At 41.4% G+C, this 288,358-nt stretch overlaps 13 protein-coding genes and 2 long non-coding RNA genes across 39 annotated transcripts in view; 6 read left to right on the top strand and 9 right to left on the bottom strand.

Annotated features, from left to right (window-relative positions):
* LOC147247275 (voltage-gated delayed rectifier potassium channel KCNH1-like) overlaps nt 1-40,889 on the bottom strand; it is a 43,324-nt gene extending 2,435 nt beyond the window's left edge. The window contains exons 1-14 of one of the 8 annotated variants that reach the window (XM_086179655.1): nt 36,957-37,891; nt 36,787-36,835; nt 33,694-33,766; nt 32,472-32,595; nt 26,445-26,551; nt 26,016-26,144; nt 24,001-24,119; nt 23,474-23,866; nt 18,748-18,774; nt 16,250-16,407; nt 13,883-14,154; nt 8,379-8,578; nt 6,772-7,024; nt 2,552-2,748 (exon numbers count right to left, since the gene is read on the bottom strand). In XM_086179655.1, coding sequence (XP_086035781.1) covers nt 2,552-2,748; nt 6,772-7,024; nt 8,379-8,578; nt 13,883-14,154; nt 16,250-16,407; nt 18,748-18,774; nt 23,474-23,866; nt 24,001-24,119; nt 26,016-26,144; nt 26,445-26,551; nt 32,472-32,494 — 1,878 coding nt within the window. In that variant the 5' untranslated portion in view covers nt 32,495-32,595; nt 33,694-33,766; nt 36,787-36,835; nt 36,957-37,891. Of the gene's footprint in view, nt 1-2,551; nt 2,749-6,771; nt 7,025-8,378; nt 8,579-13,882; nt 14,155-16,249; nt 16,408-18,747; nt 18,775-23,473; nt 23,867-24,000; nt 24,120-26,015; nt 26,145-26,444; nt 26,552-32,471; nt 32,596-33,550; nt 37,892-39,245 lie in introns of those variants that run through there. The other 7 variants (XM_086179647.1, XM_086179648.1, XM_086179650.1 and 4 more) reach the window with 7 other exon arrangements.
* Nucleotides 40,890-41,027: 138 nt separating this feature from the next.
* On the bottom strand, nt 41,028-43,488 carry LOC147247274 (large ribosomal subunit protein mL63-like). The gene is made up of 2 exons (XM_086179688.1): nt 43,206-43,488; nt 41,028-41,587 (listed from the first exon to the last, which is right to left on the bottom strand). The coding sequence occupies exon 2, from the start codon at nt 41,570-41,572 to the stop codon at nt 41,261-41,263; it is 312 nt and encodes a 103-aa protein (XP_086035814.1). The 5' UTR covers nt 41,573-41,587; nt 43,206-43,488; the 3' UTR covers nt 41,028-41,260.
* A 78-nt stretch (nt 43,489-43,566) lies between these two features.
* LOC147247273 (cytochrome P450 3A56-like) lies at nt 43,567-51,046 on the top strand. The gene is made up of 13 exons (XM_086179678.1): nt 43,567-43,720; nt 43,849-43,942; nt 44,086-44,138; nt 45,893-45,992; nt 46,243-46,356; nt 47,403-47,488; nt 47,579-47,721; nt 47,803-47,933; nt 48,358-48,442; nt 48,543-48,703; nt 48,794-49,020; nt 49,314-49,476; nt 49,570-51,046. Exons 1-13 carry the CDS (start codon nt 43,650-43,652, stop codon nt 49,642-49,644), a joined length of 1,503 nt encoding a protein of 500 aa, XP_086035804.1. The 5' UTR covers nt 43,567-43,649; the 3' UTR covers nt 49,645-51,046.
* Nucleotides 50,388-52,812, bottom strand: LOC147247272 (large ribosomal subunit protein mL63-like). The gene is made up of 2 exons (XM_086179687.1): nt 52,569-52,812; nt 50,388-50,948 (listed from the first exon to the last, which is right to left on the bottom strand). The coding sequence occupies exon 2, from the start codon at nt 50,931-50,933 to the stop codon at nt 50,622-50,624; it is 312 nt and encodes a 103-aa protein (XP_086035813.1). The 5' UTR covers nt 50,934-50,948; nt 52,569-52,812; the 3' UTR covers nt 50,388-50,621.
* A 118-nt stretch (nt 52,813-52,930) lies between these two features.
* LOC147247271 (cytochrome P450 3A56-like) lies at nt 52,931-59,150 on the top strand. Its single transcript, XM_086179677.1, has 13 exons — nt 52,931-53,085; nt 53,214-53,307; nt 53,451-53,503; nt 55,269-55,368; nt 55,619-55,732; nt 56,779-56,864; nt 56,955-57,097; nt 57,179-57,309; nt 57,735-57,819; nt 57,920-58,080; nt 58,171-58,397; nt 58,691-58,853; nt 58,947-59,150. Exons 1-13 carry the CDS (start codon nt 53,015-53,017, stop codon nt 59,019-59,021), a joined length of 1,503 nt encoding a protein of 500 aa, XP_086035803.1. The 5' UTR covers nt 52,931-53,014; the 3' UTR covers nt 59,022-59,150.
* Nucleotides 59,151-59,845: 695 nt separating this feature from the next.
* LOC147247270 (large ribosomal subunit protein mL63-like) lies at nt 59,846-62,302 on the bottom strand. The gene is made up of 2 exons (XM_086179686.1): nt 61,980-62,302; nt 59,846-60,324 (listed from the first exon to the last, which is right to left on the bottom strand). The coding sequence occupies exon 2, from the start codon at nt 60,307-60,309 to the stop codon at nt 59,998-60,000; it is 312 nt and encodes a 103-aa protein (XP_086035812.1). The 5' UTR covers nt 60,310-60,324; nt 61,980-62,302; the 3' UTR covers nt 59,846-59,997.
* On the top strand, nt 62,165-69,262 carry LOC147247269 (cytochrome P450 3A56-like). The gene is made up of 13 exons (XM_086179679.1): nt 62,165-62,495; nt 62,624-62,717; nt 62,861-62,913; nt 64,669-64,768; nt 65,019-65,132; nt 66,179-66,264; nt 66,355-66,497; nt 66,582-66,709; nt 67,135-67,219; nt 67,320-67,480; nt 67,571-67,797; nt 68,091-68,253; nt 68,347-69,262. The coding sequence occupies exons 1-13, from the start codon at nt 62,425-62,427 to the stop codon at nt 68,419-68,421; spliced, it is 1,500 nt and encodes a 499-aa protein (XP_086035805.1). The 5' UTR covers nt 62,165-62,424; the 3' UTR covers nt 68,422-69,262.
* A 25-nt stretch (nt 69,263-69,287) lies between these two features.
* On the bottom strand, nt 69,288-86,204 carry desi2 (desumoylating isopeptidase 2). The gene is made up of 5 exons (XM_086179685.1): nt 84,705-86,204; nt 76,352-76,424; nt 76,079-76,172; nt 74,520-74,661; nt 69,288-72,461 (listed from the first exon to the last, which is right to left on the bottom strand). The coding sequence occupies exons 1-5, from the start codon at nt 84,741-84,743 to the stop codon at nt 72,186-72,188; spliced, it is 624 nt and encodes a 207-aa protein (XP_086035811.1). The 5' UTR covers nt 84,744-86,204; the 3' UTR covers nt 69,288-72,185.
* Nucleotides 86,205-86,350: 146 nt separating this feature from the next.
* mtrf1l (mitochondrial translational release factor 1-like) lies at nt 86,351-90,586 on the bottom strand. 3 transcript variants are annotated; one of them, XM_086179682.1, is made up of 9 exons: nt 90,485-90,577; nt 89,542-89,684; nt 89,368-89,447; nt 89,119-89,223; nt 88,821-88,899; nt 88,544-88,707; nt 87,986-88,103; nt 87,750-87,886; nt 86,351-86,830 (listed from the first exon to the last, which is right to left on the bottom strand). In XM_086179682.1, the coding sequence occupies exons 2-9, from the start codon at nt 89,567-89,569 to the stop codon at nt 86,618-86,620; spliced, it is 924 nt and encodes a 307-aa protein (XP_086035808.1). In that variant the 5' UTR covers nt 89,570-89,684; nt 90,485-90,577; the 3' UTR covers nt 86,351-86,617. The 3 variants fall into 3 exon arrangements, with proteins under 3 accessions (XP_086035808.1, XP_086035806.1, XP_086035807.1); XM_086179680.1 differs by having other exon boundaries at nt 89,542-90,586; XM_086179681.1 differs by having other exon boundaries at nt 86,629-86,826; nt 89,542-90,586.
* Nucleotides 90,587-91,384: 798 nt separating this feature from the next.
* fbxo5 (F-box protein 5) lies at nt 91,385-94,818 on the top strand. The gene is made up of 6 exons (XM_086180776.1): nt 91,385-91,569; nt 92,276-92,890; nt 93,151-93,321; nt 93,462-93,552; nt 93,803-94,030; nt 94,111-94,818. The coding sequence occupies exons 2-6, from the start codon at nt 92,322-92,324 to the stop codon at nt 94,369-94,371; spliced, it is 1,320 nt and encodes a 439-aa protein (XP_086036902.1). The 5' UTR covers nt 91,385-91,569; nt 92,276-92,321; the 3' UTR covers nt 94,372-94,818.
* A 3,823-nt stretch (nt 94,819-98,641) lies between these two features.
* On the top strand, nt 98,642-109,498 carry LOC147247264 (uncharacterized). Its single transcript, XR_015109507.1, has 6 exons — nt 98,642-98,895; nt 102,017-102,113; nt 102,852-102,920; nt 104,794-104,877; nt 106,752-106,801; nt 109,473-109,498. It is a non-coding gene; the product is annotated as an uncharacterized LOC147247264 (long non-coding RNA).
* Nucleotides 101,800-108,678, bottom strand: vip (vasoactive intestinal peptide). The gene is made up of 6 exons (XM_086180777.1): nt 108,568-108,678; nt 107,522-107,626; nt 107,089-107,193; nt 106,026-106,151; nt 104,099-104,210; nt 101,800-103,787 (listed from the first exon to the last, which is right to left on the bottom strand). Coding segments are annotated over exons 1-6 (459 nt in total). The 5' UTR covers nt 108,570-108,678; the 3' UTR covers nt 101,800-103,778.
* An 8,733-nt stretch (nt 109,499-118,231) lies between the features above and the next one.
* On the top strand, nt 118,232-230,788 carry anapc1 (anaphase promoting complex subunit 1). Of its 16 annotated transcripts, none has more exons than XR_015109562.1 (58): nt 118,232-118,405; nt 119,244-119,483; nt 119,678-119,842; nt 120,117-120,156; nt 120,247-120,344; nt 120,828-120,910; nt 121,026-121,099; nt 121,192-121,337; nt 121,412-121,569; nt 121,706-121,837; nt 121,984-122,202; nt 122,619-122,714; nt 123,489-123,579; nt 123,978-124,043; nt 124,185-124,322; nt 124,803-124,946; nt 126,295-126,355; nt 128,340-128,395; nt 129,250-129,381; nt 129,485-129,559; nt 131,252-131,365; nt 132,468-132,637; nt 134,613-134,704; nt 135,363-135,511; nt 135,987-136,065; nt 136,716-136,752; nt 137,088-137,161; nt 137,595-137,773; nt 138,214-138,300; nt 138,489-138,628; nt 138,775-138,893; nt 139,906-140,036; nt 140,119-140,259; nt 141,499-141,651; nt 142,323-142,404; nt 142,671-142,762; nt 143,053-143,187; nt 143,533-143,615; nt 144,240-144,318; nt 144,420-144,494; nt 144,649-144,701; nt 144,861-145,008; nt 145,144-145,340; nt 147,636-147,722; nt 148,057-148,174; nt 150,710-150,787; nt 150,894-150,961; nt 151,111-151,249; nt 151,856-151,942; nt 153,357-153,452; nt 153,874-154,063; nt 154,958-155,089; nt 155,544-155,763; nt 180,607-180,656; nt 217,702-217,765; nt 219,637-219,724; nt 219,858-219,930; nt 227,177-230,786. XR_015109562.1 is itself a non-coding variant. In XM_086181103.1 (53 exons), the coding sequence occupies exons 2-53, from the start codon at nt 119,268-119,270 to the stop codon at nt 155,678-155,680; spliced, it is 5,931 nt and encodes a 1,976-aa protein (XP_086037229.1). In that variant the 5' UTR covers nt 118,232-118,405; nt 119,244-119,267; the 3' UTR covers nt 155,681-161,627. The 16 variants fall into 16 exon arrangements, 1 of the variants encoding a protein (XP_086037229.1); XR_015109558.1 differs by having other exon boundaries at nt 217,702-217,837; XR_015109565.1 differs by having other exon boundaries at nt 217,702-217,837; nt 219,637-227,382; nt 227,465-230,788.
* LOC147247263 (uncharacterized) lies at nt 149,431-155,229 on the bottom strand. Its single transcript, XR_015109572.1, has 4 exons — nt 153,849-155,229; nt 152,120-152,285; nt 151,687-151,914; nt 149,431-151,585 (listed from the first exon to the last, which is right to left on the bottom strand). It is a non-coding gene; the product is annotated as an uncharacterized LOC147247263 (long non-coding RNA).
* Nucleotides 230,789-254,281: 23,493 nt separating the features above from the next.
* bcl2l11 (BCL2 like 11) lies at nt 254,282-276,046 on the bottom strand. Its single transcript, XM_086180646.1, has 4 exons — nt 275,723-276,046; nt 273,258-273,667; nt 269,072-269,166; nt 254,282-260,296 (listed from the first exon to the last, which is right to left on the bottom strand). The coding sequence occupies exons 1-4, from the start codon at nt 275,737-275,739 to the stop codon at nt 260,141-260,143; spliced, it is 678 nt and encodes a 225-aa protein (XP_086036772.1). The 5' UTR covers nt 275,740-276,046; the 3' UTR covers nt 254,282-260,140.
* Between the last annotated feature and the right edge of the window lie 12,312 nt (nt 276,047-288,358).

Below are 288,358 nucleotides of genomic sequence, written 5' to 3'. Positions count from 1 at the left end.
CAAAGAGGCGATTCCCTTGACGCAGAGGGAAAGTTCATAACAAGCCTCTGGCCTCGGTGGGTGAAGGCACACTGCTGGCTTTACATGCAGCTGCTAATCAACAGCAGTGTTTTCAGTCTCCAGTCTGAGCTCAACTGGTTTACTTTTGTACTTAAATTCATCACTTTGTGCGACACAAAGTCTAAAATCTTGTCCCAGTGAGCCAGTGTAGCTCATATGTACGGGGCCCATTTCTGTCAGTGAAAAAATAATCATGGAAAGATAAAAACTTAGCCTTGATGATTAAAAATATTAAAAATATTCCAGTCAGACGTCATCATTTTGAGATAAAATGTTAAATTTGATCGATTAAAAAGTTACAGTTTTCAGACAAAAAGTACAAATTTGGAGATGAAGAGTAAATATTGCTTTTAATTATGAGATGAAATTGAAATTTTGAGACATGACATCAAAGCTCTTAAGTTTTAAAAAGTAATAATTACGGTATTTAAAAAAAAAAAAAAGAAACAATATTCCATCCGTCCATCCATTTTCTATACTGCGTAACGTGTTAAGGGTCATGGGGGGGAGGCGGGGGTTCACCCTGGACAGGTCACCAGTCCATCACAGGGCCAACACATAGAGACAGACAACCATTCACGCTCACAGTCACACCTACGGTCCATTTCGAGTATCAATCAGCCTCGTCCCCTCTTGATGTCTTTGGACTGTGGGAGGAAGCTGGAGTACCAGAGAGAACCCACGCAGGCACAGGGAGAACATGGAGACTACACACAGAAAGACCCAGTGCTCGAACCCGGAACCTTCTTGCTGTGAGACGACAGTGCTGACCACTGCACCACCGTGCTGGCCAGTAAATGAATATTGTGGGACAAAAAGTGAAAATTATTACTATTTAACTCATAATAATGAGTTACCAAGAGAACACTGTTATTCCATTCTTTATTATCATTTCTGAGCCCAGAGGCCTTCAGAGCAGCATAAAAGTTTAGCCTTTCTTCCACCAAATGAGCCAAGACAGGAGACTTTTGTCAGCTCAACCTGAACACGAAGCAACACCGCAATAAGCGACAAAATCTCTCACCTGTTTCTGAAAATGCATTAAGAGAAACTCAAAATTTCTTGTCAGTATCTTAGCAACCATCTTCCTGCTACTGAACCCTCTTGAATAGTGAGCGTATCATGCGCTGGAAATCCAGCCTCATGAGCTCATTTGAGGGCAGCGTTTGCTACTTATTCAATCCATCTCAGGATTTCCCTGCTGTATACGTTCACCAAGTACAGCACCCTGGTGAATAGTTAGTTTAATGCAGCGGATGAGATTGCCTCTTCATATGCAGGCAATTCAATCTCAGTTGCACTCTCTTGGGCAGGCTGACCTTATTACGAATGAGGTAATGATTGGTTGCTACCACGGAATAGTTGATCACAACAGTTCAATGCCGAGCGAGGGTGTGAGAGACGCTTTAATAAATGGTGCCAATTTAATGGGACGGTCTTTTTCCATGTGACGTAGTCTCGCTGTGTTCAGAAATCTGACTGGAAAATCCTGCAAATGATTCAGTATTTTTTCGGGAATATGATTGTTTTTAGATTTCTGTGGGAAGATCGCTCGCTACAAGTCTCAGCACCTTAGATATTAAGTCTTTGTAATCCTGGGTGATTGAAAGTTACTAGATGTACACAAAATAAGCGTGAATAGAATGAACTAAATTCGTCCCACACTATTCCTCTGACATCAGCGACAACAGTCACTATGATAACGAGACGAATCTCCACCTGTAGACAGAAAGTACAGGCTATACTTGCTCTCTCTTATTACTACAATTTTTATGGGGAGGCAAAGAGTGAACAATCACAACAACACAGCACTTATGACTTGTCACCAAAATAAAATGTGGTCCTCGAGTACAGGCTGTTTCAAATAAATAATGCCCCTGCCGGAGAGAGAACAACAGGTCAAAATCAAATGATCCGTACTTGGAGACGCAGACAATTGGAGAAGAGTAAGTTTGAAATCTGTATTTTCTTATTACACTTATCAATGCTGGAAATGAAGCCTATCAAGTACTGGGTTGATTAATTTAATGAGTGCATTTGTTTAAAAACATTTTCCCCAGTATTTCTCGTACTGGGACGCTGAGACAAACAGTCTAAAAGTATCATGAAATTAGTGTTGGCATTCATAGCAGCTAAGCTAACAAGCAGCGACCTGCCCACTGGATTTCTGTAGCTCTTGAATGCCCACAAGGAGGAAAGAAAGGGTATCAATCTGCTGAGCAGTCACAAAAAAAGAAATGGATAATAAGAATGTTTCCACAGATGTTTCTCGGTACTCTAACAACTATGAGTAAATTCTCGCCACAACCACCCAAGCCTCCACTTTCCCCGCTCAGACTTCTAACAGGGTACAAAGGTTAACTGCTATTCGATGTCCTGCTTTTGTATACCCATGGGGAGCTTCAGATTAGCACGCTGCCTAGCTAATTCAGGGAGGTTAAATCTATGGCGTGAGGGCTCTAACACAAACGGCAGCCGAGGAGTCACTCACCCTCTTACGCAGGTTGTAAGTTAGCAGCAGGTTTCTTGAGAAGTGGTTGGAGAACGCTGTGTAGAACTCCAGCACCTTCTGCAGAGCGTCGCGTTTGATGACGTGGAGGTCACAGTAGGTCAGAGCTCGCACGTTAGCACAGGCCTGAGCGAGGGTCACCTCTTTCCAGAAGACATCCCCGAATACGTCCCCTTTGCCTGCAGAGATGGAAGGAAATGAGCTGGCGTCGTCTTCTGAGAGCTTATTCTACAAAGAAATAAGGTCAATCTAATGTGACACCTTTTTATACAAGTTTAGCAAATTCACTCACTTATGCTTCCACGCATCAGGCAGAAATCCTTTGATGAAAGAAATGTGGTTGTAAAATAACCTATTTTCAAGGGATTCTTGTTTATATTTGCTAAGAATACAGTCATATCTATAACATCTGTGGGAATTAACCATTAAAGGATCCACCAAATCAGAGCTATTTTTTACCGCCAACCCGTGGGTAGTTGTTATTGATGGTGTATAACTGATCTATAAGCTTGAGTAAAAGTACTACAGTAGACCTTAAACTATACTTACGTGCACGTGCTGAAGGAGTTACTGGGCTGTATTTCTGTTCCTCTTTCTTGACCATACTGGCAACAGAGGGATTCTTACTAAATTTCAATTTCCACAAAGCTGTGGAGATTTCAGTAGTCTTGAAACCAAAACACTACAGTTTGGGGTTTTTTTGTACGAAAAAAGAAGCCTCACATGTAAAATGTTCATATAACAAAAAAATGTGTTATTGCACGCCGACAAATCTGATGTTACACACTATTTTTTTAAACCCTCGATTTGGCCTTAAAGGCAGGAAGCAAAGCCTGATGGTAGAATTTGTAGCCTCTCTGTCCTGACCACAGTTGTCTCTTGCAAAGACTTTCATAAGAAGTCCACAACAGAGCAGAGGACTCACAAATGGCCGTCACAGTTTGAAGACTAAAATGAGGGCTGGAAAAACAAAGGTTTGCATGTTAGAAGACTTCATATCTTTATGTAAACGCATGTGAGAGATGGACTTGACCACACTTGATGTTCAGAAAGACAGCGGTTGCATCTTCTAAACAACCTATAAAGAGAACCTTGCTAATTCAGTACGAGCCACACACACTCAGACCATCACACTGCACATCAACGGGAGGGAATTACATCCCGTCAAGAGTTAGTCCTATGATACATTTGTAAAGTGGACTAGATGAAGAAGAAAAGCTGTCATTTTATTGGCTGTATGAGGACTTCAGAGTGCAACATGGAACCCCTTTTCCCTCCAGACCCGCCCTAATTCCCTGTGATATAGATTCAACCAGGTTCTGAACACATCCCTCAGACATTTTGGTCCATTTGTTTGATTTGCAGTGGGTACCTTTATGATGCAAAGCTCCTTCGTTCACATCCCAAAGGTGCTTTATCGGATTGAGATGTGGTGACTGCGGAGGCCATAAAGGGATGTTGACTGGGACCGTGTATCTAATAATCATGAAAATCTTTGTTATTGGCCATAGTACAAAAAAAGTCTACTGGATAATTTAAAAAGTAATTTCTTGCCCAGCATCAGCTGGGATTGGCTTTACTTCCCGTGAGGATCAGTGGAAGCTAATGAATGAATTACGTATTTATAAGTGCTAAACATTAACACAGTCTGAGCTGACTGTGCTGATGAGCCATGTGCAATATTATTTTAAGTTCGAAAGGTTAATCGTGGCCATAAAATCACATATGAAGAGACAAAAGAAGTTCACTTCTACGATCTGCTCGACGCTGTAAGACGTATCGTCGCTATTGAGGAGTAGCAGTAATAAAAAGAGCAGCTGTTCACACTGAGTTTGTTAATTAGTCTGAGAGTCTGAGGATCAGACGAGACGTTCCGCCTTGTTTACAGGTGTTCTCTCCATGTTGATTCTCTTCCACCGTGCCATTAGACTAATGAGGTTTTAAACCACGGCAGTAACTTGCTTATCGCTGGAAGTTCCTCTCGCCTCACTGGTACCGGCCTGACAGTGTATTGACCGCTGGACAGAACTTATAGAAGATTATTGACAAGAAAAAAATTGTTTATAAATTATACTGGTCATGACGTACCATCAATTATTCATAAAATCAATCGTTTGGCAAAGTAATTGATAAGTTTAAAAAGCAAATACTCCACCGGGATTTGTCCAAGGCAACGAAAAAGATTGATTTTTTTTTTTTTTATTTGCTAAAAGAAAAATGTGATTCTTTGTTAGAAGCAAGAGAAGAGTTGATGGACTGACAAATATCAGGTTAGAACTTGGTGAGGGTCTTCTTTTTTATTACCCCCCGCCCTCCCACCCACCCTAAATTTCAGGGAACCTCCTCTGATGGAAACAAGACAATACCAATACCAAATTCCTAAATGCTGGTTGCAGCTCAGAGAAGCTAAACAACAAAGTATTATATTATGGATTATATTCTGAGCCGCCTCATCTATATTTCTAAGTTTGAATTTCAAAGACTCATTTGGGAAACTGGATAACGCTTGTGGCTATAAAAAGGTGAACTGAACTAATAACAATAATAATTAGTACAAGAAATAGGGAAAGGGTCTCAATGGGGTTTTTTTTAACCCGCAGAAAAAAATAAATAAAAAAATAAGCAATTATTTAAAAATGAAATCAAAAAACTGAAAAAGGATGTTTAATTATATCTAAATATTATTTTTCTTTGATGTGATATGAAATCTGTTTATGTGGGTGGGCTTGAATGTTTGATGCGTTAATCTAGAAGAAAAAAAACGAAATTTCTTTTGTATAAAAATGCAATTGCTATGCTCACATTTTTTTGGCAGTGCGATCAATGTTCTTAATACTGATGTGGGAGGGTTGTATATATACATATGATACATATATATGTGCGTGTGTGTGTACACGCACAGGCCACGATTAAAAATGTGTGAGGCATAAGTGAAATGTGTGAGTTTTCAAGAGATTAAAACTTAGATCAAGTTGAAAAAGCCAACGCGTGTTCAGAACGCTAAAGGCAGGATCACATATCAGTGACAAACAAACTCTTGTCCAAATCCTGAGTTCATGACTCAGCAAACAGCAATCCCAGTGCAGCTCGGCTTTCACTGCAGTCAGAAACGTTTTAGAAACTGCTGCCATACAGCAAGAAAAGGGGAAGCATACAAAAAAAATGCATTATGATGCAAATCCATTGTTGTTGCTGCAGAGCTGGAAGGCCTCTCAGATGGTACATTCATTTAGGGGCCAGAGAAGAAGCCTATCTGCATCTTGTATTATTGGTTTCTGTTGCATTTTAAAGGGGAAAAACTTTTTAAGTAAATTACATTCTGAAACATAACAGGGCAAATCTGGGGCAGGGGCTGGAACAGAGGGGACTCAGAAGCCTTGGCGCTCTCTTTCAAGAAATAAACAAAAGTTCCATCATTAATTACAATCACAAGCAGCCTCGGATCACCTGTGGACTTCAGTGCATGTCGAGGTATGTGGCAGGTACTTTGTTGTTATAGTCCAACCGCAGGGTCTTGATTTTTCCCACAAATAATCATTGAATGATGAATTTATCAAAGAATTATTCAATATTTAAGTGTTCTCTTCACTCTGATTCCAGGATTTATGACGTCAGCAGGAAAACAAAAGGTAGTTTCATCCGGATGATGTAGAGAAATGAAAGCATGTGTACGTGGACGGTGCAACACGAGCCTGCGTCAGACAGAATGCAGTAACACTCAGCACAGATGAGTTCTTCATTCATTCATCATTTAGCAGAACTGCATTTCCTGATGACAAAGTGGTGGAATGTAACGGTGCAGGCCCGCGACTGAGGATGAAACAGTAAATCAATAGGCTTTGATACGGGCTGAATGAAGGAGGAAATGAACCGGCATGTCTGACTCTGCACGAGGGAGGAGAGACAGAAGTGAGCAGGTTAGCCTGACAGCATCAACGGCATCTCCGTCTTATTTTTATCATTGTTATCATTTCTTAAGCTTTAAAAGCCCATGGAGATTTATTCATGGTGGGTTAAAGGTTAGGGTGATTTGGTTCGCCTGTATTAGCCTCTCCTTCCATTTACCTCCTAAATATGGGAAGAACCGAGCACCTCTGTGCAGTCAAAATGACACATCCACTTTTAATTTAAACTCTGAGCATGATTGGAGCAGAAGGACTTCACCTTTCATGCTTTTTTTGGATTAAAAATGCTTGACTCACCTAAAATGGCCACCACCTCGTCATCCTGGATGACCTCCAACGATCCAGACACCACGAAACAGAGGCTGTCCACACTTTCGCCAGCGTGATAGATCAGGTCTCCGGGAGCACAGTGGATGGTCTGGAACTCCATGGCCAGCGCCCTCAGACACCCATCGCTGGCCAGCCGAAACGCAGGGTGCTCTTTGAAAACCTTCCGGTTGAGATGGACACAAATATCTGCTCTCATGTCCTTTGGACAAATCTGCAACACCTGGAAGTAAAAGAAGCAAAGGTTGTGGCTTAATTTTAAATTCATGTGCACTTTAAACATATTCAGTTTGGTACTTCCACAGCTTCTTGCTAAAAGAAAAAAACACCATTCAGACCTGCTGTGCTTATTTGTCTGTTTGTATGTTACATATATTTTGCAAGTCTAACTGGTAAACAAAGGCAACTGAACCTGCTTGAGTTTCCTCAAAGTAGAGAACCAGTCCGGGTGCCTTTGTTTGATACCATTGATGACACCAGTGTCACAGAGTCTTTGGGCAGGACTCTTGCAATTCCTGAACATTAACGTCACGGAACATTATTCTATATTTGATTTCCAAGTGAATTGTGCAGCTTTAGAGGAACTTTCTCAACTGAGTAAAGACAGTGTGACTTATCGATGAAGTTCTTTTGTTAGTTTGGGTTTTACAACATTCATTGAGCCCTATTGCTCGTGGGCCTCATTCAGTTCAAACACATGGAAATAAGGAAAATTCAAATTTGATATTATCTTCCTGCAATAAAAGTTATTTAATTAAAAAGTTCACGTCATTGTTCCCAAAACAAAAAAAAAGAAGAACAGGTTGATGTGCTTAAAAAAATAAATGTCACCCAACCAGGAATTATGTGCAGTTTTTACACACTTATTGTGGCTGGAAAAATACATGATACATGGATTTAGTTTGTGTACAAAGTAAATAACGTCATGATCTAATTAACATCCAAAATCCTGCCATAAAAGATGCTGTGTTTTTAATTTGAGGCCAAATAATCAACCATGGCTGGATTTTTACATGAATATAAATCCCCATAAAACAAATGTAAATGGCTCAAACATGCGCTGTGAAGGCTTAATTTACTGCCACTCAAATCATTTTAGCATCACACAAATAAGTAAGACGCTGGTGGTAAATGTTGATTAAAGGCCATTAATGTGTGCTTTTTATGATAGGCTGACACATTTGGACATAAACAAACACATGACTTTAAGAAACAAAAACAAATTAGAAACAAAACAATTAAAGCAACCGTTAAGCAGCTAATTATGGGAGTAAATCTACTTATCCGCCTCAAGTCACGCGGATGGATACTTCTCTTATTTCTGTTGAGCAGTTTCATTTACATAGTGTAGCGCGCACAGTAAAAACAGAACAAAACGGTTACGGAAAACCTGCCTGCAGCACCTCCACAGAATAACGGTCAATGCTGGCGTGTAAACACATTGAGGTAAACAGTTGGACTGTCACATCCCTCATGCTGATGCCATGCAGAGCTCGGGGGAGGAATGACAGCAGAGGCAAACATTTACCGTAACGCTGAAAATATACGACGCACACGCGGCTCCGAGTCTCACGTACCTTCTCTGTGTCAATACCACGTGACATGGACCAGGTGGAAGCAATGTAGTCCATCACCCTTTCGCTCAGGCCCTTGGGCACCTGGTAGAGCTTGAGGAAGTCGCGGACACTGTTCAGCATTTCGTGGTAGCGGTTGGTGTTGGCGTACATCTGCTGGAAGATGGTTGTTACGTTACCGAAGATGGTGGCATAAAGAAGCGCTGAGGAAAAGACGGAGAAGAGGAAAGAGGAGAAGTTTTAGTTGTGATATTCTGAGGTATCGTCAAACAGATGAGTTTGAATTAATTATTTGATTATCTTAGAAGAGGGTGTGATTGACAGCTCGCGGGGCACAGATTACTGCAGAGGATGCTAAAGCGACATTGATGTTCCTGGAGTGTGATCGTCTCTTTCCAACTGTAAAAGATTTGTAGTTTGAAGAACTTGAGTCAAATTGTTTTTCTGACTTTGATGTCCCAATGATGTCACCAGTGGTTAGACGGTGGTGTAACTGAGATATTTTGACTTTGTTCACGATTGTGTCATTTCTTTAGACATTTTATGATTTGAGACTAAAAGGCCACAGAATATAAATCAGTTTTGAACACTAACAATTTCTAGAACCTGCTTCACAAGGAACAACAACAAAAAATCTCTTAGAGTATTAAAAAATATCTCTGGTCTCCATCCCCTACATGATAAAAACATCTTAGTTTACAAGAAAAAAGATGTGCATCTCCAGTCTCCGGGATAAACGCTTTACTAGGAATAAAAACAAATAAATCCTAGTCTGCTTTCCTGAACTCAGCAGAGTTATCCAGAAATTGAGTTTAAGAACACGTAAATATCCAAAACTAGATGTAGATGCAGGTTACAATCTGAGATTAAAGGGGATTAATGCATTTCTACATTATATCAGGATACAGAAAGACTTGTTTCCTGTAATATAGTCAACACAATCAACAAGAGTCTTGCCAAAAGGGACAAAACAGAATATGAGCAGTGCAGCCACCCGGACCCCACGAGGCTGTATCTCACTAACTAAGGACATTTCGCCTTAACTAGTCTTGTGATGGAGGAGTTCTAGAAGCATCTCTGAGGTAGCTGGGTGGTTGAACTGGTCTAACAGCTGGCGTGTGTGTGGATCAAAGCCATCAGATGTCTGCTCTGTGTGTAGTGCTCTCTTGGCAGCGGAGGCCTAATTAGCCCTGCTGGAAGGGCTGGAGAGGAAACACGCCAGCCACACATTTCAATTATCCTCAGATGATGACAGTAACCTGTGTATGCGTTGGTTTGTTTGTTGGTTTGTATATCTTACCCTGCAACAATCAAAGTGTTGAAAAAACTGCACAGGGAATAATACTAATTAGAAAGCTCTCCCAACTCCCAGAGGGTGAGAATAACCCCAACTTTCATCCTCTCATCAGCACCGCTCAGTGTTATCAGCTGCATCGCACTTCTCGGTTGTAGCAGATTTGTAACACTGTCAAAATCAGGAACTTAACAAACCAAGAAAGGTTTTCCAAAGGTTAGAGCCTATTAAATTAAGATTTGACATATTTTTGAAGCTGGTAAAGTTTAGAGATTGTAGCTACTCAGAGCTTCAGCGCAGATGGCAACACTCTCTGACTGGCAGAAAACACTAACAAACGTGTTCTTTGGAGTGGAGCTTTATCTCATCCTTCCTCCGCTCGCTGACGTTGTCGCAGTTTTGCTCGGTCTCCAACAGCTGGCTTGTTTGAAGGTAGTTAAAAAACAGTTGTCAGAAACTCAAGCCCCAAGCCAAGAGTTGCTATAGAAACAAGCCTTATGTATAGTCCCCATGCCACCCCCCCACCCTCTATCCCTCTTCACACTGTGATCTTCTACTGCCAGCACCGATCCAGTGCTGATGGTAAAAATAGAACAGTAACAGGGCATCCATATTTCATACAGAACAGCCATGAACGACAGGAGATTGCATCCACATCCTCCCTGTTTCTCACACTTTTACGATAATCTGTATTTCATAATAACAATGAAGTGTGTTTAAGTTCCGCTTCCCTTCCATGATTCGTGAACCTCAACAGCCAAAAACGTAGAGGGGATAATCACCCTCTCCACTTGAAGCTGAAAAAGTACAGCAGAGGTGCGGAGCCAGTGCCGGGGGCTCGGAGGGAGCCCTGTACTAAATTGATCCGGCGGTGTCAGTTATTGCTCGGAGGTGTTGCTCCCCTCATGCAGACACACGTAATGGCATCACGGGGATGTAAACGGTATGATGAGCCACACAAACAGAGGACACCTTATAAATGTTTCATGTGGAGCTGTGGGGCATGCTGATGAAATCTACTTCCTTCTTTGCTGGTTTCTTTTTTTTGTGTGTGATTAAAATTACAGTCTAGTCAGTGTTATTTCAGTCTACCAACAAGAAGACCAGACATTATCTGCATCTTTTCCATGTGCTGACATATCTGATGGGGGGGATTTACAACCCATGTGTGGCACTTGTTCTACCTTAGAACCACCGGTAAGCCTCAAATCCACTACTCAAGTCAGATGTGTGAGGCTGTTTCAGCAGTGCTTGGTGTTCGTTATGTGTCCGTTCAGAAGTTCTGAGAACCCGTGAGAGTGATGCATCACGCTCCACTACACCTCAATAATTCAGCAGCAGTGTCACACAGCAGACGGAGGTAATGAGTCCAATAAATGCACGAATAACAGAGCTCCTACCGTTCAGTACGTCAGTGAAATAAAGTGGACGGCCTGGAGCCTGACATCACTGTTGATGACTGAGGCCCAGAGAGAAGCTGGCAAATGGTAAAAGCTTCTTTAATATTATGCCACGCGTAAGACTGATACTTCGTCAATGTGCTTTGATCTATTCCGCTTTTATTGCCTCTGCTAGTCTCTCGGTATGAGAAGCTGTTCAGATGGTTACTGTCCACTTCCTGTTCATGTTTTACTCATTCAGACAGCTGCAGAGGTGGCGGCCATGTGCACAGCTGGAGAGAGAGCAGAGCATTAAAGGCAGGATTGAAAAAAAAAAAAAAAACTTCTGCAAACAAACTTAAATAAAACACACACATATTAATGAAAGTCAGAATAGAAAAAAAGGAATAAGAGATATTTGATATTTTTTGCTGAAATCCGATATGCTGACATCATGATATATGATAGAAGATGATAGAACATTATCTATCAAAACAAACATATGATATTCACATTTTTAATGAGTGAAAAATACATGAAAACAAAAGTAATGATCATCCCTAATAAAAACAAAAAAAAAAGTATTTTGTCAGTCAATGTTGCAGTTGTCTTTTCTGGCATTGATTTAGCATCTAAAAACTATTGTCAGTTCATCAAAAGTCCTTATTTACCAGTCTTTCCCAACTCTGCTCATTTAGTATGTGCTGATCTATCAATATTCAAGTGGTCCTCGCCTCAATTCAAGATATTTTGGCTGAATCGGTATCTTTGAGACTCTTCATGCAACACTGCAGTTTCGAAGCGCAAATGCAGGACGCTGACTTCTCATTTTGCTCCTGATATAGCTCGACGCAGCTTTGTCCAAAATCTTTAAGGCTGAGTTATAGTTGTGCGGCAGTTACAGTGCAGAGCCCAGGCTCAGTGCTAACGAGGTAGCGCTTATATTTCCGGAACGGCGGGAGGCTACGTTTGGCGTTCTGAAAACAGTGGTGCAAACAGTTCTGTAGATTTAGAACAACAGTAAAGGAAGGAGAGCTGACGTGGGGACGCGTGCAGGAGTAAATGTGAGGTTTGACCATGTCCTCAACGCTACGACAGACACTGACGACTTAGCAAAAACACAAATATCTAACTGCTAAGTCGTTTCTTCTTCTTGAAAAGGTACATGAACAACACATATGGAGAGTTCGAATCAAACAAACCAACACGCCATGTGGAACGTGGTGAAAATGTTTGCACGTAATCATGCGATGATACATTTTGAAGTTTAAAGTTCAAGATGTGACTCCTTTAGACATTTGGCATGAACCTAATTGATGCAGCACTTCATTTATCAATACATCTTAATATCATACACCTGCAATTTATTACAAGTAAAAAATTGCTTCATATTGCTGCGTGTGCTCCGTCTCCCTCCCCTCTCTGTGAGTGACACGACCCCTGCTCCCAAACAAAACCAGTCACCCCCCCCCCCACCCACCTCTCCTGTCTCTTTCTCATTTCCTCGAAGACTTTGACAGACAGAGGAAGGAATCAATGTTGCATCACCAAACATTCATAAAGTGCTGAATTAGCGTAGACGAAGTGTTTGAGACGCTGCTGCGGGACTGAAACGGCAGAAAGCCAAACCTCCCGACACACATCAGAGACGCCATGGGAGAACGAATAGCTTCAAGCATCAAAATGTTCCTGTACACCCGCCTTTCACTCTCTTACCAATATCACAACACCCCCCCCCCCCCCACTGTACCCACGACAGTATCACGTCATCTCATTTTGAAAAAGTTCTGAAGATTTATTTACAGATTCTCAAACTCTACAAATGTGATAAGATGTTAAAACCACGATACGAGATCATAGTGACCTTGACCTTTGACCACCAAACTCCCCAGGTCAAGCATCTGACTGGGGGATGGAAACGGCAAAATTCAGAGAAAAAAAATCCTGCAATTCAAAAACCATTTCTACGCTCACTTGAGGTTGTTTTTGATTTCTGCTAAAACAATTGTTCATGTGCAAACTGGGAGATGGAAACATGTTTGATGGAGTGAACACTGAACTTTGACCACCAATTTTTTTTCTTCAGTTCTTCCTTGAGACCCAGAGAACATTTGTTAAAAATTGAAAACATTCCTTCAATGTGTTCCAGAGATCTCACATTAGCAACAATGAGTGATGGAAAACTAAAACTCAATGCCTCCAAACAACAGCTGCTGCCGTGAAAGAAAGATAAAATGTGACTGAAGTGAGGTGGAATCAAAATTTAACAAGAGGATAAAAAGGCAGGTCCTAATTTCAGTGCATGAACCGTAAAAATATCTCCATCCAGTGCTGTTTAACACCCAGTTAGCTCTTTAAACCTCCTCACAATTACATCCCACGCGTCTGCCTCACTGAAAAATCCACATCTTATGAATACGTTTCTCAAAAGACACGACATGTCACCCACAAGTCCAGTGAGGTCCACAGAGAAAATGTCTGCGCGTGAATATGAAAATATGAAAGCGGACTTCTAGACTTGTAAATGAAGTACAGAAAAATTAAGCATATGTTAAAGAACAGCTGATAGAGGGCATTAGAGTGTCCCAGATAGATGAAACGGGACTGCAGCTAAGAGTCATCAGACAACTTGCTCAGCACACTTCAAACCACACTGGACTCTGACATACTGCTCAGCTCATCAAGTGTAAAGTTCAATTTTCCAAAAACTGATGGCACAATCCATTATTCATCCATTCACCTCAGTGGCTGTGGCTTTAAAGAGCTTAGGTAGTCTTCTCATGTATCATGCATCTGCAGCATTAGAGAGAGAAGATAAAAACGCCTCCACTCACATCCAATCATCATCATGGCCACGGCAAAGATTTTCTCTCCGTCCGTCGAGGGGGCGATGTTCCCAAAGCCGATACTCGTCAGACTGGTCATGGTAAAGTACAGGGAAGTGATGTAGACAGAGTCCTTGTTAGGGCCGCCCTCCCACTTCCCTGAACCGCTGGCATTGAAGCAGTACGGAGAGCCAACTGCTTTCGCCAGGACGAAGAGCCAACTGTCCTCACGCGCAATGTTGGTTTCTTCATCGATGACCTCATAATCTCCGATGCTGTACCTGAAGAGCAGACATGAGTACAGGGAAAAAGTAATATTCCACTAGATATTGAATTTCACAATAATACACGACATTTTTTGAGGGCATTTTGGGAAATCCACTTATTTTCCATCCTTCCCAGGACCAGACAAGAGGATGGATACCCTAGATAGGCACCTCTGTGTGTGCATTGGAGTGCTCCCAAGACTCACAGAGACCAGCTAACCGCTACTTAGCTTAGCACAATGAATGGGAAATTCAAGCACACCAGCGTGAAAAGTCATGACAGATCAATTTCAGGATCTTGTCTATCCAGACAATTACAACCTCCATTACAAAGTCGGCCATCTTTGATAGTAGCAGTAGATCGTCTAGTCATCAGCAAAAGTACGTAAGCTCTACGCCAAGTCAAGGAAGTTGTTCTGTCTTTGACAACGCCTTGTGATGTTATACACAAACCTTGTACTGCTACTGCATGTAAAGACCATTCATTCACATATTTGCTTACTTTTAACAGAGGCATGCTAACACTGCCCGCCAACTAACTTTCATTGCGCTAAGCTAACTAGTTGTCAGTCGGATGGAAAATAAAAATATTTCCCGGAAAGTTGTCATGTTTCTTTAAAGAGGGATGCATGATGCTTTTTTTCATGATACTTGTTTCATTTGCCGTGTTCTACACTCTGCAGATGTAAAAAAAATTTACATTATTTTACAAGAAAAGGTTTGGAAGCGGAAGATGACGATGGATGGATGGATGCTTCGGATTCAAAAATCAGATTTAATATGGCAGATTTGGGTCTAATATTGCTGCCGTCTCCATTGTTTCCAGATAAAGGGCGCCTGTCGCTGGCCATTAGCTGCTGCCATCTGAGGTAATGGCGCTTAAACTTTTTTCCTTTATTTCCATATTTCCAACTTGCTGCCGCAGCTTGTCTTGTGACCATAGCAACCACTGAAATCGCACTGTGTGAGAAATTCCTCTTGGTTTCACAGTTCCCTGGTTTCAGAGCAACATCAGCTTCAATGTCTGATATGTAACAAACTATGTGAACAATTTGTGTTAGTCTAAATCTTGTTTTGATGATGAGTAAGTTACCAGAGAAACTGAGGAAAGCTCATTTGTCTTTGTGTGTGTGTGTGTGTGTGTGTGTGTGTGTGTGTGTGTGTGTGTGTGTGTGTGTGTGTGTGTAGACACTCTCATAAACATAATAAATCAGGCACATGGTGGAACCTCTCTGCTTCCACACACTTTGCCCCCTGTGGAGGAGATGATCTGATTAAACTTCGGAGGCCCGTCTTCCATACATTTGCATATTGATGAAGAAAATCTAATTCTCATGAAACCACTAAAACTCTTCCTGGCTTTAAGGTACTGAGAATGTGCAGTTCTAATGTGTGAAAACAAGCATGTTGAGGAAAAACAGCTGCTAATTAATGCTTTAATTAGCTCAATCACTGACCTCATTATGGTAATTGGCTGTGCTATTAATGTATCACAGTGACGGCAGAATGTAACGGACTAAAAAAATGTGCCTTTTTTTTCACCGATACATTGACTTTAATGATTCTATTTTTGCCAACTGCTGTTTTTCAGGAAACAGTGAAAGGACTGCATTTGTAATACTTCTCTATAAACCTCTCAAAAAGCTTTTATTCCATAAATTTGGGCTAACAAATGCAAGCTGACGAGTAGGCAGCCACAATGTTTTTGGCTTCTTTTACCACGGATGCAGATGTCATTTTACTCTCTCTTGTTTTTCATATGAATATTTCATTTCTTACATCACAGTTGTTTTTTTCATAAACTGCAAAATTCATCATTTCCTTTTTCCGATAGCCTCCATGTCAGGTGACCTAGGCACTCCAAATCACTACCGGATGTTAATATTAGACGAGGAGAACATAGGGGAAACCTCTTTTTATTGTATAATATTTTAATATCTTATTGATAAATTAGATTTCAAATATTGTAGAACTCATAGTTATTTCTGCAGCTTCTGTGTCATGTGACCTAGCTCATGATGGCGCAATAATAAAACACTTTATGTTAGTATTTCCTTGGTTTTACCATCTGTCTTGGGATGAGAACAGAGTTGAGAACACCAAAACATACCAAATGCAGGCCAGCCAGTGAGCGGCCAGTCCAAAAACACACACCAGCAGGACCAGCACAGCCGCCCCGTACTCAATGTAGTGGTCCAGTTTACGGGCAACTCGACCCAGGCGCAGAAGTCGGACCACCTTGAGTGAACTGAAGAGGCTGCTGATCCCCTATAACATCGATGACAGGGAGACAGGAAAACACAGGCAGATGTCACTCACCTCATTGAGAGCAAGGATAATCATTCAGATCACCTTTTTAAAGGGTTAAACTCTCAATCCGTTAAATTTAATCTTCTTATTGATAACTAACTTGCGAGTTTGGGCTCCACTGACTTGGAGGTGTCTCCTTACAAGTGTGATTGTGGCATCACAACTAGTTGGAAGGAAATCCTGGAGCAGAATACAAATTCCATGAGAGCTAAATTAACCGAGCAACCATCTCATTAAAGCTGGCACAGCCTCAAAAAAGTTTTATACACTGAAGCCGGGAGAAAAGTTCTGTTTTTGCATATTCCATTGTTTGTGATAATTGCCAACAGGTGTGGTCCCAGCGGGGGGAGAGATGTTGCTATGACAGTGGGTTTCCATGGAAACCATAAAAGGGAGAGATGTGCGTGAGAAGGCCTTATTTATTTGATTCACTCTGCACGTGGGGTCTGGGAGGGTTAGTTAAAAAGTGGTAAAAAGTCACTGAGCTGCTTTCACTCTGAACTTTTAACTATGAAAAATAAACTAAATATGTGTGTTTGCTCCATTTAAAAAAAAGTATCTACACATGAACTCTTAACACCCTCCAAAGGCCACTCGCCGCCCCCCCCCCCCAACCCATCACTCTTCCAACACCACTGGATGATGGATATAAACACAAACACTGCTCTTGTTCTCCATGCTGCTCTTCATATATGACCTTAAATGTGTCATTTTACGTGTCTTTATTCAGAATGTGACGAATCCATTGATCTCTGAATAACAGCATTTTGATATCGTGTACGCAAAGTGTGCGTTATGGAACTGACAACAGATCGCATTCTGATCTTATTCAAGCATTTATAGACACAAAACTATTCTGAAGAATAAATATAAAAGTGTGTGTACGATATAAAAGCAATACAGAGGCAATAGCAAACACAGAGTATACAAAGAGGATGCACCAATAAGTAAGTGTTAACAAATGTGGAATTGGGAATTTTAAAAAAATGCCACCAGCAGCTCAATGTCTAGTCAGCAGTATATTGAAATGCCCGCTCGCTACTGATTCAAACAGACATAGAATCCGATCAGTCAGTTAGTGAGAGCCATCGCTGATGGTGTTCTGTGTGTGTGTGTGTGTGTGTGTGTGTGTGTGTGTGTGGTGGGAGGCGTATTGATTTTGCTAATGCGCTGTGGTGTGCAATGCGAGTACAACTGCTGTGCTCGCTGTCACTTGATCTGCTGCAGCTGGCCGCCAGACACCTCCGCTTCTACAATCACTTTACAGGCCTGAGCGCTCCACTAAATTTAGTAATCACGGCACAATGATACTTAGCATACTTCTGAGTTTTGCAGCAAACTCCGCTGGATGAAAACTTCTTGATTAAATTACAATTAAATCAATCTAATCAAAGGATAGTCAAGACTTACTTGATTTTTTTTTATGACGGTTGAGTGTAAGTCAGGTTAGCTTAGCTTAGCTTAAAGGCTGGAAACAATAGAATACTAGGGAGTGACTTTTGTGTTTATTGTGTGATAAAAGAGAAAAGATTTCAGAGTTTAGAGAGATTAAAATGTTTATACTGAGCTGGACTGGGTTAAATGAGCTGAGTTTAATAACCTCCCCACACACACTTCCATAAATACCAAAAATTAGAGTGTGAAGGTTAGATATGAATTTCAACTTCCAATACCCAAACTGGTCAGTCAAACAGTAAAAATCAAGCAAATGTACTGTTAAAAAAAAAAGACAGGCGCTGGATATCACCAGACTGGTCTTTCATAAACACATTCCCTTCTTCCATAGTGATGCATGTTAATACCCGGATTACTTGTTACACTTTATATCAACTACTATGAGTTGCTAAGTCTTATTTAGAGTTGTCAACATCTGGAAATCCAACGGAAGGAAATCCCATAAACAGATAATAAAAGGCAACATAGTAAAACACACATGACATGAAATGTGTCATTCTGTACATTTATGAACCCTCGTGTCTGCTTGCAACTACACGGTAATCATTGGTGCCAATACAGGGACTTAAATCAAATCTGAACAGTTTCTTCTTTGGAAATATTAACTCTCCCATGGAAATATTTATTTTTTTTGATGAATCATTTTTTTAAATTAGAGAACAGATTTGGATAGTTGTCATCTCTAGGCCATTAGACGCTTCTTCAGCGCAACATATGAAATGGCTACTGTTGTTTAAGGCTGAAGAGAGTGTGTGTGTGTGTGTGTGTGTGTGTGTGTGTGTGTGTGTGTAAAGTAAAACACAAAACTCTTCATTATCATATTCTAATCAAACTGAAGCCTACTTGAGTGACAGCTCGGTGGTTCCAATTCTTCCCATCACGTCCCATGCATGAATACAGGCAGAAGAGGAAGGGGGAGGGGCCATGCAAACAGAAAAGAGGGATGAAAAAGAAGAAAACAAAAACGAGGCACAAGTAAGAGAGAAGACACTTGATCAGTGGCAAGCGATGAATAAACACATGAGAGAAACAATATTGAGTGAAGGTTTTAAATTAAAGAAACATAAAAAAACACAACTTTATCTGTGTTTGTAATGCAAGTGCAGAATGACAAAAGCAAAATGCCACTTTCTGTCCCTGAAGTGCTTCTTTTTTACAACAGCAACATCATTTTGTCGTGTCCTTATGAAGTCAAATGGCATAAAGACTGAGGCTGGAGGTCATGTGCAGCACTTTAAGACCTCTGAGAATAACTTTGACAGTTGTTCCTCGTTAATGATCTCCACTTCCCTGTCTGGAAACCTGTTGGGGAAAATAGCCATCACAGTTATTCATGTCAGTCATTAAGGTCTGTGGCAGTGGCAAGATGTTGCAGCACCCGTTCAATAACACAGGCAATTGTTTTCTCGCTCTCGTTTTACCCCTGCCATGGATTGCCTCAAAGCCATTTGGAGCAAATTAGAGTCACTGAGTTGTTGCAGAAACACACACACGGAGGATTCAGGAAGTGGAGGCTTAGAGCTTTGATGTCGTTTCATATCCACATCCCTGACACAGTCAAAATACAGTGGAAAGTGTTAACCCTAAATATGCCGAGGTGGTTAAGAAAGAAATGTACAATTCTTATCATGAACTGATTTATAAATTGCCTATAAATGGGCTGATGTATTAAAAAAAAAAGACATCCTCTGATGATTTTCAAGGATATCCAGTGTAAAATCGTATAAAACAGGGAAGAAGGAAATTGTTTGTGTGATTTCCTTTATATATATTTTTAAAAATACATAAAATGCAAGGCATTATTTTTTAAATTCCATTGTTAGTCACAGGACCTCTAAAGACCTCGAAGCTCAGACCTTTATGGTCCTTTCTGTGTCCTTGTGGACACAGAAAGGACCATAAAGTGGAACACGTGCAGAGTAATGAGCTAGCAAAACGGTATATCATGCAACATTAGTCCCTCAGACAGCCGTTATGTGGCGTGCATCTTAACCAGCAGGGTACCAGCTAGAGCGCAACATTATGATATAAAGTTAAATCTTTGCAGGTTCAATGTCAGAGCTCAAAAAAATGATGCCAGTTTAGATGAATTCAGACCAACTACCGGCTGTTGATTAGACCCATTGTAGTGGATGAAGACTTGTTGTCAAGAGCAAACTTCCCATCCACCCATCCATCCATCGTCTTCCGCTTATCTCTACATTAAGGGTCGCGGGGGGGCTGGAGCCTATCCCAGCATCAACCGACGAGAGGCGGGGTTCATTCTGGACAGGTCGCCAGTCCATCGCAGGGCCAACATAGAGAGACAAACAACCATTCACACTCACAGTCACACCTACGGTCAGTTTAGAGGATGAAGAGTTGTTGTCAAGAGCAAACTTCATTATCAAATACAGAGTGTGGATGTGACGTCAGGAATTTAAATTTTATTTCATGGATCACATACTCCTCTGTGTGAAAAGAGAAAACATAACTCTGCTCTCTTTTCATTTCGCTGATACAATTCTTTGTTTTTCTGTTTGTGCAGAGGAGGAGGATAGTTAGCTCTCTCCTTTATGAAATGTGTGAAATAATAAAACAAAAACAAAAAAAGTCCAACTCAACTGTCCAGTAGAAAAGTGGACATATTTCAATGCTTTCTTTTGGACCCAGACACGCCTAAAGATTCAAGCCGAGCAAGCAAGCCAGCAATTATTCAGATTTAAGACGCTGGAAGTTACAAATTTATCTCAGTTTTGCATGAAAAAGGGCTAAATCCATTTTCTACTTTGCAGACAATTAATCAGCTGCACCAAATTATCTATATACATTTTTTTGGGGGGGGGGGGGGGCTGAAATATTGCACTATTGCAACCTATTATGAAGGCGTCTACTATTAGATTTATAGCACATAAACAATTTCAGCGGCAACCTGTGTTCGTACACCCGAAAAATATTAATTCAACTTGTTTCATCAACATTTTTTGGACGAAACTGTATTCAGTTATTCAAACTGAAACTTTCACAACACATCTTGCTCTTTTTCTTGAATGTAATGAAGAAATGCGCCTCCCAAAAATGTGTTGTACATTTGGACAATAGCTTCAGCATAATCAAGCTTCAGCCATACACTTAACACTTGTTATTCTTGGATAGTAGCAGCTGTCTGTCTTCGGTGTTGATAGAGAATCAGATAACAGTATCACTGTGCGTTAAACCACAGTCTTGTTATTTCCCTCCCCGCTGACCCCTGACAGCTTTTGCTCCGGCCACTTGAACGTGTCAGCATTCATGATGCTGAAGTGTCGAAAGACTAGAAAGGTTCAAAAATGCTGCACCTGCAAATAAATCTTGACGCTCGACACCCACGAACGAGCCTCTTTTTTGAAAGCATTAGCAAAGCCTTTCATAACACCTTGTACTGCACGTGCTAGCGGACACCTCCCGGAGCTGATAACGCTGCTGCTCGCTGGGAGACTCACGGCGCCGCTGAATGCTATCACAGCATTTTATACAGCCACACAGCTGCACACACTCACACACACATCATGAGATGTGACATGACACATTTAATCACACAAGGGCACACAAACACACAAACGCACACACACACACATGTACACACAATGATGCATTGATATAATGAAAAGTGCAGGACCCTGAGGCTCCATTTAATCAATGTGTATGTGTGTGTGTGTGTGTGTGTGTGTGTGTGTGTGTGTGTGTGTGTGTGTGTGTGTGTGTGTGTTTGATGGGTTGAACACTTTAGCCTGTTTCAGAAGCCGTGGTTGCACTGTAAAAATGTTCAGCGTACATTAAATATTGTTTGAAATAAAATCATTTTTAGCACCAAACATAAAAAAAAAGAAAAACAGCATGTGCGCATCATGTCACCTGGTTTTCGTTCCTCATTAAGCTAAAAGCAGGAAGAAGCAAAGATATATTACAAATGAATGATGTGTGCGTCCTGTGTCTCCTCCGGTGTACAAGATCATGAAAAACAGTCTCAAAGTAAAGAGCTTGAGTTTATTCACTCAGCTACAAAAACAGATAATAAAACCCTAGTTCATTGGTGAGTGATCCAGTTAAAGCACTCAAAAGGTTTGTGTGTGGCGCATATTTAGCCATGATTCATTCTTTTGTCAGCTGCCATGAGGTGTTAATGCTTCTAGGGCATCAGTGGCACAGCAGACTATGTTGGTTAAATAATATAAAGCTGCTTCCCCAATTAAATATGTGCCAATTATCTCAAGATCCTGTGATGACTCTCTAGAAAACGCTTATTAGGGGGAAGTGTTTGTAAATTCATAAACAAGCATGTTGTTACACTGCTCATTCACACTGTTCTGATGCAAGACAGCAAGCGAACACGAGCGGATGAACCACACACAGGGGTGTGGTAAGTATGACAGCGTGTCAGTCACATTGTAGAGGATCATTGTGCCAAATGTGACAAAAGTGAGATTGAAAGCTAAATAATAGCACACTTTAAAAAAAAATGTGACAACAATACATGAAAAGTCAATTACTGTTGTTGTTTTTTTCTTTTTAAATGTGGCTAGCTCAACTTTAGACACAACTTTTTATGAGGCATCCTTAAATTTATGGGAGCGATGTGACTTTCATTCTTCAAGTTATAAAAATGAGTCGATAAAGTTGCTTTCACCCCTGAGCTCATAACCCTGGTCGTAACCCTTCTTTGGTCTGCACAAAAAGGGTCAGGTCCTCAGTTTGTGAACCCTGGCGCAGTTCATTTTAGGCATGAATGGCACTGGGTGGAACAGAAGCGAACCAGAAAAGCAATAATGTGACTGGCTGACACGCAGTGACGACACCAGAGGAACTGGTACGGTTGCGAGTTCATTGTGTGGTGTGTTACAGCGCTGTGAGACGCTGAGAAGGAAGGGAGAGGGGAGGAGGAGGGGTGGGTGAGGTGCTTGTTTCACTGATACAAGCTCATAAAAAGTCTGAATGACACCTATATTCTCTTAACGCTGCACACGCACCCCCATTAAGGAAGCATCTTGAGAACTCCCTATTCTGTCCACGTAACTTGCGCTTACAATGTTTGGTGAGCTTGACAAAGTGACAGAGTGAAAACAAACCAAACAAATTAAAAATGCAAATTTGTTGCACCCCTGAGTCCACTGAACTGTTGGAGCGAAAACAACCTCTCATAATGCTCTTTCCTCACTCCAAATCCCAAACATTTTAGAACTTGCAATGATTACAAGTGACATGATTCCTTTTTTAATGGTGAAACATAGTTTCTGAAAACAGAACTGTGCAAGTTTTTGTACGATCGGTTAAAGAGTGTACTATTTTCTTATCCCGCTCATCACTTGGTAAAGTGTCGAAAAACTGAAAAAATATAGTGTCCCAGAGGTTGACATATTCAAATTCCGTTTTGTCTAACCAAAAGTCTGAAATTAAATCATACATGGTTTATCACTTCAGACAAAGAAAAGCATTTTTTAATTAAAAATGATTAAAATGGTTTATATACTATCAGAACTGTCGATTGACTGAACTGAATCCCAACCCCATGCACTCCTTCATCTCAAACCAGCCAGGGAACCAGCGCACTCACCTCATCGACGTTCTCAAAGGCGTTGATGACATCATACGGCAGGCAGGACAGCAGGTCGATAACAAACCAGGTCTTTAGGTAGTTCATTCGAATCAGCTTGGGGTCGGAGATGACCTCGCCAGCAGGTCCAACGAAAGTGGTGTGGAAGTTTAAGACAATGTCCACCAAGAAGATGACATCCACGATGCTGTCCACCACCAGCCACGTCACATTGTTCTGCTTGGTCTTGAAGGAGACGTTGTAGGGCACCATGATGGCTGTGTAGAAGGTGAGGATGAGGATGACCCAGTCCCATGTGGTCTTGAAAAGGCAGTAGTGCAGGATGATGTGAGGTGGGGTCTTGGGGGTTTCCTGTTTGTACTGAGGTAGGATATCTGAGCCGAGCTGGAGCACCTGACAAGAGACAGATATGGAAATACAGACAGATATAGAAATATAGTAGGTTGGTACTCAAACAAAGGTTGTATAAGTCTTAAGGGCTGGTTTTAGTGTTACTGTATAAACAGAAAATCACAGATCCGTCTTACCTCAGCTAAGCGGGAGTGCTTGTGGACATTTTCTCCTTTGTGAACAGTGGGCTGCAGCTGTTGTAACACTCCTCTACTGCTTGTAAGAGCTCGAGTCAGACGGGCAAACTTTCCCCAGCCTGAGGATGAAAAGAGATATAAGATATTTAAAAACATAAAGGTACTCTTTACCCACAACTGTGTTTATGGCCACTAATGTAGCCTTGAGCTAATAGCCCCAAGCATACAAGACTGAGGTCCACATTGATTTATGTTAAAACTTATAGTTTTGGGGGGTTGTCAGGGTTTTACTCTCCTCCCTCTGGAAACAAAAAAATTATTTGTATTTTTACAGTAGAACTTTCCAACATCTGCAAACAGAAAAGAAAGTTCTTGCCAACATTAACTACACAAAACTAGCAAGATGAGACAGATTTGCTAAGTGCGGTGTTCCCCATTTGACAGCAAAATCAACTGCATTCATGAGAATGACCTAAATTATCATTGGAGAGACTTATTTAGACGCAAACCAAGAACATTTCTCATCTTGTCAGCTCTAAAACTGCCTCCCTACTCTGAGTTTGACAGGCGTTCTCTCACCTCAGAATTTGGGACTTTACCACTGTCCAGTTACTCGTGAACGCGTGGTAAATTATGTCTCTACAGCTGAGGTGAAGCGCAGATTATATTATTCACAAATACTCCAGCCCTAAAAGCATTATAAATTTTACTCTATGTAAATTAAATGCAAATACAAGTACCCTCAGAGAGTTGAGACCACTGCCATGGTCCATGTAATATTTCCTGAGAAATAAATGAAAATGTCTGGATCTGCCCCAAAATGTAATGGATTCTCCTTTGGCCCATGTACAGCGCCTCAACCAAAAACACAAAAAACAAACTAAAAAATCCGTCTGCATTATCCTCGTAACAGACGGATGGAGAAACAGAAAACATGACCTCCCTGGTCAACAAAACATACAGGCTTGTTTTGGCTCTGCACAAGCTAAGAGCCTGCAGTGATAATCCAGGAAAAACTTAACCCAATTGAACCTAATTACTGAACATAACGACAGCAAAACAAAGTCTGATAAAGGACAAAGATGCAGCTATCGTTGCAGAAAAGCAATTTGGGCACCAAGGTTAGTTATGGAGAAACTGTCTCGCACAAAAGTCGGCGTCCAAGTTAAAGTCTTGGTTATGGGTTAATTCAGTGTTTGCAGGCGTGCTTCTAGGTGACCGGCCTTCAACAACCCAATTTTTAGTGTTTGCGTTACACCCATCGTGATAGGGGGAGTGTCTGCATGAGTGGTTACCTGCTAGGGCAGATACCCAATGTACAGGGTCTAGTGGTGATGGCTGGGAGACAAACGTTAACTCTCATTGGATCATCTCTGTCTGAAACGCATCTGCTACACCATTTTAGGGCCTTTCCGGGTGTGCAAACATTTGTAGTTAATTGTAATAACCGTGGATGAAAATGCAATGGCTGCGCTTGTAATTACTTTTTAATCCAGTTTGTCTGGAGATCACAATTTGATTACTAAGTTATGTGAAGAAATGAAGCTGGTTCTCTGATGACAACAAAAAGTCATTTCCTTTCAACTTCTTATTTCTAGTCGGGTGTTGGTCAGAGATGCCACGCCAGCATCCATCGATGTTGAGTTGGCACCTTTAAGATGGCAATGTCAGATCATTAGTCAACTCAAGACTGTCCTTCAATCCTGGCAGAAACTGAATTTGGTGACCTGAAATCTAGGAATAAAAACAATGATAATCATGGGCGCGTTACCTCGAGAGAACAAAGGCCATTTTCTGGTGATGATTTAAGGTAATATCTCAGGAAATCCCCAATTTCGTTTTCTCAGAGTGACAAGATAAATCACCCCGTTATCGTGAGAACTGAGTTTAGTTCTCTTAGTACAACAGGTAACTTTGAGATAAATTCATAGTGCGGTCATTCTCACGTTCCGGCTGGCACCTTCACAAAGACATAATATCTAAGGCAAGATATATAAAACGTTGGTGACTCTGACCTTTGGAAGAATCATCTTCAATAGGCTGTTTAAAGGCCGTGATGTCACTGAATGTGCAGAGAAACAGGACCACTTTCTCTTGTTCATTTCGTATAGGAGCGATCTTCACAAAAAACCACACAGGCGTCCCTGAAAGCATAAGAAGAGCACAGACATTTAGCATCTGCTTATTTTTGGAGGGGATCTAAAGCGGGCTTCTTGAATGCACGGTGTGAATGCTATTAACTTTTTCCTCAAACACCTGCAAGCACAGCGAGGTTACACCTGTGAGAGGGAACACATTCTTTTTCAGGTTTCTCCACCAATTAGTAGATCCGTACAGAGGTAGAAATGTTCAAGCTGCCTTTGAACTCAGTTGTACGTTACAGAAGCTCTGAATACATTTGCATGACAACAGAGCGGAACTTTTCCCGTTTCCTCTCTACTTACTGTTCTTTTTGTACATTAGTATTTCAAACGAGTTCATCTCATAATTCTCGAATGTTAGTCGCACTTTTTCCGTTGTGTCCTTGTCCGTGAGCTCGCCGTACATGAAGCTGCAACACACAAAGGGGAAATAACAATTTGAATATCTAATAAACCGGTACATTGGAAAAGCATGCTTACTCTTGTAGACAGCTGAGGATGTGTGAACATTTTAATGGGTGAGTTACATATTCTGCTAAAAGTTCCTCTCATTAGATTCTCGTAATTCCTTCAGGGGTTTTTTTTGTTGTTTTTTTTGGCAGCTTTGTTGCATAGGTATTAATCCTTGTGTCCATGTTCTCCTTTAAAGAGAAAAAAAAAAGAGATGAAAGTTAATCTAGAGCCAAGCCAAAACTGTCCAGATTGGTTAGAGGCTGCTACTTGGAGGGACATTACAGAAATGGGCTCTATTAGATTAAAACTCCTGTCTAACTGCCCAAAATGCAAAATACCTCTGAAAAACGAATTACACCTCAAGATGGGTCAGGCCACCATGTGCACATTTAACAACACTGCAGAGACATTCAGCTCATTTTGCCTCTTACTGCCACCCTCAGCAGCAGCCTGTTCCAGCACGATCTAAATATAACCCAGAGTTTGTTATGAAATACAAAAGAAAGGCTAAATTTAATGAGACTACATTCTGATGCTGCAGAGACTTTTCAGACCAGCGCTTGATGTAATATCACTGATGAATGTCCTCTCTCCCTCTGAGCCACGAGGGCTTTCTTCAAAGGAAAATACTTTGAAACGAGTCTTCAGATTACTCTCTTGTCACGCGTAAAAAAAAAAAATTTCCCACAGGTTTGTCGCTGTGTGTTTACAGCAGGCGTTATAGAAGAAAACATATACATAATTTAGAAGACACTGAACACAGTAGGAGCAGTTGAGATGGAAATCTTTTATCTGCGGCGGAAGAGGCTCAAATATTAGACTTGAACGCGCTGGAGAAATGAGTATACGTTTTATGTTGGAGTCATCCTCTAAAACATCACACAGCAGCACTCTGTCAATGTTTTATGGCCTCATAATCAGGCTTTTACCAAAATCAGTACATGGCCGGTCCAGCCTGTAACATAGTTCAAACACAGCAAAAATGGGTAGCACATCTAGAGACATTTATTGCCTTAGAGCTTCGAAACAGCTTAAAAATAAAGAACAAAAATACTTTCACGGACTACCCAATAACTACCCGACCCAGTATTAATCAGATAAAAAGCACTGAAGTTTAAAGATGTGATGTTATGAGTAGAGAAAACATAAATTATTATCTGAAAGTGACCGAGCGGAGGAGTCTGAACTATGACGGTACGGTAGGAGGGCTTTTTTAACACCTGTGTTAAATTAATCACAAACAAGGTAAAGCTTCAGAGGCGAATGACAGGTCAAAAGATGGTTTAACCTCTCTGCTCATCCCCATTGCTCAGCAAGTATACCATGTTTCATAACTGACCATCAATATCGTTACACAATTCAATGTGGGGGGAGGTAACCCTCCCAAATACGCTCAAGTGCTATCAGTCATGATGTTGTAGCAGCCAGTTTTTAGTCTTCCACTCACATTCAATTTGACCTACAAACACAAATCCTTGAAGACAAAATAACTCTGAATTCCTATGAGTCTATTAAAAGCAAACAAACAATAAGCTGCATTTTTATTTTAGCGACTAATTACTGTTAACCTGGTAGTTATTAGCCTATTCGCCAAATATAATGAATTGACACACTGGATGTATTTATTGGTGGTTCAGTGTCGATTTAAAAGGAGAAAAAAACAGGGAAAGACAAAACCAAGATCAAGTACGGGCTAAGATACATAATAAAAAAAGGTGTTTACTTCAAATTTTGGACTAAGTGTTGGATACCTAATTATGATGAGCAATGGAGGGAGGGGTTTACTTCCCCCTGTTTGTGAGGGTTAGTGAGGAGGGAAATTGCTCTGGTGAAACAACTGTTCAGGGGGCACGCGCGCGCGCGTGTGTGTGTATGTGTGTATGTGTGTGTGTGTGTGTGTGTGTGTGTGTGTGTGTGTGTGTGCGTGTGTGTGTGCGTGTTCCTTGTACAACAGAAATGTCTTCCTGAGGGAACTTTAATCATGGGAATACGGTGCCACATTTCACGTGTCATGAGCATTTCATGCTTTTCATGTGTCATTTAACAGCGTTTACTCCCCATTGATTCTCAAGACAAGATGAACATGACGTATCAGTAGCCTCGAGCGCCATTCTTTGGCAGTTTAGATGTTGATATGACAAGTATTTGATTCGAGCGTAGAAGGGCACACTGGCACACAACACACGTCAGACTAAACGGTGTAACGCAACAGTCAAAAAAGCAAAACAATGCAGTGATAATACACGAAATGACTGTTGTTTTTACACATTATCTATCAGTCACACCAGGCTGTTCCCTCACACTAATTATGAGCCCTTTGTTCCCGGCTCAAAGCAAAGTGGAACTAATTTGACAGCTTTCAGTTGAGTTTGTTGTAAGCATATACACAGAAGCACAACCACAAGAATTTCCCTCTAATATAAAGCCAGTTTGAATGTCAAAGAATGTATTTATTTCCTCAAAAGCACGGCAGCATTCACACATAAAACCTAGTTTCATATCAACTACATGCAAAGAGGTTGCATCTCTAATAAGAGATTTTTGGTCTGTTTTTCCCAGGACTCTCACTAGCAAACTAAAAATAACCCTAAAACAAATCGGCACATTCTCTGTTCAATATTTGTGTTGGCAAGTCTTCTGAAGCTTATGTTTAAGGACCCAAGGGTGTAAATCAGTAGTAGCTTCAGCTCCGACTGTGACAAACACCGTCTTTGACAACAGACAGAATCTCCCACGGTTTTCAAAGCTGGCAGCACCAACTGCTTTGACATGATCCTATAAATACAGTGGTTGCTGACATGCTTATTACAGGCACAATAAAAAATATGCTTTAATCAAATAAGAACACGGGTCATTGTGTGAATGATATTATTCCTTTCTGTTTGGAGAGAGCATCAACAGGGATACTGGGTCAGCTGGCAGTGATGTGGCACCAGTTTCAGCTCCTACAACCTGATTAGGGTATTAGCTGGTTCCTGGCTTTGCAAATAAAACAATCAACTGGACTCTGCTGAGACGCTCCTGCTGAGGGGAGCTGGGAGATCTAATAGACTCCAGGGAGGGCTGGTCAGCAGACTGTCGCTACTGCATCAAGCCTGTCCAATTTATTTTGGGAGGATTTTCACAGTTGGTGAACCCTTCTTCTTATAATACTATTAGATTTGGTTATGTGATGCAGGACAGAAAATTTGAATATTTTTCAATAATCTGATAACATTCGAGAACGACCACCCATGTTTGACTAGTTTTGAAAGAGGAGTCTCTCTTTATATCATCTGAAATCGACTTGTTCCAGGAAGAAACTGAGGATTTCTCAAATTCATTTAATTTCCCTCAGAACTTGTCTTTATTTTGTTATATTTATCTTTTTCCTTATGTTCCTCTGCTTGTTTTGTCCTAATTTACGATCAACGTGATTGCAGTTGCTCGCTCTTTGACTGGACAACTGATGGTGCACTTCCTTATGCCTGACATTTAAATAAAATGTCTTTCTCTGTTAGCTGCTGTTAACAAAACTAACTGATCCAAGTTTCAAGAATACTTTTCCTTAACAGCATCAGAAGCTCAGTGATTGTATTTTTGCGTTACAGCTGTGTTTTGTTGTTGAGGATAAAGTTAATTCCCGGGTGTTTTCTGTTGTAAATCAGTATGTCAGAACGTAGCATTAACGCTGCTAATATGCTAGTTGAAAACAACCACGATAAACCAATCAATAAAAAGACCAATCAGTCTGTTGTTTAACAGAACTGTCATCTCGTGGTATATGACATTAACGCATTCGAGATATTTTTTTTGATTCGTTTGATTGAATTAAACAATGAAACAGTGAGCATTGCACATGGATTTCTGGTTGATATAGTTTTATTTCTTAATGTTTCTTGATTTTCCTCCTTCCTGCTTTAAAAAAAAAAAGACAAGGCACCCAAATGTTTTCTGACACACAGCCAACCATAATGTGTGGCACAGGCCGATCGATGTCGAGAGAAATTAACCTTGATGGCTTTCTGAAGGAAGTATTTCTGAAAGCTCCCTAACGACGGAAAACTTTTAGGAGGTCAGGTTAAAACCTATAAATAGTGCTGAAGTCTCACGTAAAGCCTCTGACAGCTTTAATTGTTGACTGATGTTTTAACAGCTTAATTATTTGACGTTTGATCAAGTTTGACCCATAAAACTCCTTCAGTCACTTGGCTGTGGTGACAGGAACAACGTCGACCGTTCTACAGCATTCTGGCTTTAATTCTCTTCTACAATTTTCTGGCAGGAAGACTAGCTAAGCCACAGATTACAGAGGATCCTAATTAAACGAGACCAAACTACCACCAGCCAGGAAACCCGGGGAGGCGCTCCAGTCCGGCCCCCTGTATCTCTCATCACCAGCCCAGTACTCCCAGCTCAATGCTGCATTGGATTTTTAAAATGAAGATCTATAAATCGAAGGCTCGGTTGGTCCTGGTGGCTCAGCTCCTCCTTTGTTATTGTAATGCGGTTATTGAATCGAGCTGATTCAATAACCGCACTGCTTCAGCTGCTGACACTAAGCTGAAACCACTCTCGCCATTCGACTGAAAATAAATACTTTTCAACGCACCGATAATGCAACAACTCTTCAGCCTCTAATGAATAAAGAATTATGCAAAAATAATCAAACGTGAACGCGCTGCTCACGGTCCAGCGTAGAGCCACCTAAGGGATTGCAACTCTATAAGATGTAATTATGATGCATGCCTGCAATATAAATACAAATATCCAGTTTGTGGAGCTGCACAAGTCAGATCTATAATTCAATCCTACAGTTCAATAATTACCATTGCAGATTGTTTCTTTTTCGCCTGAAATAAACCAAAATTGTTGTTGAGAACAAATCTCATTAAATATTCTCCTCATTTTATAACCTGAAAACAGACACAGGGAATTAGAAATGGTTCTCTTAAGTGGCACATTTGCAAAATGAACTCATGGTATTTTATTTTTAGAAAAATGGTGACAAACAACGTGTTAGCTTATTTCAAATTCACACAGCAGTTCAGTTGTATATAACTAAGGAGATCCTGTAGTGTTGTGGCTGTTGTAGCCAAGTTGATACACGGTAAGGGGCGTTTATACTAAATGGCATTGATGAGAAGGCCATTGAGTCTTTTTGAGAGCCTCGTAAGAAAATCACTTTGAAAAAAAAATTACCTTTTCCCCTCCTGACAAACAACCTTATGAAGACGAAAACTAGTCCACATGAAAGACTGCAAGAGATCTTGTTACTTGTTACGGCTTCGAAAGAAATTCCAGATTTTTGCAAAATCAGTTCAATAATTCCTCAAACTTTCTCTTGAATCGTAATTGTGTTTTACATCAACCCCAAATATTTCACATAGAAATTTAAACAATAAAAGCCAGAAAGCAGAATACACAAAAAAATAAATAAATAAATAAATAAATAAATAAATATATATATATATATATATATATATATATATATATATATATATATATATATATATATATATATATATATATATATATATATATATGAAAAGCCCACAGGAATAAAAAAGGAACTGCTTAAAAGCAAAGTTAACCGGTACATTTTTTTCTCGTGTCTTAGCTCCTCTGCTAATTTGCCTCATGTTTTCGTAGACGATCATCTACAATCACAAATTCGATCAGCGGAGGCTTTAGACACCATCCGTTGACTGTCCATGCTTCTCACTGCTTTTCTATTGTCACATCTTCAACCTACACTTGGTATTTCAAACTTTATCATCAAACGTCACTGATATGATGATGTCTGGTTTGCCTTCGACGTCGCTACTGAACAAGTCTGGAAGTGTCACGGCGCGAACATCCCACCGCGTCTGATTCATCCCTTCGTGTCGACCGTACCTGCAGGTGCTGCTTTTCTGCATCACCTCGGCCCTGTGGTACCCCGACAACTTGCAGAACCCATCATTGCTGTAGACGATGGGCCAGTCCACGATCTGAGCGTTTCCCAGCACAAAGTTGGTATCTGGGTGAAAAGTAAACAGGAGACAAGGGGGAAAATACTTGAGGGATTACAGTATCACCTAATAAGAACCATTCATCAACACTAAGGAAAAAACAATGTTGAAGCTGATTGCATTTGATTTAAACCAAAGTCACAGATTTGGGGGGATTGCAAAGTAAATATCTCACAAAGTTACGGGGGGGAAAAAATGAACAGACACAGCTACGAGCCAAAAGTATCAGAGCTGTCAAGCAATTCAGAACATGAAGCTCATGTTGGTCAATTAATTAATTTAAAATGAATTGCACACTTAAATTTTAGCCACGACAAGCACTTAAAATATTTGAATTGGAAATTAGTAAATGTGTTGATGGATCAAACTTACAGGTGGAAGTCTTTAATATTATTTCCAAATATTCACTGCTCATAGGCAAAAATGGCTATAAGAATCAAAGTTATGAGCCAAATATGACCTACACAGCATGTCAAGCCATAATTATACAGGAAGTAACAACAAGGCAGCCACAGTTTTCATCAACTACTGATACATCGGGTCGTCTTCTACTCATAATTTCCAGTATACAAGACTGAGCCGAGACAAATTACTGCCCTCCCTGTTTACTCGCAGCTCTCACCTTACAAGCTAAACCTACACAAGGGGCATTTATTTTTTAAAAAAAAAAGGATATATCTTTAAGTTTTCAAAAGAGTCGATTGAGATTCCTGTTCAAACGTCTGTTCTTCAGTAAGAATTTTGTGTTCAGACAGGTGGAAATGTCTCCCTTCAATATGACGGTTCGTTGACAGGAAAAGTGAGAATCGCTTGAACTCGATGGATTCGGACTGTGTACATTTGTACCGGCAGATGCGCTCTGATTTTAAATCTCCCGGTAACCATCAGTGACTTGTTCAGTGACAGTGTGATGGTTGAGTGGGCCAATCACGGACATACAACCTGAAATAAGATTTTGTTCACCTTCATAGGTTAATGACCTTTCCTTGTTACGTGTCCCTAATTCCAGAAGACGGACCACTGGACCCTCAAGTAAATTCCACGTGTTCCTGACAGTTCATGCTCAGCTCCTCTTTTCCTGCTGGTCCGTCTTATCACGTACTTACTGATCCAGGTACTTCCTCAGTAGCTGTGTTCTGCTGCAGCAGATGTTAGTTCAGTGTGAAACATTTTGGCATTCTGCGATGAAAAAAGGGCATAACTTCGTGAAGGGCATAACTTCTGTTTCAACTCATTACTGGTAGAGAGCATTCTTCATTTACAGTCGACAAATTTCAAAAATTGCTCTCATCAACTTTCAAATGTCAGTGCGTACATTTTAATATGACCAATTTTGCATATTCAAATGTTAGCGACACCTCCCAGCTAAACATATTCCCAGTCAATATGTTAATAAACCTGCATGTTTAATGGCCTACTTTGTTTACATCCTGATCTTTTAAATCTGTCAGCGATTTTATATTGAACGTTTCTCAAACACTGTTCAGTCTCATTACTTGACCTAATATCATGTCACATGAAATTAAACGGTAATCACTTCGGTTTTGGGGGGTATTTGTTGGGGCACAAAAAGTGATTAAAAAATGTGCGGTTTGCTTGGACCGGGAGATCACGTGCACAAAATGCGTAAACGTGAACATTTTTGATTGATTTTGAATTAAATGTCTACGTCACTAAATGTGCCACCACATCGCTTCAAAGCCATCCATTTTTTTTTGTTTTTGGAAGACATAAAATGGATGAAACATATTTTTTTTTATTGTAAATTAAATGTTACTCAGTATGGTGTACAGTGCGATATCATATTTTTGTCATATACAAATAAGTGCTCGAAATAAGGCGCTAAAAATGAAAAAAAAAAGCTGAGGTTTGTCCCATTTCTTCGGGTCAGCAACTAAGAAATCAAAAGTGTGTTATTAATGTGTTTTTTTTTTCTGGGTTATTTTTAACAGAAAATCAAACATACTACAAAAGGAAGACAATTTATCCATCCGCGTCTCGTTGCAAAAGGCAAAAGCAGCAATTACAATTGTTAAATCATGACAGGAGAAGTGATAACTGGGAAGATATTTCCAAAAAAATTCTAACCGTACGTCAGATCTGAAAATAATCTCCTGTAACCTTCACTGCACGAAGACAACACAAGGATGAGAGCAGGAAAACCATCATTTTCATTGTGCAAATGAAAACACAAACACAAAGAAGCGCATTTCTTTGATCACATCAAGATAAAACACACTGAAATGACAACTAAAAGCATGACAACACTGACGGAATATAATGCACAAGACGTTCCATGCCAACGTGTTATTTTACAATGATCAGACGAATGCTCTTGTGTATAAAAAAGACCAAATCTTAATGTAGCCCTGGATTTGTGATTTACGCCTGCATTGCGACACATTTTCGTAGATGTTTAATTAATCTCAACATGTTCAAGACCGCATTTACACTACCTTTTGACCCAGTTCCGATGTTTTGCTCACATGTGGCACAGACTGAACATGTATTATGAATATGTAAACAGAACACAGCAGATGGAATTGGATATTCTCAGAACCTCGATCCAATTTTCATTTGGCGCCTCAATCACATGAGAAAATTCAGCTAAAATCAATCGGATAATAAGTCAGTTAAGGACAGATCGCATGTTCCTCACACTGCAAACACATTAACTCTCCACATTGGAACGAAAAATGAAGGCTAAAATTTTCATTTTAAAAGAGGCATATCCAAAAAATTAGATAAGGTCTTAAAAAAATGGAACTGGGTGCTACGGTGTAAATGCGGCCTGAGTGTGTGTTTTGTAAATTAACAGCATTTGGTATAGAACACTTAGTGATACATTACAAAGAGGGGGATACTGTAAAGAAAGCATAAGCAACACGCCAAACTAAACTTCATAGTACCTGTCTGTCTATGTGAGAGTGTCCAAACTGAAATTTTTGAAAAGAAAAGAAGAGTTAACAGATTAAGGTGAGAAACATCTTTTTGAACGTCAGACAAAAAAAGAAAAAAGATGGGACGTGCTAACGAAAAAAGAGATGGACACAACACTTGACAATCCTCGGTGCGTTAGCAACGTTAGCATTCATTTGGAATCCAGGGAAAGCCCAAAACTGTCCTATTTGTTATTTTTAGGGAAAAGACAGATGTGGCAGACATTCCTCTGAGTTCAATAGCTAATTGGCTCTAAAACGGTCAGAATGGGTAGGTTTATTTGGAGGTGACGGTCGTAAACAGCTGGCTATTACCACGAACACAACTAACCGAATCGTTCAGAAATTGCAGTAAATCAATTCAACAGCTGGTGTGACTTCTGCGGTACTCTCTACAAGCAAAGTTTGTCATTTCATGAAGTGTTAACATTGTTCATTTTTTTGTTTTAGCATACATTAATTAAATCCTTTTTTTTTTTTTTTTTTTATTAAATAGCCATAAGAGACCAGTGAGAGTGAAGCAAAATAGTACTGGTACGGGGGAAACCATCAGCTGGAACTTTCTCAAGCTGAGCAAGTGGGTTGTAAGATTATTCTAACATTACATATTGAAATTTCATGAACTGTTGTCATGTAAGATATAGTGCTATAAATGAGGCTTAGCAACTTGCAGGGACAAAAGACACTAATACCCATGAATCTGCAAAACACATTCTCATGCCACAACTCATGGAAGTTGTAACGCCTGCTGAATCACATTGGCCTGTAAAATGTGTTCCGTGGATATTTAGGTTGGTTAAGGTGATTGTATTCACACCGCAAACAGATCGCTCCCGGGCTGGAACAGAAGAGAGGTGAGACCATCCTTTTTTAGCGACCTCGGCCTGCTTGTTTTGTCCCACATCTGAGAACAAAAGCTGTGTTGATATGAAGGAGCAGATCTTCAGAGGGACTAGAGCCAGGTCTTCATGTGGCACAGGATCTCTGACTTTAGAAGCAGCAGTTGTTAAAAAAAACAACAACAACTACAACCCCAAGACGATAAGAGTCCACAGATAATATGATGTCATTAGCAACATTTCAATTTCCATTTTAAATTTTACTTTTACTTTTTTAGTACTTTTACTTTATGTCTAGCTTGTTTGCTACATTTCCCCTGGGCAGCGCTGATTCTTCGTTCTCTCATGTTGGACTTGAAGCAATACTTTTACACCAAAAAGTGTTGTTGTTGTTGTTGTTTTTTGCCTTTCAAGTACTCACAAAAAGTAGTGTCTTGAGAAGACTTTTGCCCCTCCTGCATCACTTCTTCCTGACTCCAGAGCGTAGAAAGAAGAGCCGCGTATAATTAGCTTGAGGCTAAGGGTGGCTGGAAGCTAACAACTACAGTAACAAAACAACAGTAAAACTGTCCGAAAATGTACATTTACAACCTCGAGGGCATCATCTGGTATATTCCACATCTTCTCTATTCAGCCGTGAGCTCAGAAATCTACAAGCACTTTGATTTGAGCTGAAGACAAGCTAACTAGAACCTGACTGGGTTAGCGCTCCTTCCACGGTAGCGCTGAGCACAACCAGCTGGCGCATTCAGTTGAACAAACTTGCGCTCGTCCGTGTTTGTTCGCACTAGTGCTGAACTGAAAGTGCTAAAGCCTTCAGTGGCCTACTTTGCTGAACTCCAGATAAAGAGAAATATACTCCAGTGCTGAAACAATAGATGCTGTAGCATAAATATGCTAATAGCTTCAAGACACACAGACGGGGACTTCTAGCTCTCGTCACAGCCGAACAACAATCGCGTTCTCTAAAAAAGGCACAAACGCAAAAACCTGCAGCCTGTTAAGACAGTTCCTTCCATGGCCTTGTTAATGTTGAACTAGAAGCTACTGGAACTCACTATCACCTCCTGAGGTACAAAGTGGAATTACAAGACAAGGATTGGCTATCAAATTAGCTTTAGACAAACCTGTCAAAAACAAGAACTGTTATTATTTTACATCCCCTGTAGAATTTTACCTGTTTTTCCATGTTTTACGCTAACATTATTACTAAGAGTACCTCTAAGGAATGATATTTGTAGCCTCCTGCACCAGTTTGAGGTGAATGTGGTGAAAAGCACAGCAATGGTATGAAAATTGAGAAGTTCTCCCACTCAAACCAAAACTGGGCATGAACACAATATCTCGAACATTGTGATCAAAATGTGACACAGAGCATCTTGTACAATAATGAATGAGTGAAGTTACATAAAAGGACTAGCTCATTGTTTGTTAACCTCCACCCACCAGCCGCTTTTCGGTGGCACCCTGCAGATTATAGTCTTGGCTCTTTTGTTTCTCACTTCGCAGAGATTTACTGCTCCTTAATCCCAGGACCGCCCAAGGTCACAAGTAAAACATATGCATGTTCTTTTGTTCTTAAAGTCTGGATTGCTCTTTTTCTTTTGAATATCTGACAATACGGATATGATATCTGAAGAAAAGCCCCCCCCCCCCACCCCCACCCCTGCAGAAGGACATCTTTCCTTAACAAGCTGTTCTCTTCTGTCATAAAACATTTTAAAGAAGCAAGACTGACACGGAGGCCCATATTTCTGGAAACGTCATCTAAAACATGCCATGATTTAAAGATACGTTGGAAAGGAACCATAGGAACCACAGGAACCATACGCTGGTTTTAATTCCAAAACGTTTCCTCAAATGCAGCTTGTGATAGGAGGTTCGTGCTCTTTTCACTTCTATAGCTGTGCAGCAGAGACTTTCATGTCATTTCCTATTGGATCCATGAATACAAAGAATATGTGACACCTGTGTCCAAAAATACTGCAGGGCTGCCAGAGTTATAGAACTGTGAGTGTTATTATCATTAAATCTGGAACACATGCTGAGCAGAAATGAACACGGAGGACGAGGAAACTCAACCGTGAGCCAAAGAGCTCATCACTGCTGCTGATTTTACTTAATGAGGTATCCCAAATGTTTTGGTAACTGGGGAGGTCTGGTGCATGTGCTGAGAGTTTCACTCATTTTCAAACAAACAACAGAAGAAAAAAAAAGATGAAGGATGTGACAAGGAAATGGCAGGAACTAAGTGGAGATCAGAGGACTGATCTCTGGGGTGTTATTATGCACAGAATTAAAAAAAAACAATGGCACGCAAGAGTTTAAAACGAGTGCAGCTTGACAAATAAAACCTCCTCAACACCTCCATTGAAGACAAAAGAAAATAATCAGAAATGAAGAATTGTCCTAATCATTCTGATCCTTGAAACAATTCTGCACCTTGAAAGGTTTTACATACACTTTACTTGCTTTGCATGGTGACTAGACATATGGAGACATTGCTGCTGCATATAATTTCCCAATAAAGTCTCCCAGAGGCGTTATATAATCAGAATTGACTGATTTCAGCTTCTCCTCTCTCACACTCCTGAGGTGACGCTCCATCAAGACCAGCCTTGTCAGAGATGTCATTAATAGCATACATCATTGCACTAATTGAAATAATTTAATTTGCTTGCGAAAGCAGGAACTTTTGAGCCAATGTGAGGGTTCAACTGAACACACCCTCCTGAATCTCGTTAATTATTAGTTTTCTGTTTTCTGACTACCAGTCGATCAGCTGATGGAGCATATTAATTCCATTTTTTTAATTAATTTACTTTTTTTTTTTTTTTTTACATCCCAGATCTCAACGTGCTAAATCAATACTCATCTTACCGTTCGACCGCCTGACAATATTCTCCAAAAAAGTATTCTGAGGGGCCACAAGTCCCCTCCGACCCCCCGCCATCCTGCCTCCTCACTCAGTCGTCTGCAGGTGAATCTGCGCTCCTCGATCCGCCGTCCGCCTTCATGATGTTGCTGAGACGCTGCGTGGATGTGCTGGAGAGGCTGTCTGTCTCGTCTGGTCATTAGCTGGCTCCTCAGCCCGGTGCGGTAAGCACTTCATCATCCAGAAGAGGAAAACAACGCCTGGGCTCTCGCTCGGTAAAGGAGGGGCAGCTCTCCCGGTACCCACCTATGCGTTCTGAGGCAGGAGCCGCAGCGCCACCTGCTGGATAAAACCATGAGCACAGCGTGTGGCCCTCAGAGAAGTCCAAAGGCGGAGGGGATTCCAGGATTGGTGTGCTAAAAACTGTTTTCCGTTTCTTTGAAGGACAGAGGTTCAAAAATCTTTGTTGACTTCACTTGAGTTGAAGGAGAAGTACTCAGATAAAACTACGACTAAAAGTATTTCATTACATCCATTGTGTTGTGCGTTTGGCACTAATTTTACCTCCACAAATTCCTCTTGTCGTGAAAAACATCCCCTGGCAATTAAAAATACTCTGATTCTAAAATACTGTAGGTTCTAGGTGTGTAGTATCACAGTATAGTAGATGATGGTAAACACTATGATTGGAAGTATTAATCTACAAAGGAGTGGCTTATATTTTAAATTAAAAGTCTGATGATAGCTTGATTGCGCCACTTGGATTATACATGAAGCTTATTGTCTTTTTTCCCCTACTTTCTTTCATGAATTATCTTTACATGTTTGCCGCGAGTTGTTACGCGTTGATCTGATGCAATTAAGATGCACTAATAAAAAAAAAAAAAGAAGGAAAGATTCATCCTGCAAATATTTAGCCAATTAAAACAGTGAACTGAAAGAAGTAAGCGACTGTTTCAAGGATTAGTTCAGTTTGAGAGTCAGACTGCTAAAACGAGAGTCTCAGAGGAGCGGTAATACTGAGCCATGTGGTTTCTTTCCCTTTGATTCTTGCTGTAGAATTCATAAAAGAGCCATTCCCCCACCATCACATTAATCCTGCTCAATTATTTCGGACCAAGCAGAGCCTCTACTACGAGAGCTGCTTATACCTTACAGCAGGGTTCTCGGTTTAGCCACAACACTGATAGATTACCATCCTGTCTCTCGCTTAATGAGTTAAAAAGATTATAAATTGATACAAATATATACAAAATGATATGCTTTTTAATACACAAGAAGGCCCCTCCAGTAATGCGTTGTGAAGAAAGGCTATGTCATGGCAATAAATGTTATCAGAAGTCTGAAATACCCTGCACATGAGGTTTTATGACTCGAACCGCTGAGCTTGTCATTCCAGTTCAAACAGCCTTTTACGTCAGGAGGAAACGTTACTCAACATCTCACCTCCGCTGACTCATAACAAAATACTTCACTTTTCCTTTAACCTACAAAATATACCCATCCCTGCTTCCCACCTTCAAAAGGCACAACAGTTTTACACCCCAGTTGATCTTTGACAGTCAACCATGTAATACAGATGTGAACTGACGCCTTTCTAAAATTGCGTAACGCTCTCCTCCCAAAAACCTCCCCTGACATTCATCCAACTCCTCCGACGTCTTCCTTGTAGAATTCACTTCTGAACAACTCATTATTATAAAAGGTATTATAACCAGTTGAAAGCTTGATCATCTTAATTTGAAATTGGGTTCTGTTCATGAGAGCCAAAATAAAAGACCCACATATTGAATGCTGATTACTTTTTAATCCAAAGTAGTTGTAGATTCAGTCTTTGCAGTCCAAAAAAAAACCCCAACAAAAAAAACTATGTACATGTTTGTTTTATAGAAGCAGATGAATTCAGCAGACATGCAAAGTTCTGATTCCCATGATTAAATAGAGCAAAGCACAGGGTTCCTCCATACGTTGACGCGAGTCTTCTTTAATACCAGCACAAGGGTGATGCTTCCCAGCTGGATTAACTCGACCACGTCTTGGTGACGTTGAGGTGATTCAGGTGATCTACGATGCGTTTGTGTTTGGGAAAATTGGAGAATGCCTCCTCCTTGATCTTGATCCAGTTTTGGGCTCTCCGCACGGTGGCGTGACCGTGCTCCTGCTCCTGAGTCATGTACGGCCGGCTGATCCAGTATTCGTTCTCAGCCTCACGCTCCAGATGCTTCAACGTATTGCGCTTCATCTGCCATGTAATTTTCCGTGGACGCCGATACTTTCCAATCCACTGATTCCCAGGTATGCGTTTGGTCAACAGAACCATGGTGAGGAACATGGTGCCAATTTATTTCTGGCACGACAAAAAAATTGGTACAAAAGATCAGTGACAATAATACTTTTTACGCTAGGAATCAAACTCAACTTTCAGGTGGACCGATCTTATTTGGACAATTCAAATACATCTTTAGTTCAGCTAATGAGAAAAACTAGCAGTTCTCTTGCTACTCTAGTTTTAAATTACAAAAATATTGAGCTAAACAAGCTACCAAATGTGGTGAATGTGAGGAATAGAGTTTCCATCTCAGTTTGGTCAAATCCTGCATGTTTGCCCTGCAGTCATTTGTTTTCCTAACGAGTGTAAAGTTAGACTGTTTGAGCCATATCTTACACCACCTAAACAAACAGATATAGGCAATAGAGCACCTGTAAAAAAAATCCTGTCATAAAATAAAGAGAAGTGAAATAAAGCCATTCCCCGAGCTTGAGTGGAAAAGCGCTCATCATACAGTAAACACTAATGTCATTATTTGCCCTTGATAGTCACTTCTGGTGCAGGATTACTCTTCAAACACAATTTCTCCTTAAAATAAATCTGTGTCACTGAAGTCTTCTTCAGCTCATTTGAGAATTAAACCCCAAAGAGGACCGACTCTAAATACATCAAAATAACTGAAAACTGCTCATAAAAGTGTACATCAACAGTCTGCATAGATTAGATTATCAATTTGTGACCTTTGGCATGATGTGTCAGATATTTTGAGGAGTTTACGACAGTGCGTGGCAATGACGTAAACTTATTTCCTCGGGTTGATTTGGTTGTTACACAATTAGGGAATTAACTTATGAAGCAATCCTGTCACACAAACCACACAGAGGACAGCTACAGTGAATTAACTGTAGGTGGGAAAAGACAAAACACTTAAAAGTTAGTATTCCAGTTCACAAACAGCAAGGTAAAATTGATAATATCACCACTGGTTACAGCTGAGTCTCACCAGATGACCAAATGTTAAAAGAAGCAATCAATGTCAATTTTAATAAACACAATTATATGTCAATAAAGTTTGTGTTAAAGGGCTTCATTTTGGTTCGGCTAAAATCGATGGGGTGACTCCTGACATGCTTTGACACAAAATGCAGCCAGTTTGAAAAACTGGGATCAAATCTGTGACTGTCACGGAAATAAACTATTGACACGCTGGAGTGAGATGCTATGATCATATGTAACACAAACTGTCAAAAATGGCACCATGAAGGTATCAGGACATCGGACTTTCAACAGCAAAAGCGCCTGAACTAACCGCTTCCAAACAGCATTATTATCTTCAGATTGACAGAGTTTCTAACAGGTTAGCTGGGAAACTATTTGAGGTGGAGTTGACATGTTATCAGAAAGGCTAATTCGTCCTTCCTCATTGACATTGAGCTCTTTGCGGCGATAACTAGATGTTATTGAACAACTGTGTTTTAGTCATTCGTCTTACACAGAACTACGAGCTTAGTGTGTGGTTACTACTCCGCAAACAACACATGACTCCATTATAAAAACAGGGTCGAAATGTGCAAAACGGCTAAATGGTGTTTGCTAACATGAGCCCCTAGCCACAACCTGATGCTAGCTAAGCTGTAGCCCAAAGACAGTGAAAGGGGACTATTAGAATACTTTCTGGAATATATGTATTCCTTACCTCACTCTATCACCGTGAAAGGGAATAGTCCTCTATCCAACAACAACAGGGGGAAAAAATGAAAGATTGATTAATAAAACAGGGAGACTTGTTCCAGAAACAGTGTGGACGGACGCGTATGCTATTTCCTGGTTGTCTAGCTACGGTGTGCGAGAAGGCTAAAAATGTCTTCATAGAATTTACGGTTCACGGTTGAACATTAGGATAAGGTTGTGGCACATTTGTCACTTGATATCATACAAGTAAGACTCATTGTGTTTTCTGTGAGGTTTATTCATTATTTTATCAACATGTATCGCGAGTATGACCCATGATTATTATTTCTCATCCGGGCTCCGACTTCCTGGCCCCTCCCACATGAGGAAACTTCACTTGTTTTCGTCGCATTTTCATCGTCCCAGGTGACAGGTTCAGAGGTCTCTTTGAGTTCCTCCTGGTTTCAGAATGTTTTCCTTTGAACTGTTTTCAGCCACCACCTTGACTTTATTGGCTTTGTGTTTTTCACTGTTTCTATTGTGAGTCAAGATTTATTGTTTTGTTTTTGCATTTTTTTCTTTTAGAAGTTGTTGAAATGATTGCAATCATGACGTGACAGTGTAAATTGTGATACGATGTGAAACACGCCCTCTGTTTTCTAATACAGGTATGGCATTTGGCCGTACAGAGTTTTCAAAAAGCTGGGAATTCCTGGACCGATGCCTCTGCCCTTTATTGGGACATGGTGGCACTTGAGAAAGGTAAGGACTGGAGTTGAGGCACACAAACAAAAAAACTGGAGAAACTGATGATTTTTCAGTTAGAGGCATACCAAATTCTTGTTTACCAAGGTTACTGTGACCTATAGAAACCCATATGACCCTAAATTACCTTGCTTTTGTAGGGAATTCTTACTTTTGACCTTGAGTGCCAAGCCAAGTATGGAGATGTCTGGGGGTGAGTAAGATTACAAAATTGTTCAAATATTGGTGATGACATTGTGTAGCGTGGAACGTTGCACAGCTACATTAATGTTTCCTGTTTCTTTAAAATCTCCCTGTATTGATGTCAGGACTTTGGTTAATGAAAGTATCCGTTGTTTTATGGTAGTTTAATAACTGATGTACAAGAACATACAAATCCCTCCTGTTATCAACTGTTGCTGTCAATCATGTATTTATCAATTTTTAAACAACTTGTAAATATCCTCAAAGCTTGAAAATATGGCAGATTTAATTGAATTTCATAGTGCATTGAGCAGCCGCTTATTGATTCTATTGTTTCCTTAAAACAGAATTGCTTTTCTTTTCTCTTTTTTTTTGTCCGTAGACAGTCAGGATATCGAGAAAAACGTAATTCAATAATTTTTTTTTAAATATTTCCTCCAACAATCCAGAGTTGTCCTGTTTGCTGTCATAGAAATTCCAGTTTGTACTTAAAAATGTGATTTATGAATGATCAAATTAGGCACAGATTAAATTGTTCTTATCTTGAGGGTGATTTATTGTATGATTTAGTCATAGTTTGTGCAAATATAATTGATTAAATTTTATTACATGGCCATGGTAATTATTCATTAAGTTTATATCAATTATAATGGCCTTGACATTTTTCTCGTCCAGCCCTTTCAGGAGCTCACATACCTGTCACCTGCACCACCTGTCAGGTCTCCCATTTTGCTTATAAATTGATATAAACTGTTTTATTGCCTCTATTCATTATATAAGTGAACATCGCGCTGCTAGTGCTAAACATCGGTTTAAACAGTAATGGGTTCCTCAGGGTAAGTTGGAGTTTCATTGGTGGTCCCTTAAATTGCTGTGCAGCTCCATCATGAGGTCAAAACAGCACTTTGTCCTGAGCCTCCATTAGTTTCAGCTGAAATAAATCTCCAACATAGTGAACTTGTTTTACCAGCTTAAATGATATTCCCATTAGCAGGAATCACCGCCTGTTTTACCAAATGGTAATCATGCGTTCGCATCAGTACCACACTGGCTTGTAATTCTATTTTTCCTTTTTGAACCAAATCGTTAGTGCTTTTGTAAATTAACGGAGCTGTGTCACCGTTTTCCCCGGTGCCAACACAGTGACTGACATTGACCGAAAGTCCTGGGCTTGTGTGTGTGTGTTTAAGTACTGATAATTAAGTGTAATTATTGCGAGTGTTCTATGAAAGAATATCTCACAAGAGGAATTTATTTAGTTGTAGGAATTTGCTTAAATAAAGATCAACATGTATCTAACCCGGCTGCACGGTGGTGCAGTGGTCAGCACTGTGGCCTCACAGCAAGAAGGTTCCGGGTTCGCGTCCCGGCTCCGGCGTGGTATCTTTCTGTGTGAGTCTCCATGTTCTCCCTGTGCCTGCGTGGGTTCTCTCTGGTACTCCAGCTTCCTCCAACCATCCAAAGACATCAAGAGGGGACGAGGCTGATTGATACTCTAAGTTGACCCTAGGTGTGAGTGTGAATGGTTGTTCGTCTCTGTATCTTGGCCCTGCGATGGACTGGCGACCTGTCCAGGGTGAACCCTGCCTCTCGCCTGTAGATGCTGGGATAGGCTCCAGCCCCCCCGCAACCCTAACTTGTAAGGAATAAGCGGAAGACGACAATGGATGGACGATGGACGTATCTAAGCCTGTACTTATTGAATTTTTTTTTAAGTATTCGCGTTGGCCCATAACTGATACCATGATGTTGTGTTTTGCGCAGGTTGTATGATGCACGTACTCCAACTGTCATGGTGGCAGACCCTGAGATAATTAAATCCGTCATGGTAAAGGAATGCTACTCGGCCTTCACGAACCGCAGGGTGAGATGCTCATCTTTTGTTCTGCTAGTGCTCGCATTAGCACTCTGCCAGGAAGGTGGAGGAAGTGAAAAAATTTGGTGAAGACGTGGCCCCTTTTGTTTCACAATCACATTGCAGTCAATGGCGTGCAGACATCTCTGAGCGATGTGGTCATGAGTCCCATGACTTCCAAATTTCAGTGACAGGTTAGATTAATTCATGTCTAAACAGTCAGTGGAACTACGTACTTCATAGTTGTTCATGTTTGCAGGACAACTTTGTGTTTGGACCACTGGCGGACGGTATTACAGCCGTCAAAGATGAGAGGTGGAAGAGAATCCGGAGCTCTTTATCTCCATGCTTCACCAGTGGGAGACTGAGACAGGTGGGTGCACCAAACTCACCTCGGCAGGCTGGCTTCTATGACCTTTGGTCACACTATAAAGGTGCATGTGGCCCCACTGGGCCAGTGCAGTAAACTCACAACTCAGATTTAATCACAACACTGTATTGCTATTCCAGCCTCAGTATCCGTATGGTACTGCAATACATCCTGATAAAAATCCTACCATGAACTATGTATGTCATGGAAGCGATAAATCTAATGGCTGCTTCATTTAGTGTAACAACATGAAACTATGTAACTTTGTGAAATATCCAATTATAATCCATCCATCATCATCTTCAGCTTATTCCTACACATTAAGGGTCGCGGGGGGCTGGAGCCTATCCCAGCGTCAACGGGCGAGAGGCGGGGTTCACCCTGGACAGGTCGCCAGTCCATCGCAGGGCCAACATACAGAGACGAACAACCATTCACACTCACATTCATACCTACGGTCAATTTAGAGTATCAATCAGCCTCGTCCCCAAATTGCATGTCTTTGGACGGTGGGAGGAAGCCAGAGTACCAGAGAGAACCCACGCAGACACAGGGAGAACATGCAAACTCCACACAGAAAGATCCCGTGCCTGAGCCGGGACTCGAACCCGGAACCTTCTTGCTGTGAGGCCACAGTGCTGACCACTGCACCACCGTGCAGCCCTATCCGATTATAATAGTAATCTTTATTTGTATAGCACCTTTTATGCAAAAATCGCAGGTCACTGGGCTTCATAACAAAAAGAGAACATTAAAATGATGTCAAAAGTATGTTAAATGATGTTGGAAGTGATTATTGAGAAACAGAGTGAACTGAAGCAGAAATTTTAAATTGAATTGTTTGATTGAATTACTTAGTTGAGTTATCCATTATTCCTTTAATGTGATGTATATATTGTTATACTCCCCAGGGGTACGAGGCAAGTTTTCAGTAAATTACTATGGAGCATACTGCAATATTTGTTGTATCCCATGGTATTGGAATGCATGGTGATCAGATAATATTGTGAGGTTTATTGAATATGTGCTCTTATCAATCTCTTTCCAAGGTGTTTCCCCTCATTACTCGCTACGCAGACCAACTTGTCGAAAGTCTTGGGGAAAAAAACTTGGATGAACCACTGGATGTTAAACAGTATGTTGATGAAAATAGACATGTTATTTTTTAAAAGAAAAAAAAGAAGAAGATTTTCAGGTTACCACCTTTGTGTCTTTCCCTCTGGAGGTTGATTGCGCCCTACAGCATGGATGTGGTGACCAGCACGTCCTTCGGTGTTCAGTCTGATGCCATGAAGAATCCAGATGACCCTCTTGTTGTTCATATCAAGGAAATTCTTAACTTCAAACTGTGGCTAATACTTTTATTAAGTATGTTGCCATTTCACCTGTCATCACAATTCAAGTCAATAGTTTTCATGTGTGGTGTCAAACACTTTGTTCTCCTTTCAGTGGCTTTTCCCTTTTGTTTGCGTGTGCTAAAGCTGCTGGGTTTGGATGATCATTTGATGGCCAAAGAGAGTGTGAATTATTTTTACAACATCATTAAGAGGTTTAAGGACCAGCATGACATGGACAAGTCGGTAAGCATTTCACCTGCAGCAGCTTTTGAATGATCGTGATCAGTTAGTAGAGATTTAATAGAGGTTGTCCATCATCGTTTGTGTCGCTCAAGCGACAGATGCCCTCTAGTGCCCGCAGTAATTAAGACCAGAAGGACTTGAGGATACACCCAAGACTCCACAGGTCAATTAGTGGCCTAGAGATGTGCATTTTTTTTTTTGACAGTCGCAGTCTTAATGCTAAGCTAACCTAGCCTCATAATCAATTGACAGAGATGAGGAATCAATCTTCTCATCTAACATGTCTGACTGTGCTTTCAAACACTCAGGCATGACACGGTTGGAGCCGATTCAGATGATCTCAAATCAGTGTCACCCGTATGAGAGCTGATGTATATCATATAAGTCGTGTCTGATGTTAAATCTTTGCTCCGTGGTGATGTAGATTCAAGGGGACTTCCTGGAGGTGATGATTCAGAACGAGATACCAGATTCAGCGATAAAAAACGAACAGGACCAGCCAAGTAAAGGTACGTTTTAACCATAAAGCTAAGATGTACTACATATTGAGATGTAGCTCTGCAGAAAGTACTTTGTGTGTCAAGATAAATCCCAAGTATTTTGTCGCAGGTTTGACTGAACATGAGATTCTTTCGCAAGCCTTAATTTTCATCTTCGGTGGCTATGAGACCACCTCTGTCACTCTCGGTAACACCCTCTATAACCTGGCCATCAATCCCGACGCCTTGGAGACCTTGCATGAAGAAATCGATGCCAACCTACCAAGAGATGTAACAAGTCACCGTCTGTTAATCTTTGTAATTCTATGACAGAGACGACTGTATAGTTCCCTCATTCTGATGTGTCTCCTGTTCCTGAAGGCTCCTGTTACATATGAGGCTGTGGTTGGCCTCCAATACCTCGATAACGTTCTTAATGAGTCGCAGCGTGTGTTACCCACCGCGGGTCGCCTTGAGAGGGTGTGCAAAACCACAATTCAGCTCCATGGTCTGACCATCCCAAAAGGAGCAATGGTTGGGATGCCTGTGAGTATGTTGCATAAGGACCCACGCTTCTGGACATCACCTGAGCTTTTCAGACCAGAGAGGTAATTGTGACAAACTCTACTTCTTTACATTCATGAGCTTCCTAGTTGTCAATGATGTTACTGCAGAAGAAGATAAGAGTCCAGTCCAGGATCTTTGTTGGGCTGCTCTTGGTATGACTGTCATGTTTACCCATTGTTATACATGCTGAAGTACATTAAGACAGTAACGTGCACGCTTCCGTTCAGACTGGCTGAAGTACATCCACACTGACTTGTTGAAGCTTTAGTAGCTCTACTCTTACATCTGTGTATTTATGAATTTAGAGGTGTCTGCGTCTCTGGCCCCTGTGCAGGTTCAGCAAAGACAGCGGGGAGGAGGTGAACCCGTATGTTTTCATGCCGTTTGGACTCGGTCCTCGAAACTGCATTGGAATGCGTTACGCTGTCCTGGTCATGAAGCTGGTTCTTGTCCGTATCCTGCAGAATTACACTCTGGAGACATGCAGAGACACCATGGTGAGATGTTCACACGGCAACACACACACATTCATTCACTCATTCATTTCCTGCTGTTGTGTCCTTCATTTTTACATGAATTTCTTTCTTTAGATCCCTTTGGAAGTTGACTGGGCGTTCCGGCCAGTCAAGCCAATAAAACTGAAGTTTGTTCCCAGACATCAGTAGTCCTAAAAGGAATAACTCCGAAAGTTCAAATGAAATGTTTGTCACTGTTCTTGATCAGATGCACTGTATATCTGTGGTCTTGTACTTTGTTTTTAATCTTCAAACATGAAACCTGACTTTTCCTCTTGATTGGATCCCCTGATTGAATACGTGAGTTGTTTGCTGAAGTAGCTGAGTGTAAATGGAGGAAAACCACATTGGTGAAGTTCACCATTAACAGGTCAGACCTGGGGGCCAAACCCCCTCATCTGTCTCATCGAAGGTTTTCTGTATTTGATGTTTAGAATTATCACTATAGCAACAGTTGATGAAGTCAGTACAGACATGTTCACACACAGAGGAGAGAGGGGTGTCTTTCTTCTTGTCTGTTTCTGGGGAGGATGGCAAATAAATGCACTTTCCCAAAAAGTCAGTGTTCCTTCAAAGATGGCTTCAGCTCCCATTTATGACGCACTCATCCTCAGACCTCAGTGCAGATGACACAAATCCAGAGGTGGAGGGGATTCCAGGATTGGTGTGCTAAAAAAAATACAGATATGAACTGACACCTTTCTAAAATTGCGTAACGCTCTCCTCCCAAAAACCTCCCCTGACATTCATCCAACTCCTCCGACGTTTTCCTTGTAGAATTCACTTCTGAAACAACTCATTATTATAAAAGGTATTATAACCAGTTGAAAGCTTGATCATCTTAATTTGAAATTGGGTTCTGTTCATGAGAGCCAAAATAAAAGACCCACATATTGAATGCTGATTACTTTTTAATCCAAAGTAGTTGTAGATTCAGTCTTTGCAGTCCAAACAAAAAAAAACCAACAAAAAAACTATGTACATGTTTGTTTTATAGAAGCAGATGAATTCAGCAGACATGCAAAGTTCTGATTCCCATGATTAAATAGAGCAAAGCTCAGGGTTCCTCCATACGTTGACGCGAGTCTTCTTTAATACCAGCACAAGGGTGATGCTTCCCAGCCGGATTAACTCGACCACGTCTTGGTGACGTTGAGGTGATTCAGGTGATCTACGATGCGTTTGTGTTTGGGAAAATTGGAGAATGCCTCCTCCTTGATCTTGATCCAGTTTTGGGCTCTCCGCACGGTGGCGTGACCGTGCTCCTGCTCCTGAGTCATGTACGGCCGGCTGATCCAGTATTCGTTCTCAGCCTCACGCTCCAGATGCTTCAACGTATTGCGCTTCATCTGCCATGTAATTTTCCGTGGACGCCGATACTTTCCAATCCACTGATTCCCAGGGATGCGTTTGGTCAACAGAACCATGGTGAGGAACATGGTGCCAATTTATTTCTGGCACGACAAAAAAATTGGTACAAAACATCAGTGACAATAATACTTTTTATGCTAGGAATCAAACTCTCAACTTTCAGGTGGACCGATCTTATTTGGACAATTCAAATACATCTTTAGTTCAGCTAATGAGAAAAACAAGCAGTTCTCTTGCTACTCTAGTTTTAAATTACAAAAATATTGAGCTAAACAAGCTACCAAATGTGGTAAATGTGAGGAATAGAGTTTCCATCTTAGTTTGGTCAAATCCTGCATGTTTGCCCTGCAGTCATTTGTTTTCCTAACGAGTGTAAAGTTAGACTGTTTGAGCCATATCTTACACCACCTAAACAAACAGATATAGGCAATAGAGCACCTGTAAGAAAAATCCTGTCATAAAATAAAGAGAAGTGAAATAAAGCCATTCCCCGAGCTTGAGTGGAAAAGCGCTCATCATACAGTAAACACTAATGTCATTATTTGCCCTTGATAGTCACTTCTGGTGCAGGATTACTCTTCAAACACAATTTCTCCTTAAAATAAATCTGTGTCACTGAAGTCTTCTTCAGCTCATTTGAGAATTAAACCCCAAAGAGGACCGACTCTAAATACATCAAAATAACTGAAAACTGCTCATAAAAGTGTACATCAACAGTCTGCATAGATTAGATTATCAATTTGTGACCTTTGGCATGATGTGTCAGATATTTTGAGGAGTTTACGACAGTGCGTGGCAATGACGTAAACTTATTTCCTCGGGTTGATTTGGTTGTTACACAATAAGGGAATTAACTTATGAAGCAATCCTGTCACACAAACCACACAGAGGACAGCTACAGTGAATTAACTGTAGGTGGGAAAAGACAAAACACTTAAAAGTTAGTATTCCAGTTCACAAACAGCAAGGTAAAATGGATAATATCACCACTGGTTACAGCTGAGTCTCACCAGATGACCAAATGTTAAAAGAAGCAATCAATGTCAATTTTAATAAACACAATTATATGTCAATAAAGTTTGTGTTAAAGGGCTTCATTTTGGTTCGGCTAAAATCGATGGGGTGACTCCTGACATGCTTTGACACAAAATGCAGCCAGTTTGAAAGACTGGGATCAAATCTGTGACTGTCACGGAAATAAACGATTGACACGCTGGAGTGAGATGCTATGATCATATGTAACACAAACTGTCAAAAATGGCACCATGAAGGTATCAGGACATCGGACTTTCAACAGCAAAAGCGCCTGAACTAACCGCTTCCAAACAGCATTATTATCTTCAGATTGACAGAGTTTCTAACAGGTTAGCTGGGAAACTATTTGAGGTGGAGTTGACATGTTATCACAAAGGCTAATTCGTCCTTCCTCATTGACATTGAGCTCTTTGCGGCGATAACTAGATGTTATTGAACAACTGTGTTTTAGTCATTCGTCTTACACAGAACTACGAGCTTAGTGTGTGGTTACTACTCCGCAAACAACACATGACCCCATTATAAAAACAGGGTCGAAATGTGCAAAACGGCTAAATGGTGTTTGCTAACATGAGCCCCTAGCCACAACCTGATGCTAGCTAAGCTGTAGCCCAAAGACAGTGAAAGGGGACTATTAGAATACTTTCTGGAATATATGTATTCCTTACCTCACTCTATCACCGTGAAAGGGAATAGTCCTCTATCCAACAACAACAGGGGGAAAAAAAATGAAAGATTGATTAATAAAACAGGGAGACTTGTTCCAGAAACAGTGTGGACGGACGCGTATGCTATTTCCTGGTTGTCACGCTACGGTGTGCGAGAAGGCTAAAAATGTGTTCATAGAATTTACGGTTCGCGGTTGAACATTAGGATAAGGTTGTGGCACATTTGTCACTTGATATCATACAAGTAAGACTCATTGTGTTTTCTGTGAGGTTTATTCATTATTTTATCAACATGTATCGCGAGTATGACCCATGATTATTATTTCTCATCCGGGCTCCGACTTCCTGGCCCCTCCCACATGAGGAAACTTCACTTGTTTTCGTCGAATTTTCATCGTCCCAGGTGACAGGTTCAGAGGTCTCTTTGAGTTCCTCCTGGTTTCAGAATGTTTTCCTTTGAACTGTTTTCAGCCACCACCTTGACTTTATTGGCTTTGTGTTTTTCACTGTTTCTATTGTGAGTCAAGATTTATTGTTTTGTTTTTGCATTTTTTTCTTTTAGAAGTTGTTGAAATGATTGCAATCATGGCGTGACAGTGTAAATTGTGATACGATGTGAAACACGCCCTCTGTTTTCTAATACAGGTATGGCATTTGGCCGTACAGAGTTTTCAAAAAGCTGGGAATTCCTGGACCGATGCCTCTGCCCTTTATTGGGACATGGTGGCACTTGAGAAAGGTAAGGACTGGAGTTGAGGCACACAAACAAAAAAACTGGAGAAACTGATGATTTTTCAGTTAGAGGCATACCAAATTCTTGTTTACCAAGGTTACTGTGACCTATAGAAACCCATATGACCCTAAATTACCTTGCTTTTGTAGGGAATTCTTACTTTTGACCTTGAGTGCCAAGCCAAGTATGGAGATGTCTGGGGGTGAGTAAGATTACACAATTGTTCAAATATTGGTGATGACATTGTGTAGCGTGGAACGTTGTACAGCTACATTAATGTTTCCTGTTTCTTTAAAATCTCCCTGTATTGATGTCAGGACTTTGGTTAATGAAAGTATCAGTTGTTTTATGGTAGTTTAATAACTGATGTACGAGAACATACAAATCCCTCCTGTTATCAACTTTTGCTGTCAATCATGTATTTATCAATTTTTAAACAACTTGTAAATATCCTCAAAGCTTGAAAATATGGCAGATTTAATTGAATTTCATAGTGCATTGAGCAGCCGCTTATTGATTCTATTGTTTCCTTAAAACAGAATTGCTTTTCTTTTCTCTTTTTTTTTGTCCGTAGACAGTCAGGATATCGAGAAAAACGTAATTCAATAATTTTTTTTTTAATATTTCCTCCAACAATCCAGAGTTGTCCTGTTTGCTGTCATAGAAATTCCGGTTTGTACTTAAAAATGTGATTTATGAATGATTGAATTAGGCACAGATTAAATTGTTCTTATCTTGAGGGTGATTTATTGTATGATTTAGTCATAGTTTGTGCAAATATAATTGATTAAATTTTATTACATGGCCATGGTAATTATTCATTAAGTTTATATCAATTATAATGGCCTTGACATTTTTCTCGTCCAGCCCTTTCAGGAGCTCACATACCTGTCACCTGCACCACCTGTCAGGTCTCCCATTTTGCTTATAAATTGATATAAACTGTTTTATTGCCTCTATTCGTTATATAAGTGAACATCGCGCTGCTAGTGCTAAACATCGGTTTAAACAGTAATGGGTTCCTCAGGGTAAGTTGGAGTTTCATTGGTGGTCCCTTAAATTGCTGTGCAGCTCCATCATGAGGTCAAAACAGCACTTTGTCCTGAGCCTCCATTAGTTTCAGCTGAAATAAATCTCCAACATAGTGAACTTGTTTTACCAGCTTAAATGATATTCCCATTAGCAGGAATCACTGCCTGTTTTACCAAATGGTAATCATGCGTTCGCATCAGTACCACACTGGCTTGTAATTCAATTTTTCCTTTTTGAACCAAATCGTTAGTGCTTTTGTAAATTAACGGAGCTGTGTCACCGTTTTCCCCGGTGCCAACACAGTGACTGACATTGACCGAAAGTCCTGGGCTTGTGTGTGTGTGTGTTTAAGTACTGATAATTAAGTGTAATTATTGCGAGTGTTCTATGAAAGAATATCTCACAAGAGGAATTTATTTAGTTGTAGGAATTTGCTTAAATAAAGATCAACATGTATCTAACCCGGCTGCACGGTGGTGCAGTGGTCAGCACTGTGGCCTCACAGCAAGAAGGTTCCGGGTTCGCGTCCCGGCTCCGGCGTGGTATCTTTCTGTGTGAGTCTCCATGTTCTCCCTGTTCCTGCGTGGGTTCTCTCTGGTACTCCAGCTTCCTCCCACAGTCCAAAGACATCAAGAGGGGACGAGGCTGATTGATACTCTAAGTTGACCGTAGGTATGAATGTGAGAGTGAATGGTTGTTCGTCTCTGTATCTTGGCCCTGCGTTGGGCTGGCGACCTGTCCAGGGTGAACCCTGCCTCTCGCCTGTAGATGCTGGGATAGGCTCCAGCCCCCCCGTGACCCTAACTTGTAAGGAATAAGCGGAAGACAACAATGGATGGACGATGGACGTATCTAAGCCTGTACTTATTGAATTTTTTTTTAAGTATTCGCGTTGGCCCATAACTGATACCATGATGTTGTTGTGTTTTGCGCAGGTTGTATGATGCACGTACTCCAACTGTCATGGTGGCAGACCCTGAGATAATTAAATCCGTCATGGTAAAGGAATGCTACTCGGCCTTCACGAACCGCAGGGTGAGATGCTCATCTTTTGTTCTGCTAGTGCTCGCATTAGCACTCTGCCAGGAAGGTGGAGGAAGTGAAAAAATTTGGTGAAGACGTGGCCCCTTTTGTTTCACAATCACATTGCAGTCAATGGCGTGCAGACATCTCTGAGCGATGTGGTCATGAGTCCCATGACTTCCAAATTTCAGTGACAGGTTAGATTAATTCATGTCTAAACAGTCAGTGGAACTACGTACTTCATAGTTGTTCATGTTTGCAGGACAACTTTGTGTTTGGACCACTGGCGGACGGTATTACAGCCGTCAAAGATGAGAGGTGGAAGAGAATCCGGAGCTCTTTATCTCCATGCTTCACCAGTGGGAGACTGAGACAGGTGGGTGCACCAAACTCACCTCGGCAGGCTGGCTTCTATGACCTTTGGTCACACTATAAAGGTGCATGTGGCCCCACTGGGCCAGTGCAGTAAACTCACAACTCAGATTTAATCACAACACTGTATTGCTATTCCAGCCTCAGTATCCGTATGGTACTGCAATACATCCTGATAAAAATCCTACCATGAACTATGTATGTCATGGAAGCGATAAATCTAATGGCTGCTTCATTTAGTGTAACAACATGAAACTATGGAACTTTGTGAAATATCCAATTATAATCCATCCATCATCATCTTCAGCTTATTCCTACACATTAAGGGTCGCGGGGGGCTGGAGCCTATCCCAGCGTCAACGGGCGAGAGGCGGGGTTCACCCTGGACAGGTCGCCAGTCCATCGCAGGGCCAACATAGAGAGACGAACAACCATTCACACTCACATTCATACCTACGGTCAATTTAGAGTATCAATCAGCCTCGTCCCCAAATTGCATGTCTTTGGACGGTGGGAGGAAGCCAGAGTACCAGAGAGAACCCACGCAGACACAGGGAGAACATGCAAACTCCACACAGAAAGATCCCGTGCCTGAGCCGGGACTCGAACCCGGAACCTTCTTGCTGTGAGGCCACAGTGCTGACCACTGCACCACCGTGCAGCCCTATCCGATTATAATAGTAATCTTTATTTGTATAGCACCTTTTATGCAAAAATCGCAGGTCACTGGGCTTCATAACAAAAAGAGAACATTAAAATGATGTCAAAAGTATGTTAAATGATGTTGGAAGTGATTATTGAGAAACAGAGTGAACTGAAGCAGAAATTTTAAATTGAATTGTTTGATTGAATTACTTAGTTGAGTTATCCATTATTCCTTTAATGTGATGTATATATTGTTATACTCCCCAGGGGTACGAGGCAAGTTTTCAGTAAATTACTATGGAGCATACTGCAATATTTGTTGTATCCCATGGTATTGGAATGCATGGTGATCAGATAATATTGTGAGGTTTATTGAATATGTGCTCTTATCAATCTCTTTCCAAGGTGTTTCCCCTCATTACTCGCTACGCAGACCAACTTGTCGAAAGTCTTGGGGAAAAAAACTTGGATGAACCACTGGATGTTAAACAGTATGTTGATGAAAATAGACATGTTATTTTTTAAAAGAAAAAAAAGAAGAAGATTTTCAGGTTACCACCTTTGTGTCTTTCCCTCTGGAGGTTGATTGCGCCCTACAGTATGGATGTGGTGACCAGCACGTCCTTCGGTGTTCAGTCTGATGCCATGAAGAATCCAGATGACCCTCTTGTTGTTCATATCAAGGAAATTCTTAACTTCAAACTGTGGCTAATACTTTTATTAAGTATGTTGCCATTTCACCTGTCATCACAATTCAAGTCAATAGTTTTCATGTGTGGTGTCAAACACTTTGTTCTCCTTTCAGTGGCTTTTCCCTTTTGTTTGCGTGTGCTAAAGCTGCTGGGTTTGGATGATCATTTGATGGCCAAAGAGAGTGTGAATTATTTTTACAACATCATTAAGAGGTTTAAGGACCAGCATGACATGGACAAGTCGGTAAGCATTTCACCTGCAGCAGCTTTTGAATGATCGTGATCAGTTAGTAGAGATTTAATAGAGGTTGTCCATCATCGTTTGTGTCGCTCAAGCGACAGATGCCCTCTAGTGCCCGCAGTAATTAAGACCAGAAGGACTTGAGGATACACCCAAGACTCCACAGGTCAATTAGTGGCCTAGAGATGTGCATTTTTTTTTTTTGACAGTCGCAGTCTTAATGCTAAGCTAACCTAGCCTCATAATCAATTGACAGAGATGAGGAATCAATCTTCTCATCTAACATGTCTGACTGTGCTTTCAAACACTCAGGCATGACACGGTTGGAGCCGATTCAGATGATCTCAAATCAGTGTCACCCGTATGAGAGCTGATGTATATCATATAAGTCGTGTCTGATGTTAAATCTTTGCTCCGTGGTGATGTAGATTCAAGGGGACTTCCTGGAGGTGATGATTCAGAACGAGATACCAGATTCAGCGATAAAAAACGAACAGGACCAGCCAAGTAAAGGTACGTTTTAACCATAAAGCTAAGATGTACTACATATTGAGATGTAGCTCTGCAGAAAGTACTTTGTGTGTCAAGATAAATCCCAAGTATTTTGTCGCAGGTTTGACTGAACATGAGATTCTTTCGCAAGCCTTAATTTTCATCTTCGGTGGCTATGAGACCACCTCTGTCACTCTCGGTAACACCCTCTATAACCTGGCCATCAATCCCGACGCCTTGGAGACCTTGCATGAAGAAATCGATGCCAACCTACCAAGAGATGTAACGTGTCACCGTCTGTTAATCTTTGTAATTCTATGACAGAGACGACTGTATAGTTCCCTCATTCTGATGTGTCTCCTGTTCCTGAAGGCTCCTGTTACATATGAGGCTGTGGTTGGCCTCCAATACCTCGATAACGTTCTTAATGAGTCGCAGCGTGTGTTACCCACCGCGGGTCGCCTTGAGAGGGTGTGCAAAACCACAATTCAGCTCCATGGTCTGACCATCCCAAAAGGAGCAATGGTTGGGATGCCTGTGAGTATGTTGCATAAGGACCCACGCTTCTGGACATCACCTGAGCTTTTCAGACCAGAGAGGTAATTGTGACAAACTCTACTTCTTTACATTCATGAGCTTCCTAGTTGTCAATGATGTTACTGCAGAAGAAGATAAGAGTCCAGTCCAGGATCTTTGTTGGGCTGCTCTTGGTATGACTGTCATGTTTACCCATTGTTATACATGCTGAAGTACATTAAGACAGTAACGTGCACGCTTCCGTTCAGACTGGCTGAAGTACATCCACACTGACTTGTTGAAGCTTTAGTAGCTCTACTCTTACATCTGTGTATTTATGAATTTAGAGGTGTCTGCGTCTCTGGCCCCTGTGCAGGTTCAGCAAAGACAGCGGGGAGGAGGTGAACCCGTATGTTTTCATGCCGTTTGGACTCGGTCCTCGAAACTGCATTGGAATGCGTTACGCTGTCCTGGTCATGAAGCTGGTTCTTGTCCGTATCCTGCAGAATTACACTCTGGAGACATGCAGAGACACCATGGTGAGATGTTCACACGGCAACACACACACATTCATTCACTCATTCATTTCCTGCTGTTGTGTCCTTCATTTTTACATGAATTTCTTTCTTTAGATCCCTTTGGAAGTTGACTGGGCGTTCCGGCCAGTCAAGCCAATAAAACTGAAGTTTGTTCCCAGACATCAGTAGTCCTAAAAGGAATATCTCTGAATGTTCAAATGAAATGTTTGTCACTGTTCTTGATCAGATGCACTGTATATCTGTGGTCTTGTACTTTGTTTTTAATCTTCAAACATGAAACCTGACTTTTCCTCTTGATTGGATCCCCTGATTGAATACGTGAGTTGTTTGCTGAAGTAGCTGAGTGTAAATGGAGGAAAACCACATTGGTGAAGTTCACCATTAACAGGTCAGACCTGGGGGCCAAACCCCCTCATCTGTCTCATCGAAGGTTTTCTGTATTTGATGTTTAGAATTATCACTATAGCAACAGTTGATGAAGTCAGTACAGACATGTTCACACACAGAGGAGAGAGGGGTGTCTTTCTTCTTGTCTGTTTCTGGGGAGGATGGCAAATAAATGCACTTTCCCAAAAAGTCAGTGTTCCTTCAAAGATGGCTTCAGCTCCCATTTATGACGCACTCATCCTCAGACCTCAGTGCAGATGACACAAATCCAGAGGTGGAGGGGATTCCAGGATTGGTGTGCTAAAAAAAATACAGATATGAACTGACACCTTTCTAAAATTGCGTAACGCTCTCCTCCCAAAAACCTCCCCTGACATTCATCCAACTCCTCCGACGTTTTCCTTGTAGAATTCACTTCTGAACAACTCATTATTATAAAAGGTATTATAACCAGTTGAAAGCTTGATCATCTTAATTTGAAATTGGGTTCTGTTCATGAGAGCCAAAATAAAAGACCCACATATTGAATGCTGATTACTTTTTAATCCAAAGTAGTTGTAGATTCAGTCTTTGCAGTCCAAACAAAAAAAAACCAACAAAAAAACTATGTACATTTTTGTTTTATAGAAGCAGATGAATTCAGCAGACATGCAAAGTTCTGATTCCCATGATTAAATAGAGCAAAGCTCAGGGTTCCTCCATACGTTGACGCGAGTCTTCTTTAATACCAGCACAAGGGTGATGCTTCCCAGCCGGATTAACTCGACCACGTCTTGGTGACGTTGAGGTGATTCAGGTGATCTACGATGCGTTTGTGTTTGGGAAAATTGGAGAATGCCTCCTCCTTGATCTTGATCCAGTTTTGGGCTCTCCGCACGGCGGCGTGACCGTGCTCCTGCTCCTGAGTCATGTACGGCCGGCTGATCCAGTATTCGTTCTCAGCCTCACGCTCCAGATGCTTCAACGTATTGCGCTTCATCTGCCATGTAATTTTCCGTGGACGCCGATACTTTCCAATCCACTGATTCCCAGGGATGCGTTTGGTCAACAGAACCATGGTGAGGAACATGGTGCCAATTTATTTCTGGCACGACAAAAAAATTGGTACAAAACATCAGTGACAATAATACTTTTTATGCTAGGAATCAAACTCTCAACTTTCAGGTGGACCGATCTTATTTGGACAATTCAAATACATCTTTAGTTCAACTAATGAGAAAAACAAGCAGTTCTCTTGCTACTCTAGTTTTAAATTACAAAAATATTGAGCTAAACAAGCTACCAAATGTGGTAAATGTGAGGAATAGAGTTTCCATCTTAGTTTGGTCAAATCCTGCATGTTTGCCCTGCAGTCATTTGTTTTCCTAACGAGTGTAAAGTTAGACTGTTTGAGCCATATCTTACACCACCTAAACAAACAGATATAGGCAATAGAGCACCTGTATAAAAAATCCTGTCATAAAATAAAGAGAAGTGAAATAAAGCCATTCCCCGAGCTTGAGTGGAAAAGCGCTCATCATACAGTAAACACTAATGTCATTATTTGCCCTTGATAGTCACTTCTGGTGCAGGATTACTCTTCAAACACAATTTCTCCTTAAAATAAATCTGTGTCACTGAAGTCTTCTTCAGCTCATTTGAGAATTAAACCCCAAAGAGGACCGACTCTAAATACATCAAAATAACTGAAAACTGCTCATAAAAGTGTACATCAACAGTCTGCATAGATTAGATTATCAATTTGTGACCTTTGGCATGATGTGTCAGATATTTTGAGGAGTTTACGACAGTGCGTGGCAATGACGTAAACTTATTTCCTCGGGTTGATTTGGTTGTTACACAATAAGGGAATTAACTTATGAAGCAATCCTGTCACACAAACCACACAGAGGACAGCTACAGTGAATTAACTGTAGGTGGGAAAAGACAAAACACTTAAAAGTTAGTATTCCAGTTCACAAACAGCAAGGTAAAATGGATAATATCACCACTGGTTACAGCTGAGTCTCACCAGATGACCAAATGTTAAAAGAAGCAATCAATGTCAATTTTAATAAAAACAATTATATGTCAATAAAGTTTGTGTTAAAGGGCTTCATTTTGGTTCGGCTACAGTCGATGGGGTGACTCCTGACATGCTTTGACACAAAATGCAGCCAGTTTGAAAAACTGGGATCAAATCTGTGACTGTCACGGAAATAAACTATTGACACGCTGGAGTGAGATGCTATGATCATATGTAACACAAACTGTCAAAAATGGCACCATGAAGGTATCAGGACATCGGACTTTCAACAGCAAAAGCGCCTGAACTAACCGCTTCCAGACTGAAACTGTTGCAAAAAAAAATGTTACACTGAAACAGCATTATTATCTTCAGATTGACAGAGTTTCTAACAGGTTAGCTGGGAAACTATTTGAGGTGGAGTTGACATGTTATCACAAAGGCTAATTCGTCCTTCCTCATTGACATTGAGCTCTTTGCGGCGATAACTAGATGTTATTGAACAACTGTGTTTTAGTCATTCGTCTTACACAGAAGTACGAGCTTAGTGTGTGGTTACTACTCCGCAAACAACACATGACCCCATTATAAAAACAGGGTCGAAATGTGCAAAACGGCTAAATGGTGTTTGCTAACATGAGCCCCTAGCCACAACCTGATGCTAGCTAAGCTGTAGCCCAAAGACAGTGAAAGGGGACTATTTGAATACTTTCTGGAATATATGTATTCCTTACCTCACTCCATCACCGTGAAAGGGAATAGTCCTCTATCCAACAACAACAGGGGGAAAAAAATGAAAGATTGATTAATAAAACAGGGAGACTTGTTCCAGAAACAGTGTGGACGGACGCGTATGCTATTTCCTGGTTGTTTAGCTACGGTGTGCGAGAAGGCTAAGAATGTCTTCATAGAATTTACGGTTCGCGGTTGAACATTAGGATAAGGTTGTGGCACATTTGTCACTTGATATCATACAAGTAAGACTCATTGTGTTTTCTGTGAGGTTTATTCATTATTTTATCAACATGTATCGCGAGTATGACCCATGATTATTATTTCTCATCCGGGCTCCGACTTCCTGGCCCCTCCCACATGAGGAAACTTCACTTGTTTTCGTCGAATTTTCATCGTCCCAGGTGACAGGTTCAGAGGTCTCTTTGAGTTCCTCCTGGTTTCAGAATGTTTTCCTTTGAACTGTTTTCAGCCACCACCTTGACTTTATTGGCTTTGTGTTTTTCACTGTTTCTATTGTGAGTCAAGATTTATTGTTTTGTTTTTGCATTTTTTTCTTTTAGAAGTTGTTGAAATGATTGCAATCATGACGTGACAGTGTAAATTGTGATACGATGTGAAACACGCCCTCTGTTTTCTAATACAGGTATGGCATTTGGCCGTACAGAGTTTTCAAAAAGCTGGGAATTCCTGGACCAATGCCTCTGCCCTTTATTGGGACATGGTGGCACTTTAGAAAGGTAAGGACTGGAGTTGAGGCACACAAACAAAAAAACTGGAGAAACTGATGATTTTTCAGTTAGAGGCATACCAAATTCTTGTTTACCAAGGTTACTGTGACCTATAGAAACCCATATGACCCTAAATAACCTTGCTTTTGTAGGGATTTCTTACTTTTGACCTTGAGTGCCAAGCCAAGTATGGAGATGTCTGGGGGTGAGTAAGATTACAAAATTGTTCAAATATTGGTGATGACATTGTGTAGCGTGGAACGTTGTACAGCTACATTAATGTTTCCTGTTTCTTTAAAATCTCCCTGTATTGATGTCAGGACTTTGGTTAATGAAAGTATCAGTTGTTTTATGGTAGTTTAATAACTGATGTACGAGAACATACAAATCCCTCCTGTTATCAACTGTAGCTGTCAATCATGTATTTATCAATTTTTAAACAACTTGTAAATATCCTCAAAGCTTGAAAATATGGCAGATTTAATTGAATTTCATAGTGCATTGAGCAGCCGCTTATTGACTCTCTTGTTTCCTTAAAACAGAATTGCTTTTCTTTTCTCTTTTTTTTTGTCCGTAGACAGTCAGGATATCGAGAAAAATGTAATTCAATAATTTTTTTTTAATATTTCCTCCAACAATCCAGAGTTGTCCTGTTTGCTGTCATAGAAATTCCGGTTTGTACTTAAAAATGTGATTTATGAATGATTAAATTAGGCACAGATTAAATTGTTCTTATCTTGAGGGTGATTTATTGTATGATTTCGTCATAGTTTGTGCAAATATAATTGATTAAATTTTATTACATGGCCATGGTAATTATTCATTAACTTTATATCAATTATAATGGCCTTGACATTTTTCTCGTCCAGCCCTTTCAGGAGCTCACATACCTGTCACCTGCACCACCTGTCAGGTCTCCCATTTCGCTGATAAATTGATATAAACTGTTTTATTGCCTCTATTCGTTATATAAGTGAACATCGCGCTGCTAGTGCTAAACATCGGTTTAAACAGTAATGGGTTCCTCAGGGTAAGTTGGAGTTTCATTGGTGGTCCCTTAAATTGCTGTGCAGCTCCATCATGAGGTCAAAACAGCACTTTGTCCTGAGCCTCCATTAGTTTCAGCTGAAATAAATCTCCAACATAGTGAACTTGTTTTACCAGCTTAAATGATATTCCCATTAGCAGGAATCACCGCCTGTTTTACCAAATGGTAATCATGCGTTCGCATCAGTACCACACTGGCTTGTAATTCTATTTTTCCTTTTTGAACCAAATCGTTAGTGCTTTTGTAAATTAACGGAGCTGTGTCACCGTTTTCCCCGGTGCCAACACAGTGACTGACATTGACCGAAAGTCCTGGGCTTGTGTGTGTGTGTGTTTAAGTACTGATAATTAAGTGTAATTATTGCGAGTGTTCTATGAAAGAATATCTCACAAGAGGAATTTATTTAGTTGTAGGAATTTGCTTAAATAAAGATCAACATGTATCTAACCCGGCTGCACGGTGGTGCAGTGGTCAGCACTGTGGCCTCACAGCAAGAAGGTTCCGGGTTCGCGTCCCGGCTCCGGCGTGGTATCTTTCTGTGTGAGTCTCCATGTTCTCCCTGTTCCTGCGTGGGTTCTCTCTGGTACTCCAGCTTCCTCCAACCATCCAAAGACATCAAGAGGGGACGAGGCTGATTGATACTCTAACTTGACCGTAGGTGTGACTGTGAGTGTGAATGGGTGTTCGTCTCTGTATCTTGGCCCTGCGTTGGGCTGGCGACCTGTCCAGGGTGAACCCTGCCTCTCGCCTGTAGATGCTGGGATAGGCTCCAGCCCCCCCGCGACCCTAACTTGTAAGGAATAAGCGGAAGACGACAATGGATGGACGATGGACGTATCTAAGCCTGTACTTATTGAATTTTTTTTTAAGTATTCGCGTGATGCAGCCATGATGTTGTTGTGTTTTGCGCAGGTTGTATGATGCACGTACTCCAACTGTCATGGTGGCAGACCCTGAGATAATTAAATCCGTCATGGTAAAGGAATGCTACTCGGCCTTCACGAACCGCAGGGTGAGATGCTCATCTTTTGTTCTGCTAGTGCTCGCATTAGCACTCTGCCAGGAAGGTGGAGGAAGTGAAAAAATTTGGTGAAGACGTGGCCCCTTTTGTTTCACAATCACATTGCAGTCAATGGCGTGCAGACATCTCTGAGCGATGTGGTCATGAGTCCCATGACTTCCAAATTTCAGTGACAGGTTAGATTAATTCATGTCTAAACAGTCAGTGGAACTACGTACTTCATAGTTGTTCATGTTTGCAGGACAACTTTGTGTTTGGACCACTGGCGGACGGTATTACAGCCGTCAAAGATGAGAGGTGGAAGAGAATCCGGAGCTCTTTATCTCCATGCTTCACCAGTGGGAGACTGAGACAGGTGGGTGCACCAAACTCACCTCGGCAGGCTGGCTTCTATGACCTTTGGTCACACTATAAAGGTGCATGTGGCCCCACTGGGCCAGTGCAGTAAACTCACAACTCAGATTTAATCACAACACTGTATTGCTATTCCAGCCTCAGTATCCGTATGGTACTGCAATACATCCTGATAAAAATCCTACCATGAACTATGTATGTTATGGAAGCGATAAATCTAATGGCTGCTTCATTTAGTGTAACAACATGAAACTATGGAACTTTGTGAAATATCCAATTATAATCCATCCATCATCATCTTCAGCTTATTCCTACACATTAAGGGTCGCGGGGGGCTGGAGCCTATCCCAGCGTCAACGGGCGAGAGGCGGGGTTCACCCTGGACAGGTCGCCAGTCCATCGCAGGGCCAACATACAGAGACGAACAACCATTCACACTCACATTCATACCTACGGTCAATTTAGAGTATCAATCAGCCTCGTCCCCAAATTGCATGTCTTTGGACGGTGGGAGGAAGCCAGAGTACCAGAGAGAACCCACGCAGACACAGGGAGAACATGCAAACTCCACACAGAAAGATCCCGTGCTCGAGCCGGGACTCGAACCCGGAACCTTCTTGCTGTGAGGCCACAGTGCTGACCACTGCACCACCGTGCAGCCCTATCCGATTATAATAGTAATCTTTATTTGTATAGCACCTTTTATGCAAAAATCGCAGGTCACTGGGCTTCATAACAAAAAGAGAACATTAAAATGATGTCAAAAGTATGTTAAATGATGTTGGAAGTGATTATTGAGAAACAGAGTGAACTGAAGCAGAAATTTTAAATTGAATTGTTTGATTGAATTACTTCGTTGAGTTATCCATTATTCCTTTAATGTGATGTATATATTGTTATACTCCCCAGGGGTACGAGGCAAGTTTTCAGTAAATTACTATGGAGCATACTGCAATATTTGTTGTATCCCATGGTATTGGAATGCATGGTGATCAGATAATATTGTGAGGTTTATTGAATATGTGCTCTTATCAATCTCTTTCCAAGGTGTTTCCCCTCATTACTCGCTACGCAGACCAACTTGTCGAAAGTCTTGGGGAAAAAAACTTGGATGAACCACTGGATGTTAAACAGTATGTTGATGAAAATAGACATGTTATTTTTTAAAAGAAAAAAAAGAAGAAGACTTTCAGGTTACCACCTTTGTGTCTTTCCCTCTGGAGGTTGATTGCGCCCTACAGCATGGATGTGGTGACCAGCACGTCCTTCGGTGTTCAGTCTGATGCCATGAACAATCCAGATGACCCTCTTGTTGTTCATATCAAGAAAATTCTTAACTTCAGACTGTGGCTAATACTTTTATTAAGTATGTTGCCATTTCACCTGTCATCACAATTCAAGTCAATAGTTTTCATGTGTGGTGTCAAACACTTTGTTCTCCTTTCAATAGTTTTTCCCTTTTGTTTGCGTGTGCTAAAGCTGCTGGGTTTGGATGATCATTTGATGGCCAAAGAGAGTGTGAATTATTTTTACAACATCATTAAGAGGTTTAAGGACCAGCATGACATGGACAAGTCGGTAAGCATTTCACCTGCAGCAGCTTTTGAATGATCGTGATCAGTTAGTAGAGATTTAATAGAGGTTGTCCATCATCGTTTGTGTCGCTCAAGCGACAGATGCCCTCTAGTGCCCGCAGTAATTAAGACCAGAAGGACTTGAGGATACACCCAAGACTCCACAGGTCAATTAGTGGCCTAGAGATGTGCATTTTTTTTTTTTGACAGTCGCAGTCTTAATGCTAAGCTAACCTAGCCTCATAATCAATTGACAGAGATGAGGAATCAATCTTCTCATCTAACATGTCTGACTGTGCTTTCAAACACTCAGGCATGACACGGTTGGAGCCGATTCAGATGATCTCAAATCAGTGTCACCCGTATGAGAGCTGATGTATATCATATAAGTCGTGTCTGATGTTAAATCTTTGCTCCGTGGTGATGTAGATTCAAGGGGACTTCCTGGAGGTGATGATTCAGAACGAGATACCAGATTCAGCGATAAAAAATGAACAGGACCAGCCAAGTAAAGGTACGTTTTAACCATAAAGCTAAGATGTACTACATATTGAGATGTAGCTCTGCAGAAAGTACTTTGTGTGTCAAGATAAATCCCAAGTATTTTGTCGCAGGTTTGACTGAACATGAGATTCTTTCGCAAGCCTTAATTTTCATCTTCGGTGGCTATGAGACCACCTCTGTCACTCTCCGTAACACCCTCTATAACCTGGCCATCAATCCCGACGCCTTGGAGACCTTGCATGAAGAAATCGATGCCAACCTACCAAGAGATGTAACGTGTCACCGTCTGTTAATCTTTGTAATTCTATGACAGAGACGACTGTATAGTTCCCTCATTCTGATGTGTCTCCTGTTCCTGAAGGCTCCTGTTACATATGAGGCTGTGGTTGGCCTCCAATACCTCGATAACGTTCTTAATGAGTCGCAGCGTGTGTTACCCACCGCGGGTCGCCTTGAGAGGGTGTGCAAAACCACAATTCAGCTCCATGGTCTGACCATCCCAAAAGGAGCAATGGTTGGGATCCCTGTGAGTATGTTGCATAAGGACCCACGCTTCTGGACATCACCTGAGCTTTTCAGACCAGAGAGGTAATTGTGACAAACTCTACTTCTTTACATTCATGAGCTTCCTAGTTGTCAATGATGTTACTGCAGAAGAAGATAAGAGTCCAGTCCAGGATCTTTGTTGGGCTGCTCTTGGTATGACTGTCATGTTTACCCATTGTTATACATGCTGAAGTACATTAAGACAGTAACGTGCACGCTTCCGTTCAGACTGGCTGAAGTACATCCACACTGACTTGTTGAAGCTTTAGTAGCTCTACTCTTACATCTGTGTATTTATGAATTTAGAGGTGTCTGCATCTCTGGCCCCTGTGCAGGTTCAGCAAAGACAGCGGGGAGGAGGTGAACCCGTATGTTTTCATGCCGTTTGGACTCGGTCCTCGAAACTGCATTGGAATGCGTTACGCTGTCCTGGTCATGAAGCTGGTTCTTGTCCGTATCCTGCAGAATTACACTCTGGAGACATGCAGAGACACCATGGTGAGACGTTCACACGGCAACACACACACATTCATTCACTCATTCATTTCCTGCTGTTGTGTCCTTCATTTTTACATGAATTTCTTTCTTTAGATCCCTTTGGAAGTTGACTGGGCGCTCCGGCCAGTCAAGCCAATAAAACTGAAGTTTGTTCCCAGACATCAGTAGTCCTAAAAGGAATAACTCCGAAAGTTCAAATGAAATGTTTGTCACTGTTCTTGATCAGATGCACTGTATATCTGTGGTCTTGTACTTTGTTTTTAATCTTCAAACATGAAACCTGACTTTTCCTCTTGATTGGATCCCCTGATTGAATACGTGAGTTGTTTGCTGAAGTAGCTGAGTGTAAATGGAGGAAAACCACATGAGTGAAGTTCACCATTAACAGGTCAGACCTGGGGGCCAAACTCCCTCATCTGTCTCATTGAAGGTTTTCTGTATTTGATTTTTAGAATTATCACTATAGCAACAGTTGATGAAGTCAGTACAGACATTGTTGGTGGATTCAGTTTACGACTTAACTGAATACTTAAACTCAATTTCATATTTTTTTTTAGCTTTAACACCATCAGATCCATTTAGAAACTTTCAAATTGATAATCTTTAGGTAATTCATTATAATTTTATATATGTATATGAAAAAGTGTGTTTTTGTAACCAGCAAGTTTTCTTCTAAGAATCAGCTGATTATGCTTCTATGACCTAAAATGTACTGAATTTTAACCATGTTTAAGTCAATTTTCAACCATTTATCCATTAGCTCAGGCAGATTTATGAGGTGTCTTAACAAAAACACAGTTAAACATTTGTCTTCTAAAAGTTTTTGTTGAGGTCACACGATGGGGCTTCAAAGCTGAGAAAATATGAATTCTCTTCTTTTTGTCTTTTCGACTCCTAGATAAGATTTGTCTTCTGTCCATCTATTCCTATTTTATCATGATTTTGAATATCCTATCAGCAAGACTAGTGCCTTTAAAACTTACTACAAATGTAAAATGTACAAAGAAAAGTAAAGTTTTATTGGACACTGTGTGCTGGTCATTTTCTTGTCTGGAAGTGGTTTCGTCTTTCTGTTGATGCTGTGACGTGACAAGACTTCAGCTATGTAGCTAAGTGAGACAGTGAAAATGAATTTTTATCACTCACAGAAGCCACAGTTTCCCATTACCTAAAATGTCAAATCACTCATTTAACCCATCAAACTGCAGTTATGACACAGACACAATCATGTACTTCTCTTTAATAACTTTCCAACAAGGTACAAATCTGGTCAGCTCCCCTGAAGGCTCTGGAGGTTTAACTGTGAAACATGAAGTCAGTCTTTCCAGCGTTTGAAGGACTGAGGTTTCCCAAACTGCAACTGTAGCTCACACAGTCGGTGCAAATAAACACATAATTAATATTGTTTTGCTATAGTAATTGATATAGTTACTGAAATGTAAAAAATAAAGTGACTTTTAGAAAACTGTGCAGTCACTTAGATAGGAGTGAAGATTGGCGATGTGTATCTTTGGCCTCAGTTGTGGTTGTTTGCTTCAGCATTCTGAAATGGAAAGTTTGATATATTCATATGTCAGCTGGTAGAAATGAAGAGTTTGTAGATTCTTTGTCAATAAACATAAAACAATCACAGAGTAACAAATAACCCGTCTGAAGCTATGAGTGTTCAGGGAAACCTCAGCAAGCGTTGCCAAAAGGTAACAGTATAATTAAGAGCCAGCAGAGGGCGCTGATATGTCTGTCTATGTGCATTAAAAAAAGTGGTTTTCATTCACAAGGAAAACCTTTAAAAGAAAACACTGATTTGAGTGATTTGCTTTAAATGACAAATATGCTGGTTTTGTGTTCTACAGTGTCTTGGATCAAAATTGCTTCACTTTTTTATCAAAATTATCAGCCACTGTGCCAAAAAAGTGTTGCTGAAAATATCCTGAAATGTTCCGTTTTTTGTTTTTTTTTTAAGAACTCAAAATCCTTGAAAGGTGTTGGAAAAAGTCCCATAGAAACACTGCTACATGTGTACAAACGGTGTGTTATGCTTGTGTGTTTGTGTGTGACATTTAGGGAAATCTGGCCCAGTTGGCAGTTTCTTGGTACTAATGGAACACAACTACATACGCGCATGCACGCACCCCCCCCCCCCCCCACACACACACACACACACACACACACACACACAGGAAAAGACCAGCTTTGCATACAAGCATACAGGTTGTAAACAAAAGCTCTGTCTTATCAAAGAGAAGAGTATAAAAGTGCACTGCCACAGTGCATTCTTGAAAAGCGCTCTGGAGTGTCCACTGCATTAGAAAAAAGCAAACATACAGTAATACATAAACATAAAGGGATAAAAAGCTTTCAAGGATTATATTACAAAGACTTTTTGGGTCCTGAGTTTTTCGAAGATAAACAGAACAGACAGAAATGTTAAGAGTCTGTTTCTCATAGTAATACAATTGGATTTTAAAACTATAAACAGGGCTTCTTAGTAAAAACATGACAGTTTCCCCGATTGTAGTCCAGGCCTCTGTAAAACTGTGAAAATGTGTTTTTAAAACACATCTGTGGCTCATATTTTGGGACAATACACACAGTGCAGCATCAGAGGAGTTGCTCGTTTACTCCTACGCGTTACAGAGCAGCATCTTCTTCTTTAGTAGAAATGTCTCCATGGTGATCTAAGAAGTTTGACTTGTCTGAGTAAAAGTGCATGATGATCTCAAAGAGTTTGATGTACGTCTTGATGTGAAACTTTAAATGTTAGTGAGGCTATGTGCAATTTGTGCATCGCCCCTAACTGGACACAGACGGGAGGAAGGTGGCTGTCAGGAGCGCTGCAGCGGGAGGATGGCAGGCCAGCTTTTTTGGCAGAGATGCTTACTTGCACTCTCCTCAGAGCCAAACAAGAATACCCACCTCCCCTCTTCCTCTCTTCCAAAGTCATTATATGAGGCCCAGAACGGAAAGTAGTTCCAGTTGTTTCTAATTCTGAATTTACCAAAGCTCACAATTTTAAATTATTTCATGCATGATGTTCTGCACAAACCTAGCTGTGTGGCAAGGAATGATTATTCTGAAGAAAGCTGTATTTGATGACTGTTGTTCGGTATGCTAACACTTTCCATCTACTCCTAGTCTTTGTGCTAAGCTAACTAGCATTCAGCCAGTCTCCGTGGGCCTAAGCTCCCTAATGCTCACACACAGAGGAGAGAGGGGTATCTTTCTTCTTGTCTGGTTCTGGGGAGGATGGCAAATAAATGCACTTTCCCAAAAAGTCGGTGTGTTCCTTCAAAGATGGCTTCAGCTCCCATTTATGACGCACTCATCCTCAGACCTCAGTGCAGATTACACATTTTTAGGTCCTGACATCTTGTGCTCAATGTTGTCAACCTGCACCTCGAGTCTACTCATGTAAAGATAAAACATTTTGCTTTACAATAAAAAAAGGCTAAACACACTGACGGCAGGGAGCAGCCTGGCAGACTCTTGGCCACTGGAACATTTGTACCTTGCTACAAAGGCACCATGGCAGCTGCTTCTAAGAAAGAATTTGCCCTCTTTCAGCCTGGAATCGAACCCCACAAGCTCCTGCTAACAAAAATGCTTCAGGGGACCTCTTTAACATTCCTTGCAACAACGATAACTGTTGCTAACATCACAGGCTGATTTGGGAATCTACTTCATTGTGTTCAGATGGGCATGTAGCACGACTGCTGATTTATGTATAGACATCAAAAGTTTGTCCCCTTTTGTACTCGATTACCCAGAACTGGTAATGAAAATTAAACAAAGACTAATAAACCTGTGCCTGGAACAGTTCTGTGTCTGTCAGGACATTTGGCTGTAGCTGGACTCATCAGCTGGTGCAGGTACTCTGAGGCCAGACAGTGTCTGTAGTCCTGATCTCAGAGTCCCAGCAGACCTTGTAGTGTTTACCGGCGAGGCTGGTGGCCAGGCTGACGGGGCAGAGAGGAGGGGCTGGAGGAGGAGGAAGGGGAGCAGGGTGACATGGACGCCAAGGAGGCGGTGGCAGCGGCATCCTCAGCCTCCTCCAGCTCTCCTCCTGCCTGGAGCTCCTGGCTGACGCTGCACTGTAAGGCAGCCGGGGTCAGCCACTGTTTGGGCAGGCAGCTCTGGAGGAATGGCACGCAGGAGCTGAAGTAGGCCAGGCGGTTGACCCAGCGAGGGATGTCTGCACCACACAGGATCTGGAAAGGGACGACAGACAGAAGAATAATAGGGGTTATAAATCTGTATATGGTCTTATTGTTCTAATTTCTCACAGGATGTACAGCATTTAAAAAGGTGATGAAAAATGTCTCAGAAACATACAAACAGAGAGTACAGAGGACACCAATTGCTTGATATGAATAAAGGTTAATCCACCATCCACCCCGATTCAACTCAACTGCAGGAAGTGAACCAAGACACAGAGGATTATGGGATGTGTGGGCGGCCTTTATTCAGATGTAAACAAAATGCCGGGGAGGTAGGAAGACAGGTAGAGGACTGACTCAGACCTCTGCCGAAATCTGATGTTCACAACATGTCTGGGCCGAAGAGTTAATATTTTCCACTGCTACAGTTTTAACCGATTACACTTCTATGGGTGAGCACATCTCCAGCTGTGTTCCTTCCCTTCACACACACACACACACACACACACACACACACACACACACACACACACACACACACACACACACACACACACACACACACACACACACACACACACACACACACGCACACCTCAAAAAAATCTTTTAAAATCTTTTTTATAATACTGTTTTTTTTAGGTTGGATCTGTGTACTAAACCCAACTGCTCTTAAAAGCAAACAAAACAAATTTGATGATGTAAATAGATGCCGATAAGCTTCCTGTTGATCCACTAACCGTTGCACCTCCAGTTAGTACGTGTGTACGTGTATGTTTGGTGTGTGTGTGTGTGTGTGTCTGTGTGTGCTTGCTGTGTGTTTGCCAGCTGGCTCTGCATGCCCGGACTTGTATCAGTGTGTCCTAATCCCCATCTCAGTGTTGGATGTAACTGTAAAGACTCCCTGCTCATTAGTCACACTAGGGTAAGCCGATTTGAAACCACACACACACACACACACACACACACACACACACAAACACACACACACACACACACACACACACACACACAAACACACACACACACACACACACACACACAGAGGAATGACTGAATCAAGTTGTGATCACTTTAAGAAACTGTGATTCCATTCCTGGTTCTGATATAAATGCTAAAAAAAAATAAGAATAACATATCTTTTAAGGGTTTTTCTCGAGAGAAAAAAATCCGTTCCAAAAATAGATGGAACCTGCACAACTTGGTTTAATATTCTGACGCTCTACACAACACAGTGTCAAGAGCTGATGTAGGAGTTACTCAGCTTTATATCGAGCCAGAAAATGATTCCAAAGAGTGGCTTGTACAGGGCGTCACCTTCAATCAGACATCAGAGTGAGACAAGAATTAACATGCAAGTGTTTGACATTGCACAGGATGCAACAAAATCTCTCCTCAGCATCTCAGGTCAGCTCTGATACAATGAGGTATCCATTTCATTGTTGTCGGACAAACCTCTGTTACTCTTGATGACCACCTTAAGAAAGATGTCCAGCCGGACTTGTGTGAGGTCCCCAGGTCAGAGTAGCAGCTCCAGTTGATTACAATGGAAGATATCAGCTACAGCAGCCGTGTCGCTCAACTCGCGGCACAGATGTGTCAGTGTAGTTCAGCTGTTCGGTACTCACTTGTAATGGGGAATATATGACATAAAAATGTCCCTACGACTGATATAAAAAGGTTCCTGCAGGTTTTAATAGGTTAAACGTGAACTGAATTAAGTTTAAGATCTATTTCATAGCCATTATGACAAACAGGTTATGAGGAAAATGACTAAGAGTCCCAGAATGACTTGAAAATTACATCTACTCACATTCAACAAGAGAAATGACTGCGCATAATGTAAGAGTGACTGGAGGAACCGATACAGACTATTACCAGAGTGCTTACTTAGCAGCCAATTCCTTCAAACACGTCGAACGTGAGAAGTTATTGCCTCACAGAAGTAACTTTCTCATCCTCATAGATGTTGAGGTAGAAAGACAAGAAGACTCATTTATATTGCAGTTTAAGACCTTTTTAGACCCTGTGTGACTCAAGAACAAAGTTGTGTGTGTGTGTGCGTGTGTGCGCGTGTGTGCATGTGAGTGCGCGTGTATGCGTTCCAACCTTTGATAGTGCTGAGGAGAAGTGATTGCAGTTCTTGTGCATGAGGTGGTAGGCGTTGCCTTTGTACTCTTTTCCCATTTCCTCCACGATTCGCTCCACATCCTCCTCAGTGAAGTCTGTGGTGCCCAAGACTATAGATCGTCTGCAGCGGAGAAACAGAGAGAGGGAAGATTCATCAGTTTCCATGGTGAAGTCCAAATGATCAGTTTTAAGTTTTAAAACAACAAATCAAATTGAGTTTTTGCTCCTTTTCTTACTACAGTAACTGATTCACATTCTCTAATAACTATCAACCTAAGTTGATATTGTAACTTTACTATGCACAAGACATGCAGGGCTTGAATTAATCACTATGAATGTTAGTTATTGGTAAAAATGACGCAGTGCAACTAAATGGTTCTTCTCTCAAGTAATAATAATATTAATAACTCAGGTGAAAATGAAACGCAGGTAAACTGCTTGGTCAATCGAATGATTGGTAACAAACCAATAAGGCTTGAGCTTGAAAAAATAGCTTGGAAAAAATAAAATCCAGATGATGTTACACAGGCATACATCCAAGATCATTTATACTTTGAGTGTAGAAGTGCAGCCTGCATGGAGACAGTGTGTGTGTGTGTGTGTGTGTGTGTGTGTGTGTGTGTGTGTGTGTGTGTGTGTGTGTGTGTGTGTGTGTGTGTGTGTGTGTGTGTGTGTGTGTGTCAGGGAGAGTCTGTCAAACGCCACAGGGCACATCAACTAGAGCAGAAGTAACACACAGCAGCAGAGTAGCAGTGGGTAGACACAGACCGCAGGCTGATTACAGGAATCCAAAAATGTATTGAACCGGCTGAGCGCTCAACCGTCTCCACGCCGCAACAGACGGTTTCAGCCGCGCAAGGAAGCAGCAGTGCTGGGGAGAAATATTTTTTTCAGCTTTGGCGAAATTAGTTTTTACACCTGTGGGGTTTTACAGAACTAAAGATCTTATAATCTGTTCTTTTACGCTACATTAACTTTAACGCTGCATCAAAAAAATATAAGAAACATTGGAGATGTGCAGCCTGACGTCACGGCCTCGGGAACGACCACCGAGGGCACTTTTTCAACAGCGGTCTGATTAGCGAGTCTGAAAAAATGATACATTTTGTCTGGTTGGGCTTCACAATGCAGACAAACTGTACCAGGAGTCAAGTAATATCAAATTTTGAGTCGTTTACTCCTCCTTTGATGAATTCAACTAACTCTGACATCATTAACGGGGACTACTGTGCTGAATTATGTACACGTACCGCATAAAGAGGTGTAGTAGCGTGTATGTTGCGCGTGTGCTATTCAGCCTTTGTGGGGTCATTTCAAAGACAAATGTAGATACCAGGCTGTTCATTAATGCTGCTGGCTGCTGTGACACCACGAGTCACCTAAGGCCGAGTCTGAATATTCAAAACTACTGTCAGGAGTTCAGGCTTTTTAAAGACTCCGAGAGTCTGGACAAGCTGGATGAATGAAAGGGTATCTTGCTTGAGAATGACATCTTCCTGATACTCAAAAATGTCCAGATGCATTTGCATTACACTTACTTGAAAGTGAAGATTTCACCAAGTTCAGTTGCGTCACCCGGTGTCATCTCAAAGATCCCTGAGAGCGCGTATGGATGTCCGCCGTAAGCAAACTCTAACATGACATGAAAACACACGTTTAGGTAAAATGGGGGGGGGGGGAGTCAGCTTCCCTAAAGTGAAAAATGGTGATGCTGTTCGTGATTTCCTGAGTGTGACGAATCATTTTTTCTGAAACAGCATCCCAGACAGCCGACGTGTTAAAGACGTTGTCACATGACGAGGGAACCTTACCTCTTCCATAGATCTCAATCCCTGAGTGGAAGACTCCGATACCCAGAGAGCTGGTGAACTCATTCAGGCTGTACTAAAGAGAGCGAGAGACAGAGACAGATTAAAGAGATGCAGCGCCCTTTTTTCCACTGCGTTGGTCTCCCTCTGGGTGGATTTACATAGAAAAAAAAACCTCTTCTCTGTGATTGCAAAGTCAGATTGACGCCGATATGGGTCAGAACCAGTATTAACACCCGCAAATGTGTCACCTCAGGCGTGTTTCATTCACTGAGTCCACGAAGGCTGAGGCTTCTTAACAACTAAACCCGGTTTTAACAAGATATAAAAATCTCAGGTTTTAGTTTTCAGTTCCTTGGCATTGACTCTCATGAGAAAACAAACCAAACTGTGGGTGAACTTTATCTGTTTCAACTCCCGAGTTTTATGTTTCAGCACCCTGACGTTTTTCTTCTCCAGAGAGCTTTTCAACATTAAAAGAAGAGCAAATGTAACATAGACATTGAAGTCTGGTATAGAATTGAAAGGCATATACTGATACACATGATTACTTAAAAAATAACTGCTTTCATTAAGTTTTGATTTGAAATAAAAATCCTTTTTTTTTTAAAAAAAAAAATCCATTTATGATACACAAAAAAGTGAGACACTCAGTGTTTGTTTTTTTTCCAGATTTGGTGTGCTACCCGATGGCATTTTGATGTTTTTCGATGTGACAAACTGTGGACTTTTTAAAAGCAAAATCTAAAAAGTAAACGAGAAACAAACATCCTGAGCTGAAACGTGTCCAATAGTTGTTGCTTTTTGAAATTATATTCCAGTTTGCATTACTTGTGAGTAACTAGACGTGTGCAGCTACTCCACGGACGGCGTCTGAAGCCACCTGTGAATCCCTCCTTCATCCTCGTTCCACCTTTGAACGAAGCACTGTTATTGGTGGCAGACTCCCTTTGACATCTTTATTCTAGTGTAAAAATAAACAACTCAACGTAATCCAAAGACAAAAGAATCAATCCCAGCTGACGCAGAGACATACAGTACACTGAAGTATTGGCTTCAGTCCTCAGTGTTCAGTGACAGGCAGTGTGCTCCCGACACTCGGCCAAACCATGAATCCCATCTGGCTGAAACGGGATCTGACACTCAGATGATTACACGAAATCTCACACTCACACACACACACACACACACACACACACACACACACACACACGAAAGCCAACAAAAATCAATAACTGATTCCGGCAGCAGTGATCTCTGACATTATATTCCATCTTTTCAGTGTCCAACATCATGTGGCTCCAAGATGATTGGTCAAGCTGTTGCTAGGCAGGCTGAGTTAAAAGTCTTCTGGTGGGACGCTTGTCTGAAGCGTGATGTGATGTGTCTGGATACTTCAGGGTTTTCCTGATCTGATTTCATAACAGTTGGAGGGTTGCCATCTTGCTGGTTAAATTTCAGCGCTCGTGTCGATCGATTTGTGATTATGAACTTCAAAATAAAATCAAATCAGGACACTCAATACTTTTGATCTCATACATCGATCGACAAGAACACAGTGATTGTGGTTTTAGGTGGTTAGGCATAAAATATAATCACATTTCTGAGGCTCAAGTTTCTGAACATGAAGTCAAGCACCTAATTGATGAGTGCTGATCACAAATTACATGCCCCTTTATTTTTATAACGTGGGGACAACAGGGTACTGTTCAGCGTTCACACATCACATGCTTCCTCTTCAAGGATTGTTTGCACTGCAAAACCCAAGCAAACCTTGATTACCACGGCCAACCACTAAGAATCTGTCCCGTTTACACCTGCAAGTACCAGTTCTGCTACCTTTAAAGACCCAGGGCAGCGTTTGCGTGTGTCATTTTAGGTGGTGAAGGAGACAAGCCATGTCACACAGAAGCCAGACATCTAGGCTATATTTAGTTTTTCACTTCGTGTTTTTAATCTGCAACAGAGGCTGATAAACAAAGGTCTTATTTGACATATCCTTCAGGAAAAAAAAACACTCCGATTTTCCGAGGTTATTTCCAAAGACGCAAAAGATATTTCGAGGCATTTTTTAAGTCCAAGCGCCTTGAACATGCGGAGTAAAAAGAACAAACTTTCTTTTCTCCACTCGCTCACTGTACCGGCTTGATCTGGATCATACACAAATAACCAGGGGCCAGTGCAGTGTCCTCATTATCTTACAACCACATTTTGTGTTTGGACTGTTATTCTCGGTGTGCAGAGGCAACGATTTGCAATGCTGATGGTTGATGAGGAGGCTGCAAACGCTGAATGTGTCGCAGCCAAATATTTGCATTAAAATTGAGTGGAAAAGATCAGATTCAGCTGCACGGAGGGAACGTTACACTTCATCTTGAACGTTCACAGCCCAGCTGTGCTAGTTTCTGTTCTGTCACCTGCTGCCATTTCCTACCTGTGACCTCACCCAGTTAAAGAATGAAGGTAAATATCGCGCATAAAGAAGCAACGAAATGGGCACAAAAATCCTGAAGATGATGAAAAAGATGTCCTTGTGTTGCTGTTCTTGCCTCCAACCAATCACCTCGCCGCTCATTTTGAAAAAATCTCATCTTCCTACCCTTTCACATCAGCTCACATGCCTCTTTAAATACTAATGAGCCATAGTTTTACACTTCAGACTGACCCCGAAATGATCTGCTTTAACAGATAAATACAAAAAGAAGTAACGATGCCTTCAAGGAAACTAAGAAGTCCGTCATTTCTCCGCTGTGGTATGGTGTTCTTACACATTTGTGCAGAGACATCTATGGTAACTCATTTGTTCATTCCATCTTTTTTTTTTTTTTTTGAGAAAGGAGGGAAAAAAATAGCATTCTTCAAATATTCTTCGCAGCAGCTCTTTTGTCCAGCGGTCTACAATGTACAAGGTCACACACACCAGTGTGTTCCTACGTCTGAGGAGAAGCCTTGTCGGATGATTATACTTGGGAGTCGGGACAATAAACTCCCCCTCTGCTTAATGACTTTACCCACAGATTTGCCAAAGAAAGAAAGAAAAAAAAGGAAGAGCTTCAGAAGTTGATCTAACCAATGCGATAAATCCTGTCCAGAACAGTTAAGACTCAAAGCACCCATTTGGGCTGCATCATAGACCCAAGGCTCCAGAGGCACAAAGCCTCAGCTGACGAATAAGCATGAACAAACACTTCTTCTGCTGTTGCAACGACTCTAAACCTTTTTAAGCAGAACGTGACTTTGATGGCCGACATATAAAATTAGAAAAGCAGCATCTGCTGTGTGTCTGAACACATCCATGTTGGATGAGAATGTGTGTGTGTGTGTGTGTGTGTAAAGTATTTTTAAGTCTGCTAATCTGCAGGAAAAGGCAAGGCCGTCTTCTCCCAGGACTAACAAAGAAAGCTAGTCTGGGACGCTTCTGCTCCTCCTCCTCACCACCCAGCGGTGGAGTAAGACTCTTATCTTAGCCCTCATTAGCTCAAAGCTCGTTAAAACCTGCCTCCTGCCCAGCACAGAGGAGAAGCTGAGAGTGTGTGAGAGCATCTCAGACGGTGTTTCACAGAACAACTGACAAGCAGATGCTAATGTCTTTCGTAATCTGTGGACATGATTTTAAACCAAATTTTAAAAACTCCCATGTAGAAGCCACCAGCCAAAGCCCCTTCGCATCCTCAAACATCAGACCTGTCAGTACTATTCTTTACTGTATTCTGTCCATTATGCTCTTAAAAAAGTGTCAAACGTCCATGTGAGTTTTCAGCGTATTTGGTCGCCCCTGACGAAAACCTGACCTGATGAGTCCATTTAGTTTTAGAGTAGTGGAGTAACTGCATATTAGTTTTAGGGACATTTCAGTCATTTTATTCATCACTCACTTCATTCTCGTTTTGGTCTCTGAGTTCTGAAAGACGGCAGTTGACAACGGTCTTAGCCCATGCTCGTCAAGGAAATGTCATGCTTTTGCATCAAATATTCATAGAACCTGAGTCACACACGCTGCCTCTGTCTCAATTGACAAAATTAACTCTGCTGGAAATCCAATTAAGAAACTGCTCATGAATAAAATATGAGGGGAATCTGTTTTTTTCCCCAACACCGTGGAATGAAATACCTGACAAATCACATGTATTTACTGTATTGACTTATGCTGTAGGTAGTGTATGTTGAGCTACATCTAATTTTCTGTCCCAGTAGCCGATATCAAGTTCTCTTCTGCATCTGATGTTACTTAATATCAATGATTCACAGCAAAACATGGCAGCCAGCACAGAACACATGTGCTGCAAGAGTATCTACCAAAACACACACACACACACACACACACACACACACACACACACACACACACACACACACACACACACACACACACACACGCACGCACGCACACACGCGCGTAACAAAGCAGAGGTCTGGCAGGGTATAGGTGCTGTCAGATAATGCTGTCTCATTAGACCAGCAGAGTGAAGCACTCAGAGCTAGTCAGGAAATCCACTTAGAGGAGATGGGAGCGGGACGGCCCGGACAAAATGGGAACTGTGGAAGAAGAAAGGCTGAGGGGCGGCTCTGGTCTACTGCGCTGACGGTCATGTGACACCATTGATCCTCAAATGGACAGGAGGATGAGGAAAATGTTCGGTGAGGACGCAACTGGGTAGGAAGACTCCCTGCTCCCCCTCCCTGTACACGGTTCTACATGACACGGCGTGAACACGCGCGATGACAGTGGGGAACTTGTAGTATGTGGAACCGCTGTTTTCACCTCTGCTGTCATCTGATCTTTGAAGATTCTGCTGTGACCATCCATTTTACAGGTCAACGTCATGGTGCTGCAGAGATGTCTTGTCTCCACATTATATTCTACAGACTTGAGCATCTTTGTGTCTTAAAGATTCCCACCAAAATAACACCATTGACAAAGGATTTTTCAATGAAAGTGAGAAAAAGGAAGCAGAAAGTAACATTTCCTCTAAAAAGGAAGTCATTTTGCAACGTCGGCCAAAATAATCACGGTTGCTTCAAAACTGTGCAGCCCTGACTGCTGTGTGGCGTGCGCTGACTCGGGCGTTTACGTCACTCTCAGCCTGAGTGGAAACAATTGAAAACATTTCTTACAGATCCAAAATCTGCCTCAGACATGGGACAAGAAAGAGAGGGAAGTTAGATGTGTGCGTTACTCAACACTAGCTACCCTGTAGAGATGAGGTTTCGGATCAGGAATATCAGAATGTTGGCACTGAGGGGGAAAACGCTTTTTAGCCATTGTGCATCATTTGATGACTGACAGTTGCAATACTCCACACGATACCAAACAATCCCTCCACAGCCCCAGTGCTGATTCAGGAGGCTTCATCCGGGCACGGCGACCTCTTACTGCAGCTGATGCTTTCCAAAATAAGAGCAGCACTGCTCTTCTCATCTAATTTTTGCCATGTAAGCCAAAAAAAGCCATTTTCCATAAATGTCAACTCGTCCTTGAAGCCATCGAAGCCTTCCTCATACAGTCAACAGCCAGTCAATCTATAAACTTAATTAACCGCTGCTCTCTTCGACCCTCAGTTTATCAACCAGCCAGGTTGGAGCAGCTTTGCTAGTTAACCAGCCAGTCAAGCAGCTTTTCAATCCATCACTTTACCTCCATTACTCAGCCTGATGATCAATATATACACAGGAAGTGTTTCAAGTAGCAGTGAATGAACGGAGCTCAGCCATTGCCTCATCGCCTTCAATGAGGACAGGAAGTCTCTGGCAAAATCTTATTTCCACATTAGCACACATAAACAATACGTAAGGTTGTGAATCACAGATTATGAAACCCTCAATCTGGCCCCCTAACACACACACACACACACACACACACACACACACACACACACACACACACACGTAAATATACCATAAAAACCCAATTCTACTGCATACAAAGGAGAAGCGTAGCCACCTTCTTGGTTCTGGCAAGGATGCATGTCGCTATAGAGACACTTTCCATAGTGTTATCAGATATTTGAAATAAAAGTAAATAAATAAAAAAAAGCAAGCACTTTTAATTTAAATTATTCAAATGCCGCATTCCAACAAGTTCAGAATTTAAAGTTTAAGCGCTCTTGCTCATTACTGAATCAAAGCCTGCTGTCCCTTTTCATGGTTTAATCCATACAAATGAGAAAATAAAGCCCAAAAATACTGTAGTTGACCTTTAACCTTCATAAAGATACATCCAATGTTGACAATACACAGAAAGTGCTTTGAATAATACCAGCTATGTGTGTTTGAGTGTGTGTGTATTAGTTATGTATGAGTAGCTTTTGTAGAGCTTTGCGTGTAGAAGTGTGCAAAGGCCCCCGCAGCCATTCACATGAATTGAAGTGGGAGATAAAAGCTCTTCAGTCGTTACCGAGAAGAGGCTAATGTGGACGCCAAGTCAAGTGAAGGACGAAAGGAAGAGAGAGATGAAAGATAGAGCAGCTAGGGAAGAAAAAAGGAGGAGAGGAAACGAGTAAATGAATGAAAGGAAAAGACAGGAAGGACATCAAGAGGGGACAAATGCAGTGTTGAGGAGGATCAAGAAGACCAGGACCCAAGTCCTACATTCGCAATGTGCCGTGCTACTGGTGATACTGGAGCTGCATTATTCAGTGACAGCCATTTTGTCATTGTTGTGTACACGATTGCAATTTTGCGACGCATTAACATGAATCAGTTTGCATTGTTATCAAGAGAAATGCACACAAATTAGCAAAAATTTTAAAACAAATAGTCTTCAACTCAAATGTACAAACTTAATCTACTTGAACTACTAAATAAATAGCAATAATAATTCTTTAATAAAAGGTAAAGCTAAATTTTGCCACATATATGTTGCGCCGATGTTTCTTTGTAACATTATACTTGCACAAGCTGCCACTGCCATTATAAATACTAGGAAATATGCTACACTACTTCGCTGCAGTAGTTGTAAGCCACATTCAAGTGTTTTATGGCTCTCATCGTAAATCTGTACTGACACACTCCCACTGCGGAGCTAAGACCGCTGATGACATCATGGAATGGGCCGGAAGGGAGCACAAAAGCGATGGATAAACCTGAATAAATTCAGAGCAGAAGGTGGATCTTCAGGGTAAGAAGACTAAAACGGGATGACGTCATATCCCACTGAAATGTTTCAAACTATCAGGGACAGGAAATGAGACAAAGCCAGTAAATGCAGAGAGAGCAAAAGCCTGGTGCCTGTTGTCATGATCAAAAACATGAAAGCTGCTTGCTTTGTGACCCTTAACATGAAAATTCCCATTGTGAGTGTCATCTTGCCACCACGGGGGAATCCACATCGATCAATAAATCATCAACAGATCAATTTCCAGCCGCCTCTTCTACCCCAACTGACTCACTCCTGCATGGTGACAACATGCTGACTTGAAATTCAACCTCTTCATCGGTCATTCACTCACAAAGAGACACACAGACTGGGTTCAAAGTGTCACGTTACTCTCACATCCACTTGTGGTTCTACTAGGCAGTTTAGACTGGAGCCCCATGTTTTCCTGCTTTGGTCTGAAGAGAACAGCAACCCATTAAAAAAAAAAAGAGGCTTGTATACAATTAACATAGAAGGCCAACAATGCAAGAAGACAGGACTCCTTGGACTGGCTATGGTTGATGTTTCACCTCTGCTATATTTTGGCTACAGCAGCTCAAAAAGTCCAAAAGGACCATTTTGCTCCACACCTAATTAGGATATAAAATGAAGCAGCATCACATTTCTTTCATTTTCTTTTACTCTTTCATAAAGCACTTCAGAACTCAAGATTTGAGAGGTGGAATATAAATAAAAGTTTGCCAGCTTATTTACACGGGCTTGTCTGTATGCTTTTAGTTGATTTTTTTTTTTTTAAGCTCAAAATGTTTGACACGCAGCTCATCCTGACCGAGCTTGGAAAAAAAACAATGGCAAAGGGTCCTGAGGCATCAGAGCGTTCAACATGTGTTAGAGTAATGATAATAACAGTAAAAAGTTCTAAATCCTCCCTATCAAGAATCCATTGTGTCCTTTCCTGGAAAATAACTGAAGATCCAGCGCCTGCAGCTGAAATTACAGTAAAAAATATTGTTTACAAGAAGTTTGGCGTTGTAAATGTATGCCGAATGGAAAGGAGGTACGTGATCACTCTTTTAAACTAACTTTAGTGTTTGTTTATCATCTTTTTTTATCTGTTCTTTGTTAACGCAGCTATAAATCACACGTTTCATAATGGAGATTCGTAGCGGTATTGTTGACACGGCAAAAACAAACACAACTGAGTCCCGGTCCTTTCACAAATAGGTCGGAGATAATATTTTCTTTAACCTCTCTACTTACCATATCATAGACATTTAGGATGATCGGCTCGTTTCCCATCGCGGCATCCGGATTTTCTCGCCGCGACGTCCCTTCCTCTCTGCGGGTCTCCCTCCTCCGCACACCGGGTAACGTTACTTCGTCCTCCGGTGCGAGATCCAACCTCTCACCCTCCAGAAATAGACCTTACTTGTGCCCTCTTCTCGTCACTTTCACAACGGATGATCACCTTGATGATTCACTTTTACAACCCAGTAGAAACAACACTATGGAGGGGATATGTACCGTCCGACAACTGCCTGGCTTTGTCCAAATCCCCCTTCAGAGAACAGCGGCGGCGGACAGATGAGCCACTCGCCTGTCACAACCAACAGACACGGTAAACTCGTCCAGCTACCGGGGCCAAGTGGAAAGACTGACGTTAAAAAGAAATCACTTTCGTCTTCTGGGAGGCAGCTTGTCGCTTTAAAAGAAACCCTCCAACGGCTAACTGAAGCTGGCAGGCAGGCAGGATCCGTGGGTGACTGACGCGGCGCCCGTAGAAAAAAATAGGAGGGTGGAGAAAAATTCCGACTTAAATTTACTCTTAGAATTCCAGCCCTACGGTGGCCGTGCCGTGCCGATCTCAAACACAAATAAGATAACACACAGACGTATCAAAAAACACAACAGAATGTGGAAACTCAAAGTAACTAAAGGAGCATCACTACGGTGGCCCTGAAGTGTAAATCCAAGGCAAATAGGAAAAAAAACACACGATGGATTAAAAAGAGACAAAGGCAAATGGAAAGAAAACAACTCAACAAATCAAAACGGAACGGGAACGAATCATAAGAAACACTCAATAAATCTATCTTTTTTGATGACACTCATTAATGATTGCAGGATTCATCAGTAAAAATGCGGTTTTTTGATACCATCCTGACACCGGCACATAAACCTGTAACTATCTAGAATTTGACCACAAATATGTGCTTTGGTCCTTTTGACAGCTAAAAAGCAAAATCTAAAAGCTCAAGACAAAACAAGTGGCTCCAGTGTTGCCAAAGTAAAAATTATGTTTTTGGTTGTTGTTGTTTTTTTTGGATTGTTGGTGAATACTTCAAACATGAGATAGCACTTCTGGACCAATGATTATACATTTTCACAAATAAAATGACCACACAATTAAATTAGGAAGATGATCTGCAAAGTGATCTTAAAATGACTTTGATAGCAGTGAGAGGACGGCCTTTTTCACAATGCCTGTGCAGAAAGCAGGGTCCATGATGAAATGGTTTCCCAGGGGATTAATCTCAACATCTTTCGGATTAATCAAAATGGAGACAGAAGGTCGAGCCTTCCTAATGCTCTTGTGGTTGAATGGGGAGCAAAATTCAGATTCCCAAATCCTCCTGGAGAAGAGGAGGTTGTTGTGAAATCGTATTAATACCACGCGGGATACAGATCCATCACGCGTCCACAGGTTTTTTTTTCGCAAAGATCACAAGGTCGCAAATCTTGAAGGTAGCACACTTCACGACTCTCGAATGGCAAAAGAGTGTTTCTGACAAAAGAAATGTATGTCAAGATGACGTGGGATCAGTAACAACTTTCAGCGTGTGTGTAAATGTAAATGTGGCCAGAAATGAATGTGGTGGAAGACAATATTAATTTATGATTACAGCTTCTGCTCACGTGCAAAGCTTTATGAGTCATTTGTATCTTTACAAGGACGTTGCTTTTCAGTCTGAGACATATATGGAGATGTGTAGACAGAATGAAAAAAATACACTGAATCTCTCAAAGTGGTTCCAACTTGTTCTCGTGATAAACCACCACGATCCTTGTGTTATCTTGCAGAACTTGAAACACATGGATTGAACCATATCTCAGTTGTGAAAAGATGACGCACAAATCCACAAAATCCCTTATTCTGAGTATGAGAGCTAATCTCAGGAGTCCCTGTGGTTGTTTTCTTCCAGCATTTCCATGAGCATCTCCTGGTTGGAGAATTCCTTAAGTGCGGAGTTCATCTCATCCAGCAGATCCTCTCCCAGCAGGAACGTCTTGATGTCATGCACCGTCATGCCGATCCGGTGGTCAGTTATCCGATCTTGAGCGAAGTTGTAAGTCCGGATCTTTTCCGATCTGCCTCTGGTACCTATCTGGAGAGGCAGAGGGTGAAGGTGAAGGAAGGAAGGAAGGATGGTGGATCACTTTTGATCCTCCAAACCCCTTTGCCTTTTTTTCTGAGCAGAAAACCAACGTATATGGATATCTAGAAGTGATGTCGATTGATTCTGGTCCACATCTCGACTTTTTATTGGAAAGTTTTTGAAGTCTACATATTAGGTTTTAGATATGCATAGTGACTGCCCTCTGCTGGCTGAAACCTGGCTATTACAATTTAATGTTGTTAATCTGATGATATTTGATGCATCACATGATAGAAGAGGGAAAAACGCAACCACCTAACAAAAAATCATTTGTACAACAATCTCTTTATCTTACAGATCAGACATAATAGACACAAAAAAATGAACATACTCCAAAGATATTGTTTTTTGGAAGACATGCTTTAACAACCCCAGCACAGTGGTGCAGTGGTCAGCACTGTCGCCTCACAGCAAGAAGGTTCCAGGTTGGAGCCCTGGCTGGAGCACTGTGTGGAGTCTCCATGTTCTCCCTGTTCCTGTGTGGGTTCTATCTGGTACTCCAGCTTCCTCCCACAGTCCAAAGACATCAAGAGGGGACGAGGCTGATTGATACTCTAAATTGACCGTAGGTGTGGCTGTGAATGTGAATGGCTGTCTCTCTCTATGTGTTGGCCCTGTGATGGACTGGCATCCTGTCCAGGGTGAACCCCGCCTCTTGCCTGAAGGCTGTTGGCATAGGCTCCAGCCCCCCCACCACCCTTAACAGGATAAGAGGTAGAAAATGGATGGATGGATGGACGGATGGATGATTAAACAACCCACACCAAAAAAAGTTTCTGTGAAAAGTTTGAACTGATACTCTTGTCATGTAAATGGACTCATAGCAGCCTAGTAGGGAATAATCTCCCTCCATCTGTCTGTGTCCCACCTGTATTTTACGTTGGTTGTTACGTTTGCTGGTCTCCTCCTCCAGTTTGATGCTGTACAGTTTCGCTCTCAGAGACGTCATAGCTTTTTCCTTGTTCTTCAGCTGGGACCGTTCCTGCTGGCACTCGACAACAATGCCTGGAAAACACACAGGCAAGTTTTAAACCACTCTGCTTTTGTTGAGAGTAGAAGCAGCCCCGCACCTCACTGTCCACTGTAAGACATTGCTTTTTTTACCTGAAGGCAGGTGAACTATCCTGACTGCGCTGTCTGTCTTGTTGACGTGTTGACCTCCTGCTCCACTTGCCCGCATTGTTACTATTTTCAGGTCCTTTGGGTTTATTGTGAAAGAGATCTGAAAAGAGCACACAAACACTCATGATTTATACCAACATTTAAGTAAGTATTGGTGTTTTTTGGCAATTTGGGGGTTGCTATAATTAATACATATATTTGGTGCAAAAATTAATAGTTTGAGCACTTAAAACTTGTCAAATACCCTTCCAAAATATCACGTTATTAGACTGAGACCTTGATGACTACCATAGAAAAATCCATGCTGTCATTTGGAATCTAAAACCACTGACAAGCAGACCAAAACCTTTGAAGTGCTGGAAAATCTTGAAACTCTACCTTGAAAAATACTTAAAGAGTGCCTGAATGTGACTTATTTATCCTCAAAGGCTGTTTACCAGTTGTGCTTTTACTTCATTCACTTGCTGTTACCAGTGAAGAGGAATGGACAGAGGTGAACACACTTGTGTTCCTGCTGCCTGTCCATCTTGTTAGCGGTACCTCAGTGGGTTGGGGAAGGACCACCACAGTCATGGTGCTGGTGTGCATGCGGGAATTTTTCTCAGTCTTTGGGACCCGTTGGACTCGATGAACTCCACCTTCAAACTTCATCCTCATGTAGCTCTGAGGGCCGCTGATGCATGCTGAGGCGTGACGCAGTCCACCTGTTCACAGGTGAGAGAGACGTACAAGGATTTGGCATTACTGCTTCCTCAAACTGGGTGAGCTAATATTTTACTCTGGCTACAATCACAAGTGTTGGTGTGTTTCCACTGACCTAGCTCACTGGTTGTTTGTTCCAAGATGTCAAAGGACCAGCCGTTGTGCTGAGCGAAGCCCTGGTACATGTCAAACACCTTCAGAGGAAATATATGTAACTTTACTTCATGTATAGGTTGTTTCTGTGCTATGAAGAGCCGTCCCTCCTCATCATCGCTGTCCTTCTCATTTCAGCACCAGAGTTCTGACTAAATTGTAAAAACTTTAAGTGCCTGGTCATGTGACATTCCAAAAACTCCATAATCTGAACAACAGCGACAGGGCATGCATTGTAATGAATATAATAACTTCCAGACCTCAGCAGTGAACAGCATGGCCTCCTGACCCCCAACACCTGCTGTGACCTCCACCACAAGATCACTCAGATCCACCTTGTCCACAGGGACCAGCAGATTTGAGATCTGATTGGTGAGAAAGGGGGATTTCACAAAAAGTGAACAAAAACCTATTAATGCGTCAATCCAGTTCAAATGTTAAAATTGTCATTGCAAATGTTGTTTCTGTGTTATTAATTAAAAAAAAATCATCATTTGTCATCTGATTACCTTTTTTCTCAGATCCTGGATATCCTGTAAATATCCGTCCCTCTCCAGCTCAGCCAGTTCTCGCAGAGCTGAGTCTTCATCTGGGATGTAATGGTACACAATGAGTCTGACTCTACCGACATATAACCTTAGAGCCAAATGATTTAAGAGCTGGGGATATAGAAACTGTCTCACCTTTCATCAGCATCTCAGTCTCTTCCATCTCTTTCTGTTTAAGATCCAGCTCTTGGATGACCTGGATCAGGGGAGTCAGCTGGGATACTTTGGTTCTTTTGGCTTGCAGCTTGTCCTGACTGCACTGTTTCTCTGTCACACTGCTGTTGACAACGTTTAGACATTCAGTATACTCTGACTCAATCTTCTTCAGGTGGTCCTGCATGGACCTCCTGGCAAACAGCTCATCCAGTGTTAGTAACTTTGCCAACATCAGCTGTACACCGGTGTGAAGAGTCCTTGTGGTTCTGCTACAATAATTATGGCTGCGTTCATGAAATTGAAGAGGTTGGAGGACATTTGTTGAAGATGGAAAATTAAATCTCAGCATGTTGTTGACACAATCTTTTCCCCTTGGAAGGAGGTTCAAGGCTATCCTGTGAGCCATTGCATTAAGCATTTTTTGAAACTCCAGTATGAGGAAGAAACAGATTCTAACAGCGCATTGGACCAGACTTAACTCAAAAATGTGTGCTGAATATGCTGTCTCTCATGACAAAAAATATCTGTATATATTACTGCTGTGAAAAACAACTGCTGTGTATCTAAAGCAGAAAATTAACAATTCGGTCTCATTGATGTGCACAGGCAGTGCTTTGATTTAATGAAATTATTACTTTTTAATACGAAAATGTTGCCCACAACCACAATCCGTGGTGTATGGTCTTTCAAACTAAGACGACCACCACCCAAACACAGACAAAAATTATTATTTTGAACTAAACAAGACTAAAGAGCTGCAATCACGGGTTGGACAATAAAACATAATGATGATGTTAAATAAATAGAACAACTCAAAAGATTTTAACTTAAGCTTTCGCATAAAGTCGTGTACAAACGGTTATACGGCCCGATGAGGATAACTCCTTTTGCTGAAAAGATCATTGTGGAAACAACGACGCACCCTCAGTCACAAATGCTCCAAAAACTGACAATTATTCATTATATAGGGTTTCCTAGACAAATGTACCACCGCCCTACAGAGCGCAGCCATATTGATACAAAGCACGCCTGCGCAGTGGGCGATGTGTCTTCTTCTACGGACATAATTAAAGCAGACGTTTCTCCGTGAGTGTAGCTACTGATTCTAACACCAGTTCCATCATTATTTTTGGTTTTAGTTTGAAAGCTAGAAAGGAAAAAAAATCTACACAGATTTTAAGGGCGAGGATTTGAGACCCTTCGTTTTTCTCCCTCGAGCTACTATATAAATATTAAAATGAAGGGAAACAGGGCCATTAACCCCCCCCGCTCCAGCTTCCCCTGTCTGGTTTCAGTCAAAGAGCGACTGCTTCCCACATTCCAGGAAGGGGTGTTAAATGTCCATCTGAGATTCCTGACTGAAAGAATACAACGCTCAACTAGTATACTCTATTCGTGCGGTGTAATCTGGTCCTTCTTGTTTGACAAATGTCAAAAATATTACAAATGTAATTTGATAATGTGCATTAAATGATGACATTTGTGACTAAAGTGTACATTCCCCCTTAAATATAAAAGTAATGGGGGGGGGAGAAGGTTCACCTCCACGCGTGATTCAGTCAGTGGTCTGTTGTATTCCTAATTATCTACATCACTAAATCAATAAGGTTTTGCTACAAATAAAAACGGTTGTTTTACCCTCCATTTCATGATGCAAGTGTTGTATGGTGCAACTATTTAAGGATAAAGTGGGTGCAATCTTTTACCATTAAACAGAAATATACACAACGTGTATCTAATAATTTTTAAAAAATCCCATGAAGAAATGAGCAACGCCAGTCCAGTTTAAATTTGGCGCGCCCTTAAGTACGCGTGTTTCACATCGGACGGAAAAACCGGTGGGTTCACGTCGACCGCGCGATGACGTATACGCGCTGTGATGTGATTGGTTTGCACTTTAACGCACGGATTTCAAACCAGGGGCAACAACTGGCGGAATTTCAGTCGTGGATGTGGAGCATTTAAGCCTGGATATCCACAGTGGGCTAACGTTGGATATCGACAAAGGTAAATTGAAGGCATTGATTTAGCAGCTTTCAGCTCCCGAACTGCAAACGTTAACAGAAGTAAAAAGCGTTTTCGTGAGTAATGTTAGCAGCTCTTACAGGCTAGCTTATTGTTTTAGACCTTTTAGGGCTTGCTGCAACTCGTATATAAGCTGAAAACACTTGCTGTTTCAAAATGTAGTGTTTAGTATTGATAGTATTTAGATGTTCATTACATAAGTGTTCATAAGACAAGATTCAATGGTTACAAGCTGAAGTTACTTTCTCTACATTACGCGCTCATAACTTCGAAAAGTCAGTTAGATTCTGTTTGTGCGCTGACACCATTATCACCAATTCATACATATTCAAAGAGGGGATTTGTTTAAAACAAAGTTTGTATTTTATGCCTTACATTGATAGGATGAGTCTGCAAAACGCATAACTTGTCCTTACGTCACAGCGTTACCTTTCCGCCAAATCTACGACGCGCCAAAATGCTATATTTGCTTTGGGAAAACATCTAGCGGAGGACAGTCTTACCAAGTTTGGAGTTTATGAATACATATGATAGTTATTGTATTCTTTCCTTCCATGAAACCTAATTAGTACATTTGATGTTGTATGTGGCGAAGTTAGCTTGCAGAGGGGAGGCCATGTTCTACAGGCATGGCCGGCACTATACGTATGTAAATCCTTAACTCTCCTCTGTTTTGTCTCCTCTCTAGGAATGTAAAAGTTATACAGGGTTTGTTTCATTATAAGAAAGCCACCATGAAGTGCCCTTCGTATGAGATTGCCAGGATGAAGAAGACAGAGAACAGTTCTGCTCCAGCTTCTGTTGACTCCAAGGCGCTTCAACTGAAAGCTTCACCTGTCAAAGAGCCCCCCCTCATCAAACCACATCATCTGCCAGCTAAAGTGGGCCCGGCATTGTTCCCTCTCAAAGACACCAGTGCAGTCTATGATAAGGAGAACAGCGCTAGCAAAGAACATGACAGGACCCTGGATGACGGCCTGGAGGACAGTGGGTACATGTCTCTGCACACCAGTCAGATCAGCGATCACCACGTGAGTGAAGAAGATGACCCGCCATCTGCTACTGCTGCACGCGGCGAAAAGAGAGCACCGTGGAGAAAAGCATCTCCATATCAAAAGGGAACCGGCTCCAGCTGCTCACTGGTGGTAGCTTCCACACCTGTGGATCGTTCCAAAGGGAGACAAGCAGCACATTCTTTGTTTTCCACTCCCTCTGAGAAACACTGTGACCCCAACCTACCTTTACTGAAGTTCCAGCAGGCCGTGTGTGAAGAGCTTGCCAAGAGTTATCAAAAGAATAAGAGGTACCACATTAACATTGTATTCCTCTTAACTCCCTTTAATAGTAGCATGCTGCCAGGCAGAATGCAACCTAACCTGTTTTTGCATTTTCAAAAACTATATTATATGATTAAAACCAAGAAGTGGTCTTGTGAGACATTTGTGACATTGCAGTTGATGACTTCACAGGGCATTGTAGCATGTGTGTGTTACTGTCTTGTTTTTTAGTTCAGGGTGTTTCAAGCAGTGTAATAATCATGATTAATTGTAATTTTTGACCCAGATATGACTGGAGCATCGTCTCAAAAGTGGCCGAAAGTCATTTTTTGGATCGGGTGATCGGAGGCCAGATGGGGCAGGAATATATCGACATGTTTTCATCTCTGCTGTCCAGGAACATGAAAAGCGTTCTGACCAGCATCCTGGTCTTGCTGGGAGACATGGATCTCATCAGGTAAAACAACTGGCCTACATGTAAATTCTAGCCTGAAAAAAAAGTACATATTAGGAGCAAGTTTTTATGTGAGATTTTAATCTAGACTTGTGTACAATGTCTTTGAGCTGTTCCCTGAATTCCCATTTCCTGTGTCTCAGTTGCAAGAAAGTGAGCAGGACATGGAGGAAAATCATCTGTGAAGATACCGCAGCTCTGAGAAGGTGTGAGCGAGCCGAGACGGCACTTCAGGTGAGGAAACGCACAAAACCACACACTTCTACATGAGCAGTAACATCATTTTTATGTTTTTTTTTTTTTAAATTCTGCAAGTCAAGAGAAGGAGCACTTGAATGTCGAAGTGTTTTGGTTGTGTATTTGGTATATTCCTCATGATGGAAATGTTGTGTTTAACAATGTAAGTTTGGTTCTCCTCAGATTGGGTTTTTAGATTGAAACCACAACTATGCAACTGTTAATTTTTAGTTTTTACTGTTTTTAGGAGTCAAGAAGCTCTCTGAGACAAAGGGGCTGCGGACTGACCAGAGATGGAGCTGTGTCCAGGGTGGTGCTGTCCTGCATGCAGGCGTTGGCCACTCCAAGTTCTTCATCTTCGTCGTCATCACCAGCCTCATCTACCTCTTGCTGTGGGGTCAACAGAGGAGTTGCTACATCTCAGAAGAGCAGCAAGTCCACCTCCCAGGGTGCACGCTTCAGTGAATACACACAAGTGAGTGTTTGTGTACAGAGACGGTACAAAGATGAGCTGTCAATCATCACACCTTGCTTTAACTTTACTCTTCTGTTCAGGCTGCCAGCAGTTTAAAGCAGCACGAGTCTCTGCGTCCCTGCAAGCGATGCGGCTCACCAGCGACGCATTCTGCTGAGGTTCAAAGGGCCACGTGCACGCGCTCGAACTGTAAATTCGACTTCTGCACTTGTTGCCGGGAAGCTTTTCACGGCTCAACCCCCTGCCGGGTGGTGGAACCCCGCCTCCATTTTCCCACCTCCGACTCAACATCGATCATTCCAGGTAGCGCCCGCAGCAAGAGGAATATCAGACGCCTGTGATGGAGGAAGACTGAGGTTTTTGTCGCTGAACTTTTTAATTGGGCTGGTCATCTTTCTCTGGACAGTGGAGAAAGTTTGCACATGAGCTCCACCGGGAAGTGGCTTTAAATGTGAACCGTGGTGATACAGGCAGGCCACCAGGTCGGCCTGACGGAATGAGCTGAGAGAAGCACTTCCATCTGGGACACTGGCCCACATGGTGTTACCTGGCTGAAACTGTTGACATCCATGAGCGACAAAGTTATTTGATGCCAAAAAATGAAAGAAGTGACTTGAAAAATTTAAATTATACATTTTTATATTTTAAGATTTAATATGTGTAAATATATTGTATACTGCTTTTTTTAAATAGTTTTGTAATTTTGTTTTAAATAAATGTTGGTCCTGAGGAGATCTTTCAATGTTGACAAGTACTGTATTTGTATGTTCTGTAAATACATTTTCATAAAACTTATACTATGGTTTTTGTGCTTCTTTATTACAGATTAAAGGTGTAGAATTAGTGAGAAGTCATTTTGGCAGTTTTAATATTTTTATAGGAAGTGACTAAGCAGGTGAGTTAGAACTTTGAATATGGAATTGGTATAAAAATGAGAAGTCTTGGCCCACAAGTTATTTCTTTTCCCAGAAACTGAGGAAAGCAGCAGAGAAAATACCTAAATTTTTTTGAATGATGACTTTTGTTAAACAGCAAGTTTAACAGCGCATCTTCATAGTATCCTTTTTTTACTTTGCAGTGGAAATTGACCTACTTTTGAAGTGATAATTCAGCTGTAACCCTTCAACATCAAATACTCTGGAAGCTACATGGTGAAAACAGCCAAAGGTAATAAGCATTCAAAACTGGCACAACTGGAGAGTAAAATAGTCAAAATGGCTGAAAGCATTCAGGAAATGAAACAAAGTTTACAGTTGAAATATCCCCACTGTACAACTACTCAAACGATGTAATGGATGAGTGGCTGAAATAGTTACGTTATGCATTAATGGCCAAAACAGACAGCCGCTTGGGGTGGATAACCAGACCAGTGGGTGAAGAGTTGAGAAAAGTTTCTTGGATGAATCCCGTCTGGCTTGTCGTTCTGGTTTCATTCACTGGATGGCAGTGTTTTCTCTCTAGCCTCTCTGGATTAACTCTGACTCATAGCTCTTATTTATTTAACACCCAGTGTAAAAATGAATATTACAGGGCTCTGCTCCACATGGCACTGAAACACACAACCTTCTGGGAGTAGTCGTGCGACTCTGCTGAAAACCAACTGACTAATGTTGACTAGATGGTGACTCGGTACCTGCAACCGAATGTGCAAGTGCAGGGAACACACAAGAAGATTATTACATTCAATGAAAATGTCAGACCTCCAAGACTCTCTGGAGGTCCTTTGTCAAGTCTAAACTACAACATCTTTATGTAGAAGTTATAACCAAAAAAAACTGAAATGCGCACGCAGCTCCCATATTTACATCACAGACTGTATAAAAAATGGACCTACCAGCTGTCACTGGTTTGTGGACTCCTGTTTCTGTTTTGACGTCTACAATTTAGTATTTTATTGTACTTGTTTTCTGCAATGGGAGGTGATAATCTACTGAGGGAAGAGACCAAGTGAAGAAAGGTCACGCAGCACGCAGCAGCTTCACTTTCAGACCTGCTTTCTTCTTTAATACAGTCCATCTTGGTTCTTGATCAGGAAAAACCAACACACTTTTTTGGAAGTCCAGCTAGCAGAGCAAACCTAGGTCATCGTCGGATAATGATATTTTAACATCAATGAATTTATCAAGAAAAAGATGTGCATATTAGTTGTTGAGCACTCAAAACGTTCTTTCATTGTAGTTTCATGCTGTATGACACCTTGTCACAACCTTGCTTTGTACTTCCGGTAAAGTACCGTCAAGTTGGACCACAAAAGAGAGGTGTTGTTTGTTATTGTCAGTACGAAACCATCTGCATTTTTCATCTCAGAGAATCTGAATCACATGTTCACAAGTCTCCGAGTAAAAACGCCACTGTCGTTTTCCTTTAGAATAAGACACTCTGGTTGAATCAGTCATCGCTTGTTTGGGGGAACTGCGAAGCTGCAAATAGCATCACTGACATTAGATGTTACCTCTGACATTTGGAAGATGACCCGTTTGTCTCCCTGTCTCTTCCCCAGGTCTCTCTCTCTCTCTCTCTCTCTCTCTCACTCTCTCTCTCTCTCACTCTCTCTCTGTTGTGATGACGCATATCAACATTATTCAACTCTCAGCGATGTGTCAGTTCTTGCATTGGATTTTTTTTTCCATTGGGAAGTCCTGTGACGTGGAAAAACACTGTCAGAAAGCGAGGGAACCACAATGCACCCATTCACGTGCGTGGATGCATGAAATATTGAATGTGTAGTCTTAGTATTTGAAATACGTCTTCCACATTAGCAGGACAAGGACCCTGTTGTGAAAACTACATCCTTTTTTTTGTCAGTTTAATTGTCAATCAAGGTGGCACGGTGGTGCAGTGGTCAGCACTGTTGCCTCACAGCAAGAAGGTTCTGGGTTTGAGTCCCGGCTCGGGTATGGGGTCTTTCTGTGTGGAGTCTCCATGTTCTCCCTGTTCCTGTGTGGGTTCTCTCTGGTACTCCAGCTTCCTCCCACAGTCCAAAGACATCAAGAGGGGACGAGGCTGATTGATACTCTAAATTGACTGTAGGTGTGACTGTGAGCGTGAATGGTTGTCTGTCTACATGTGTTGGCCCTGCCATGGACTGGTGACCCGTCCAGGTTGAACCCCGCTTCTCGCCCGAAAGCTGCTGGGATAGGCTCCACCCCCTGTAACCCTTAACAGAATAAGAGGTAGAAAATGGATGGATGGATATTCAATCAACCTTTATTGATAAAATCAATACATGTAAAGTGATTGCAGCTTCACATGTTAAATTAGCCTGATGTATGAATGGGAATTTTGAATAACTTGGATGATGGGAAGAGTTTAGATGTAGAGGGGGATTTGGAGCCTAAAAGGAAAAAATAAAGGCCAGCAAGAAAGTTGATTCTGGATTTAATTCAACAGCCTGAATGTGGATGCAGAGGCAAAGTTTAGAGGGAAGTGATGAGTTTACCAAGCCTTTGATTAACATCGAGGACAGGAATGGGAGGAGGAGGAAGATGCTGGCGCCTTGTTTGATGAGCAAGTCTACTCCTGCTAATTAGGTCTGGATGTTGGAGGAGCAGACACTCAGAGTGGTGTAAGTCTGGGGGATAAAATATGATAACCTGACACACCATGTAGTTTATGTCACAGAGCCATCTGAACAGTTGCCTAAAGGGCCGAAATGTAGCCGTTGTCCCTCACAGTCCAACTTCAACTGATGCAGAAGCTGAAGTCAGTTGGTAGATGCAGGAGAACATCACTTCCATGGAGAAAGAACTTTCATGCGTTTCTTAGCTCTTCATTCAAAGCAAAAATATTCTCCCGTTTTGATATACGCGAGGCTACAGCAGCATCTATGCTAACCCCTCCAAGGGCCTCCGTTGTTGTTTTCAATAAACTGTTGTTCCTCACTGCAAATAAACCACACAAACTGCAATGCTTTCAGCCCGACTTGTGTCATCTTGTTTTTTCAGGATCACTTAGATCCTGCTGGTATCTGGTACTCAGGGGTGCGGTGGCTGAAATGAGTGTGGATGTAGGCACAGATGAGGAACAACATGGATCGTGACGCTGGAGGAGTTGCAATGAAAGAAAAGAGACCCAGATGTTTTGTTCAAACGTGAGAAGAGCAGCGGCAGGTAAGAGGACACCACTGTGTTGGAACGAGATAGACTGTTTTATAAAATGTCGTTGTTGGTGGCAGCTGTTGATTAATCTGTGCTGTGGCCTTTCACTCCCTCAGAGACTACCTGATCATTAATCTGGCAGATTTATTGATCTCCTGCTGCGACATATCCCAAACCCAATCACCTTCTGCTAATTGTAAAAGTCATTAGAGCTGGCCCCTACAGATGTGTGTATGTGTCTGCTTGTGTGTGTTAATTAACAGGTATTTACCAGACAGGACTGATGATGCTCCATGCCGGCCTGAACACAAAATACAAGACTAATCGAAGATTCTCGACTGAGAAAATACCCACTTTTCTATAGCTACTTAAAGAAAACGTGTATTTTTTCATTAAATAGTGTGTTTTCCTGACGTCATCCCGCTCTTCTTCCACTGTTCTTATTCTTTCCTTTGAAGCTCCCTTCTTCCTTTTTTTTTTTTTTTTTTTTCATAAATAGCCTATTTAAGCCCCGGGAAAGAGGAGTGTGTGGGGGGCGGGGGGCGGGGGGTATGACCGGGCAACATCCGGACCACGCATACCGTCTGTGTCTTTTTCAGGTTGATGATCTTGATGTGCAGTGACTTCCACGTTTCAATCAGCTGAATGTTACCAAATTTGAACTGTAAAAGCCCTGAAACGATGCTGTCACTCGAGCGCCTGAAGGCAAACGAGAAGTGAATCAAGTCTTGTGACAGAGGCTGAGGAAGTAAAAATTAAGCCTGGCTGGTGAGTTAATGTTTTTAATTAAACAAGGCGGAACAAACATGTCAAGTAGACTTCTGTGGTGCAAATGAGTTCATCAGCAGTTTGGGAGGTTTACAGAATTTTCAGGCTTTTGTGAGGGATTGTTTAGTAGCAGATTTTCCCGGTGTTCATGTCTCAAGTTCCCGTGGTTGCGATCAAGCAAGTCAAGTTGAATCAGGACTCAGGAAATTGTAGATTTACAACACTACATTGTTTTGTTTTGCTTTTTTCATGTCTCTGTAATGTATACCTGTCACAGTGACCTTGACCTTTGTCCTTGACCTTCTTCCCACACATTTTTTAGCTCAACCTTGAGTCCCAGCAGATGTTTGTATTATATTTGTAGAAATTTCCTCAAGATGTTCCAGAGACACTGTGTTCATTTGAGGTGATAGTGACCTTTGACCTTCAAATTGAATATTTTCTGTTCATTCATGAGTCCCAGTGGACGCTTGAACCAAACCATGTCCTCGATCATTTTCCACAGCTGTCATGTGTGTGTAAGGGCAACCCTCCACCAGCTGGTGTGGAGGCACATAAATACTTTGGACTGAAAGCCTCTACTCTTGTACCAGTTTTTCATCTTCATTCCTCTTTGTGTCGGATTGCAGCGATACATGCATTATCAATCTGGAGGCTGGAGTTAACTCAAAGCATCAATGAAACAAACATGCACGCATAGAAAAACACACAGTGAAACACACACACACACACACACACACACACACACACACACACACACACACACACACAGTGATTGGTGTTGAAAGGCTGCAGCCCTCTGTCTATTTTTACCCTGTTTGGTCCATTAAGATCAGCAGTGATGAGAGTTAATGAGCGAAGCCTCTCCACAAAGCAGGCAGTAATCACAAAAGTCCTATAGAGTGGACACACACACACACACACACACACACACACACACACACACACACACACACAATGCAATACTTATACAACGCTTATAAAAAAGCACACAGATATCTATCTCTCTCTCTCTATATATTCTCTCTCTCTTTATATATATATATATATATATATATATATATATATATATATATATATATATAGTGAAAGGGATGTACATGAACATGAATCCAACTTTAGCAAGCTTGCAGAAAATTTCGATCCATAACCCTTGCAGTCCTGCACTACCTTGAACCGGCAGGCCAACAGCTTTTAGAGGGGTTATAATTTGTTTTAGCTAAATCAAAGGATTACTGAGCATACGGCTGGATAAAGAAGACATGGATTATACACTTGAGAGCTTGTAACCAGACATTTATGGACATTTTTGCAATTGTTAGTCGTTAGGCTGCCATTAGCCTCAAGCTTAATATACATGGTTGGCTCTTTCCGCATTCTGGAGGTGCATAGAAGTGATGCAGAAGCTCAAGAAATTTAATTGTGAATATTAAAAAAAACAAAACAACAACAACGACAAAAACTCTTCAATCAGCAGAGGAGATTATTTTCTGCCAAAGAAGAAAATCTTCTTCCTGCAGCAGCCAATCACCTGCTAAAGCTGAAAGCAGATCCACCAGTCGGCTCCTCGTCACATTTAGATACACAAAGATACACACACACGCGCACACACACACCTACATATGTAGTCTGGGAAATAAATATAATTTATAAACTAGAATTACGATCACGGTTGTGACAGAAGGCCTTTTTATATGACAGCAACTGTTCCAGAATGCAGCCGTTGGTGTCGTTGTTTGTGGTGCTGAAGTTTTTCCTCCACGTTTATGTCTCCTCCAGTTCTCCTCCTTTCACATTGATCCCTCCTCCTTTTTCTATCCTTTCATAGGACCAAATCAACATTTATTTATTTTTCTTTTCGTTTCTATGAGATGAGTCATAATAAAGATGTTGAATGCGCTGCATTAATATAGCACATTTCCAGCTCAACAATTCACTCCGAGCAATGTTGCATCACCCACAGCCAAGCGGCTCACCAGTGTGTTGTTCACAGACCCTTTGACGAAGTCTCTGGAGCTCGAAGTAACCTGACAGTAGGACGGCCGCGCTACTTCCTGAGCAATTCATCCAACATGGAGTTGTTTTCAGCTTTGAATTGAGCAGAGCTGGTCTTGTACAGATGTCAGATTAACGGTGTGGCAGAAAAAAATTATATCAAAACATGAAATCTGGCGGCTGCACGGTGGTGCAGTGGTCAGCACTGTGGCCTCACAGCAAGAAGGTTCCGGGTTCGAGTCCCGGCTCGGGCGCGGGATCTTTCTTGGTGGAGTTTGCATGTTCTCCCCGCCTGCGTGGGTTCTCTCCGGGTACTCCAGCTTCCTCCCACCGTCCAAAGACATGCAATTTGGGGACTAGGCTGATTGGATTCTCTAAATTGTCCGTAGGTATGAATGTGAGTGTGGATGGTTGTTCGTCTCTGTATGTTGGCCCTGCCCTGGACTGGCAACCTGTCCAGGGTGAACCCCGCCTCTCGCCCGTAGATGCTGTGATAGGCTCCAGCCCCCCCCGCGACCCTTACTAGTAAGGAATAAGCGGAAGACGATGATGGATGGATGGATGAAATCTGGCCTCCAGTATACAAATGTTGAACTTGCTTCTGCGAGCTGGGTGGTAAAAGTAAAAACTTCAATCAGTATCTGGAGAGAAATGAGGGAAACACACCAAGTTTGTGTCCAGTTTTCATGTCAGTGTCACTGAACTGCATTTCCATCAGCTGACACCCACGGGGGAAAGTGAAGGTCACTTGCTACTTTGAACTCATGTATGTCATCATGTTGTCACATCCATCTACTGTAAATTGTCACACACACACACGACTCCTTCATTTAGATGAAGCTACTGTATATGTGTAATAAACGACAACAAACAGTCGACTTTTAACAAAATGTACATTGCATTTGATCCGATTTTACAGTCTTATAATACACATTATTCTTCAAATGACATCAAATCACACTGTTAATGGTTTCACCTGATGAAATGGTGATAATTTGGGGGGGAAAAAAACACTGAATCTAGTTGACTTTAAAAACAAGAAATGTTTCAAGAAAAACTGACAAAGCATTAAAATATCAACCATCTGCAGCTCAGAATTACATTTATTATCTTTCAAAAACCCCAGATGATCAGTGTCATGGCCTAAAATGGGATTACCGATCTGTCCAACCAGCCAGACAAAACGACTCAGCTTTGAAAAATAAACCAACATCTTTTATTTGGTGAGTGGTGTACATCACTAAATGAGCTAAAGGCAACTCTATGCACAGTTATAACTTCTTTGCTCTACATATTGAGTAGTATAAAGTGATTATATCCATCCGCGTCATTCAAAATGCATCTCTCTTCCCGTATCTCCATTTTGTCATCAAATGATCCGGTTTGGATTCTCTGAAACAGTTCAGTCAGCGTTAAGATCTTGATTGCACCATTGAAAATGAATTGAACGGCAATTTTAATTTGGAGTTAAAGACATCGGGGGTTCTGGTGAAACTTGTCCCAGTTCATTGTCTCATATTGAATGAGGCAATTCATCTATTGAAAATTATGAGTTGAATGAAACAGGGGAAGTAGTTACACGGAAAAATTTGTACCTCTGAAATGTAACGAACCAGCAATTCCACCTTTTTTGACATGAAAGAACTGAACGTTTTTGAGCATGAATCAGAAAATTGCAGTCGCGTTTGAAGTCAGTGGCTCACATCAAATTCAGTGTCTGCTGAAAGTGCTTAGAACAGCAAAAATGTTTCACCTCGGGTCAGTGAATCAAACTGGATTCAAATATGTCTGAAAGATAATCTGGTGAATTTGTTCCCATTGACAGTAAATGGAACAACAAATATTTTGTTGACCGTGAGTGAAATCAAATATTTCCTGTCACGATTTGAGTTCTACGGAAGGTAAAAATGTCTGTGGTTGATCTCTTTTTATTTTGCATGAACCACTGACTCCGACGGAAGCTAATACTGAGAGCTTGTCATTGAAAATGAATCCGAAATCTGCACCACTGACAGTTAATGGAACTTAAGGTGAGTGAAAATGAATCAGAATTCAGTTGGAGAGATGTTCCCTTCAAAGGTCATTGGAGAAAATGTTGCTTTTTTGTTTTGTTTTGTTTTTTACATAAAGTTAAACCATTAGTTTATTCACTGAAAATCATGAAAAAGAGCCACTCAGCTGAAAGCACACAAATTCAACGGATAGATGTTTAGTCAGTTAGATAAATTCCTCAAAAATATCCCGGGTCAGTTCATCCAGTGAATATTATTTGTGGCTATTCAAAGTTAAGGTATGAAAACTTTTAAAGCTACTGCTCCATTAAAGGAAAATGGACAATGCTTTCTTTAAGTTTAACTTAACAATTCAGTCTCCTGAAACCTTATAGCGCATATACATGAAGTGAGAGCCGATTGAATTTTTTTTTTCATTTTTTTAATAAATGGACTACGGATTCAATCAAAACTACTTCCCATTCAAAGTCAATTAAAAGTAAAGCAAATCTGCAGAAGTCAACGCTGATCCATTGACTGTACACTGAAAGCTGATGGGACAAATTTTACTCAGACAGTGACAGATTATTAAAGCTGAAAACTTCAAACAGTGTTGCTCAAAGTCTCTGGGCCAAAAAGCTTGAGTGAGTAGTAATATATATATATATTAGCATTTTGTGTGTATATGTGTATATATATATATATATATATACACTACTCATCAAAGATTAGACAATATAAGAAGTGCGTATGGATGGATAAATAACCACACTGGAGAACACAGCATCGTTAGTTGGTCTGACTTTCAAATGACCTTTGGATTAATACAGTGTTGTTCTTGGAATGGACGGTTTCATGAGGATGACTTGAGGTATTCACTCGAGTGCGGGCCCCTCCTCAAAGTGGCTGCAAAACACAAAAACAACAACATTTGACTCATTCAGTCTTTTTTTTTTGTGACGGAAACAGAAGCTGGGCCATGTATTCTGTTGTTTTACTCTTTATTTTGAATATTATCCAATTAGCATGATGCGAAGCTAATGGTAAAATACCAAGCGACCAGTCACAGCCAAATGGATTTTTCAGGGGGTGGGGCTTGAAGGGCTAAACACAGCGTGTCAGACTTTTCTTTGGTGGTTTCTCAGAGCTGCAGCAGCACAGATGTGTGTGTGTGTGTGTGTGTGTGTGTGTGTGTGTGTGTGTGTGTGTAAACATACCAATTGAAAGTTGTTTAGGAGGTGATCTACGTTGATGTCGTCATAGCTCTCCTGGAAGGTGTTTGGTTCGTCCCTGGACTCTTCCTGGTCGCTTGTTCCGGGGTCTTCAAGGCTGTGTTTGGGTTGGGGGGGGGGATGTTCTTATTGTTTATTTCAGACATTTTTCAATTGACAATAATGTTAAACCTCACATAGATATAATATAGAAAAGAGAATGTCTTTTCTTTCCTTTTCTGTTATTAGAACAGCCTAAATGTTGCAGTACGTTTCAGTGGTTTTCTGTCCAACAATCAGCCAATTAGTCAGCTGCTAAATGATGTTGTTCTCGTGCTCATTCAAGTGAAAATCAAGTTGGATCCAACAACAAAATGTTCAGATGGCTGCTGACTTGACTGTTGGGGACAATTTTCATTTTTTAAAATTGTTCTTGTCCTTGAAAAATGTTATTTTAGATCTAATCACCCTCTAAAGCAGACTTCACTTAGCGTTAGAGTTCACCTTTCAATAGAAAATGTGTTGGATTTAGACCGTCATGAGACAGATTTGATCCAGCTGACTGATGGTATAATCACTTGTACTTACTGGGTGTCTGAACCATTAAATGTACCTTTCATTCCCAGTCCAATGATTGTGATGTATACAACAAAAAAATGAATTTCCTTCACACTTTGCTGTTTTTTTTCTGAAATGGCAAGAGAAACCTGTGCAGACGCTGAATCGCAGTGTTCCTGATCTACAGTCCCTCCTAAATGTCTGTATCATATCAGCAACTAACAAAGGTACGTCCATTTAAAGTTGCCCTCAACGCTATTTCATCTGATTCCTAGGAAGAAATCAATTCATCAAGCAACTAAATAACTGTTTCTAAAATTTCCGCTTGTCTATTAATTTTTTTCTTTTACAAAATGACACGACAAGCGCCAAGATGGCAGCAACGATGTCATACATCCATATTGACGCTCGAATGCTGCCGTAAGAAACAGAAAACAAACTGGTCTGTTGTAATAATAATAATAATAATAATAATAATAATAATAATAATAATAATAATAATAATAATAATAATATTTACTACTTATAAAGCACTTTTCAAGACACTAAAGGACAGGACACACCACTTTTCTCCTTCGTGAAGACTCACTGTACCGAAGTGGAACGTCTCTGTCCACATCTCTAAGCTCTTCAAGACAGAGCTTCAGCTCGAGGACATGCAAAAATGTCAAGTTACCATCATTCTTATTTCATCAGTACTTTTGAAAAGAGGTTCTACAATTGCAAGAAGGATGGTCAGGAGCAGGAGTTGGTGCTACTTGGTCTTTAGCGTAACTGGTGATTTTCATTCCCCAGCTCCATCTTTTGATTCCTCGGCCACTGCCGGTGTCTTCCCTCTGGAATTATAGCTCGACTTGATCCTTGTCATGTGATGATCTCCAATAGGATCTGCTTTTAGTCAAATATGGGTGTATTTTGGAGAGGCCATGGCAGTTGCAGGTTCAGTATGCCTCAACTCAGCTGATGCATCTGAGCTGCCACCATCTTCAACTCCTCTTGGCTGCGTCAGCTTATCCCAACCCATACAGGTGGAGTTTAGAATGAGAATCTACTGCTACATTGAAAGGTTTGACCCCTGGCTCTTGGTCTGGCTCTTGGTAACATCTTGCTCTCTATTGGATGGAAGTGCAAATAGTTTTCATTGTTAAGTACTGCACCTTTAAAATGTCCCTTTGGAAAGCAGGTGGTGGCACCATGCTTGCAGCCAGGACTCTTACTTAAATGTGCCAAGAGGACACTGAAGAGATTTGGAAATACAACATTCCATTATGAAGCTGTGGGATCTGGGGTATTTTCTTTTTTCGTACATATCAAATAAATAAAGTCAGCTGCAGTCCAAGTTAAAAAGACAGAGAGGAAAAGGAATGAGTTTTACCTTCTCTTTCCCGTCAAGACTGAATTCAGGTACTTCTTGACGGCCATCTGTTTGCGGAAGCGGCTGTAGTTGTCTGTAAAGATGGCGTCTGAGTGGCGCTTCACCGGCTCTTCCATCAGTTCATCACTGGACAGAGAAGAAACAAAAAAAAGAGGAATTGAAATGTTAGTGTTGATGTGGCAGGTTTCAAAGGAATAACACAGCTCAGGATATTTGATCCCTCCGAGCAGAAATGACATAAAACATCCTCTAAAAATGATGAGTCCATTAAAGACAAGACAAGTTTAGCGTTGTAATTATCAAAGGGTCCTTACACTGGTAATCTATTACAACAACTGTCCTTCACAAATGTCAGAAAATGTTGAAATCACGTGAAATATGCAAAATACACAAACAAACAAAAAACTCTTGAAGAACTGATGGTGTGATCCGTGTGGAAATTTTTCATTTTGTTCTTATGAGTGCTTTGAATCGAATCTGGCCGTTCTTTGAGGGTTTTCAAAATAAAGGTAAAATAAGATAAACATTGAAGCTTCTCCAGTTACTCTCCAGTTTCTGTAGTTGCACAGAAAGCTTTGTTTTTCTGTGTGAATAAACATATTTCAGGTCGCTATTATGTTACATAAATGAATCGATATTCTCAATTTGTTCATTTCTTTCTATTTTCGTACTATTCTAGGGTTAGTATTTTCAGCAATAATTCACTTTTTTTTTTTTTACTTGCAGTCATACTCCCTCCGCCCAAAGAAAATTTAGGGCAATATGTGGACATCCAGGTCTGATCTCTTCTCTCACGGTTTGAAATTAAGTTTTAAATTGTGTTTAACACACTGCACCACAAAGTCAAGACAGTGTTAGAAGGCTCTCTTACCTTTTTTTTTATTATTATTATCACACTCATTTTTATTCATATCTAAATCTTAATGTTGACCATCAGATTGGTCACAAAGGAAGAAAATATAAAATTCTCATTTCCAACACAATAAAATCTTCCTCAACTGTCTTCAGTTTAATATCAGAATATGTTGATTTTATGGTGAATCAGCTTCATAAAGTTACCTACCTGACCCTTTTTCCGATCAGAGACTCCAGGTACCTCCGCGCTGATAGCTGCCCCAGGAGTTTGCTGTATCCACTGGTGAACAGACCGTCTGCGTGTCTCGTCGGTCTGCGTCATCATAGAACAGTTAAATTGAAACCTGGTCACGTTTGATACAAAATAACCCCATAATAATAAAATAAACGAACACGATGCAACAAGGAATACGAGGATACATAAGAGTATTTCCTTTCCTGTGTTACTCGTTTATCTCGTCAGAATTCGCTGTGATATTCATGCACAACCTGAACATCCTAAAGCCCTCGGAGAAGACGAGAAGCAATAGATAACATAAAAAAATTTAAAAGAAACCATTTCTTGTCATATGACAACAAAACCCTCTGGAGTCCAAGAACTTGAAGTCATCCAGAGGTCCAGCTACAGGGTTCTGCCTCACCTCATGGATGTGTAGGGCAGACTCAGAGTCCGGGAGTACAACACACTGCACAGGGCTAATAGGAGAAGCAGCTGGGGGCCGGTCCTTTGTAGCATCGCTTTACACCTGGGGAGGGAAACGGTGACGGATTGTTAGTCCGAACCCACTTAACAAACAGTCATTTTTACACCAGTCTACAAACGAAAGAACGATCACGGGCTCTCTTCTTCTCCATATATCTAAGGGTGTATTTCACCATCATAAATTAAGCACAATATTATGGCCAAAAAAAAAAAAAAGAAGAAGCGGTGGACCGCTGTGGAGACGATTAATAGAGTGGTTGAGTCATGGACAGTGATTTTTTGACAGACCTTTCATCTCACCTTGCTGAAAGACCGTTAGAAATAAGCTTAGTTCAGTGCGTAATTACGCACGGCGCCGAACCAGGCAAGGGCTGCTATGCTGCAGATCTCTTGCCATCATATGTTACAATACTGACTGTAAATGTTGCGAGTTATTGATCATACTTTTCCAAAGTTACCCAACAGTCATGAGAGGTTAACAATAAAAATAAAGAAAAAAATCACATTGGATTTTTTCATCCGGCGCCTAATCAAAGAACACTTTCAAATCTTTGTTTGAACCAAATCAGACGCTTGTACTGTCGTGTCAACCAAAAATAAACAAATAAAAGATCGTTTTAACCATTCTGTGCAACCAGGACTCTTTTCTCGGACAAAGCTCACAGCTGATGGTGAGTTCTGTTAAAGAAGGGGAAAAAGAACAAGGAGAAAACCAATGCGTAATTACGCACGGCAACAACATTGAGGGGCAATCAATATCTCATCACCGTGAGTACACAAACTCAATTCACTGTGTCTTGCTCTCACCAATTGTACAACACAACATGGATTTTGCAATTTGGAGCAACTTCCCCAACGCCTAAATGGAGTCAGCAAATAGAAAGAAATATAATCTAAAAACGAGCACAACCGATCACCCGAGCCCCCACCATGCACCTTGTCAAGATAATCCAAAATAAAAGGAAAGCAAATATAAATTCTTACATGTGCTCTTGAGAAAGTTGACTAATGTTTGCTGTCTTCGTCTCCAAGATCCTGATCTTGAGCTGGTGTATCTCCACTCTGTTGCTCCGACGATTCCCGACTCACTCTTCGTTTTCTCTCTTCGCCCTCAGCTCCGCTCCCGTTTTATACACCTGAACGTTTCTCATGAAGCGGGGGGGCATTGGATTTGTTCAGGGGCCTGTGACGTCAGTGGTCACTGCTTCCGTCACGGGAACAACGGGCGTATGGTGAAATTAGAGGACATTTCCCCCCTTTTTTTCTAATTAATCCTAAGAATAACGAATTTACGAACCAGACTTCATGCCGCTGACTCATGCAAACCTTCTTCCTGGCTCCTCTTCCAACTGAAGGTGGTTTTACTGAGGTAACACGGAGGGAATGGGAAAAGGAAATGGATTAAATAGGTAAATAAATAAATAAATAACATAGAATGAAAATCTTTGCTTTGGATTGAAACTCTTGAGATTTAAAAATCAAACATCACGTATGAAATCTAGACATTTCAAGACATGGAACAATGTAGGTGTTTTACACACTCATTGGCTCAGTGCTATTCAATCTTGGGTCTTTTTACAACAAGAGAATTTTTATTCAATGCTCTCCTCTCAGTTTTCCTCAAAATGGATTCCCACGATTTATTTTTTCTCTCTGTCACCGATATATTTGGAGAGGTGTGTTTAACAGCATAATTTTGTCATAAAAAGTCTTCTGCGTTGTGCCTTCATAACACAAATACTTAATTCCACAACGATGTCATCACTGCAGCCATCTATTTCAACAATGTAGGCCACAGATGCTGCTGAGGACTGAAAGACAACACACAGATCTCACAGATTATCACTTTAAATAAATACAATACAGTTGACTTCTGTTGTCTATTTCAGGATGTGCTTTGACAAAAGGATGCCACACAGGACTGAAGTGTGGCTGATTCCACCCACAGTGTCCCCGATGAGTCTGATTTGCTCTGCTGGAATGGCTCAGTGAATTAAACGTGACGTCAACTAGCGGCTTGTCCATCTCTCCATCCATCTAGATGAGTGTGAACCATTTAGCCAATATCACAGGAGAGAAAAGAGACGAGTGGCTTAGATTTGACTTACAGAGAAAATAGATGGCAGCTGAGAGATGTTTCGAGAGAAAAAAGAGGCGATTGTGCTGTTACATTTCACTTTTACGGAGACTTTATTGATTGTTGGCCTCATCGGGTCTTTGGCATCTTCTTCTCGTCAGCAGATGACCCTCTTTCTCCTACTCCTCCTCCTCCTCCTCCCCCTCCTCCTCCCTCCTATGATGGCACCATCTGAAATTTAATGTGATCAGTCCAGAGAGAAAGTAGATTACACAGAAGTCCACGAGAGAATGAGCTGGTTTAATTGACAGCGATGATTGGAGACAGATCCCGGCAGGAAGAGGAAGTTGCTGGAGGAAACATCAGCATTATTATGTTGATGTTGATGGAATGTATGAAAGAAAACGTTCCAACGGAGGAGGAGCAGGCCACCTCAGCTCGGTACACAGAATGACAGCCCCAAGAAAACCAAGGACACCACATATGTCTGGTGCCTCTACTGGGAGCACCACGACCACAACAACAGCAAATACTGATGCTGTTGCTCCCTCCAGTCTCACTTGTTCTGCTTCCTATTGCCACAGCTGCTAAGGAATACTGATAAACGTCTATCATGGCTGGTTTTGGGTAGAAAAAAAACGTTCCTACCGCTCTGTGTAGCTCCTCCACACAGTGGAGTGTCATTATAACATCCTTTGCAGCAGACAGTAAATATATGCCAGAATACAACTTGGTCACCAGTAATCTGTGTGTCATGTTATTTTGTGGTAATTTGCTTCAATGAAAAAATCCTTTATGTCCCTGATACATGTGATGGTTTGAGATTATTAATTCAGATGTGCTAACAATTAGAATTCAAAGTGAACCACGGTGTGCGGATCTTCATTTCAGAAGCTCTTGTATCATTTGGTCCAGCTCCTTCCTTTGATTTTTGTTTTTTGGATATTTTGCGACTGCTATATTCTATTTTAGATGATTAGTCCAACACACACAGGCCTCTTCAGCAAGATAAAATGATAATTCAAGCCTTTGAAACATAATCTTGGATTTTGATTTGGTGGTTCAGATTAATTAAACCCGACATTATAGATGGGATTAATAACATCTTTGTCTTTAAAGTCAAAGGTCCATTATATATAGAACTATACCCACATAATATTTTCTGGAAGTGTGAAATTCTGGAACAATATCTATGTTTTTTTTATTTGTTTATTTTGTTTTTGCAGGTTTTTATCCCTCCCCCTCCCCCCCATTTGTGCCAGGGTAACAAAAATGATCATAAAAACAATTTATTTATTTTAAAGGCTTTCCAAATCAACACATAAACATGCCATCTGAGTGCCATCTCATTAGCCAAATAACTGATGGTAATCTGTAAGGTGAATGCTGGCAGACACTGAAACACAGAGGATATATTTGTGCATTTCTAGTATTTTCCAAGTACTAAGCCGATGCCAGTGTGCATTAAAAAGTATTACTAACCCGCGTGAATATGATGTCATCGTTGTTGCCTGACCTGACTCCGGTTCAAATCATTGTAAAACATGAACAAATACATCCAGAGAAAGAAGCCAAAGTCCTTTGATTTACCATCAACGTTGACGGTCGCTCTCTCATCTACAACTTTGATACTGTGCATACTGGTGTATTATCAGTGTCAATTTTACTATCTTGCTGACATTGGAAGCACAGCACAACTTCCTGTGTGGGTTGCTGTTTTAGAACAAAGAAGAAGAAGTAATTTCTTGGATGTGATACCTGTTAGCGAGAACTAGCTGACTGGAGTTAGAGGGGTTAATTAACGTTATTAGCCAGTACCAGGGGTATTTCTATTGGCGGTGTCAGCATCGGAACGGCTCTCTTTACATAGATACAACTGTCACAGATACAGTACTACCACTCACATTGCTGAACCTGCTTGAATTTTTTTTTTCTCCAAAACCCCCCCCCCCAAAAACCCACTTACAGAAAATCAAAACTCTGCAACCACTATTAGAAACTTCGTTATGAATATCTTATAATGAGAACCATTACATGTCGACTCTGCCAACCAGTCAGTGTGACGAGGGGAATCCCTGGGCTTGTTGAGTGCCTCCTCTGCGCCACATTATCCAATTACCAAACCACAGAGTGACGACTCTGACGGCAGATTATATCTGGCAGCCTGATGGGACTCACTGCGAGTATGTGGCAGGTGGAGAAGTGGAATAAAGATAAGTCAGAAATCAGGCAGGGAAATGTATTTATATTGCACTTTGTCCAGCATGGAATGCAACAAACAAGCAAGGAGAGGGAAAAGCAAAATAACACGCCGGTGTAAAACAATGAAACCAATGAAATATGTGAAAAGTAATTGCAAACGCATAAGTCTTGAGTTTAGGTTTAAAGTCCCAAATGTGATTACATTTTTGTTTGGAATTTGATCCACATCCGCTTATTCCTACACATTAAGGGTCACGGGGGGGCTGGAGCCTATCCCAGCGTCAATGGACGAGAGGCGGGGTTCACCCTGGACAGGTCGCCAGTCCATCGCAGGGCCAACATAGAGAGACGAACAACCATTCACACTCACATTCATACCTACGGTCAATTTAGAGTATCAATCAGCCTCGTCCCCAAATTGCATGTTTTTGGACGGTGGGAGGAAGCTGGAGCACCCGGAGAGAACCCACGCAGGCACAGGGAGAACATGCAAACTCCACACAGAAAGATCCCGCGCCCGAGCCGGGACTCGAACCCGGAACCTTCTTGCTGTGAGGCCACAGTGCTAACCACTGCACCACCGTGCAGCCCCATAATGGTTGTATGTAGTTTATTTATTTATGATTAATTGTGTAGTCTTATGACATTTTGGCTAAAAACAGCTTCACATATTTTAGTTTGAATGCTGAGAACACAGAAAGCAGCCATTCATCCCAAACCAGCCCCTCTTATTGGCCTGCCGGTAGATCGTAAAAGATTTGCGCTGGTTAAGGAGATTGCAGGAGTTTTTGACCTCAGCTGTTCAGTTATTTCCAGAGGAGTAGGTTTCTTATTCGACTACAGGTAACCAATATAATGATAAGCTGAAGAGTAAGCTTTTAGGTTCTTGTTATAACCCTGGCAGCAGCCTTTTGGATTAGTTGAAGCTGTCTGATGTAGCTAACCGCATGCTACACCAGTTACCTTCAGTGAGTCTCCAATTAAAGCCGATACAATCTTCTTAACGTGTATACTGAGCTCAGATACCTTCAAAATAGAAGAAATCATAGAAATCCCCCAAAACACAACAGCACCTTAAACATCAACATCCACAGAGCATGTGTGGAAGCCGCGTAATCCTCTGAATGTGTTATTTTTTTTTTAACTTGTATCAAGATCTGCATCACAACGTACATTGTGACGAAGAACCTGAAAAGTTTCATCATGGTGTTTTCCAGTATGAGCGACTCCTCCTCCATCCAGTGGGAGTGAGTGACCATCATACTAACATGGCGTACACATGACAGCGTCGACAGCGTCTCCTCAGCAGACGAATGACAGGCCTTTGAACTCATCTGAAATGTCGTCATAGGTGCTGGTGTCAAACAGGTTTCTCTCTCCCATGTGGGAAGAATCTTCCTTTCATGGCTTTGTGTGGTTTGGTGATAGATTGCCATGCACAGCCAGAGGAGATTAGATAAATTACAGCTTAACTCCCCTGATGGCTAAACCAGGTTTAGTGCAGCAGGAGGCAGACTGTTTTCAAAGCTGAAAATGGAGACAACAGGTCAACACTGCCAGGGGTAATTTGGGAAATGAGCAGTGTTAATGCTGTAATGCAAATTAGGACAGAAATCAGGTGTACAACGCCTTTCCCGGATATTATGGACCTAAGTGTAATTTCATCTAGCTGCTGTGAGTTCAACTGTGAATTCATACAAGTGAAACTTTAAATTGGCCTAATTTTCTGAAGAAAGACAAAAAGGAAAATAATAATTCTAAACTTTTGGAATTGCAACTTGTTTGGCCCTGGATCAATGATGTCATACAGCTATGGCAGCAGTTCACACTTGGATTCTTTACTTGTAGAGTAAAACAGAAATTAAAATTTCATAGCTTTAACTTTTTCATGTAAACACGGACGATATTAATATAATATAATCTAACTGGCGACCTGTCCAGGGCGAACCCCGCCTCTCGCCCGAAAGCCGCTGGGATAGGCTCCTGCCCCCCACAATCCTTTGCAGGAATAAGCGGAAGAAAATGGACGGATGGATGGATGATATGATCTAATACAAACATTGGAAAACTATTAAACCAATCTAACTGAAAAAAACAGCAAGAGGTCTTTTCTGCGCAGTGATACAAAATTAAAATACTATATAATTCTGCTGAAATGCATTCCACATAACATAATAAACCCGTTTTGAAAATATGAGGGGTAGAAAGTGTAGAAATTTGGGTTAAATTATAGTGTGTAAAAGTAAAACCAAAAAACAAAAAAAACAAGTAAACTACAGGTACCTGAAAGCTCAACTGTAGGACAGTAACAAAGCGTCATTCCCACCACTGCAGTGACGTCAGACCAATGATCTACTCAACTAACTCAGAGTGAAAGCCAACATGTGAAATCACCGAAGTGTTCAACAACTTCTCTTTTTTAAGTTATCGTGACCCAAATAAATGGTTTCTCATGATAGCTCAGTACTTTGGATTCCTGCCTCCACTGATCAGTATATGCAGGATTCTATTCATACTTCATGTCACTCCAACATTGATTTTTTTTGCTCCCACTTTACTTTCTCCCCTCATTTTAACACACACTAACTCCACTCAGTCATCAGAGCCCAAGTCCCTGGAGGTTTCTTTAATGGAGGCCTTGTTTTTGGTGTGCAGCCTCCTGCACAGAACAATTAGAGCACCAGAGCTCTTCATCGCATCCTAAATTAACTAAATACATAAATACATTTGGCCTGGATTCAGCCCCATGGCAGACATTACGCACAGCAATGCCATCTTCAGAGTTTAATGATTGTATACACACACACACACACACACACACACACACACACACACACACACACACACACGCACACGCACACGCACACGCACACACTCACACACACACACACACACGCACACACACACATTCGCCTTTCAATCATTAGCTTTCATTAACCAGCAAAAACCCTTCCCACAATGCATTTGGGTCCAGCTCTCATCCCAATCAGATTATATCATGATATTACCTCATATCTATCTATCTATCTATCTATCTATCTATCTATCTATCTATCTATCTATCTATCTGTCTATCTATCTATCTATCTATCTATCTATCTATCTATCTATCTATCTATCATCTATCTATCTATCTATCTATCTGTCTATCTGTCCATCTATCCATCTATCCATCTGTCTATCTGTCTATCTGTCTATCTGTCTATCTATCCATCCATCCATCTATCTATCTATCTATCTATCTATCTATCTATCTATCTATCTATCTATCTGTCTATCTATCTATCTATCTATCTATCTATCTATCTGTCTATCTATCTATCTATCTATCTATCTATCTATCTATCTGTCTATCTATCTATCTATCTATCTATCTATCATCTATCTATCTATCTATCTATCTGTCTATCTGTCCATCTATCCATCTATCCATCTGTCTATCTGTCTATCTGTCTATCTGTCTATCTATCCATCCATCCATCTATCTATCTATCTATCTATCTATCTGTCTATCTATCTATCTATCTATCTATCTATCTATCTATCTATCTATCTATCTATCTATCTATCTATCTGTCTATCTGTCTATCTGTTTTTTCCACTTCTGACATTTTATCTCGACCAACAAGTGCTTCCAACACAGTCCCATGCTGTAATAGCGGCTACATTCCATCTCATTGATGCCCTGCCATTGTGCCCGCTGGCTCACCAGCACATCTTAATGCAACAGAGTCATCATTCATGTTATTAAGTACAGCTGGGCCTTTCTGATCTGACATGTCAAAATGTCTTGAGAGGTAAAGGAATTATAGGCGTTAAGAGTCCAAAAATGTACTCCCTGTTGTTACAAAAATGACTGCAGAACATTCCTCTTTTCTATTTAAAGATGGAAGCCTGATTCTATTTACTCCGGCTTTTATATTGAATCTAATTTTTCATGGTTTGGTCACTTGGCTCTGAAAAACAAAAAACCCCTCATAGAGTAAATTGTCAAATGGACCTTATTGGTGAGTCTCAACTCCACCGGTTGGATCTTTATTCTTCCTGGCAGCAGCAAATGGTGCACTTATTCTTCAAGACTGTTCTATCTTTGAATAGAGGATTTCAGGTCCTTCCCGCTGGCTGTTGGTTTGTTTCCCCGAGTTGGAAACGATACAGGAATATTCTGTCTCTGCTGCGGAGGCACAGTAATTTCTGGTTGCATTGACAGAATTTCTTTAAATTAGGCAAAAACGTCCACTGGAACTCAAGGATGAACTGAAAAGATTTTGGTGGCCGAGGTCAGAGGTCAGTGTTACCTCACATACACGTGACGTCTCAGGAACACCTCCGGGGAATTTCTTCGAAACTCTGTGGAATTCCAAAGTCAAAGATCAATTTCTTTCATCTTAAAAAAAAATTGAATTAAAATCCGTCCATAGCTTTTTAAGATGTCCTGCTCAAAGACAACCCACCCGATGTAATAAATCATGTACAACACAGTGAGGTTTTATGCATAATATTTACAGTAAGCGTGACAGTAAGAGTGACATGATGAACAAAAAATGAAAAAGATCCTAAGAAAGAGTGCCGCGCTGCAAGGAAACACTGCAAACACTTCAAATCAGAATGTCATCTCTGCAGATTCTGCTTGTTGATTGCAGAATTTCGTCCTTAGTGTGTGTGTCACCTGCAGCATCATTTACAGCTACAGTGTGTCTGTCATTGATGAGACATGTTGCTCACAGATACCTACGCAGGCCAGAAGTAATGAAATCTGAACATCTGTTATGGCAGGATGACCTGTACAGCTCACTGAGTGTAATAATGGTTGTTATCATTTTAACACGAGCCAGATTTTTGTGTCTGTGCAGATTTGCTGTGTCGTGATACTCAGACAGTAACGGTATTTTCAGGAATTTGCACTTAATATGGCATATTTCTTTAAAACAGTAGTGCTTCTGCAACTCTGCCCTGACTTTTATTACGTAAAATAGCAAAAGTGCGAGCAAAACAGAAGGTTAAGACTGAATGGAATATCAGGGGAAAATGATGCATGATGACTTTCTTGTCTAGTTATACTCAAAAGAAGACACACATTTTGATATTTCTGTCTTTTTTCTTATTTGATTCAATAAATTATCCCCCTCGCTCTCGGTTTATTTCTCTTTGTCTACACACCCACACACACACACCGAGGGAGCGCCTCTGATATTGCCTAGGAACTCAGCTGGATCACACCATGTTGTTGATTACCCAGACCCCCTATCCCACCCCCCCCCCATGACTTTTCATGACCACCTTTTACTAAATTAGATTTGCTGAGAGACGGCGTGAGTTACACGATAAATCCAAAGCACAGCCTTGTCTGTCGACAACATGAAACTTTTCTCCACGCAAGATATTAGCAGCATTAAACTATTTTTTATTATCATGCATAGAACAGATTTTTTTTATTTAAAATACACAAATATCAAAGTATTAAACTTCACTTGTATACAAAGCTCACATTTTACAAATAGTTACCCCCCAAGCACTTTGTTCAGATAAGAATGCATGCTCAATATATACAATTTCCGCATAAAATCCTAATATTTACATACACTTTTCCGTCAGTAATCCGGTGCTTTTGTATGTCAAAGGCTCAACCACAGGACATGTCTTCTACTTTACTGATATGTCCATTAAAAATAATGTGACTGTTCCTGTTTCTGTCAAGGGTGAATATCTGTGAATTTTAACAGTTGTAATCCCCAATTCTGTCCGTCTGCACAATGAAGATCAAACATCCACAGGTGATTCAATGAAGACTGATATAAAAAAATCTATTGTCATGAAAAAAAAAAATCATACAATGTTAAATAGAGAAACACTGCTGTCTGTGACTCGATCTTGGTGTGACTTTGAATTGACCCTGCTAATTAGTAACCACTTCCACATGTAAATACCAACATATTTATTCTTAATTGTGATGCCAGGGATTTTATCTGTAAGGTTAATTAATGCCCTCCACATTTGATTCATGTTATTAAAGCTGAAAGTCAAGTAAACTTCACTTTTTAAAATGCCTACTCTGGTTTAATTCACACCTCTTCTTAGTCTGTGCTATATTTTGAAAGTTCATTGAGTCATTATTTATTGAAATGTACAATAAGTTCTTAGAATTATTATTATTATTATTATTATTATTAATATTATTATTATTATTATTATTATTATTATTATTATTATTATTATTATTATTATTATTATTATTATTATTGTTGTTGTTGTTGTTGTTGTTGTTGTTGGTGGTGGTGGTGTTGTTGTCAACCACCGAGGTATTACTGTGAAGAGCCTGAAAAAACAGAGCAGATCTTGCTCCTCCCTCCTGGTCGGCGCTGATTGGCTGACTTGGAGGAAGAGGATGTCGGGACTGCAAACATGTCCGCGGTCATTTGAAAACCGGCAGTAGCCAAATCCACACCCGGAGCAGTTTTCAAGATAGTGACGAGTTAAATTCAAATTGTTTCAGGGAAAATACAAGGACTCCACGATAAGAGCCAGAACATTCCTTATTATCAGGTTAGCGGTTCGTTGTCTCCCCTCAGTCGGCTAGCAGAAGCTAATATTAGCTGTTATTCGCTAGCTAGCATGCTAATCGTGTCAGTGAACGTAACAGTTTGTTTTCAGCTAACCTCTCAGTTATAGCTGCTCTGCCGACATGTGTATTGTGACATACTGGATTTCCAGACGGGGTGTTGAGTTGGAATAATGTTAATAACAGCACGAGACACTATGACAATTGTTTGGTGAATAATTTGCGTGTCATTTTATGCCGTGGCTCCTAACGATGTGATGACATGTTGTATTTTTCTCGCAAAAAACCGGAGTTTGAGTGTTTCAGTCCTGCTAAACTGGTTGCAGTGAATCGTGTTTACAACATTGTCCTTGAATATCGTGTAAGCTCGAAGCTGTCGTTTTCAGCTTGCAGTGTAGAAAGTAGTGTTAATTATTCTTCAACACAATCCCAATATCGATTGTGTTTATTTGTTTATGAAACTGAAATTTTCTGCAAGTCATAGTCCTGAAGTTTGGTAATCAGGTCTTATGCTGATAAGAGTTGTCATTATCTGAATGACAATAATTAAATGCAATCAACTGAAAAAGGTAGCATGAGGTTTACAATGCAAGTACAGTTCTTAAGAGTTTTAAAAGGACCAATGGGCATTAATGCACGTAATTAAATTGTTATATGTCTCTGTAATAAAGCTATGCAATACCTTATTAATAATAAAAGCTTGGAAATAAGTGTAAAGTAAATGATGCTCTCAGCAACTTGCTGTTTTATTTTCAGCAGTTATGTCCTGTTTAACCATTCAAATTTTTGTAGTATTATTCTTTGTCCTACCTTCTTTTCCAGAAATAATGCTGATATCTGGAACTCATGTCGGAAGTCGTGTATGAAGAGACAGCCACGATGATTGCCGCAAGGGAATTGCAGTCGTTTGTCCCGTTTGGCCGTGAGCATTGCAGGAACCATCCCAACGCCTTCAACCTGCAGCTCAGAGAGCTCCAGCCTGCTTCAGAGCTCTGGTCATCAGATGGTGCTGCTGGCCTGGTCGGGTCGCTGCAGGAAGTCAGTCTGCAGGAGAGAGACCGGGTAAGGGAGCACAGCTTTGACATTTTCTATCAATGTTATAGCAACATAAGTACCTCTTTAGTAGAGGACTTAAAATTTTCTACCAAGTCTATAAAAGTTTTTCATCTTTTCTCATTAAAGGAATATTCTTGTCTCTGTTTCTGTGTTTTTGATTCAGTTGTCCATGGAATAATAAATACGATTTTGATTATCAGGAATGTTGGCAGCTCAGGAAGGGCTGTGTCGGAGTCAGAGAGGAGGATGTGGAGTTTGAAGAGGAGCTCTATGCAGCAGGAAATGTGGTTGTGTGGAGCCAGGGCAGTCGGACCCAAGCCTCCAACGTATACAAGGCCTTCACTGTGGACAGTCCAGTGCAGCAGGTTGTGAGCTACAACAAAGCTACTCCAGTGGTTGGGAGACAGTGGTGGTTCCTGAATGGAAAATCAAAAGTCTGCTTAAATTATCTTAGATTAGATGCTGATTTGTTCCGGTTATTTTTCATTTATCCTTCTTGGTAACCATTTAAATTACTTCATCGAGAAGTGAAAATGTTTGAATGAAATTATGAGAATACATTTTTGTCATTGATACCATTTTTTTTTATTTGCAAGAAATTCAAGCAGGTAACAGGATCTTTCTGTTATCTATCTGCAGGCCTTGTGGTGCAACTTTGCTGTTCCTCACAAGAAAGATGGTACAGTATTGTTAATTTTTTATCTATTAATTTACTTTTCCACATTTTTACAGAAGTTCCCAAAGATGATTGATTTCTGATGTTTTACAGAAGAAGAAGTGGAGCATACTGTCTGTATTGTCCAGAGTAGCTGTGTCAATGTTCACACGGTGACAGGGAAGGATTTCATTTCACCACTACCGTTCCAGGTGAGGGACAGAGACGACGGAGACAAATCTTTTGTCCTCATGGAAGAAGGGATTAAAAAAAAATTGGGATTCACCTGTCTGAGATTGTTCTCCTTCCTTCCTGTCGATTTTCTTTGGTATAGCTCATTACAGTCCTGCCAGGTTTTATTTTTATTTGAATCCGACAGGGTTTTCTGTATATTTGAGTGTTTCTTTAGTTACAATAAAATGTGCACTATCTCTATCAGATCATGTCATATCAATTCAGGAGTTGCATCATCACAATTGAGCTCTGATTCATGTGAATTTAGTATTTAAATTTTACAAACCTTTTCTCAAATGTGGATTCTAAAGAGACAGTGTTTAGGTCAAGTTTGTTGATTAAGCTGTAGATATGTTATTGCATTTTTTTCCTGTAAGGTGAGTAGATTTAAATCATTAAACATAAAATAATATTTATTGTTCACGTTACATCATCTGTCTGTCCTCCCTGATGTCCCGCAGGTCTTGAAAGTTTGGTCAACCAAGTTTGGGCTTTTATTGGAACGAAAAAACACTGGAACTGATGCACAACTCAGCCCTCCAGGGTACACACGAATTCCTCCTGTCACACACACTGAAGCCCAAATCCTGTTGAAATGTGTTTTACATTTCATAGTTAAGACCTTCACAACAGATACATGAGTTCTCTTTTCTCCACAGGGAACCACTGCCCACAATGTTCAGCATGCTGCACCCTCTAGATGAGATTGCACCAGTTGTGTGTAAACCCACAGGTAAAACCCTCTCACTTTCCCTCTCCTGTTTCTGTCAGGATCAGTGAGTGTGATATTTTGATCTGAATCTTTGGATGTTTGTGTGTTTTTAGGCCAGATTGATGGCCCTCGTGTGGAGTATGTGTCTGACTCAACCATGAAGATAGTGTTCAGTTGCTGTGAGCCATCTATAGTTGTCTCTTATGACACTGTACAGGGAATACATTCTGTCTGGGCCCTACGCAAGGTCACACATGATGTAAGTGATCACCCAGACACACACTCATATCCAGATCTACATGTCCTCAACCTCAGGCCTCTTATATCCATCAGGAGCGCTCTACCGTCCTGAGGTGTCCTGCAGAGCCAGTTGGCACTCCTATGGGTTTGATGGCCTCAGGGTTCCTGACATCCCACCTCCGTAACATCTCCCGTCTGGATTCTCCAGGTGGCAGTGGGGCAGTGGGGCTCGGTCCTGGTACTGGAACAAGGTAACGGTGTTTTTTGCAGATGTAAAATAAGAAACAAGCTATCAGATTAATGACCAGTAGGGAAGAATCAGCATGAAGTTTCAACAAATCACATTCCATCAGCATCTCTGTCCATGTCCTCTGTTTAAACATCTAGTTGTGCCATTGGTACCAGCTCCCCCCTCCACTACAGCGCTCTCCACAGCCACCCGAGCAGGATTATCACATCCTCACCAGGATTACACTCCCGTGTACATTCCCCTAGCATATCAAACATGGCTGCCCTCAGGTGAGTTAAACAGATCTGTGAGTCTTTTGACAGAAATACTAACACAACAGTAGCTTAAAACACCTTCCATTGTGTGGCTACCAATCAAAAGCACAACAATATACATTTAAATTGAGTATTTTTATATTTATGCTTCTGCATTTTAGTCGTGCCCACTCTCCAGGCATGGCGGCTCCGTCCTTGTCAGGCGTGGCGCGATTCAACACATCTTTACACAGCCAATCCCCGAGAGGGTACCATGGCTTGTTATCCTCCCCGAACAGCACCGTCAACGAGACTATGCTGGTGCCAGAGATGGAGCCCATCATACCTGACCTCTGCATGGAGCAGCTGTGGAGCGAGACGGCCACGGCTGGCTGTCACAGGTAATAAACACAATTATTTTCCATTGAAAACAGATGCCACTGAGTCATTGTTCATCGATATTTGAGAGGTTATTTGAATGGAATTTTAATTGTGTCTTCCCTAATTGATCTACATCTGAACTCCTTACTCTGATGTGTTCCTTAATGTAAGGCTTCTTGGCTTCAAATTCACATAGCGCGTGTCAGATTTTCAGATGTGTGGTCAAGAAGAAAAATTTGACATCAGTGTTTTGAATACCATGCTTTTAAACCTATGAGTAACATTTGTAAATTTGTTTATTAGTTATGCACCCACTTAATTTTTATTTTTTCAAGTTGTTACTTTTTGGGTGTTTAGTGAAATCTTTTGTAGGAGTTCTTTTGTTATGTTTTTGATGTTGTTTTTTTCAATGTAATTTTATCCTTTTCTGTGGCAGGGAGATGAACAGCCAAGCATCTAAAGTATTCCTGACCTCTGACCTCTGTGAGAACCACTACCTCTGTTTCCTGGTGGAATCTCACCAACAACTCAGGTCTGATTTTTTATTTTTTTTATGTTATCGATAAAAAGTCTCAGCTAAAAGAGTTTCAGGTTTGTGTGGGTATTAATACAGGAAGAGAGGGCAGAATATTTGCATCGGTGCACTGTGGTGTACAAGATTTCCAGTAATAAGCACAATGTAAGCAGTATTCAAATCAGAAGATTATCCATCCATCCATCCATCCATTTTCTACCGCTTATCCTGTTACGGGTTGTGGGGGGTGGGGGGGTGCTGGAGCCTATCCCAGCTGCCTTTAGGCAAGAGGCAGGGTTCACCCTGGATGGGTCACCAGTCCATCTCAGGGCCAACACATATAGACAGACAACCATTCACACTCACAGCCACACCTACTGTATATTTAGAGTCTGGATTAACCTGGTCCCCTCTTAATGTCTTTGGACTGTGGGAGGAAGCCGGAGTACCTGGAGAGAACCCACACAGGAACAGGGAGAACATGCTCCAGCCGGGGCTCAAACCCAAAACCTCCTCGCTGTAAGGTGACAGTGCTAACCACTGCACCACCGTGCTGCCCCTTCAGCAGATTATCATAGTCCAAAAACTGTTTTAAAAAAAGGTGTACAATCAAGTGTTTTTGTGCCTGATGGGAAAAACAACATTCATTCCCAAAGACATAAATTGCAGTTTCAGCTTGGAATGAGCATTTGCACAATGCATAGACAGCTGCAAGCACTTGTCATTCCTCCACCTGGTTTAACAGTCTTGCGTTCATTTCAAAGTTAACCTCTTTTGTTCTTGTTTCCAAAGATGTGTAAAATTCATCGAGAGCAATGATACATCCCAGCTCATCTTTGCCTCTGTCACGACCCTTCCAGCCAAAGATGCAGAGCCTCTACAGGTACACTTATACTTATCATATCATTATCAGGTTTATAGGCAGAAGGTGAAAGGTAGTTGAGTTTCCTTATCAATGCCAGCACAGCCTGTGCTAATTCATTCAGTGACTAAGAAAATAATTTATCAGTTCAAGATAAGAACAGGCGTAGTAATGCTGTAGATCAATTATATCATGAAATCTCTACGTAAAATGGACTAATGACTGAACCTCACTGATGAACGCCAAGTGGTGGTTACAGAGGCAAAACACAGTATTTTTACAATACAGAGTAGTTAATGGTCATTTTAAAACGACACTACACCAACAAACTAAAATCTAATGTTGTATTTTTAGATACTTGTTTCCCTGAATATCAAAGGTTTCCTCTCAGCACTTGACAGTTGAACTTCTTTCACTAGAATATAGATGCCATGCTGGTGCTGGAGGCCTGTGGCAGCCTAGTCCTCTACACAGGGATCACCAGGGTAAGAACAATGCAAATCAAAATGTCAGGTTTTCTTTCTAGTTGGATACAGGACAGCAGAGATCAACTCCTTTCAGTGCTGGTTTCTGAAGGGAATTCCTGTTTGATAAAGTCATGGGAGTCCTGCTTTTTTTCTCCCAAGGTCAGTAAGGTGTTTGTCCCTGGCCTCCTGTCACCTACCTTTAGTCTGACCAACCACCTACCCCACCTCAGCACCCCGGTGGAAAATGTTAGCACACCAGCTAATGCGGGCAATCGGCATCTTCAAAGACTGGATGAGGTACTGCAGTTTGTTGCAATAAACATAGTGTTCTCTCTGCATTTATAGTTCCGTTTGTAAAATAGGGTACGTGTCAAGACATGGGAGAAACAGGCATGCATGGTGCGGGTATTTTTTTTTTCTATAAATATGTTTGACGCAGTTCAACACACTAATTTCAGCATCTGTACATTCCTCATTCTGGTGTCTGTATTTGTGCTGATAGCCATCTTCCTTGTTGCTGCCAATCAATCTTACTGAAAAAACAATTTTTCACTGAACAAGATGATTCGTCACAGTAAACATGGAGGCTTGATTTAGTTTCCTGTTTTTTAATTATTCCATTTCACTGAGTTGTGGATACCAGTGTAGCACCCCCCCCCCCCCTTTTTCTGTTAAAAATGTTGTTTTTTTGAATATTTGTCATCCATCCATGTTTATCCAGTCTGTATTACTCACATGGCCTTCTCGCCTGTACTTCACCTGTGATGGCTCCTACAGGCCATGATGCCTTCCCCTGTCTCAGAGCTAAGGGGTCCGAACATGAAACACCATGAAGCATCTTTTTTGGAAGATTACACCTTCCAGCAGGCCACGCCCTACATCCATGCTTTGCGGGACCCCGTCTGCAACAGAGTTACTCTGGTAAGTTTTTGTTTACAACAAATGACTTTTGCATGTTTAACTCTTGAAGATCTGAGGCTGTGACTTCCTTAATTTTAAAGCAACAGCCTAAACATAAGCAGTTACATGTGAAATATGTGTATTGATCAAAATTAATGTAACATATTTTGAAATATTTGAATGGGAGCCACAACGCAGCCAGTTTTTCTGAGTGTGTTTGCGGTTCTTGCCTTCTGTGTCAGTCCTGTCAGACTCCATATTGACAGTCTTTTCACCTCTGGGGCTACACACACACACACTTTGTAAAACTGCATCTTCAGGTTGCTGCTTTGACATGCTGCCGTTGTTCATTGATTTGCCATTTGACCCCTACATGTGGCAATCTGGAGACTAATTGTTCTCTTGTACAGCTCTTCTGTGCTCCAGCCCCTCCGTGTTTGTTGTCAGGTCGATGGCTTATTTTCTCATATGGTTTGTCTCTAATTAATTTAGCAGTGCTGTGAAATGATGTCAAGAGTAGGACTGACCTTGCTGGAGAAAATGTGATAATATGGTCTATTTTTACTCCGTAACATGAGAAACCAAAGTCCTGCTATGTTGAAATAATGTTAAAAAGAATTGAGCTGTACTGTCGCACCTAATCTGGGGTTTTGCCTTGATGATATAAGGTGCCAAAATTCTTATTCTTTCTTTATTCATGGCTGTATTTCCGACACAGAAATGCAAACATGAATTGCTGGTAGAATGGAACAAATACTGAGGCAGCTGGCCATGCAGGCTGTCAGCCTGCTGTTAGGTGATCATCTGATGGGCTGAAACTTGCACTACAATGTATTTGTGGCCACCTCAATCAGTGACGCTACATCCTCCAGCTATGGATAGCAAAATGCCTGCCATGACATCACTCATTGGGTGAGAATGAAAGTTTAATCAGATAAAAGTACCAGCAGCAGTTTTCTGCTTTTTGTGATTTAGTTTTAATTTACTTTATGCACCAGTGTTGTTGGGTGTTGGTGTCTCAAGCCAGTGAGTCATCGCTCACCCTATTTTGTTTTTCAATTATGCTGAATGTTTGCTTGTTTATGTAGGGATTTCATCAACTTTTGGTGGACAATTTTTACTGAAGGCATTAAAAAGTCTGTACACTGGCGCATCTTCCCATTGTCATCTTGGCTTTCTGGGACTCATGAATGTTTTTTTTTTTTTTTTTTCTGATTCCGCCCGCCATTGTAGGTCCAGATTTATAGTCTGTTGTAGGATCTATTGCTGATAGTTACTTGTTACAACACTGTGATCCAGTTGTATTATACAAATGTGAAAAGTTGAACTCAAAGGTTATGAATTGAATTTGTGTTCAATCTCCCTCTAGGAGCTGAGTAGTGGCACAATGTTGAGGATCTCCATCCCAGAGATTGCTACCTCAGAGCTGGGTAAGACACAAACACTAAGAAGAGTAAATATCATCCTATTTTGTGTCTCTCGGATGTTGGAAAACAACACAGACCTCTGTGGAGGCCACTCTTTAAATAAATCTTTTAGGAGAATCTGCACAAACACATGTACATTAATAACTGTATTCCTGAGCTTTTCCACGTTATTTTTGAGAACAGTTTAATGAAATGGTTCAAAATGACCTATCTTAATGTTGAAATACCAATCTGTAACTGAAACAATCAAATATGTTTGGATATATTACCAGAAGTATTTCGTATGATACCTGTAAGAGATGCATCAACACTGATGCTAGATTTTTGGTGTATTTTAGAGCATCTATTTTACAGATATGAGGGAGTAAGAATTCCAATATTCTTACTCCTTCAATGTTTTTGAAAATATTTAAACATAATGACAGAATCCAGTGGCAAAATTTCTGATGTCCTCTCTACTCGTGGGATCCTCTATCAAGCTAGCTTGACATTCATGCTACAGACCGTATTCCAATGAATGAACTGAGCTCCAATCAGAAATGTATTTTTTTTGTGTGATTGAAGCATGTCATGTTTAGCATTGTCCACCTTTTTATTCAGAGATCATGAAAAATCCCAGTGTCTCCCCCTGAGTGCAACTGGTGCTTCTTTAATCCATGCTTCCTCCAACTGTATTATCTGGTAGTTTCAGACTTTTAGTTTTTGTGTATTCTTGTTCCCAACAAACAAACAAACTGACATGGGTTAAAAAAATAACCTCCTTGGTGGAGGGAACAAACATACTGTGTCTATTCAGATACGCTTGAAACAAAGTATTGCAGCTCTTTTTGTTGGACAGCAATGTTTTCTGTTGTTAATTATGTACGTTTAACTGATAACACACACACACACACACACACACACACACACACACACACACACACACACACAGATGGCTGAGTCAGAGCAGTTAGGCCCTGGAAATTAGGTTTGAGAGCTGCCCTGTGCTGTTGCATGGTGATGTATTATCCTGATATATTGAGGATGCCATTACAAGGAAGATACACAGGGCATCCTACTGCTAATGATTAAACCACTGTTGAAGTTTCCATTTGAATTTTTCCTCTGCCTCTTGTCCAGTTTTGTCCATTCCTGTTTTAATTTTCTTGCTCAAATATTTTTTCCGTAATGTTTTCCATCAAAAACGAGTCACATCAAAAACTTGCTGGATAAAATGCACAATAAAAAAAAAAAACATGACTCAACGCAGATCTTTATTAGACCTGGCATTTGGAATAAAATAACTATAAAGTAAGTACTGTGTCAGAAATACTGGCTGGAAATATTGTTTTGTGAATAAACCCACATCTTGACTGTTCCTTGGTCAAGCATAAATATTAGATGTATAACTTTCTCTGCTGGCCACCATTTTCCCCCTCAATCTCTTAACATTGCAACATAAGGCTTTATAACATTTTAATACATTTTTAAGGAAGTATAAAAAAATGTATGAGAAAATTGAGGTGTACTGCATAAACCTTTGGAAATATTTCAAGACATACGACGTACATTCAGTGGAAGAGAAGAGTGGGCTGTTGGCCTTGGTGGAGGTCTGTGTTGTCTGAGTGCCCCTTAAGTTTGGTAATCAATCCTACAGACAAGGCTTTCTCCCTCCTAATGAAATGGCATTTATCCACCTCTTCCTTGACCTTTCCCTCTTCGGATATCCAATTAACATATTCTGAGGAGGTGGAATCTGATTGGTCAGAACTTTGAGGAAATGTTGTGACATTAATTACTTTGCACTGGTGTTTCTTTTTTCCTGGAGTGATGATCACAAAATACGCACACAATGCTCCTATATTGAAATATCTAGTGCAGATATTCAAGCTGTTCATGTTGCTGAAACTTAGTGAGTATCTTCAGAAGATGAAGGATCTTTGAAATACCTTTTTAAAAGAATTACATCCTGTTTTTATTTACCTTTTGCTTCTTTGCTTTCTTTCAGTGAGGAAGTGTCTTCAGGCCATTCGTTTTATCCTGCCCAAAGAAGTTGCCATGAAGGTTTGTGGGCGGGTTTGACTGATTTAATTCTAGAAAACTCTGCAAAGAGTTTTATATATTTAAAAATCCAATGATATGAATAAAAAGATTGGATTATGAAGTTGGCCATACTCTTATAAAGTTGAATTAACCTCAGTGTCTGAAAATTTTGTATTAATTTTGCTATAGCAAAACTACAAACAAAACCAAAACAGAGCCAGTAACCAACTAATTTAAAACATTTGTCACAATGTGATGTGTGGGCTGGAGTGGCTTTTCCTATTGATTAATACATAACTACTTGTTGGAGTAATATGTTAAATTTGCTTGTTTCAGTAGTACTTTATCTTATACGGATAAGTGAAAGTTCTACGTGATCTGGCTCGATGTCAGCATCATTTAGTGCTTTTTTGAAGCCTCTTTAAAGTCCCATGTTTTCACGTGTGCAAGGAAATATCAATAGATTTACTTTGTAAGCGATTGTAGGACCCCTCATACATAACTGTTTTTTCAGTATGAATATAAATGTGTCTTAAATTGCATTCTAATAATGGTAAAAAGTTATAGATTTAATTCTAAACCCATAGAAACCCTATATATGTGACCCTGGTGTGGCACACTGGTGTATTTAAAGTGTTTCCACAAATTTTGATGTAACAATTATTTCCTGTGTATACGGAGGACAACAAAGAGAGAGATTCAGCGTTCACAGAATCAAAGATATAATCAACATTATTTATTTGACAAATCTGTATTTGCACAATGTATACTGACAGACTGTTAAATGGAGAAAATGGAAGTTTAACAATCAATGCACGTTGGAAGATTTTTCCAGCTTTTCCAGAATATTTTATTGTATAACCATGTAATCACAGGTTTTGGTGAAGTGGTATAACATCTATAACGCTCCGGGTGGTACTAGCGCCCACGCAGAGTGGAACTTGTTTGTCACCTGTTTCATGACACTTATGGGCTACAACACCGAGCGCCTGAGTTGGACCCGAAACGTGAGTCTGCAGTTGAAGCGTTTTCTGTTCTAAATGAAGAAAACCTTACTTCAACTTTGAGCAGTAATTCACTCATCCTGACCTTGTCCTCTGTTCTCCTCAGCTGCATTTTGAAGTGCCTCTCTCTCCGGTGATTGCAGCCAAGAAGGCTCGGCCCTCTGACGGAGGCTCTGATGAGGTTTGTGACGAGTAACTAATATTGAAACCTGCTTTTAGAAGTCTGTATTTAATTATTTATGTATTTTGTACATAGTAAAATCAACAATAAATAATAATTCTGTTACATATAAAGAAACTCCAAGGGGACCCCATATGAGGTCTCTCCTATTACATTGACACAATTATTACAGTGAAGGCAATAATGCATGCAAGATAAAACAGATGCTCTTAAACACATAAATGAAATTATAATTTAATTTAACAAAGGTTAGTTCTGGGAATGCTCCGGATTTTTGTTTTTGGAATCTTTTTTTATTTCCAACCTTGTTGTGAGACTATTAAATGACAAACTCATTTTATGGGTGTAGCAGTTCCATAAAGATAGAAAAATACCTAAAATATTTAATGTTTCCACTCAAGGGAATCAATGTACACTTCATATAGATACTGAAACAAATGTGGTAGTCATGTCCGTGTGTGACGTAAAATTAGTCACCAAATTAATTAAGTTTGTCCTATTTTTGTTGTGCGGGGAAAAAAAACAACAACAGCAAAAAAAGAGGATCTTACTGTTATCAGCATTGAAAATGCCCAGCGCTGAAAGTAAACCCTGTTCAACCTGACGGAGAGTTTCAGTGTGAAATTGATGACATAACTGAAGGAATGACCTGTGTCTCATAATCCTAAACACGCACATTTTAAGATATTCCAGATTAGAGGTGGAGGGCTGTTTAGTAATCTGTTTGTGTGTGTTCATCAGAGCAAAATGACTGTCAAATGTCAATCAGCTGGAGGCTCAGGCTGTGCTAGTTCGTGTATGTGTGTGTGTATGTGAGAGTGTGTGTGTGTTTTTGACCCAAGGAACACATGAGTCAGATTAAACTGAAACATCCTGTTGACCCAGTCAGCCTTTGACCTGTGTGTGTCTAGGAAATCTTATTACTGCTTTAGGAACTGTCTGTTCACGTAGATTTGAACGACAGTCTGTTGCCTTCCATGTTCCAACATTGAAATGTATTTTCAGGCATGGCAAGGATTGCTCCGTCTCAAACATAAATACACCAGGCTAAAATAAAGAAACTCCTCTTCTATTCTATTTAAAAAGCAGCTATATGTCTGGACACAGTTTATTTATATTCAGTCGAACATGTGGTTGCTTCTGTGTCCTATGTCAAAAAGAGGTCAAGGTCACTGTCACCTCAGATAAATGCTGTGTCTCTTGAATGCCTTGAAGGAACTAATTCAAATGTTGTAACAACGTCCACTGGGATTCGAAGGTGACCTGACAACAGTTTGGTGGTCAAAGGTCACTGTGACAAGTGCAAATGGTGGACGCATACAACCCCAATGCAGTATTTTTAGTTATGACATGAAAGCATTTGTCAGTTTCACATTACATCATGTGGTCCTTCAATCAAACTTCCTACAATGTCTCAAAGCTTTTGCTGTTGATCCTCGAATGTGAAACTCATGGTAGTCATGAGGCAGTCTTCTTCTTCACCATACAATTTCATTTTCTTCTTTGACCTTTCTAGGTTAATCACATTATTACCTCTAGCTGAGGTAAATCTAAAGAAACATAGAAATAAATTGAAACCAACAAACAAGACACCGAATTAATATCTGAGTAAGCATGGTACGGATGAATAAATGTTCCACATATGAAGCATGTAATATGTTTGAGAATGACAGGGGGCTTCTCGCTCTTTAGGACTGGGAATATTTGCTGGGATCTCATTACCACCATCAGATGAATTCCCAGCCCATCTGTGGACCAGTGGACTCCAACTCGACTCTTGGCTCAGACTCAGAGAGCATGTCCTCAGTAAGTATCTTATTTATGGTGGGCTCGTACGTAAAATGCAGTTCGCTCTACTTTACACTTAAGTCATGATGATTATGCAAACTGAAGATGTCAATTGGTTTTGCAAGAATAATTTAGTCGTGTTTTTGGTTTTTTTTTAAGTTTTTTTTTGCCGAAAATGTAAATTACGTTTTAACAACAAAACTGTTGAAATTTTATCATATTGTTATGTTTATACAAATGTCCATACTTTTAATAACATTAGCAGATTTTCATTTATTTTGACCAGCAATTCTTTGTTGAAGTCTAAAGAGCTGAAACAGACAGAATAAGTTACACCACTTTGGGTGAATCGGTTTATAGTTTCATGTTGTGAAACTGTTTTCAGTGTGTGAAAATGCCAAGGAGCTGAAAACTGAAACAAACAATTGTCAAGTGTAATGTTATTCTCATTTGTTAAAATTCTTTTAAATCAGTATTGAAAATAGTATCATTCAGGAGCTGGTACAAAATCCAAGGCATTGTTAAAGGTAGCAGTTTTGGAATGATACCCAGTCCTACCACCAGAAGAACAACCCCACTGTTATGGATCTGTGCTTGTTTATACAGAACCAAACAAAGCCAGTATAATGCCACCCCTGCGTGTGATTTTACACTGCATTCCAGCATCCCACAATCAGAGTGTAGCACCACAGTGTTTGTTTTCTGCAGTTTTGGGTGTCTCCTCTCCAAATGCAGCATTCTTGCTTGTAACCGACTGTGTAAAAATTTGCTATTGATTCTGCTGCTGTGTGACTTGCGTGGCTATTTCGTAAAATCAAGCGATGCACATTGAAACAGGGGGGGTAAAAAAATTGAATGAAATTTCTGCAAGGTGCTGGATTGCATTTAGTGATATATATAAACATCATTATATACAAGGGTTAATCTATGGCTGACAAGCATTTTAACCGACATTTCATGCAAAAATGAAGGGACACAACTTATTTGAAAACTGACAGAATAGTGTTGGGCCTCTACTTCACACTGCAACATAGAGCAGTAACATTATCTCTTCCATCACATGTCAGTTTGCCATTTTAAATGTGAATAACTTCCCTCTTTCTTTTCCATGTTTTTCTAGATATCCTCTCCCTCCAGTCCATCTCTAAAGTTGGACTGCTCAGCTCCTCTCTTTCCACACATTCCTGCTCTTTTCTACGTTCTGCATTTGCTATACCAGGAGCTGCAACTGAACGAGCTGCAGCGAGGGAGAGCTTCATCTCTGGTCTGTCTGCTGCAGCAGCTTGCCAGGTAACCACTTGTGTGTGTATGCTGTTTCTCTGTGAGTGTGTTTGTGCTTGGGTATATCACCGACACACCATATGAAGGCCAAATGAATGGCACATGGCTGGTGCTTTACATTCATGAGTTGATATGGAAAGCTAAATTTAGCTCTAATACAACTGAGAGAATGTGAAAGAGCAGAAAACCCTGAAAAGCTGCTTTGTGAAAAATGTTGCTATACAGAAACAAAGGACACACAAAACCTGCTTTACTTCTCCACCAATGGCATTTAACTATCACCATTAGAGGGTGAGGAGAGCACATCATTGTTCTCAGTGAAAGCTCATGTGTAATCAAGGCTCTTTAGTGATGTGCACTGAGAAATAAACTTCAACAGCTCGTGGAGTGACTGCTGTGATTGGTGACAATGACAATAACTGAGAAGTTGGAGTGGGAAGGTAAAGCACTCTTGAGTGTAATGGCCCTGTGTTGGTTTTATGTGGGCTGTTCTGAAGTACGGAACATGATTTCTGCTTTATGGGGCCAAGTGATGGCTACAGTGATGACCACATTTTATTAGACATCGATCAGGAAGTGATCAATCATTTGTAAACAATTACGTCATTGGGTTGTGTGATGAACGGAGTTTAAGGCCCTCACATCTCATATCAACTCTTGATCACTTAAAAAAATGGAATGTCTCAGGGCCATCTGTGTTATTGTTAGAGATATCACATCTAAATATTTGGAATCCGATATAATCTTAGATATTTATGAAGCTTGGTACCTCTCTGTTCCCACACACATGCGCACATACATCAGAAAATTGTGAAGGGAAACGCTGGGCTCAGTAATTAAAACCTATTGATTATCTGATGTTAAGCAGAATGCTAATGACTCACAACTGTTGGATATGTTTAATTACTTCTCCATAAACAGGTGGGATGCTACAGCAGATTTTTTTTAGTCTGTGAAACTAGTTTTAACTCATAAAGAATGTTTTTATTTTACACTCTTGTTATTGTAGATCTGCATATCTAAGAATGGAAAGGTGAAAAAAAGAATCGCCAGCCTCACTGTCAGTCCCAGCAAGTTCCTCTGCTCTGAGTCGTCTGTGAGTCACGGACCTGCGATGGGGCTGAACTCACTTCTGTCACTACAGCAGTGTATAGGGACAAATGTGTTACTACAACATGCTCTGATTTTGAATGTTCCTCAACAGAAATGGAGACAGAGCCTTGAGACGGAGATGACATGCAGAACAAATACTCTGTCGTCGGGGTAGTGGTCGTTGTAATTTTATTTATGTATCATACACTACAGTTGCCCACCCCACACAGGCTTACAAGACACTACATCCAAAACAAACAGGCAATAGTAAAGAGAATGAAATATGAGACAAAATAGTTTGTCTCGGCTGTCACATCACTTGTGTAGCAGAATGTACTGCTACACCTTTAAATCAAACCTTTTGTCAAAGGTTGAAAGTACTCCTTGAAGAGTACAGCTCGTAGATATAATTTTGGGTCTCGTAAGACGAAAAGTGCACTTTTATGCTGTTGATAGACATCAAACATAAACTGAGTAAAATAAAGCACTTTATCTGTGATCATGCCAGTAATCTGCTTTCATCCGACGTAGAAACAATGACCAGTGCTACAAGTTAGTCAGTTTGAAGTTCTACTATTTGATATTCCTACTCTATAGTGAAGAATAAAAGGCATTTTTTTCAGACAAAGGCTGAGTGTAGAAGTTGCTTTGTATTTTTGTCTGATGTAAGTATCCTGAATCACCTGCGTTTCATTGACGCTGCGCTGCTGATCCAAAGCAGGTTGTATGATGTCTGTGCCCTTTGCTGTGCATCAGTCAAACGGTCCTCATTTTCAGCTTATGTAAGGGATAATCAACGCGTAGGTGTGTGTTAAACTGTTTTAAGACACAATGTGGAGACGACCAGGACATAAGTGATATTGTTTAAAAAAAAAAAAAAACTTTTTTGCAGAGACTTACAGTTGGAAGAGTATGTGGATCTGTACTGGAGAGACTACCCTTCATTAATTAATGGATTTACCGAGAGCTGCCTCATCGACCAGGGTAAGAACCATTTAATATTTTAATTATGGTATCAAACCAGGAAGCAGACTGGACATGCACGTCGTGGAATGGAAAAGGCGGATGGACTGCTGCTAATAAAGATCAGCTCGACTTGTTCATAGTCTACTAGTTCAATTGTGTACTCATGGTTTCCTGTATTTTAGAGTTACCTTAATGTATAACTACAGATACTGTTTTGTTTTTGTTTTTTTTAAGATGTAGGTAGCCAACATAATTTTCATATTATCTCGCTCACTTGTAACTTCTGTTCCTCTGTCAAATTTTTACGGGCACCCTTAACAAATGCATTTTTGAAGTATTTCTGTTACTTCAGCCTCCTCTTATACAAATAGATTTTTACTGATTAGTTTGCAGGGCTGCCATCTAATTACAGTTTCTTGGAAAGGGGCAAGCAATAAGGAAATAATCTGCAAATACTCACTCTAGACTCATTTTTTTTTTTTTGCACAGCCTTGCTACAAATAGCAATGATCCAAAAGTAAGGATTAGGTTGAAGCAGCACCTCTGATACACTCAGAGACCCTCTGAAATCTGAAAATCATGAGTTACACACTAATACTACATGCCTCTGTATCAATTCACTTTAATTTCCTCCACTTCCACATCTTCCCTCACTGAACTGTCTGTCCCTACCCAGCTCTAATTGATCAGATGCAGCGCCCATCCTTCCTGCGGGCAGATCCTCCCTGTGTGTTTAACTGGCTCAGTAGCTGCCTTAGAGGGGAGGAGACTCCACCTTTCCCCTATCTGCCCAACATCTGCCAGAGGATCAGGCTACTGGTTCTGGTAGGTGCCGCAAAGATCACAACTGGTTGGCCCTACGGAAGGGTGATAAATTAAATGAAAAACCCAAAATAAAGTTAAATATTGCACTTACACTTGATTTACTACTCCCCCCATCTTCCCCCTCAGTTTGTCTTTCTCTGTTATATGCATCTTAAATATTTGATAATCAGTTGTGATGTAAATGAGTTTTACATTGCATGAACTCCTAAGTATTTGAGAACCTTCAATTAAGGAAATCAAAAGGTAGGAGGACTAATTGAAAGATAATCACAAATAATAAAAATATTTATTACCCTTTAACACACAAACTTCTAGGGAACTTCTTTTAAAGTGTAATATTTATTTTGAAATACAACCAAATGCACCAAAAATCACGTGGACTTATTTCTATTCTTTTTGATTTTATGATTCTGTTTTTTTCCAGTGACATCTCTGCTGCTTGTCATTGTTTCTGTAATTCTTTTGTTTCCCACAGAGTTATGCTCTTTATATTTATGGAGATGAAAATGCTACTTCGTCAGATGTGTCAAAGTACCTGGTCAAGCTCTCTGCAGGTCTGTTTGTGTTCATTTGTGATCAGCCCTCAAGATAAGTTTACCCCTCTTTGATTGCACTCTGGGGCTTTTCTTCCTGACTGACCCTCTGACGACAGTGTTTCTGTGTGTGAATGTGGACATCTACTGACATTCAGCCCCTATTACTTGCCAGTCCCTTAGTTCCCTGCTTCAGGGCTCAGTAACACAAAGAGAGAAGCAAATGACGCACGTCTGGGTGTCACCTGACTTCCACTGTTTGTTTTAGCTCTGAAAAAAAACCAATACAGCACTGAGGTGACATCAGCTGCTGCAGGTATTTGATTGTCCCTTTTCCTCTAACAAAGAATTGGACATCAACTTTGTGGGTGGTGTGAAAACATCCAGTTATTTTTTCCAACTCTATGTTGGTATTATTTTGTGGCAAAACAGAGCAAACAACAACAGATGCAATCCAACATAAATGCAGTTCCCTACTCACCAGGACAACATGTCTCTTTTTGTGTACATGTGTTTTTTGTGCCCATTCTTTTAATTTGTATGGGTTCTTCCAATTTTCCCTGAAGAGTTGTGAAAATCCGATAAGCATGACATGAGGTCACAGAGATAGTAAAAACTAATTAATGAACTTGCTGACCTTTAATTAGCATCTTTTTTTCTTTCTGCCTCAGGCCAAAGGTCGTGTGCCAGTGAACCAAACTACAGAAGGTAAATGGCTCACAATGAGAGGAGAGTGTCATAATTTGTGTGGAAATTCTTTTATTAGCATTGTCCCCTTCATATGTACCATCTTTATGTCAACGGGGGGCACATTGACAATAGAACCATATAAACGCATTTAGATGGAACAAAACCAAAAATACGAACTTGTGAAACAGTTGTCAAGGAAGAGTACAGAAAATGCATTATTGGAAGTGCTATTAAAACAATTGATTTTAAGAATATAAAAGGGAATGCAAACTCTAAAACAAGGGTCTATTTTAATAGCTAATGTTTCTTTCTCTTGATTTCTTTGGTTTTTTTTCCCCCTTCTATTCTTAAAGACAGAGCAGTGCGAAGGGGACCTTTTCTAGTGACAGTCTGGCTGAACAGCTGGTCGTTTGGCTTACCTCAGAAGGTAAGAAAAGGAGATATATTCCTTTTTATTTCAGCTTTTTAGAGGAAGTTGTGTGGAGGCCATATCCTTTTTTTTCAGCACGATACTGGTTCACATAAATGAAGAATACAGGTTCTTTATTAGTAGCCAAATAATTTCATCTATGGCTCGGTACAATTTAATATAAAGTAGATCCACCACAAATACATTTTCCATTGTTAGAATATTTAAAAGAGATAAGATGTGTGTAAAAACATTTTTCAAATTAACATTGACACATCCATAATTCAGCTAACACAGTAAATGCTTGATTACAAGTGGGACAGCCTTGTCCAAGTGTTATTACTTGCTCTGTCACAAATGTTGAAATGAGTCAGCTTGGAAATTAGTACTTCACATCAAGTTTGACTGAAAAGAGAAAGAAACACCCTTGTCTTTCCATTCGCTGCTTTAGGTTTCACCTTGAAGGACCTGGAGTCAGTCCCGTTCGGTGTTGCTTTGCCTATCAGAGAGGCTATCTACCGTTGTCGGGAGCAGCCATGTTCCGATTGGTCGGAGGATGTCTGCCTGCTGATTGGCCGGCAGGACCTGACTAAACAAGCCCACAAGATGACCCTCGCCAAGAGCAAAGCTGTGAGTGTGACAATGCTTCAATACTATTGCTGTTATTGTGCCCAAAATGATTAGGAAATATTGTAAAATGATGATCTGGCATAGTAACACAGTTGGTGGAATTTAGAAGTATTAGTGATTTACAGGAACAACTTTCAGGTGGAATAATACTATTGATGATTTTATATACTGTCTTTGTCCCTAAAGAATTAGTGAAAAATCCTCACATTTAGAAATAGAGGTTCTTAAGAGGGAGGTGGAGGTGTCGAAGGTGATACACTGGACTAAAATCATACTGGTTGCTGCAATAAACTTCACATTTATGGAACTGAATGTTGAGATTAAATGTACTGTATGCATGTATTTATATCCTACAGGTGTTAAGTTTTATATTTTTGGCCCAACTGTAATCGTATGTGTTTACAAGATATGTTAAGGCGTGTGTATTTGTGTTTCTCTAGTCTGTTGGTTCTGGTTTGTCTTTGGAACCTCCTGCGACTACAGAGGCAGATGAGGAGGAGGATGGGATGTCAGACATAATCCAGGAGGTACCTTAGACATTAAATATTTTCTCTGCATTTTTTGCCGGTTCTTGTCCCTAATCCCTGTTAGTTGGTTGCTTGTTGTTTAAATTTGGACGTAATTAATCAATCCCTCTTCAAGGCACCTCACTGGAAATTGCTAAGAGAAAATGGGATAGTCGTACCCCATACCCATATTCTTCCTTTCTTCACAGGTCACAGGGCTGATCTGGAGTCAGGATCTGAGGGTCCAGGAGGTCAGGAGGCTCCTACAAAGCTCCAGGCCAGTCCGGGTCAGTGTTGTCCAGCTGCCAGAAGTTTCTGACCATGAGTACATAGAGGAGAAAGAGAACAAGTGGGTATTATGTTTTCACAGTTTGTCATGCCTGTTGTCTTTGAACATAGACGTTCACAGGTGATGCCAACACAATTAGCTTTAGTTTTAATTCAGTTTGAATTCCCTGCTCTTTCTTTTTTCCCACAACTTTGTTCCATTTGCAGACTTCTACAGTTGTGTCAAAGGACCATGGCTCTCCCAGTTGGCAGGGGTCTCTTCACTCTCTTCTCCTACCACCCCGTACCCACTGAACCTTTACCTGTCCCAAAACTCAACCTGACAGGTGTTGTGATCATATTGAAATATTCACATTTTCACGTATATGACATTCATGGATATTTGTGATCTTCTGAAACATTTAAAGTGTGACAGGCAGAGCAACTGAGAAATTTGATGAATACTCTTGTGAAAATTATATAAATGCAAAAGGATATTTAGCTTTACTTAGGGCTTAAAATAGGATAACAAAAATGTAAGCCTCTATATAGGGTTGCGAGGTTTTGGACACTTTTTACACTCCTTGAATTTTATAGCAGTGTATGAGAGCGTTAACCTTGCAAAGTGATGCCCTCGGGCTGTTGGAAGATATAATGCCCACTATGGCTACCCTTGAATGGGCATTCATGCGAGATATTACAAAACTAACCTTGTTGTGATTCAGTTCTTGCAAACTATTTTAAGAAACAACATACATTGGTGGAGGACGATCAGCACCAATTTCAGCTACACTTTTGCAAATTGAGGTATTTCAACTACGAGGCCTCAAATTGATATGCTTATCGATGATGTTCCAGAAAAAAAAAAACCTATTGGCAACGGTCATGAGGATCCAGTCCTGGACAAAATTTAGTCAAAACTAATTTGGACAAAACAAATTTAAAGCAGAATTGAGGTATCTCAACTATGAAGCCTCGAATTATTCCACTTTTCAATGATGTTCCAGATAAACCCATTTGCAAGGAGGTCAGAAGGATCCAGTCCTGGATGGAATTTAGTCAAAACTAATTTGGAAAAAACAAAATTGAAGCAGATGTCACTGCTTAAATCTTACTGCGGTAAAAAAAAAAAAAATAACCACCTCAAATTCAACTAAGCCTCAGCAGTAGAGATGAATGTTTGGTACACACAACTTGATGTCCAGTGTTACATGTGGACATTCATGCAGGAGTTCTTCATGACTATACTTTGTGATTCTTTTTATTCATTTTACATTTCCCCAAAGTTTTTTTTTTTTTTTAAGTATATATGTTTAATATTTCTAAAATAATTCCTAAGTTTCTCCGTTTCTTTCTCAGGTCGTGCACCTCCTAGGAACACAATGGTAGACCTGAACAGTGGGAACATTGACGTCCCTCCCAACATGACCAGCTGGCCCAGCTTTCACAACGGTGTAGCAGCTGGACTCAAAATTGCTCCTGCCTCACAAGTCCGTCAGAAAATTAACATTGTCTAACAAACCCTTCTTCATGTTACATAAATAAAAAAGACTTTGTTTTGCTTGTGTTAAGGTGGACTCAGCCTGGATTGCCTATAACAAGCCAAAGAGTCCGGAGCTGGCTAATGAATACGCAGGCTTCCTCATGGCTCTGGGCCTTAACGGACATCTCACTAAGCTGGCTACACTCAACATACACGACTACCTCACCAAGGTACTCTCACACAAGCATACAGCTGCAGCAGCGGTGTTTGTTTGTCTGCACTTTACGTTTCAAAACATAAATTTCATGTAAAACCCTTGAGGACACACACATTTTTGGTTTAATGAATATGTTTCTTCCTCAATGCTCAGTTTACTGTAGACAGTGCTCTAAATTACTGTTTTTTTACACCATACCACACACAAGTGGAGGATATGTCACACACATACCCGTTTTCACTGAGACGCGCACAAATCTAAACTAATTTACCTCTTCTCTCACACACGCATGCGTGCACGCACACACACACACACGCACACATGCGTGCATGCACACACACACACACACACCTTTCACTCAGTCACTAAAGGCAAGATGAAAACCTGCATGAGTCAAGCAGCCAGTCAAAGTGAAACTCTACCCTATGAGAACATTGAAGGCAGTTCCTTCTCTCCTTTAGGTGAGGCAAACAACAGGATGCTGCAAACCAACTTTTTTATTTTGCCTATTAACAAATCAATGTGAAAATGTGGGGAACTACCACACCAAATCCACACAATTTGATACTTTTGCAATTCCTGTTTTGAATCAGTTAGTAAACTAAAACTGCATTTGATAAAATTTACGTAGCCTTCCCTTTTCAATAATTTCTCAGTAAATTTGATGCACTGTAACGATATCTATCCATGCATTCATAGTTTCAGAAATTGAAAAACTGAAAAAACCCTGTCGTCTCAAAACAGCTTGGTCATTAAATTATCTTGAATCATTTTCTTTGCCAAATACTGATGTGAACATTACAGATGTTGGGGACTGATCAAAACCCCTAAATTAAACTACTCTCATCTTGTATGCCAGAAATTTCATCAAAAATATTTTTTAAAATTGCGTTTCGTTAAATTTTTGCTCTTCAAAATACCCAGTGTGAAATAACCTAAGGTGGTTGACCATAAAGTCAATTTATAGCTGTTTTTTGTTGTTGTTGTTGGTTTCTGTTTTTGCTGTGAGAAAATCCACCTCAGAGTTGTTAATGATTGAGAAACAGGTTTTTGTGGTTGTGTTCATTTAATACTTTGTGATGCATGTGCATGTTTAGGGGATCTACAGGCGTCTAATGAAAGCTGTCATTCATGGTGTTGTGTGGAGGATGGTTGGAACTCACTGCTGATACCAGAGTCACAGTTTATTCTGCTTTTACTAGTGAAAAAAAATCCCACAGATTTAAGCTTTCAACTCTTGTCACTTTGTCAGGGTCATGAGATGACCAGTATTGGGCTCCTGCTGGGTGTGTCTTCAGCCAAATTGGGCACCATGGATATGTCAATCACCCGCCTGCTGAGTATACACATCCCTGCCCTTCTCCCACCCACCTCTACTGAGCTGGATGTACCACACAACGTTCAGGTAATGGTGAAAGTGCCTAACTAAATATCCAAAATAAGTGTGTGGATGATGCACACATACAGTTTATACTCCTTTGTTGAGTTGTTGTGTACTTCCATTTAGCCTTATGTTTTCAACAACCCATAAATTGATTCAAAGGAACGCTCGGTTTCTGTCAGTGGAGTCATACACCCTCTAGTTGTGATGATGCAGCACGGACACACAGCATCATATTTTCCTTAATTGTATGGCATCTTTCAGCACAGTCAGTAGAGGAGACTGTTTCAGTATCAAGTGAGCTTGCTACAATGATCTACTCTGAGTATCTCATGCACAGAAGCAGTACAGGTGGATGCAGTGGATTCATGTTATGATAGCATGCTGATGTTGCATTATTTATGTAGCATTGCTTAAGTTGATACAATACAACTTGATTGTATTTGATTAGAATAAGTTGACATAGTTAAACAGATGAATAAACGTAACATTAATAATAAGCCTTTAATTCATTACCTCGTCTCTGAACATGATATGTTGGTTGAGGACTCCCATGATCCCACGCCACTGTGCAACATTGTCAAACTATGTCTTTCATGATTGTTTTGAGTGACAGTCCCAGAGACAGAACATTCATATTGTGCATTTTACAAGAGAGAATGACAGTACACTTTCTTCTCTGTCCTTCACTGCAGGTCGCTGCTGTAATTGGCATCGGGCTGGTGTATCAGGGAACAGGACACAGACACAATGCTGAGGTCTTGCTGTCAGAGATAGGTGTGTTTATACTTTAAAAGGCAGATGAGAGACACACAGTGTTGCTTTTTCAATGTAAGATTAAGTTTAAGTATTGCAGGTGGACAGCCCCCAACCAAAGAATGGTAAGTCTGAATCTGAACAACAGCTAAACTTGACACTTCTAGGAAATATCTTAAGGAAGAATGGTGTTTATCCCCCTAGTAATGGTTCAGAGGGCTGCAGAATTGATGCCAAGCTAATTCCCTGTGTTAGCATTTGCATGTGTGTATGTGTGTATGTTCCAGGTCGACCTCCTGGTCCAGAGATGGAATACTGTACAGACAGAGAGTCCTATTCCCTTGCTGCTGGGCTAGCCTTGGGCATGGTCTGCCTTGGGGTAAGTTGCATGATGAACCAACTCTATATTTGGTTCTTTGAAACTATTTGAAGCTCAAGGTGGGAGTGGTTCTTGCAAGGAGATATCATAGTTTTTCTTTTCCTTTTTTCCCCCCAGAAACTGCAGTACAAGTGTATGTTACACTTCTTATAATAATCTTTCTACCTTGGCTCATTATTTTCTCTTTTCCAATCCTGTTTCACCTCTCATGTCCATTTTGTCCCTCCCCTCCTCTCATCATCCTCTCTCATCCCCTCTCCTGTCCTTCCTCTCTCTACCATTCTTTGCAGCATGGCAGTAATCTAATTGGAATGACAGACCTGAATGTTCCTGAGCAGTTGTATCAATACATGGTGGGGGGCCACCGCAGAGCTCAGGCTGGGGCTAGCAGAGAGAGACACAAGTCTCCCAGCTACCAAATCAAGGTAGATGGAGAATTTCCTCCATTGGGTCTTGCATTTATTATTGTAATATTCCCTCATTGCTCTGTGCGAACACGAAAAGTAACGCAGTAACACTTAACCTTGATGAATATCGTGGTGACACAGAAAGGCAACATTTGCTAATAGGGTGGCATACACCTTGTTCATGATTATTTATGTTAGCAGTTGTTAAAGCTCACAACTTCAAACTGTTAATGGCAGCTCTTAAGCAGCTATGTTTCACCACTGATATTAGATGTGATAATGACAGATAGCAGACCGTTAAGTTTGCTGTGTCAACTTGCTTTCCAACATTGAAATTCTTCCAACCTTCACTGGTGGTTCTAGGAGGGTGACACAATAAATGTGGATGTGACATGTCCTGGGGCCACATTGGCCCTCGCCATGATCTACCTCAAGACCAACAATAGGTGAGAAAATGTTTGATATACAGACAGCTTTTTTTTTAAATGGAAAACTAGTCTTCTCTTTGGATTACCTGTTAAAATAAAAATCAAACTACTGGACCCTTTAGGTGCTTTCCTGAATTTGTAATGTTTGCACCTTTCATTAGTATTGCTCTGAACCATCATCTGGATATGGATTTGTTTGTGTCTGCCACCTTTCCTCGTTCAAAGTATTTCCAAACAGCACTCCTGGCCCTGGTGTATTCTTTGCCCACCAGAGTACAGTTTACAGTTGCCACCTTTATCGAGCTAACACCGTAGCAAATGAGATGAGTGCCAACAAAAAAAGCCAGTACTGTGTGTGTGTGTGTGTGTGTGTGTGTGTGTGTGTGTGTGTGTGTGTGTGTGTGTGTGTGTGTGTGTGTGTGTGTGTGTGTGTGCGGGGTGGGGGTGGGGGGGCGCTCTGTTGTGAACATGGAGTGGAACATTCTAACCTGCCTGGACAAATCTTCTCCATGTCCCTGCTATCTGTTATTGGTTGAGAGGTTCCCGTTGCTTCAAGGCCAACATGATGCCGTCTGTCTTGGGTTGATGTGGTGTTGAAGGAGTATATTAACACCTCCTTTTCTCCCTGCCTCTGTCCACTAGGTCCATTGCTGATTGGCTGAAGCCTCCAGACACTTGGTTTCTGCTGGATTTTATCAAGCCAGAGTTTCTTCTGCTGAGGGTTAGTGTAGCACTGGCTGTGTGTGAGATCATTTTCCCACCTTTCCTTCATCTGGTTGTCTCTATTTATGGCTCCTTTTTCTTGTCTTCTTGCCTCTTCAGACTCTTGCTAGGTGTATCATCATGTGGGATGAGATCCTCCCTAATACAGAGTGGGTCAAAAGTAACATACCGCAGGTGAGAACAAATTTTCAGTCCATCCCAGTGGGTCATCTTTGTAATTGTAATTCAGTTTGGTGCATTAATGCCCATTCAAATGTTGGCTGCACTCAGTCATTTGAAGACTTTTCCAGTGATTACTTCTGAAACATGCCCATGTATTTTAATTTAGATCATGAGGGGGACTTTCGACCCCTCAGAAGACATTAACATGGAAACGATGGCGTGAGTATTAAGGCCAGAAATTGGCAATTTGAATCTTGAGTAATATTGTACCTCTTATGGACAATTTATCTACTCTTCCTTTACATTACTTGGTCTTGATGTTCTCTGCCATGTCTTCTTCTACCATCGTGATCACATTGTGTTATTTCTTTCTCTTAGCCAAGCCCAAGACTACATTACAGCTGGTGCCTGCATGGCACTGGGCTTGCGCTTTGCTGGCTCCGCCAACTCTGATGCCTTCGATTGCCTTTATGAATTTGCCAGGACCTTCATGAAAATTATGTCCTTCTCGGGCACAGCTGCTGTGGTAAGTGTTGACATACCCTATTTACTTAAATCCACTGTTTGAATGAAGTGTGTTGTACCCTATCACCTGCCTTTACTTCTGGTAACGATTTCATTCCACTGTGTGTGTGTTCAACATGTGTGCTGGCTCCTGAAGCAGACAGGTTATTACAACCTACAGACCGGCCTGTCAATGATTTTACTGGCTATGTCCATGGTGATGTCCGGCACTGGGAACCTGAAGGTGTTGCAGCTCTGTCGCTTCTTCCACAACCGAACCGGTGGTGAGATGAACTATGGCTTCCACATGGCTCATCACATGGCACTGGGCCTGCTCTTCCTAGGAGGGGGAAGGTGAGACGCCAACCTTAGCTGAACATAACTCCAACTTTAAAGACTCAAAAAGGAAGTCCTGATATCAGGCTCAGTTGAAGTGCCATCTCTTCAAGAGTTAATGTGGTTACTGGGAGATGGAAACACCAGATTTTGGTAAATGTTTGGATCTAGCAAGCATTTTGTGCAGTCAAGATTTGGATTCAGTTAGTAAAACTTGACTTTTTACTGTGCCTTCACTGTCTATTGATGAACTCAATTTAACTCCAAAAATCGAATTTGGAGTTATGAGTTCTTATTCACCATCATCCAAACACCTCAAGGGGTCCCTCCTGTACATCCACAGTTCTATCTGCTTTGACATTTGATTGTTGATTCCCCCTGGCAGAAATGGTTGAATGATGTAATGTGGATGAGCTACATTTGGTAGATATGACAAAGGGTTTGCTCCACAAATACACATTTTTATGTTGTTTGTGCTCAATAAATGACATTTATACACACATGTCCACATTGACTCAGAAACACACCCAGACCCGTTTTCCTGACAGATGTACTTTGGAGAAACAGCAACCAATTCTCTATTACACATCACAAATGTGTCTCCACCTTACGCTGTAATCAGATGAACCCATTTATTTTATTCTGGTAACATTTTATTTTAGACCTGCCAGCTGAAAGCCCATGCAACACTGGGACTGCAGTTTGAATGTCAAGCACTGTTGTGGGTCACTTTGGGTCTGCAAGGGGTTGAATGTCTACTGAATAGACCCATGCCATGCCTCACGTTCTCCCCCTTCCTGTCTGTCATTTAGTCTCACACATTTGCATTGAAATGTTCAACTCACATTTGCTTTGTCTGCATAATCATGATGGTTAGATCAGTGGCATTCATTTTCTCTTGTTTTCTCACCTCTTTTTTCCCCTCTTAACCGCTAACCGCTTTCACGCTTTTTATTCCCTTTTCCCTCACTTTCTGTTGGCTCAGTTATTTTCTCTTCCTTTTTTCATTTGGTTTAAGCAGGAAATTGAAGTGAAAGTTCAGTTTCTCTACCTGAAGTCACATATCATATTAGTGATACCTGGTTCTTATTTAGCTTCCACCAACAGTAGACTGGGGTCTTATTCAGTACTTCCACACCGCCTACTCCTCGTGTTCATGTGGGTTACATCCAAAACCAAACTTGAGCATCTACTGTATTATATGAACACCTCATGAATATTATGAATACACAAGTCAGTTGTGTGAATTGTGAATGCAGTTCAAAAAATGGCTTCATCATCCTGATGTTCTGTGTTCAGTGCATGGACAAGTTCTTGACAGTTTGGAAAATGCTTGAATCAGCTAATACTTTTTATTTTCAGCACATCCTGGTGGTTTATCTGCAAAAGTGTTCATTTAAGGTTGAAGATATTTTAATATTTGAAACATTTCTGTCACCGTATTCATTAGTCATCAGGGTCAGAATTAGCCAGCAAAATGAACAGCTAGTAAGTTGAACATTTTGACCATATAGATTGATGACTGTGGATTTCATTGAAACGAATTTCTCACAGTTGCATTTAAAACAAATTATAGATTTGATGATAAATCAGATCCACTGGATTTTAAAACACAATTCCATAGACAAAATTGATCATTTATTCAATTCAGTTTTACTCTTCAAAACCAAAATTGTCAATTTAATATTACCCGGTTATTCATTGCTCATTGCCGGTGCATTTAGACAAGCTGTTCCCTGGAATATGCTGTTTTTAGCTCCAGCGCTATACACTTCAGGACGTTTGATTGTAAACTTGTGAAGAACGAATCTAACATTCAGTGTTGTTGAGATTCTCAAGCACGCTCAACATGCATTCAAGCAGCCATTTAAGTGAAGAGCAACAACCTTTTACCTTAGTGTACTATTTAAAAGTGCTCTCTCAGGTAATCTGCTGCAAGCACTGTTTATTGTGTGACCCAACCTTTTTTTATAATGGCCCCTCTAGTTAAAGTACATACTTAATGGCCAATTTTGTGGTGAAGAGCCTCGGTTGTGACTTGTGATGACGTTAACTAGATTGCAACACACACCTGGTTTTACTTACAGAGAACAGAAAGAAGTGGTTGTAGTCCGGAGTCGTTTCCTTCAAAGCTTGCCCAATACTGACGGTGTTGAGGAAGTCATGTCTACGTTCATGAAGTCTTTTTTTCCTCCTTCCTGTGTCCTGACTATATGCTGTATTATTGCTGTTTTAGTACAATGTGTGTAATTAAATATTTGAGAGGAGTGCATTTTCACTATTTGTGATATTTTTTTGTTCTTCTAATGTTAGATACACCTTGAGCACCTCCAACTCAGCCATTGCTGCTCTGCTGTGTGCCCTGTACCCCCACTTCCCTGCTCACAGCACTGACAATCGGTGAGACTCACACATGCACTGTGAAAGAAAGACCTTGGTAGGAGTGTACACTAATGCCTCGTGGTTAGAAGATGTGAATGGAGATCCACCTGGGTTATGGAGGGGGACACAATCAACATATTCAGTGGTAGAAGTGGTTGTGGATGACGCTCGCTCATGGATCATAACCAAAAGAAGAATATGAATACATAGAATAAACAGCTCATCAGATTTCTCACCTTCTAGAAGATAAAACTGTATATCTTTATTTTATTTGAGACTAATGTTCTACACCAGTCTGGCACTTTGCTCCCGCACCAGAAACTGTGTGCTGATGTAGCCCGTTTTTCTGCAGCTACCACTTGCAGGCTCTGCGGCACCTTGCCGTTCTGGCTGCTGAGCCTCGCCTGCTGGTCCCTGTGGATGTGGACTCCCTCAAGCCCTGCTACGCCCTCCTAGAAGTCACCTACAAGGTAAGTTCAGCAGGAATGGTCAGGCTGACACATGTTACTTTCCCTTCCGCTGTAACCCAGGTCCCGAACGTGCAGATAAATGTAAGAGTAGCATTATGTGAATTGCGGACATGTGGGTTGGTTAGCCAATCAGAGCCGCAACACAGTAGCCTCAGCGCTATAAACGGGAAGTGGGTGCGTTGCTCTCAGGTGAATGGGGATGCTGAGAGCGGAGCAGCTGCAGGTTGGTAGTGAAAATGTTAGTTGTTGTTTACCAGGATGTCTCAACATATGACCCGGTTAACGTGAGGTGTAATGAATTTTATTGGCTTGTAGATGGCTACCCGGTGTGAAACCTTGCTGACGAACTCTAGTTGTGTGTGGGCTTTTGACATGTGAATTGGTGAGTTGACGCGTTGTTGTTAGCCACATGCTAGTACAACCTGTTCGTAATATATGTCATCCATTTATGTAACACACTGTCTTATGAGTACTGTCACATGTGCATCACTAGTGCAGAGGGTATGTGTTCATTTGCTGGTTAGTTTCCAGTTGACAGGCTAATGGGCAGCATTGGCAGCTCCAGGTTACTCCTGGTATGTGTTAATGTATGGAAAATTAATATTAACCTTTTGTATGTGGGTGTTTATACATTTTTTGACATGTTGAATGTACTGAATTTAATATTGTTCATGTATATATGTATGTATATTTTTGTATACACATTTGCTTGTGTTTTTCTCTGAGGCTTCCTTTAATATTGCCTCATCATAACTTTTCCTCCTTAGCTGAATTTGGTCTTCTGGTCTCTGTTAAATGTGTGCTACACTTGCACAATCTTGCTTCTTCCCCTGAGTGAATATTGACACTGATATTCCTTATTTACGTCATTAAGAGCTGTTTAACACTATCTCACTTTGCCTTGAAACTTAGTCTTTTTGCTGTTCCATAGTATGCACTTCCTCCCTGTCCTTCTGCATCTTCATCACTCACGCTTGCACTTGACTTCCTCTTGACAAGTTGTTTCACATGCAAACCGAAGCTGTAATGTACCATGTGTGCTTTTTTCACGTGGAAGAGAAAAATGCCTGTCTACAAAAACGCCAAGTTCAAGTTTTTCTGTCCTCTAACTCAAAGCAAGCGCCCCTTTTATTTAAAAACATTCAACACAAGCTCTCTACTGCCTCCAGATTGACTGACTGCTAAAATAAAATCAAGTAAATAAAAACACATTATAAAACCAACTTTAATAACTTCCCAGCACTTACATGATCGTACTACATCTGTTTCATTTAATTAATTTTTTTGGCATGATGCTGCAGTTTAGCTGTCTGAGTGTAACTGTTCAGGATTGATGAAAAAGCTTAGTGCAAAGAAACCTCAGCGATGTCAGTTCTGGTTCCTCTTTGTTTATTGAATCCTGTGTAGGAGCCACTGTGTTGCTGTTCACATTAGTTCAGACTTCCTGTGTTGCATGACCTCGCACAAGATAACATTTATCCATTCATTTTGGTCAGTTTTGTCATTTTTATCAGTTGCGCTATGTCAGGTCACCGCACTGGCAGTTTGTCCTGAAGAGTTTGCGTCTCATGAGAGGACGGGTGGTAGAAATGTATGGTTGCAGGATGATCTGTGATGGGAAGCTTAAATAATTGAGTCTAAGATAAATGTTGCTGAAAAAAAGAATGTCAATCACATCTCAGGCTCCCTGAAGCACTCAGGCATTAAAGCTCCCACATTGGCTAACCGTAGAAAACAAAGAGCAGTATAAATATCAAGAATGTCAAGCTAAATGTTTATTTTTAATGAAAAAAATGATCCATCAAACCATTTTACCATTGTTTTCTAATGTCCTGCCCACCCACAGGCGCCAGTGCGAGTTAATATGCACCATCTCATCAGGACACACCAATGTCCTGTCCTGCGCTTATGTGTACAGTTACCAGAAAAGCAACAATTTACTGTTACATTTACTCCAGGTTATAGTGGCTTAAGCACTTCTTTTGTCCCTGTGACATTAGCTGTGGACCACTGCATGCTGTGTTTGTACCCACTATGGACTTGCGCTCACTGCATTTGTGTTTTCACAAGTGAAGGTTGGTTGAAGGGTGAAGACAGAGATCTGTAGCCATCTATTGTTTGGTGGACCTCAGACGACGCTCTTCATGTCAGTCTACGTCACAGCACAGAGCACTGCTTGAGGCTGTGAACATCACTTGCTTTTTGGGTCACTGTGTGAGAGAGAGAGACTATGCAAGCATTTATACACATTTTATTTGGGGCTTATTATTTAAGAGCACAAAAATAATTCTTTTTAATTCGTAGTTATGTGAGAAGCATACAGAATTACCTCACCTCAAAATGTCGCCCTCTTAAGGTGTCAGTTTATATAATTTCTGCGATTGCCACTGTATTGCTTCATCACCGAGTAATTACATTTATGCGCCATCACTTGTTTATTTGGTGCATGAGCAATATTTGTTGTGAGTGTGAAACTGCATACATGAACCTTTGTTCTTGTGTTTGTTGTGATGACATCTTTTCCTCGGGTTGCAGGAGACCAAGTGGTACGAGGAGACGACAGTAGAACTGATGGCCCCCACCATGCTTCCTGAACTGCACCTCCTCCAACGGGTGAAGCCTCACAACACTTAACACTTGCTGAGGGTCAACTATGTATTGATAAGTACCCAAAGTATTCACATTATGACTGTGGATGAAATCGATCGTTATCTTGCAGGTAAAAGTGAAAGGGCCTCGTTATTGGGAACTTTCCCTTGATTTGAGCAAAGAAACGCAGCATCTGAAGTAAGTGCAGTACTCAAGCAGTTCAAATGAAATGGGTGTTAATATCAGTCTTTTCATGACACAGCTGGCTTTGTGGAATCTGGAGCTCTGATGTCACGTATTGATTGGGTTGATTGATTTATAGAACAATCTCTCCTTCTCTCCCTCAGGTCCATCCTCTCCAGAGATGGGGTCTTGTACGTTAAATTAAGGGCCGGCCAGTTGCCCTACAAAGACGACCCTCAAGGCTGGAAAAGTCTGCTGGCTTCCACTGTTAACCATGGCAACTCTGGCGTCAGAGCCTTCAAGGTAAACACATGACACATAACACCAACAAGCATCATTCTCTCTTTTCTTGTTGGGCTGATTGACCTCAGGAAATGATCTTTAGAGGAATTATAATACTGTGAGTGTTTCTGGACTTGTTTACAAGGCAGCATGGTTTCAATCAGATGTTGAAATCTACATGCAACCTTGTCTTATAAAGAATAAAAGTAGAAGTGAGTGGAATCGAATTGGCCTCCGCCCTGGTGTTTGCTCCCTTCCAGTCTTGGCAGGTTGTCACTACAGGTTCATGTCCTTGTTTGACAGACCATTAGTGGTTTCCTGATGGACTCTGCGTTCGCTGTCAATGCTCCTGCAGTTCTGGAGGGTAAAAGAAACAATTAAAAAAAAATCAACAACACATCATCTATTCCACTTGTCATATCTTTTGCTTGTGCAGTTATGTTTCTTCTTTTTATCACCTTTTATTTGAACCTTTTGTTCCTTTATCTTGTGTAAACGTTCCCTGGATTTTATTTTGGATTGTCTTGTATTTGATTTAAAAAGTTATTTTCTCGTTTTTGCACCCTTCTGCTTTTCCTTTCAATCAAAGACTCTTTCAGTCCTGTTTGTGCGTGTGTGTTTCCGCAGCCAGAGGCCATCTCCACGTTCACCTCTGAGCCTGCCCTGCTGTCCTTTGCTGAGTTCTTCTGTAAAACATCAGATGGAATGAAACATGTGAGTTTACCACAGAATGACTTGAGTCCAATGTGACTCTTGTTTTATTGCACTGATTTAACCTCTGAGCAGCATTTTACAGTCATGGATTTATACGGAGCCTTTTTGACCAGTCATATAAGCCTCTTTTGTCTTGAACACTAAACTTCATTTCAGACGACTACTCGGTTTTGGTACCTGTATTTCAGTCTCCACTGCCGGTAGTGCGTAGTCCAGCTGGTTGCCATAGCAAAGACCCATGACACTTCTTTGATGTCATCTTCAAAGTGATGTACATAGGAACAGTACCTCATCCAGTTTTTGCTGGGTTCTTTAGTTGGAAATCTAAGTCAAGTCTGCACCTCTGCAATTGATAGTGGTGTAGGTTCATTGATTACCATTTAATTGAGCTTTATAGTGGATGAAAGCAATGGCTGTGGTTGGTAGTCTGGCTATTTTATCATGCAATGACACACTGAAAAGTATAGTGAGGGTTCTTTCCATGAGACAGTCGTCTTCTGTTTTAAGTCTTCTTCAGGCATGCATGGCGGTCATGTAAAAGTTACGTTCCCGGTGTAAAATAGACAAGTAAATGACACTCTAAAGTGGGCTGTAAGACCTCTCCTCCAGTCACCTCTGCAAAGAGCTGGTGAAGCCTCGAATGCCAAACCTTAGGCCTGAAAACCAATTCCAGGCTGCGATGGCACACTGGTTTGATCCTCTTATATACACACTGTGCATTAAACACAAAGCGCAGGCTTGTTAATGAATTAATGTAAAGCAAGAGTTTGAACTGAAGTCAGGGAACACAAGTTTGGTGAGATATTTATGTGGACAGATTTTTCCAGTAGTGCTGATGGAGACCCCATAAACACATCTGTTGACAAATTAAAGAAGAAGAAAAAAAACAACTTTAAATGCTGCAACCTCAAATTTGCAGTCAGTCAGGAGCGTTCAGTCCAGGAGCGTTTGTCATATGAATTACACGTGACATACACTGGGTAATTGAAAAGGCTTTACAAAGAGCTAAAATAGATTGTGTAGATTGCCGTGACTGATGCTCAGTCTGCTTGTTGATCACTTGACTTCTATTGTCTGTGTAGAAAGCTTCAGGTTAATTAGTTGGATTGTAAGAGGACACTGGTTGTAGCTTGTAGAGGGTATTGGAAGATCATTTGTCAATTTGGAGCACAACATTCAGTAATCGAATGTAACGACCCCAGATTTCTCTTCAATGATCTTATTTTATCAGTCCAATCACATGCAGCTCTGCATTCTCCACCACCTCTTTATTTAAATCGAGGTCGGTTGATGGAAGAGTTTTTTGTTGTCGAGTTTGTAATGTGTTATGAAAAACAGCGCATATAGATATGAACGTACAGAATCCATTCCATCTAAACAATCCCTTACATGCTGCGATGTGTTGCGTTTGCAGCGAGAAGACACTCTAGTGTTGTTCTCAGCCATGCTGTACGAATGTGTGACGCAGGAGTGTCCGGAGATGCTGCCCACCTACATCGCCATTGAGCAGGTACACACATCCTCACACAGCTGCGCACAGCGAGCAGCATGACGCTGTTAAACTGGTCCTCCTGACTGTTGTCTCTGTTTTAATATTTGAAATGCAGTTGCATCACGAAGCATTTCAACTCTAACAAAATAGACAAAAATGTCATAAAATGCCGAACTTGTGATAGAGGACGTATTTCTGTAAGTCACGATATTGATTGACAAACTTAAGTGAGATGGACTACACACAAAAAAAAGAATCACCTGATTAACCAAAACATGCACTGGAACAGAAGACAAAACAGAAGCTGAGTTTTTTAAACTATTTTGAAAATTGAAATGTTCCTTGTATGATTGGACACTGAGTGATCAAATTGCTGAAAATCCAACGTCACACTCAAATAAAGAGGTTGTTTACCTGTGTTGTGGTCGTTTTCTCTCAGGCTGTTGGTGGTGTGTGCCGGGGTGAGCTGCTCCAGACCTTCCCCCTGTGGCAGATGCGTCTGGTGGTGGAGTTGTGGGACAGCAGGGTCCTGCGAGGTCCCGCCAACTGCCATGACGCTCTCCTCACCTCCGAGTTTTTGCCCGTCATGAAGAACATGGTGGATGTCGCACTAGACAGCTGGCTCAAAGGTACCTCAGTCATGAATCAGAGTCCTGAAGTAAAAACTGTTTAGATAATTCCAGTATTTCACACCCAAGACCTGGTTCCCCATCTTTTTTCTGGTTCAAAATTAACAGACAGATATTTTATTGTCACCACGTGAGCTGATATTTTGGTTTTGCTGAGCTGTGTTATGACCGTTTCACAGCCTGCATGTGTCTCGGCTTGTTTTCTAGATCAGGGTGTAGCACACCAGACTGTGTGTGCGTGTGTGTATACACTCAAACATGCACACACACACACACACACTGCATGAAAACACACCAGGAGGTGTGGGACTCAGGTGAAGTAGTTAGACAAGATATTTAAATGTACAGACACAGTTCAAACAAGCCCTCACACCCATGTTCATGATCGGGTTTGAAAGGAAACCGAACTACAGTATCTTCACCCCCGGCTGTAGGAATGTTAATGTTGTCTGGAGTCAACCGTGAATGAAATATGCGTCTGGATTTATCCCCCTTGATTTTTCTAAGTCCTGTTTATGCTCATCTTCTCTGAACTTCTACATGAAGAGCAATGAAAATGTCAGAAGTCATGCAGATGTCCCTCTGATCATGGAATTCCTGGGATTTTACAGGCATAAAAATGAGATTACTGACATGGGCTGCTGATTTGCCTCACACGTTATCCACAACACGCAATTGTGGCAGAATGTAATGGATGCATATGCAGGATTGTTTTATATTAGATGTTTTTTAAGGCTTGAAGTGGTCCTGTGATAATCACAATCATCATCTGAAGTTTTTTTTACATGGGATTTGGAACATCAATGTTCCTTTTTTAGATAAGGCTTTGTTTATACTTGTTACATAGAAACACAATGAGCTGGAATACCTCTATATGACATGTTTTTCCTATAGACAACAGTTTGGTGTTGAGGTCCTACATGAGGGGCGAGTCCCTCTCTAAGGATGCCCAGTCTGTCGTTTTGGCCTGCTTCCTGGTGTACCGCTCTATCCCCTTCCTGAAGAACACACACACACAGCTAGAGGGTAAGACAAGCACAGAAAACCACACCAATTACTATTTATACACAGACATTTGACTCCACAATGCAGGTTTAAAGTCTCTTTGATTTTCTCTCATAGAATTAACTAAATGACCTGAAACATCAATTAAATGTATGGTCTCATCACTGCTTTGGGGGCCTTCGGATGGCTCCACGCCAGTAACCGCTGTAGGCCTGGTTATGGGATATTGTTTTCAGCTTGTCTATCCGCTTTCAACACAATATCTCAGGAATGTCTTGAGGGGCTTTGCTTCAAACTTGCCACAAATGTCTGATTTCAAATGTTTGGGCAGATCTGTTAACCATAGCAAACCTCTGCATTCTTGCACAGCAGCCTTGGCAGGCGTCTGACTTCTTCCAGTGCCTCTCCAGTCGTGACGGTAACCTTTGACTGTTTTCCATCCAGCTCTGTAAAGTTTCATCCTCTCTCCGCACAGGCTGCTCTTCGCTTGGGGATTTATTGTCATGTAGCAGCCAGTTGGGCATCCCTCTCAGAGACCTGTTGAGACTGGTTCCTGTCCTGCTTGGTTCTGGACCACAGATGCTGCCAGGTTTCCCTCTGCAGGCATATTGATCCTAAAGGCTCAGCACTTGCCAACTGGAGAGTTATCACTCATAGATGCAGTTCATAGCCTTATGTTTCCACTGCAAACACGGGTAGGATGGCTCATTTCTACCTATAATACCTTTTTGTGTGTGTGTGTGTGTGTGTGTGTGTGTGTGTGTGTGTGTGTGTGTGTGTGTGTGTGTGTGTGTGTGTGTGTGTGTGTGTGTGAGAGTGATGTGGGAAAATACGTGACCGTAAAATCACTGTAGCCTGGCTGCTCCGCCTCCGAGAAGAAAAACTTGGAAAATACAGACTTTGTTTCCTTCTCTGCCACTCGAATATGAAATAACAGTTTTTGTAATATATTTGTATTTGTATTTAGTTTGTTTTTGTTTGTTTTTTTAATTCAGCTTAACGAATTGGCTGCAGTGATGTTGTGTTCATGTGCCATTTGGTGGTACAGTAAACCCAGAATGGGGACTGTTCTAAGTTCTGATGGGTAACATTTACCATACTTGGGTACCACTTACCATATTTACCATTTACCCAGCGGTCCAGCTGCTTCTCACCTCTCCACACTGGCAGGACAGAGAGGGCCGGTCAGTTCAGAGATGCACCAGTATCCCTGCTAGCTAGGGGGGCGGCTCTCTTGAGCTCAGCCCTCTGTGTGAGATCAAGAAAATAAAACAGCAAAGCCCCTGCAGCCTTCATGATTCCTGTGGTTCATTTAGTGTCGTGATAGCTTCCTGTTCGACTCAGGCAGCTCATGTTAGCATAGATGTTTAGTTGGCCGTTACGTCCCTGCCGACACCATGAAGGTCTTTTAAATGGAGTCATACAAGATCAAACCGCTCTGTGGCTTTCTTCTGGAAAGAAGACAGGCTTTGTCTTTCACGTCTTTCACTATTTTTGTGACCAAAAAATGTCTTCAAAACTTTGCACTCAGTAGGACAAAGCTGACTTCATTTGTCTTTGAGTCCAAAAATTTCATGTGTTTAATAAACCTGATTATGTCTTTAAACTCCTTTGGTCATCCCCAGTGGCTTCTAGTCCAGCTGCCAGCCTTTCATGGTGTTCAGACCCTTTGCAGAGCATTCATTATCTATGAGCTATACAGGTTTAGGTGGGAGGCGGGGCTCAACGTGGACGTGTGCTACATCAGTCTCACAGCTGACGTATGGTAATAACCATTTTACAGGCAGTTTAACCGTCTTCTCTATGGGATTAAGAAAGAAGTGTAGAATAATAATGGCAAATAACCAAATCCCCCTCCAAAAAACTGGAAATTATAATAATTATAAGGGGCAAATCATACTCTGCTGGTGGAAGAGGATTTTTTCTTTCTGTTCTTGGATACCCAGGACATAGTCACACACCAAGGATGCTTACGTGGTGATAAATATGCTTGAAAGATGTTCACCACCGGATGAGAGCTGCAGAGCTGGAAGAGACCATCAGCAAGGCAATACTAGATGTCAGTTGTCACATTAAACAGAGAAACAGTCATGGTTTTGTAATCATTTGTAGTTCACATGTCACCTGATGGTTTTCTGACACAATGAATGTTTAACCACCAGCTCTGAAACTCAGGAAATTGGGGATTTCCCTGTTGGCTCTTGAATGCAGCAAAAATGTCTCAATTTATCTGAAATGCAAAATCGTTTTCTTGGGTTCATGTAAAACACAAATGATTGAAATGAAACCGAAGCAAAGATTATGGAAGCATTCATCTGATACTGGCCAAAATCACTGGATATGTGAGGTATATGGATACATGATTCACCCCTTCACCCCAACCCATCAGCATAAACTTTCATGTAAAAGCTAAACTCACTTTCACTGTGAGGCTAGATGGGTTTTTAAGTTTATAGAGGCCCCAGGCGCTATGTTTTCAGGGGTTTTGTGTGTGTGTGTGTGTGTGTGTGTGTGTGTGTGTGTGTGTGTGTGTGTGTGTGATATAAAGTAATATATCTGGAGCACCAAGAGGGAATTTCAACAAATTTGTCACAAACATCCATTTGAGATGAATAGAAAAAGCTGGTGATCCGAAGTCAAGATCACGAGAACAGGCACATTGCAGAGCTGGTTTTCTTATGTCGTGCCGCCCACATTGACAGACAATAAAATTTGAATTGCTGTTACTGCTTAAATACTCCATAATCTTTGGTACACTGCACTTTAAGTTTTCATTTTGAAAGTTCCTGTGGTGCTGACCAGTCAAAAAATGCGGCTACATTCGGCGTGGAAAAGTTAAAAAGAAGCTGAGTCCCTGTTCTGGCCTACGTACAGTATTTCTTCTTTTAGAGAGCAGCCTGTCCACTTCACAGTTTGAGTAGAATTCTTTATTAACCGCTTACTTGCTTTAAAAGGAAAAAAAGAGTCAGCAGATACTCAGGAAATGGAAAATGTGCTATTCAGCATTCCTAAATGAGCCTCCGTCTGTGCTGGGGTCACCTGAATTCACCGGTCGAGCCTTCAAAGACCCCGAAAGTCATTTGAGTTTTGACCTCCAAAAATCAAGAGTGTCATGCAGTCAGTGTGTGTGGAAGGACATGAAGTGTGTGTTCACTTCATTGTCTCGGATCACTGCGAACAAACAGCTCTGAGAACATTCCAGAGCAAATGGAAAACATGCAAACAAACAAGCAGTCCGCACCCTCCTTATAGAGCCGCAACACACAGAGCAGTGACTGCCACTCACATCAAACTCTCTACTTGATTGGTGTTCATCTTTCTTTTTTTTTTATACATATATATATATATATATATCTCATCTACGAACTGAAAGTTAAAAAAAAAAACTCACCTGCCTAAAAATGGCAACCATTTCTGTTGCTGCAGCAAAGCAGGTTATAACATGAACCGAGGAGCATCTTTTCTATCGGTCGTACATCTGCGCTCTTCCTCATACCACCTAATTCTGGCGGTTTGGGTGGATAAAACACAGGATCTGGAGCATCTGTTGAACACTGAATTGCTGGGCCGCCCACACTGAAGCAGCGTTGTGCTTCCTTCAGAACTGTGGAGACTTCTTTGAAGCGTTTTTTTTTTTTTTTTATTTAGATTTTATCCCTGAAAAGTCCCCCAAAATACCCTCCAAACATGACTCTGATACTGTTTTCTAGGTGAAAGGACACTGTCAGACCAACACCAGCTTGCGTTTTTATTCCTAGTAGAAGACGGTGACATGTTTCCTAGCTGTTATCAGCATGCAGTTGCTGAGGTGGATAACTGAGACCATTATTTGGCCCTTTAAAAAAAAAAAAAAAATCCTGCTGCCTTATTTCCCATCACAGTGAGGCTCTCGACCCCTTGTACTTGCCGTCACTGTCATACGCGACAGCTCAGTAATGAATCACCTTTTCTGCAGAGCGTCTGTAAGGATTCTGGAATTTCAAGAGCCTTAAAATCTCAGTCTGCCTCCTCGATGACTCGCTCGGGAAAAAGGGTGATGTCACGCAATTAGGAGTGAAAATGCGATGATGGTTATTGTTGCTGGTGTTTCTGTGGTGATTTAAAAAAAAAAATCATATCTGACCTCCTTTCTCCGCAGATGTTTTATTTTGTCTGATTGTTTGTGGATGCTATTACCGCTCCCGTCTCCTGCCAGCTCTCTACCAAATCTGCCAAATCACAAGCAGGCAACATATTATTGAAATATTCCCCCTGCAAATTCTCAAGGCCCACGAACACACCGAGTACAGGATAACTGCTGCCGCTGCAGTCTCTCGCAACCGCATTCCAACTCAGATTTTGCTGTGGTTTAATTGGGATTAATGGATCAAAATAGTGCTGAAATGATGACATCATGTTGCAGGTGTGTGCAGAGAACGAATGCACACCTGGTTACGTTTTAACGCCGGATGACAGGTTATAAAAATATGTGTTTTCTGAAAGGAGCGTGGAGTTCTTAAGACGCTGTGGCGTGGCGCACCTCTTACATCTGACGCGCCAAACAAGTTTGGTGACGCGTGATGAAAATCTTTGAAAAATGGTTTTTTTTTTATGCATTTTAGAAGACGCTGACTCAAATCCGCATCAACATATGCATGAAAATCTTTATTAAGAACGGGATTAAAAATGATAATCAGGTTGCATTCGTTCCTTTTAATCACCTGGAGGCTGCGTCGGCCGGTGTAAATGTGGATAACTTTAAAGGGAAAGTTCAGAATGTTTGACTTGGTGACTGTTTTCTTGTAATAGCTAAGACCACCAAATCTCACCGGCCGTCTTAACTCACCCTTCACCGGCTCCTTGTGCCAACGTGCCACCCACGCAGCATCTCGCTGGACTGACCCTCTGGTATCATTTACAAGACAAACAGGCCTTAAATGTGTTTGCTGTGTGTTTGTGCTGAGTGATAATATCAGCCTGGTTTCCTGGAAACATGCCTTCTCTAGTCCACGTGTCTTTATAACATTTTCGAGAAATGTCACATGACATTAACACAGAGATTCGAAGGTCAACAGGAACTGGGACAGCCTCTGGAGGTGGAGGTGTGTCTTTAACACGATCAAAGTCTTGTGCTTCTCACTAGTCAGGGTGTCTCCTCTGAAGGCCGACGAAAGAGCTTGTTTTCTTTCCTCAACTTGTATCCCCGATGTCGTGAGGCCACGGCGTGTTCCAGTAACTGCTGCAGAGGAAGAAAAAGAACTACTTAGAGCGGAGACACGTCTGAAGCCGCGTTCTAAAAGTTCTTTTACAACACGCAGTTTGCTTCTCTCTCTGTCTCTCTGTCTCTCTCTCTCGGATTCATTGTAACTTGTTCTGGGTCAGATTTAAGAGCCCTGAAAGAATGTAGATTTGTCCCAGACTGCTGAGGCATGTGCTAGGAAACAGACCTGACTGTGGGAGGATGGTGTGGGAAAAACAGAGTTGTCTCATGTTTGCTGCCACAATAAGCCATGAACACACCCTCACACTGGTGCCTTCTCACGTCCTCACACACTACGGCCACTTAACCGACTAGGACCGTTTGAAGGGCGGATCTGACAGCCGACTGGACCACCGAGGAGCCAAAGCTTATTATGTACTAATATGATTCAATAAGAGAACCTTTAGAACTTTAAAGGGATTATGGACTGGGCTTTTATTTGATATTTGTTCAGTACCTTATGGGAACTCAGCCAGCATTCTCAACATTTACAGGAGTCTTTTTTTTAAATTTTTTTTTATTTGTCAGTCTGTCTGCTGCTGGCATTTCATGTTCTTTTAATGTTGAGTTTTGTTTTTCCAAAAGACAACAATATGGGATGCAGAGTCAACTAAAATGTGTTGGTTACCGATCTTGTGAATCTCCCAGGAACCCACTTCCTCACATTACAAACTCCAGTGAATGTAAATGAGCAGTCGCTTCATCTAAAACCATGCTATCACACCTCTACTTCCCTCTCCTCTGCAACATCCGTTTCCCCGCGCTTTCATAGAGAATCACACTGAGGACTTTTGTGGTATTGCAGAGTGCAGCTCACTATTTTTTTTCTTTTTTTTTTTTTTTGGTCAAATTGAAGAATTGAGAGTCCAATTGCAGACACCCTTGACACCATCCTGGTGAAGTGTGAGCGAGAACACCTCTTGAGGATGCTGAGCAGCGGACTGAACAGTTCCTCTCTGGTCGTCACACACGTCCCTGCGCGCGTGCGTTTGAGCAGGACAGAATCTCACTGTGCTCATGTTTTATTCTGGTGACCAGGAAGACGAAAGCTTCCCTCTTGGCTGTTGCCCGCTTTCCTATTAAAGCTGGTTCACAAATTACTACGTATGTTCAAACGGTGCTGTGCTAAGTAGTTTTTTTTGCCTCAGCATCACGGTGTTCGCTGAAAATATGAATGAAAATATCAAATACATGGCTTTCTGTTCACTGAACACTTGACTCTGAATGCATTCGTACAAGATTGATTTGTATTTACTCTGCATTTGTTGTGTTGTGTCATATGCAACTTAATGTTGTTGGGCTTGAAAAAAAGAGATTCATATTCTTTGTGCGACTTAGTGGAATAAAAAAATGCTTTTAAAAAAGGTGTGGCTTAAAAGCTGTTTTTGTGGCGTTAAGATGAATTGTTCCATAATTTGAAATAGTCGATGTGTACGAGAACATGAAGAACCGATGGCTGGAGGTCGTCGTCGGTAACAGGTTGTTGACTTGACTTGAAATGAATGACATTTTAGTAGAGATGAGTAAATGCTTGAGGGCGTTTCAACACCCAAGATACCTAAAGTAGCAGAATTAGCCTTTTTAGTAGTCACCACTCTTCCTGGATTTAACCGACCCCCTGGTCCAGAGTTTTCCTGTCACACAAACTGCTTCCATTGTCCAGTAACAGGTGTGTTGGCACTGTCACCGATTGTTCAGTCAATCAGTGTGGACATTGTGTCCCTGAGTCAGTGCGTGAGATGTTGTGAAAGCCTGAGAGCTCCATTCATGAGGAGGAAGGACTGGCAGGAGGTGGGTGTTACCAGAAATACGAATATGTATCAGAGTGCAGGAGGTGCAGCCTCCTCATAATGAATGGACGAGCTGCAAAGAAAAACTGGTGCAGCAATTAAGAAAGTTAGTGAGGGAAGAGAAAGCAGCAAAAAAAAGGTCAGTGCGTGTCTCCAGAAGCTGCTGTTTTATTTTTGTTTTTTGTTTTTTTTTATATTTGTTTATTCAGCAGTTGCCAAAGTTTGGCACTGTAAGAAAAATGTGCCAAGCCGACTTGGAGCACATGCGTGCCTCGCAAATGTTGGCAGAGTTTACAAAGCTTGAAATCAAAAGACGTGCAAAGTGTGAGCCAAAACCACCGGGGATGTTGGGTAAGTCATTCTCTCTCTCTCTTTTTTATGAATTAAAGACTACAGAGAAATTCTCTTGACAGCTGAGCGATTTTCATGATCCACGTCAGGAAGCGCGCATACACGTTTACACTCAGTGAGTTTCAACCTGTGCAACTTCAGAGGTGCATTTAATTGTTTTTTCTTCTTCTTTTTTTGTTTGATCAAAAAAGATACTAAAAAAAGACAGACTATCTAGTGTGAAAAGCGGCTCAGGGATTTAGGGCCGCGCATTAACTTGCGTAATGGGCGGTTTTTGCAGATAAGGAGGAAGTATGCGGTGTCAAACACAGATAGTAACCCGGTCTTCCTCTTCCCTTTGCTCTTTTCTTTTTTTCTTTTTTTTCTTTTTTTTTTTTACAAAAAACCAAACCTTTTTTTCAATGAAGTGACCAAACAGCGTTCTTTCACTTGACTGCACCCTGTTCCCTCTGATATTTTAACCGTGAACGCACCATAAAGCGTCAGCTGAGCTGCACGCAGGACGTCTCATCATTCACCCGCAGAAAACTACCGGTGTGACCCGCGTGAACTTCTCTGATCTCCCCCGGAGACTGATCCGTATCACGGTGTGAGGTTCAGCTCGGTGCGTCGCCTGCTGGAAAGACTTACCACCAGAATGCAGATGGGCGTCACGTCAAAAAAAAAATTTTTTTTTTTGTAAAGTTCTCGGAGAAAATGCTGCGTTCAAGAGCTGTCAGGAAGTCCTGGTTTAAGAGAGAGAGAGAGAGAGAGAGAGAGAGAGAGAGAGAGAGAGAGAGAGAGAGAGAGAGAGAGAGAGACACTCATCTTAATAAAATTGCCCAAAACCTGGGAAAACATATGAAATTCTACCTTAGAAACTACTTCATCGTGACAGTAGTCACAAGACAACCAAACTAGTTGAACAGTAAATATGCATTTGGGACATTCTTCAGTTTCCTGCACAAACATCAAATAGTTGAAGAGAGCAAAGTGGCCTGAAGGTCCCATTTTGTCGCTGCGCTGAAGGTTTTTTTTTTTTTTTTATCATGTCACACATTCCTCAGTTCAGGGTTTGTTTTGAAACTGCAGATTCACCTCAGGGATGTTGCCATAGTGTCCTTGATGAGATGGAAATGTACGGTAGATCTAAAACATTCCAAACTAGTGGTGAGAGGAGTTGACGCATGTGGAAGCTTTAAGGCCCTTGGAGTGTTGATACTTTCCTAAAATGTTACCAGTTTGTCCAATAATGGGTAAAAACTCCTATTAAAGCGTCCCTTCTGCATCCCACCTGTTCGCTGGTATGTTGTGTAGCTCAGTTTGGTATTACAGACACAGGCGTACCGCGTACTACAACTATTCATCAGTCTTCTTTTTTTTTGATCTTTGTGGTTTCATTCACATTTCATTCAGTGAAGCCTGCCATATTGGTGCGAGTCAAATTCTGACTCAATCTGCCCCTCGCTCGTTCATTGGCTGTCCCGCTCGCTCGGCACCGCCTGAACCTGTTCATGGTCGCTGATACTCAGCTTTAACCCACAGCGAGTGGGCGGGTGCAGTTTTGAGTCGAGCGGGAAAGTCCAATTCACGTCCTTATGTTTGACAGGCTGACCCTGTGCGTATCGAACACTAAAAAGATTCATTCCGAATGATTGGTTTGTCCGTTTTCACCAAACGTCAAGGCAAACCTTTGAGGAAGAGGACGTGTTCAAAAGCTGCGGAACTGAATGGACCTCGAGGTGCGTTGCTAAGTAGTGTTAGCGAGACTAAAAGGGATTTCTTCCACTCTGAGATGAATGGCCTCATGTGGCCAGAGGCTTTCTGTATACGTGCAATGCAAAAAAAAGAAAAAAAAAGTTGTACGCAATCAAAGAAATAATGTTTGCCAGTTAAAAGAAATCCATGACTGAGCTAAGAAATTAAAATCAAACCCGTAAAAACTCTCAGGTGACTTTTGGTGTCACCCAGTTCTTACGTTTCATCGCGGGGGGGGGGGGGGGGGTTTAGCTGCAAGCCTGGTTTTAAAAGTTCATTCTTGACCTTTTGAAGAAGCAGTTTGAGCTGAAGAGAAACTTGTGGAAGTCAAGGTTCACTTACTAGGTGTCTTTCAGAGCTTTCAACACGTCACAGTCTCCATTACTGTCTGATGAGCGCTACGGCTGTTCTATCTGCAGATGAAAACCGTGGAATGTGGTTGCAAGTTGTGGATTAAACTGATGGGGTTGAGCCCAGGTATTTATTTGTTGCATCAGTCTCATTCTCAGCTGTACTTGAATGCATCACCACACAGAGATGAATATTTCAAATAGGTCCGCCATTCGCTTATAATGACACACCCTGGTGTAGATGTGCAACTTTCACTTTTTTCGGTCCTGCTTCCTCATGTGTAGAACTTGAAAGACTGCAGAAATGGAACGTCTTCCGTTTTTATATGGCCGACCATCCTTTAGCCAGCAGCAATCCTTCCCTCCACTGTCTGGCCTCATTTGAAGAAAAGCTGTGGATGCATGGTGGCGTCGTGTCTGAGTGAGTTTCATAATGAGTGACGTGGGGTTTCCCTGTTTCCTCCTTTCATGTGGCTGAGGACTGAGAAGTCAACCCAGATATGATTTTGTATGTGTGTGTGTGTGTGTGTGTGAGACAATCAGAGACAATAGGAGGTAGTTCGTGCGCTGGTTTTATTTATACAACCTTTATTTAAAGAGGATTGTTCTTTGACATCACGTATTGTGTTCTGCGTGTGTTGTTACAGACTGCAGCTCAGTCATTTCCCCATTCTGCTTCCAAGGTGACCTAAGCAGCTCAAACTTCCTCTTAGAATTTGCATCAGTTTGCATCCGCAGCAAGACTAAATGTTCAGCGAGCCACGTGTGCGCTTCATCATGGTGTCACTGGCAGAAAATTAAAGATAACGTGAAACTAGAGGGTCACAAACTCAGCCAAAACCAGTTTAAAGAAACCCCTTTTTTTTTCTTTAAATCTGGCAGTGTTAAACTAATCCACCCCAAGTTGTAATGACTCCCACTAAGTTTGGTGAAAATTTGCAGACAACAGCCCTGGATGAGTTGTAGCCATGACCACTGTAAAGAACGCCGTCTCCAGGGTTACTGTGGTATTCGGCCGTGCGGCAAGTCAATGACATAAAGTCGAAGCAGGATCTGGTTATGAGCTGCGCTCTAGCTTGTTTCCTCTTTAAGCAAAATGTACACAAGACATTTTGTCATGGAGATCCAAGTGGTGGAAGCCGAGAGAGGTGAGGACTTCGTGTCCAGGTTGAGGTCGAGGAACCAGATTTGATCTGACTAATGAGCAATAAACCACATTGAAATGTCAGCTAATGATGTGATATGAATTAATGATGCATTGCCAGAGTCAAGCCCAAAAGTAGGCAAGTTTGTAAGAAGAGTAGACGCCTTCATCCGCTTACAGGAACTGCAACCAACCAAACACCAACCTCATCTTTGGATCTTGATATTTTCAGACTTGGGCTGCTTTCATGTCTGTAGTTCTCATCGGACTGCTAATTTGGAGCATTTCCTACTTTGTAGAGTTTGTTTTTATTTAGAAAAAAGTCCAAGAGAACCAAAATGCCTCATTACAAGCCACATTATGTGGTGGTAATGCAGCTTTAGGCTGGTTTACCATCTGCCAAGAAACAAAAAGAAGGGGATCGTGAGAATGAAGACACAGGAAGCTCTGGCTCCTCGGGCAGGAATCTGATTTCTCCACTAAATCATAAATTTCCCGGTGTATCCTCCGAGTTAACTACCATCTGTGGTGATCGCAAAGTTGAGCAGCAGAACACCGTCTTTACACTTTAAGCCACCACAGTTAGTGCAACAGCCCCCTTGCAAGCGTCCTTAATTGCTCCCCACGGGAATAGATAAAGTTTTCTGGATCTGAATCTGAATCTTTGGGGTATTTATGACCTGCAGCCAAACGGCCCACCAGGGGGCGATCAAACTCTTCAGGCTCTCTTGGCTATTGCAGACACTGCATAGCAACAATAAAGGTGTTAGCGTGGTAATATTTGCTATTTAGAACTGGATACAAAGTTTTGCATGTATTTGCTTATTAACCAAAATAATAACTAAATGTCCATTTTTGAGCTGATTATGGGCCTACAGAGGGGACTCGTCAGAGTGAGTAAGAATCATCTGAGGGGCACATGAATATCAGTGGTGCCTGTTATCCTGCCTGCTACAAGGAGTTCATCTATCTTTACCCAGCAGCTCCAACCTTCAACCGTCTGAACATGGAAGCCAAACAAAAAGGGGAAACATCCTCAACAGTGAGCGTGTAGTCCGTTAATTGCAGAAGAGCTTTTAGAATTAGAAACTGTGGGCTTGGACTGCTCTGCAGAAACCAGGTGGCGTCACTTCCCCGAGCATGCAAGCGCCCTTAGAGGCCACCGCTGCTCTTTCTTTTGCAAAGTGAGATGCAAACCAACGATGGCTCATTCAAATGAAAGTAAACCCCGGGGCTATTTGTGCAGCCATAAAAACAAATTAGGAGCGGCAGCTTTTACATCAAACACACGAACACATACGGAAATTACCTCCAGTCTCCTCACCCTCGCTGTGAATCATGGCGTCCACTGTCCAGCCCTTACTATTACAATGACAGAGATGGTGGATTTCACCGGACTTCCCCTTGAGTATTCATATAATGTTGTGATGTACTGTATTTGAGATATTGTAACCATCTGAAGTTTTAATAATAGCAACACATCCTGTCTTTCTTCTGGGCTAATATTTCCCCGTTCTGGCTCCATACCAAACACACAAATGTGACCGGGTCTCTCAAACTATTCTATAAATAGATGAGGGAGTACGGGAAACGCTAAATTCAAGAAACATCAGACATTAAAACAGATAAGGTAGTGACTACCAGCATAAAATCATCAGCTCTACTTGCAAATGATTAAAGCTAAAAGATTGTAGTCAATCGGATCCTCTGGAGATGCCCAGAATACTGCCATGGTGTCCTCAGTGACACTGCGTTTCCACATACAGAGTCCAGAACTCCTCACCATACACTGGAAGTTGACTTATGTCTTATGTAGTCCTCTGTGAGCGGATTTGGGACAGTATGTGGTGCTAACAAGCTAACAGGCTATGAGTGAGCTAACAGGCTATGAGTGAGCTAACAGGCTACTGACATCTGTGCAGCCATCTCTTAAGGGTTCCATGATGATGTCTCACATGTGAAATTAGCCCCTGATCCAGGGCTAATCAATTGTCCAGCATATGCATCACGAAGTTGACACTCGCAATTAAGGAACCGCTACACTTCCTGTTCTGTCAATTTTGAGTCTTACATAACGTCTCTGTCAGGCTTAAACCTCAACTTTTCAGGAACCTCTAGTAGCATGTTGTTTGCAGCGGCGCGAGCAATCGTTTTGTTGCGTCTTTCAGATGAGCCAATGAGGTGTTAGTTTAGAGAACGTCTGGCCTGCTGCCCGAAGCTGCAAAGGAACAAGATCCGACTACTCAAGCTGAAACAAGGAAACCTCAAAGTTTTTAAGGACCCTTTTTTTCCCCCCACATCATCACAGGAAGATTCAAGCATCTAGCTGGTGTACTGGTGTGGTTATTTGAGTGTGTATGCTGTATGAGTGGGTGTAGCGTGTGTGATAAACTGTTGATGTAACCTTTCACTCGTATTTCTGTATGTAAAGTGAAAGTGTAATGGGTTCACAGAAACATTCCTTTCTTATCTCACTGAGATTTTTATTGTACATTCCAAACATGATAAGTTGATGGCTGTCAGGACATTTGCGTGGGTGGTGGTTTGACCACTGACGCCTGCTACTATGTTACCAGTGTGCTGCACTGTGGGGAGGGTCTGGCATCCATATAACTAAGATGTAAAAGACACTGGTCCCGCATTTCTAGATTCCCTAACATGGAACGCAGATGTTGATTCAGTGTTTTGAAAAAAAAAATTCCAGATAAAAATTAACTTTGTCCAAGCTGTAAGAATAAAAATACAAAGACTTTTAGTTTTTAGTGGGAACAGGAAGAGGACATGAGAGATATGTGGACGTAACCTCCCTAGAGGTTTATTTACAACCCCTTACATTTTTTTTTTGTGCAAACCTGGGTGAGGAAATATAATGGGGAGGTTTAAAATCTGCTTGGCAACTACAGAGCTTGAAGGTTTTATGTCCTTGTGTCCCTCGAATGCAATACCTCAGAAATGTAAGTGGGCAAAGTTGACACAAACACTCATGCAAATGCGTAACATTTTTTTGCCCTTCAAAAATCAAAGAACACTTTTGGGGGGGGGGGGGGTCGAAAGTCAAGAAATTGCACGTGAATTGTGACCAACTTTCTCAGAAATGTGAAAGAATTAAGTGGTGACCTTTTTTTATATCCAGTTCACCCTCAGTGGGACATCATGATGTTCTTCAAAACGCCATTTCCGGCTAATATTCAACACCCTCTCTGTTCAGCCTCGAGGCTGTTGGTTCATATTTGGCACACGTTGTCATTTGGAATCATAGCTGAACTGATTACAAATATCTGGCATATCTCTTGCATTCTTTTAAATGTTTCCAGATAATTTCATTTCCAGATTACTCAGTAGAGACGGCTATTGGCCTTGGTCAGAGTTTGACACTTCAGTATACTTCGACATCGGCTTCTTGCGCTGTGGCTGGTGGTGCATTGTTGCAGTTGATGAAAATAAAGTTCTCTTTAGTCTTGACCGCTGTGCATTTCTCCAAAGTTTCAGAGTTGTTTTTGCTGCTTCCCAGAACTCCAGGAGCCACAGCAGTTAGACCTCCAGGAATGTTCAGCTCAGTCCCATGTCCGTTATCAGCACCTGAACTTTGAAACGGCTTGATTGCATTGCTGATAAATCCTTCTTGTCGGATCTGCAGCAACAACACCTGACTCACACCCTCAGTACCGTTATCTGGGCAGGTTTTGTTCACGACCACACTAGTTTACAGTCAAAAGAACTGGTTTCAAAGATGCTAGCAATAGCCGGCAGGATGACGAGCATGAGACAGTTCTTTTTAACAGTAACGGCTGTTGCCCGTGCATTGTACTCTATTACTGTGGAGGTTTTAGTCAGAGCTACTGGTTTCCAGTAAAGACCTGCACCCAGTTTCTTCACTACAGAGGAAGTGGTGGTGGCGGGGCCTGAAACTGTTCACCCATCAATCATTTATCTTTGCATGCTCAATAGTTGTTGTTTTTTTTTTTTTTTTTTTTTTGTCTCACATGCATTTACATACTGCTTGTCATTACGCCGAGCTGACAGGGGAACTTCCTGTGAGTACAGATAAACGTGAGCGTGACTGTTTGCTGCATCTTGTGGCTTTACACCACCTGATCACACAGTTTTCATTATTCATTTGTTACTAAAAATACAGATGAAAGTTGAGCAGCAGAGTCACTTTTAAATTTGAAGAGGGCTTGAGAGAGCAGCTGTGTCATTTTGAGTCTGCATGTTATTTAGTTATAGACATTTTAATTTAAAATCCCCCACAGGCGGGAAAAGAAGTATAAATATACTTTTGCTTGGATTAATAATGACTATCTACTGTGAGGTAAACCTCCAAAATAAACTCTTTCCATCTCATTTCAAAGCACAGATTAGATTTTCAAGTACTGGATTAAATGGGTAATTTCACCAGAGGCTTGGTGTAAATTGTATGTTCTACCACAGATGCTGTCAAGTGTTGCGATGCCACAGATTAAACACAGGATACGTGAATTTCAACCCTGCAGAAATATCATTATACGCAATGTATCTCATGCATTCCAGGGAAGTAACTATGCGTTTTTGGATGAATAGCACGCCTCATCCTCTGCTAAACACAGAGTTACAGTGCCACTTACTGGTGGAGCAGAGACATAGAGTGTGGGGCTCCACGTCTGCTTCTTCATCCTGCTTCACTGTAATGGCTGCTTCGTATTTAAACAAGTAAAATGATAAATTGGTTTCATGTTGCAGGATTTACCAGCAATAGGTAGCATTAAATGGTGGTGGTGGTTGGGGGGGGGGGGGGGGTCTCTTTCCTTACTCCATGCTGGAAACACTTGAAAAAAAGTATTTTTGGAGGTTGTATTTATTTTATTTATTTTTTTACATTTTCATCATTTAATTTCATTTTACAGCTCAGTGAAACAGAATTAATTTAATTAGCGTAGATAATATAAATATTTACCAAAAAAGGGACATGGACCAACATGTTGCAATGTAAATTTTTCATTCTTTTACCATATCATCCATATTTTTACTTTAATGATGTAGTATTTCATCTGAACTACACACTATGTTTGACTGTGTCCCTTCATTGGTCGTTCAAGGACAGTTTCTTCTTCTCTGTTTCAGTGCTGTTACACACAATATACTTATCAAATATCTATGTACTCTTTTCATATTTTTTATCAACTATTTTGGCTAAAAGCCCTTAAGCCTGTTCTCAAATCAATGCCGTCACTATAGTCAAACCAACCCTGCTGTCTTGGTGTGACATCTCACAGTTGCCACAAGTGGGCAGTGTTTCCCACTTCATCACAAACCTGGCTCCCACTGAGGGTTGGAATTGTGTTTCTGCCCTCCAGCACATCATCAGATGGATTCATTCAAGCCCCTGGAGTTCCAGAGTGAACAGTGAAGCCCCGCCCCCATGGGAATGGGAGCTATTGATTTGTTGATCGTGTCAGCTGGCAGTATTGATCCTTGTATCTGAAGACAACAATGAAAGAGTGCGGTGAGAAGCAGTCAGGGTTCGGTTCACACAGTAGATCAGCAAAGTGAGACACACAGCTGGTGACGTATGAGGCAGCGTGTGCGAGGCATTAGTGTGTCTGTGTGTGCATGCCATTGTAGACATTTTAGAGCGTGTCTTGGTCCCTACATATTTCAGGGTAATAAGAACAAGAATCAGACTAACTTCACGTACTATAGAGGGATGATAAGTGTATTCATCCTGGTATTTTGTGTGTGTGTGTGTGTGTGTGTGTGTGTGTGTCTTGGTAATGATTCATGAATACTGATTTAACCGCAGTCTTCAGTTTTCCAGTAGTAATGGGATAGAGGCAAGACCTCCATGGCTTAAAGGTGCACTCCACTCAGAATACGTCTGTGTTTCAACTACAGAAGACTTAAAAGTAGCTTAAAAACAAAATGCAATGTATATTGATATAATTTTAATGGCAAAAGGCATCCACAAAACGTTTTAAAAGCAGTATAATTCAGTCTATACTTTCATATGAGCTGTTAATGTTCGTTAAAAGCTGCGTTGGCTGAGTAAATGTAAATGCTGTGCAACATATTCTGACTCATTGTGGTAAAAAGTAGATGCATATGGATAGACGGCCGCAGAGTCGATTATCCTGTGCCCTGTGGTTAAGAAGATTCTATGTTTAGATCTGTCTTGTTTGGCGTGAAACTGACATAGTGCAATATCAGCTCGTGTTCGTACTTCAAAAGTTTATGAAAGATGTTGTGGCTAAAGCAGTGGACAGAAACAGTGAAGTAAATAATGCAATTATCAGCAAATGATGAGGTCATAGAGAGACCAGAGGTGAAAATGCAGCTTGCGTTTCCATGTGATTTTCCATCGTCTGAATTTTGTTTTTTTTCCTTTTGGTTTAGACTAGACTGATGTATCAACACTGGCTGGAACATTTTATGATTCATTATTGTCTTACTGAGCTCGAAATGTGAATGTCTGTTATTGTAGTTAAGGTATGAAGTGAAGGACACAAGATGAGTGAAAATGAAACTTGCAATTAAAATTATCCATCCATCTTCTTCCGCTTATTCCTATTAAGGGTCGCGGGGGGGCTGGAGCCTGTCCCAGAGGCTACGGGCGAGAGGTGGGGTTCACCCCGGACGGGTCGCCAGTCCATCACAGGGCCAACACATCGAAACAGACAACCATTCACACTCACATTCATACCAATGGTCAGTTTAGAGTATCAATCAGCCTCGTCCCCAACTGCATGTTTGGACGGGAGGAAGCCGGAGTACCAGAGAGAACCCATGCAGGCACAGGGAGAACATGCAGACTCCACACAGAAAGATCCTGTGCACGAGCCGGGACTCGAACCCGGAACCTTCTTGCTGTGAGGCCACAGTGCTGACCACTGCACCACCAATTAAAATGATTATAATACAAATGCCATTGTTCTCTTCAACGTCAGAGATTAGCTGCCTTTGCTGACTCAGTGAGACGGATGGAAGCTTCAGTTCTTATTGTAAATTACATTATGCACAACTTCAAAGTCGGGGAATAACTAAATAACCTAAAAAAAATAACACATAATTAAAACGTAAGCAATTGTTCACACATTTTTAATAGTGATTCGGTCAGTCTGGTCGATCATTCATCTTATAAATGAGCGCATCATCGGTTCCTGATCCAGTTCATCAGATCATATTTCATCAGATGTCATCAATATTAATAAAGTGAGACTTTTTTGGAGGGACTGAGTCACTGCTTGACAACCGAGACAAAGACGTCCCACCTGCATTATCAAGCTTGGTGGTCTCTCTCAGACATTAATCATGGTGGGAACACACACATTTTTCCATTTTTTTCACGCACACTCAGACATACTCAGATCAACCCACAAGACCACACACACCAATCTGGGAGCCTGGGACAAACACATTAGCCCCCCCACCCCCACCGCCAAACAGACTTCCCTGTGTCCATGTGTCTCAGTGAGCTAACCAGAGCCACAATAGCGACTCTGTGGGAACTAATAGTGTTTAGACTGATGAAGAGGTGAGTCAGATCCTTTGCTCCCTCTGACTCATGGCTGTCCAGACTCCATCAGTCCAGGAGGGGGGAGGAGGACCAGACATTTAGGGCGTCAAATAACTAAGCAATGCAAGACAAGTTTTTTGTGGAGATCCTCCTAAAGGCTCACAGTTGGTAAATATCCTTTTGGAGCATCTTTCTGGGGTCCAAGGCTACATGAGAGAAAGACCCTGCTATTGTCCACACATGCACATGTTAATAATAGACAAAGGAGCTGAAAGTAGGTGGGTGCGTGGGTGCTGGTCTATTCCAGCTAGATGTGAAAAATCCTCCTGCTCAAGAGTGTTTCCATGGTAAAAACGGTTTCATCAGACGTCAACAGCAGCACGGAAAATACAGTAATTGAGACTCAAGATGTGTTGTTCTGATGATATGGAAAGGACTGATGGGGGATGAGACAAATTAAACTGCTCTGCTGAAATATTGATGTTTTTTTTGTCATTTGAGCAAATCTAGGGCTAAACATGGAGGTCTGTTTAGAGAATGTGCAGGGAGAAAAGTACCGTCATGATCATTTTATCTGACTATTAGTGAAAAGTCCTATTGTTGTATGCCTCCACGATGTGTGCCTGTCAGTGGAGGTTTGTGCTAAACCTTAAGAAATTCCCTCAAGGTTTTCCAGATGTATCATGTCAATGTAAGGAAACACTGACCTTGGCCTTAGACTACCAAAATCCTCAAAATTTCCCATCATCCTCAAGTTCCAGTGGAATTTTGTGCAAAATTTGAAAAACGTCCCTCAAAGTGTTTTTGAGCTATCATGCCAACGGGAACGGGACAGACAACTGGAAAACACCAGCTGTGTGAAAGCAGTTTTGACTGGAAGGGGACTTTCAATTTAGGTGTGAGGTTGGCATCAGTTCTCAATAAGCTGTTTTAACATCTCACCAAATGATTCCGATGAGATTTAATATGACTGTCACACTGTTTCAGCCCCCTTATTTGATTGTGCAAGCAACAGTCATGAGCCCAGACATGTTTTGCTTCAAGGTCTGTCAGTTCCCTTGTTGTTCATGTGACATCTCGATATAACGTTCTGAAGGAATTTCTTCTTTTGGAACAAATGTTCAATGGGACTCGAGGATGAAGATTTTTCTGGTCGAAGGTCAAAGTCACTGTGATTGCACAAAAAAGTGTCTGTCCAGGGCACAAATCTGAAGTGACGATGGTTTATATCCAAAAGGTTGCCGTCATTTTCTGAAAATAACACTTTTCAGGCCATTTTTAGTGGCATCTTAGCCACATTTTTACTTATGTTGTTTTGTTTTGTTGAACAAATTCCCTAAATGTCTGCGCCAGAACCTACTATGTCTGGACAAAACCATACCGTTTAATACGGCGTGTGATGAGTTGCACAAGCTAGCTTTATGCTACAGCTCAGGATGAGTCAATCAGTAATAAAGCAGTTGACAGTAATATTCTATCAGGGTTTTACTCATCAAATATTAGCTTTAGAGTGTGTCTCCCATTTGTCAGGTGACCAGGAAGGAGATTGTGATGACAGACGCCACATACAGTAGGTCCGCGTTTACTGGATGTATCTGCCGGCGAATATAACACAACAGCCAAAACAACAGAGAGTTTGTTCCAAAAATCTTGTCCTCACATGATACATCTGTGGTTCTGGTTTCAGACGCTGCAGACTTGCCGGACTGCTGTCAAAAGGCTGATCCGATGTAATTCAGGCAGACACAGGGGAACTGCAGAACACAAACCAGCTATATATATAATGACTTGGTTGGAAAAGTAATTATATGGCATATTTTTAAAGAGGAAAAATCTGCTCTGTGCCTTGGAACAGTCTCCTTGTATTTATTTTACAAGTCTCAATTGTATTTTGGACTGTCATGAAACACTTCAAGGCATCCGTTTTGGTTTTTATGTGTTTGGGAGCTATTTTTCTTTATAAGACACCAAGCTAGATCACCTCCTCAGGAGATGCAGAAGATGTATATCCGCCTTTCGGTTGAATAATTTAATAATGACTAAAGAAAATGCGCAAAATAAAATTGATTTTAGGATACTTTTTCCTTTGTCTTCAAGAAACCACCACACAACCATAATACTGAATAAATATGCATGCTAAATGGATTTAGCACTTTACGTCACGTTATCAATTGACTTAAATCCACTTGAATAAATGTAGCCGGCAAATATTTGTACATGGAACTCGGCTACAACCGTGAGGGATGGAGGTTGAATTCCCACACAAACACACTAAAAATAGTCTGCTGCATTATTCAACCCGATCTTCCGTGTGATGGTTCTCCATGACTCAGATATGGACTCTTACTACCCACATTCCTCCTGTAATGAGCACAATGCTGAGCTAGCTTCTATTAGCAAGTCTTACTTTCTCTCTGTGGTGAGTCTGTTTGGCAGGATATGAGAACATTTATAGAAATTTAGAAAAAAGACCTGCAGTGTTTGACTGGTTTGGAAAGGTCGTATGACTAAAACATTTAGATTCCATACTACTAGTTTATAGATGATAGTAACTGAGACTGAACTTATGGATGCACCAATCTGGTGAGTTTATCGGTGTGACAGCTGTCACACAGTGGAGGGCTGTGTTTGTTCTTAATTTAAAAAAAAACAAACAAACCTCTGTTTCATTTTCTTTGAAGGCTGTTGTTGCATGATACTTGTTAAGTTTTTCCCTCCGGTTATGAAACATGTAACATCTAAATTACGTCACTTTTGTGTGGTTTTCTTTTCATCTGCTGAGAAGGATGGAAGGCACTGTTTTGAAAGAAATAACTGATGATTCCCTGACTCCTCTTCTACTGCCTGTTTCACCAACAGATGAAAATTTGAATCCTTTCCCACAAGACATTGCCAAATATACAGTATGGAGTGGCACATTTTATTTTTACAGATAGCAATTGTGGGAAGCAGAATTTAGTTGGAGTGTTATTTTAGTGCACCCAATTGTGCCATGATACATCACAAGTATGTCCCTTGGACCTCAGTGGTCCATAAACTTTCCGCATAACGCCATTAAGTCAATTTCCAACTGTACAAGTTTTGAAACTTACAATATTCCTATCAACTGGGATTTAGTAGCAATTAAAGATAAAATAAAGCAGAATAACAAAGCATGTTACTCAGTAGATTTCTGAGGATGCTGTGTTTAAAATTGTACGCTGGGCAGCTTCTGACGGGGAGACTAATACCTTGTGCTATGCAGCAGAACTGAACTGTCCTATCCTGGAATGACGGAAGTTTCTATATATGGCTGAACTGCAGTAGCGCGTCTGGTGCAATGGTCTGTCACTGTCTGTGCGACTTCACATTAATGACCATCTCACACACGTCTGTAGTTGGCTTTGTGCCTGTGAGCAGTTCTGTTTGTGTGTGTGGGGGAACAGCGTGGGAACTGCAGAGGAGGATGTGTGTATTTACAGACTTGGCTCCTAGTTCCCATGATTTTGTCCAGATAGGAAATTCAGCCAGACGAGGAAAGAACTCACTTATGACACCCTTTGCATTGTTAAGTGTCATAATTTTTTTGAATTGGTGGATGATTTAAGGTTGGTCCTGGTGCTAAAAACCTGTGCTAACCCACTGTCGATAGAATCAGGACTGTTATACGTCTGACTGATAAAAGGAGTCATCGAACAAGACTAAAAAAACATGATGTACTAATTTCTTTTTTTGGATTATCTGCCTCTCATCTGCTCTGCTGGTTATTTTCGCTGAGGCGAGATTATGATTAAGGAAGTCACAGAAAGTGCTGATCAAGCTGAACCTGCAGGTATTTTTTTTTTAAGATATCTGAAAAAACAAGTATTAGCGAAAACAACTTTTTCTTCTCCTGGTGTTGCAGTGATGCATCAGCTAGCATGGTTCTATGTAACATTATAAAAACAACACCCCTCCCAACAGCTGAAATGTTCAAACTCATCTGATAGAACCTCCTCTTGGCAAACGCCAGCGAGATGATGTGACTGTGGATCATCTTGAAGTCTTGTTGCCTTCTTTATACCTCCCTGGTGCAAAGATAATTACAGCAGGGTGCAATGTTCTATGGCAAAAGATCAAAATCGGTCACCACATCATAGCAACACCACTTAATGAAAACTCGCAGTCTTCATCATAAACCAAGCCTAAGTTCTAAAGACATTTCTGAGCAAATCAGTCTGAGTCGGATCTGGTTGACCCACTTGGAGTAAATTAGATTATAAAACAAATAAACCATAAAATATAAAATCCTGTGTAACTTCCTGTTGCCACGAGGTGGCGCAAAGACTGGTTCACCTCAAAAGTCAATGGGTTCTTCCTTTGCCCATGCACCAAGTTTGTTGCAAGTCATAGGTTCTAGGTTGTTGCCTTATCCTGCTGACAGTCAGAAGTCTCACACACACACACACACACACACACACACACACACACACACACACACACACACACACACACACACACACACACACCTTGTACTTATGTCTTTGTGAGGACTTCCATTGATGTAAACCTAACCATCTCAACTGACTGCCTGACCCTAAACTTGACCTGAAACCTAACCAGCACCTGACCCTAACTTTGACCCTAAAACCAAGTCTTGACCTTCAAACGGCCGTTTGATGATGTGAGGACTGGCTAAAATGTCCTCACTTTCCAAAAATGTCCTCATTCTGTTGGTTAAATACGTATTCTAGTCCTCATATTGTAGCAAGTACAAGAACACACACACACACACACACACACACACACACACACACACACACACACACACACACACACACACTCAAAACTAGAAGTTCAAGTGTTTACCTGAAAGGGTACAAATACTTTTTGCTGGGCTTTGAAGCCTTTAAAGAAAATTGTAACCCTATCAATTTGGACCCTTTGTGTTTGTCACAAGGTACACTTTTGAAGACCAGTGTAGTACCTCAGAGGTGACATATATTCCTTTGAGGAAACACACCTCAAAAGTGTACCTGGAAGTACAGAACTGTTTTCTTGTACCTTCATTCTTAAGTATGTGCATCACTGAAAGTTTCATTTGTATGTTATTTGATAAAGAGTCAATTTATTAGTTATACTTACCCTGATACTGCTTTTTTTTTTTACATGACATCATAGTATGCGAAATACATGAAAATGGTAAAAAATATGTCCCCCAAAAGCAATACCAACATTATTAATAGGTGAGAAGGGTAATTTTGTCAATTGTTTGACACCTACATTTGTCAAATTTCCGCATGGAACACCTGAGATAGTTGCAGAGAAGCAAAAGCCTGCTTTTTAGCTCACTTGTAGCTTCTTTTAGCTAGCACATATCCATGGCTTATTTAAACTTTGTGGCAATGATAGCTTGTTTTAGCGTGCACTATGTCCATGGCCTGCTCAATTTCTGTGGCAATGTTAGCTTGTTTCAGCTAGTACCCTGTCAATGGCCTTTTTTATCTTTGTGGCAATGTTAGCTTGTTTTAGCTAGTACCCTGTCAATGGCCTTCTCTATCTTTGTGGCAATGTTAGCTTGTTTTAGCTAGTACCCTGTCAATGGCCTTTTCTATCTTTGTGGCAATGTTAGCTTGTTTCAGCTAGTACCCTGTCAATGGCCTTTTTTTAATCTTTGTGGCAATGTTAGCTTGTTTTAGCTAGTACCCTGTCAATGGCCTTCTCTATCTTTGTGGCAATGTTAGCTTGTTTTAGCTAGCACCCTGTCAACGGCCTTTTCTATCTTTGTGGCAATGTTAGCTTGTTTTAGCTAGTACCCTGTCAATGGCCTTCTCTATCTTTGTGGCAATGTTAGCTTGTTTTAGCTAGCACCCTGTCAACGGCCTTTTCTATCTTTGTGGCAATGTTAGCTTGTTTTAGCTTGTACCCTGTCAATGGCCTTCTCTATCTTTGTGGCAATGTTAGCTTGTTTTAGCTAGCACCCTGTCAACGGCCTTTTCTATCTTTGTGGCAATGTTAGCTTGTTTTAGCTAGTACCCTGTTAATGGCCTATTTTATCTATGTGGCAAAGTTAGCTTGTTTTAGCTGGCACATTATCCACAGCCTATTCAAACTATGGGGCAATGTTAGCTTGTTTTAGCTAGCATATTATCCATGGCCTATTCAAATTCAGTGGTAATCCTTGCTTGTTTTAGGTGGTACTCTGTCCCTTGCATATTCAACTCTATTGCTGAAGTTACATTCTTTGAATGTACTCAATGGAAATACCTCACCAAAAATCCAGAGAGAGGGGGGAACTTCACAAAAACATTGAAAATAGGAATGAATGAACTTTAAAGTATGAAATGATTTATGGGACATGGAAATCAAGCACTATGCTAATCTTCCTACAGGATGTGACTTAAGATAACACAGAAAAGTTACTGGTCATGCCATACCAAATGAAGCAATAAAACCCCTAACTGGAATGATCAAGTGTTGTTTAGTTGTTCATGAAGTCAATAGAATGATGTGACGTTTTATGAAATATTTCACTTTAGTCAATATCTATCTTTTCAGTTCTCCTTGGCAAGGAATCTCTAGGAATCTCTCCTATTGAGTTGTTCTTTCTAACCAAAGAATTTGGCCTCATTTATTTTCCAGCAAAGTCATAATGGATTCAAAGTCAGTAACTCTTCTGTGGATGGATGAAATTGAGGAAATTCCAGCCTCTGGGAATTCTGGGGGGGGGGGGAAAGAAAAGCAGTTTATTTCTGAATTTAGCTGCAGAATAGTGCTGTTTCTCACAACAGATACAGTAAGGTCAGTTCATGGGTCAACTTCTCAGGCTCACAAGAAGCTACGCACACGCACACGCACACACACACACACGCACACACACACACACACACACACACACACACACACACACACACACACACAATAAAGAGTGAGCCGTTTGACGCTAAAAAAGGGAAGAATGCTTAAGAGTCTTGTGTGTGTGTGTGTGTGTGTGTGTGTGTGTGTGTGTGTTTGCGCGTGTGCGCGCGCAAGCATCCCTCAGAAGTTGGCCAGTCATTAGTAGAGAGCTCGAGACCTTGGAGGAAGTCGTGGTAACAGATGAGTCAGCCGAGCCATACCGCTGATGCATTTCATTCTTTCTCTCTGCTCTGCTCTCCCTCTCTCTGTCATCTGCTCCTCTACTTCATTCTATTCATTCCCCCTCTCCGTTCTGGCTCTTTATTTCCTGCCACTTTCTCTCTCTTTTTCTGCCCCCCCCCCCAACCCTCCCCCTTTCCCTCCACTTATCTCCTGATTCATCTTGACCTTTGGGAGTTATCTCATTTTGTGTGTGTGTGTGTGTGTGTGTGTGTGTGTGTGTGTGTGTGTGTGTGTGTGATGAAAACACTTAGAAATGTGTGTGGGAAGATGGCTTCCTTTACAGTGATTAAAACATTCCTTCTGTCTCCTTTTTCCTCTCTCATTCTCTGTCTTTGCTTAGTATTCTGTGAAGACTCTCTGATGAAGAGGAGGATGAAGAGCGACTAACTGGTAAGTGAGAGCGACCTGTACGTTCTTCTTCTTCTTCTTCTTCTTTTTTTAAATAACACTGGCGGTTAATTATCAAAGGAATGCAGGTCTAGGAAACTCTTCTGTGACATTGCTCTGCTTGGGCTGATCAAAGATATTCACTTTTGAATCTGCACTGCTCCTTTTTTAGTTGGTTTCACAGAAACCAACCAAAGGGGGGGGGGGGGGTTTGATTTCAAGGTTCCTTTGAAGATTCTTTAAATTCAGAGTAAATAAGGAGAAGGAATGTTTTCAAGAGCTCGATGGAGAGAGTTACTGTCGGAGTTCTGGTGGATTAGACTGGGAGGCACTGTGTGGCCACTTGATGTTGATTTGACCTTTTTATTTATCTGTTAATTCTTCTTCTTCTTCAAAGAAGACTTCACGGACCATTAAGTGTTACCAAAGGGATTAAATGTTGAATAGATGGATTAGAAGTAGGAAATTAAGTGTAAAAAGTAAGTGTGTAGATATTTATAAGTCGTGAGGACCAATGTTTTTTTTGGCAGTCATGGCAGATATCCGCTATATTCAGTGCTTGCAACCGCCGCTCCAAATTTAACCTCGTGAACGTGAGGTGATGCACCGATGGCAGCCATAAAGGGCCAAAGTGAAAGTGACTGCATTCTATCTCCCGGTGACATGACAGCTGCTGCGTTCGGATGAGGCGAGGCGATCGTTCAGGAGCGCAGTCGTCACCTTGATTCTTCAACCTGATTTAAGTGACATTAGCAGCAGTTTCACAACCTACACTGATGCAGGCGAGACAGGATCTCTGCGCTGAGCGTTCAAATGTGAATATGAGGAAGGGCGAACAACTTTTTTTTTTTTTTTTTTTTGAAAGATTCACACTTTGAATCAGCAGAAAGGCTGTGCAGAGGGGGTTCACCAGATATTAGGAGTGGTCTGCACAAATTCACTTTTTATGTCTCAACTTGAATGTAACTTGATCAGATTGAATGCTACATGCAGTATTGGTGTTACATTTTCTGTTGTTGTTGTTGTTGTTGTTGTTGCATCATTTAGCTTGCCAAACTGAGAATATCTTATTATACATCGCTTTACCTAGCAACGGCGTGCCATATTGCACAATCTGGCAGCTGTATTTGGAGCAGCTCTATGGTTTGCAGTGTCTGATTGTGTGTCTGAAAATATGATTCTGCTGTCTCAGCGGAACAGGCCCGACTGAGATCTGTGCGGCTGACTGAGTAGAACTCATGTCACTGCTCCAGCTGCTTGACTCTGGATTACTCCTTGGTAGCTCAACAGCAGAGGTGCGACGTCCAGAGAAAATGAAAGTGTTACGTTGAAGCTTCTCAGATTCGTGGGCAAAAAGTAGTTCCTATGGTCACAGATCCAGAACGCAATCCAGTAGATTAGTATTTATATATAGCTCAACCAGTTTCAGTAAAACCTGCTCAAACATTTCAGTATCGTTCATGGTACTTTTTTGATATCACTCATTACATTGAAAATAGGTTTTCAGGATCACAAATCCAGAATATGATCAGGATTATTTCCAGAACCCTAAACGTTCTACTTAAAACAATTCACTTTTCACTTTTTCGTTGTGGTATGTCCCAAAAAAAAAACCCATTTATAGCTACATCCAGCCAGTGGCCTCGAATAGTCTTCAGGATCCAGGTCGCCTCTACATGTCACATGACCGGTCACATTACCTCCTTGGCAGAGGTAGTCATCGCATGACTGACTTGAGGCAAAGTTGTGACGTTTCCAGTTTACAAAACGTACAGTTTTCCTGTTGTGTGAGCAGCATAAATGCCATGAGAGACCGGGAATGAAGTTGAAGTCGCCGTACTAAAAGAGTTTTAAAACCGTTTAATCAGTTTTGTTTTGTTTTTTTTTTTAACTTTTTTTTTTTGGCATGATTACCTGTACTGAGGAGTTATGGCTTCCCCCATGTCTGTTTGTTGATCTCTCAGAAGACTTGCGTGAACAACACTGCAGCAATTTGCACAAAACTTGATGTTGTTCCATTTTTAGGCACGTTTATATCGTGCAGTGCTTTACATGTTTTTTGTTTCACCTTTTTTCGCGCATTTTTTTTTCACCCCGACATCTGAGGTTTGACTGGCAGTGTATTAATCACTCGTTGTCATCTTCTTGTGTAATAATTCACCGTCTCTGAACTGGTGAATTGAAGCTACCGGTTGTTTATCTTGATCACATGACTAGCTGCGAATAATCACGTAATAGAAGTAGATGAAATGATGCTGTGCGGATCTTCTTCGGTTTAAATTTGCTATGAACTTGTAAGGACACCTTCCCCCTGGGTGATGGCTCCCACCAACAGTGTGTGAGTGTGAGGCAACATTGTAAAGAGGTTTGAGTTCCATTCATTAGGGAAAGTGCAATATAAATACAGGCTTTTTACTAATTACCTAGATAGAGGTAGTTTAAGTCAAAGTGTCCAGTATCAGTCATTCATTTGCACTGAATGTCAGTTTGCTATAAGAACAGTCCTTTCATTCTAAATGTGACATGGAGACGTTAGAAGACACACACACACACACACACACACACACACACACACGCACGCACACACACACACACACACACACACACACACACACACACACACACACACACAATTCTCTCTCAGCCTTACACCCACACTCTCACACCCACATACACCAGGTATGTACTGTCAGAGCTCCCCCCCAGTTTACGGTAAATGTGTGTTTTTGTCATCTGTGGGCCCGGACCAAGTGGTGCACTTAGTTTTGGTATCAAGTCCTTGGCCATGCATCTCCACCACCGAGAGCAGTGCAGCGTGGGTAGGCGTGGGAGCGCTGTGACAGAGATGAGTCAGCACACTGTTGCCAGGTAGAGAAGCGCTACGGACACTCCCACCTGTTATATTTAAAAATACACCAACTGACGCAGCTGTAAATCCTCAACCCCCACGAACACTGCACTTGACATCAGTACTACTTGCACCATGTTTTTATACTCATTTCTACTTAAAAAAAATTATTTTTTTTTACATCCACTTCAACTTTCATCAAAACATTGCACTGCAGCAACGCTTGTGGTCAAAAGGTCCACAAGAATAGTGGTGCAGTTGGGTTTGTTGTTTTCACAAGAGGAGTTCATGTGACGCATTGCTCACAGTTGTTTGTTTTCGTAAAAAGGGGGAGTACTTAACTGCGTGCTGACGGAAAAAAATAGCTTATCTTCATCACATTTCTAGTAAAAATTAAAAAAACAAAACTGAATGCACTTAAACGATAACACAGAATCGCTTAACAACCGTCTCGTGAGATAAAGGGACTTGTTTTTAGGATAATATGTTTTGTTTCAAGAACATATTTGCTTACTCCTTTGGCAAATTATGGTAATTATTACATGAACAAAATCTTAACAGGGCATTTATTGGCCTGTAATAAATAATGTTGTTGGTTTTTTTTGCTGTGCTTTCTACTCTTTTTTTTATATTCAAACACAGAACTAGAGACATTCCACCATTTTTGTTGTCAGGAACTCGTCAATTTTGTACCTATTTATACTAAAGCAACATGGATATTGTCCACTAAATAGTCTTCTCCGCCTCAAAAGTTGTGAAAGTTGTGACTCTAGCGGTCAAGATATTGGGTGTGGAAGTCATAGAGATTTAACTGAAACATGAAGAGTTGAATTATCATTTTAATTCGATGAGAGAGACTCCCAGGAGTCCTGCTTTGAATACAGCTGTAGACTGAAAGCTGCAGGCACCGGCGACTGCCCATTTTGTTGAATAAGTCCCACGTGCACTGCAGTTTCAAGTCTTGCTGAGCAAATTTTGTGCTTCGATGGCATCTGTCTCTCAAGCACACGTTACATTTAGCTGAAGTAACGGTGGATGTAAGAACACTATGTTGACTCTTGAAACTGATTGTGAAGGGTGGGGTGTATTAAAGATTGTGTGCAGCAGATAAGAGCAGCTGCAGAAAACATGTCAGCATGAGAATTAAAGCAGGAACAGAAGAACAGTGCTTGGCTCCTCTGAGTCTAATGAAAATGTGTGTCACACTTTTGAGTTGTTTCATCTGAAAATTCCCTTTTAAATCTTCACCGTCCTCCATAATCATAAGCAAAACCACATAAATATTGATATCTTTTAACTCAGAATATGCATCTTGTTGACAATAAACGCCTGAAAGTGCAGTCCTTCTGGTCATCTTTCCCAACACTGACTTCCACGACCTGTTGTGGAGAACCATCTGAGATCCTCAGCTGTACATCCATCCCCTGGTGTTGGTGACACTGCTCCCAGGATAAAGGACGTAAGCTCGTTTAAGAAGCCCGAAACTGCCGTTAAAGTAATGTGAAACTGTGGAAAAACTTTGACCAAACTTTGCTTGAAATGAGCCAAGTCAGCTATGTTTTTATCCGGTGGAATGCATTCCAATGCAGTATAGTGAAGAGGGAAAACAAGACGCAAGCAAAATGAGGCCAGAATTGCTTTTACGTGTGTGTGTGTGTGTGTGTGTGTGTGTGTGTGTGTGTGTGTGTGTGTGTGTGTGTGTGTCAGTACTGTTTTGAATCCAACTGGTTTTGGTTTGTCTGAAACCATGACATTGTCCTTAAAAGACCTCTTAAATGTAAAAATTTACGAGCCCGATGTTGTTCCTCCACTGTGGGGTCAAAGGGTCCGCATGTAACCTGGACTGGAATGAAGAAAGTCATGAGAATTTTATAAAATTGTTGTGGTGACATTTTTTTTTCATTTTAATCAAATTAAAATATGATTAAATTGGATAATAATTCATAATTGAATCTGAAGTCCCTTTATGGTTTTAGATCTGGAATAGACTGATACTTTTTTCACTTTTTTCAGGACCTAAAACTGTCTGAAAAGGTCAAACATTTTGAATGAATTCCTTTTTCTGTGTGTGTGTGTGTGTGTGTGTGTGTGTGTGTGTGTGTGTCCATTGTTATTTGCCTCTGTCTTGTGAGACTTTGTCAAGCATTGAAGATTTGCATCCCTAAATGATGATAAATCTGAGAGTATGACACTGTAGAACTGTGTGTTTGTGCGAGTGCGGTTGTGTCATTGTGAGTCAGATTTGAGACCAAGAAATGTCAAAACTGAACATCTTGTCAAGACAAAACGACAGCAAGGCAGGAGTAAGTGGGTGTGTGTGGTCTGTTGCACCTTTACTCATTACCTTCACACAACCACTCCTCTTATTACTCAGCCTTTAAGAGAAGTCACAAATGACAAGGAAGCCTCCAGAGGGTCATTTTCTACCATTGTCTCATCGGTCTGGTCTCCAGGCTGACGCTGCAAGAGACAATTCCTTGTTTCAGTTTGGTGAACCATGCAGGTTACAGCATTCAGGTAATCAGGGAAAATGCCCGCTAAAGCTGTGTGTTTGAGAAAATGTAGTGTATCAGGACCGCATCCGTTTAAGTTAGTAGTACTGTCAGCCTCTAGTGGCCTCCATGAAACATTTTCCTTCTCTTGAAGGGAATATTCACGTGTGCTTTTGTAGCTATTTTTGATTCTAAAGTTGCAACAAAGTTCAAACTTCCATGTTTCATTCAAAACTTAAAATAATTTCAACAAGTTGGCATTACTTATGTGTATGTGACAGTGTATACATCCAGGAAATGGAAAAATCAACATCAGTGGTTCGTACTAAAGTATGTTGATGTAAAATTTGTCCAAAGTGAGAGGAGAAATTCAAGTTAGCACCATGAGAGCAAATACTTTAATGTACTCTAGTTTAAAGTAATACTATAATGCGTGTCTTACATTGTTAGAGCAGAGAAACAACTACAATTACCACATTAAAATCCTTAAGATGGCTCGCTCAAAACAAATCCAGATTACATGACGATATAGATAATGCACATGTGTAACTGCTGGACAAAAGAGATCTCCAAGTTCTCTGTAAAGTTGGTTCTCCTGGTTTGTGATCTGAAGTTCCTTATTTGTACTGAAATTGGACTCGAATCAGAATCTAAAGTATTTGTGATGTCACACATCGCACTGGTTGTCCTGCCCTTTCAAATCAGTTTTCAGTGAACACAGAGACATTTTTTACATTTTCACCAATTAACAGGAAAGCAGCCTTCCATCGTCAACCACAACATCTTTGGAAATAGAGAGAGAGAGAGAAAAAAAACCCCCAACTAATCGCTGCCAAGGCAGAAGTACAAATACTCACAGGCAAAGAGAAGGTACACAATAAATGTCTGTTGAAACTTGATCACTCAGGGTCAAAACACTTCACACAATTTGCTCCAACTTTTCCAGGGGTGACATCAACAAAGGTATTTTATAAGTAGAAAGCGTGAAAAGTGAGATTTAAAAAAGAAGCACTGAGAGGAATCTCGATCCTTAGAGCTTCTAGCAGAAACTCTGCAGTTATACCATCTTCTCAAAACTCACCGCATAGTTTCAACTTATGTCAGCTGGTCGTTATGTGAGTTGACTGCCAGCAGCTCGTTCCATTCTTCTGAATCTTCAAAACAACCCGAGCCGTGTCAGCGAGGGAGGGGACGACGTGTGCAGAGAGCCGCGGGGCTTCTGGGAAAGGGAGTCTTTATTCTTGAATCCATGAGCTGAGATATTGGACATATCACGTAATCATTTGTTTGGGAAAACTGTGGTCTGATTTTCACTCCTTCCCCGGAGCAGCTTGTAGGGAGGGAATGTTTGACCTGTTGCCCTGGGATATTTAGGCGCTGATGATTCATCAACATTCAGAATGCAGTGAACATTTCTCCCCGGAAACAGAGAATTGAACAATTCTCTCCAGAGTGGATGAACAGTGTTTGTAGTTTTTGGGAACTGTGTGCTAATTTTAAGACTCGTAGAAGGTCCGGTCGTACCAAACTGCAGAGGGAAGTTGGGGTTTTCCTCCTACACCTGAACACAGCCAGGACATGAAATCATGGCGTTTATTTTACTAGTCAGAGAACACTCTCATGACCTTTGGATACAACGTAAGACAAAACATTGTTATGATGTATAGAAGTGTTAGTTGTGCGTTTGTTGTTTAAAATGACTTGGTGCTCTTCACCTCTAGTAGCTATGTAGCCACCTGTGGAAGTTGTTTCATGCTCTAAGAGACTTCGCCTGTCTTATTTGACAGATGCACAATTTTGAAACCTACGCAGGAAAAAGACGGTACTCCATCGCGCCCAAAAAATCCTAATCTCAATCCATACTGAGATTATTTAACATGACTAGTTATTCCGACATCATGTGTTCATTCAACTTTTAATAGTTTGAAATTTAATTTAACTGGAAATCCTAAAAGATTTTACTGCTGTTGGATACATTTGAAATACTTCTTATTTATGGTGTTGTGGAACAGACACCCCTGGAGGTTTCTAAGTCATGTCTCCTATCCTGTTTTAATAATTGTTGTAAACTAATATTGGAGTGGAACACAAATTTGGACCAGTCCAAAGTTAAATATGCATCCGATGATTTGTTATTTCTCCCAAATGTCCTCTTAGCTTTCTGTTGATATTTTGAAACTCCTGATAACGTCTCCGTGAAAAGTCCTGAACATATGCGAACAGATGTTATTAAAACTAAATGTCTTTTCTGGTAAAAGCCAAAGCAGGGATTGTTATCGTACGCTGATGAGGAATACTGTACGACTCCTTGTGTGATCAGTAACGTCTCAGTTCAACTCCATCTGTGTCCAAACTGATCAGAGACCAGTTGGACCCTGGCCACTCGCTGGTCAGCGAGCCTGCTGCCCGAGTGCTCTGGTGAGGTTTCCTGGGTTTTCTCTGCTTTGATCACATCTGCTCCCCGAGACCCTTTGGCAGAATGTTTGCGATTCATTAGGGCATAAATGCCTCATCATCTGAGTCGGGGGATTTCTGAGACTGAGCTTCCCCAAAGACAAAGACTGGTGCTGCCTCATCCCTGTTGTTCCTGGATGGGATCTTGATTTTACGTTTATTTGATCCCTCCCAACCTGCTGCTTGAAACAACTTCAGATACCAAATACATGAAAACCGTGTGTCCCCAGACGGACGCACACATTTGGACAACCGTAAAATCCCCTCCCAAAAAAATGCTCTATCTTGGAACAATCTGCGACCATACATTTAGGCTCTTCTACATGATGTCCTTTTGACAACTAATGTAATAATAACTAATGTAATATTCTTTCATTTCCATTTACTGAGCCTCCCCTGAGACTGTTTGGAGCCTTCCTGAGGCGACTCCCTTCCCTCCCACGTTGAAAACCCCTGAGGAGAGTGTGTACCTAGGTGGGTGGGAGCCAGTGTCATATGGATGAAACTGAAAGACCCAAAAAATGAGACTGACAGTTATAGTATGAGGTCATGATACTCTGTAAATGTCACTGTGGGTATGAAAGAAAGCACGGAGATGACGTCCACATGAGGGTTGATGTAGTGCCACGTTTTGTCCACTAGATGACGACTCCTTTCCACTAAAATAAAGGCAGTTGCTCTCCTCTGCGACAGTCTTCAACTGCCTGCGACTCAAATACATTCAGATCATTGATTCGACACTTTTAAATGTTATTTACGCCGCTTTTCCGTTAAATTCTCCATTAAAAATATATTTTCTAAAATTTCATGATTAGTATAGTGGTGATTTGCAGTACTGTGGGCTAGTTTGTGTAATTGGAATAAATTATCGCTGTTTACTAGGTGTAAAAATGGTCTGATTATAGGGAGTTTGCAAATTTTCCTGAATTGTTTTCTTATTGAAAAGCAAGTACATGTGTGTATGTATATAAATATATAAGCCGAATGTCGATGACGTGCTGTTGTTGTGTAATCTTTGGTGCCGTAACACCATGTAGTTTAGAAACTGCGCGCATGAAATAAATGTTTCATAACTTTTACTATCCGACCACGAATCAAATGGGATTTTTAACAAAACTGAAAAATGCATTTTGCTCAGTAGGCTTGTTATTAAATGCTATTTGACCTACTTTTTTTTTTAATCCGCATTAAAATCAAAACTAACGCCACCTACATGAGTAATAATTCAGCTTTACGGCCGAATGTTAAGGCCTTTCATATATTTAATATGACACTTTCGTTAAGCAGATGAAGATCAAAAATCAACTTAAAAGACTTTGGTCATTTTCAAACACGGAACAGGAATTAAAAAGTTAAAAAAAAAATGTAATGACCCTAAACCTGTTGAACTCTCTCATCAACCAATAATAATAATAATAAAAAAAAATAAGATACAGGAAAGTGTTCTTAAAAACAAACCTATTTCGTCATATTTAATAGCTCTATTATGTTCATGTAACAGCTGTTAGAAATTAAACATTGCTGCAATGACTCAAATACTGTCAAGAAATAATACCTACTATTGTTGGTCAGCTCAAGATGAATTCAATAACGATTTTAAACTTCGTTTTTTGCTTTCCAAATATTTCTGCTTTCTCCGGATGGAGGAGGAGACATGGACGGAACACAAAACTCTGCAGGCGACGGAAATTTAAAGTAAAATAAACAAAACAAAACAAAGCGACAGCAAAAAGGTTTTCATGTGTTTGATGGTTTGATTCCCTCTTACGTGAATGACGCGCAGCGGGTTTGGAACACGTGGATAATTTCATGTCGTTTCACAAAGTTAAAAGCAAAAACAAAAAGCAACGCAATGAGAGTGAAGAGAATCGACCACCATATATTTAACCCACTGATCATGATTAGATTATCAAATTATTTTAAGAAAAACGAAATCCATCCTTCCATTTTTTTTTTTCTGGTTATCCTGTTGGGGGTCGCGGGGGGGGGGGGGGGGGGGGGGGCGTGAAGCCTATCCCCGCAGTTTTCAGGTGAGCAGCGGGGTTCCCCCTGGACAGGTCACCAGTCCATCACAGGACCAACACATAGAGACAGACAACCATTCACACTCACAGTCACACCTACGGTCAATTTAGAGTATCAATCAGCCTCGTCCCCTCTTGATGTCTTTGGACTGTGGGAGGAAGCTGGAGTACCAGAGAGAACCCACGCAGGCACAGGGAGAACATGCAGAGTCCACACAGAAAGACCCCGTGCCCGAGCCGGGGGTTGAACCCGAAACCTTCTTGCCGAGACCTGTGCACCGTGCCGTCGAAAAAACGAAATTAAAAGAAATATTAAACAACAATAAGTTACCACAATTTCCTTGCACTGTGTCAAAACCTAAATTATGATACTGTTGAAGGGGCGTAAACAACAATAACCTGTAATGAAAAGCCTGACATGCTTCCTGTGTGATGTGAAAAAAGACATTTGACATTTTGAGTTGTTTTTCCTGCTCACTCCTTCATGCAGAGTAGAAGAACTCATAAACAGGAATAGAGGATGATTAATAAAGCCTGAACTGCATTAAGTGCAAAATTCAAAAACAAAACTGCATTTCACACATTTCTGAAGATAGATGTACGTAATCGGCAAACATCAGGTTTAGAAATGTTATTCTTCTTTGTGTATTTTCTTTAAAAAAAATTAAACAAGTGTTTTTATTTTAATCAGTCTGTGTAGAAATACATTAAATACATGAAATAGCAGTGACATCTCTTTTAACTTGAGTGACCTCAACCATTAGTCAAGAGTATAACAACAAATAATTTCCATGATGCATTTTATGCTGAATTTAGCTTTCACCTTGTTTGCACTTTGAATATATAATGTTTCACATCTTTATATTGTTCGAGTGTGTCTGAGTGTTTCTGAGTCACCTTGGATGCGGTTGTGAGGACGGTAATATTCACCTCTCGCTTTAACTCAGCAGAAAATGAATATTAGAATCAGAGAGGCCGGACGGCAGCTGCCAAGCCTAAACTGTTATGGTCTGGACTTGCACGAAGCCACACTTGTCACAGCCAGAGGGACGTAAATATTGTTCCCCTTTTCTTTTTCTCTTTTGCCAGTATATACATTCCACTCTAAATCATCTGATTTCACATAAACGTCAAGTGAAACTGCATGATAAATATGGCACTTTCATTCAAACCGTGTCCATCGACATGAGGGGAAGTGACACTCGCTTCTGTGAAGGGTGTTGATCGCCGTCAGCGGGGAGGCGGTGGCTTCAAAACATGGAATTAGAGCATCGCACCAAATGGCTGATGAGGCCTAATGGGATGATGTGCGGTTGCGGTTATGAGTTGCTCTGTCTTCAGGATAATTGCGCGTGTTTTGTTGTGGTTTATTGGCGACATACAGAGTTATACGGTTTACAGAGCATGTCACATTCTAAGAGTGTACAGAAAGATTCCACCGCTTCTTTCTCCATTTGTTCTGTATTTAGCACGTGCAGTATTAACAGCCTGTAGTTTAATTACAGTGACGTCTCTCATTTTCGCTTCTCTGAACTTCAGTTTTGTGTTTAGAATTTCAGTTTAAGGTAAAAAGTGTTGATTTTCTGCAATTTTTTTTTGTAGCAACACAGCAGTTTTTATGTTTAAGACTACGGTTAAAGCAGGTTGCAGTTTTTACATTGGGACCCTTCACTTATATTCATAATTGACACACTGCAAAATGTCTCTGGCATCCTGGGTGAGGGGCTTCTCCTCTGCCCTGCATTCTTTTTCGCTGCTACAACATTTTTTCAAGTGGTTGTTTTTCCTGACCTTGCTCAAGGGTCTAAGAAAGACAGTGCTGCACCTTGAAGTGTTTGTAAAAATCCCACAAGGCAAATTTTGATTTGTTATTTTGAAGTTAAAAATAAAATTTGATTGATTTCTTTCTTTCTTTTTTTTTTTTAATTTGTCCTCGTCAGACAAGGATGAAAGTACCCTCAAGGAAGGTAAAAGTCAACGCTTTTGAACTCATTTTTCCATTTCAAATGCGATGCAGACACAGACCAAAACTGTCCCAATTCTCAGTGGAATCACCAGCTGGCTGTTTTTATTGTAAAATATTAAAAAAAAAAAAAAAAAAAAAGTTTGTAACTAAATTTGGATGCTGAAACTGTCAGTTCAACCTCACAGCTCCACCCTGCCTTCGTCTTCGTGCTGCACGCAGCAGAGCAGAATGTCAACAGCGACGAGGTGGTGTCATCTGAGGTCAATCACTCGGGTTTGAAATTATTACTTCATCGGTGAAATGTTCTGGACAAAGACTTTTTCTACCAAGCCACAATATATGAAGTCTCATGACTTTGGAGCTGATGCTGATTGTTGTGCAGTGAAAATATTTCCCGAGATTAATGAACTTGTTTCCCCTGTTTGCTTTCCTGTCTTTCTTTTGTTTCGTGGTATCCTGATTTCCTGGAGCCCCGCGACACTTAGAGATGATGCAGGGGCAGAATAATCACTTTTCTAAAGGGGGGGGGGGGCTGTTTTTTTCATTTCAAGTTTAGTTTTTCAATAATTATGCAATATGATTGCTTTGTCCATGTGCATATTTATTTAATAGATACTGAAAGGCAAAATACTGTCAAATATTATCTTGACAAATATGCTCAAATTGTCACATGGCAGACTGAAGCCCGTCAGGTCTGCTTTTGTACACAAATAAAACAACGCTAACCAGCGACGTAGCTTCTCTCAGCACGACGGCGGCTGAAACATATTCACCGTCAGATTTGATCACAAGTTGATTTGATCATGATTGAAAGTCAGACAACCTGCTGCTCTGCTTTGATGAATGTGGTATTGAATCAGTGATGACCACAAATACACGGCTGAATTTATAAAGTCTTGAAACTGAAAGCGTTACCCTGAGCAGTGCAGGTATGTTAGAGCAGATAACAGATATTACCGAGAAAAAGAACAATCGACAAACTGCTTTCATATTAGTTTGAGACCGATATGCTCTAAGGGGGTGACGTTTACCCTAAATACTTGGTTCAGATCATCGCTTGAGAGTACTTTTACTAAACTATTACTCAGCTACAAGTACAACTTCTGTATGAATCCAACTAAACAATGGCCCAGGTAAAAGCATGAATTTTGACTGTTGCAAGCGAACTGTTTTTAAACCTGCGTCAGTAGAAGCTTCTTCCAAGCAAACTCTCAGGTGCTGACTTTCCTTTCATCTACGCCATCCAGTATTTGGGATATTTTGCTTGCTTAACAATCAGTTGACGACTTTATCGGTTCCAAAAAAATGCAGATGAAAAGTTTGAATATGAGTCTGAGAGGCAGGCGGCAGACTCGCTCATGTTTGAGTGGCTCTGGCAGTTATATTTTGGTTTGGTGATGTCAGGCTAAATTGCAGGGTAACTCTGTCATGAATTAGGATTCTGAAAGTAGAGGAGATTACATAATGTGATGCAAGCTTCAGTAAGAGTCAAATTATATACTCATAAAAGTGCTGTCACCCCTCAAAAATAGCACCAATAGTTGTAAGTCATTTCCTCTTGTCTTCAGGCTTTACTCTGTGTATTTTCCTTGTGTGGAAATCAGGTGATGAGATCCCTGACTGCATGCCCACGGACCGCTGGATCTTTGGTGAGGTGTAACGATCGCTCTCAACTTCACCTGCCTTAAAGGAATAGTTCAGCCATAAATGAGGCCATTCAGTCATTATCTACTCACCCTCGTGCCCCGTGGAATTATTTTAGTCCACCAACTGCTGCTGGAGTTTCAGAGGAAAAGGCAGTAAAGCTCAGTAAACGTGAGCGGTGAGCAATTTTTCAAACTCCCGCAGTGTTTTGGCCATGAGGATGAATAGAAAATGACTGGATATTCATTTTTGGCTGAACTGTCGCTTTAAATTGAAACAGATCGCCATTTCATATGAACACACACATATGTGTATAGTCAGGCTGCAGGGGTGTATTCAGTCTAGAAAATAATGTCTCTGTTGTTAAATATGAATAAATTACAGGTGTTTCCAAAGAAAGAAAATTCTGTTACCCGTGTGAGAAAACGTGTATAATAATGATGGGCAAGATAATATGTCCAGGCTCAAGAATACACACAAATGAGCAAAACAAGCAAAAAGAAAAAAAAGAGATGTGTTGAAACAAACAGGTACAACACACTCATAACTGCAGCAACAGTACAGTTCTGTACACACTGATTGTGTTGATATACAGCAAAGTACTTTCACACTGCGAGGGGAGTCCGTGTTTGAAGTTGGAGCGTTCTGGGTGATTGACCAGCTTGTTTGATGTAGCTAAACCTTCATGTTCCCAACAAATGTGAGGAAAGGATCATCACTTAAAACACGTCAGCCTGAATTTGTTATGTAAGGCTTCCATGTCAGTTGATGTTTAAACAATAACAGCATTGAAAGCACACATCCGTTTCCCACTATTTACATCGGTCAACTGGGTCACTAACTGAAATTACACAAGATGTGGGGTTTTTTGGTTTTTGTTTTTTTTTTGCTGCAAAGATCCGGCTTTAAAATTTGGTCTGATTAAATGTTTGCATGTTGTTTTCAGACACCAGGTGCCTATCAGTGGAGGGGTGTGTGTGATACATGGTGTTTGTGTCTGCTTCACAAGGAAATCAGGCAAGGACCCCGCAGGAAAGCATGGCGACTATGGAAATGAGAGATTATTATCATTAAGTCCCACTCGCGGCACACACCTACACACGCTGCCAACGCCCCCATGTTATCTCACGCAGGTAAACACCCAGACACCCACATTACTCACTTTGTCTCTGCTCGCACACCCTTCATCCATGGCTTTAGTCTCAGAATCGTGTTTACTTAGCATGTGATGTGTCTCTTTTTTTCCCCAAGTCAGTGCTGGTATCTTCATGAGTCACCTTTTACAGATAGTATTAGCTTAGCTTTTATTTTCATCCTCTTAGCACAATTTGTGTTTCTGAAAATCTCCATTTAGTACCTACTTTTTTGGGGGGAATTTCCTTTAAATAGATGAAGTCATTTGAGCGTCCGATTTAATTTCGTTGTTTTTGTTGTTGGGGGTGCAGCAGTTTTCGGGCTTGAGCTGTGTGTTCAGTTTTTGCACAGGCTAGAGGTGCATCTGCCTGTCACAGAGTCAGTCAGGCAGTAGCCTGTATGCAGGCCGGGAGACAACGGAGGAACCTTGATGAGTAAAATAAAACAAAAACAGTACAAGGATAATAGATATGATGCTCCTGGAGATGAGTAGATTGTGCAAATGTTCAAACATCTCTCCTCTGTGAATCAGCATCAGTGACCTTATTTAGTCACTAACCAGCCGCAGATGTTTCCTGCAGCAGAAGCTCAGAAATTCCTTCAGAAAGAAGCGAGGTTTCAGCGCGTGGAACTTTAAAATTAATCATTTAAACCACAAAATAAGAGACTAAAAGTGATACTCAGGCATTCTCCATCGTTCAGTTGTAATATAATCTGTTCACTCGGGATGCTTTGACACCTTCGTTGGTTCGTTGTTTGGTTAAATCAAACTCTCACTTGGTTCAGTCCATCTGGGCAGGTGTGAGAGCAGCAGTCACACTCAGCTGCAGGCCAGAACAACCAGGGGTTCATTTGTGGCGTGAACGTGTCCGACCTCCTACCTGATTTCAGAGGTTTGAGCTTAAACAGCACTCGGTGATCTTTGTATTTTTGGATATGTGTGTGTGTGTGTGTGTGTGTGTGTGCGTGTGCGTGTGCGTGTGTGTGTGTGCATGTGCGTGTGCGTGTGCGTATATGTGTGCGTGTGTGTGTGTGTAAATGCAGACAAAAGTAATAGAAGTATGCACTAGTCCAGAACTCAGAACCTTTTTCCAAAATGAAACCAGTGGGTGAAAAGATTTCAACCTGGGCTGTCAATGAGTGTCTCACCGACCCTGGAGCCGGTGAGTCCTTACAGGAAGAATGAATGCTGTGATAGGACTCGGCATGAGTGGTGAACTCTGTCGAGGTGAATGCTTTGTTGACTTTGTTGCTCACTTTTCTCCTCTGTGAGCTTCAGCAGTTGTATATGAAAGAGAGATACCATCTCTACATTATCTACATTGTTTATTAAAATACATAAGAGGTACATTATTCACATGTTTTTTTTTTTGTAGGTTGTAATTTACCTATACCTATACCTAAATCTAACCTATTTAATTGTTTATTTTGTCAGAGTAACATTCCTCAACCCTCAAATACTCAATCATAAAACTTAAAAAACTAAAAGCTTAAACCTATATATTTCCCTGTGTTTTTCACAATCAACCAAAATGACTTTTTTTTCTTGTAATTTAATGAATTTCTTATCATCAGACCAACTCTACAATCAGTTATTCACACATTTTCTCGCCCACGGAGGAGAAACCTTGATCGAGGGTGTTCTGGATCACCCGAAAGCAAGAAAGTAAAACAACAAATGAGATAAAAGTCACATTTAGTGCTGAGAATTCATGTGAGAGGAGTGTGGGGGCTTTATTTGGCCCAATAGGCAGTACCCAAAAAAAAATGTTAAATGTCAGCAGCAGCAGCAATAGAATTGCCTCCTGTCATCACTCTGAATAGTAAAGCCTCGCCTGAAACCCACAAACCTTTTTCTCAGTTTTGTTTTTCAGAAGTTGATGAGAAAAAAACCAAACACATTTGTTTCATGATGTATATTCATATTCCTGGAACAGGATCCTCACCACTGATCACCTGTTTATTCATCAGAAACATTTTGTTTATGACGGATTCCCCTTTGTGGAGCACGTCTGTTCCTACCTGTCACGCTGCGCTTTACGAGGAAATGATCTGCTATTTTGAGAGATCATGTGTCGAGCGATCACAGGACAACCTGCCTCTTATCTGGTCTTCCTCTCATCGCCGTGTAATAATTAAAATTCCGCTGTGACTCTTTGTTTACCTGAACTAGACGCTACCATTACTTCCTTTATCATATTCGTGAGCTCAGATTAAAATCTCCTTAATTTGCAGAACGATGGTATAATGTTAGATAGGCTATGCGGGGCTGGGTGCATCCCTGTAGACAAATCAGAAAAGTCACTCTCAAACCATGCAAGAGATTTTAAAAAAATCTTTTATAAAAAAATACTTTTATTGTTGTTAAGACGGGGAAAAGAGTTCCAGCTGTCTTGGGCTCTGCTTATGTCACAGCATACACGCTGGTCTGTAAAAACCAAAAGTTGTCGCTTCAGTTTTTCTCGCCGTAAACTGTCTAAAAAGGTTCATCTTGGACATGAGGAGTTGTTGATGCATCTGCTTTATATCATGAGTAATACAGGTGTGACGAACATCCTGACCTGGTATCTTTTATCGACTGTCCATCAAAGAGACATGATAACTGCAACTGATGCACTTTTGCCTTAAACCTGCAGTCTTTGTAACGGCCAGCAGGGGGCAACATCAGTGGTCGCGGACTCCAAAGGTCTAAATGAGAAAAATTTGCCTAACATGATTTATTACCCCAGTAAACATTTGCCTAATGAGTTTATGGCTGCAATTGCTATAGTCTTGCATGATGCTGGTTGATGTTTTTGATTTAAATTACGGTTCTACTTAGAGTAAAATAGACAATAAAGCAGAGTGTTATTTTGGGCGTGGCTACATTTTGACTGCCAAACCACTGCCACGGCAGGCGGTCTCATTCAGAACCACTCTTCTCCCCTTTCCCTCTGTCTCATCCAATTATGATCACCTTTTGTTGAATAAAAGCCAAAGTGGCCACCGGCAAAACAGAGCTCAACAGTGAGCGCCCACCTTCACAGCGGCTGTGGAAGTGAATTTCCAATTCAGTCACCACTTTGTTGTTTCAGCAGATTGTCTAGATAAAGAGTTTTACTGCAGGAATCGAGCCAACCAGCGAGCAGATGAAACGTGAACTGGGAAAACAAAGGAAAAGGCAAAACTGCAAGACAACCATGAACCATTTCAGGCCCAACATTGTCTAAAATAACATTTCATGACAAACTGACCGTTTTTGTTGTTGCTAAGCTAACATGGAACGTCCAAAGAGCTGCCTGAAGGGATAGTTGTGTGACTGCTGTCAAGATTCTCTCAAACAACTGCGGGAACTCCAGAAACTCAAAATGACTGACAACAATGAGAGCAGCAAGCATAGTTAACAGCGTGCTCCACTTGGAAACCTCACTGATATGCTTTAGGATTGGGAGTAGCATAGTTCTTCTTCTGAGACCACAAATAAAACGTGCTTTTCTATGAACTTGAGCCTTCTTCAGGAGTGAGCCAACCTTGGATGGTTACGAAATTACGGCCGGTAATTAACTCCTCCTTGGAGAATCGGACTGGGAGATTCACTTCCAGAAATGATGAGCTCGATGATGAAACCAAGGGTTCAACAGAGTCCACAAACAAATGAGTGACGTCCAGTTTCTCAGTCCACTTCTGATGGGAACTGTTGCTCAGTAAATGTACCAAGAACAACACACAGACTACAGTGTTTAGCATCTATTTAATTTACTACTGGAAATGAGCTAACTAGCTAAGTTTTTTCTCTCTTTTATTTAAAAAGAGGAGCAATAGTGCTGGGGAGACAAAACAGCTTTAAAGCCTTTTACCACTGCACGTCCCTGTGATTGGAGCCCGAGCAGATCCATTTTCACCCGGGACTGAATGCTGATTAAACCCTTTCCCTCTTTAGACAAGTGGCAGTTTTTCTGACCAGTGGGAGAGGAGCTTTAGTTTACATCGGCTTCCTATAAATATGATATCTAAATAAGTGATTCCACTGGCTTTTAATGCAGCATCTGCTTTATCCGTTGTCCTGTAGCGCGTCCTGTTAGAGAGAAACAACGATTTGTCCTCGACCTTTCACAAGTCAGTTTGTATTTACTAATTTCTACATGCCCATGCAAGGGGGCACCAAACATCTGTATGCTGCTACAGTAAAAACAACAACTTTATTTCAGTGTGACCTGTCGCCTTGACTTTTAACACTTGCAGTTGTTGTAAATGTGGCCAAAACCTCCAACTGGCAGCTGTGGAGAGCTGCAGTTGTGCTTAAGATGACATCAGTTTGAGAAGGTCTGGTGTTTTTATTACTGGTGAATCACAAGTGAGTTGGACGACATTTTGTCCGTTGACCAGCATGAATGTACTGGAAGCCTGCAACCTGGCAGAAGAGATTTATGTTCTCTCTTTTTTTTTGGGGGGGGGGGGGGGATTCTAGTGAATGTGAGATATATTCAAGGCTCAAAAAACCACTTTCAGAAACCAACTTCTTTCAAACCTCTCTGGTTTGGTTTGAATTGATTGATATGGTGGAAAGGGGGCTTCAGGGTGGAAATTGCTGTTTATAAGGTGCAGAATTATAAGTGCTGGTTTGGCCTCATTTCACAGTCAGCATGCTTCATCAACATTCAGTCGGATCGGCAATTGGTGGGGAGAAAACTACTCTCCCCCCTAAAAAAAAAAAAAGAATGTGTGGAAAGATGACTTAAACTGTTGGTGAGGAGAAAGTATTGCAGCCAACAAAAAGAACAACTGTTTATTAAGAAGCACCTCCACGAGTCACCGAGCCGCAGTCCGTTAACACACCCGGTTACGATTCCCCCTCCTGTGATTCACTGAGTCACCATCAGCCCTCGGCCAAAGTAAAGTGGTGATTTCAGAACCCATAAATGGTTCATTCAGATTGTCTTTCACTTTTGTTTAATCTTTATTCTATTTTACTAAAAGACTGATTAAACAACTCTAAACAGCAGCAGCTGTTTAAACAAATAATTCATGAAAACTTCTACCACAACAGACTTCTCTGAATTTAAAGTTTTGTTTTTTGTGTAGTTTAGTGTATCTATTGGCAACTGGTTGAAAATTTCTTCCAGTGCTTCCTTTCGTGAAGTGTCTTATCAACAGTTGGTCTGTGAAAACTTGTTTATGTGAGTATGAGTTTGCGTGAGAGCTCTTTCACTTGTGGTTTTCTGTTGTCCCAGACCGTAGGAGGCCTGCAGTCTTTCACATCAGGACAGTAGACGTCTGCATGCCACCAGCGCGCGCTCACTCAATCTCACACACACACACACAAACACACACACACACACACACACACACACACACACACACACACACACGTTGCAGTAATGTACAGGCTCATAAACACACACGCACTTTTTTAGCAGGGGGAAAAAAAAAGTGTTGATATTTAAGGACACACTGTGAGTCACTTTGCCTTCCACCTGAGATAAAATCAACTTCTTATGGTTCAAAGATGCACAGGCTTGTTTCGGGGGTGTTGTTAACTGATGGTGAAGCATTTCTGTTCTTATTTTTACTGAATAAACAAGTTGTATTGGTTAGAGTTTTGATGTTTCTGCAAGAGTTCATCAGAGTTCACATGTACAGCACCACATGATTTATCTTGGAGGTCCAGCTCAGAAGTTAGCATTACCTTCTGGTCCCTGGAGCAAAAGCCAGCGGGATTTTATTTTTTATTTGATTTTTGGATTCTTTTATTGCAAAAAATGAACTTTGTGGCACAAAAAACAAGTTTATTACTTCAGATTGATAATTTTTACTTTCGGGACTTTTGAAGCTTACTTGCATTGCTATAAAAAGGTAACATTAGGCTATAAACTTACTAAACCACGGATGCATGACTCTGACATCACCGCAACTGAGTAATGATGCTTAACGTCTGGAGAAACCTCTGTAGTGTCATTTAGCCACTTGTTAGCAACTGCCTTTTTAAAGACACATAAAAGCTTCGAAATTCACGAGTGTGGTATTTACTGACGTTTTTTTTATTTTGTCAAACTAAATGTTACAATACTTATGTTAACCACAAACTTTTTTCAGGCATTTTACTAAAAACCCGCTAAAAAAACCCACTTTTTTTTTTCTTCGGAGAGGGATGTTCTTCAAACGCTAGCTTTTTTATGAGTGTTGGGCATAGACATCCAGCGTGTCCTCCGGCTGGTGGCTGCTCTCGAATCAGTTTCCCGGTTTCGAGGGGCGTGCGTGTAGTCCTCAGCTTCTCAGTCGTATCTCAACTCGGCTCCACCCTCTTATCCCAACATGACAATCTATGCTTGTAAAGATGTCGCTGGTTAAATTGATGTCCATAGTCCATAACGCTAGCTACATCCATTTCTACAGGGGTCCGTGATCTGAGGACCCATTCCTATGCTTAAGTGAATCCAAATCTTCTTGGTTGCCCCCTGGTGGCCGACTGCAGTGCATTTCTGAAATCCCTCCTCCTTCGAGTTTATGAAATCAAAGAACACATTGAAATTTGACATTTGTGTGAGTTCGTGTATTCTGATAGACACTGCGGGCTGATGCGTTTTCTAACACGCTTCCTTTGTGTTTGTAGTGTGGAGATGTGCTGTACTTACATGCATGATCAGCTACTTCTAAAATCTGCCCTAAAATACCAACGTGGTTCAGTGGTTTGGACACGATTCCCAGCCTTTATGAGACAGTGTGGCTCACGCATGTGGACGCTGGTTGTGAAACAATATCACAAACAATCAGTGCTGCCCATCGCCTTCGGAGCAAATCTAAACTTTTCCCTTGTCTTTCGTGAAGAGAGTGAGCCAGTTTTTAATGATCAAGTTGCATCTGTGTTTTGTCTTATCTCACGTGAAACACAAAGATTCCTTAAACTGATCTGACTAAAATGAATTAGGATTTTCTCATTTAGGTGATTTACATAAATCCTGCCAACTCTAATATTTCATCTCTGTATTATCATGTTACTGATAGTTGGCCTTCCTTTGAGAGGAAAAAACAGTGTTTTTATTCAGCGAAGGCCCGATGAAGATAAGTTTTCTCTGGGGGAGCAGAGATCATTTGATATGAAGAGAAAAGAGGGTTTTTTTCTTAGGTCAGTATTAAGAGGCTGTTTTTCTCTTTTCTTGTCTATGAAAGATGTGACAGAAACCAATCCCATCTACACTCTGATGAGAGAAGAAGATACTAGAACTGTCCAGACGTGCTTGCTTTTCTACAGGAGGTGCGCTACTCTCCAGATTGCTCTGCGTGTTCTTGTGATTTCATTCGATTTACATCTAATGATGATAAATGGTTCCAGTCTGGGGAAGTCTCTGCAGTGAGCAACCTCTTAATGAACGTCTGTACGTGAAGCTGAAACACAGTGGAACAAACTGATCTCCATTAAAGCTGCATAAGCTAACTTCATCAAGGTTAGATGTTTACCTTTTACTTATTTTTACTATTAGTTTGTAAATCGACCTTAGCAAGACCCCCCCCCCCAAAAAAAAAAAAATTTTAGTGACATGAGACTGTATAAGATCCTATGAATTTATTATATTTTGTAGAACAAAGTGCTACACAAAACAAGGTAACCTGCCAAATACACCAAAATCCCATTCGGTTTTGCTCAAGCCAGGTCATGAACATGAAGTGGTGAATATTTAACTGTTTCAAAGTTAGCGCAGGCAGTTTTAGTGACAGTAGTCCCTGATAGCTGAGCATTTTGAAACAAAAAAAAGAAGTCATTATAAAGATTGAAGGACTGTGGTGTAAAGGATTAAAAACAAATATTTAGAGGGACCTCGAATCATAACTGTGTTGAAAAAATCTCACTCAAAAGGACTTCAGGTTTACTGGTTCGAATTTCCTTACCTGTGAAATACAGTATATCTGGTCTTAAATGTGCGCCTCAAATGTGTACAAGTATTTCATATTTATGCAAGTACCCTGTCTGTTACACTGCTGTCTTCTTTTATCACATGGAAAAAGAAAAAAAAAAGCAGTGAGTGTGGGGTGATACTAGGTTTGGTGCTGCTCACATGGTCAGCAGGCCTTTGAATGGGGTTTTGTCCTACGTGTTGTCTCTATTGCAGGCTGTTACCATGGTAGCATCATGGGCTGTGAAATGACTGGCGGGTGTGTGTCCAAGCCTCTGTAGGGCTACAGTTAATCACCAGCTCAGGTGTTCAACCATGTCAGTGATATTAATGTGATCACACTTCCAGCGAAAACACCTTTGATTGCTTTTGAGCGGCTTCAAGTAGGTGCAGTTTGTCATTGAATCACTGAGCAAGAAGGGGAAGCGATGACGTGCGTGTAACAAAATCCCGAGTGGCGCCACCTGTGTGGATTCATATCAGCTGACTGGTGCAGGGTGTGTGCTGATATGAGTGGATCACAGCCTGTTCATGCTATTAATAACACCAGCGCTTTCCCAATGAAGTCATGGACATGCAGTTAGTGAGGAGAATTTTGAAGTAACTCCTTGTAAAATGGAGTGATGGTGCCAGTTGAGTTTGATAGGGCAAAATATGCAAAAGTAAGTCAGTATGCTCTTCCTTAACACTTACTCATACAAGTATAATACCACAGAAATCTGTTCCAGAACATCTGTATGAGCTCATGTTGTAGTTAACCTCAGATCAAGTTGGTTAAACTTGACTCATCGTGACTAACAACACAACTTGTATGAGGGCCGCTTGGGTAAAATGAGGAGCACTACGTGGAGAAAATGAATGAGTAATCCGGTCTTTCCGACCTCAACAACAACAACCATCGAATCGATGACCAAAACAGGTTAGGTAGCGGTGGGGCGTTGTTGCCATGACAACTGTCTTTGCAGACAGATTCTGCAAAGCTATAAAACATCTTCATCAGGTCAAATCTGTTTTGTGTGTGCGCAGTATGTGGCATGCAAGTGATACGCCTTTGAGATTAAAAATGTTTTTCATGGGAACCCAAACTTTTCTTCGCAAATTCAAAAGTTTTGTTTGTGAACTCAAATAGTTTTGCTGTTGTTGAGTCTCGTGGGCCGATGTGACAATCCTTTATTTGCAGGTTTCGAGCAAATCTGTCACTCTGCTGGAGAATGACCTCAGACAGCACCGGTTCCACACATGCAACTTGACCACAAGTAAAACCTTTGATTTTGCAAAGAAAAGTTTTTCATGAAAACATTTTATTTTTAAATTTAAAAAAAAAAATGGATCTTGCTTACAATAAAACTCTTAGCTTGATGGCGTTGTACTTCAATCTACATTTTTAATGCAAAGTCCAAAATGTTGAATTGCATAAAATAGATTTGCAATTTTCCAACATGCTAAAGAGATATCAGAGAATCCTGGTAAAATAACTGCTGGCAGTGTGAAAGTGTGCGATTCCTTGTCGTTGGCTGCCTCTGCACCACTTCAACACTTTCAACAGACGGTGGTGTCGTTCTCACATGTCACTTCAAAACAGAGGTGGTGGTTTTGAGGCCACTGCGCTCCTGAGGACTTGTGCTCCTTCTCTGTAAAGCCTCCCACATTCTGTCAACAGCTTTTGGTCTTTTTTTCTTTTCTTCAGCAAGTCTACATGCAGCACAATTTCACGCGCATGTGAGCCTCGTTCTTTTTTTGTTTTGTTTCCACTATTCTCTTGTTTCTGCATCAAAATATTCTGAGGTATCGAAAGAATGAATCACTGATATTTCTTTTTCTCTATTTACTGTGAAGTTGAAAGAGAGCTTTGATCTATCAGGCGTTCGAGGTGGCATGATTCATTCTCACCCTACATTTTACAAAATAATTCTTCCTACCGACATGAGAACTTTTAGACTTGAGACCATGATGCTGTCTGCTAAACACTTTTGAAAACGTTTGAGTGCTTTTCCTCCCTTTTTCTCCTCAATTGCACATTGCACAAGTTTTTTTTAATTTAATTTAAGTGCAGTTTTGTCAGTTTTATGGTAATTAAAAAAATGTATTTTGAGCTCATATTCTTATTCTAAATAGGATAATGCTGGGTTTTTGATATTTGTGTCGCATAAAATAATGACATGTTGTTATACATGGCATTGTACTGTCATATTAAGATTATTTCCTTCCTTCTTCTTTCTTGTTTCTCTCAACTTTAAAATGTCAACGACAGAGAAAAAGGAAAAGTAGTTTTGGGCTCCTCTACCCCTCTCTTCTCTCAGCTTCCTTTTCACTTTCTGAGACACACACTCACACACTCTCTCACACACACACACACACACACACACACACACACACTGCCTGAACGCATCAAAGACCTGCCTCGATGTGTTCTTCTTCGTTCTCTGACTAATTTTGATAAAAACAAACGCAGAGGAAATGAGATCCCCTCATATTTGAAGGCAGCTCAGTCAAGCTGGATGCAATCATATTTTTCTGCTGCACGTTGTGAAATAAGTCGGGACAATGGTTTCTAGCGGTGACTGTTTACATCCCAGAGAAACAAACGCCATCTCGTCTGTCAGAGGAAAAATTGTTCATCTCAGTTCTGATGTGACTTTGACTTCACTGTTTTTGTCAGAGGCAAGAAAATAGTAGTCGGTTTGTCACAGGCCCCTGAATGTTCTTCCTAATTTCTCAAGCGTGACTAAGAAGTTAAACTTGAGATCTGTGTAGAAAACAGCACGAGGTAATTATTTGACCACGGACTTTTGCAAAAAGTTGAGTTTGTTTGCTTCGAAGTTTGTGTTTTTGATAAATAAATCTACGAGTAATAGTGAAACTCTGAATCAGAGTGAGAACGACTTTGATCGATGAGCCTTTTAAGGTGACATATAAACGCATGGGTAGTGGGTGGAGAGCCGTTAAATGTTGGCTAGCAGTTATTTATATATATTTTTAGGTATCATGTGTCTATATTCATGTTTAAAAAAATAAAAAAAAGGTGAAAAAAAACACCAAAATAAGCCTTAGCTTTGTAATGAACATATATATTTGCACGAGTTAATTCCCTGTGAAATGTAATGTTTTAAAAAGCAAACTGTATAAATTCTTCAAGTTTAAATCTATTAAATGACAAGTTGCATTTAAAATGAGGAAGACGGAGGAAAACCTAACGTGACAATTACAGATAATTAATTTCTCAAGTTGTAGTAAGCTTTGTAGCTTGCGACTGTCTTCACCTCGTATAAATAAATCCACAAGTCATAATGAAACCTTGTTGCTGTGGAGTGATAATATTACAGAGCCCTGGGGGAAATTTGCGTTGTGAATTGTTCTCTTCTGTGACAACCCACTCAGTTTCAGACTGGAAAAAAAAGTCATTTAACCTTTTAAAGCAACAACAAATGCAGGTTTAAAAAAAGAGAGAGAGAAGAAGAAGAAGAGTGAGATGAGGGTGGATGAATATGATCGGTTTGTGTATATCCAGGGATGATATTCAGGTTCGAAGTTGAAAACAAACAAAAAAAAAACAGCCTTCTGCGTATTTCACATCTGCTGCGATGGTGCCTCTCTGGATGATGATGAGCAGTTTCAAAATGAGCTTGACAATATTTGGCAGCACTTACACGTACAATATTAATATTTGTGTTTTGATGAGCACTTGTCATAGCGGTAGGGGTTCAACGGCGATTGATCTTGGTTGTCGACCTTTGAAATTTGCGGTCTCTGATGATGTGGTGACTCAAACGCTGCTAAAAACATGCATTTGCGTGATAAAATTAAAACTGTAGGAGATATTTTCTGTTTCTTTATTACAGTTTCCATATTTCCTCTTACAAAATAGCTGTCTTGTTAATGTTGTGTTGTATTGTAATATTATGCAATGACAAATGGCTCCTTAATTATTGTTTTTTTTAACTGAGTGTGAGGCACAGTGTGTGTGTGTCATTACATCCCAGCCTGCCGAGGAGACTTTAGTCATTATGATTGTTTACATCTTTAATCCTGATTATAAACCTCCATCACTCCTACAAGAGTCTTTTCTCTGTTAGGACACTGGATGTTAGTCTCCTTAAACTGAACAGAGAAATGCTCAGGTTGTGAACCCGTAGCCCGTGGGTGGCATCACTTTGGTGCCACGCGTGAGTGTGTGACTAATCGGCTCACTAACTTATTCCAAGTGTAAATGAGTGAGTGTGTATTAATCCATCCGCATGTAATGTGTGTGTCTTAGTGATGATTGCTCACTGATGGGCGAGTGATCTGTGTGAGACATTTCCAATGTGTGTCTGCTGCAGGTATAAATGCGTGGGGAGAGCACACGTTAGTGTTGTAAAATGCGCCGTATGTCTGCATTTCTGTGTAGGCTATGTGTGTGTATGCAGTTGCTTTTTTTCTGACTGCACGTGTGTGCGACTGAGATTTACATATTTTGTCCATTCTTACACACCTTTCACACGTAGAAAAAAAATTGTGTGTTACTTAAAAAAAGTGCTGTTCAATAAATAAGATCAGCAATGGAGGTTTGTGTGTGTGTGTGTGTGTGTGTGTGTGTGTGTGTGTGTGTGTGTGTGTGTGTGTGTGTGTGTGTGTGGGTGCCTGCGTGTCGTATTTATACCTTTATTTAAACATTATGTGTGTTTGTGTCTTCTTAGATGCATTCAGTGGCAGTCTTCGTGTGTGTGATTACCACTGGAACTACTTTTGTCTAATTGTAGGAGCTTGTGCGATTCTAAGCGTGTGTTGATTGTCAATGTGACTTGTATCTGTATTCGCGTGTGTGCGCTTCTGTGTATTTTTGATTATGTGTTGGTGTGTGTTAACTCTACATGCATCTCAAGTATGTGTGCATGTATGTGTAGTTATCGTTTCCATTACGCTGTGAATGTGTGTGGTTAATTTCTGTGCTTCTGTGAATTTGTTTATCTGAATTTGTGTGTAGATTTATTTGCAAATATTAACAGGTCAGTGGCTACACCAGATTAATTGGTGACATATTTTTTCATATACGTGTGTGTGTGTGTGTGTGTGTGTGTGTGTGTGTGTGTGTGTGTATTTGCCCAGATTTGTACGAACATACTATCCTGTTTTTGGGTCCTTATTAACCTGTGTTTTATGTGTACGTCTGTGGTTGAGTGTGTACATACTGTGATAACGTGTATTTATTTCCACAGTATGTTTACAGGTCTTACTCCCCTTTATTAAAGTGTGTGTGTGTGTGTGTGTGTGTGTGTGTGTGTGTGTGTGTGTGTGTGTGTGTGTGTGTGAGAGAGAGAGAGAGAGAGAGACATATTACCATGTGTTTCTGTGTATCAACATGCGTGTGTTTATTTCTGGCTGTGGTTGAACGGGTGTGTTCTTGTTTATCTGCAGATACTGATGGCTGACAAATTAAAGAGAAAATGCATGAAAACATTGGAATTATATGAATAAAGTGGAGGAACATAAATCACTTTGACACTTCCATACAAGTTTCTGTGAATAATATTGTATGTTGCACTGAAATCTGGTGACTGTGGGAGATTCTGGACGGACATGAAAGACGGCAAACTCCGCTATTGTCTTCAAAACCAAAAATATCCCTTATTCCTGGTTATATTTTCGAAACAACAGGCCACTTATAAACTAAAGGACATTGAAGTTGTTCCGGCGGCCCAATTATCTCCTTTAATTTGTCACCCATCTGCAAGTGTGTGTGTGTGTTTGTGTGTGTGTACTATTTGTCCTTGTATGCTTTTTTTGTGCTAATTTTGTAGCTTGTGTGTGGGTGTGTGGGTGTGTGTGTGTGTGTGTATAGAGAACAGTGTGTGTATGTATTTGCATGCATGTGGATGAACACATGCCCCTGTGAAAGAGGTTGTTCCTCTTCTTCGTCCGTCCCAGTTGACATTTACACATTCAAATCAGTCGTTTGAGGCCCATAACAAGACTTTTTAATGCTTTGTTTAAGATCATCTCTTCGCACACAGAGATGCTGCCACGCCGTCAAGATTTCAGACGGCTCAGACGAGCAATCCTTTTGACGTCAAACAAAAGATGCACGTCACAGGAAGTCAACTTTTCAGGAACTAAGAGCCTGTTTTTATAGTTTCAACATGTTGCTGACTTTGAACATTGAACAAAAATAAATGAAGCCATCTGTGTTAGACTTTCTGGAAGAATATATGTCAGTGTAACGTTTTTGTTGTTCAACTTCAGCCTTAGCATATTGTGAAGTATTTAGTACTTCCCTACATAGTTACACTTACATAGATGCACTACTTGTACATGAGGACACTGCAGTTTAACAAATATTTTATTGTTTTATCTACTATATAGAAGGATAGAATCATTACAATATAAATTCAACAATAAACGTGGTAGACTAACCCATTGCAGTTCTTTGTATTTATATATATTTCATTTAAGGCTTTAGCATTTTGCATTAGTTTGGTTTGACCTCTTTTCCATCCGTTGTTGTTTTTTTTTTTTTTAATGGACTGAGCGATCAGTCTTTCCGTGGTGTGATTGTAATCAAAGACAGCACTGATGCCTGTGACATCACCACCTCACCTGTTCCTGCGCACTCTGTCTGCCGCTTCAAGATTAGCTTGCTGGCTTTTGTCTACTGTATTTAAGAAGTCTTTCCCACTCATGAACGATCAACATTTGACATTTACTAATTAAATCTTCAAAATATATTTAGTTGGCCATTTGTGAGCTCATACAAATAGAAAACAGTATGTGAATCGCATTACAGCAAATTATGTGGTGGAAATCCACAGGATTTCCGTCTTTTTATCGTTTGTTAGAGGGAATATTCTGGAGGTCACTTGATTGAATTGTGTGATATTATAATTTTACAGACTGCAACCAGAGAAACTGAATTTTACTGTTGAGAGTTATTGAATTTCTGTGACATTCATATTAGAATTTACTGTGCTGGCGTATCCATGAGATACATTTATTTGAGAGTTTACATTGTGTTTTATATCCCTGAAAACAGACGGACGATGACACAATCATGTCAGAACTGCTTTCATAAGAGGAAACTGCCGGACTCGGTAGTATGCTGCATAGCGTAAGTTCGATGAGAAGTGCAGCAGCATGTTTCTGCTCTGGAAATCCTTGAATTTCCGTTTTTAGAACTCTTATTGACCGTTTACAACAGTGTATTTTTAGATTATAAAATGATATCATGGTTTGTACAAAACATTCTCTGCTTTTTTGATTCTACTTAAGTTGTTTATTTCTGTAAATTTCACTGAAGAAGCTCTTGAAATTTTAATTATATGATTTAAAGTCCATTTGGTGTGACGCCCTGGTGTGCTGGGCCCCCCAACTGTTGTGGAAACTTTAATTCGGCAAGAGATTTTTGTACAGAATGAAAGATATAAACATGAGAGCAACCACAAACAGAATGATGAGCCTTTCATATTTTATACCTTTCATTATTTTTAGTTTTTTGCTTGTGTCATCTGTGTATCTGTGGACAATTAAAATTCAAATGACACACCGACGCAGATGTTTATCTCTCTTGTCGGGATTTCACCTCCTCTTTACAATGTTACTGTCGGAAGTCGTTCTGCATGGGAGAATAAGAGCTTTTTTTCACTCTGGGAGAGTCCTGTTTCCACTTAGGTCCTTGGGCTTGGGTTACTGACATCTCATGTAATCACGACAAGATGTTCTGCTTGTCAGAGGACAAGGTTTCATATGGTGGACATAACAATAAAGTGTCTGTCTATCTGCAAAATATTTGTGTAAAGTATTTTAAACACTCACATTTGTCTGTCAGAGGGGATGTGGGGAAGTTTAAGTTTATTTCGATACCTTTCATGTGAGCCCACCTGTTGTTGAGGTTAAAAAAAAAAGGGATCAAAACTGACAAATTGTACCGTCTTTTTTTGTTGTTTTTCTTTCTTTCTCAGAATCCTTAATCTTGCCTCCTTGAAATTCATCAATATAGAGATGAAAATTCCTATCAGAAGTTTGTCTGCCAGACTGATTTCGACTTTCCCTTCTATCGCCTACAGGCAGAACCAGTGATCGTTTTCACTGTAAACAACGTGAGGGTCCGGTGCTGTGTGAACGATAAAGCATCAAGTGTAGCTGAATGCAATATTTCACCCTAAAAGTGTTCTTTTTTATTTCAAGTACTCACTGATAAGTCTTCTTGAGCACACAAAGACATTTTTCGCTCTCCTGCATTTCATCTTTGTGACTCCAGAATGCAGAAAGAGACAACCACAATGTAGCTTGAAGCTAACAGTGACGGATGGCTAACTCCCCCAGAATGTCTGTTTACACACTCTCCGGTGGTATAACCCACGTCTTCGTCATCATCTTTATCTAGCTTTGTCCTCAGTAACCCCAAAACTCCTTGATTAGAGCTAAAAACAAACACGCGAACATTTCTGGAGTGGCCCTGCAGAGGACAAATGTGATCAAGATCAAAAACTGAATGTGCTAGCGTGTCTTGCTTGGTGCTACCCTGAATGAGTGACGAACCAGAAGAGCTCGTTTATTTTTAGCTTAAATTGAGTGTTTGTGGATTACTAATCAAACGAGAGGATGTGGATTGTTCCAGACAACGTGCTTGGGAGTTTGTAAACTGGCGTTGTGCAATGTTGCTGTCAGAAGCGTTAGTTTCCATTAGCTTCAAGCTAAATACACATGGCTGGCTCTTTGGCATGGCGCAGAGGAAGAGTTGCCATCTAGCAACTGAAGGGTTGCTGGTTCAGTCCTCACCTTCCCTGATGACCATGTCGAAGTACCATTGAGCAAGATATTGAACCCCTAATTGCTCCTGATGGCCCCGCCTCTCGGCCAATGTCAGCTGGGATAGGCTCCAGCCCCCCAGCGACCCCATAATGGGTAAGCGGTACAGCAGGAGTTGTCATAAAAAAAAGTAACGCAGGAGGAAAAATAACCCCGAGTTCAAGATTAGTGAGTTCTTGGAAGGCATGATAAACTTTTCGGACGACATGTTGTTTTACAGAGGAAAGTCCTCCTGAACACGTACTAGCTTGTTTTGAGGGTCTACTTTAATGTGTTACTTCTTGGGCACACGATTATGGCTTGAAAAAAAAAAAAATCAGAGATTTGAGATTTCAGCTGTGTATATGGGCACCGTGTCCACATCTGTACTGTTTTTCCACTGGAGCCATTTGTTATCTGATGGGATACAATGGGCGATAATTCAGCAAGTGTTATCTGCCTTTTAGGGGGTGTTTTGAGGCTGACAGCATCTTGTTCTACTTGCAGTGCCACGCTTTGTGTCTGCTGCATGTCTCTGTTTGTGATGCTGGAATAAATTAGGGGTGCTGTTGCCTTTAAATAACACAGCCTTTAGACAAACTTTACGGCGGACAGTGATTTGCACTCAAAAAAAACCCCAAAAAAACAAAAACCCAAACCACTTCCAGACAACCGAAGAAACATTTTTGGGAAGGAGCTCTTCACTACCGGCATGCGCTGCTGTGTTAATATTCGTGATAAGTGACAAAACATTGAACTAAGCTTTGATCAAACCAAAATAAGCGCGTGCTAACCTGATGTGAGGACATCTAATTCAACTTTATGTGACTGTGTGAGTCCAAAGTTTAGTCCTGATGATAATGAGTGCAGCGCATCTGTAAATAGAGCCATTAGCAGGGCAGTGATAAGAGGCATTGCTCTGACTCATGTGATTTTTGACTCCACGAATATTTAAAAACAAACAAAAAAAACAAGAGTGGATTATCATTTCTCGTCGCTTTCAGCATGGGATGTTGTTGAACTCACCCTCCCGTTGTACTCACACTTACCTACATAGGAACCTCAGCTACATATGAACACTGACATGTCTACTGAGAATTGAAACACACTGACTCTGGATTTTCCCTGAGCTCTGCTACCTCAGTGGCTCACTGATATTGAACCTCACTTCCTTTTTGAAGCTGTGTTGTTTACCAGCCAACATTCACTACGGACATGCCTGTTGACACGCAGCCTCAGTTTACAGTAGGACATGTCCTCATCAGCACGTGTCTTCTGGGGAACAACAGTGTTCGTTTTTTTCAGAGCAACAATTGAACTTGTGTTGTGGGTTTCTCGGTGCCTGCTTGAAGTTTCCTCGTGCAACAATGACGAGAATTTTTTTTTTCTCAAATATTACGAAACCAAGTCAGTCCAGAAATAACTGTATTTTCTGGCATCTCACTCTGTCATTTTAAAGCAGAAAATTCAGCTTCATGTTGGTTTAATACCGCTGATAAAATAAATCATGAGCTCTGTAATTATTGTTCTGCTTCCACTAACACTTTTTTTTTCTTGCCATCAGGAAATGTGCAAGACATCCATTTCATTTCACCGACAACCACACATTTAAACCTCAGTGGCACGAGTATCAAATTCCATCTCTTGTTAATTTTGATGCAATAGAAAAAAGAAAAAACTCCTTAATTCAAAATGTAACAAACTATTACGACCTGTGGTACTATGATATATTCTATTTGAAGCTTTTATGTTCAGTTTTTGGAGTGTGTGTGTGTGTGTGTGTGTGTGTGTGTGTGTGTGTGTGTGTGTGTGTGTGTGTGTGTGTGTGTGTGTGTGGTCAACGTTATTTTGTGAGGATGTACTGTAGGTTATATTTATGTCATCCTAAACTGCATTGGGGTGATTTATTTATTCTATTTATTTAAATGGGAACAGTGCATGTGACATCATGAACAGAGGTACAGATGTAAACATGTCGTCGTCCGGATCAAGAAACCATGAAGAATGTTCCTTTAAAACTGCAATACTTGGTCTTCAAGACGCAACTGTTTCTACCCTTTCATCCCTTAAAGTGCCTCTATTTTTTCCGAGTGTGTGCTTCACAACCATTGAGCCTAGGCAGGTTTAACAGATACCTAATGATTACAACCCAAAACTCGCATTCAAAGCTCTTATTGTAACCGAGTCTGTTTTGTGCCTAAACCTTGAGTTTAATTTTACAATTAAAAAAAAAAAAAAAAAAAACCTGAAATTTTCAACAGTGCATATGTTTGTATTTGTTATTATAATATTATAATTAGTAGACAAGCAATTTTGTTGTTTGATCTGGCATACTTTTTGAAGGAACGCAATTCACGGTGAAACCGCAGCTGAGTGTCCGTTGCTGCAGGGATGTGGTGAATCTGTGAGTGAAATGTTTCACTTATGGAAGGGAGAGGGGTTTACTGGAGCCCTGCAGTGGTTGAGGTTGAGCAAGTATGCAGCGACCCAGAGCTGAGTTACCAACTATACCTCCCAAACCTTCACCCGCAACGTGAGAAGGGGAAATAAATGAAACAGGCCCTTCTTTCTAGAGCGGCATTGCTCTACAATCCACATGCAATCTGTTACGACACGTCACATTTGTTTTCTTCCTTTGGTGACCTGGCATACGTTCATTTATCTGGATTTTCTCGTCAGGTCACATGTTGCCACTGGGCAGAGCAAATGAATAAAGCCCAAGAGTTGCAGTTAGCATTCAACCAGAGGTGCAAAACAAATGTCCCTATTTTTTTTTTTAGGTATCTGTGAATACAAGTACAAAGGCATAAGCATTGCCAGTCTTCACAGTATGGATAAGTACATACTTCCACAAGAGGAGATTTTACAACAAGATACGTTTGGATTTGAAATATTCTGTTGATTGAATAATCACATTTGATTTTATTGCTCTTGTGAATATTATTTGTTGATATATCATTACCATACATTTGTGTCATTATTATACCTTTCCTATATTATGATACCTCATCATTATTATACCAGTTTAGATGTTAGGTTTTGTTTTTTTTAAGGATATTAGAAAGTAGTAACCCGAACGTTTTGCATATTTTTGATTAATCCTTGAAACCGAGTTATTACTTCCCAGAGTTTTATTCTGCATCAGACTCATTGCTTTTTTAACGCCTTGATTCCTGCCGAGTAGTTGCACATGTGAAGACCAGCACCAGGTACAATAGTTACTAGCCGTGAAGGCCATAGAGTTGAAAAGAAGTGTGTACAAATAGTGGCTGTATGTACAATGTATATAATCACAATATGAGTCCCACGAGAGGTTCAGCCGGCACAAAAAACGAACAGCGCAAATAATAAAAAGTACTGAAAGATTGCAGTAATGAGTGTTAGAAGGTCTGGAGCGCTGGTGGGGAGCTCAGCTGAGCCGCAGCCTCGGGGAAGCTGCTGATGAGCTTTCGTAAGGCTCCAAAAATAAAGGCACCGTCACATAGTTCTGATCAGTTTGGAGGAGTTGAGAGGTGAGATGACATTGAGGTGTACAGTATCGGTGACGGTGTGTGACCTTGTCTCTGTTCTGATCAGGGCAATCGCCGTGGTGTCGTCTGCTGCATTGATTGATTGTCCAGGAGCACAGTCGGGGGAGTGCAGAGGGGAAAATCAACGAGAGTTGTTTTTAAAAAAAAATTTTTTTTAAACAAAATGTGTTTTTATTAAATTTTGAACTTGAGGAAACAGCTTTAAACAACTAAACAGAGATAATGGGAAGGATTTCCATACAAAAAAACAAAGAAATGCATTGTTGCCTCGTATGGGCAAGTAAATATCATGTTGAGGAAAATGTCACAGCCGTCTAATAAGCACACACACGAAAGCTTCTCCTCGGTTGACTGTTACTTTGACGTTTTCTGGATTTAAGATTAAACAAACTCAGACTGACTGAATATACAGTCCATACATGAAGGTGCTTGCCCTCAGTATTGTAACTGATTTCCCAGTTGGGCTGGAGTGAACTTGAATTAAATGAACCGCGGTAAAGCAGGACAGTAACGGCAAGCAAATTCCTTTTTCATTTTGTCCCCCCCCCCATGAGTGAGTGACATGTCCAACACAGAGAGTGACAGTCCCTGTCAAAACAACAGCATGGAGGAATCAAAGGTCTACCAGAAGGGGGCATGAATGGAAACAGCGGGTCAGAGTAACACAAAATACATTTCCACAGTGTTTCCTGATGCACAGTGACCGGCGGCCATGATGGGTTGTTCACCTGACTGTTAATGACTCAGACAGGGGAGAAAACTTGAAATTCAAGCCTGGACAAAGCCCTGCGTTTGTTTACCAAGGTACAAAAGATACAAAATGTCCCAAAATCTTCACCGAGAGGCAGGCGCCACTATCAGACCGTCACATGAGAATGTGCATTCAGTGTTTTCGTAAGTCTTCCACCCTGCTGAATCACTCGTTTCACTGCGTAACACCAAATATCTGAAGAGATATTCTACAGTACATATTGGCAACATCGGGATCTTTCTGCTCGGTTGTAAAGCAGAGACTTTCTATATTATTTTTATTTCTCTTTTCCATTGTGGACATAACCAACTATAGCATGCACGACAGCGATTTCATGTCACGTTGATACTGTGATTACGACCCTACACTATTAACTTAGATGAATTCTAACCTTTTTTTTTTTTAAATTTTATTATTTATGAAACCCAGAGGAGAGGGTGACTGTCAAAGCAGCAGCGGAGACACAGACAAGAGAAAATAAAACAACATCTTTATTGATTGTTCTTAAAAAATGAAAGAAAAGGCACATTAGAAGTTGTCCACCCACGTCCCATCATCTCTCTCACCCATGTACTGAGAGTCTTTAGGTTAACATAAATCTGCCCACACAAGTGCCTCTTGGTGTGTGTGTGTGTGTGTGTGTGTGTGTATTGTAGTTCTGCTGTGAGAAAAATCTCTAAAGAAATCGACTGACCCTGTGACAGGTGCCTCGTGGCTTTGAAACGTGGAAAATGATTTCACTGCACCACGACAGCTTGACATTTTGTTCTGTTAGTTTGCATGTGTTTAGTAAAACGACTGAAAGTGTTGAGCAGCGCGAAAGTTTAAACATTTGACAATCAAATAAGACATTTAAAAGATTGTGAACTTAACTCTCGAGGTGAACCCAGTCGTCGTTTGTGTAGACGCTTGAGAGAATGTGTGTTTCATTTCATTGTGAGAGCAGGTGCCGTCACCCAGCGTCTTTCAGTGGTGAGTGTGATGGATGAAAACAGTTTTGTGTTTTTTGTGGAATAAAAGTTCCAGCTGTTGTTCTGGGATACATAAATGCATACAATACATATTTATAACTCGCTCAGCTCCTTCCTGCGTGGAAGGCTTTTTTTCTCAGTGGCGAGAGATTCCGCACCACTCGTACGGAGATGTTTATGAGTCATCAGAAAGGAGTCATAAGGGCAACGATATATTTGAAGCACTCACGTTGTCAGCGCACAACTGTACGCAACGGAGTCTCTGTAAATAAACGCTTAGCAGTCAAGTTATGTGTTTCACCAACACAGATCATAACCTGGTTTATGTCAGATCAAACGTGTGTTTCAGGAGTAGCAAACCTTTGTGAGTTCAGTCGCCATGTAGATTTTCATTTCAATTTATTAAATAGTGGTACATTTTGTCATGGATTCCTTGGTTTATTTTCTCGTGCAAAAAATAGGTTCCACATGTGTGGTCGTGGAAAAAAAGTGAATCCTTTTTCACAAAATAATACTGGAAAGTAAAGACAATAAATTAGACAAATTAGAAAATGACGTGATAAACCCGCCTGTTTGTCGGACTCAGTTCTTTTGTTTTACTTGCAGGGCTGAGAAGGAGGACGTTGAGAAAATGTTCGTCCGCGTGGAAACCGACTCGGCCAATCCCCTGGTAGGAGTTTGTATTTCTACATGCGAAAGTCACTGCAGAGACATTCAGGTCAACTGTGTCTCAGCAGCGCAGGTACAAAACTACACCACAACACGTGTTTTGTAAAACGTTGTCTTCTTTCGATGATACTGTGTTTTCTGAAACAGGGACATGCTGTAGGGTACTGAAACTTTATGACAGAGGAAGTTCCTGGATCCACTGCTTGGTTACATAAAAATATTTAATGTATTTCTCATGAATATTATTATTTCTCATTATGATTTGGTCAGTTGTCATACAGACATCGTGACAGGACGGACTTGTGTATCTCCTGTCATGTCGTTGTCGGGGGTCATGTGATTCCCTCTTATTGTTGGTGAAGCCGTACCCGTGTTTTTATACCCTAGACCTATAAAGGTTAACACGCTGGCTGTTTTCATGATTTAGCCACCACACTAACTGCTTTTGATGATTCCTTTATCGATATTAAGCACAGTTTTCCTGGATTGCATCCGTCTCTCACCTGGACATTGGGTTTCTAGAGGAGTTTGTAACCTTGAAGCACAAGGCCTCCTGCCTTTATGGCCAGATGTGTACAAGGGTTAGCTTAATGCTACCATGTAGACTGCTAATAAGCAATATAACTCGTCTAAATTCCTGCTATAAACTCATCTTAAAAAAATTAAACATGCTACAGTAAAAAAAAACAACAACAACTCCAGAATAATACCAAATATATTAAAAATAATTTCATGAACCAGTATTATGAGAAATTATGTCTCAGAATGTTTAATGCTAATACAACAACAGTGAAATTCAGTTGTTGCCGTGGTATTTCTGTATTTGTACGGTTTGATGTAAACAGGATTATTTATGGAATATTCAGTATGATAATATGACAATATTCCCTCAGGTTCACTCCAAAAAAAATTCCACTTGTGTTTGTCAAATTTGTGAGGTGATGTTGCAAATTCATCACAAGACCCACGGAGTGACTGCGGTTACTAACACATATAGCGTTACATCACTTCCCCCACTTCTCGGTAACCGTGCACTCAAACAACGTAATTTCTCAGATTTTGTCAGGAAAATCTCACATATCTCATAAATCATGTGACTTTTCTTATCAAAAGGTGTCAAATCTTCTGTTTCTCTTCTAGCTGGATCATAAAAACCTTGTAAATAGTCTCAGTTCACATGTTACAGCAGCATGGCCGTGCTTTGACTGAGGAAATGCAGCACGTGTGTGTGTGTGTGTGTGTGTGTGTGTGTGTGTGTGTGTGTGTGTGTGTGTGTGTGTGGTTTCCTAAATTTAATATAAGACCCTTTAAAAGCCTTTAAAACGCCACATACAAAGCATTTTTTCTCATGATCCTGCTATGGAGTGCATTACTTGATGTTAGTTATTATATCATATTTTTTGAAAGTTCCCACATGACAATAATTTTTAGGATTTAAGTGAATTAATACGAGTGAGTGAGCAGGTGCACCTCACAGATAGAACTGCAAAGACGAGCTTCCTCCCTTGACTCTTAATCTCGTCATTCCTCGGTTTGTTTTGTCTTTTAACAAGTCGATGAGTTGGCAACCGGGTCAGACGGCCGTAAAGTCCACCTACGTAAGCCAGATGGGCTGGCTGATATCTTAGAATTTGTGATGTCACGCTTTTTTTTTTGTTCAGCTTTTTTTTGAATGTTACAATGACTTGAGCTCTTATCTTTTGATAAGGAAAGTACATCATTACTGCAAGATGCCCATCGATTTCTCACTGTAACTGCTGCACACATTTCCTCCTGGTATGCAGATGAGAAAGCTGCATTAAAGTGAAACTGCTCTTTGGATTTTGATCTTATTGTTAACTCTTTTTTTTTTTTTTTTTTTTTGTGCTCCAGTATGGCATTGTGGCAAGAAAAGCTGTGTACAGGCAGAGGACAGCATCCACGACCCCTCCCCCGTGACAGCTGTTTAAAGGTCAAGTGGGTGAGACAGGAAGCATTCAGTTCTCTTTATCACAAAGCCTTCGGCTGAGGTTCCTGATCAAAGACTACATGCCCCAAAAATCCACATGAATAATATTAATTTCTTAAAGTCAATGTGAGAATATCTGTTCCAGGACCAGAGCAAGTGAAGATGGAACAAGGACTTAATTAGCCGGCTGACAAAACTTCAGAAGTGAACTTTCCCAGGTGAACCACCCCCTATCCCCTACTGACCTCTTGCACAGAGCAACATCTCAGCCTCCAGGGTTTGTTCCAACTGAGAGAAAGTAAATATAACTTGAGAGGGACCTGCATATTTTAGAAAAAAAAAAAAGCTCTAGTGAGAACAAGTGCAACACTGACTTCATCCAATCTACAAAAAAATCTCAGAAACATAATATTGAACAGATGTATGAGGGGGACCAGTGACTTTTTTTTTTTTAACTCCTTCTGTCATGAATTGTTTGAAAGTTTTGGTGTTTCTGTTTGGTTGATTTTATCTCATGTCTTGTCCAAACGGGTTTATGGTTTACAATAAATTAATTAGTTGCATACCACAGTCAGGTATGGCTGTGAATAATATAATTATTTCTATCATCAACAAATGAAAAGGTTGTTTGTTTGTTTTTCTGCTCTCTGGGATCTTTTTATATACCGGCTTTTGAGGTTGACTGTTTTTCTGCATGCTATTTTTGCACGCGGTGGCTTCATACTGCAACTTAAGGTTATTGAAATTTTGCAGTTTCAATTTTTTTTTTAATTTCAGTAGCTTTTCTGTTTTTTTAGTAGCAGTGGTTTTACCCCGTAACAGTTTGTGAGGAAATAAATAAACCCATAAATGTTGAAACAGGAGGAATGTATGACATCATAGAGAGCGCTTTATTTTCCAACTTTATTTCGAGACGTATTTTTCTCCGTCAGCTTTCATTGCAGGTTGAGGATGTGAATTACTTATTTAAGATGGCTTCTCACTGACAGCCCCGGTTTGCCTGATAAAGATCTAGAACTGAAACTTCACAAACAAACATTCGATCGCATGTTAGACAGAGCGCAGGAGTCCTTACTGCAACCTGTACGGTAAAGAAATGGCTGTGTTTGCCTCAAACATGTCAGGTTACTGCGTCCGATGAGGTAGTTGATGTACTGTGCAGCCTGAAAACGATGTACTCCTAAAATTGGTGGTGATTGGACTGGAGTACCTCTCATCCTCTGCCTCGCCTCACATCTCTGCTCCGTACATTCGAACCATTTATCCAACTCGCTCGTGCTGGATGACTGACAGGGAGAGTTAATGCAGCAGCTCGGATTAATCAGCTTAAGTGGAATTACCTTCATTCATCACAAACTCCTGATGATCAATCGAGGTAATGTTATCAGACCCCCTAGAAGTTCATACATCATTTGATATTGGGGGCTTTAAACATCAGAGAACGTCTGTGTGGCGGTGGAGGCGGAGCCTAAGTAGGGAGAACTATATAGTGGCTTCCAGCAAACCCTGTGGTGAGGATGTGCTGACACTGCAGCAAGCTAACTGTGACTTTTTTTTTCTTCCAAATGTTTATTTTAAAGACGGCCGGATGTTGGGTAAAAAGAAGAGACATTGAATAAAAAGCAGGAGTCTGGTGGTCGCCTCATTCTGATTATAACCTGGGCTGAAATCCACCGTTCTCACCGTAACTTCGGTGCTCTGATTCAAAAGACCAGACGCATGTAAACATCTCTGCATCGGCTCTGTACGTGTGATCAAGCGGTTGGAACAGGCAACACATCGACTACAAGAGGATCACCGGCACATCACAAGTGTTTTATCCAGACTTTCGGCAGAAGCCGTGCAGCTGCGCGCGTAGCCACACAAAGCTGCTGATTAGATTCAGGTGTGCAGCAGAATGAATGAGTGATGTTCTGAGTGTTGGCGCGCGTTTGTGGTGTGTAAATCAGCTCCATGATGCACTGTGTGGTAATGTGAATCTTTCAAATTCATAATCAAAACCTGAAGCAAAAAAAAAAAAAATAATAATAGTAATGATAATTCAGCATTTGCTGCAGTTGACACACACTTTCTCCCTAGAGGTGTCATCATGTGACACACCTGCGTTTACTTCTGTGACCTCTTCAAGGTGGTCATGCAATCGCTGCTGTTGGTTTGTCGACTCAAAGCCGCAGTTGGATACTGATCAAATTTGGTAGCATGGTAGAACTGAGGTGGAGGAGCTGACTGATGGCATCATAGTGTGCCAAGGATAAGACAAGCTAAGGATGGATGCACCTTGTAGTTTCACAAAAACAAACTGGAAATACCACACGGCCATCGTGCTATTCACTGTGGCCTTGACCTTTGACCTCCCAGTGTATGCTTGTGACGAGTTTGAGTGAACGCCCTCAAAGAGATTCTGAGATATCGCGTGCGTGTGAGGTGACCAGGATTTTGAACTCCGGTGTGCCCCCCCCCCGCCCCCCCGCCCCTTATCAGATGCATCAGATGGTTTGTTTGAAGAAGAATTCATGGATCACTTGTGAATGTCAACCAACCGATCAGCGAACCGATGCTGAGGCCAGTCAGTCTCCTCTGACTGACACAGATCTTTAATCTAATTGGCTCGCGAGTGTAAAGTTGACGTAGGCACTTCTCAGTGTTCCTCCAGATGTGTTTTGGGTTTACAGGATGCAGTTTAATGAGGACATAAAATGTGTCCTAAAATGAATAATAGGACGGTCCGGGTTCCTGGAACAGCATGATAAACTGAAAGAGTTGACAACTGAAACTGAAGCCACAGCAGGGAGACGTTCGGACGAGGTCTACACTACATAAATCAGTCCAAAGCTTCTATCCAGAGCAGCGAGATCTAATTGACTCTCGTTTGTTTATGTGTATTTGAGCCTTTGTGTATCTTTGTGTGTTCACCGGGTGGAAACTAATCTTGCAGCGTGACTATTTCCACTTGCACTCCATCCTGGCACAGTTTCTTGGCCAAACACAAATTTATAGTACAAAAGCAGCAGATGTCCATTTTCCTGTCTTAAAAAAAATCCTGAGCACAGGGGCCTCGAAGATTTGTTTTGACAGCTGTGTGTGTGTGTGTGTGTGTGTGTGTGTGTGTGTGTGTGTGTGTGTGTGTGTGTGTGTGGTAGATCACAATTTGGGGTAATGTCCCACCTCTCTCGTTCTGGTCTAAGACGCAGCCATTTTATCTCCAGATCCATCTCTTGAGTCAGCAAATGAACTCCATCTCCCGTGAAGTGAAACCCAAAGAACTGTTTGAGTCCACCGAGTGATTAATGTCACACTGTGACTCTAGAGTACATTTTTCTGTCCTGCTGAGTTTGTCCGCCTCAAACCAAAGACTTTAAAAAAATGTGAACCTTTTTGATTACAGTACAGACGGCGTTGGTCACGGCAGATATTTTAACTTATCACAGTAGGAAACGTAAGTAACCTGTACATTAACGATCTCCCAGTGAGCCATGACACTGAGCCAGCATGCAGAACACTGGGACCCTGAAGAAGCTAAATGGAACCTTGCCATCAGCAACTCACCCTTCATGCCAGCTTCCTCGACACAGCCAACTAGAGAGAACAATATTCCAATTCAAGCATGTTTTTAATGCTTTAAAAAAAAAAAAAGAATGTTCACTTTTAGGGATAATCCAATGGTATTTTTTTATGCAGCTGCTGAAATGTACTTAAGTTATTTTTGTACATACCCTGGGATATATTCATGTATAAATGGTTTTAACTAAAGCTGTTAAACATGGGATTTATTGGATGAACAGTGAACTGCAATAACATTCAGGAGAAAGATTTCAGATGTAGATCAGAGGGGCTGATGAAAGATGCTAGTCGGGATGACTTATACTCAGTAGACGTCACCGAACTTCACCCTTGATCTCCAGCCAATACATACAGCCGGCGTTAAGTACTCTTCAACCTGCGAGTGCTGATGCACGTTTTCCACTCCATCAAAAGCGGCGACAAGACAAAACATCTACTCATCCATCAAACTGTTTAATCTTCTCACCAAATAATTAATCGACTTTATTTGTCAAGAGGGAAGAGCTGGTGACGTAACCCCAGCGTCAGTGGCGCTACTGTGGCTGTGCAATCTGGAGATAGAAATGTTACGGTAACACCTTTGTTCGCAGAAAAGAAAACATGGTATGTAAATGCTCGATGTAACATTTTGTTTGGTATTATTATCTTCGGTAATTGTGATGTTTCTGGTGGTGCACTAAAATTTGGTGCAAATTAGTCGTAGCGCCGCCTGGTGGCATCAGGAACTTAAGTGCTTTTTTGACACATGGATGAAGGCGTACTCCTCCTCTACCAGAGCAACTGGATCTCAAATCTAGTCTTTTGTTAAATAATGTTCTTGGTGGCCAGGCAGCGAATTTCACCAGAGAACACAGTGCTCTTGGAGAGCTTCCGTCCATCCATCCATGTTCTAGCGCTTATCCTGTTAAGGGTCATGGGGGGGTGGAGCCTGTCCTAGCAGCCGTCAGGCGAAAGGCAGGTTCACCCTGGATGGGTCGCCATTCCATGGCAGGGCCAACACATATAGAGAGACAACCATTCACACTCAGTCACGCCTCCGGTCAATTTAGAGTCTGGATTAACCTCGTCCCCTCTTGGTGTCTTTGGACTGTGGGAGGAAGCCGGAGTACCAGAGAGAACCCACGCAGGCACAGGGAGAACATGCAGACTCCACACGTGCTCCAGCCCACATTTTGGATCATCACGTTAGTGTGTGTGATTAAGAGGAGTACCAGTCCACTTCAGACCGTAAACACTTCTACATGTAGACAGGTGCACACAGGTTGCTGCGATTTAGATAAATATAATTCTTTCCCGGCTTTTAACACAGTGTATCACTCTGTGTCATCTATGCTGCCCAAGAGGACTGCATGCACATCCACTTTACCAGCTGGGGAAGACAAAGCAGCAAGTCATCTATCAGACTGCGTAATCTTGTCCTGTCACCGCAATAAATTATTCATCAGAGGTATTTATCTTTGTCCCAGGAGGGAATTGTCAATTGTTTCAAATCATTAGTGGCATTTAAGAATTTATCCTTAAAAATCATCCTATTTTCAGGGTGGCATTTTATGCAGGTGCACTGTTGACTTTAATATTTTACACCTCCCTTGTGCTGACACCCACCCACCCCCCTCAGACAACCTGCCTTCAAGGCACTGAAAGGGTTCTCTGCATCAATATCTTGAGTTTGAAACTAAGTGGTTCTCCACTTAAAAGGCACCTGAGTAATTCATTTCTTCTGCTGTGAGGAGAATGATTAACGGCATCACCAAAGCTGAGAAATCTCAACCTGTCCTGGTGTAATGGTGTGAGCAGGGATGCTGACTTGTAAATGTAGAACTGTAATTCATCTCTTTGCCCTTCTTACAGGGTCTTTAATCACGCTGTCCACCTGTTTTAAGGGCTTGCAGCCCTTCACACATCGACTGCGTATAAAATGTAGAAAGTTTGTGCTAATAGTTAAGCTCATATGAAGCTCACCAAATCACTGATGTGTAAAATTTGACAATAACCAGAGCAAAAATGATCTGTACACCCCCCCCCCCCAAAAAAAAAGAATTAAAAACTTTTGTGATGTGTTTGAAATGAATTGACGGACCACTTGTAAATACCATCATGGCCCCCCTTGGTGCTGTAGCCTGCAGTTTGGGGAACACTGGTTTACACGATGTATAACAAAAAATATGCCAAGTATAATGCTATGTTTAATTTTTTTTTTTTTTGCACAATTTGAGCTACAAACCAATGTCTGCTGCTTATACAGAGTTATAGAAATGTCACAGGTAAATTAGAAAAAATAAGATCAATTAAAAATTTGAAAAAGTATCATAATTACACAGATAACAGGGTTTTTACATACAGTTGATCCAACGATGAGAATAAACAAAAATAACAGATCCTTTTGACTCGTGTTCTAAAAGTTAATGAAGGTGAAATAAAGACAGATGAACTATTTTCCCCTTTCTTGCCTCATTCGAGTCAACAGTGAGGCTCTTTTTTTCTTGTCTGTTTCCTCCTCTTGTCTTCTATATCTGAATGTATGTGTGTGTGTGTGTGTGTGTGTGTGTGTGTGTGTGTGTCTGTTGGGGGCGTACACACTGACCCACTTCAGTGCAAATATCACTTCCTGCATTCACTAGGTGACACTAGGGCGCACGGGCTCACTACATATTATGTTGCTGTATGTCATGTGAATACAGCACAGATGTTTGTCACATGTTCGGCTCACTGTCTCGCACCACCAGGTGGCGCTACGTCTTGAATTCAGCTTTAACATGTTTTTAGGCCAGGACTTCCACCAAAACATCCATCCATCCATTTTCTCCCTCTTATCTTAAGGGTCGGGGGGGGGGGGGGGCTATCCCAGCAGCCCTCTGGGAGAGGGTTCACCCTGGACGGGTCACCAGTCCATCACAGGGCCAACACATGTAGACAGACAACCATTGGCTCTCACAGCCACGCCTACGGTCAATTTAGAGTCTGGATTAACCTGGTCCCCTCTTGATGTCTTTGGACTGTGGGAGGAAGCTGGAGTACCAGAGAGAACCCACACAGGAACAGGGAGAACATGCAGACTCACACAGAGAGATCCTGTGCTTCTCCCGGGGCTCCAACCCGGAACCTTCTTGCAGTGAGGCGACGGTGCTGACCACTGCACCACCGTGCCGCCCCCACCAAAACATGAAGTTTGGAAAAGAAGTGATCATGTGGAGTTCAGTCACGACAGTTTTGTGGTCTCTGCTGAGCTATCAAATCTGGCTGCATGGCCACCGCTGAAAAAAACAGTCTTCACATTGAGCCAACATCTCTGACCATATCTGAGGTGGATCAAATAGAGAAAAAAGAAGCGCCACTTCCGTATGTGACCAGGTGGCACTATGACTAACCTGTCCCAAATTTGATTGGGTTCTTTCTTGGACCGTTCTACACCTCTGCACTGTATGTAGGGAAAATTGGCCTCGTAATTTCTGCATCATCCTGCTGACAGACAGAAAAACAGGGTGGACACACGTAGGATGCTGAGATCCGCGGCTGAGGACGGGCGGATCCAGGACTAAGTAGAACTGAGGGAAAACGAGGAGAAGATGACTGGGGAGGATTTCAGGAGAAACTAGTAACTAAAAATAACCGTTAGTTGTCATATCAACAACACAAACACACTCCTTCCAGGACGGTGGACTAGACAGGGTGAATCATTAGTAATTGTATTTCAGGGTGTTGTCTTTTTTTTGCTAAATTTTGGGTTTAAAATAAAATAGTCTGTTGTATTTTATCAGTTTGTAGATTATAATGCTGCTAATAAACATCTGTAATCCCAGAAATTGACACAAATTTGTCATGCATGTTTGTCCTGATCTTTTCTCAGTGCCCTAACAATGTTTTCTCTCTCTCTTTCTCTCTCTCTCTCTCATTCTGTTCCAGCTGAGATGTTGCTGAGTCATTTTTGGCGTCATTATATCATCTTCATAAGAGCGCGGCACCAGGGTTTAGTGACCACAGAAGATGTGGAGCTCTGTGTCATGGTTGCAGCTGCCAGTTCTTGGCAAACAAATGGTGTGGACTCGCCTCTGGGAATAATTTATTTAAATGTTGAAAGGAAGAACAAAATGAGGAGGTTTTAAGGGGCAGTAAGTAACGTATTTATTGCTGCATTTCACCAAGTGGCCATAAAACACCTGCAGGAGGTTGATTGTTTTGTTGATTGTCCAGGTGTTGAGGTTTTTGGCTTTCCGGCTTGTGGTCTGTGTTGGAGTGAAGCTCTTCCCAGTGAGGGCATGTTGATGACGTTGAAATCCTGGCTTGTGCTGAGCACAGCTGGTAACACACCAGTAAAAGATAAATTCACAACTAAAACTTGAACACCTGGATTTTACAAATACATAAACTAACATTTTTGTGGTATTCTCTCCACAATGTAATACTAAAAAACAAACACATACTGACATACTCAAACTTAAAAAGACAGAAACACCAATATAAGGTTTCACTCATCTTGACAGACCAAATGATGGATTTTCCTGTGTGTGTTGTAGATTCAGACCTTGCCTGTATGTTAAAATTGCTGCTGCCGAGAGGTGCAAAGGTGCTGCAATAAAAGGACAAACACAAAGAGAGACAACACCAGCAAATGAAGACAACATAAAGGAAACGCATCGAGGAATCGGGCTGCAAATACTCACAACACAACCAAATACACCAACCTGCCGCAACAACCAAAACACTTCTATTAGGAAAACCATGCCAAGTAAATAACAACAAAATGCTGCCTGGCACCAGAACGTGATTATAAAGGCTAAATGTAAAACAATTTGATGTATGTTTTTTGTCTCTTCACTCAAGTTGTCTTCCAATGTCCAAAATCCAACTCTCTCGCCTGGACTTTCCTCTTATTCTCAGCTCATAAACATCCGCTCAACGCTGCCCCCGGTGTCCTGGAGCACTTCTGTTGGGGCAGCTTGACCTGCAGCATTTCTGCTCATCGTGTATTTTGCCGTGTGTTTGTTTTTGATTTTTTTTTGTTTTAGTATAAGTTCCTGGTGTCGTTGCAGAGCGTTCATGTGTCTGATTGTGTTGTGTGTATCCGCGGCGCGTTTCCGTCATGCTGCGAGTGTTCAGAAATTACGCAGCTGTCTTCTAAATCTATCAGTGCTCTCATTGTTTGCGTTCATCCTCTTAAATCGCGGCTTGTTCGTACCTCTCTGCCATTGTACAAAATAAATCACCAACACTGTCAATGACTCAGAAGTGTATTTTCATCATTTAAAGCAACATTATGCGATTGTTTTATCCTAAAAAATTGTCTGACTTGTAACAGGGAGAAGGGAGTCTCTTATAACAGCATCCTAAGAGCCTAATCTAAAGCAGACATTAACAACAGCATTGATGTTTCAATCAACATCAGTTTTCAAGTATTCAACATCAGAATTTGACATTTGCCAGAAGGGTAGCCAGGTAGTTAGAGGGGTGTAGCCTTTAGCTTAGCTTGTAGCCTCCTGTGTTTCTTCCTTTGAAAGTAGCAACAAATCATATTGTTGATCTGACTGTATCTGTTCTGCTTGCAATCAAATGAATGCACGCGGTTCAGTTTTTTATGTCATGGAGATTGCAGGCTAATTATGCCTACAATTTTATCCAAAACTAACTGTAAAAGTAAAGTAAGCACACACTTTTTCAGGGAGCACCAAGATTCTGCAGCCATGCGCACTTGTACATCACCGTTCAGCTATTAGAATAATATGCACCAGTGTCCCATCAGAGTGGGAGCCACAAAAGACGATAGAATCATGACTGAAATGGCGCCAGATTGAATCTTTTCCATGCCATTTTTGATTCTATGCAAGTTCACCCTGCGCAGCTGTTTTCAGAGCTATGACAGTGAGGATGTGACTGGCTGGGACTGTTTATCACCAACACACCTGGCAAACTGTATTCCCCTTCAGCCGGCCCTTTTGCACTTTGAGCTATAACTGCATGGCATGATTGAACAGAAGAGACGGCTCTCTGATACGCCCACTCAGTCCGTACACCCAAGGCCTTCCTCTTTGTGTGTGTGTGTGTGTGTGTGTGTCTGCAATTACGCAACTGCCACAATAACACTAACTAAGTAACTGCCCGAGAGTAGAGAAATTTATCAAGATATCAAGAGCGAGACAAAAAGAGGCTGAAAGAAACAGGGTGTGAAGTAGGAAGATAGTGACAGAGACCAAAAAAGTATGAATGCATGTGAAATATGGGCGGTTATATTTATCTGGCTTTAAAGCTTAACATGCTTCTTGTTTTGAAGTGGCGGCCGGTGGATGTAGCAGGAGTGAATCCCGGCTGTAAGAAATGATTCATGGTCTATTTGTGGGAGCTTCATGTTTCAGGGCGGCATATTTTGGACATGTTAAAGTTCCACACACCGAAAATTAAAATAGCTGCAAATAGCTGACCTTTGGACTATGATTGAGCTCACACAGTCCTGAAATTGTGCAGTGGTTACATGCAAAATAAGACAAGTATCAGTGGTACAGTTTGGCATCACCTGCCCTCACTCGATGAAGCGGATCCGTGTAATGTCAGAGGTCAAATGAAGCACTTAGAGCAGAGTTTAAATGAGGCTAACAAAGAAGAGGAGTATAAAAAAGATGAGGAATGAAATAAAACCAGACGAAACAGGCTGATGCTGCTAAAAAGGATTTAAGATTATACATTTATTCAACAGTGACGTCTCCAGCTAAGCTCATTAACGATAAGAATGGTAATGTTAGCTTTGAGAAAGCTCAACCGAATTTAAAAGGAAATGTTTCAATGTGCACTTTTGCATTATTCAGTGTAAACACGCCATTAATGTCATCACGCTTCTTAATGAATCCCTTAACATAGAAAATATAATAAAAGCACATATTTTAAGTAGCATGAACAGCTACCCCTGTGTCTCCACCAGCAGAGGTGCAGCAGACTCTCCGCCACAAAGGTCTTTTCAGCTCATTATCAGCAGAAAATACTGACATTTATGTTTCACACGTCAGGGTTTCAGTATCATACCCTTATCAATCCCATTATCGGGATGTTTCTAGGTGAGGTGGGGGCTCAGACAGACTGAACCAGACAAGTAGCTGATGTTGAGATAAGTATTGTTTCCAACTGACAAACAAGTGGTTTAATGGCCTTTTTTTTTTAATCATCATTATCTTGTACTCTCCTCGTTTCTCTGAGTGTCTGTTTGGAACATATTCAACATGTATAAGTAAATATTTCCAGGGTGAAACGGATTCATAGAGGAGGCTTCTTTGTGGTTGAGGATGTGGCTGTATAACTTCACACCTTTATGTTCGATATGGTGACTAATGTGTACAAAATGCTCAAAGGGTTACATAAAAGCCTTTTTTCTCTGCAGAGGTTTGATAAGGTCAGAAACATACGGCAATCAAAATGTTATCGAGTCCATAATTAAAGCCTTATTTAGATGTGTTTATATTTTGTTGAAAATGGATGTAGTTTCTTAAATGATGAGGTTCAATAAACTCAAAAGAAACCAATCTGTGGCTCTGGGACCGTTCTTCCAACAAGTCAGGTTCAATAGAACCTCAACTTTGTTGTGTGTGTTAGAGTCAGTGAGCATTTTGCACTGACACTGACTACAGGTTTGATCTTGTCTTTAGCCACTTTTACACATAAATAACCCAGTACCTACTAGCCAGGGTAGGTCAGCATGTGGTTTAATAAAAGGAATTTGGATTTTGCAAACTGAAACTCTAGAGCTGGGGTATTCAATTCAAATTCTAAGAGGTCCAGTTACTAAAACTTCCTATCAGCAAAGGCCCAAATCTCGTACTGTCACTCAAAATAGCCAAACCTGATGAAAATAAAATCAGCAACGTACGCACACCTCTGTATCACTAACTGTCAAATGTCAAAGGGTTTTCCAAATAATATACTTTTAACATACTGATAAGTCTGAACCTGTATGGCACTTGAAGGGAAAAAGATAGACTGCAGTATTGTTTTCAGGGTGGACCTCTCATACTGTGCTTTCAGTTCGACCATTTTACCTGCCCTCACTGCGGACGTCTGTGGGTAACTTTCCTCAAACCACCCGCACTTGGTCTCAGAGCGACGCTTAACGCTGCCACCTTTTATTAACGCCACAGTTTCACAGCATATGAGACACAAAGGTTTCGAACTGGCTGCAGGCAAAACGAAGGAACGTACCGGTCCGTCCATTCATCTTTAAAAGTTCGGTTTTCACCATCTACTTATCTCATTTTGGAGCAAGCCATTTTCTCTCCTCTCTCTCTCGCTATTCCCTGGTGCTGGAAGGTAAACAATCGATTTGATTGGCCTGGCTATTGATGATGATGATGCTGTCATATTAACTAGATTAGCAGCCCATGCACGAATAATTGATCTTTTTATCAATATTAGAATCTTAACAGGTCCGGACAGAACTGTCACGGGGTTGGGACCCGGACCGCGGTCCGCCATTTGGTGATGCCTGCTCTAGAAAACAATGAAATATTGGAATTGCAGTTTCACAAGAGCAGACGTTATTTTCCAAAAGGGAGTATATTTTTTCTCCAAATCTCCCTGGACGGCGAATGAAAATCTTTCCTCCCTGAACAACGTGTGTGTTTGCTGGCCCTTCCACTAGCCACTCATCCCAGGAAGTAAGTGAGTCACTGAAGATATGGGCAGTGACTCATCTCCTGTGGAGGCCTAGCTCTTCCTGTCTTCCAGGGAAATAGTGTGGTGTAAACCCAGATGGCCCAGCAACCAATCATCCTTGGGGTTGGGCATCAAACCGCTGAGATGACCAGCAACTCAGCTCCTGTGCTGCCTTGCTGGTCATCTCTGAATAATCTGAGCAAACTTCCCAGTAAGTTTTATTTCATTAAGTGAGCACAAAGTAGAAAGGGTAACTTAAGCACACGTAAGGATGCACACAGGCCTCCTATAGTGGACTTGACCCTTGGTATAACGAACATTGGCCGGGCCGTCACAAGTGGGAACACCTGTTTGGGCAAAATATTTCTCATTGTTTCCTCTGAGAAAACACCAGGCCGTCTCTGTAAATGTTTGTCACTGCGGAAATGAAACGATCAGCGTCTTATTGAGCGTCCAAAGGTTTCTATTCGTATGCCAATGATCTCATGAGGTCTCTCACCTTCTCGGTGTAAAATGTTCCATTTTATAAAAGCTAGGATGTTAAATACAATGGCAATTTCAACATCCTGGCTAAGTGTCAGAATGCTCCAACAAATGAATTTAGCACATTTTAATCTACTTCCTGTAACATTTAATGATGTTTCGCTTGAACAAGAAGGCGTCAAGGTGAAATTTGTTTGACTGTGTGTTAGTGTATTAGCTGAACTGACTTCAAACTGGAACAGTAAGTCATTTTAACAGTATTATTCCTTTGAAGCATTTTACTACGAACTGCGTAAAACTTCAGAGACTACGCTTTTCAATGAAAATCACATTAAAAAGCGATAAGCCAGCTTTTTCAAATACGATTCGCATGCATAGATTTGAATACTGTTTGAAAAAGTACAATGAATTTCGTACATCTATATCATTCTTACAACTCAATACACAACTTAACCAGAAAGAATTTCTTTCCAGCAGCAGACCAACACACACAGTGGCAAAGTGTGAACAATTAACAAGCGCTGGAGACATGTCAAACCTCTGCAGGCTCTGGTCTTGTGTTTAGCAGCTATTACGCTTGTTTCCATGTCAAATCTTGAAGTGAAATTTTGATGTCTTGTCAGTGTTGGTGTTGTTTGTGAGTGAAATGTAAAACACAACCCCATGGAGTGCTGTTTTTATCTGCAGGTGAGCTGACAGGTAGTGAATCGACCGAGCCGCGCTGCCACACGGTGCCTCATCTCTTTTGTCCGATTAGAAACACAGAACGTGCTCATCAGTACAGAGTGAGTTTCATCAATACAGAAACAAAAAGTCGTTTGGATCATTTGGAACAGTTCTGATGACTGGAAGATGGAAATGTGACACACACACACACACACACACACACACACACACAAAATTTGTTGTTAGTCACACTCTTTGATAAATAGGTGTGATTTCTTGTTTCAGAAAACATGGGCATTTTTCCTTATTTAATCCAAAAAATATAGTTTAGGTCTGCATTGTTCCCTTTCCTTAAGAATTAAAACATAGTAATACACAAGGAAGTAAAGTAGAAACTCTGTGTGTGTGTGTGTGTGTGTGTGTGTGTGTGTGTGTGTGTGTGTGAGAGAGAGAGAGAGAGAGCAAGAGTGAGAGAGAGAGAGAGTGTCAGTCTTTGACTTGCCTCCAGACATCTGTGCAGCACTGACTGAGAATACGTCCGGACATGTCTAACAGCAACCTTGACACACATACTGTTGTCACACCGCTGAGAGCAAATACATGCACAGACACTCATGCGCAAATGAATGCATGTGCGCACACATGCACACACACACGCACGCACAGTTGCGTATGCATGCATGTGTGTATGTGTGTGTTGAATTTGAATATGGGTTTTTAAAGTTGGTGCACATTCTCGTGGAAATCACAGAAAATGCCACACACAGCGTCATGCACTGTGGTGAAGCCAGATGCTCTGCTGGTTTACAGCTCGGATAAAAACCTCAGCCCGATAACAGCAACCAGTGGTACCAGTGACAGCTACCAGTGACCTCGATGACCCTTAGTAAGGAAGAATTCAGACCCGGCTGCCCTGAATCAGTCGCTGCTGAAGAAACACTCTTGCTTCTTTTCCCCATGCAGCCTTTGAGGTGGAGTTTCAAGCCGCTTGTATAAATGACAGAACAGAATGTGACATGAGAACATAAAAACCCAGTCGTTTTGCCAGACGGGAAAAGTTGTGCCCGTAGGCTTCAAAGTATCTTATTTTGGAAATGATGGTGTCATCAACAACAATAGGCATAAATGCCTAATTTCAGAAAATACATATTCACTTAAAATCAGGCATTGTTGTTGCTACTAAAAAACTGAACTTGCAGAAAAAAATAAAAAGGAAACTCTCAGTTAATGTCTCTGCTGTGCAAATGTGTCCCCAGAGACAGGTTTGAGCTGCTCCTCTTTGCAATTTCCCTGGCGGAACGTCCAAATGGGATTAATAAAGTAATCTGTCCGTCCGTCTGTCTGCTCCTCCCCCCTCCTCGCTTCTCCCCTGCCCTCCTCACCTTCCTCTTCAGCCTCAGAAGCACAGCACGTCTTCTCTTTTTCTCTTTAAAAGAGCACCAGTAAGCAAAGCTTGTATGTCGATGATGAATATGATGTGTGTGTGTGTGTGTGTGTGTGTGTGTGTGTGTGTGTGTGTGTGTGTGTGTGTGTGTGTGTGTGTGTGCGTGTGTGCACACGCCTGAGAGCGAGTATACATGTCTTTCTATCCTTTTGGGACCCAACCCTTGATAAATCACAGCAAAGTGAGGACATTTTGACGTGTGAGGACATTTTCCTCAGTCCTCACAGCTCAGACGTTCTGTTTGAAGGTCAAGATTTGGTTTTAGGGGTCAGGGGTTAGCATTAGGTCATGGTTAGGGTCAGGGTCAGGCATTTAGCTGTGCAGGTTTAGGTAAAGGGGTAAAGGGATAGGGAATGAATTATATCAATGTAGGTTCTCATAATGCAGCAGCAAGCAAGATGCCAACCACCGTAAAAAGACATAAAGACGAAGAATGAGAGCCGCTTTGTTTGTGCAGCCATGGAGGTTTTACATAATTAGACGACTTCTCAGACTGCAAATTATGGTGCATTAGGGGACTTTTTGGCAAGATTGTGCATGCATTGTGCATAGAGGGTGAAATTACTTTGCAAACACGATACTTATTGTATTTTTGCAGGATTTATAAGTATTTTTATTAGTTTTCTACACCTTTGAGGAAAATGATCATATATTTCACAGCCTGTTTAATACATGAAAAATCTGTGTCAGTTTTTACCAGTGCATACGGACAGTAGATGAGGGCACTCGGGAAGCAAATTTTCGTGGCCTTGAAGTAGCTTTTTTCGTATTCCATGACATTCCCAGGCTTTTTCATGACTGTGTACAGTATTTCTCTGTATTCTGGCAGCCAAATGAGAAGCTGATTGGGCATAAATGTAATTGTTATCTGCCATGGAAGTGAAAAGAAAAAAAATAGTAAATAAACTGAATTCATCCCTGAGGGGAAATTCACATGTCCAGCAGCTCTCATTAAGCAACAACCACTCTCCCACTCCAATTATAAATCGTGTATACATCCCTAAAATATGAAATTAAAATAGCACATTGCACAATGCAGTCAGCACAGGGCAGTGTATGCAGGTGTGTGTGTGTGTGTGTGTGTGTGTGTGTGTGTGTGTGTGTGTGTGTGTGATTACATGAAGTTAAGTCAAAGTACTGACAGAGGAAGCAAAGTGAACAGACTTAAGAACGCTCCAACCACCAGACAACAAAGCCACAAGTCGCTGTAGATGTGGTTTTATAGATCGACTAAAAAAAAAGTCCTTCAATTTGCCAAATGTAAATCACGTCACAAGAAAAATAATTTTGCCAGGATGTGTATAGATCATAGGGTGAGCATCCCTGACATGGAAAATAGAAAGAATTTGCGTGCAACATAGCAAAGTGGGAGTTAAAATGACTGTTGTTCATCGGCCCACTCAGACTGGAGCAAGAAAATGGATCTCCAGAGACAGAACGCAAAATGTTCCAGCTCTGCTGGGTGGAATTGTTTCAGAGACTGGGCTTAGTAATAACATCGCATGAAGTCAGAAATGATAATAACACTCCCGAGGACCACGATGGTCTGTGTCTTGCTTTGGTTGCTTACTCATCTAAAGGTCCCACTGTTACGTGCACTAGCTGAGGAACCTCACATACACTGAACTTGAGCAAGCAAAGAGGGCGTATACCTACGTCAAGGAGGTGGTGTGGAGGTGGATGCAGCTGTAGCTGACAGCTCGGCTTCGCTGTGGGATGTGAGAGACTCCTTGGAGCAAATGTAAGGTGGACCTACAGAAGGGGGTTAATCCCGGTCATACCAGGTGAGATCTGAATTGGTAGGATCCAAAAGTCTTAAACCAGGTTACCCATTTGGGATAGACTTCTAACTTGTTTGTTGTTGAGGAATTAGTTTTCATTTACTGAGTTCTAAGTATTATCTATACTAGATGATCCATCCATCCATTTTTTTTACTGCTTGTCCTGTTACGGGTCTCGGGGGTGGAGCCTATCCCAGCAGCTTTCGGGCGTGAGGCGGGGTTCACCCTGGACAGGTCCCCAGTCCATGGCAGGACCAACACATTCAGACAGACAACCATTTACACTCACAGCCACGCCTAGGGTCCATTTAGAGTCTGGATTAACCTCGTCCCCTCTTGATGTCTTTGGACTGTGGGAGGAAGCCGGAGTACCGGAGAGAACCCATGCAGGAACAGGGAGAACATGCAGACTCCACACAAAAAGATCCCGCACCCGAGCCAGGACTCGAACCCAGAACCTTCTTGCTGTGAGGAGACAGTGCTGACCACTGCACCACTGTGCCACTGGTACTAGAAGATAATCAGGGTAAAACCTGATGATTAAGCTGACAGTTGCGCACCTCTAACACTCCCCACAGAAGGTGTTTTCCTACATTGGTGTTTGGGATTTCATCGGTACCAGAAGTGTCTCCGAGACAAAGCATCCACACGGATGATGACAGGTTGATGCTTTAATAAAGATGTCGCCGGGGTATCAATGAGAGACAGAAGGGATCTGAGTTGACTATTTTTTTGAAATCAATCACCAACTTGAGAGACATCACCAGCATCCTGCTTGCAATGAAAAGGATATTTTTAAAGCAGAGCCTTCCTGATGTCTTGAATAATGGTTTGCATCATGTCCAATTACTTTACAGAAAGCTGCAAATTCAGACAAACCATCCAAGAACGCTGGCATTGGAGACAAAAACAGGAGAAGCAAAATCTCAACTTGGACAAGCAAACAAGCAGACTGTCTGACCTGCAAGTGGAAGATAATGTCAGGGTGCAAAGAGGGGAGACATGGCAGCCAGCCGTGGTCCTGCACAAACATGAGCAACCACCATCATTTGTGGTTCGCACACCAGATGGGAGACTTGCGTTGGAGAAACTGATGGAAAAAAAAGATGAAAAAAATTTAAATCTACAAATTAACTTGACTGGATGGTAGAAGTAGGGAAGTGGGACATGCAGTGCGCACACATTCAGCTGAGCACACAATTGTTCCGAATTTTAAAAATATAGATGCTTGATTGGCAATTTGAAACATCCTCCTACCAGGCCAGACTTGCTCGAAGGTGTCATGCGTGGTTCAGGAGGATCGTCTAAGAGGAGGAAATAAGTTTTGCAACCAAAGAAACTTCAGCTTTTTTTAACTGAAGTACAATTTTTGCCATTAGCTGGGTGCGATTAATTAAAACCCTCCCCCTGTTGTTTAAACTCATCCGTATGACAAAAAGTAAGGTTACAGTTTAGAGCAAGTCAGTGAAAAACTACTGATCACGAAGAGAAGAGAAATAAAACCACTGGTATAAGTTATTTAAATTCACGTTTTCATCCTTATACAGTATCGATGATTCATGTCTTCAGTTTTCAGATCCTGTGAAGAAAATGCGTCACAGGGCTACGTGTTTAAAAAAAGAAATCAATAATTAATAACGCCCATAAAGATTCTCAGGACAGAATAGCAGAAATATTTTTCCTGTGCTGCAGGAGAAGTGGTGAATCACATTAACACGAATCATGTTCCTCTTACTCTGACAACAGTCTTGGAAGATGTGGTTCGTGAGTCATGGAGGAAGGTGTTTACCGTGACGATACCTTGTATTTTCTCAGCAGGGAGACTATTTGGGAGTCAGAGGAGCGAGGGCGCGATGATGGGGGGAAAACAGACGGTTGGTTAAACAAAAGTATGTTGATCTTTTTGAAGTTTGGTTGTGGTGTTATTGAACAATTCAGGCTTTTATTGGGACTTTTTCTAATATTTTGTCACCTTAAATCATATGAATGGGATCAAGACAATATTCACCCGTCGGTTAAAAACCCAGCACAGTTAGACGGCACTGCGAACTGCAGTCTTCAGATGTTACGATCAACTGTGGGATGTTTTGGCTGATCAGTGTACTGATAGCTTCAAAACAAGATATAAAGAATACCATTTATATTGATGTAGTGTGATGCGCTAAAATAATGTTACGCAACTCGTTTCTTCCTTAAAACGAGGACAGTTTCTGCATCTCTCCTCACCTCTCATGAGTTCCTGCTCATGCTGGAGGGTAAAGACTCAGGGCCAGATTTACTGAGCAGGGAAAGTCACGAGAGGCTTCCGTGCTAAAGCAGATTTCTGCTACACGGCGATAATTAAGTAACAGAGGCACAGCCAGGTTATTATAAAAGTTAACGATGTCCATCAAGAGAAGCACAACTTTAGGGTCACCCTGGGGTGCTCAGGTAGTACAGCAGTCTGTTGTGTTGCCAGCCAGCATGGTTGATTTCACATCGGATGAAAAGACGTGGCGGGTGACAACACATGGCTCCGGGAGGGCAGGGGGAGGAAGACTTAGAAAGGTGACGGAGGGGGGAGCGTAGGAAACACACACTCAGGCAAACCGGACAGAAATGCAAAAGTGCAGAGTCACACACTGATGCAGCGGTGTATGATATCAACAGGAAGTGTCTCAATTTTTTAACTGTGTCCCTCCGTAGTGATACAACTCTGCGTCTGCTCAACGCTACTCCTGAAACAAGGTTTGCTGTTTGCCAGCCGTTTTGTGAACTACACACTCGCACGGATAGATTCGTTTGCATCAGAAGATGGGGAAAAAAATGAGAGGGAGACTTGCGTCGTTTTTATATTGCATCAGTTTTGTAAAGCTCAAGCACAAGTGAAGACATGACTCTGGTGCTAAGGCCGAAGTTGAACTGCAAGTCTTTGATGATTGTTAGTTGTTTTTTTTTTATTTTGTAGTTTGACGTCATCGAATGTGTGACTCACATCGACCTCAGGCCCACGCCTCTGTTAACAGCGTAACACTTAACAGTCTAACCTGTATTTCTCTGACTGTGAACAACTGGACTTTCCTTGGCAGACGCTGCACAAACTTCCATGATGGATCCTATTATCCATTGTCTTTACAGGTCTATGCTAGGACCTCACCTGTGTTTTAAAACTGTGGTTGGAGCACGGGGTCTTTCTGTGTGGAGTCTGCATGTTCTCCCTGTGCCTGCATGGGATCGTGATGATGATGGCCTCAAGCTATGGTCATATTTTTGCAGAACATAAATGAGAACAACAGTCATCTGCGTGCAGCGGATGTTTTGTGTGAAAAGTTCCACAAAAGCAAGTTAAGAATTGAATAAGTTACATAATTTGGAGTGTTTTTACAGATATACACAAGGGGCATTAATGGGAGCCTCTGCACGCAACCTGGACTAGTTTACAAAGTAATCGTGTAAACATGTGACAATACACTGAATCCAAGAGCAAGACCACTGGATAGGGGAGAAGGGACAAGAGGACTTTGATTCAGGGTCTTTGAAAGTGGCAGGCGAGGACAGACTGGAGTGTGTTGGAGAGTCTGAGATGAGGCTGAGGCAGGGCGGTGTGTGACGGAGGCGCTGGAGCTCTGAGATACGAGAGGAGAAAAGAGGAAATAAGATGAAAGTCAGGATGAAAGGAGAAACTCTCTAATGTTCATTAACACAGGAGATTGGCCAAAAAGATACCACCAGAATGAACGGAAACAATCTGGCAGCGAGGGCGAGAGAGACCGCGGGAATGAGACACAGGTGTGCCTGCAGAGAGCTCCAGCGGCAGGAAACCACACACACACACACACACACACACACACACACACACACATTACATTTTAGGCAAAAAAACAGAACAAAGTCAAGACAGGCTAAAAATGAATGTGTCGTCATCATCATCATCATGTCAAAAAAACAAACAAACAACAAAATAATGACAAATATCCTTCTCTGATGAAATTCTCTGACAGACAGTCAAAACCAGTAAAGATAAGAAAGTGTGCACAGCAGATCTCTGACTCATCTTTCATTGTGGAAATTTGTTTTTTTTTTTAAATTGCTGCCATGGTTATATATGAGAACAAGAATAGCCCAGCTAATCAGGGAGGCCACAGTGTCAGATACACCGACTCGTCATCCAATCAGCTGGCACATAAATCTTAGCAATATTCATCATGGTGGTTAAGTACAAGTAGGATGCTGATTGGTGGGAAGAGTTCTGACTCACACAGCAACAGCTTCCCATTGGTGGACACCAATGAAAAGTCAGAACCTTTGAATTTCAAAGCTACACTTTAGGAGGGGAAAACCTGCCCCCCCCCCCCCCCACACACACACACACACACACACACACACATTTAGGCATGTGACATTTAGATTATATTTAGCTGTTAATGCAGGTGGGGTCACGCACAAGTATGGAAGAGAGTTCACACACTTTTTTTAAAAATTTTGTCAGTAGGTGTGATAAAACCTTACAGGCTCTTTTTTTTTGTCAGCAGTCAACTCAAGGCAGTTACACTTAATGGTCATTTTAAGCAAATTTTGGAAGTGATGCAAATAAAGTAAAAGCAGTTTAGGCTTTCCCATCAGCTGGTTTGCAGCAGACAAACTGCATTTTCAGCAGGCAAAGACAAGACAGGCAACATGCAGGTTGTAAGTGAACAGAGAAGAAGAAGAAAGTAGTCTGGACAGGACTCTAACGCAAGAGATAAGCCCACATATTCTCTTTAAAAGTGAACTTTTCTATTGTAATCCGAATGTCCTCTTCTCTCGTTATATTTTATATTAATGTCTTTCTCCCATTTTTGAATGCTAAATGTCCTGTTTTTCACTCACTATGAGCTGCTCTTCACGGAAATGCTGCTCCATCAACAAACTCGCCCGGTCCTACGTGATCCAGAAAGACATTTTGGACAGTCTCAGCTGCCTCGTCACTTTAAAAGACCCAAATATCGTCTATTTTTACTTTTTTTATTTCATTAGTTACCACAGCTTGTGTTTGAGCCATGGCCAAGACTGTCTGCTTTTACATCTCAAGGGCACTGCATTTTTTTGGGGGGGGTGGGGGTGTGAATTTGTGAAAAACATGACCTTCCTGGTGGAAGTTGGAAGTACCGGATAAGGCGGTTACCAAATACTTGAGAACCTTTAACAGCAGATGATTTTAGCCGCTGTAGGAGACTTAACCGTGGAACTTCCTGAGACTTCTACATCTGTCTAAGATCTGCGGGAAATCTGTGGAGGTGTCTGTGGCACAGATCCCACATTTGTTCATTAGTCACAAAGTCTTCAGAAACCTCTTACAAACTGCGCCACATTGGCAAGTGTTCCCACAAAGACACATGAAGAGACCGAGCAGAACCCACATTAAACTAACATTCATGCTCATATTCAAAACTTAACATGAGAGGTTCAACGGGCCTGACCTTTTTCCTTGTTCTGATGTTTCCCACATCCCCTCACCACAAACAGATTTTACCCACTTCGACCAGGATTTAAGACCATGGTCTCCCTGCCACAGACATCCTCTTACCTCAAGCCTACAATAGTCCAGCCACAAAAATTATTAATTCTTCCTATTGCTCAACTTTCCCACATCAGATGGATTATTCTTACATTTTCGTGTCAAAGTTTGTCAGTAAGAGGCAGCTGGTGAGAGCTTCAGCCAAACTTTCGCTTTCTAGTTTGAGTGACTCTTCTTTGCATTTTTTTAAAATTCCGTCTTATGGGTTGGTTTGTCTATCTGAACCTACATTTTGTTGACGTGGTATCTGGGTTATCTTAAAGTAATTCTTAACCCCCAAAGTGCCTTTCAGATATTCAGGAATAGGTGTCTTGGGCTATTTTTCACCTTTGCGCCACTTCTTTGTGACTCCAGAATGCAGTAAGAGCCAGCCACGTACATTTGTCAAGGAGGCAATGGTGCCCCTTAGCCTCAGAGAGCAAAACTGCCCAAAAACATCCAGTCACAACCTCTCAAGCACATCACCCAGCGTAATCTACATTTTCTGCATCTATTTGTAATCCTGTACCTCACCACTAGAGGCATTACAGTTTATTTTTTTTAGCTCAAATCAAAATGTTTATGGATTACTAATTATCTGACGTGACAGATTATATGAGTTGATCGGCTTTAGAGTTCGCAAACGGACATTTTTCGACCTTTGCTGATTATGGAGCGCCATTAGCCTCCAGCTAAAGAAACGTGGATGACTCTTTCTGCATTGTGGAGTCACAAAATTGAAATGCAGAAGAGGGGGGAAAAAAATATGTCTCTTGGTGCTCAAGATACTTAGATGAGATTAAATGACAAAAAACACACACACACATTTTGAGGGAAGTAATTCTACTCAAATATCCTCTTGGTCCCAAGGATAATTTCAGAGGTAAAAGGTCACGGTCACTCTGAGGTTGCAGAGGCATACGGCTGTATTAAATACAGGCAACCTCAGGAGACTAGAAACGCATTGTTCTGCCTGTGTGTGTGTGTGTGTGTGTGTGTGTGTGTGTGTGTGTGTGTGTGCGCGCGCATGTCCCACTCTTTTTTAAAAAAAATACTTGTTCATGGTTTGTCATTTCAGTCTTATTTGAATCTGGATAATTGAAAAAAGAAGAAGTGTTGACAGCAGTGTAACAGGTTGTGTGTCATGCGTGTACAGGAAGCCTTGGATCTAAAAGCTGATCTAAATTCTCACGCCTCTCAGAGAGGAATCTTCAGTGCCTACAGAGAATAGAATTAGAAGGAGCTTCTAAGGAAATGAATCACACCACCCTGTGCACAGTAAGATTCATGACTTGGACAGAGCAGGAGAAATGAGATCAGACAGAATCAGATGACATAAGATAATGAAATCTTTATTTGTCCCGTTGTGGGGAAACTGGCAATATCCCTGGTATTTAAGAGTACGCACACCTCTGCACGTTCACAAGTGAAGAGTTTCAGGTTTGGGTACTTTAGGACTCTTTGGTGTCTCACTACCTTGGTCAGCTGGACAAAAACGGCTGGTAAAATGGCCTCTAGGTAAGATGTGAATCAAGAGGTCACAGGGTTTCAAGGACTTTCAGGTGGAATGGGGATTTACCTCTGTGTAGAAAATATAGAATAGCGAAGTTAATCTACAGATCTGTAGGAAAAAACTACTATTTGCTAGCTAAAAGTGCTGTTTTGGATTTTTTAAAAAAGATGTATAGAATAATCTTTACGATCAGTAGCTTCAGTCAAAGTAGAAATATTCAAATTTAATAATAAGTAACATCCACGTACTTTGAAGCCCTTGTGATGGATAAAATGGCCCCTGTGTTGTGTTAGGATGGTGATAGCGGTGGGTGAACTTGAAACACTCGGTGTGGAGTGAGCAACAGACTGTAGTTACATGAAAACAAATGTATCGCTCATCATTTTTGGATTTTTTTTTGGTTTGTGGTTTAAATCATGCGTGTTGATTCTAGCCTTCCCAATGTGTTGCTTATCTCTGTGTGTGTGTGTGTGTGTGTGTGTGTGTGTGTGTGTGTGTGTGTGTGTGTGTGTGTCATGAAGCTCCAGCCAGCAAACGACACACAGTCGCCACGTTGCACAACCAAATCATCCGTAGGAATATTGGAAATCTTGCACGGCTCTCAGAGCTGTTGCAAGGTGGAAATTCTTGAAATTCTCATTTTTCATTTTATCTATGACATTTGTGGGGAAGTTTCTTTCTAATCCACTTGACAGCTTTTTTAAATTTTTTAATTTTTTTTCATCTTCCTTAAGAACCTCTGAAACTGAGAGAGGGAACTAGCCAGACCACCTCATGCTCAGACAAAGAACAAGGCGGGACTCAGTATGGTGTGACTGCAAGTAAATGTGGACCGATCCATATGGAAAGTACCTGAAAATTTCAGAGGGGCGTGGTCAAGTGCATTCAAGCGTGTGTGTGTGTGTGTGTGTGTGTGTGTGTGTGTGTGTGTGTGTGTGTGCATGCATGCCGGCTTGGCAGACTTTCCAGTAAGCCAAAAGGTAAATGCCTGGCTCATGAATAATCTTTTTTACAATTAGGATCATTATTGATTAGAAACATTACAGCTATTATACCACACTTTGAAATTAAACATTAACCAAATTAATGTTGTGTTTTCAGTTTGTTAGCAGGAATGTGCAGAAGAAGAGTCCAGAATGATTTCATTTTTCTCCCAGGGCGTTGGAATGGTGGGGGAGTCACATTCTTAAAATTGCTCATATTTGATTGAGTGTGAAAAGAGTAGGAGACGCACATTCAGTTGACTTAACTTCCTCATTCACTTTTGGTTTTCTTTACATTTCTGGTGAAATCCTCGTGTCTAGGACAGCACGGTAAACTTTAGCAGCGTGCTTGTCTCCCTTTGGTGGAACCATAGTTTTTGTTTGGCTCCATTTTCTGTTCAGAAGCTCCTTTTTTTCTGTTTCAAAGGTCTAATTCGCCTGGACTTCGAAGGATATGAGGAGTGGTTATCGATGATACGGATGTCTAAGAACAGAAGAAAGGAGTGGCTGGGTTCTGGCAGAACGTTGGAGGGGGACTAAGTGTTCAGGGGGGCTCAGAGCCTGCAGGTCATAACTGAGGAGATGTATGGACGCTAGAGGCGGAGAGGGCAAATGGCACAAGCCCGAGCTAACCCAGAGATACCGGATACCAGGCAGAAAACGTAGCCTTAAAAGGAGGAAACTGAAGAAACACCTCAGCTAAAGGTGAACGTCCTTAGCTCTCCTGTGGTGTCTTAAAAAGCATAAAAAGACATTTTTGAACCCTTTCACCCTTTTGAGTAAGACCTCGTATCCGCCTGTTAAGACAAATTCTAATTCGAGGTTTTACGCGGCACATTTTCCAGGAAGAACTTTTGCGAGCAATGGTGAGTTTTCACACCGCTGGGATGCAAAGGACGGGTGTTTATTGGGAGGGTGGGTATTAAGGAGAAATTCCCACACCCCTGATGGGCAGTAATATCAATCGATGACTGATGCATTTCTCAAGAGAGCAAAGCAAGGGAAGGTTGGGTATCATTTTCTCAGAATGTGTCATCCGTATGTGAGTATGGAGGCTAATTTAGAAGCTGTATTTCCTTTTAAATTAATCTGATTCCTAATCGTTTTGGACAACTTGAGGGTGTTCAGAGTTTCCCCTTTTTTTGCCTTGGAAAGTTGTTTTTTTTTTTGTTTTTTTTTTAACAGACTGACTGACTTACGTACCAAGACAAGGACACACAATGAAAACATGCTTACGAAGCTGTTTTTTGTTTTTTTTTAAGTTGAAGTATATCCGCAGAGTCCTCAGCGCTCAGTTTCCTGCATTTCTATCACAGATCAGCACAATATGGTGCAATGCAATGCAACTCAATGAAACCAAAAAAACAACAACACAACAAAACAACACTGTACACTGTCCACAAAAGAACCCCAAAAAAACAAAAAAATAGCAAATTAAAATCTTATCCCGGGATGCTGCACAAGTCTTTGAAGTTTTCACTTCAGTGAAAGGTGCATCTCGCATCATTTTCCCCAGAGTTCAGTGGGAAAAATCCATGTTGGGAGCGCGAGGCTGACTAGTCGCCCAAGGTGATGGAGCAGCTTTGATACCTTTGTTTTTGAAGATGTGAGGCTTTTGATTCTGAAAACTGTGGTGGAGTTTCTGCAACAGCACCAGATTTTTAAGCTAAATGGGGTTTAAAAGGCGTGTCACAGAGATTAGATCTGTTTGTCTGCATGATTTCAGTTAAGCTGCTGATGAAATATTACAAAATAGGGAGATGAAGCTTGGAGGAAAGAGACTGGGATGGATAGCCTGAACGTGTTTTACATAAAGTGAGAGGCTGCTCATCTCTTCGACTCTTCAACGTTTTGTGTCGAGTAACACCACTGTGATATATTGGATTTTCTACACCGTTACATGAACGCTGAAAGCTTGAAACGGACTTCACTAATCATTAAAATTGGGGTTGAAATATGTCCAAAGCATTTCCAGCAGAAGTTGTGGGATAAGTTTGATCCAGTGTGGTGGCTGTAATGGATGTTAAACTGAATAAATGAACGCTGTGAAATACAAAACACTGCATGTTTCTCTAAACACAGCCTGGCCTCCTCGTTCTGAAGACAGAGAAGACAACTTTTCTCTTCAGCCTCCAGCTCATAAGCCAAAGTCAAATAAACACAGAAAGTGACCGAATCGGATGATGAGTCAGTGCACAGCCAGATAGGCTGACATGCTTGTGGTCAACCGGCGCTGAAGCTGAGTTTTCGATCCTTGTTTCCAACTGAGACTTTTACATTTGCAACCGAGCGAAACGCGAAATTCTAACTTTTGTTTTCTAACTTTCACACTTAACTATATCACAATGAGTCATTGAACCTTAAAGAAGCTGTAACTTATGTCAAGATAAAACTTATCAGACATCAAACCAAGCGGGTTCAGGAGGTGGGCTGGTCAGTTGAAGGGTTGCTGGTTTGATCCCCACGCCCTCCTGAGACCGTGCCAAAGTGTCACTGAGCAAAATACTGGAGCTCTCATTGCTCCTGATGATGATGCTCCTGACTTCATCAGTGTGTGTGTGTGTCTATGTGTGTGTCGTATCACATGAACACAAACTTGTACCTTGATGCTCCACAGTGGTTTTACAGCCATGATATAAATACTCTCATTTGAGAAGTATTAGTTTACTGAGAAGTATTAGTTTACAACGCTAGTAACACTGCTTTTCTTCAGCGGCTCATGTAGTACATTGTTGTCAGGTGGCACTTTATTAATTCTGAAGCTTCAATTCCTGCAAGAGCACAGATTGCACCCACCCTGAAATTAAAAGCAAGCTTCCTGAATGTTTGTTTTGATATTTTGGTATTCTCTTTATTAAGTAATTCATAAATTCAACTTTCAATGCATTTTATCTCCTGTTATGGAGTTCCAGATAAACTAGGCGGGCAAAGCGCACGTCGTGACACACCTGCAGCTCATCCGCTCGTTACTCACCTGCATCTAATCAGCTCCATCTGGCTAGTATAAGTTTGTTGGCCTCCCAGTCCTCAGATGCCAGTTTGTCCTGAAGAACACAGACGAGTTCCCTCAGTCTTCGCTGTCCCATTTTGTTCCTTGGTGTCGATCCCCTTATTTGGTTAGTGCTGTTTGAGTTCAGACCCCAAAGGAACCGTTTCGAGTTTTTGTTCCTTAAAGGGAACACTGAAGTATTAAACCCTCGCCAGTTAGGCAATCTCATCTGTTGTCTGGTGTTGTGCTATTGGGCTCAGTCTACAAACCCTAACACAAAATCTCTAAATCCAATGAAATTCACCAAAAAAATATCCACACCGCTGATGTTAGGCCCCCAGGATATTTTGCAGTCTTTCAATGAAACAATTTTTCTTTTTCCTAGAATGAATTTATTCATCAGTATTCCCTGATTGTACAAGCTCTTAGGAGGAATAATAGCACACACATTTCCAGGGAAAATCATGGGAGAATGTTATTGAATCTTGATCTAAGTCACCGGGTAACGTGATTCCTCTGCTCAGTGCCAGTGTTGGTACATCAGCTGGACCTGTAATTAAACCAGAAGCGGCACAAGCAGCAAAGTCACAACTGTGGGAGTTCCAGTATTTAAGACACAAGTGAATTGAAGTATTTCTATGCAAAATGTGTGAGGTGAAACATTTTTAAGCCCAGGAAATTGACCGATGACTTGTTTTCCACAGATTTTGCCCTTTTAACCGCAAAGACTCGCATGAAATTCTTCACACATGTCACATTTACTCAGAAAACTCTCAACAGGATATGGAGTAAGAAAGGGAAGAGAAGACAATGTACCTCTGACTGTAAACCAACTGAGCCCGAAAGAGCAAATGTATCCTATCTAAATATATGGGTGATGTTAAAGTCTAATTCAAAGCCTCTGTCCCACCTTTTATTGTATCTTCTCTTAAGGATGTTGTGATGAAAAGGGCGCAAACAAACACATGGACTTGTGGTTCCAGTCAGACTTAAATAAGCGTCACTCTCGTGTTATGTCATTTCCTGTGCTGCCGGAACTAAAATTGTCCTGACTAATATGACTTAGACCCTGGTTTGAGTTTGATCCTTTGTAAAATCAAAGCCGTGTATCTGCATATTTCACTCATTTAAAAAAAAACAAACAAACATGTTAAAGTTTTTAGAGGAATGTTTTGAACTTAAATCAACATTCAACAAAGTCACGTTTAAGTCACACACACACACACACACACACACAGAGCACATGAAGACATCAAATGTGCACTGAGTAATGACTGTTGTGATGTGTCTGACCTTGAAATTACTTCATGAGCCTGAAATGTACCGTATGTACAGATATGAAAAGCTTCACCTGTCACAAATGTGGTGTCATTTTTCTTGTTTTTTCTCTCTTTTTTCTTTTACAAAATAACACATAACCTTGTTAAAGGTCAACTCACTTCCACACTTACATGATTCATAAAGCAGAAACAGGCCTGTGTGTAACATCTCCTATTCGAGGAGAGAGGGTTGGTGGGATGTTGGAGTTGTAAACAGGAAGTTAAGTACAGTCTGTACAGGAAGTTCATCTGACTAACAGAATTTATCATTTCCAATAACTCTGCTCTGTTATTTACAGTAAGTTGAAAGTATACACACACACTAGGACTCACAATGAGACAAAACAGGCATTATTGTCACTGAAATGTCTTCTGGTAACAGTAACATACATTAACTTATCTTGTTTTTTATGTAAATTATGCCTCATGTTGACAAAGTTTTGCAGAAGACATTATTTCATCTTTTACTAAGTATATTGTCATAGTAATATTTATATATAAATTTTTACTTATTACTTGATCACTGGATATTAGAGTAGTTACAAAATAAAATCAAGTAATATTCAACTAAAGCACTTTTTTCTTTACAGAATATTTTCTATTTTCTGTATTAATTATGATGTGAATTATGATCAGTGTAACTCCGATGCTGCCTGCCTCTGTGTGTGTGTGTGTGTGTGTGAACATCAAAGCACAACGAAGAGTGACTTGAACCTTAAACCTGCTCACGGTTCCTTTCTAAGTACCTTAGCGCCGCGCTGTCTTGTCTTGTAATACCACTTTGCTCCTGAAGAGGCGATGGTGAGTCATGGTGGCGTGAAGGAGCGCCACCTGGAGGCAACAAATATCAAGGACCTTCCCTCACAAACGGCAGCTTGGGATCATCTGTGAGTACTGGGGTGAAAATCAACAAATAAATACAGATTTCCAGTTGGTTCATAGTGCACGTATAGGAGAGTATGAAGGGGCTGGTGATCTTGTCAGCTGATCCAGGGTCAGAACTTGATGTTGTGCACATTAAAATAAAACGTGTGGTGACTGACCTTTATTGGTTGAACCACGACCTCTGTCCTTGAGGTTTTCTATCTGGTGATCCTGTGACTTACAATGACACTACTGAGCATGCTCAGGATTTTCTTGGTACTTGGACTATTTGTACTATAAGTGCGTGCAATGATAGTTTTGCTAAGCTGAGTTTGACATGTTTCACATAGGACTGTCCAGCAGGTCATTTTAAATTCCACTTGTTTGTTCCCTTTGGTCCAGTTGTGCTTTGACCCCTAAGCTCGGACTTGTTAGGCGACACCGGGGGCGCTAATTCCGTGCCTCTATACATTGCTGCAGAGCTGCATATCTGCTTTGTTGAGGCTGATGTAACACTGAGCCAAAGAGCTGCAACACAGAGCCTGGAAATGCCGTGCTCTCATATACAGATATGCTTTGACACTACGGAAAAAACAGGATCGTGATCCGTACGTGCACGGACACAGATTCCCTCAGAAGGCCACGGCCCCCCTGAAGAAGGAAAGCAACTGCCTGTTTTTCACTCGTCATCAAAGGGACATCACGCATCAGTCTAAATTTTAATGAGGTGTGAATGTTAAAAAGAAAGCAACAAGGTCACATGACATAACCCTCATTATAAGAAAACATGTCACACATAAAATATTGCAGAAGAAATGCAAATATCCCGTCAAAGAGCTACCGGGTCTTCTCCTCTCTCCGAGGATCCAGATATGTAGAGGCGCTCTTGTTAATCTGTTATTCTGCGAGGACAACTGATACCCATAATAATCCCACAGAAACACAAGAAACACAACACCTCCTATCGTTGTACTTCACCTCTCGTTCAGTTTGAAGCTAATGATGTTTTTATAGTCCTGAAAGAGGTCGTGTTCACTAATCACAGGTTCTTGAGGTAACGGAGTAAAAGTGTTTTGTTCTGGTTCAGTGAGGTTTAAGTCATGTCAGGATCCTTCAAAAGGTTCGTTGGCTTGAGTCAAGGTTGAGACGCATGCTGCTGTTAGCTTCACTCACACAACTGCCTTCGTCCAGGATGATGCACGATAACGTCTGCACCCGTCATCTACAGCGTACAGGTCTGGAAACATGTTGAGTCACCGATGAATCCAGAACCAATCCAGAACAACAATTTTGTGAGATCTCACAAAACTTTTTCGGCAGAACTACTTCCATTACAAGCTGGAAAGTTATCGCCTCTCAACCACATAGTCTCGACAAACATTCCACTACAGTGTTGTAGCAGAGACCAGAAACCACACACCACTCCACCAAAACACAGCTGATGTTCGATGGAAATGACAACGCTCACGCTGGACCGTAACATCTGGTAAAAGTTCCAAACTGTACTGAGAACATCGTCAGGTCACAGGAGTTAAAGGAGTTCAGCTCGGTACTGAGGGGCCAGGCCACTGAATGCCCTTAAAACAAGCATCCTGATTTTAAAATCTATCCTGAAAAGAACAGGCAACCAGCACAGGGAAGCTAGTACTGGTGAAATGTGTTCTTGCTTCTTGGTGCCGGTCAAGAGACGCGCAGCAGCATTTTGCACTTGCTGCAGGCGCCGCAGGGAGAGCTGGTCGAGACCCAGATAAAGAGCATTACAGTGATGCAGCCTTGATGATGTAAAAGCATGGATAACCTTCTCTAAATCATTGGGAGAAAGGTAGGGCTTTACTTTGGCCGGGAGCCTCAACTGAAAAAAGGACCCTTTTACTACAGAGCCAATTCGTCTATCGAATTTAAAACCACTATCAAAAGTGACCCAGAGGCTTTTGATAAAAGAACGATTTTTTTTTTTTTTTGCTGCAAGGGGCCCTAGAACACGAGCAGAGTCACTTAAGAGGGACTGATATCCAAACACAATAACCTCTGTCTTATCATTTAGATGAAGAAAATTTAGGTCCATCCAGGTCTTACTGTCGTTGAGAGCAGCTAACAGAGGCTCAAGCGAATCTTTACATTTTACTTTTATGGGAAGGTAGATTTGGCCATCATCTGCACAACAGTGACAAGAAATATTACGCTTAGGTCAAAAATAGTTACATCTCAAAAATAAGATACACCGTAGAAGCTGGCAGCCCGCTTAGCGTCAATATGCCAATGTTGCAGTGTAATGGTGATGGATTTTACCGCATTTGCATGTTGTTTTTGTTTGTTTGTATGATAACATGAGAGTAGAAAAATATGCCCTAAACATTTCATGCATGCAGTGTTTCTGTTTTTAACATGTGTCACGTTCTGGAGTCATTTATTTGGCTGCTGAATGTGAATTTTTTTCCCCCGTTTTTTTTTTCTTTTTCCCCTCCCCCCTTTAGTGACGAATTAGTATTTCGGGTTTAACTGCAATCCCGATAGGGAGGAAAAGACAAACACTGAAACACGAAGGGTTTTTAAGATAAGATAAGATAAACCCTTATTCGTCCCTCAGTGGGGAAACTGACATATTGATTCCTCTCTATAAGTGATAGTAATTAAGTACCAAGGGCACTTGATAACCTGTGTCAGATCACGTCTGTGCCCTCAACCAAGACGGCCCTAACCAAAGAAAATGTTTAAAAGAAAATCCTATTTTTCCCCCTACAATCACATCCAGTCTTTGATGGAGCTCACGCGTGCAGCTTACAGATGCTTGCTTCTGTTAGGGTTTTTTTGTTTGTTTTTTTTGCTGCGAAGAGAACGCTTGTGAAACAGCACTTTGACGTTAAATACATGAACTTTTTAGCTGGTGGTCGTTCACACGTCGCATGCCAACAGACAGCAGCCTATAAAGGAAGAGGATAGACTGGAGGTCTCTGACCACAGCATCCTGAGCACATTGCCTGTTGGCCTCAGCACATCAAACACACAGCAGGCCCGCCGACGCCAGTGTGTAAAGGAGAGAAGAAAACTATGAGCCCGCACGGTTCCTGTAATTACTCTCTTTGACAATAAACGCTCGTATTAACCTGCTACGGAGATATTACACGGCCCCAGGACGGCTCTGATCTGATTAAGCAGAAATTTATGGAGCAAGATTCAGCGTGTACACAAAAATAATTTAGGTTAGTAAATGATGAATTATTTTCAAACTCATGGCTTGGTTTCACTCTTCTTTAAGATGTTCAGTACTGAAAAAACCTACCAGACGATCATAGAACTACACTTACATAGACGGTGGCATTCAGGTATTAAAGTGATACTTTTCACCCCAAAGTGTATTTTTCCTGAAGTACTCACAAAACGGCGCATTGAGCTCTCAGAGTCTAAATGGACCGTAGGCGTGACTGTGAGAGTGAATGGTTGTCTGTCTCTATGTGTTGGCCCTGCCATGGACCGGCCACCTGTCCAGGGTGAACCCCACCTCTTGCCTGAAGCCTGCTGGGATAGGCTCCAGCCCTGCAACCCTTAACGGGATAAGTGGTAGAAAATGGATGGATGGCTGGATGGATGGACACATCCACACAGTTAAGGTCTGGTTAGATTTAAAAGCAATGTTCTAAACAGGACCTGAGCAGGTCTCGAACTCAGGTTTTCCATGGTGAAGTTAGTTTTAGGAACAGAAAACACTTGTTATAGATGAGGAAACAGCATAGGTTAGGTTAGCATTGTGAAACACCCGTCTACTGCTGCAAGTCTGGTGTTTGTTGGCATCCACCACCAGTCACATGACGCTGTTGAAACACCAAACTGATTTATTATCTTGGGCAACAATGTAATGAGCTCAATTGTCTGTCTGATAGCAGGGTGACCCAAAGAACTGTGGATGGATTTGGGTGAAATTAACTGGATCTGAAACATTATATTGTTTTGACCCTCAAGGGTCTTTGTTTTTGTTTTGTTTTTTTGCTGCATAAAAATGTGCATAAGGGATTTAGTGGACAAACATTTGCTTTGCTGTGCGATCTAAGTTGAACTTTTTGCAAATGAGAATCTGAAAACTGGTCAGGCTTTAGTCTTCTCACCTTGAAACCACAAAGGGTTAAAATACTTACTTCTCTCTTTCTGTGCAGATGCAGGAATCCACCGTCCTGGACTGCCACTCTGATGTGTGTGTGTGTGTGTGTGTGTGTGTGTGTTAATGAGCTTTGTGACTGTTTGTAAGGAGAAGACATATAATTATCTGAGCACGTGTTGACACCAAGAGCTGTGGAAGGCACCGTACTTTCCGTGTCCTAGATGAACACACACACACGCACGCACACACACACACGCACGCACGCACACACAATCAGATGCAGAAGACAAGAAGAGGAAACAAACAAGAAAAAAGAGCCTCGCTGTGAAATAAGGCAAGTATGGGAAAAAAGTTCATCTGTCTTTATTTCACCCTCATTAACTTTTAGAACACGATTCCAAAAGATCTGACAGACTGCAGCCTCACTGCTCACACTCTCGAAATCCTAGAAACAAAGCTTCTTTTTTTTTTGATTACTCTCATTAGTTCAACTGTATCAAACTTTTTTTTTACATTTATTTCAATATTTTCAGACTGAAATGTAAAAATTGAGAACACGGAGTTGCACATTCACGATAACGTGGCGCAGTTTTTCCCAGACTTCTTTCTGAGGACCCTGAAAGACTGAATTCCCAGTAAGTCTGTACATCATAAGGTGAAGATGAAATTGGACAGTAAGTGTATGTTCCTGGCTACTTATACTTTGCCATTTCTTCAGTACTTTGCTTTCACTTGAATAAATAAATGCATTTGAGAGATGTTAACAGGGTTTGTCGTTGTTTTTATTTCCTCTAATCTGTAAAACAGCATACATGTTTTGTCAAATTATAGACGACACTTGCTCGTTCTCTCTTTTCGAGTACCTAAGCATCAGTTTCTTGCAGCTGGCCGTGGAATCTGTTGGTATTTTTGTGGAAACTGAGTTTGGGTGACAATCAATGACTTTTCCTCAAGTGGCTCACGGGTGCACTACAGATATGAAATATCCCTCCATCCATTTTCTTCTGCTTATTCCTGTTAAGGGTTGCAGGGGTGGAGCCTAACCCAGCAGCTAGGGGCGAAAGGCAGGGTTTCCCCCTGGACACGTCACGAGTCCATCACAGGGCCAACACATAGAGACAGACAACCATTGGCTCTCACAGTCTCACCTACGGTCAATTTAGAGTATCAATCAGCCTCGTCCCCTCTTGATGTCTTTGGACTGTGGGAGGAAGCTGGAGAACCAGAGAGAACCCACACAGGAACAGGAAGAACATGGAGACTCACAAAGAAAGACCCCGTGCCTGAGCTGGGACTCGAACCCCGAACCTTCTTGCTGTGAGGCGACAGTGCTGACCACTGCACCACTGAGCCGCCCCCAGATATGAATTAAAAAAAAAAAAATCTATAAAGAATACTGCAGTTTTCTTTGTTGACCAAATTCAGCTTGATGATCCTGTGGGTCCCGACCCTCCTATCAGAGATGAGTGAGTAGACCTTGGTGGTATGGTAGTACATTAACAAGTACAACTACTATTTACTCATTAAAGGAAAACTGACAGTATAGCACTTTCAATTTGGATAGTTTAAGTTCTAACACACTTTACATATACAAAATAAAAATACACATTTGGTTAGGCTCTAGTGGACTAAAAGCACAGTATGCAGCAGCGCAAATGCAAATACACAATGTATATGTAGAAATATGTAAAAGCTTTATTGACAAAAACAGCATTACAAACCAATTAAAGCAGTATAATAACAATACTTTACGTGTGCAATAACAGTATAACTAACACGAACAAAGACACATGTTGCTACAGTTGTACTGGGTCATTTGGAGTCGTTCAAATTTCTTTGTTTCTGTCTCCAACAAATGCATTTCTGTACAGCATCATTAGCGGGAAGCACAGCGCATCACTGAAATGCAGTATTTTTTAGAGTACGTGTTTCTGATTTTCCAGATATAAGCAAAAGATAGTATACCGTGAATTATTCCTCTGTTACACAATCTGATTTTACAAATCCTAAAAAGCGCAAACAATATACAAATCTGCAGCCCAAAGCGGCTCTAGCAGTGTCGATGCAATTTGGTAAAACCCTGAATGTCACATGAGACTTTCTGTACTGCAACACCCACAAATGAAGGCAACACCGGGTTTCCATATCAGTTTCAGAAGACAATAATTCATCTTTCAGTTTCGTCCCTGCCATGCTCTCCTCTCGCGCTCCAGCTGTAATACAGTACTTCGAAATGAGGTCTTAGGTTTCACATGGCACAATATCAGAAATCAACATGCAGTCGCTCTCATTGTCACAGCGGAAGGGACAGCAAGTCTAATACGTTTGGTGCAGAGGAAGACGAGCATGAGATGTGTGCATGTGTGAAAGATACTGTGGCAATCTGAGTTGGGGTTTTTTCCTCGCAGAAAAAGTTTAGGAGGGGGCAGAACAGAAAAGTAGTACGATCGAAGCGGAATGTGAACAACTTATACACTTGTAACTACAATGAATTTTATTCATCGAAACCGACGGTGAGACTGAACAGACGATGTGCCTGATAATCATCCATCACCCGGATAACCAGACAGCTAATTTGACACCATGAAACCACGACATCACGCAGATAATAGTTGCTGAAATGACAGTTAGGATGATGAAACATGTGATCTGTGTTCGACAGACTGATTCTGGTTTTTGAATGTGTTACAACAAAGTCAGCGAGACAAGAGAGAAGCAATTATGAGACAGGTCAAATCAACGGACTCAGAACAGTTTGTGAGTGAAACCACGGACTGGACGAATAAAAACATACGGAAGAAACTTTGGTAACACCTGTGCCGTGTAAAATGAGCACGAATCTCTTTGGTTAACACCGAATCAGCGCAACTGAAATGCTGCGTCTCCATTCATGTTCTCCGTGCCTTAAACCTGAAACACATGGGGTCCGCCCGCGATGCTTAACGTGAGCGCAGCAACATTCGCTGTGGTCAATCAATCATCCAAGTATTAAAAACTAAACAATTCGTACTGCAGGGTGGCTGGAACCACCTGATTCAGTGTAGCGGCTTCAAAACGCCACGACACACTGCTGGTGTTACGCTAAGCCTCCGATGTTCTTCAGGCTTTTATGCCAACGCATAGCGTTTAATGAGTGCCTGTATTATGTACTCATATTAGTCAGACAGTTGAGTGTGAAGTCCTGGACACTTCTCACGCTCAAAGGTGACACAGAAGAAGCTGTTGCGAGGGTGAAAGTTGCACCATTGAGATGTTAATCATTTCCATTTAGTACCATTATACAAAAGTTTGTCATGATTTAGCAATAAAGACCAAATGTTTTGTCACTAACATGTACGATTTGAGACACCCCGTCGTACCCAAACCCAGCGTGCGGCCTCAATGTACAAATGGAAGAACCTGAAATGAGACACAGAACCCGTCAGGGTTGTGGCTACGTCTCGTCAGTCGTTGTGGGGGTTTTTATTAACCAAATTAAGCATTGATGTGCTTCTCTCACAGCTGACTTCTTAGTCCTCGTGATGGAAGTCTTTTTTTTGTGTTCAACCGAAAAACATGGACTACATTTACATGGTCGGCCATATGAGCCTGATTAAGCCACCACACCTCCATCCTACTATCAAGCCCTCCCAGAGTTTTGGCTGCATTTTGCGACACAGACGGCGGTTAGACCACTCGATGACGACTGTTCTAGCTTTCAGCAAATGTTACCAATGTTGACATCGACTTGATGTAGCCGCCTCCTTTCACGCCACTCGTCTGTTTTATCTGAGGCCTCTTTTCACTGCTCTACTTCGGCTCTTATCGGCTGTGACTGGTTACATGAACTCTAGCTATCATAAGCCAAGATCTAAAAATAAAACACCCACCAAGGTCTGGTGGTTCCTCACATGACAGCAGACCCAATATGTTTTAATAAGCCTAAAGAGTTGAAAGATAAAAATAAATGTAATTAGTCTGAGGCCCATATCCCCACCGTTTGCTTTGTTGCTGTTTGCTTACTCTTCAATGACAAAAAAAACTCTTTGACTCGAGATTATTCAACTATTGTTTGCTGCCCAGAAATCTCTCTCAGTGCGTTTAATGGCCTGGCAGGCATGAAGAGACTTGGCTGCGTGTGAATCACTGTGCTAATAAATGGATAACATGACCTTGTGTGCAAACGTAGGCCCGCCAACTGGCTGCTAACGGTTAATCCAGAGGCTGAGACAGGACAGTGGGGAATGACACTGTTTAATTATTAACAACACTGCTTCATTATTGATGCTGAGTTTCAATAATTGAGCAACTTTTGCAAGTACTCGAACAATACTTTTTACAATCACAAGTAATTGTACTTGGCTGGGTTTTTTTTTTCTGCTTTTGATTATTAAAGTCTTGATTTTAATGTGGAACACAACCACAACAACAACAAAAAAGAAAGAAAGAAAAAGAAACATTTGACTTCTTTCCTGTACAGAGGATGTTTTGAAATCCTTTTGATTGTGAAATAGCTGAATTGGAAGTACAACATGTGCCCTCATCATCCAAACTAGATCTAGTGGTTACACACAGGTTTGTCCGTGCAGATAAAGGATTGTATCCGTTTTTCAAAGATTGAGTGAATTACCGTTTAATAAGCAGTAAAGAAGTCATGACATACATCATTTTTTGACATTTGCCTGGACTAGAAGGTTGAGTCAGAAAACTAAGGGAAAAAAAAAGTGTACTGATGCATTTACTTAAGTAGCTTAACTTTATCTGATGACATATTTTCCAAATGGTAGCAATTGCTACTAAAACAAATGTAGAAACGGATATTTGAACATTTATGCTTCATTTGAAGAGATATTCAAGGGCAGGTTGGTTAATTAACGGTGAATTGATGGTCCCAAATACTTTTGTGTGGCGTACATGGACCTGCTTTTCCTGATGGTTTGTTTCATAAGTTCATATGGGGAAGAGGGTGGTATCATTTTTCCTCAAATTATTCTTGTCAAATGGAACGTTGACATCTTTGTTACGGCTAAAAAGCAAAGCAGATCCTCATTTCAGTTCAGTCAGGACCACTTTAGAAGAAAGAAACCTACGCTTTTTGGAGTAAACTTGCTTGGCAGTGTGATTCCGTTCTGGTACTTCACTGCCTTCTCACGTGTACACGAAAAGCTGCAGGTGGAGGCAGCAAAGATCTCCACATAGGGAACTACGCTGTTACAGTAATTGTTTTTCCATTTAATTGGAAATTTTTTTTTTTTAACAAATCTTAGAAACGGTGACAAAAAAAGGAAACTTGGTGTGTTTCGGTCAACTAGTCTGAATAATCTAGGCTGTGGGATTCGTATTTTGGTCAACAGCTGGCAGTATAGGCAACATTGCACATTGATGTAACGAGGAAAAGACGAAAAGTTGTCTTGGCGTTTAGTAGCAGTAAATCACTTTCAGCTGGGTCGTCGACATTTGGTGCCTGCTAGCATCGACTAAGCTTCATGCTATCCAGGGAGAAAAAGAAATTTTAGCTTTCTGTTCACTCAAGGTTAAGACTTGTTAGCTAAGAGCTTATTCAAAACTTTTTGCAGGAGTTTTTTTTTTTAATTCTGCAGTTTCCTTTTACCTTTTCTAAAACAATACTTGTAAAAAAAAAAGTCCACTGATGGAAACACAACTTGTTAAGTCAGATACAGCATGTATAGGGGGGTCTGGGGTGGAGGTTGTATGACGGCGTGTCCATGAGGCAAGAAGAGCAGGCAGACTGAAGCAGCCATGAAAGATGTTTGCCACTGGAGTGAGTGGAAGGAGAGTCAGCTGACTTTGAACAGCTGATCTTCAGCTCTTGGCCTGCTTGAAATCGTGCTATGCTCCATTTGTGGCAGTCAAAATATATCATGTCATAGTATTTGACATTTTCTACATAAAAAGTTATGTTTAGTTTAAAATCATTAGGGCTGTTCTGCATTCATCTCACTGTGTGGACATAAGCACATGTATATTTCATGGTACAAAACCATTTAATGGCACAGCTGGTAAGGAACCATGTGTGGTAAAAACGGACGAGGGAAATGATGACTTTGGCCCAGCTGTTGCCCGCATGGTGGCTGGATACTAACAGGAGTGCAAGATCCCTTTCACTGCCTGAAACCTTCAAAGGGAAAAAAGGAAGGAGCAAATTTTGCAGAATGGACCCAAATATTTTTACAACTCTGGGTTTGCTGAGTTGATCACCTGGGGAATTCTTAACCTCTGTACAATAAAACATCTAAAAAGAGAGACCAAAAAAATGAAGGTAAACAACAAATTAACAGGAAACTGTACAAGGCACATTTGAATATCCACAGGCGTCGTCTTCCAGGGGGGCGTATTTGATGACCTGATCGCCCCGTGTGCTGGAAAAGAGTGCAAAAATCCCTGCTCTTTGGTTGCATCATGAAGGCTAAGAGACCATGAGGGAAAAACAAAAATCCAGACACTTTAGAGTTTCTAAAAACATGATCTCCATAGAAGTTAAGACAAGCGGGGTCACATCTCCTGACCAGAAGGAGGGTGAGAAAACTAGGCCCCTCGAAATAAGAGTACATTATATCAAAGATGCTACGTCTGCTGGGTTTTCCAAAAGCTAAACCTGAGAGTGATCCAGATGGCTATTCGTACTGTCTTGCAAGTACCGTCCAATCACAAAGAGCAGGAGGCCAATGCATATCAGGAAGGTGGGCTCCTGGTGGATGTGTGCCAGAGGGTTCTGGTAGATCCCAACATGTCCATGTTCGCCTCTCTGGAATACAAAGACGAGAGAGAGAAAGAGACGTTTAAGGATGAGTGAGAAATATGTTTAAAATAACACACATTGCGCTTGCATCAAACCGTTTCTCAACAGAAAACACTCAGGGGACCAGCACAACCTTGAATAAACTGTAACCAGCAGGTCTGGAAGTAAAAAAAACAAAAACAAACATGTTGTATAATGTTGTTTCTTTTGAAATTTATCTGAGCTCAAACATCCATCTCACGCAGCATGTAGACTGCAGACCTGCTCCATGAAGTTATTCACATGAATGATGAGCACTGGCATTTCCCTCCCACCCCAAAGTGCTCTAAGCATGTTACATACGTGGTATCGAGGTAAAGGCTCCGGTGCTGCAGCAGAATCCCTTGATGGCTTCAAATCAAAGAGCCAACAAACATATAGTGTATGTTTATATCCACAGAAAGAAGCTAAGTATAGTTCTCAACATCCTGCTCGCTTCTCTCTTTACTCCGTCTGGCTCCAGGTGGGATTTCCTCACATCTGTGTGTGTATGAATGCACATACGTGTTAACATGTGTGTGTGTGTGTGTGTGTGTGTGACTTGATATTAGCAAGTGTGAGCATATCCAACTGTAGCTTTAAGCCCCAAACCAGCCGCCAGACATGATGTTAACAGCAATACATGTGAGGAACACATTAGCATAAGCTAAAACGATGACATCTTAATTATCATACTAACAAATAGTACACGCAATAATACACACACACACACACACACACACACACAATATGTAAATACGCCTGAAGCAAAAAAGACAAGCAAAGGGCCTCTTTATCAAAAAAAATGTCCCTTTGAACAAATTTGTTCTGACTGTAACTCTGCACCTGAATTCTACACATTCAAACACTGATGTACCAGCAGCTACCTTACAGGGTTCACAGGATCATCACGGAAGTTGTACCCTTTCAGTTAGTATAAATTGCGTATTTTACTTTTGGGATAACAAGTATACCTGTAAGGGAACTGCGTATCTGTGAGAAAAGAACTGCTCTAGTCACATTCCTCCAATTTTAAGTGCATTCTGGTATTAAGTCTTTGCGAGCCAATGCGTCTTGACAATTAGTTCTAAGGTGTGTATAACTAATTTGTGCGTTTCAACATTTAATAAATGAGGCCCAATGCTGCTAATTACGTGGGCAAAAATATTATCAGCATGACAGTGAAGGGAGGAGAGGAGAGGAGTTGGCTGTTTCAGCTGTTTAAATAGTTCTCAGCTGTGGTTGGTGATGTCATCGCCACATCGCTACCGATAGCAGGTGATTGGCTTGTGTGACCGGACTTCTGTAGCTGCCTGAACTAACATTTACACTTGATTCTTGTTACTCTCTCCACTGCCCGGTTAGTTCGTCTGACACACTTGGCGCACTTGACTGAAGCAGGTGTTTTGTTTTTCCTGCTCAGCACTCGTGCAGTCAGCAGTTCTGTACCCTGGCCCGGGTCCATGGCTCCAGCAGCTACAAGCTCTCGCTGACTGCTGCTACTGCAACAGGAAGCTCAGGTCTGGAGGAAAATCTTTCCACAGCCAACACAGCTGACAATGCTCAGGAAAGGTGCAGGTGCGGGTGGATCTGGACAACGGAGCAGAAAAGGAACAGAAGCGGGAAACTTTGGCTTTTACTTGAGGCCTTGAGGTCTGGTGCAGTACGTGGTATTTTCTCTACTGCCCCTAATCCATGACTACTTCTGTGTTTGAACTGATGAAAATAAGGTGGAAAAAAAGCACCAAAGCGGCTCACAGTAGCAGCCAGATGACGACGGTGATTGTTCTTTGCAGTCATGGACGTGAAATCAGTTGAACCTCAGCTGCTAATTGTCAGATTAATAGAGTGTGAAGCTTTTCCAACCTTCACACTGAAGCACTTACAGGGCTGAGGCATTTACAAGAGTAGGAAACAGATTTGCTTTTCCGCTGGCAGATAGATGTCGTGTTTGGCATGAAGCCTGTAAAATACAGTCCGGCCGGATGGATCATACAATACCGTCCAGACATCGGCTGGCACAGAATAAGCCTTCTGCCTGAAGGCAGGACTGTTCTCTGAAAAACAGGATCTTTATGGACCGGAGCAAGAGGGGGATATCAAAGCTATGTGGTTTGATTCGAAAAGCAAGCCAAAAACCACAGCAACCACCAAAGCAAGAGGAAGAAACAGGTGAGGGAAAAAACTAGTTAACACAGAGATGAGTCAGAGTCTGCTTCTAATTCTCCCTCGGACCAAGTCAAACACACGGGTCAGAGATGACCGTAGCTAGCTTTGTTTTGCAGGATACTCATTCAAACAAGATCGACCCCAATTTCCTGCACAGAATCAGTTTGACCCGGAGCTTAATAGATTCCTAGAGACACGTTCACAGCCCCTCGTAGACGCGTGAAGAAAGACACCCATTGTAGCGGAGGCAGAAAGACTAATTACAACAACAGCAGGAGACCGAGCAGACATATTTAGTTTCGACCCTCAAACTTGGACTCAGAGTAACACTGGAGGCACGGCAGGATGCCTTTCACTGTGAATTAAAGCAGATAATAATATCTTTGTTCACCGTGAATTCAGACTCCAGGGTCTCCCAGCACGACAAGAACTTCTACTCCAATTCAAAATGTTGACGAGTAACCAATTCTTGCAGGAGTTCCCCAAACATACAAGTGAGTTACCTTCATTTACTACAACCATGATCCTCAAAATCACGCAAAAGATTCCTACAAAGGTTGACAAGACTGGGAAAGGCGCAGACTGCCGACAGGTACTGAATGGGAACATAATGATTCAAAAATTAGGGTCAGGTTCGAGTCAGGCACAGACACGTCGGTGCCTATGGACCCGCTGTGGTCTATAGTCTGCTCAGTGTTTAGGTTTCTTATTTACATGACAACACATGAACACAGCACTGAGGCTGTTTGTTGCATCTCATGCAGTAAATATTCATATAGCTGTGCAAGGGATGGAGGGGTTTAAAAATAAAGTTGTTACCAGGGGAGTTTACAGCCACTGAAAATCCTGCAGCGAAAACAACAAGTCACAGATTTAGTCATCAGTACAGTAATTAGTTACATGAAATGTTGAGCGAGAGGATGCGATTTACCGCCAAAACCCATGTTGAAAAAAAAAGAAGAAGCTTTTTTTCACTATGTGAAATGGATTCTTCCAATCCCTCCGCTACAAGCCTGCGCCAGGTTGAAAATCGGCCCATTCATAAGCTTTTTTTTTTCAGACAAACGAACCAACAGTAAAATATCTGTACAAATGCATGATTGATGTGAGAAACCTGACTTCTTTCTACCTCGTGCAGGATTGGGCGTCAACATGGGACTGTTGTGTTTGGCTCCAGAGCAAATAGCAACACATTGAGCTGTTGTGAAATTTAATATCATCTCCATTACATGGCCTTTAGTTTTTATCATAAATCAGACTTGTGAGGCTGTAAAGGCTCAGCCGAATCCTCTAAGGGCCATTAAATGAGCCTCCTCTTTCAGTCGGTAGCACACGAGTGCCAAAGTGTGTCACTTGAGCTTAAATTAGAACTTTTTTTGGTTTTTGGGCTGATAGTTTTTTAGTAGTCTTATCTGAAAACAGCTTGGAGTTGTGATCTCTAGATATCAGAGTGCACAAATAGGGAAGAGGTTAGTGCTGCTCTAATTGTTGGGCTTCCAGGGCTGACAGAATCCAGATTCTAGAGAGAATCCCCGGAGAACTAAGAGTTCAATATCCTTCCTTAACAAGCCTCCAAAACGTTGTGGCAAAAGTCTTCAGATCTGGCTCAAACGTCAACCGGGACTCACGGATGAGCTGTCAAAACTTAGGACTTAGGTGGTCAAAGGTCAAGGTCGCTATCTCGATATATCTCAGCAATGCTGATGGAATTTCTTCGAACTTGGTACAAACATCCAATGGGACTCAAGAATGAACTGAAAAAAAATATGTGGTCAAAGGTCGCTGGGGCAGCCACACGTTGGCATTCGCATCTTCCATGTGCCCAACTGTCATCAGTATCAGCGTACCCTGATATTGATTGGAGGCGTCATAGCAGGTGGCGTTCTTCTGTGGTGCTTAACAATCTTAAATCAGATGGTCAAAATATTTGAAAGACCTCTCATATAATACAGCCCAGTTCAACACCACAATGAAAACATGCAGTTTCATTAATACCTCAGTGACTAGAAGAAAGTGAACAGGATTGTCATTGTAGAGGCTGGACGTCAGAGAGAGCTGTTGTCAAATCAAGATCCTGCAGATCTCAGCCTCCTCCTACTCTTCTTCTTCTTCTTCTTCTTTTTGTTTTCACAGTGGAAACATTGAGTCAGGCAGGCCAAGCAAGCTCGTGATTTTGTTTGGTCACCACAACTTACTATGCTGCTTCTCAAAAATAGCTCTCTAAACAAGGCTACACTTACAGGCACACACACGACACAAGTACACACACACACACACACGGCAGACTGACTCTTTGTTATGTTATTTGTCCTTCCTACTCTCACTGCCTCTCTGCTTCGTAGTGCAAACCTCCCCAGACGATATCAACATCTGACCTCTTTAAATGTTTTTTCCGGGAGATATCTTGATGCCAGAGCATGAAAAAAGGCAACCTCACTTAAATCACGCAGGCTTCTCCATTATTCTCTACATGGAAACACACACACACATGCACTCACACACATGCACTCACACACACGCTCAAGAAGTGCACCACTAACCAGAGAGCTACACAATAAAAAAAAACGCTGGGTTTCTTGTACAGGATTCAGTACAAGTGCAAGTTCCACCTGAGACATACTGCCATGCGCCCCCCCCCCCCACACACACACACACACACACTCGTGGTACTTGGTATAGTCTGTCATGTGTGATGCAGTAAACTGTTACACATATTCTCATCTTGGTCCTATTTCGATGCAGGGCAGATCAATTTTGTCACAATTGGTTACAGAAGTATGTTTGAAGAGAACAAATCAAGCGTGGCTGCTGTTCAGGGATGGGGAGTCCCCGCCAGTCACTTCTCAAAATGAGATCGAGCCTAGAAGGAAGTTTTGCGTCTCTATTTTTTCCAAGATGGAGTCATAAGCATGCTCAAAAAATGCTCTCTAAGTGATGCTGACACTAATTTAGTAAAAACTGTCCCCGCGTCCTCAAAGAGGGCATCAGATTTCCTACCTAGCGGATGGATGACAGAGGAAGGCTGTGTTTAAAAGCTCTTGTAATCTGGAACAAGCGAAGTCCAGCATTCCACTGATGGAAAGACTGTTAACCAGTTCAACAAGGGTTAAAATGACTGGCTTTGTCTTTCACACACACACAAACAAAAACAGGAGCAGCCAGTGACACCCGCCTGGTCCACAATGTTCCTCTGAGTTATTTCTGTCTCCAGGACACCGGGTTTTACCTCCAACTGAAAGATGACAGAGTGTGTATAGGAGTTTGTTGGAGCGTGTGTGTGTTTCTGTGTGTGTTTTGGCAGGATAATTAGACCTTGTGCTTTGCTCACCGAGAGCCCTTTAACCACAGGGCTGAGCAATAATGAACCTACGCTGTCACGGACACTAGGCTGTCACACCACACACACACACACACACACACCGCACTGAGCACATTTACAGATGTTTGAAAACAAACACACTATCACACACACACACACACGGGTGTAAATGTTTGACTGAGAGAAGGCAGCGTGAGAGAGGAGGACTACTGTTTTCTTCACAAAACATCACCTCAGCGCTGTAAAGTTTCTGACAATAAAACAAAGTGAACCAGAAGGAAATACTTGAGTGCTTCTATGTTTGGAAACTAACAGAGTCTCTCCCCACACGCAGGTATTCACACCGTCTCAGAATTGCCAATTGACATTGATATCACTTGTCCGACCAGGAAAGCGAAAAAAAGACTAAATAATGTTTCACGTTGAACCCTGGGATAAAGGAAGTCACCTGTCCTGCTGCGAGAGCCTGACATGTGACGTTCTGAATAAATACCATCAAACATTGTGTCCAGTGTGTCTGAGTTTGACCTTGGATGTCTGGTAGGGTCATTTACAACAGCACAGCCAGAACATCAGGGGGTCACCTGGGGGGGGTGGGGGGCAGAGCTCTACCTCCTGGTGGATGTCTCTGCTGAACGCTTGGAGGCCTCCACCTGGAATTGACCCTTATAATGTCCAGAAAAGCATGAAGCTTAATATTAATGTTTTTTTGTTGTTGTTGTTTTTTTTAAATAATACTAATTCAAATTTCCTGTCACGGTGTACCGGTATACCACTGCAAGCCTTTACTGGGGGCAGAAAATCATGTGCAACAATGCATGTGCACTTGTTCACAATAACACCTGGCAAGAGAACAGGGAACAAGTCTCCATGTTCCTCTTTTCTCTGGCTCTTCATTGTTCAACAGCACGAACATACACACATGTGCACACATTCTGATAATTCTGTGACTAAGTTCATAGAGGGATTGACAGTATGACTCAAACACACACACACACACACACACACACTTCTTTCTCTTTCTTTCTTGTGCAGCTGTGTGAATAAGCGTTGAGTCACAGCGTCAACTTATCGCAGTCTCACATTTTTTTCTCCAACCGCTCTCCTCCCTGCAGCTTGAATCATAGCTGCGGAGGACACTTTGTTTGCATGACTCTTGACAAATGTAGTTGGTTTGGAAATTAACTTAAATTACGAGGAGTAAATAAAATCCTAAGAGAGAAGATTCCTAACTGCTGATCCCAGGCATCCGTGCGTGACTTGAAATGTTCAAGGATGATAACGACACTTTGAACACCCAGGAGGTGCATAAATGCAGTGATTTAGCATTATAGCAAACCAGAGACTGAAAGATGGATGAGTAACTAAGTTCCATTAATTATGGGTTTCAGAGGAACATGAAGATAACTGCACTCAAATAACATCCTTAAAGGTGCACGTGTGTTTGGGAGGGGAAATGTAGAAGCAAGAAAGAGGGCTTCCTGTTTGAGGCTCATTGGAAGCAGAAGGTTTAACCCAGCGGGAGAAGTTGTAGCTTTACCTCTGCTGAGCTCTTCACACTGCGGGAGCATCTGAAGCAGAATCCTGTCATTACTTGGATTTTTAAACTCATCCTGGGATGTGATTATCATGAATTTAACCAGTGATGTTGGAGCGAGTCAGCTCTTCGACAGGGGAGTAAATAACACTGTGATGATGTAACATGCAGGAATGTTGCCACAGAGGAATTAAAGTCTTATTGCAGTTGAATATGTTTGCAACAGTCTGACTGGTTTATGACCAATCGAAGTATCCCCAGTTACTCTAATCACTGCAATAATGTGATTATGTCTTCAGTGAGACGATTAGCAAGGGAGAATCAGCTGATAACAGAACTATATTTAACCTTCATCTATTAAAGTTTTACCAGCTAAATTTCCTCAAGGGGGTCATGTTTTCAGCCGCGTCTGTCGGTGGATGTGTGCAGGATAACGCAGCAACTACTGCACAGACTTCAGTGACACTTGGTTCTTCACTTCTATACTCAGGAGAGTCTCCCGTCCGTCACGATATAAACAGTGTGGTGCTAGCAGTTGCAGAGTTTGAGAGCTGCGAGGTGAAACCTGTCATTCAGTGGAAACTAAGCAGTTAGCATCACCATGGCAACCTCTGATCGCAGTTGGAGCCGCACATTAAAATGAGCAGATTGGCCTCTGGTGTCAGTGGTGTTAAACGAGCTCCTAGGTTCTGCAGCTAACAGCTCAAGTGGAACACAAAGACAAAAACATGAACATACAAAGCTAAGATCAGGTCAGACTGGAATTAAATGTTTTCCCTTAACAGTCATTTTCCACTCACAGTCTCGCCCTCTCGTGGACAACACCCATGCAAACTTTTCGACAAGCACTCTGAAATAATGCCCACTGGAGCATTTGCAGGCTTGCCATGAAATAATCAGCCAAACTGCTGCTACTGAGACTTGAAAAGACGCTCCACTTTTATAATGAGAGCAGTCAATGAGTTTCTCTGAATCTCACCACATATACCGGTAAATGCCCAATTTGTACCACAAAGTTTGTTTTTGTTTCTTTCCCACAGCTGGGAACTGTCTGAGGGCTTAAGCAAAGAGTTTTCAACATCTTAATCTTCTGCTCCTCTTCTGCTGTTGGTTTTTTGTTTTTTTTTTAAATCATATGGCTGTTTTCTTGTTTTGTGTTTTTTTAACTGCTGCGGTTACTGTGACATCTGGATTTTCTGCAGCTCCAGGCTGTCCGCTTGGTTATTTTCTGATCAAAAGTCATTTCGTTGTTCTCACCCCGAGCACAATGGAAACAAGCAGCTGGTCACAGACACAGATCACCCAAGGCGCCATTTTAGGAACATTTTCTGTCCTGATCCCTCTTCCAATTCTTGCCCTGCTGAGCAGACAGACACTATTGGGACTCACGGTTAAGAAAGCACTGACTAATCAATTAGGACAAACAATTATATTAGGAAATTAAGTCAATGAGGGTGTAAGCTGACACATTCACACAGCCTGAGACTGGACTCTGTTTATAATAATGTTGACAAAAACACCTCTCCACTAAGATGATTCATTCCAGCAAGAACAAAAGGGTGTAGGACAGAAAGAAGCTGGATTTATGACCGTTAGCTGACTACTATCTGTAGATGTGGAGCATTCAGCACTTTGCCACAGTGCTCCACAATTGTGGTAGCTGGACACACACACACACACACACACACACACACACACACACACACACACACACACACACACATCTGTGATCACTGACCCTTAGAATATGGTCATTGAATTCGTCTCCAATGCGTCGGAGCTCTTGTCCAAATTCCACCGCCTGCATGTCCCCTGTCGGGCTGGGTGAGCTTCCTGGAACAGAGAGAAAACTCTTAAAAGTTACAAATGTTGAACTGTCTGCCGCTGCGTTAGCTAATACTTTAATTCAGACCAGCTCTGCGGGCAATTAAAGCTCCTCCACTGAACCAAATTATATTTAGTTTTTCATTACCACTGCCAAGGAGGTAATGTTCCTGGGGATGTTTGTTTGTTTGTCTGTCAGTAGGATGACACAAAAACCATTTTCTGGGTCACCAGTTTCACCAGTGTCCCAAATATTCTCATGTTCTTTCGACTTTTGTGTCTTTTGTTTTCGTTTAGGCAAACGCCTTCTTTCATGCATGTGCCATATACATAAATAAGGCCTCTGGTCTTCTACATCACCCTACTACATCAACATTACATCAGGATGGGAGGCGTCAGGAAGGAAATCAATAGGTCAGAGGATACGTGACACCATTGGGTGACGGGAGATTCGTCTTGGAAGCAGAAGATCAAATCGTTTGTTGCGTGTGATTGGTGCTGCGGCAGAAACAGACGCACAGAGGAGGAATGAAAGGAGACACTTTTCTACTTCCCACTTTTCAGTCACCACCAAAACGACTCTGAAAATGTTAGTTTGCGTTTAAAATGACGCGTGATTTAGAGTTAAGTCACCCAAGAACACATACTTTCTGCTTACGTATTGCAGCAGTTGGACGGGATTTTGTCACGTTATGATTCTCCGTTAAGTCAGATCACATCCTCTATTACTCATAATGCAGTTGGTAATGAGTCAGCTTTGAGCACTGTGATTGCAATCTGAAGTCTACTGTAACTCGTATTTAATTCCTCATATCAAACCAAAGGCTGCTCTTCCCTCGCCGCTGTAAAAATACATCAGCTGAAGAAAATATGGCCTGACAGTCAGCTGAGACTGAAGCAACCTGCCTGCTGGGGAAGCGTGAAGCTGAGCTGGGAGCTGCAGCCGTGCCGTTGTCCATACACCTCTTACTGCAGGTGTCAGAACCCATCGCGCTGACCACGTTCGAATGTGGTCTTGACCACGTTTGAGGGACCAACGTCCTCTGATGTCCTCCATAAAAGCGGTTGAATGCTAACGCCAGCATGAGGAGCAAAAACTAGAGCCAGTCTGTATTAATTCCCCCACTTCTCCTTTTGATTTCTGTGTATGCACAGGAAAAGAATTGCTGCATCCCTCCGGTCAGGCACGGCGGTGTGTGGTTTTCTGTTAAAACAAACAGGTCCTATGAGCGTGCATTTTCTCTCTCTCCGTCTCTCTCTCTCTTTCTCCCTACATTTGGGGAGGCGACTCTTGTAAAATAAACTGATTTTCTCTGTTCAAAACAATAATTTGGCAATCAATGCGAACACTGATGGTTGTTTTTTCTTCATTTATTTCGTATTTGATGTTATTTCTCTCCTTTTTTTTTAATTTTTGCTCCAGAGAAACAAAGAAATCTTCATTATAGAATTACCCAAACTGTGTTAGAAGTATTTCTGCCCCTTCATCACTCTATTTTGAATCATACAGATTTCTGAAAAATAATCTTCTCTCAGTGAATGTTATCTAAATTGCGGAATGGCTGAGGTAGACAATGAGGCCCATATCCACCCATGTATCAGTGATTCCTTGTGTAACACTTGAAACCTGAAGTGTCAGTAACATGGTCCACATGAAAAAAATAAAAAAGATGTGGATACGATATTCAATCCAGTATGGTTTTCACGTGATTTGAGCAAAGACAACCGCGTATCCTCCGTCAATGAAAAGCAAACCGTCGCAGGTAAACACGCAGGTCAAAACAAATTGTTTCTTTTTATCCGGGGTGGAGAGGTGAGGTCCGGGCGGTCAGTGGAGTCAACTACCAGCAGGAAACACACACACTCAGATCTGTCCACGCAAGCTAACACTGGACGGGGCCGAAGAGACAGACGGGTTGATAAGCGATCCTCCTTGAGCTCCGGCCCTCGCTCCGCCGCACAAACAGGTGGGTGTTCTTGACAACTGAGACTTGCTATCTCTTCAGCAGAAAGGTCTGATAGTTTGTGCGAGAGTGTGTGTGTGTGTGTGAGTGTGTTTGTGTTTATCTCCTATCTCACTTATCTGATGGACGTAGCAGAATGAATGAGAGGCGAGTGGTTCCTGTCTGCGTCTTACAAAAGACCCAGAGGCCTATTTTGACTGTCCCCCCCCCCTCCACACACACACACACACACACACACACACACACACACACACACACACAGATGCTTATTTTGATTGGCATACTTAATGAATAGCACGTACACACATTTGTAGGGACGCATGTGCACACACACACATTTCCTGGTGTGTTTTGACTGGTATCTTGTCGTCTGGCTGCAGGAAACAAGAACAGAGGAGCCACCAGCCAATCAGCTGGGCTGCCTTCACGCAGAGCAGAGCCGTATGGATGGATGTTTAGGCAACGCACCGTAGCCTCGGGGCATTATTTTTGATGAAAATGCGAATGCAAACGAGACACGACCGCTTTCAAGCATCACATATTCCTCTCCTCTCATTCTGTCTGGATGAAGAGCAACATTAACAAGTAAAAACGTGCAGCGCATCATCGGGAGGGACTGATATGACGGCACAATAGTTGTGTTGGTCATAAACTGCTCTGTGAAAGGAGTCACTCCTTTGTTATTTGTTTTCTTTTGCCCAACTCTGGTAGAGTTTGTTGGTTACCAGGCAACAGGGTAAGAAGCCACCGGCAACTTTAGCCAGCAGCGTCACGGCTAAAAGCAGGAGTCTCTTTTCCAAAGACGTGCTGGTGTAAACAAGTGGAGCAGTTTGTTGATGCTGCAGGTGACAGACTTGAGCGAATTCTGCTGGTTTTTTGTTTGTTTGTTTGTTTGTGTCAAAATAAAAATCAGATATGTAAAGTGCGTCAGGGCATGGAGGCCGATCACATCCAATGTCACCGGCGCGGGTGAAATGGATTTTCCTTTTGATTCATTCGGTTCATTTGGGAACTTTGGGAAAAGTGGATGCGATGAATTCTTCTGAGTTATAAACGCGCGGCCACGTTTTCATTGTTTACACGTCAATGCATGCGATTGCTCTTAATTACCTTTTTTTTCAAACCCTGACACTCCAACGGCTCGCTGTCACAAAGTGAATCCCTCTCATGTGACTTGTGGTCGATGATGTAATCGTGTCGTCGCCGAACACGCTCAACAGGTCTGCCGGCCGCATTCTTCACCAAATTTGGATGAGGCAGAGTTTTGGTGCAGAGTTTTTTTTTGTACATCGGTGAGCTCAACGTGACCGTCGACTGCTTCGACGCAAAATTGGGGTCAAGAAGCTGCTGAGTCAGCGAGTGTCTCTTGGTACACTAGAGAAGTACCACAAAGACAGAAACGAGGGAATCAGCAGAGAAGGGCAGGACGGCGCGGGTGAGGGGGGGGGGGGGGGGTCCTACGTGAGTCGTCTGTCACACATGCGTGTTGCAGCCTGGCGGTATTGAGACAGAAAAAGACAGGAGTGACTCATCTGGGAGAGGAGTACTAGCTGGAGGGAGAAAAAGGGAGGACAAAAACATCCTGGATGTGTTTTTTGTTGCTTCTTTTTTTTTTAAACTATCATTGTTGAGATTCATTTGAGAGAAGGGAGGCAGGCGCTGGCTCATATCTAGTTTCATATTTCGCTTCACACCCACACAGCAGCAGCAGCAGCAGCAGCAGCAGAATTTCTAAGAGGAGAGTCAGAACTGCCTGAATTGGCTAATTCAGCTCGAGCGCAAGGGAAATATTTGTTAATATCTCAGTGTTTCATTCATGGGGTTTTCGGGTTTTTTTTTTTGTTTTCATTCACGTCACACGCCTCAGTCTGCATAAATGCCGTAGGTCATCAACTTCACCTGAAGCTTCTTTGCCACTGAGAGCATTATACTTACTTTGTAAACATAATATCGATGATGACGTGGTGTCTCCTTACTCATCTGCAGCGCAGCAGCGAGACAACAGAAGACGACGCGAGTCAGTGTCCTTTTCTCTATAAACATTCCCATCGCTGGTTTGGGGGATTTTGTGTTTAAACGTCACCTTCTCGTGCTGGGTGTGTATGGTGTGTTGTGTGCGGATGTGCTGGCGCTCACCGTCTTGCGTCGCCGGCCCTCCGTCATGTGCCTCACCCAAGCAGTGCAGGGCGTGTTTCATCACCTGGGCGGTGAGGCTCGGAGTCTGCGTGCCTCTGGTGGCGGTCACAGGTCCCGGGGAGCTCGGCTGCGAGTCTGCCTCTGAGGAGAAATATCCGCTCGATGAGCGGCTATAAGAGACCTGGGATGTCGACCTGGTCTGACTCGCGCCTCGGCGGTCTGTATGGCTGATCACTTCGGGTTTGCACCTTGACGGCGACCGCGGCTCTTCTCCCCGGGCGGACCCGGGGTGGCCCGAGCTCCGCTCGTCGAGGTTGTCGGCCGGCTTTGAAAGGGATACCTGGGCCGAGGCTACTGGTGGGTCTCCTCTGCTCCCCTCTGGTGTCTCTACTGGGGTCGAGCCATCGGATCTGTTGAGACAAAGCGGCACCGTCAGCCTGCGCTTTCATGACTTTGCTCGAGCGACTCGTCCTGCGTCTGGAGCTGCTGGATTTATAGCAGACGCACCCGGACCTCAGACTGGATTTAGGAAATTTCAACGTGATTATTACCTCGGGGAATCTCCGCACGGCCGCCGCTGTGACGCGTAACTGATTCATTTCTAAACTGCTCACTTTGTTTCGAGTGAATGCAGCTGACGCGCTTGGCGCTGAGGAGTGGAGACCGACTTGTGTTCCTGCTTCGGGCTGCGGTGTTTCCTGAACAAACTGGCTGCCAGCCGCGTCTCTATTGTTTAACAAGAAGCTGCTGATTGCAGCACATATTTTATTCACTCGTGGGGAAAAAAATAATAATCAGACGCGGAGCGACGGGAGTAACTTTTAAACTGCGTCACAAACAAACAGCGAGCGGCGCGTCCGTCCACAGCCTCTCGCTCAGTCCAGGAGAATATCTGACAAAACCGCAGGATTCCTGGAAACTACTGATCATATGTCAGTGTTTCTAATGACCGACGTCTCACAAGTAACGCGGCAGTATGAAGCAGCGTATCGTGGCACTTCCTGTTCGTCCACATTAACCAGGCGCGCGGAATCACGGCGGCGATGACCCACGTCTGCATCCGCGTCAACTAATATAATTAGCAACTTTGTTTTGGGGGGCGCCGTCACGTGACGCCTTTAAAAAAAAAAGATTTTAATGGTATTCGTTCACCGCTTTTACGCACGTTTACGCACAGCGGCGCAGCTCCCGTCAGCTGTGTTAACCGTCCAGCCCCGTGGAATGAAAAGTCATTCCCGTGCCATGTTGTGTTTCGGTAACACGAGGAGAGATAGATAAATAGAGAGAGAGAGAGAGAGAGAGAGAAAGATGAAGGGCATATGGACACATCGCCAAAAAATGGAAGTCAAAGGAAACCCGCGAAAAAAAGTTACAGTAATTAATAAAACAAGACATTTTTGGTGCGAATATGAACTTGATCCGCTGCGCTGCGCGTCTGCAAGCGTCTCCGTGACTGAAAACACGAGAAAACCGGTCATTTCAGGTAACGCGTGAAGTTTCACTGCTAAAAGACAGCAAAGACAATCATCCTCCGGCGGCCGCAGCGGCAGGATTCTGCTCTCTGTCTCTCCCTCTTTCTTGTCTTTTTTCTTTTTGCAGATTTCTTCTTCTAAGCATGTGGTGTTTGTACGCCTCCCACAGGGCAACGCAAAACTTAGGAGGGGGGAGGGAAAAACTAAAAAAAGGAAAAAAAAGAATGCAAAACCTCCCGTACGGTAACCGTCTCAGGTACTGAAAGAAACAAGTGAGTCGAGAAGCTTTCAGGTCAAAACTTTACACAAGAGCTTAATGAAAAGCCCGCGGCTGAACTCAGTGACCTCGACGATGCAGAGAAGACGGCTGACATCTTTCCCGGTCGGCGCGTCATCACCATCATCATCATTATCTGTGACAGACGCGTGGAGCCTCGTCTGACTCCACTGTAAGCGGGCCTCCTGTGTTTCACCCTCCGCGCCCCCGCGATCCACCGAGTCATTTGATCAAATTACAATTAATTCTGTGCAAAATAAATAACAACAACAACAACGACAACAGTAATAATAATAATTGACGTTCTTGAAGCCTAACTAAACGGCGATGAGTCTAATTGGAGGAGACGAAAAAGAAAACCAAACATTCAAATCCATTTCTCCAGAACAGAGGAGGGAAGGTCGCTCCATCTCTAGTGTTACGGGTCAAAAACTACGACCTATAGTATCCTGCCATATTCGCTATTACAGTCATTTAGCTAAGTTGATTAAATTCGGTGTTAAATTAATTTTAAAGCACGCAAACGCTTCTCGATGCAGTAAAATTACAGCCGCAAGGTTGTTTTTTTATTTCCTTTATTTTACTCGCACAACAATGGCGCAGCTCTTCAGCAGCGTGACATGCCGGTGAATGCAGAAGGGAATACAACTTTTAAAAAGTAAGGAAATGATAATAAAAATAAGAAGAAGAAATAATAATACTCACACCTTACTTACCTGGACGGGCGGTGCATGTCAGTGGCGAGGCATCGCTCCGTAGATTACAAAATGACTACAGAATATAAATTAAGAACAATAATATCAGTGCGAATCCAAATATGATCCTCGGTCCCAATATGAGGAGAGAAAAAAGTAACTTCCAAAATTAGAAATAAACTGTCCCCAAAAAAAGTGGATTAAATCCCCAAGTTCGTGCTGCCCGGGTTGGCTGGTCGAATAAATCCGTCTCGTCCGAGAGGGAAGGGAGTCAGAGGAGGTAAACAAAGTTGGTCCAGGAGCAGCTCTTTGTCTGCAGCAGGACGGATCCTTCCTCCAGCCCGTGTGACAGAAACTACAGAAGGTATTCACTGTGCTCAGCCGAATATGAGGGCTCCTCCTCCTCCTCCGGACCGAGGACCACCTACTGGTGGGTTGGCTGTCCCTCCCTCTCTCCCTCTCCCTCTCTCGCTCTCTCTTGGCTCTGTTTTCTTTTCTCTGTCTCCCCCTACCTCTCACACCGGTCCCTGTGGGCACTAGACTGTTGATGGTTCCTGGAGAATAAAGAGGTGACAACAAGTACAGGAAATAGCTTAGTAAATATATATATATATATATATATATATATATATATATATATATATATATATATTGCAATAGCTGTTTTCTGTCTCACTTTCTAGGTGTGACTCATTCAGCCTACTACTAGGAACCACATCCACATGCATGTGGAGACTTTTGTTGCCCCACAGGATCAGAGGAAGCCTTAAAAGGAGCGTGAAGAATGTTGCTGTAGTTCTCTGAATCCCAGCTCTCCATCAGAGTCACTCAGACTCCCCGTCATCCTGCACTGACAGGTGTCACATTGAGTACAACAGCCCTGCTATAAATCCCGCCTTCATGAAGGTTATATTGTTAATTTCTTTCCATATTGAACACAAAAGAGGGGTTCATTATTTTAAGTGTCATGCTGGAGGCTGTTACTTGGTGCCGGTGAACGTCGCTGGGAGCTTTGTCTCCTTAACCGGTGTAAATTTGATGCGTTTCAGTATTCTTAGGCTCATTCCACAGCGATGTGCAAGCTACATTTCCTGCTTGACTCACGCTGGTGTTGCACTCAAAAGCTTCCCCTTTCCACAGCCATATTGTTTTTTACAGGATGGGCTGAATATTAGTTTAGTAAAAGCAAAAAATAATTCAACCACAGGCTTCAAAATGAACATTAATGCGAATCAACGCCAGCAAACAGCTGTAAGAAGTGAGCGTGGTGATCGTCGTGAGGGGGACACGATGTGGAACCCGTCACTGGTCCTTGTGGTCAGTGGTTAAGCATTAAACCTGCAGTGGTTTAATTAATGGCTGATGAGTGTACTGAGTAATACAAGACAATAAAACAAAGCATTTGTGAATATTTGGTCAAATATTTTCTTGTTCAATTTTAAAAACTTAATGTGCTTTAAAAAAACACATTAGCATACAAAAATCATAACATTAAAAAACATATACAAACCCTAAGGAGTGAGAATGTATAAAGCGCAGAGATTCCACATGTACACAAAATGTAAAAGTGAGCAAAATACATGGCGAAGCTTCAATCAGCTGGCAGTTTCTTCAAGCCAAGTCAGGGAGGAAGAACATAATCAGGTTTGTGAGATGGTTCCAGGTCACTGGGGACCATTATAACAGACGGACAGGCAGATGAGACGTTGCTATCTTAAAACTGTTAATGTTGCCGAGTGTGTGTACTTGTCAGTGTGTTGTATTTAGTCTCCCATTCAGAATCAGGTTGGATATGAAGCTAATTGTGCGTACAGCCACGTAGGGACGTTAACACTGACCACCCCCCCCCCCCCCCATCCCTCCAGGGTTGTTCAAATGTGTCAGGATAGCAGCACCGTGTATGCATCCGACCTGTCATCGCTAACAGCAGCTGCTGCTTGAGGTGTGAAATACAAGCATGGCAACACGAGATGCACGCCGGCTGCTGCAAGATATTTAGCCGAGAAAGTCAGTTGTATTTGGCATTGTAGAGAACAGGCAACACCCACGTCAAAGGCCTGCAGCCCAGGTGGACCAGCCAGGAGATGAGTCGAATGTATGGGTGGGTTTTACCTCCGCTGGTAAGAAGCTGATGGACTGAAGCAGCTCCGGGTAAGCGGGCCAGGAGCCGAGGTCCTTCTGGTGCTGGAGGACTGAGGTGAGCTGCTCAGGTGTGGCTAATGCGCCCCTGAAGAGAGGGCCATGCCTGGAAGTAAGTCCTCGGTTTCACCAGAGTCGACCCAGTTGTGCCACATCCAGGTCAGTCTAGTCTTTGCTGCATCTTTCTGTTTTATTTTTGTCAAATACGAAAAAGTTCCTCTGTCAATATAGGATCTGTCCAACAAGCCTCCGTCATCCAGTTTGCACACAACTCCAACTTGCCATCGAGGTTAATCCGGTGCTCAGCTGACGCCGGGCCCCGCTGTGGTGGATTTGGTTCACTGAGCCGACTGTTTGTCTGGTTCCTGTAAGGACAAAAAGTCACACACACACACACACACACACACACACACACACACAAATCAATACAGAGACAAAAGCGTCAGACAATCAACGTCATTTACATGTGATCAATATCAATCAATCCCTCAGTGTGGGAAAGTGAGTGTGAGTGGCTCCACACGTCTGCCTGGATTCATTCTAAAGTCGGCTGTCGTGATCTTTTTTTTTGCGTTTGGCCATTCGAGGCTCTGTTATTGTGATGATAATGAATGCCTGATTTGTCTGGAAGGTCTATTTTACCCTTCAAGTACTCACAAAAACATGACTTGAGTTCACGTAGGTATTTTTCTCGTGGGTATCGCCAGCTACGTAGGTTTAGCTTGAAGCTAAAGCAGACCGATGGCTAACAGCAGCAAAAGTTTCCGTTGACAAACTCTCGAATCCACTTCTTCGTCTACTCAGAGATCCTCTCTTGCTTTGTTTGGAGTGAAAAACAAACTAAGTCTCCTCCAGCTGGGCACTCTGGATCCCACCTTCAGCAAAATTTGTGGTTATTTACGTTCATTTCTGCAAAATGGCTGCACCGAGTGAATCGTTGTTTTATGGCATCATTCCCTGAAGGCTCTTCGGGTTAATCAACGATTACTCACTAGAAACTATTTAACACAACAGAGTGTGAAGACGTGTAATTCACTGTCAACTCAATTGAAGAGTGAACAAACACACTGATGGCCATACAGTAGTTCGTCTGTGACCTGATAACTAAATAAATTGAAACAGATGGTAATAAATACTTTCCAGGTTGATTTTACAGTGTTTCTATAGACAAAAGCCGGACCACTCCTCAAACATTAGTTACTTATTGAGAACGGTGAGATGTTAACAGCTACCCTCGGTCTTAACGCTACTCATAAACACACCGAAGGCTATTTTACCCTCAGAGATATTCTGAGTAACTAAAAATCTGTCGTCAGCTGCGGTGCCCGAGGAGAAGCTTCACCGGTTGTGAAAGTCTTTGAAGTGTTACAGACGGATGAATCAGGCCGGTGTGTGCTGGGAGAAAGAGCGGGAGCTGACTCATTTACAACGGTCCACACCTTCTGCATCGGCGTGGGCAGAAACAAAAAACAACGCAAAAAAAAGAAATTCAAAAATACCTGGAAGTCGGTGATCGCCCACAAGAGGATTCGCTTTGAAAAAAACGGGAAAAAATACCCAAAATTTAAAAAAAACAAAACAAAATGGTGACTTATATGTAAATGCGCTGGCTGTAGAGAGATATGCTTTGGCATGTCGATGTCAACGTAAAAAAAAAAAAAGGCACTGAAAGATAACATGAGATTAGGGGTGTTTTTTTTGTCTTTCCACAGACTTGTTTCTACACGTGTTTTCCCACAAACCAAATATAACACGAGCAGCTGCTGATGACTCCTGCTTTACGATGACACATTTAGCGACTGAAGGGATGCATTTTATGTGAGTAAATGAAATAACAATTATCATTAACGATGAGAGAACTCGCAGGCTGCTTTTCACTTTTTCACTTTTTTCGCTGCTTTGCTCTTGAAGAACTCAGTTTAGTTTAGATTATTGGACTGCATGCACCAACAGCACCACAACGAATTCCTCGTATGTATAAAACCATACATGGCAATAAAGTCTTTTCTGATTCTGATTTATTTGATAACAAGAATAAGTGGAAGACGATGGATGGATGTAGAGGGTTGGAGGAAATCTTGGGTGGGCCTGCAGCCGAATGAATGAAAATTAATGAAGTGGGAAAATACTGATAGAATTCTACGGTGGAGAGTAACGGGAAATAAAAGGAAAGCTTAGACTTTCTGAGTGAATCAACTTGCTTTTCCCCTGCTGATCGTAAAATATGGGTTTTAATGGGTAACAACAGAGGTTTTGCAAAGTGGGAAGAAGAAATAGTAAGTTATCAGGAAACCGTGTAGAACATCTGTTTTCTTACTCCGTAGCAACTCGGATTCTCATAAATGACTCAGAACAAATGCTTGTCATGTCTCTCTCTGGGAGCAAATAAGACGATAATGAGTCAATACAGGCGCCGGATGATGTTTCCTGTACCATTTTTCCTCATTTATATCCACCACGTGACCAACCGCCACTTCCTCACCACTGTTTGATATAAAAGACAGAAACAGGAGAGCCCACTTACGTCCCGACACACACGCGTACACACACATTGTCATAAAAGCTTAACACGATAACATCCCTTATCGCATGCAGATAACGGCTCGACTCCCCTCTGGGCCAACAGATACCGTCACACACCCTCACATAAACATCCCGCCACACAGCCTCTCACTCCGCTTACGGTTTTACATGATGAGAGAACAAATTTACAGGAAAACTGAGTTTTCAGCAGGTCAGGTTGGCTTAAGACGGTAAACTATTAATGTCGAAGTAGACGTGACGTGTTCTGTTCCCTAGAAGCAGGGCGGGATTACACACTTCCTCTACCGGCTCTTTTTTTAAAATTCACCATCAGTCTCAACGCTCCGCTCTTCCAAGCTTGTTACAACTGCTTTGTGGCCGACGAGGCTCAGAGGTCGCGTGGCCGTCTAGCAGCTAAAGGGTCGCTGGTTTGATCCTCACCCCTGGTGACCATTTCCAAGTGTCCTTGAGCAAGATACTGAGCCCCTACTTGCTCCTGATAGGTTGATGCCTTGCATGGCACCCTTCACCATCAGTGTGTGTGTGTGTGTGTGTGTGTGTGTGTGTGTGTGTGTGTGTGTGTGTGTGTGTGTGTGTGTGTGTGTGATATTGATGGATGTGATTCACCACTAATGGAAAGCCAATTGGTTCCCATACAGTGAGCCGTGACCCCTCCCTCCCTCCTCTATAAGACAATACTGGCCACCTGGACTAATAGTGATCGTGTGTGCAAGTGTGACTGTGTGTGTGTGTCCATAATAATATTGACTTGTTGTAATGTGAGAGGTCAGGACACAATAGCACTGGGACTCTGAAGACCTAACACCATGCTGAGAGGTCACAGATATGTGTTACACACACACACACACACACACACACGTGCGCCAGCAGCAAATTAGCATTCATCAGTAGCATTACCACATGCTTGTATCAATGAGTTTAAGGTTTAATGTTGTGACTGACATCAAATCAGAGAACGCTGAGCTCTGACGCACGTTCCAAGGTCAGATCGTTTGTACCCGGAGCTTGTTTCTTCTTGAATGTAGCATAGTGCATCAATTGTGTAGCTACAGTGTGTGTGTGTGTGGGGGGGGGGGGGGGGGTGCTTGTTGATCCGTTCCAGCAGTTTGGTTGTACAGTTGTTCTCACTTTGCTGTGATCAAGAAGCAGTGACAGACATACTCCTGTGCACACAAACTGACTCACTCACGCACGCACACACACACACACACACACACACACACACACTCACACACAAAAACACGTGCAGTGTGAAAGTTAAATACTGTAGTACTGTCGTCATGTTCAGGCTGGTCCTGATAAACCAGCCAGACTGCAGGTCAAGGTTGTTAATCAACATGACAACTGCAGATTGACAGGAAAACAATGACGGTCAAAGTAATCCAGCGTCGTACATCACAAAATTATTCATAGGATTATTTTTGAACATTCCTACCAAGACGATACAAACACATCTTTTATTTCAAAAAATCTATTTAAAAAGGGTTTTCTTGAATAAAGAGCACAAAACTGCACTAAATGACGTTATTAACAGTCAGTCGACAAAACTAAGGGAGGCGTCACTTCATTTCAATATCATGACCTTGTGACATTTTCTCACATAAAAACACACATTCCACCCTTCACTTCACGCTTACGTTAAACTCCACGTCTTCTGTTTTCTTACTGTATATTTCTAGCAGCGCTGCCGACCACACATATACATACACATCTCAAATTTGAGAAAAATAAAACCCACCCCGCGCAACCTTAAAAAACCCGAACCACGATGATATTTCAGAGACAGGATGCAGACATTTCGTTAAAGAAGCAGAGATGGTAGGAAGTGTGTGCGGTGTTTCCCCTTGCAGAGGGGTTTCCTCCCACTCAGAGATGCAGAATTCTGCATGAATACTACGATTCCACCCAGCTCGCTCACAAAGTGACAATAACGTGCCCGATACGAGGGAGGCACAGTAATCTACAAAATTATCACGTAGTATAGGGATTAGTCATTCCTAGAAACATGTTTAGAACACATGCATGACATCATATGGCATAAATGCACGCGTCATAGGAACGCAAATCAGAGACAAAAATGAGAGGAATGCTCATCAAATAAATAATTAAATCTATGGAGGGCTAAATTACAGGTGCATTTCAATGATATAATTATAGCCAACTTAACTAATTAAAAAAAAATTTAAATGTAACCACGCCTAACCCCATGGCTGCAGTTGGTCTGCCAGAGAGGAAAAGAAAAGAAGCAGAGCTCGTGCATCAATGAACACATTCAGTGGCTGAATGACGGAAGCGGATGAAAATGTTATAAAAGATAATATCTGGCTCCTACTTCTGATCGTTATGGTGAATATTCCCATGGCTAAATGGCAAGTGATGTGAATGCAGGGTAAATCAAATGTGTCACGGCCAATAATTTAGATTAATTAATTAAAACGCATGTAATTAATTAGAGACTGAAACGCTTGACTTTCCTGAAAGTCTCCGTGAGGCATCGCGACGCAAGGTGAGGAACGCAGGCTCAGTTTAGCACGCCGTTGCTGTCCGGGGATGCTCAAGCAGCACCTGATGTATTTAAGAAAACTGAACAACGGTAGCGACGTGAAATCTTCCAACCCCGATGGTAATTTGGCGTCACGCCCTCCTGATAGCAGGCTGGGCACAAACCACACAGATGTGTTTTACCAAAAGTATGTCAGATGCAGGCCAAAGAAAACGAACTCCGTGTGACTTTTGTAATCGTGAGAAGTGCTGATGAAAGCTGCTGTGTGTAAGGAATCACCACACCGAAAACTCTGCAGGCAGAACTTCTGCAGGCATTATTACAGCAAACCTCCTATCTGAACTGTTTGGTTGCTAGGTAACAGACATAAATGTTGATAATCCATGTCAGGTTGAGATTTTGGATGAGATCATTGGAATTGAGGGATGGAATATAATTTCTAAACTTGATAAAGATTCATTTCTGTAAAACCAAATATGAGGAAAGGAAAAAAAAAAGTGTTTTGCATCTTTGTGTGTGTGCACGTGTGTGTGCGTGTGTGAAGTTTCCATAGAGAACATTGGGCCGACTTAAAGTGAGAGTTTAGGGTTTCCTTTGCAAGCCTGAGACACAGAAGACGAGTGGAAAACTGGTTACACACACAGAGACACACAAATTTATGTTGCACAGAAGCACATAAACAATTGTACCGTGCGCACACACACACACACTGAGGTGGACACACACAAAAAAAACAAGACACACGCCCACTTGCTCTGACAAAAATACACACTTTTGTACAAGGTGCTACAGCGGTCAGCAGCTAAAGCAAACGGCTGCAGAGTAACACACAACGGGACAAAATACACAACTGAGGTCAAAAGTCACACATAAGTACACAAAACCACTTTATGCACCGCACTACATGAACGCCTGCGACCAAAAACCAGCATGGAATGAATTCACTCTGTGTAGGAAGTCAGAAAATAAAGTAAATAATAGAGAAGCTTCAACTTGACGGAGGATTCTTGCAACAGCAGGAGGACAACCAACATTTCGGGCTACAGCAGAGTTTGACAGGGGAAACACATCTGACATTACAACTGAAGGATGTGTGGAGTCAAATCAGCATCTAAATATGGAGCCGCAATAGTGGAAATATGCTCTCATACATGTAACACTTCCTCTTTTTTGACTCGAAGCACCATCTTCCCACATACTTCAGCAGTAATAGCTTCAGCAAGGATTATATAAAGGTCCCCAAAGTCCTTTCTGTTCTTTAACTGAAATTTACAGTGAAAGAATTGTGTATAGCAGGCTGTAGTTTGTGTGTCTGAACATGTTTGTGTTGCTAATCATCAAAAGTCAGATCTCTTGATGTGAACATGAAACAGCGAGGAGTGAGAAAAGGCAACAAGCCTGCAAGACAAAGAAATCAGCCACAAGAAAGCGCCGCACCTTTAACTTTGTCTTTCTTTTAAACCTTTTTTTTTTTTTTTTTTTACACGGCGAGCTTTTAATATTTAAACACAAATTCCCTGTTTCACACTGTGCCTGTTTCAAAGAGACGACCTGCCCCCAACCCTTCTTCTTTGTCTCTCAGCAGACAGGTCTTTTCAAAATTTGCTGCGTTGCCCCACTCTTCTTTTTCCTTTTTCATTCTCAGAACATCTTTGATTGGGGTGTGTGTGTGTGTGTGTGTGTGTGTGTGTGTGTGTGTGTGTGTGTGTGAGAAATACACATAGGCACGTACGCTTCCTACAGACACACACACACATGTTTAACCACACGTGCATTCTGGATTTGTGTATTTGGTCAAGGTTCATTTAAACACACAGACACATTTGTACAAGTGTAATTGTTGAGTGGTCAAGAGGAAAACTATATAATCTGATGAGTTATGAGTCATAATGGTAAAATGTGTGCTCTGATAAGTGTGTGAGGCTCTTCTGAGAACTCTGCCCCCCCCCACCACTCCACCCCCACCCCCACAATGTTCCAGTTTCTATAAATTAATGCTGCACCGATCCAATAAAAGACAACCATTTGTGAACAAGTCAAACCACACAAATCAGAAGCTGATGATCACACACACACACACACACACACACACACACACACACTCATCCTCTGTGTGTGCATGAGTGTGTGTGTGTGTGTGTGTGTGTGTGTGTGTGAGTGAGTGAAACCACACTCCAGGATATTTGCAAAGTATATTTTGACACGAAAAATCAGCGCTCCATAAAGGTACGAGTTGTAAGATAATTGTCGTTCAAACGACAATATTTGTGCGTTGAATTAAAGTGGAGGATTTTAAAGTGTAAAGAAAGGATGTGAAGTACTATGCAAGCAGCAGTACCTGAGCACGAGTACATTCTGCTTCTGTGTATACGTACTGCTAACCCTGAGAGGGTTGAAAGTGATGGCGTAGAGGTTAATACCCTTTATTTTCCAAGTTAAAACAGCCCATCATGAAGGAGGAAGATCTGCGTCCACACTGCTTGACTTCACCTAATCCAGTTTAAAGTGCTGAGTCACCTTCGTCTCTCGGGTAAAATGGTTCCAGCTGAGGGTCTCTAACTCACGCCAGTCCTAACTTGGACCTCCATCTTTGAAAACTCTCACACACATTAATTCTTACATATTAATTCTTATATTCATTCTTAGCTGGATAATAATAATCCTTTTTTTTTTAAATTAATTGTGAAAAACCAGATTTGTCTCTTTGCAAGGGCAGAGATTCATCCTCTACAGAGGTGCAAGGCCGAGGAAGTTCACTCTAGGGGGCGCTCAAGGCAACTACAAGAAGGTGTGAATACTGGCGTTGTTTATATTAAAAATTGAATAACAGACTTTTAAAAATGGAACCAGACTTATTCACTGACTAACAGCTACATACCTCAGCCACTGTAGCTCGTTACAATGGTGTAAGCGCTCTTTTTCGTTGTGGTAGCCGACTGCTGGTGTTCCCTCCCCCCTTGACATACTGAGACAGAAGTGTTAAAGAGGGTCTAAAACAGGAGCAGCACAGCATGTTGATCTGATACTAAAGTGACATCAGAACAGTCACAAGGCCTCTCCAGCTACGTTTGACAAGTGAAAGGCACCTTTGTCAACTGCTGGAGACGGAACACGCGAAGCCATCAATCTGATGGAGACGAATCCGATTTTTCTCACATTGAAGACAGTCGGTAGATTCATTGGTCTTGTTTTCTGGTTCACAATACACGTGGAGATAAGGCTGTGGTCATGCTAGCTCAAAAACAGTTTCAGGCTAAACACGGGCAACGAGTGAACACACGAAGACGAGCAGATGACGGACGCTTTAGCTCTCCCCCTGACGTCTTCATCCGTGGGGAACTAAAGGTTCACCGAATGGTTTCATGGGTACAAAATGAGGGCTGCACCATTTAGATCACATACCTAATTGCAACTGCACTGGCTGATATGCAAGATGATCTCACTATTAAAGGGCATGTTAATTTTTACATTGGAAAAAATTATGGCGTCATCATGGGGGGGTGGGGGGGTTCCTGTATCAAACAAATGTTTTATTAAGTCTGTAGAATGCGACGTGTAGGCAGGTCATCTCCTCAGCACCACGATATTTAACTTAAAATATTTGGACTCACATTTTGCCTTTAACAAATACGTGCAAGATGAAAATCGCAGCAGGTCACATTGTGATTCATTTAGATTCGATGCGCAGTTTTGCCTTTGACAACTCAAAGCTAAAAATGGTTTGTGCTTTTCAAATCATCCTACCTCCATTCAAAGGTGCGCGCCTGCTCTACACCTCCACACTAACACATTTGTACAACTTTCCATCATCACAAACGCACCTCGACCGAATATCAACCTTGTCCTGACCGTATTTCCCAGAATACACCTCAACCCCTTGAACAGCAGTTTGAAGAGGTGTGAAAAAGTAACGACTGACCAAAAAAAAACAACAACAACCAAAAACCTCTGAGGTTTCTCAACAGAGATGGTTGTAAAACACACACACACACACAAAAACTTCTGTTTTTATAACTTCAAAGGACAATGCATTGATACATTCGCAAGCCAACTCAGCTTTTCTTCAGTTTTAGTTATATATATATATATATATATATATATATATATATATATATATATATATATATATATATATAAACAGCACAAGTCTGATTCAGTTCATAACACAAGTCTCCCGTGAACCACAAAACAATGAATTCCACGCCACACGCATGTCACAGATCCTGCAACTAGCCAAAACTACAAAAAATACCTGTTTCCTTCCTCCTTATGTTTTTTTTTTTTTATTATTGTTATTAGGGCCTGAGCCTGAAGGTACTTCAATCAAAATTAAATAAGAAAATAAAATCAAATACTTGGTGGGTTGGAGGTGGGGGTGGGTTTCAGTTCCTCACCGGTGAACCTTTGGTCTAAACCGGCCTCGAGATCTCCTACGGTTGTATTTTCCTTTTTGAGTGCTTGATTTGACACTAACTAACTTGTGCTTGTGATATCTTTTGTCTTTAGATGAGAAAAAAGTCTGTTTTTCTTTCTGTTTTGATGTAAAATGCCAGAAGCGTCTGTTTCAGAAGCGCTCCACTAGGCCTGGTTCAGGACTTCTACAACCCAGTCGCGATGTGACCCCGCAGACCCAAACCACCAGCCTGGGGGCAGGAACACACAGACACAACAGTAGCGTGATTGTAACTACAGTCAGTTACACACACTGATGTGTCTTTGAGAACTATAACATAAAGTACACGTGTTTGTTTCATCTGCGCTTCCACACGGCTGCCTTGTGTGTGTGATGCCACAGATGAAGTGTGTGTGAGTGATGTGGTCATACACACGCATGCATGCCGACACACATGCACACACTTACACATTGACACCTGGCTGCATGATGAAAAAAGCCAACTGTGTGAATCGAGAGTAAACCAACAATGCAGGTGTCTTGTGTGTGACATCATGTTTCCTTTCTTACATCACCAGCAAGTCTGTTGCTCAACAGAGCAACCGACGGATTAAAAATTCCTGCTCCCCTATGGAGGGCAATGGTGGATGACCAGTAACAGGTGGAAACGGCAGGTAGTTCCTTATAGTTTTTATATTTGATTAATCAAAGAAAAAAATCTTACTGGTGGATTTGGAACTGATGAGATTATCTTGATAGACGAGCTGTGAACTGTTTAAAAGAGAAGAGGAGCAACTACAGGTGTCAGATCCCGAGATGAAGGCCCGATGTAAGCGATCAGGTCACATGACTCTGACCCTGACAGCCCCACGTGATGTGTGTTCACGTGTACTGAATTACTCAATCGTCTATAAATTGCTATATTTGAGGGTCCTGTGTGTTCACGATCGTGAAAATTCATGTTCTTTTAAAATATATCACACTCAGGGGCAACATGGCGGTGCAGTGGTCAGCACTGTCGCCTCACACCAAGAAGGTTCTGAGTTGGAGCCCCGGCTGGGGCATGGATCTTTTCTGA

This window comes from Aulostomus chinensis, chromosome 16 (assembly GCF_037954235.1).
Source record: "Aulostomus chinensis isolate RoL2024-O1b breed Wild chromosome 16, RoL_Achi_v1.0, whole genome shotgun sequence".
NCBI lineage: Eukaryota > Metazoa > Chordata > Actinopteri > Syngnathiformes > Aulostomidae > Aulostomus > Aulostomus chinensis.
Note: the sequence above shows the minus strand (reverse complement) of the source record. Positions and strands in the feature narration are given on the sequence as shown.

Coding starts and splice junctions, on each gene's coding strand:
- LOC147247274 (XM_086179688.1), bottom strand. CDS start 41,572: ATGTTCCTCACCATGGTTCTGTTGACCAAACGCATACCTGGGAATCAG.
- LOC147247273 (XM_086179678.1), top strand. CDS start 43,650: ATGTTTTCCTTTGAACTGTTTTCAGCCACCACCTTGACTTTATTGGCT. Junction 43,721..43,848: donor TGTTTTTCACTGTTTCTATT/GTGAGTCAAGAT, acceptor TTTCTAATACAG/GTATGGCATTTGGCCGTACA. Junction 49,477..49,569: donor AGACATGCAGAGACACCATG/GTGAGATGTTCA, acceptor TTCTTTCTTTAG/ATCCCTTTGGAAGTTGACTG.
- LOC147247272 (XM_086179687.1), bottom strand. CDS start 50,933: ATGTTCCTCACCATGGTTCTGTTGACCAAACGCATCCCTGGGAATCAG.
- LOC147247271 (XM_086179677.1), top strand. CDS start 53,015: ATGTTTTCCTTTGAACTGTTTTCAGCCACCACCTTGACTTTATTGGCT. Junction 55,369..55,618: donor CGGCCTTCACGAACCGCAGG/GTGAGATGCTCA, acceptor TCATGTTTGCAG/GACAACTTTGTGTTTGGACC. Junction 58,854..58,946: donor AGACATGCAGAGACACCATG/GTGAGATGTTCA, acceptor TTCTTTCTTTAG/ATCCCTTTGGAAGTTGACTG.
- LOC147247270 (XM_086179686.1), bottom strand. CDS start 60,309: ATGTTCCTCACCATGGTTCTGTTGACCAAACGCATCCCTGGGAATCAG.
- LOC147247269 (XM_086179679.1), top strand. CDS start 62,425: ATGTTTTCCTTTGAACTGTTTTCAGCCACCACCTTGACTTTATTGGCT. Junction 62,718..62,860: donor CATGGTGGCACTTTAGAAAG/GTAAGGACTGGA, acceptor TTGCTTTTGTAG/GGATTTCTTACTTTTGACCT. Junction 64,769..65,018: donor CGGCCTTCACGAACCGCAGG/GTGAGATGCTCA, acceptor TCATGTTTGCAG/GACAACTTTGTGTTTGGACC.
- desi2 (XM_086179685.1), bottom strand. CDS start 84,743: ATGGGAAACGAGCCGATCATCCTAAATGTCTATGATATG. Junction 74,662..76,078: donor GGTGAAATCTTCACTTTCAA/GTAAGTGTAATG, acceptor TCTCCGCTGCAG/ACGATCTATAGTCTTGGGCA. Junction 72,462..74,519: donor TCTCCTCAGCACTATCAAAG/GTTGGAACGCAT, acceptor GTCCCTTTCCAG/ATCCTGTGTGGTGCAGACAT.
- mtrf1l (XM_086179680.1), bottom strand. CDS start 89,980: ATGCTTAATGCAATGGCTCACAGGATAGCCTTGAACCTCCTTCCAAGG. Junction 89,224..89,367: donor TCCAGGATCTGAGAAAAAAG/GTAATCAGATGA, acceptor CTCACCAATCAG/ATCTCAAATCTGCTGGTCCC. Junction 88,708..88,820: donor ACAAACAACCAGTGAGCTAG/GTCAGTGGAAAC, acceptor ACCTGTGAACAG/GTGGACTGCGTCACGCCTCA.
- fbxo5 (XM_086180776.1), top strand. CDS start 92,322: ATGAAGTGCCCTTCGTATGAGATTGCCAGGATGAAGAAGACAGAGAAC. Junction 93,322..93,461: donor GGAGACATGGATCTCATCAG/GTAAAACAACTG, acceptor CCTGTGTCTCAG/TTGCAAGAAAGTGAGCAGGA. Junction 94,031..94,110: donor GCTTCAGTGAATACACACAA/GTGAGTGTTTGT, acceptor TCTTCTGTTCAG/GCTGCCAGCAGTTTAAAGCA.
- vip (XM_086180777.1), bottom strand. Junction 107,194..107,521: donor CTGCCCTACACATCCATGAG/GTGAGGCAGAAC, acceptor ATGATGACGCAG/ACCGACGAGACACGCAGACG. Junction 106,152..107,088: donor CTGATCGGAAAAAGGGTCAG/GTAGGTAACTTT, acceptor TTCTCTGTCCAG/TGATGAACTGATGGAAGAGC.
- anapc1 (XM_086181103.1), top strand. CDS start 119,268: ATGTCGGAAGTCGTGTATGAAGAGACAGCCACGATGATTGCCGCAAGG. Junction 120,157..120,246: donor TGTTCCTCACAAGAAAGATG/GTACAGTATTGT, acceptor GATGTTTTACAG/AAGAAGAAGTGGAGCATACT. Junction 151,943..153,356: donor CATCAGATGGAATGAAACAT/GTGAGTTTACCA, acceptor TTGCGTTTGCAG/CGAGAAGACACTCTAGTGTT.
- bcl2l11 (XM_086180646.1), bottom strand. Junction 269,167..273,257: donor AGGGCCGGCGACGCAAGACG/GTGAGCGCCAGC, acceptor TCTCTGTTCCAG/GAAGCTCACCCAGCCCGACA. Junction 260,297..269,071: donor TCAATGACCATATTCTAAGG/GTCAGTGATCAC, acceptor TTTGTATTCCAG/AGAGGCGAACATGGACATGT.